This window comes from Carcharhinus amblyrhynchos, chromosome 1 (assembly GCF_965287045.1).
Source record: "Carcharhinus amblyrhynchos chromosome 1, sCarAmb.v2.hapA, whole genome shotgun sequence".
In the NCBI taxonomy this organism is placed as follows: Eukaryota; Metazoa; Chordata; class Chondrichthyes; order Carcharhiniformes; family Carcharhinidae; genus Carcharhinus; species Carcharhinus amblyrhynchos.
Window position 1 is genome coordinate 22436099 of NC_137324.1, and position 288358 is coordinate 22724456.

The window sequence follows — 288358 nt, forward strand, 5'->3', positions numbered from 1 at the left end:
TTCCTGTTTGTCCCCCCTCAGCCAGTTCACGCAACCCCCTGCTCTAAACTAAAATGGGCGTGATCTCACTGCCCGTTCATCCCACATTCACGATGCAATCAAATCTCCATTCTCTGCGCGGGATAGGAAAATCCTGCTGGTCTGAATGGTGGTAAAATTCTAGCCAATATCTTTGGCTTTGCTCACAATCCAATGTTAAGAGCTGCACCAGGCAGGTTCTTCTTAAACTCTCCCATCTATCTTTAAATGGAGATCTTTACATTTACGAGGAGTTTTTGACACAGCAAATAATGAGAAACTCTTTCCACTGGCAGGAGGCTGGTCACAGGTTTAAGACAATGGACAAAAGACCCAGAAAGATGATGAGATTTCTTTGCTTAAACCCAGCGAGGTGTTCATAGAATCCCTACAATGTAGAAGGAGGCCATTCAGCCCATCAAGTCTGCACCGACCACAATCCCACCCAGGCTATCCCTGTAACCCTTTCATATTTACCCCGATAGCTCCCCTGACACTTGGGTCAATTTAACATGGTCAATCCACCTAATCAGCATATCCTTGGAGTGTGGGAGAAGACCCAGAGCACCTGGAGGAAACCTGCACAGACACAGGAGAAGGTGCAAATTCCACACGGACAGTAACCCGAGGCTAGAATTGAACCTGGGTCCCTGGCACTGTGAGGCAGCAGTGCTAAACACCATGCTGCCCATTGTCTAGGATATAGATTGTCTGGAAGAAAAGTGGAACCAGCTTCAACCCTGATTTTCAAAAGGAAATGAGAGGAATTCTGTAACGGGGAAAAAAATACAATGCGGGGCATTGGGGAATGGGTGGGTGAGTGGAACTAATCGGAAAGCTCTTTCAAACGGCCAGTACCTGCACACAGGAATGGAACCTGCTTCTGTGCTGTGTCGCTGTATGATCTCAATGGAAAGGCACCTACTTTTCAGTTGGCCCACTAACTGATATCAGAAGACAAAATTACGTGCAGATTGGAGTTCCAACCCTTTGTGATGCCGCATTTCTTTATATTCATGCATTTTAACCACATTCGGTATCACCATGTTCCAAATATCTCTCCTGAGTTTTTAATGTACATATGAATTTATAACTAAAAATTGCGGGAAAGCTCAGAAGCTAACCAGTGACAATTTTTCTAACTGTTGCCGACGAACAGATTTATTTCTGTTCTTGTTGCATGTGTCTTTGACTTGATCACCTCAATGTCATTATCCACTGGAAGAATGTTGACTAAAAAGTGCTTCTTCATCAGCTTCCCCCATGGGAATTTCATTATACATCACAGCTCATCGATCCTCATGCAGCTCCGTACAAATATCTAACAACACAGTCGTCAATTCTGGACAAGATGGCCAAACAATTACACAGCGACTTGATGAGATCCACACTGAGGATTTACTGTAAAAGTAGACATTGCTTGCCACTTAAGTAGTATTTTTTTTACACTGTGCCATTGTTTCTTTTTATTGCTTTGTTACTAAGATTACCCTGTGGTTCACAACTGGTCAAATGCAAATGTTCTCCCCTTTGAGAAGGCAAACTCCAAGCCAGCACTGGAAATTCCATAGATTGGGATGGAACCCAGTGTAAACTCAAACGGGTTTCGAGAAGATAGGTCTTAAGGGTCTATGGGCAGTCATTGCTGCCAATGTTAGAGTGATGTGACATTTACCCAAAACCGCTTTTCCTTAGTGCAAAGCTGGCAACATAGCCACACCCCACCCCATGTAAAACCAAATCTCAGCCAAAGTGAGAAAATAAATATGTATTATAAATATGTACAGAACATATATAGGGTTCAGGAGTCAATGCAATCTTTGAATATTAGTTTGCGAAGTAAACCAGGATCAGTGTACTTTAAGATTTACTCATCGAAAATGAGATTTGGTTAATGGAGAGAAAACAGTCAGAATAAATGGTCAATTTTAGGAGGAGGGGATGTAACTGGCGGAGTGTCACAAGGATCAGTGAACAGACCTCAGCTATTTACAATCTGTATCACGAGGACCAAGTACAATGTATCTAAGTTTGCAGGCAATACAAAGCTCGGTGGGAAGACAATGAGGAAGATGAAAAGAGGCTGCAAAGGAATGGAAACTGTTAAAATGATTGGCCAAAAAGGAGGCAGACGGATTATAATGTTGGCAGTATTAAATGACCAACTTTGATCGAAAGAATGGAATAGCTGAATATTATTTAGAAGACTAGGAAAGATTAATACGCAGAGGACTTGTACATGAATTATAATGTTAACATACAGCTGCAGCAAGCATTTAAAAAGACAAATAGTATTTGCAATAGTTAACCTTCACTGCAAGGGGTCGGTGTATCAAGTAAGAAAGTCTTGCTGCAATTATATAGGACTTTAGTGAAATCATACCTGCAGTAATGTGTACAGTTCTCATCTCCTCGTCTAAGGAAGGCTATATTTGCCCTAAAGGGAATCCAGCAAAGGTTCTCTAGATTGATTCCTGAGATGAGATGACTGCTCTTTAGGAGAGATTAAATAGAATGGTCTTATTTTCTTTGGAATTTAGAAGAATGAGAGGTAACCTCATTGAAATATATAACATTCTTTGAGAGCTTTGCAGGGTAGATATTGTGAAGGTGCTTCCCCCCTAACAACCCAAGAGTCTAGAACTAGGTGATCACATCTCAGTCTAAGTTGTGGACCATTTGGGATTAAGATAAGGAGAAATTTTTTCACTCAGATGATTGTGAATCTGGAATTTTCTATGCCAGAGAGTTGTGGATGCACAATCATTGAGAATATTCTAAACAGGGCTCGACAGCTTTGTAGACACTAAGGGAATCAAAGGGTTTGGAAGCAAGGAGGGAAAGTGGAGCTAACATAAAGGATTGACCACGAGTTATGGAGCAGGTTTGAGGAGTTGTACAGTCCACATCTACTCCTATGTCTGAAAAATCAGCGTTAAAAAAAAAGATCAAGCATTCACCACAGGCCCTAGACTAAAGTTCTGTAGCTATCGAGGCACATAGATGGTGGATTGGGATGGGACATCATTATAGATGCATGAGCCACAAATCCCAAGTATTCAAGCTGGGACAAATTCTGCACCTGTACCTCTCCTTTGACCTATCAGCATGGGAACAAGTAAGAACATTGTATTTTAAAACATCTCAGTGTATCAGATATAAAACCCACCACAACATTCAATTTACTACGTGGCAGGACCTTCGTGACTCTTCTTGGTATGGTACTAACCTTTCATTGCATCTTTTCCCATGTTTTGGTTGGGAATTAGGCAAAAAAAAACAAGAATGATAGGGACGTTGTGCAGCCTCAAATTAATTTCTGGTCACAGGTCTGCAAATAATACTTCACGCCTTGTACATGTAAATGCATTGTGTTCCTATTTAACTTTGTTGACCTTATTAAGTTCCGTCAGTTAAGGATTGCTTATTATCTGGCAATATATTAAATCAACTATTACACAGTGCTGTGGGAGAGTGCAGCGACTGAGGAATTGCATTGTCTAGTTATACAGGAAATCTTTAGAAATGGTGTAATTTTCAGATGGGTAATGTTTACCTTTACACACATCACAGGCACACATATTTACATTGAACAGTAAACGCTCGACTCAATATTTACCAACGAACAAATGAATGGGTCTTTCAAAGTGGGTAGTACAACAGTGCGAATTAGCAGTAATTCTGTGAAGGCTGGGACAGTGGCACACAGCTTCTGAAATTACAGGGATTGAGAAAGTTATATATTTCTTTTTGTTCCCCTTGTTGGTGATGGAATATTGACTGAGGATGCCAACTATTGAACTGCAGTTCTCTATTATTTCTCCCCATCCATCTCTTTAATGACAGTGCAGACACCGTAACCCGAATTACCTCCGTCTATGCCGTAAGGTTCTGTGGTTAATCTCTTCAATCTCCAGTTTGGGGAATTTTGCTTGCAAGCTCCATGAACAATTCTCCTTTATCGCCAAGAATCCCTGAGGTGGGTGAAAGGGGAGGAATGAGAGAAACTGACCAAGGAGGCCAGGTTTGAGGGTTGTACTCCCATTCTAGAAGGCCTGCATTGAGTCCCAGATTCTAAAATGGGGATGCAATGCCATATGAGCTACTGAAAGCAGAACACTTGCTGCTGAAGTGTAAGAGGCACAGATTGGTTTCCTCTTCAACAAATCAGCAGATGTGCTTTGTCTCCAGATTTTGCTCAAGTGTTTTTACCTCTTGAGGCAACGCAGGAATAAAAATGGATTTTATGTTTTTCCATGTGCGTACACAGAAAACAAAATTTCAAAGGATAATAGGACTGAATGGAGGCCACGATGTGAACTTTTACAATTAGGGAAACGTTGAGGCTCGTTGTCCCTGGACAGCGATTTGGAATTGTCATTTCAAAATTGATCTGAGCAAATGGTTCACAATTTCTGCAGGGAAAGGAGTTTGAGGCAAGGAACAATGGGAATTTTTTTCTCCAACAGCAGGATAGATTTGTGGAAGATCCCAGTGAAGGCCATTGAAGTGAACATTCATTGTAAAAAGGTTCAGGAGGCAAAGCAATTTGCGTCTGGAAGGTAAAGAGGTGGAGAAATTTGGTGAGAAGGCAGGTTGATAGGGCTATTTTGTCAAAATCAGCAGCACCTTTCATCTGGGTTTAAAAGTCTTTTTAGATATGAGTTTCATAGAAGAAACTGCAGGGCACACAGGAAACCAAACGATTACGGCCTCAGAGATTGTTAATACATAATAGCATGGTTTCAGCAAAGTACATTGTAGCTGGGTGCTTCTCATTGTCATTCTCAATATTTGAGTTCTAAGTGTTATTTAACACATTATTCTTCCATTGAAACGTAAAGACGCTGCGGCAGGGTTCAGCAGAGGGAAATTGGGATGCTAATGGAGGTGTCATTTCCTTGCCGCACTTTGCTCTGTATTTGGTTGTGTGATTACATGATTCCACTGTGCCACCTTCACAGGTACTGATGGTTCATACAGGAGGTTCATGTATTTGTACACTGCAATGATAAAAGGGGCCATTCACACTGAACCCAATGGAAGATTTACATCACCCTTAGTTTCTCGTCATTTCCTGATTTGCAGATTCTAGCTCCACAATGTTACAGGCTGGGCCCCTTGCTAATGGAACACAGGAGTACAGTCTGTACAGCACCTCCAGCCCATTTCAGTTAGATTATGGCTGATCTGTTACTTAATTTCATTGACCTGCCTTGGTAAAATGATTACATGATAGCAGAAAATGAGACCATGTGGAGTAAGACACTTGTGTGATACGACATGGCCAGAAGCTTGCAAAGGATGACCATAAAAGGGTGGGCCTGAGGCTGCTACATAGGGACTGCTTTCATGGCTGTCTGGCTTTCAAATGGCTCAGGTCGTGGCTTGTGAACCCATCTGGGAGGATGTCCTGTGTCTGACAGCTGCTGGAATATCAGGTGGCCGGCAGCTCTCCAGTGCCACCAGGAGTGCTAGCCACTATGGGAACTGCAGCAATTCCCCCACATATCAGAGCGTGTAGGTCAAGCTGGGGTGATTCCTCCAGGGCCAATCAGCCAGGTTCCAGAGATGAATGGGTGGTCACAATTAGGAGGCTGAGGGGAGGGGAGGGGAGGGGGGGGAGGGGAAAGGGGGGAGGAGGGGGAACCATCATTAGGAAGCAGGTATCCTCTATTGGAAGTGTCCAAATAAGGACGGTGCCCTTAGTTAGCCTCAAGCCCATAACCATGCCACTTAGGGTTACCTGGCAACCTGACCTCATGGCTTAGACCAGCTGTGATGAGAGGTGGCCCTTCAGTGGCTTTTATTTGGTAACTTAAGGCTTCAACTGGCCCAAAAGGCAAAAGGGCCAAAGACAGAAAGCCAACCTAGCAGAGTCAGGTAGATGGGGCCCCTGCCAGGTCACCCATCCTCACCTACCCGTCCACTCCCAGGGGAGAGCAGTCTTTCTGAGCTTCGAGTCATTGGAATACATGCCTGGAATCTATTATAAAAACGCTGGAAAAGACACAGCAGGTGAGGCAGCAAGAGTCCGAATTAATGTTTCACGCTGGGGGCCACTGACTAGAGCTGGACCATGTTATGAGAATGAAATGTTGTGAAGCAGGCACACAGTCAGGGGATAGTGGATGGGCAGGAAGTGGGAGGGATAGAGGGAAGAAAGAACGAGGAGACGTCTACAATAGGACGGAAGGCAGGAATGATTCAGGGACAGGGCAGATATTGATGCTGTTTGGGCCCGAGGAGCGTTTTGCAGCATTTTCTGCCTCTGTTACGGATTTCCAGCATCCGGAGCGTTTTGTTTCTCTGGAGTTGGGACGAGGCAGTGCCGCGATGTGGCAGGACGCGCCAAGCCAGGTAGGAGACACAGCTGCACAGGGGGAGGAAGTCGGTCATCTGAATCCCCCCCCACCCTCCTTCACTGCCCCCCAAATCCTCCCGACCCGGCCCCAGATGTTGAGGAACAGAAACAAAAAGGAAATGGAGGTTGAGGTTGGGCGGGGGTGGGGTCGGTGATAGTCAGACCACAGCCAGGTTCAAAATATAAAAATACTGGGGCTGAATTTTGATCATACGGTGGCAGACATTGTGCTGAAATGAGGATAAAGCACAAAGGTGACTGTGAATCTAAACAGACAGATAGGTTTGGACAAAACATGTAAATGGTCCCACTTATACACCAGTAGAAAGTGGTCAGTCGTTTGTACAGGTTATATTTCAGTGGATTCTATCCGTTCCAGTCGCGATGGTGTCCATTGCTTGATTTCGTCCGCTGTGGGAGAATTGGCCTTTGAGTTGATGTCGCCAAGTTTGTTCTCGAGTGCCTGGTTCTTCTGGTACATTTCCACGTAGTTCAACTGCAGCTGCTTCTGATATTTGATGACTTTCTCCTTCTCGTCCTGCCACGTCTGCCTCTCCTCCTCGAACTGGGCCGCCTGCTGCTCGTGCTGCTGCCTCTCCAGCCTCAGTTCGCCCTGCAGCCGCTCGATCTGCTTCTTCAGGGTCTTCACCGCGTCCTCGCTCTGCCGCTGCATCTTCGCCTCGTCGCTCTCGCAGGCCAGCTGGTCCCGCGGCTCTTCCGGCAGCTCCTCGCCGCTCCAGTTCTGGCGGCCCGCCGCGGTCAGGGCCTGCTTCAATCCCGCAATTTCCGCTTCGTTCTGGCCCAGCTTTTCCCGCAGGAGCTGCGCCTCACTGGTTTTCCTCTGCAGCTCGTTCTCGCACACCTCCAGCTCGATGCCCTTGGCGTTGACCGAGTCCTTCAGAGTGAGAACCTGCTCTTCTTTCGCCTTCAGTGCTGACGTCGCCTCCTTCAGTTGTGTCTTTAATGCCACCATCTCGTTCAGTTTCTGGGCCACGTCGGCTTGCGAATCCTTCATCTGTTGCTTCATTAGGGAGATCTCGCCGGCCTTTTGGCAAACCTGAGACAAACGCAGAGAGCGTGAGAAAAATGGCCCACCAACACCTTCATCTTAAAATTCGCCTCTGGGGCCTCGCTCTCCCCCATCTCTGCAATCTCTCCTGGCCCTATAATCCGCAATCCCGGACTCATCTAATCCTCAATATTAACCGCTCCACAACTGGTCTTCAGCTGCCTGGAATTCCCTTCCAAAACCCCCTCCGCCTCTCTTCTGTAAGATACCCCTTAAAACTTTGATCAAGATTTTAATCATCTGCATTTATATTTCCTTGCGCAGCTTGCTAGTAAATGTAGCATCAGGACACTCCTCATAGGATCCCTACAGAGCAGAAGGAGGCCATTCAACCCATCGAGTCTGCACCGACAACAATCCCACCCAGGCCCTATCCTCGTGACCCCGCACATTTACCTTGCTAATTTAGCATGGCCGATCCACCTAACTGCACATCTTTGGATTGTGGGAAGATACCGGAGCATCTGGAGGAAACCCATGCAGACACAGGGAGAACGTGCAGACTCCACACAGACAGTGACCCAAGGTGGGAATTGAACCTGGGTCCCTAGCGCCCTGGCACAGCTGTGCTAACCACTATGCCACCGTGCCACCCTGTTATGAACTTACTTGGTGATATATTTTGAAATTCCAATTACAACTTTACACATGCTACTCATTCATAAACTCCCTACAGTGCAGAACGAGATCACTTGGCCCATCTGGTCTGCACTGACCACAATCCCACCCAGGCCCTATCCCTATAACCCCATGCATTTATGCCAGCTAGTCTCCCTGACACTAAGAGGCAATTTTGCCTGGCCAATCCACCTAACCCACATATCTTTGGACTATGGGAGGAAACCGGAGCACCCGGAGGAAACCCACGCAGACATGGGGTGAATGTACAAGCTCCAGAGAGACATTCACCCGAGGCAGGAATTTAACTTGGGTCCCTAGCACTGTGAGGCAGCAGTGCCAACCATTCTACCAGTGTGTGAAGTGCCTGGGACATTAATGATTTTGGGGTGGCACAGTGGCACAGTAGTTAGCACTGCTGCTTCACAGCCCCAGGGACCTGGGTTTGATTCCCGGTTTGGGTCACTGTCTATGTGGAGTTTGCACATTCTTCCCATGTCTGTGTGGGTTTCCTCCGGATGCTCCGGTTTCCTCCCACAGTCCAAAGATATGGGGGTTAGGTTGATTGGCCATGATAAAAATTGCCCCTTAGTGTCCTCAGATGCGTAGGTTAGAGAGATTAGAGGGTAAATATGTAGGGATATGGGGGTAGGGCCTGGATGAGATTGTGGTCGGTGCAGACTCGATGGGCTGAATGGCCTCTTTCTGTGCTGTAGGATTTCTATGATTTCTTGATGTGAGAGGTACATAGATCCAAGATGTTATTGCTGTTTTAGGTCAGTGGAGTAAGACAGACAGAAGAGTCACAAAACATCTTGGCTCTCACTGTGTCTATTTGGTTATATTTACAAATAAAGAAAGCATCCCTTTAACTCTGAAAGATCTGTGTATTGATGACAATGTAGACCAAACCATCTCCAATGATGGAGTGGCAGGGGATACTTTTTTTTCAAATCATAGAATCCATACAGTGCAGAAGGAGGCCATTTGGCCCATCGAGCCTGTACCAACTCTCCAACAGAGCATCTTACCCAGGCCCACCCCTGCCCTATCCCTGTAACCCCACGTGTTTACCCTGCTAAACCCCCTAACTGACACATCTTTGGACACTAAGAGGCAATTTAGCATGGCTAATTCATACCTCTTTGGACTGTGGGAGGAAATTGGAGCACCTGGAGGAAACCCACGCAGACACGAGGAGAATGTGCAAACTCCAGACAGTGACCCGAGGCAGGAATTTAAGCTGGCTTCCTGGCACTGTGAGGCAGCAGTGCTAACCACTGTGCCACATGCCACATAATAAATACTGGAAAAGGAAACATTTCATGGGCTAGACTGGAAGGGTGTGGGGGTGGGGTGGATAAATTGGATTGCTCTTTTGAACAATCAGTACATGAACAATGAGCTCCCTCTGTGCTGTGAGATTCGCTTATCTTTAATAAAAACAGACATTAAATAAATTGCCATAATAAATTTTTCACTCTTTGGACTGACAGGTGATGATTAATTGAGTGGGACTTTTCAGCTGCACGCACCCCAAGACTCAAAAGTCCTGCCCGAGGTCGATGGACCTTTTACATCATCCGCCAAATTTTCCATTCTCATGGCGGGAGTCGGGGGGGGGGGTGCAGGGAATGGCCATTTCTGGACGTTCCTTAACAATCCAATTTGAAGATAAGCTGAGATGCATTCATGATATCCTCATGAACTAATATAAACAAAACAAAGTGCATGTGAGCTGATCCACACATTCCCAGGAATTGCTGACAACCTGACGCAACACACAGAAGATTCCCAAACAGCTGTTATTCATTTTGGCCTATAAACTTCAATGTAAACATGAATCCATCACGCAAACCAGCCTCCCATCCATTGACTCTGTCTACACTTCCCGCTGCCTCGGCAATGCAGCCACCATAATTAAAGACCCCACGCACTCCGGACATTCTCTCTTCCACCTTCTTCTGTTGGGAAAAAGATACAAAGTCTGAGGTCACGTACCAACCGATTCAAGAACAGCTTCTTCCCTGCTGCTGTCAGACTTTTGAATGGACTTATCTTGCATTAAGTTGATCTTTCTCTACACCCTAGCTATGACTGTAACACTACATTCTGCACTCTCTCATTTCCTTCTCTATGAACGGTATGTTTTGTCTGTATAGCACGCAAGAAACAATACTTTTCACTGTATGTTAATACACGTGACAATAACAAATCAAATCAAAATCAAATCAAAATTTGAAAAGGAGAAGGTACAGGAGAAGGCCATTCAGCCCCTCAAACCTGCTCTGCCATCCAATGAGATCAAGGCCAATCTACATTTTAACTCCATTCACTTGCCTTGGATCTTTTGTATCTTGCTGGGCATAAATCTATCGTTAAAATATCATATTTATATAGCACTTTGAAGGGCAGTTACTGCAGCAGTTAACAGCAAGGTGTTCACAACCAAATAATTTGTTTTTATGATGTTGATGGAGGGATAAATACAGGACACGCTACTAGAATAATTCTTTCAGGAACGTCATTGACCAGGAATGTTTCTCTCTCTACAGGCACTGCCAAGACCCTATTGTATATTTCCAGTTTTCATCTCAGATTTTCTGAAATATTTGGCATGAGTGGAGTGTATACATGGTGTTAATCCTATTGACTGGGGGTAGGTTAGAGTCCCTACAAAAGGAGGCCATTCGGCCCATTGGGTCTGCACCTACAACAATCCCACCTAAGCCCTATCCCTGTATCCCCACAAACTTACTCTGCTAATCCTTCTAACCTACGTATCCCGGGACACTAAGGGGCAATTTAGTATAGCCAAAGCGCCAAACCCGGACATCTTTTGACTGTGGGAGGGAACAGGAGCATCCAAAGGAAACCCACACAGACACGGGGAGAACATGCAAACTCCACACAGACAGTGACCCAAGCTGGTAATAGAACCCAGGTCCCTGGAGCTGTAAGACAGCAGTGTGAACCACTTTGCCAGTGTGCTGCTCTTGGATGGGCCAGAGTGACTCTGGCGGAACCCAAACTGAGGGTTAGTGAGCGGGTTATTGCTGAATAAATGTCACTTGATGGCACTGTTGACAATACATTGCATCACTTTGCTGATGATGAGGGTCAGGCTGAAAACATGGCGCTGGATCGGACTTATTCAGCCCGTTGTGGACGGGCATATGTGGGCAATTTTCCACATTGCCAGGTAGATGCCAGTGTTGGAGCTGTACTGGAACAGCTTGGCGAGGAGAGTGGCAAGTTCTAAAGCTTTTCAGTACTATTGCTGCAACGTTGTTGGGACATCCAGAACCTTCAGACGTTTCTTAACACCATGTGGAGTGAATCAAATTGACTGAAGACTGACATCTGTAATGTTGAAGCCTCAGGAGGAGGCCGAGAATAGATCAGCCACCCTGCCTCACTGATCGAAGACAACAACAAACGCTCCTTGTCCTTTGCACCAATGTGCTGGGCTATGCCATCATTGAGGATGGGGCCATTTGTAGTTAGTTGTTTAACTTTCCACCACTATTCATGACTGGATATGACAGGACTGCCAATCTGGTCACTTGGTTGTGACTTGGCTGAATTAGCTGGTAGCAAGTCAAAGAAAAAAGAAGAGAGAAAGTTACAGCACAGGAACAGGCCTTTCGGCCCTCCAAGCCTGCACTGATCATGCTGCCCGACTGAACTAAAACCCCCTACCCTTCCGGGGACCATATCCCTCTATTCCCATCCTATTCATGGATTTGTCCAGATGCCCCTTAGAAGTCACTGCGTATCTGCTTCCACTATCTCCCCCGGCAGCGAGTTCCACCCTCTGTGTAAAAAATCTGCCTCGTACATCTCCTTTAATCCCTGCTCCTCGCACCTTAAACCTGTGCTCCCTCGTGATTGATTCTTCCACCCTGAGAAAAAGTAAGTCCTGTTCCCTCCGTTCTCTGTATTTGCTGATCTGTGGTACATCCTAGTCACGAAACGTCGTGATTTTGAAATTCCTGTTCTTGGTTTCAAATCCCTCCATGACTTGCCCCTCCCTACCTCTGGAATCTCCTCCAAACCCGCAATCCTCTGGGATGTCTGCGTTGCTCTTGTGCAATCCCAGTTACAATTGTTCCACCATTGGTGGCTGTGCCCAGAGCCCTCAGCTCTGCAGTACCCTTGCTACACCTCTCTGCTTCTCTACTTCATTTTCCTCCTTTCAGCTTCTTAAGCCAATCTCTTCTAGCCATCTGACCTAACATCTTACATGCACATTCTCCTCGTGTCTGCGTGGGTTTCCTCTGGCTGTTCTGGTTTGCTCCCACTGCCCAAAGATGTGTGGGGTAGGTGAACTGGCCATGTTAAATTGCCTCTTAATATCAGGGGGACTAGATTATAAATGCATGGAGTTTATGGGGATAGGGCCTGGGTGAGATTGTGGTCAGTGCAGATTCGATGGGCTGAATGGCCTATTTCTGCAGGGATTCTATGATTCAACTTACCTTACATGGCTCCGTGTCAACACGGTTTCATTAAAGGGAAGTCGTGTCTGACAAATTTACTGGAGTTCTATGAGGATGTGTCTAGGGCGGTGGATAGAGGAGAGCCGGTGGATGTGGTCTTTCTGGATTTTCAGAAGGCGTTTGATAAGGTACCTCACAAGAGGCTACTGCAGAAGGTCAGAGGACATGGAGTTGGGGGTAGGGTGTTAGCGTGGATAGAGGATTGGTTGTCAAATAGGAGGCAGAGAGTGGGGGTCAATGGGTGCTATTCGGATTGGCGGTTGGTGACTAGTGGAGTGCCCCAGGGGTCGGTGCTGGGGCCTCAGCTATTTACCATTTATATAGATGATCTGGAGGAGGGAACCGAGTGTAGGGTGTCGAAATTTGCTGATGACACCAAGATTGGGGGAAAGGCAAATTGTGCGGAGGGTGTGGAGAGTCTGCAGAAGGATCTAGATAGGCTGGGCGAATGGGCCAGGAAATGGCAAATGGAATTTAATGTTGGCAAGTGTGAGGTGGTCCTCACACTTGGTAGGAAGAATGGTAGGAAGGACTATTACTTACGTGGCGAAAAACTGCAGCAGGCGACAGTGCAGAGGGACCTCGGGGTCCTTGTGCATGAGTCGCAAAAACCCAGCCTGCAGGTGCAGCAGGTGGTCAGGAAGGCGAATGGGATGCTGGCCTTCATAGCGAGGGGGATTGAATATAAAAGTAGGGAGGTCTTGCTGCAGCTGTATAGGGCATTGGTGAGGCCGCAGCTGGAGTACTGTGTGCAGTTTTGGGCGCCGCACCTGCGCAAGGATATTTTGGCCTTGGAGGGAGTGCAGAGGAGGTTTACTAGGCTGATACCGGAGTTGAGGGGGTTGAGCTATGAGGAGAGGCTGAATAAACTAGGCTTGTACTCGTTAGAGTTTAGAAGAATGAGGGGAGATCTCATTGAGACGTATAAGATGATGAATGGGATGGATAGGATAGAGGTGGAAAGACTCTTCCCGCTCAAAAAAGACAGTAGGACTAGGGGGCACAGCCTCAAGATAAAGGGGGGGCAGTTCAGAACGGAGTTGAGGAGGAACTTCTTCACTCAAAGGGTGGTGAATCTCTGGAATTCTCTGCCCGTTGAAGTGGTGGAGGCTGCCTCGCTAAATATTTTTAAGAAGCGGGTTGATGGGTTTTTGATAAGAGAGGGGATTAAGGGTTATGGGGAGAGGGCGGGAAAGTGGAACTGAGCCACGACAGATCAGCCATGATCTTATTGAATGGCGGGGCAGGCTCGAAGGGCCAGATGGCCTACTCCTGCTCCTATTTCTTATGTTCTTATGTTCTTATGTAATATCCCTGTGAAACAACTTGGGATGCTTCATTCTGTTAAAGGTGCTATAGAAGGTAGGGCATCAAAGGATGTGATAGTAAATGGGGTGAGACATTGGTCAGTCTAATTGAATGGCAGAGCAAGCCTGATTAATCTTTTTTTCATTCATTCATGGGACATGGCGTCGCTGGCATTTATTGCCCATCCTTAGTCGCCTGAGGGCAGTTGAGAGTCAACCACTTTGCTGTGGCTCTGGAGTCACATGTAGGCCAGACCAGGTAAGGGTGGCAGATTTCTTTCCTTAAAAGGACATCAGATGGTTTCATGGTCATCAGTAGATTCTTAATTTTAGATTTTTTTATTGAATTCAAATTCTACCATCTGCCGTGGTGGGATTCGAAACCAGGTCTCCAGAAGATTAGCTGAGGTTCTGGATTAATAGTCTAGCGATAATACTACTTGGCCATCACCTCCTCCTACACCCAGTTAAATGGCCTAACTCTCATAGTGTCTCAATGTGTTTTGACTTTGACTGGTAGGGGATTACATGGCCTCAGTGTTAGTTCCATATATTAAGAAATCTCAGAAGGTATCAGAGAGTAGAGCGCTTGCAGAGACTCAGTGGATGGCTCTTTGAGCTGGGCTCTGTACTCTGTGTTCTGAATATAAAATGGGAAATGATTGGAATTGGAATGGGACTATGATGATAGCTGTTCCTTACCTCCCACTTGGTTTCTTCCAATCTGGGCAGAAGTTCGGACTGCTCTTTCTTGAAAGTCAGGCATTTCTTCTCCAGCTCCTCTCGCTGCTGCAGCAGCTGCCCTATATCCTCCTGCAGTTTCTTCTTCTCCTGCTGGAGCTTGAAGATCTGAAGCTGTAAGGCCTGCTGGGCCCTCTGTGACTTCTTGGACACCTGCTGGAGCTTATTTGCATAATTCTGCTTCAGGTCCTCCATCTCCCGCTCCCAGATCTTCTGTTTCTCCTCAAAGACTTGCACGATGGCCGCCTCACTCTTATCCAGGCTTCTTCTCATCTGCAGCACTTCCTGCTCCTTCTCCCATAACCGGTCTTCAAGGTCCTGAATGATGTCATCGTTAGATGGCGAGTGATACGGTAGTGTTTCCTGCATATGGTTGAGTTTGTTGAACGACGCCACGCTTTTACTGGAAGACCGTCCACTGTCAGAGGTAGATATTCCGTTATAGCCCAGCATTCCCCTCTCACCGTATGAAGTTCCGAGGCGGTTGATGTGGCTGGTGGAAGCACTCATTGGCCCAATGTGCTGGCTGTAGCCCGTTCCATAGGTAGGAAGACTGGTCAGTGAGTTGCGGCCAGAATCGGACATACCTCCACCATGGTTTATAGTCCTACTGTGGCCAGCCTTGTCCAATACTCTCCCACCCGAGGGGCTATTGCTACTGGTGTGATGAGCATTAAGGCTTTTCCTGCTGTCTATAATTCCATTGCTCTGTGGTGGGCAGAGGTTCTGCATGGAGTGGAAGTTTTTGGGGACAACTGGCTTGAAAGCAGAGGGCCTGATCAATGACTCACTGTTCTGTAGAGGAAGGACAGACACATCATTACTTTTCACCATGAATAATTGATTGAAGCAGTTCACATTAAACACATCCAACACTGCTGATATTTTGTTTGATTTACACTGTAGGACCATTTTTTAAAAAATTGCACTGCTGGTCCTCAGTTATCAGGAGCTGAAACTGGTAAATTGAACCCTAATGGGCAGGAAATCACAAGGTCTAGGCTCCTTGCAGATAGTTCAATGACATCAACACAATTCAGGTACTATAATGGTTGAATTTGGTTTGATTCATTATTGTCACATGTATCGGGATACAGTGAAAATTATTGTTTCTTGCATGCTATACAGGCAAAACATACCGTTCAAAGAGTACAGAGGGAGAAGGAAAGGAGAGGATGCAGCATATGGTGTTACAGTTATAGATAGGGTGTAGAGAAAGATCAGCTTAATGTAATTGGCCATGCTAAATTGACCCCAGTGTCAGGGGGATTAGCAGGGTAAATGCATGGGGTGATGGGAACAGGGACTGGTGGGATTGTGGTCAGTACAGACTCGATGGGCCAAATGGCTTCCTTCTGTATTGTAGGGATTCTATGACTCTATATGGCAGGTCCATTCAAAAGTCTGATGGCAGCAGTTATTGAGTCAGTTGGTGTGTGTCCTCAGATTTTTGTATCTTTTTTTTCCACTATGGAGGGTCCCCTACGCTAAACTCCTGGAGTAGATACGTAGAGTGAAGATCTGACCAGACTGTGGAATGGAGTGGAGCCAGATTACATTTTACTCCAGTTTCAGCTTGGATTCCTATCTGGATTCTGGTTGAATTTACACCTTATCTGAACCAGGAAACCACTGCTATTTTCCTCACTGTGCCTTTAGTTAATGAGGGAAAGGTTATTCAGTCAGACGTGTCAATACAACAAATTATTAAAAAGATAATAATGATTAACCCCCAACAACTGAAAACGTCCCTGTGTCTGATCCTGTTGGGGTGTGAAGGACAAAGATTAGACCTATAGGTATAGAGGGTGAGGATTCTTATAACGTAAACTGGAACTGCCACATATTGGCAGCAATGTGTACCCTCTACAAGATGCACTGCAGCAACTCACCAAGACTCCGATAGCACCTTCCAAACCCAGAAACCCGACCTTCATTTCGAAGGACAAGGGCAGCAGATACATGGCAACACCAACATTTACAAGTTTTCCTCCAAGTCACACACCATCCTGACCTGGAACTGTCTCGCCATTAAAATATAAATAAATCGATAAAGAGCTGAGGGTAATTTTCAAAGATCTCCCACAGGCACGATGTGCTGAATGGTCACTTAGCTGATTCTGTGGGTGGGATTCTCCAGCTGTTCACATTGGTGGGATTCTCTGTCCCGCTGCAGTGAATGGAGATTCGGCTGACTGCCAGCTTCTCCCTCCTTGCTTGTAGCAGCAGCGGGGTGTGAACGTCCAGAGAATTCCAACTTACGTTTCCAAGCGTCCTTTACATCAGAACTTCACCTGAAATAGTTCCTTTACTCATACCTTTAACGTGCAGTTCGTGCATGAGGCACCTCCTGTGGAATAAAGCTGCCTGCAGTGTGTGCATGTCACCGCAGTGATAATGGGTGGCTGCTGGCAGTTCAGTATTGCTGCATCCTAAATATAACTACTTCCCAGTCTAGGATGGAGAGTTCATAAATAATACATGGTGGCCATGCGAACTGGTGTGCACTTTGCAGGATGTGACTAAGGATGTCTTACTGCAGCCGTACAGGGCTTTGGTGAGACCACACCTGGAGTGTCACAGAATCCCTACAGTGCAATAGGAGGCCATTCGGCCCATTGAGTCTATACTGACCACAATCCCACCTAGGCCCCTATTCCAGTAATCTCACATATTTACCCTGCCAATCTCCTGACACTAAGGAGCAATTCAGCAGCGCCAATCAACCTAATCCACACATGGGGACAGGGCAGTTGGATAGTCAAAAGGCTGAATGAAAGCTCACAAACAGGAGGTCAAAGAGATACCACATCGTTTATTGGAATGTGATGCATGAAGGCTCCAGATGTGCTGGGTAGAGGTCCAGGTGAGGCATTGATGCCTCACAAGCGTAGGGGGAGGGTGATTGAATCGAGGAACAGATCTCATCTTGAGGCTGCTAACCTTTTCCCTCGAGGTTGCTGACACTCTGTGCGATCTGGTGAAGACTGGTGGGCTGGAATGGTGATTAAATATGGTGCCGAGACCTTCGAACCTGTCAGCTGAGGGTGGCTGGGTGAATCAGCCGGCATCCCACCAGGAGTGTTGGAGGAGAATGGCTTGCGCATAATTAATGAGCTTCCAAGTGCAGAATCTGGCCTGGGGTCCTGCCATCCTGGCCAGTGGGAGAGGCACAGCTAGAAGTCGCAGTGTCATGTTGCAACTGTACACAACTCTGGTGCGGCCGCACTTGGAGTACTGTGTGCAGTTCTGGTCCCCACATTATAGGAAGGATGTGGAGGCTTTGGAGAGGGTGCAGAGGAGGTTTACCAGGATGTTGCCTGGTATGGAGGGGAGGTCCTATGAGGAGAGGCTGAGGGATTTGGGGTTGTTTTCGCTGGAAAGAAGGTGGCTAAGAGGGGATCTTATTGAAACATATAAGATGATTAGAGGTTTAGATAGGGTGGATAGTGATAGCCTTTTTCCTCTGATGGAGAAATCTAGCACGAGGGGGCATGGCTTTAAATTAAGGGGTGGTAGTTATAGGACGTATGTCAGGGGTAGGTTCTTTACCCAGAGGGTGGTGAGGGATTGGAATGCCCTGCCTGCTGCAGTTGTAAATGCGCCTAGTTTGGGGGCGTTTAAGAGATCCGTGGATAGGTTTATGGACGAGAAGGGATTGGTTTAGGTTAGTGGGTCATTGTTTTGTAACTGGTCGGCGCAACATCGTGGGCCGAAGGGCCTGTTCTGCGCTGTAATGTTCTATGTTCTATGTTCTTAGAACTCCCCCTGCCCCATCATCTCACTTTTGCTTATTTCCCCCTCTGTTTTTTATAGAATCCCTACAGAGCAGAAAGAGGCCACTCGTCCCATTCAATCTGCACCAACCACAATCCAATCCAGGCCCTGCTCCCACAACCCTTCATATTTACCCTGTTAATCCACCCACCCCCCCGAAACTGGGATCAATTTAGCATGGCGAAACAACCTCACCCACACATCTTTTGACCATGGGAGAAACTGGAGCACCCGGACGAAACCCATGCAGACATGAGGAGAATGTGCAAATTCCACATAGACAGTGACCCGAGGCTGGAATTGAACCCGGGACTCTGGTGCTGCGAGGCAGCAGTGCTAACCACTACACTACCGTGCTGTCCATGTAGTCTCAAAATGGGAGAACCCATCACAACTTCAGAACAGTTAGTGAATTGTCATTGACATGTAGTCACTGTGTATTGCAGGGAAGGATAGCAGCCAATTAGTACAAAGCAAGCTCCTTCGAAACAGCAATGTGATAATGAATAGGTAATCTGTTTCTGTGATGTTGGCTGAGGGTTGAATATCCCTGCGTGTGGTGGGAGGGGGTTTATGTTGCATTGCTTCAGAATAGTGCCATACAGGATGTTTGATGATCAGTTGCGAGGTCTGGGTTTAGTGTCAGGTTGGACAGTCCAGCACTCCCTCAGTGCTGCACTGAAGTGCCAGCTCATAATGCTCAAGTCTCTCCAGTGGAACATAGACCTTTCTGAGTAAGAACAAGAACAAAGAACAATACAGCACAGGAACAGGCCCTTCGGCCCACCAGATCTGCACTGATACACAGTTTCTATCCCTCTGCCTCCAATTCATGAGCCTATTGAGATGCACCTTGAATATTGCCAATGTCCCTGCACTTACCCCCTCTCATCTTAAACCTGTGCTCTCTTATAATGTGTAGAGGCAAAAACTCTCACCACTGAGTCAAGACTGACACCAACCCCTCTTGCCCTATGTATTGATGTGTACGAGGACACAAAGCTGGCAAGAAATGTTAAAGCTGGTGTACGCCAAATTTCTGCGAGTAAGGAGCAATGTAGCAATGCACAGATATGACTCTTGGGACACCAGTCCTCTCTAGTACTGTTAAACCTCTGAATGATTAATACCTTTCATCATCAGAAACAGCTTCAGCTAAACTTAGTACAAAATCTCCCAGGAGATGGTGCTGCTTCCATCCGTTTGATAGTTGACAGCTCTGATGATTTAAAAAAAGATGCCTTGAATATTAAACTGATACAGTTTGAAATCGAGCTGCTCGCTTTGACTGAAACTGCACAGGAATTTAATGTGGCACTTTGGAATTCTCATCTTACTGCGAATTTCACTCAAGTCAAATTTAGCTCACAGATATTTAAAACATTGAAACTTTGATTCTGCTTTGAGTGATGCTAGTGTTTTATGAAGGGCTTGTAATGAAATGTATTGCAGAGCTTCTGAACTTAATAATCTAAACTACGTGCACACATTTGTTCTGCACCGTTTTTAAACTTTCTTTCATTCCCCTCCTCTGCTTAACCCTCTCTGTGCTTTGTGTGAAAGGGACCACCAAGTGAGCCCTCAGCCCTGGCTGTTCTTCAGTTGGCCATTTGGTGGCACGCAGGACAGTCCAAGGCTGATTCATACCAACATGCCTCCCATTCTCCAGAGTCCAGCCTGATTCTGACCTGTGACCCTTTATAGAAACACAACCCCATGAGGTATGGTGATATTCACCAGTTCCATTCTTTTGTAACTAGAGTGCTCCTGGCAATGGTTTCTCTTCCTGCCCCTGCATCATTACATCCAGTGTCTCCCAAGGATTTATATTTAGCCCTTCCTATTTCTTATAGACATGCCTACTAAGAACCATTGCTGTGGGCCTGGAGTAACATGTAGATAAGACCAGGTCAGGACAGTGGATTTCCTGCCTATTTACCCTTCCGGAAAGCCAACTCCATCCCTACCCTAGCTGAAACCCTCATCCATAAATGTGTTACTTCTGGACTTAACAATTTGATGCTTCCCTGTGTGGTTTCCTGTAAATGTCCTTAATTGGAATAAATCCCATCCACCCAGCACCCCCATGCTCACTGACCCTACAATGATTTCCGGTCAAGCAACACTTTGATTTTAACTTTCACATCCTTTGTTTGAAAATTGCTCCATAGTTTTGCCCTCCCGACCTCTATAAAGTGGTCCAGCCCTGCAACCCTCTGAGATATCTGTGCTCCTCAAGCTCTGGCCTTTTCAGCATCCTTGATTTAACATTTTCCATCACGGGTCATGGTGGAGTGAGCTGCTGAAGCCTTCCTAAATCTCTTCAACACCTCACCCTCATTTTTAAGATACAGAAACAGAGTTAGGCCATTTGGCCCTGTGAGTCTGAGCCCATCTTACCCTTTAAAGACATTGCTTAAACCACTCCTCTTTAACTAAACTATTGGCCAGCTGCCCTAATATTGCTTTGTGAGACTCAATGTGTCATTATCTTTTGTAGCAATCCAGTGTAGGCTGTTTAACAATGTTAAAGGCACTATACAAGTGTCAGTTGTTGTTGTTATGGTTTTTCTTTGAGGAAGGAAATCTACTGTCCTTACCTACATTGTCATTCCAGGTCCACAGCAATGTGAAATGGCCAACCAAGCCACTGTGGACAGTTCATAAAAATAAAATTGGACGGACATCTCGGCATTGATTCAGGCACTGAATACTACCTCACTCTCACTGGATCCAAATCATTTAGCTCTTTCCCTAACAGCATGGCGTGTGTACCTACACTACATGCACTGTAACAATTCATGAAAGTGGTTGGTGACTGCCACCTTCTCAGGGTTATTCAGGGTGGACAATAATCCCGGGAATGAAGACAAAAAAATGTACACAGTTTGGGAAGAGAGCAGGGAAGTTTTCCCCAGTCTCCTGACCAATATCGACTCCTCACCCCACATCACCGAAACAGTTCATCCTCTCCTTAGCAGATTGCTCTCTGTGGGAGCTTGCTGTTCTCTCTAGAGCAAGTCTACCATCAGTCCACACACTGCTGATGAGTGCAGAGCCGGTGGGCAGGTCATGTCATCTGTATGCCAGACGAGTGCATACCCAAGCAGCTCCTTTTTGGGGTACTCTCTGCTGGAAGACGCTCACATGGAGGGCAGAAGAAACATTATAAAGACACACTCAAAGCCTCCCTGAAGTTGCTGGACATTGACACGACCTCCTGGGAAACGCTGGCACAAAACTGCCCTACCTGGCGCTGCCTCACCCACAAGGGCTGCCAAGCTCACAAAGCAAGGTGAAGCACAACCTAAGCATGAACTGCTCAAGTCCAGAGCCACCAGCGCAACAACTACAGTGTCTACACAGGTCTGTCCAATATGTGCCAGGACATTCTGTGCCCGAATTGGCCTGATCAGTCATCTCTGGACACACCGCAACCAGCCTCAAAATGACTAATAGTGTGGAGGTCCTCATCGATGATGATGAACGAACAACATGCTGTGCGCAAAGTGGCTGCCACCACATTAACCAGCACTTCAAAAAAGGTGCTTCATTAGCCGTGAGATGCTTTTGGATGTTAAGCCGGCGATTTATAAATCATTTCGATCCTGCCAACTAACCCTTTGGCACAGTGCTGGATTCCTGCAGCCTTGGTGGGGAGTGTTATGGCACAAAAGGAGGACATCTCCTCCCCCCTCTCCCCGTCCCCCCCACTCTGACTCTCAGATTTCATTTAAAATCTCTGTTGGTGGGATTTCCCCACCCGCATCTCTGGGGGGAAACAGCGAGGGTGAATGCATCGGCGACAAATTAATATCGGGCGTTCTGATGCGAACATCCCTCATTCCAAACTAGCGAGTTAATTACACTGGCACTTGATTAATTAATTATGCCCGCGCATTGGTTTGTGCTAAATTAATATCGCTCAGCTTAACACAAACCTGGAAACGGTCCAAAGAGCTGCTTCATTCAAGCAGCGATGGTCTCCTGTTATATACACACAAAAAGCTGTCAAGCTTCTCCGCTCAATTCATCAGCTTCCGCAGTTATTTCCTTCGCAGCTTTTTTTTCAGACTGGCAGATCACCAGAAACACAAGGGATTAACTTGGAGCTCACACGCTGGGTGGGAAACCCACAGGTTCGTGCGGAATGCCTGGTCTTCCCACCTTGTGCAGGCTGACTCTCCCTCTGACTTGCAGCCGCGACTGAGATCAGGTGGGGTGGGCAGCCGCACATTACACATCTCGCCCACCACCTCTGCTCCGTCTTACTCCCTCTCCTCCATCACTGACTTGCCCTCACGCCCAACCGTTTCCCCCACCCCACCCAACCAGCAAATAAAGATGAAATTTAAGCAACGCTCTGATGCAACTGCCGTGGTGTGCAAGCAGGAAGGAGAACTCACCTTACGTGGCCACTCCAACATAGAGCAGTGTCATCAAACCTGGCACCAAATCACAGGGCAGGAATGACCAGTCGCTTGGTCAAAAGTGGTTTAAAAGGTGCAACCTTGAAGGGTGGAGGTGAGGTAGGGTGGAGTATTTCATCCACTCTCCTCAGTCCCCTACAAAGCCTGCACAGGATGGAAGGGGAGCACATTTGACAGCTCTCTCTGTATTTGCCGTCTCGGCTTTTAGTTGTGAGAGTATTTGTGATGATGGCCGCAGCACCGACATTCTGCGGGAACTGCCTTTGTTTTCTGGGATCCTGGTTTCTAAGGAGTCGGGAGATATTACCGTCACCGTGTTTACCATAGGAACAAGCGTCCGGTGCCAGCGATTAGATCAACGGCCACTTCAGATTGGAGATCAATCACCCAAAGGCGAACATTTAGTACGACTGCCATTCAGTGGCCCAGTCGCCAATTAATGACCTCAGACCGAGCTATACACTCAAATGCTGCTAAACCCGTCAGGCAAGCGATATTTCACACACTGCATGCCATACATAACGTGCGCTGCACACTTCCCCTGCCTAATAATAAATCAATTAAATTAAAACACCTCTTTGTGCAGCTATTAGCAGGAGCTTGCTAAGCGCCCTGATTTGAAACTGGGCTAGGAATGAAATATGACCCATTCTCACTCCCATCCCGGGGCTGACAACATTAATTAAAAGTCTGCCAGGACCTTGCATCACATCTCCCCCCACCAGGTAAGACGACCTTTTCACCCCATCTCTAATATTAATGGGACCAATACACAAGTGCTTAAGAGGGAACAAAATCACAATGGCTTTTAGAACAAAGAACAAAAGGACAAAGAAAAGAGCTGCAAAGGAACATCCCCTTCGGCCCTCCAAACCTGTACCGATCATGACACCTTAACTAAAAAAAACCTTCTACCTTTACTCAGTCCATTCCCTCCCTATTCATGTACCCATCCAGATGCCTCTTAAATGTCGCTAGTGACTTATGCTTTTTTTTCCTCCTGAGTTTGCTTGTGTCCAGATGATTAATCTTTCATTTTTGGGAAATTCCAGGACAATCCCAGAGGGTTGCAACACTTTCCCAACAGTGACAATGTGGATCGATCATTGTTCTGGGGAGGGACTGTGTTCCCACTAGGAGGTCCAGGCAATGCACCCTCACAGAGGTGCAAAAGTGAATCTTAAACTTGCTTCCAATTCTACTTCATTCACATCCCATGAAACTATTCATTTAAGAATGCACATGAAAGGATGTTTGGTTTATTAGATTATAGAACCCTACAGTGCAGAAAGCGGCTCTTCGGCCCATCAAGTATGCACCAAACACAAACCCACCCAGGCCCTATCCCCATATCCCTACATATCATACCCATTAATCCCTCTAACCTACACATCCCTGGACACTAAGGGGCAATTTCATAGCATGGCCAATCAACCTAACCTGCACATCTTTGGACTGTGGGAGGAAACTGGAATACCCGGAGGAAACCCACGCAGACACAAGGAGAATGTGCAATCTCCACACAGACCCGGAATCGAACCCAGGACCCTGGAGCTGTGAAGTAGCAGTGCTAACCACTGTGCTACCATGCCGCCCATATTAAAATCCTTTCTCTCTCTGCAGACGGTCTGCATTTATTGCGATAATCCATCCATTTCTCTAATGTCCGTTAAGAAAGGAAAAGTGTCTTCCCTATCCGACCTGCCTGACTCCAGATCACAACACCAGGTTAAAGTCCAACCAGTTTATTTAAACTTTTAGAACAAAGAACAAATAAACCGGTTGGACTTTAAACTGGTGTTGTGAGACTTCTTACTGTGTTTACCCCAGTCCAATGCCGACATCGCCACATCATGACTCCGGATCCACAGCAATGTACTAATCCTCTCAAATGGCTGGTTTAGCAACTTGGTAATAGTAAACCACCACAATAAAAAGGGCACTTGCACAAATTGCCACAAGAAGACACTGAACCACCATCTTCTCCTGGACATTGGGGTGAGGAATAAATGCGGGCCTTGTCAATTATCCTTTGAATGAATACCAAGGGAAGTCTGCTCTATTGGAACAGTCTGTCTGGGGAAGTAATAATAGTATGCAATGCCAGCAAACCCAACTGGGCAAGATACTGGGCAGAGAAATGGGTGAGCGCTATAACAGTACTTCCTGTGACTGGTTAAATGGAGCACACTGGCCTCCTCTGAGACTGCATCATATTTCTGTGGATTAAAAAAAAGTCATTAATTGGCCCGTCCTTTCTTAATTCCTGTTTGTATCACACAAAGCCAGCTATCCGATCATAGGTTCATCCCACCCATAAATATAAATGGGCTCCAATAACCAAAGGATTCCAATAAACCCTCCATAATGGTGATCACCTACCCTCTGGCATCTCTGCTGGATAACCGTGTCTTACTAAAGTTTTGTTTCCCATAGGAGCCACTGGGGGGAGAAATCTGTCTTGAGAGATGGAACGTAGGCAGTTTGTTTTTACTCTGCCTTATTTTCCTTTCCACTGGCTTAGGAAAAGGAAATTGGTCAGATGGGGAATGAGCTGGCCCTTCACTGCTGCCCATTTTATTGCACCTAACAAGTTTCACCCCACTGCATTATCTAAAGACTGCCCGCCCTGCACAGATACATATTCAGCTCATGGTCCACGTTAAATCAGCAAATGAAAGTCATCCACACAGCATCAAATAAACTTGGCTGACACCTAGCTTCAACCCCGAAAGAACATTTCTTCTAACTGAGACAAGCGTTTGGACATAACGTTATTTAAATGTAGGCAAAGTTAGGGTCAAGCAAAAAATTATACTCTGGTCTGGATAAGTTTATAGGTAGTCACACTTCAGAGGAGGGGGTACTTTATTTAAGTCACTGGGGTGAATGAAGACTCAATTTGCCCCTGTTAACATGCCTGGACAATGTGCCCCTGTCTACACTAATGGTGATGGAGTGGAAATAGTTGAGGGATTCAGGTTTTTAGGTGTTCAGATCACCAACAACCTGTCCTGGTCCCTCCACGTTGACGCTCTAGTTAAAAAAGCCCACCAAAGTCTCTATTTTCTCAAGAGGCTAAGGAAATTCGGCATGTCCCCTCTGACTCTCACCAACTTTTACAGATGCATCGTAGAAAGCATTCTTTCTGGTTGTATCACAGCTTGGTATGGCTCCTGCTCTGACAAAAACCACAAGAAACTGCAAACAGTTGTGAACGTAGCCCAGTCCATCACCAGTCTCCCATCCCTTAACCACATCTTGGCTTCTTGCTGCCTTGAGAAAACTTAATCAAGGATCCTATGCAGCCCAGGCATTCTCTCACCCACCTTCTTCTGTTGGGAAAAAGATATAAAAGTCTGGGGTCACGTACCAACCAACTCAGGAGCAGCTTCTCCCCTACTGCCATCAGATCTTTGAATGGACTTACCATATCTAGAATCATAGAATCCCTACAGTGCAGAAGGAGGCCATTCAGTCCATTGTGTTTGTACTAACCACAATCCCACCCAGGCTGTAATCCTGTAACCCTACATATTTACCATGCTAATCTCCCTGACACTAAGGGTCAATTTAGCATGGCCAATCAAACTAACCCGTGCATCTTTAGACTATGGGAGGAAACCAGAGCACCCAGAGGAAACCCACGCAGACACAGGGAGAATGTGCAAACTCCACACAGACAGTGACTTGAGGCTGGAATTGAACCAGGTCCCGGGCACTGTGAGGCAGCAGTGCTAACCACTGTGCCACTATGCCACCCCATATATATTAAGTTGATCTTTCTCTACACCCTAGCCATGACTATAACATTATATGTCGGACCTTCTCCTTTCCTTCTCCCCTGTGTACTCTATGAACAGTGTGTTGTGTCTGTACAGCAAGCAAGACACAATACTTTTCATTGTATCACAGTAATGTATGAGACAGTAATAAATTGTATGAGACAGTAATAAATCAAATCAATTTGTGGTTATTGCAGACCTTCTTTCCAATTGTCAAGGGGCTGTAAAGGGTCAATATGGTGCGACTCTGAAGTGGCTCACTCCTCTCCTTTCAGGCACTAACTGTAAAGGGAAGACTCTGCCAAAGGAAAACATTCAAGGCCTCTGGACAGCTGAAACATCCACACCGTTCCTCTGTGAATCATTCAGCATTTAGTGCTCCAAGTTATGAACAGAGGCTGGAGTTATAACAGAAAGGTTATAAACCAGGTTTTTAAAATTCCAAGGAGAATGATTAGCCAAGTTCCAACATATGATCTATGAACAGACACCCAGAGGACATGAAGTGTGGGAGGAATCTATAAGTAAGCTCTCAAATTGATTTCAGATGATGGCCCCTGCTTTTGATAGATGTATGAACATAAGCAACAAACTTACAAATAGTACAGTTAATGCTAAATTGATGAACAGATTTCAGATATTTTGTTAACTTGGAGTGAATGTTGTAGGGCTGGCACCAGGGACCCAGGTTCCATTCCCAGCTTGGGTCACTGTCTATGTGGAGTTTGCATGTTCTCCCCGTGTCTGCATGGGCTTCCTCCAATTTCCTCACAGTTCGAAAGGTGCGCTGGTTAGGTGCACTGGCTGCTAATTCTTGTGAAATGTCTTCAGATCTTTCATTATGTTAAAGGTACTAACTATATAAATCCAGATTGTTGTTGTTGATATGGCCAAGTTCCAGCATCAGGTTAAAGCTGCCATTTAGGAATTGACCAAGGTAGGGTTGGCACCTGGTTCTATGCCAGCTCCAAGAAGGAATCACAGAATCACTACAGTGCAGAATGAGGCCATTTGACCCATTGAGCCTGCAGTAACAGCCATCCCACCTATCCCCGCAATCCCACCTATTTACCCTGCTAGTCCTCCTGACACTAAACAGCAATTTGGAAGAAATTCTTCATCATATATTGTACTGTTGGCTGTGTCATTTTGATTGGAAATCTTTTGTTTTAAGTTTATTTATTAGAGTCGCAAGTATGCTTACATTAACACTGCAATGAAGTTACTGTGAAAATCCCCTCGTTGCCACATTCCAACACCTGTTTGGGTACATTGAGGGAGAATTTAGCATGGCCAATATACCTAACCGGCACATCTTACAGATTGTGGGAGGAAACTGGAGCACCGGCTTGCACAAGTGGGCGGCATAGACACATTGGGCCGAAGGGCCTGTTTCCATGCTGTAAATCTCTATGACTCTGTGATGTGGAGGAAACCCACACAGACATGGGGAGAATGTGCAAACTCCACACAGTGACCCAAGCCGGGAATCGAACCCGGATCCGTGGCGTTGTGAGGCAGCAGTGCTAACCACGCCGCCCTTTCCCATCCCTTAATCTAATTTCCCAATTCACTTTGGCCAGCTCTGTCTTCATGCCCTCATAATTACCTTAATTTAAGTTTAAAACACTAGTCTTACATTCACTCCTCTCTCCCTCAAACAGAATGTGAAATTCAGTCACATCCTGATCACTGCACCTTTACCATGAGGACATTCATTAATTCTGCTTGGTAGCTTTCCTGCTTATTTGTATGTTTTCAGCCGACAATTATTTGATCTATTGAATTGTATATCGCAACTGGGATTCCAAACTCTCAGCTTCTGGATTCCCAGTCCAATTCTCCCAGCACAACACCACTATAGGATGACGACAGCCTACATTTAACAAACATCTCGAGCATCACTGGCATATTATTGCTCAAAACTTGGCACTGAGTCAACACGAGGTGATATTGGGTGAAAGCTTAGGCAAATGAGTTTTAAAGGTTCAGGCAAAGTCATGGAGCACATTCCCCACAAAGCAGCTTTTTAACCTGAGTTAACCCCAACATCAGGATCTTGAAGCATGTGGGAAAAATCCTGTTTTGGTGGGTCTGAAATGGAAGGTCTTTGAGTCACTTTGAATTGACCTCAAAGACTGGAAAACCCTAAACCCATTCAGCCGTCTGCTGGTGGGGTCTTTCAGTATCTTTATCCGGCGCCCTATCAGAACTGAAGGTAAAAGCAAAATAACACAGATGCTGGAATCTGAAACAAAAATGGGAGGCACGGTGGCACAGTGGTTAGCACTGCTGCCTCACAGTGCCAGGGACCTGGGTTCGATTCCCGGCTTGGGTCACTGTCTGTGTAGAGTCTGCACATTCTCCCCATGTCTGTGCGGGTATCTCCGCGTGCTCCGGTTTCCTCCCACAGTCCAAAGATGTGCAGGTTAGGCCGATTATGGGGATAGGGACTGGGTGGGATTGTGGCCGGTGCAGACTCAATGGGCCGAATGGCCTCTCTCTGAGTTGTAGGGATTCTATGAAAAACTGAAAATTGTGGGAAATCTCAGCAGGTCTGACAGCGTCTGTGGGGAGAGAGAATAGAGCCAACGTTTTTGAGTCTGGCTGACCCTTGGTCAGAGCTCAGATCAGAAGTGAGGGTGTTTTTTTGTAATTTGTGATGCAGGGAGGGAATGTGTACAGCGCTGCAGATACAACTGAGGAAGATTGATTCTTGCACATCTAACAGCGAGTGCAGGTGGCGTTGTTAATGGTGAAAACAAAGTACAGACAGGTTTGAACCAGTCCTTCAGCCGTCACATCAACAACTTAGAAATTGCTGTTTTATACAGCACAAACAGAAGCTTTATTCAGATTTGGCTTCCTTTAACAGTCAACAACAGCTGGCAGTAAACACAGCAAAACAAATAGAAAAGGCTCAGGAAAGAAGCCATCAGGCCCAATCTGCCTGTTTGTTTAGTTGGAATAACCACAGGCCTGATTCACTTTGAATCAGTGGAGAAGTAAAGTCAGTTATCCAAAACGCAAGCTATCAAAATATTCTGCCTTCTTTAAGATGTTCAATGTGTATGTGTGTGTGTGTGTGTGTGTGTGTGTGTGTGTGTGCTTCAAGGTTATTTATTAGTGTCACAATTAGGCTTACATTAACACTGCAATGAAGTTACTGTGAAAATTCGCTAGTCGCCGCACTCCAGCACCTGTTTGGGCACACTGAGGGAGATTTAGCGTGTCTTTTGGACTGTGGGAGGAATCCGGAGGATCTGGGGGAAACCCATGCAGACACAAGGAGAATGTGCAGACTCCACATCATGACCCAAGTGGGAAATGGAACCTGGGTCCCTGGTGCAATGAGGCAGCAGTGCTATCCGCTGTGCCACTGTGCCGTGTTGCTGTTGCTGGAGTGTATCAAAATAAAAATGCATCTTTTGCTCTGTGGATACAAAATGTATCTATCTGTGCAGGGTCTCCCTGTGTCTATGTGGTTTTCTCTGAGTGCTCTGGTTTCCTCCCACAGTCTGAAAGACGTGCTGGTTAGGTAGATTGACCATGCTAAATTCTCCCTCAGTGAACATGCTGGAGTGTGGCGACTGGGGGATTTTCACAGTAACTTCACTGCAGTGTTGATTGTAAGCTACTTGTGACAATAATAAATCAACTTAAAAAAATGTAATGAGGCAGTGGGAGAGGAGTTGGGAATCCTGGAGAACCATTTTTTAAACTTTTCCCAAGTCATCCCAACTGGATGAAAATCCTGCCTGATTTGAGAGCAGTTTCTCGCAGTTACAGACCCCTCTCCTGGACTGTGTGTTTGTTGGAAGTGTATGGGCAGGATTGGGTCAAAATCCTACGTCCAGCAGTCCTGAGCTGGCCAGCACCATTACAGAGATAGCTGTCACCTTCTTCTCCACAATTGGGGATCTTATAGAGACGTATAAGATAATGAAAGGGATGGATAGGGTAGAGGTAGAGAGATTCTTCCCACTCAGAAAGGACAGCAGGGCTAGAGGGCACAGCCTCAAGATAAGCGGGGGGAGGGCGGGGGGGGGGCGCAGTTTAGAACGGAGTTGAGGAGGAACTTCTTCACTCAAAGGGTGGTGAATCTCTGGAATTCTCTTCCCGTTGAAGTGGTGGAGGCTACCTCGCTAAATATATATTTAAGTCACGGGTAGATAGGTTTTTGGTAGGCAAGGGAATTAAGGGTTATGGGGAGAAAGCGGGAAAGTGGAACTGATCCACTCCAGAACAGCCATGACCTTATTGAGTGGCGGGGCAGGCTGGAAGGGCTAGATGGCCTACACCTGCTCCTATTTCTTATGTTCTTAGGTTCTAATTTTAATGGAATCAGACCAAGTGTTGAAAAGTTGGGGCTCACAGCCCCTCAGAGGGATTGCGATCCCTTTTTAAAAGGCGAGCTCCAAAGGTCCTCCTCATGTTCCTATACCAAGCCCTCCATCCACCTGCTCTGGTCCCTCTTACCCTCCTTGCTCTTCCATTCACACACAAGGCACTTCCATGCATACTGTTCTATAGAGAGTGACAGTAGAGTCTGTAAAAAAAAAAGCTTTCATTTATTCAGCACTTTCCACTACGTTAAAAAGGTTATTTCACTACAGAGCAACAAAGTATCCATCATCCAGACTCTTATCAATAACAGAAACCACAAGGCTCAAAACCACTTAGCTTGTGTAAACAAATATTGTGAAACTGACACCAAAGATCAGTAAGTCAGAGCTGTCAATCAAGTCATGTTTTAGCTGGACCTCAGGCTTTACAAGATTTCCGGGTTCTCAGCCAAGTCACATTCTGTATTCTTAACTGAGAGCACAGTAATTCAGAGGCAAGCCTCTACGGCGGACTCTGACACCTTTCTGAGGTCAGTTAGCTCAATTCCAGCCACCCCCTCCCTGAAACTCAGACCCCACCTGTGCAGGCACACTCTCTCAAAACGAACAAATCAAGGTGGAGTTTTCGATCTCGCCCGTAAAATCCCGCCCACAAATCCTCGACCGCATCAGTGGTTCCTATTTCATTTTGGGGTTGGGGGAGGGGGGTGTATCGATTCCAATGGACTGCTGCTCAGTTACACTGGTTTGTCTCACACTCATCAGATCTCACTCTGCATCATTACCTGTTCTAGTTTGCCAGAGACGGGCAAAATCTTCGGGGGATTGCTTGGCTCTCTGTACTGTGGAGGCATGTTCCTCTCATTATTGTTAGTCACGTCAGTTTTAGTCCTGTCGCCTGTGCGATGGTCCCCGTTAATGTATAAAGAATTAGACATTTTCTCAGGCTTGAAGCATTTGTCATCAGTGGAGAAGCGTTTGGAGAATTCTCGGGACGCGTACCCGTTCCTCAGGCTGTCGTGCTGCCGACTGCTGTTCTGGCTGTGGCCCGCTCGGTTGTTGCCGTTCACGCTCTTCATCGCAAATTCCTGTTCGTTGGCGACACCACTGCCAACACTTCCCATAGTGCCCTGGGAGTAGCCTGGATCAGCAGATCGGGGGGAGAACGCGGGGTGTGCCTCACAGCCGAGGTACCGGGCCTCACTGGTTGCTGAAAGCATTTGAAGTTTCGCCATGTTGTCTCAGGGGCAACGGAGCGACATCAGTCAGCGGCTCTGAAAGGTGAAGATAAACAGGTCAATTGCCACAGTCACAGGGACAACAGATAATTTAACAATTCCAAAAGGCCATGCCCTTCCCCTGACTGGCAAGGCTGAAGCCAGGATCACTGGGCAGGGAGGGCGCCTCTCGGCATTCGGGTGATGATCATGGGTGGAATTTTACCAACACGTCAGCCCAAGGTTCGTACGATCCCGCCCGAGGCCAGTGAAGAACGCCGTTTTCCAAGCCTCGCCCATCCCCGGAATCAGGGCGGATGTGCCTTTAAAATCCCAGCCCATAGACTGGTCTGATCAAGCCCAAGATGAGGTGGCAATGCTTCATCTTGTCAGCTTGGATCTTGTGTGTCTCTCTTGTGGGGACCATGAATCGGATTCCATTGGAATTTGGTTTTTGGAGCAAGCAAGGAGATGGGTTCACTCCAGCCCCGTCTATTCTGAGCATTGGCTTTTAACATTTAAGAATGAAATAAAAATTAAAAAAAGAACCCTTCCCCATGAACAAAGGGGAAAGGTCGCTGTGTAACACCCAGCCATAGTGCATCGAGGGGAGGGGAATCAACATCAATGTCCCACAAGGATATATGTTCTCAGCCCCCTACTATACTGCTTATACACCTACGACTGTATGGTCAAATTTCCCTCCAACTCAATTTTTAAGTTTGCTGACGACACCACTATAGTGGTTCGGATCTCAAACAATGATGAGACGGAGTACAGGAATGAGATAGGGAACCTGGTGAGCTGGTGCAGCAACAATAATCTCTCCCTCAATGTCAACAAAATGAAGGAGATTGTCATCGACTGCAGGAAGTGTAGTGGAGAACATGCCCCTGTCTATGTCAACAGGGACAAAGTAGAAAGGATCGAGAGTTTCAAGTTATTAGGTGTCCAGATCACAACAACTTGCTGACGTTATAGTTAAGAAAGCCCACCAATGCCTTTACTTTCTCAGAAGACTAAGGAAATTTGGCACGCCAGCTATTACACTCACCAACTTTTACAGATGTACCATAGAAAGCATTCTTTCTGGTTATATCACAGCTTGGTATGGCTCCTGCTCTGCCCAAGGCTGAAAGGATCTACAAAAAGTTGTGAATGTAGCCCAGTCCATCACACAAACAGTCTCCCATCCATTGACTCTGTCTGCACTTCCTGCTGCCTCAGCAATCAGCATAATTAAGGACCCCCATGCACCCCGGACATTCTCTCTTCCACTTCTTCTGTCGGGAAAAACGTACAAAATTCTGAGGCCACGTACCAAGCGACTCAAGAACAGCTTCTTCCAGCTGCTGTCACGCTTTTGAATGGACTTACCTTGCATTAAATTGATCTTTCTCTGCACCCTAGCTATGACTGTAACACTACATTCTGCACTTTTTCCTTTCTTTCTCTATGAACGGTATGCTTTGTCTATATAGTGCTCAAGAAACAATACTTTTCACCTGTATGTTAATACATGTGACAGTAATAAATTAAATTCAAAATCAAATTGTATAGAACCCCTCGGACTGTATGACTCACATTGAATGTATTGTGACGATTGCGTGCATCACAATTATACTGAAGCACTTCAGAATGTAACTTGTTCTATGCAGACAACTTAAACACCATCATGCCATTCATAATGGCCATTTTGAAATATCTGTCATGTTTTTTGAACGTATTGAAACACCTACACGTTCTATATAGAAAATCAGAATATTATTGCACACTCTGTGGTGTTTTTTTCAGATATTTTATGAATAAAATACATCTTTTGCAAAAAAATCCCTTTCCCATGAGCAGTTCCTATCTAATTGTCCATCCCAGTGACTATCCTGTGTGTTAACAGCCAAGCTTCATTATGTATTCTCAGCTGAGAGCCCAGTAATCCAGAGGCAAGCCTTAAAGGCAGCCTCCAACTCCTCTCCCAGGTCAGTTGGCCCAATTCCAGGTTGCGCCCATCCTCCCGGCTACGCAGATCCCATTTTTGCATGTTCTCCTCATGCGAGCGGGCCAAGGCATGAGTTTTCCTGATTCCTGCTCACCTCCAAGTCCTGTCTAGGCTAACCCTCCCCTCTCCCGTGAACTGCCTCACTCCAAATGCAACCGCTGATGAAGAGCACGGCTTCAGGCTTCAGACATGGTCTTTCTTGCAAGCTCTTTGCACAGTCCTGGGCCTGAGGTAGTCGGGTCCTAGGCCGGGAAACAGGAAGACCAGGGCAGCTGCAAAACTACTGGACGAGTGGTTTTACACATTTCATTGCAAATTAGGTGTAAGCTCTAAAGTGTCTCCTTTTCCATCCCTGGCAACACCGCGAAGCAGCGAGTTACTAACAAAGGGCGGAATAGGTTCACTCAGACCTGGGATGGGAACCAGCTGTTTCCTGGCTTGTCGTGGCTGCGATTAGAAGCATAAGGATAATTTTCCAACTTCACATCTTAAGACAGGCGGGGAGGGAAGGTTACCTCATGATGTACCCTTTAGCACTGGAGGCACAATGTTATGGAGACCACAGCGGTCTCGGTCGCTGACTGGAGGGCTGGTGAGAGTCCCACATCATCAGGAAGGCCTACTGCATCTTGTGCCCCTCAGACACACAATAGGCCAGCCCTGTGATCAATGTTAGCAGCGGGGAATCCTACCAAGAACAAAAGAGCAGGAATAGGCCATTCGGCTCTTCAAGCCTGCTCAGCCGTTCTACAAGGTCGTGGCTGATTTAATGACAATCAGATTGATTTGATCTATAATTGTCACATGTATTGGGATACAGTGAGAAGTATTACCAAAAGAGAAAATGCTGGAAAATCTCAGCAGGTCTGGCAGCATCCACAGTAATGTACTTTTGCCCAGTGAAATGCATTGTTTCTTGCGTGCTATGCAGGCAAAGCATACCGCTTTTGAAGTATGTATGGGAGAAGAAAAGCAGAGGCTGAAGAATATGGTGTTGCAGTTACAGAGAGGGTGTGGAGAAAGATCAGCTTAATATATGGTAAGTCCATTCAAAAATCTGATGGAGGCAGGGAAGCAGCTGTCCTCGAGTCGGCTGGTGCGTGATCTCAGACTTCTCTATCTTTTTCCCACGGAAGAGGGTGAAAGAGAGAACGTCCAGGCTGCATGGGGTCCTTTATTATACTGGCTGCTTTTCTGAGGCAGCGGGAAGTGTAGACGGAGTCAACGGATGGGAGACTGGTTTGTGTGATGGACTGGGCTACTTTCACCACCCTAAGATTGTGACTTTCGTTCCACTTGCCTGCCATCCTACCTACCACTGCCATAATCCCTTGCTGATTAAAAAATCCATCTAACCCAGGCTTGAATCTATTCAATGATCCAGCCTCCATTGCTCTCTGGGAAAGAGACCGTCACAAACTAATGACACTTTGAGAGAAACAAATTTTCCTCACCTCAGTCTTAAATGGGAGACCTCTTAGGTTTAAAATGTTAGTTCTAGTCTCCCCCTCAAGGCTAACCATCTTCTCAGCATCCACCCTGTCAACAATAGTCAGGAATCAACCATCTTTAAGGTACCTGAAGACAACACTTTTCCCTCTTTATATTCCTGGCCGAAAATCAGGAATCATGCTTTTTCACAAAGGGTGGTTAAAATTAGGAATGTTCTTCCTGTAACAAGGCTGTGGCAGATTCTGGCTGAGGTGGAGCTTTCCCTGATTAAAATCAATAGTTTATCTGGAAAAGGGTTTGAGGTACATGGAGCTAAGGCAGAATTTAAAGCTTCAGCCAAGATCTGACTGAAATGGTGCAACAGACTTGAGGGGCTGAATGGCCTATTCCTATTCTGAATGGAATCAGAATGCATAGCCTTGTTTTTTAAAGTTTAAAATTTATTTATTAGTGTCACCACTTGACTTACATTAACACTGCAATGAAGTTACTGTGAAAATCCCTTCGTCGCCACACTCTTATTGAATGGCGGAATGGGCTGAAGGGGCCAGCTGGCCCACTCCTGCTCCTATTTCTTATGCTCTTGTTTCCTTCCGTAAAGGACATTAGTGAACCAGATGGATTTTTCCGACAAGGGCGCATTACTTTACCCAAAGATGTCCCGGGACCACAGGGGTGGTGATGGCCTTGTGGTATTATCACTATTTATCCATAAACTCAGCTAATGTCTGGGGGACACTGGTTGGCATCCTGCCATGGCAAATGGTGGAATTTAAAAAAAAAATCTGGAAATAAGAACCTACTGAAGATCTTGAAACCATTGTCGATTGTCGGAAAAATCCATCTGGTTCATTAATACCCTTTAGGGAAGGAGAACTGTTGCCCTTCCCTGGTCTGACCTACATGTGACTTGAGCCACTGCAACGTGGTTGACTCTCAACTGCCCTCAGGCAACTAGGGATGGGCAATAAATGCTGGCCAGCCAGCGACAACATGTCCCACGAATGAATAAAGAAAAGATGCACCACAATCATTACTGAATGATGGGGTGGATTTGATGTGTTATTTCCTTGAGCTTTTATGATTGAGTGATAAATTGGCCAGGATTCTGGGTATAACTTTCCTGCTCCTCTTCCAAATCGTACCCAGGGATCTTTTGCATCTACCTGAACAGGCGAATGGAGCATCACTGTCCTCTTTGTTCAGCATCGCAGGCCCTGGAGTGGGACTTGAACCCAGAGACTTGATTCAGAGACGAGGCTGCTGTCACTTGAGCCACAGCTGAAAGCCCGAAGGTAAGAAATTTGGAGTCGGGAGAAATATCTTTTGTGTGCTGTGGGGATGTGGAACACTCAGCTTGACATAGAGAACGGCATTCAGAACACAGAATTCATTAGTTAAAAGTTGTTTCTGAGTGACAAGGCAGTCGTGTCAAAGCACACTGTCGCTGTTGTGTAGGCTAAACTGTTCAAATCCACTTGACAATCGAAAGATTCGTCAACAAACATTAGAGCAGTCAACAGATTGATGGAAACTTTTCCACTGGGTATTTTACACAAGTTAATGTGGAATACAACATCAAGGTTTTGTGTCTTAAATTTCCCGTGGGACTTTATGGAGCATCTGCTTTAAGACATCAGTGGGCAGTCAGATTTTCCCAGTCTCTCCAGTACTTGTCTCCCCACTGAATTTATTCTCTGCTCACCAATAACAAGTGCTCATTCCACCTTCCACAGCTTAACAGTGGTCTGTTTGACTTTAAACAAATGTAGCTCACAAGCCCCACCCCAGTACCTGGCATGTTCCAAAGTTCATTGTATTGATTCTAAAACACAAAGCAGTGAACTAGAAACTTCGGACAAACTTCTTGAACTGATATTACTCGATTCATTTGATTAAATTTATCAAATACAATTCCAGTCTCTGGTTATCACCTCTTCAACCTCCACTATAATCCATTGCCTTGTTAGAGTTTATTTATTAGTATCACAAATAGGCTTCCAATAACACAGCAATTAAGTTAGTGTGAAAATCCCCTAGTCGCCACACTCTGGCGCCTGTTCGGGTACACCGAGGGAGCACTTAGCATGGTCAATGTACCCAACCAGCACGTCTTTCGGACTGAGGGAGAAAGAAACTGGAGCACCCCTGGAGGAAACCCACGCAGGCACAGGAACAGCATGCAGATATCACACAGATAGTGACCCAAGCTGGGAATTGAACCCGGGTCCTTGGCGCTGTCAGGTAGCAGTGCTAACCCCTCTGCCACCGCATTAGCCCTCAACAAGTGCATTCCCTCAGCCTTTTCTGGGTAAAATTCCACTGCTCTGCTCACCTGCTCAGTCCATTGATATCCTCCTGTAGTCTACAGCTATCCTCCTCACTATCAAATCAGTGTCACATTGGTCACCAGTGGGTTTCCCAATCCCCCATGGAGTAGTGCATAGGAAGATCCCACAGAAATTTCACACTAACATGAAAGAGTTTTGGGGTTTTCCACCCCACCCTGCTGATTATTGGGGCTTGGGGGGGAATCCACCCACAGATTCGAAACTTCCTTGTTGAACAGTGGAATTAACCAACTTATCGTCGCAGCACCATTCATGATTTTGAAAGGTATTGTTAAATTCCTCATTAACCACCTCTGCTCCAATGCAAAAATCCACTATTCTAGGCCTTGTTTCCATAACTACGGATCCAGGTGAAATTAAGATAATAAATCCCCCAACTCCAGAGAAACGTGAGATTTTTGCCTCCAAAGAGCACCATGTATATGAAACACGCTCCCAAATAAAAGTTAATGCCAGCCTGATTATCACCTTCAAAGGAGTAAAGAGCTGAGTGACTGACCATATGGCTAGGGAAATGCGCCAATGAGTTCTAAGGATCAGGGTAACTGGAGATGACTGTGTGCTGTGTGCAACATGACTCCTTAACTGCTGGATTCAATGTCATGCCAAGAAAAGCAACCAGTCGAGGGTGATTAATGCAGGACTAGATATAATGGGGGCAGAGAGAGAGCTTACTTAGCCTCTTCTCAAGAGATGAAATACGTAGGGCTGAGCTCTGTGGCAGGATACATTGTAGACGTCTGTGGAAGGGATGGGCCTGGATGGATCAAATGGCCCATTCTCATTCCATGCTGTTAGCCCATACCTCCTGCTATTTCCAGCACAAAACCTACCGGAGGGATGGTACAGCACACTGAAGCTCCTATATTCATGCCAATGATTCTTTACGCAGGCGTGGTCTCGATCTGGGGAAGATTAAATAAGATTGGTACTTCCTCACTGGAAGGGAAATTCTCCCCATGTCTGCGTGGGTTTTCTCCAGTTTCCCCCACATTCCAAAGACGTGCGGGTTAGGTTGACTGACCATGCTAAATTGACCCTAAATAGGTGGGGTTACGGGTGGGACTGTTGTAGGTACAATCTCAATGGGCCAAATGGCCTCCTTCTGCACTGTAGAGATTCTATTCTTCTATGAGTCCGCCCAAACAAATCAGCTTTCTTTCCTCAATGTCAGTGCCTCAAGAATTGAAACCCCTCCATTCTTTCAGCCCTGCGTTCAAACCTCTAATTTGTTTATCTAAATGCCAGTTGGCTCTGGTAGTAATGGGTGGCGAGATGGCACAGTGGTTGGCACTGCTGCTTCAGAATGCCAGCGACCCAGTCTTAGGTGACTGTGTGGAGATTGCACATTCTCCCTGTGTCTGCGTGGGTTTCCTCTGGGTGCTCTGGTTTCCTCCCATAGTCCAGGTTAGGTGGATTGGCCATGCTAAATTGCCCTTTAGTGTCTAAGATGTGTAGGTTATGGGGATTAGTAAGGTAAATAAATGGGGTTCCAGGGATAAGGTCTGGGTAAAATGCTGTTTTGGAGAGTCGGTGCAGACTTGATGGGCCAAATGGCCTCCTTCTGCACTGAAGGGATTCTATGATTCTAATCCCGATTAGCTATTTGGCTGGGACTTGCTCCGATATCAGCAAGGCCGTTACATCTAGGTCGTACTGATGGAGGGGCAGCCTCTGATTCTGCCATCAAATCAGACACTGGATTAAAGTTTATTAGTGGCACAAGTAGGCTTACATTAACCCTGCAATGAAGTTACTGTGAAAATCTCCCAGTCACCACAGTCCGGCGCCTGAGGGAAAATTTATCCTTCCTGCCTTTTTGGAGTGTGGGAGGAAACCGGAGCACCCGGAGGAAACCCACGCAGACATGGGGAGAATGTGCAAATGCCACACAGACAGGGAAGTCGGGTATCGAACCTGGGTTCCTGGTGCTGTGAGGCAGCAGTGCTAACCACTGTGCCACCGGATGATCCAGCGCATCGTGTGCAGGAAACAATCTCCCCCCCCCCCCACCGGCCACCTGGCACCAAGCTGGCACTACCCACATCTGATGTGAGTCACGTTTCTGACTCCACACTGCCATGATGGATTTTCTGGGGATGATTCCGAGGTATGGATCTGATAATTATTTGTTAATTTATTATGATGAGGACGCCGACATTCAAAGTCAGGAAACAGCTGGGGGCGGGGGAGAGGGGACAAATCACTTCCTGCTGTAACATCGTCATCCTCCCTCAGTGTAGCCGAACAGGCACCGGAGTGTGGCAACTTGGGGGTTTTCACAGTAACTTCACTGCAGTGTTAATGTTAGTCTGCTTGTGACACTGGTAAATAAACTTTCAACTTTAAAACATGACTTGGCCTTCTCGTGATATTTTCCGCTCCCATCGCTAAACACCAGCTTTTTCAGATGCACCATAGAAAGCATTTTTCAAAGCTTGATGTGGCTCCAGCTCTGCCCTAGACAGCAAGAAACTACAAAAGATCGTGAATGAAGCACAATTCATCAGACAAACCAGCCTCCCATTCATCGATTCTGTCTACGCTTCCCACTGCCTCGACAAAGCAGCCGACATAATCAAGTTCCCAGACATTCTCTCTTCCACCTTCTTCTGTTGGGAAAAAGTCTGAGGTCACGTACCAACTGACTCAAGAACAGCTTCTTCCCTGCTGCCATCAGCCTTTTGAATGGAGTTACCTTGCATTAAGTTGATCTTTCTCTGCACCTTAGCTACGTCTGTCGCACTACATTCTCCGCTCTCTCCTTTCCTTCTCTATGAACGGTATGCTTTGTCTGTATAGCATGCAAAAGATAATACTTTTCACTGTACACTAATATATGTGACACTAATAAATCAAATCAAAATCAAATCTGCCCGACACAAAACAGCAGCGAAAAATCCCGGCATTTGGGCGGCACGGTAGCACAGTGGTTAGCACTGTTGTTTCACAGCTCCAGGGACCTGGGTTTGATTCCCGGCTTGGGTCACTGTCTGTGCGGAGTTTGCACATTCTCCCCGTGTCTGCGTGGGTTTCCCCCGGGTGCTCTGGTTTCCTTCCACAGTCCAAAGATGTGCGGGTTAGCTGGATTGGCCACGCTATAGTGTCCCGGGACGTGTAGGTTAGAGGGAATAGCGGGTAAGTACGGGGATAGGGCCTGGGTGGGATTGTTGTCGGTACAGACTCGATGGGCCGAATGGCCTCTTTCTGCACTGCAGGGTTTCTATTAATATTATCCTAACTGGCAGTACTTTCACAGCGACCTTCCAGTATCCTCCAAACAAGAGCAGCAGCAGCAGAAATATTTTTGTAGCCATCCACTTGGGAATATCCTCTACTACACAGCATATAAATAGAGGTCTGTACAAAGCTGAAGTACCTACTTGTGGCAAGGGTGCAACCCTTTAATACAAAAACTCAGAAAGAAAGGACACGTGCCAGTACCAGTGTATGAAAATATGCAGCACCTCTGCTGCTATGACTGTAACACTATATTCTGCACCCTCTCTTTTCCTTCTCCCCTGTGTGCTCTAGGAACAGTGTGCTTTGTACAACGCACAAAAAACAATACTTTTCACTGTAGCTCAATACATGCGACGATAATGAATCAAATCAAAATGGGGAAAGGCTTTTGTAAATATAAAGAAGACACAGAAGCTGTACTCAAATCACTATGGTCCTTGCTGACTAACAGAAAATGGCTCTTTCGACAGCTAGGTATCAGTCATGATTGAATGGCGGAGCAGATTCGATGGACCGAATGGCCTGATTCTGCCTCTATACCTTATGGTCTTAGATAACCGGCTCATGTTGCAGATCCTGCAGCATTTAAATACAAACGGGATCCTATTTGGCAGGCACCCAGAAACCATCACCCTTGCTCAAGGAATTCAGAACCAGGAAGCTCTTAAAACCTGCGAGCTAGGACATACAGAAGTGAGAACAAAGGAGAGCAGAATTCCCTGCATTTATATAGTGCCTTTCACAAGCCCAGGTCATCCCAAGGTGATTTTTACTGCTGGTGAGGCATTTTGGACTTGCAGTCACTGTGGTCACATGGGAAATGGTGGTCAATTTGTGCTCCCACAAATGTGAAAATGGCCAATTTTCACATGTGGGTTGGAGGATCAATGTTGAGCAGCGTATCATGAAGAATTCTCCTTCTCTTCTTGAAACATTATCGCAGGATCCCTTGCATCTACCTGAGAGGGCAGGTGGCACCTTGGTTTCCAATCTCAACTGAATGACGCCAGTTGTGGTATTGCAGCACTCCCTCAGCGCCAGCCAGGATTCTGTTGTTCAATTTGTTGCTGGAGTGAGACTTGAACCCAGAATATTCTGACTCTGAAATGCAAGTGCTACAAACAGGGCTGCAGCTGAGAAAAGGCTGCTGGTTCTGGGAGAACTGAAAAGACTGAGGTTGCCGGATTTTGTTTGTTAAAGACATAAAAAAAACGTGCATTTATGTAGCGCCTTTACATAACCTCAGGATTTCCCAAATCGTTTTACAGCCAGTGGCACTCGGACGTGCAGTTGATGCGTTAATGTTGGAAACGTGGCAGTCAACTTGTGCACAACGAGGTTTCAAACGGAGTGGAGGGGAAGTGGGGCAGCGAAATGGCTGAAAGATGTCACGGCCGCAGTGTCAAACACACAATTGTGAAGTGCTTTGGTCTCTAATTCACTTTTTCTTGTCCACTGTTGTTCATCTGTAAGAGCTTCCATTTCTGACAAAGACTGTTCGTACTCACTTTGTTTCCTGCCTTTGTTTCACTCTGCAGTGATACTGCCGACTGTTTACAGCAGTTTCTGCTTCTGTTAATGAGACTGAGCTGCTACAACAATGGAGCTTTCAATGCTACTCAATAGCCTTATAGAAAATTCTTCATTGTGTAGTCACTTAAATACACGCCATCTCATTCCTATCCAAGTCACTGCATAGTGAACAACTCAGAAACAGGTTGAACTGGTAACTCTTAAGGCAAAGTAAAGACATTGTTCCTTTTTTTTTGGCTTGCATCCAATGCATCAAAGTCAAATTTCCAGAAGATGCTGGGTGAGAGACCTTTCTTTGTAGTGTCTGACTGACTCGGAACAAATTGTCTCTGTTTAGCTTGGGAATCTGGTGCATTCAAAGATAGGAAGCAAGTCTCTCGTCAGACTGGCTTTGTTTTACTTCTGGAAGCAAGGAGCTTCAGTGATGTCAAGGGTAAGTTGTCTAGTGGTCTTGTTACTTATGAATGAAGGCTTCCTAATGAGTCAGCTAGAAGTCCTCATCACATGTCTGCCTGCCCCCGAACCAGCCTACTGCACACAAACACAAGAGCTAAATACTGCAGAGGCTGGAAACTCTAAAATAAAACCAGAAAATGCTGGAACTACTCAGCAAGTCTGTAGAGAGAGAGAGAGAGAGACAGAGCGTCAACCTTTAAGTCAAGACCTTTTGTCAGAATGGCCATTGACCATTCACTCCCTCCACCAATGTGCACCATCTACACGGTGCACTGTAGGAACGGATCAAGGGCAGGATTTTCCGGTGACACTTACCCCAAAGCCAGAAAGTCCCACCTGAAGTCATTGGATCTTGGCATAGTCCACCCCCCCCCGCCCCGGCCCATTGCCATGGTGGGCAGGATGGGAAAATTTCGCCCCCCCCACCCATCCCCAAGAATTCAACTGGCATTTTGCCTATATGGATGGGCCCCACCTTGATCAAATTTCCCTCAATTTCCTCTTCCACAAGGAGAACAACCCATCCTTCCCAATCTATCCCAGATGACGGAAGAACCTTATCCCTGGAAGCACTCCAGTGAAGCTTTTCCGCACCATTTCCATATCATCCAATAGCATACACCAACTGCCCCAATATATGTAAGCTCTTAGGTAGAAAGGCTTGGAATGAGTTTATTTTTTGTATTACTGCAGACAGAAATGGAAGGCTGTACTCTAACACCCTTACCTTTGGATGAAATGTTAAACAAAGGCCTCCAAGATGGATGTAAAGATCCCATTGTACCACATCAAACAGCTTATGTGCAGCAGGATCTCACAAACAGCAGCTCTATGATGACCAGATGATGTTTTTTTCTTGAAGTGGTGCTAATAAAGAGATCCATATTGGTTCACTAGACTGGGGGCTGTTCGAGTGGGAGAGGGCTAAAGTGTGGGCTATTGTTGGCATTACCGTGTGTTCACACCATGCTCCACTGGAGTTCACATCAAGGCATCAAAGAATGGGAAACAGGCAGATTGTAAAACCTTCAGCAACCAATGGAAATTTCCAATATGTCAGTGCCAAAGACAATAACAGAGAGTGAGCAGTAGCCTGAGGGTCATAATTCCAAATAATACCTAAACATACAAGCGATGAGCTCATACTGAAACCAGACTTTCATCACAAAAGGAAACATCTTCTTCATCCGTTTCCAATTAAAATTCTTGTCTTATGAACCAAGCTCTGGAATTCCCTCTCTAAACCTCTATCTCTCTCAAAAGTTTTAAAGTTTATTTTATTAGTGTCACAAGTAGGCTTACATTAACACTGCAAATGAAGTTACTGTGAAAATCCTCTATTTGCCACACTCCGCTGCCTGTTCGGGTTCACTGAGGGAGAATGTAGCGTGGCCAATGCACCTAACCAGCACGTCTTTCAGATTGCGGGAGGAAACTGGACCACCCGGAGGAAACCCACTCAGACACAGGGAGAATATGCAGACTCTGCACAGACAGTGATCCCAGCTGGAAATCGAACTTGGGTCCCTGGCACTGTGAGGCAGCAGTGCTCTACATGGGGAGAACATGCTGACTTTGCACAAGCAGTGACCTGAGCAGGGAATCGAACCTGGGTCCCTGGCATTGTGAGGCATCAGTGCTCCTTTTGACACATACCTCTGGTAAAACCTACTTCTTGATCAAGGGTTTTGACATCAGCCTGAATATCTTACTTGGCTCAGAGTCAAATTTTGCTTCATAACACTCGTGTGAGAAGCCAGGAGACATTTTATTACATTGAAGACGTATAAATATAAATTATTGTTAATATTAAAGGTTACATTCTGCGAGACTGGAAACAGCCTCAGGGAAAAGTGCTGTTCATTGCACCTCACAGAATTCGCTGCATGTGAGATTCTTGCTGATGTGTCTGAGTGACGTGATAAGATGCTATATAAAGTCAGTCGTTCAGTTCTGCTGCAGCTTTGGTCATAGGAGAACAATCCCTGCATGCCAGTTCCCTGAATTTTCCCGACTAGGCACCTTTTATTCCCAACAGTGTGTCGGAGTTTCACCGGCTCCGACTTTAAAGTCAGGGCAACAGAGCTGCTCTTCATAATGTCACAGGAGAAACAGAAAGAAAATAATCATCTGTACTTGTCACCTTATTGACCTCAGGACATCCCAGAGCAGTTGAAGGCCAAATTCCTACAAACAGCAAAGCAATATTAACTAGATAACGTCTTCTTTAACAAAGGTTGGTTGAGGGATAACGAGTGGCATTGGAGAGGGTGCAGAAAGGATTGACGAGAATAGTTCCAGGAATGAGGAATTTCAGCTATGGAGACAGAGTGGAGAAATTGGGACTAAAACTCTCCCTCAATTTGCCAGAGTGTGGCGACTAGGGGATTTTCGCAGTAACTTCTTTGCAGTGTTAGTGTGAGCCTATTTGAGATACTAATAAAATAAACTTTTAAACTTTAAAGAGTGGTAGAGGGACAGAGAGGTTTAGGGAGATAACTGGGACGGGCTGGGAGGAGATTTGGTCAATGTGTTCCGAAATCACGAGGGGTCTGAATGGAGTAGTTAGGGAGAAACTGTTCCCATTGATGGAAGGATGGAGAATGAGAGGGCACAGATTTACGACAACTGATAAAAGAAACAATGAAGATATAAGGAAAACATCTTCGTGCAGTGAGTGGTCAGGATCTGGAAGGTGAGTGTGGTGGAAGAAGGTTCAATCGAGGCACTTATGAGGGAATCTTAATATCGGAAAAGGAAGAAAGTGTAGGGCTAAGGGGAGAAGGCAAGGATCGACACTTGGACGGAGCATCGCTTATTCAAAGAGGAGACACAGACACAACGGGCCGAGAGGTTTTCTTCTGCGCTGCAACAATTCTGTGATTCTGTGAAGGTGTTAAGGGTGATAGCATCAAGATGGGCAAATAAAGTGTTGGGATGCAGATTTAACTGAGGTCTAATTGTGTGCTGGATTCGAAGGGCTGAATGGCCTACTCCTCTTTGTATGTATCTATTAGAGGTTAGCCAGCTGAAAACCCACACAAGCCACAGATTCAGTGCAGCATTTGTAGAGTTAGTGCACACCAGAACTCCTGCAAACCTTAGTGAACAAAATCTTTTTAAGGCTCTCGAGCTTGGTAATGAAAATAAGCCCCCTTATCAATAGTCGGCTGCACATTCAGCTCTCGGGCAACAAATACGTCCAAGATAAAATAAACTGCAGGAGAAAGGAACACATCATACCTCCGGTCTCCTTCTGGTACATTTAGCTTTTGACTGGAAAATTAACGTCCTGGGAAGCTTGCAAAAGCCCGTACAGTTTCCAAATTCATCCTTCGTTGTGGAGCGTAATGAGCTCGGGGAGCTTTCTACGGGAGGGTTTCCACACTGCCTGCTGCTAACCTTGTCACTGTACAAGTGGCAAACTGCAATACAGGAAGATATATGTACTCGCGCGCACACACACAGGAGCTGGGAGGGGTTAAAGGACATTCTGCAGCACACATGTCAAAACTGTCAGCAGTGCTTGACTGGCTACTTGCACTGGCAGTACTGTTCCTCTACCAACTATGTAAACAGACTCAGCGGGCAGCCGGCACTCCCACTTACATTCAGACGGATTCTGCTCAGTGCTCTAACAGCCCCTTATCATCAAATGAAAAATCAAATACAACTCCAGCGCTTGCCTTGCCTTTCTCTTAAAGGGACAATATCTTTGTGTAAAAAAAAGAAACACAATATGTGACGGACGTAATTGTTGGTGCTCTGAGTGGGGGGGATCCGATTGCCATGTCTGTTTGAAAGGAAGCACTTGCAATTATATCGTGCCTTAACATGTCTCCTGGAGTTCCTGAAATGCTGCACCGTCAATGAATTCCTTAATGTGGGGCTGCTGGCACTGGACTGGGGTGGGCGCAGTTAAGAAGTCTCACAACACCAGTGAGTGGCCTGACGAAGGAGCAGTGCTCCGACAGCTCGTGATTCCAAATCAATTTGTTGGACTTTAACCTGGTGTTGTGAGGCTTCTTACAACGATTTCTTGCCAGTTATAGTCAGTGTCATACGAGCAAATGCCAAATTGTACACATCAAGATCCCATGAATTATTCTGACACAGAGTTCAACACAAATGCCCACAGAGCCGATCTTTTCCCTGCTCCTTCCCACACTTTCTGCTTTCCTTTCAGATTTTCGTGACTTGCAGTTTTGTTTTTCTGGTGATTGATTGATCAACCTCCACGTTGAATGAGGGAGGAATGTTGGCCAAGGCATTGGGGTTACACTACTCCTCTTCAAATAGAATCACTGGATCTTTCAAATCCACCCAAGCAGACGGAAGGAATAATTGCAGATTTCCAGCATCTTAGCAAGGGATTTTCTGGCACGTCCCGTCAGCAGGGTATTCCGGTCCCATCAGAGGCAACCACCAGTGGTGGGGTGGGCAATGTTATAGACCTCAACACTGGTGACCAAAGATGAGCCAGCTCCAGAAAACGGGCACAGGAGAACCCCGGAATTAGGAAGTTGGGCTTGTTTTCATGTGGTTTTCAAGCTGAGGTTTTCAGAGGGTATGATTGGAACCATTCAAGATTACAAATGGTCAAAAGTTAATCCCAACAATTTGCTAATTGTGGTAAAGATGTTGAAATAGCAAGGGGTACAAGCCAAAAATTAGGAAGTTAGAAAGAAAAAGTGAAGGCAGGTGAACCTAATGGGTCAGTTGTGGGATTATGGACTTGGCTACTAGGGAATCCAATGACAATGTCAATATCACTGAGTTTAAAAGACAATATACACGTTTGGAAAGAGAGATGAGGTTCAGAGATTATCTGAAAGGTCATTCAAATGGTGATAAGATTCATTAATGATACATGAGTTTTGCTTAACCTACTGTTTTTTCTGGTTCCTAAATATTTGGATATTTTTATCTGAAGCTTTTCACAAACAGGATATTATGAAGGAAGTTAGTTTACAGATTGATCCTTCGAACCTTCATTTAGGTTGGCAATATGTCTGTCATATCTGTCAAAAGGCAGAAAGGTCTGCTCGATCTTACCATCTCTCAATATCCAGAGCTTATCCTACCTTTGATCCATTGTTGGAATGCACTTTGATGATACCAAACCACCTCCTCTCTCAAGGCTGACTTTAAACCTTATTCAGGCCTTTTTCACCTCCAGACTCAACTATTCCAATTCTCTTAGTCTTAAATCTCCATGAATTCCAGTTTGAACAAAACCTGCTGCAGGTGTCTTGTTTATTGTCAAGTCTTGCCTGCCCATCTCGCTTCTGTCACCCTCTTTCCCCCAACAAGTCAAATTTAAATTCCACATCGCACTCTATTTGTGATCCTCCTCTATAAAGAGAGTCATAAAGTAATAGAGATTATACAGCACGGAAACAGGCCCTGTTTCCATCCGTCATCTACCTCCTTAGGCCCACCATTGGTGGCAAAGCCTTCAGTCACCAGTGTCTGCTCTCTGGATTTCCCTCCCCAAATATCTCTGGCCTCTCTCCTCACCCTTAAAATGTTTTCAAAGCATTTTGCACTGACCAAACCTTTGGTCACATCTAATCTCTCCTTCCCTTGCCTCGTTTTCATATGGGTGGCCTGAAACTGAGGAGCAATTGTGCACCTTCTAACATGAGCACTCAAAACGGAAAGTCCCTCCTTTTGAAATGTGTTACTGTTTTGGGGCAACTCTATAGTGGAATATTGGGGTGTGATAACAGTAAAACATTTAGTTACCAATCATGCACCCATTTAAGGTACTACAGTAACCTATGTGCAATGTACATAAAGCAGCTGACTTATGAAGTGATGATGATGAGTCTAGCTGTGGAAAAATGCCAAGGATGAATATTGCAATGATACTTTTATAGTTTCATAAAAAAAGTCTTAGTAAGGCTAAAATTTAAGCACACAACTTGTTTAAGTAAAGAATTCAAAATGATTTATAAGAGGACACAGCAGTGAACAGAATCATATCACACAGCACCAAGGCCTTGAAAGTGTGTTCAATAATAAGATTTTTTTTCCAGTTTATGTACAAACTGCAATAGTATTAACTCCACAACACCAGCCCAGAATATTGGGTAGATCACCAGAGAGACAGGACAGTGAGGATGTGACTCCACTCATTCTCCAAATCCTAGAATTGCCCACACTGTGGTTTTACCAGCCCATTGCCCTCCTCCGACACCCACCCCAACCAACTCTTTATGGTTCACTTTGGGAGTACTTTCTTCTTCCTTTAATTGTGTATGTTGACAGTAATTAGCAAACTAGGCGATGTGTCAACTTGGATGCGGAGTGCTCTGTTAGAGAGGAACCTAATGCTATCCTCTGCTGAATCCCACATTCGCCAACCTGTCTCCATAACCCGGGGCATTGCAATCAGAAGTAGGAGGCAGGAAGATTTCCTTTTTAAACACCTCAGCAAGTCTTTGTGCTCCAAAACTAATTCTAGCTCATTAGGTCCATTGTTAGAATAGAATAGAATCCCTACAGTGCAGAAGCAGGCCATTTGGCCCATCAGGTCTGCACTGATTCTCTTGGGAGCCTCTTACCCAGATCCTATCTCCGTAACCCCATGTATTGCTCCATTAATCCTCCCAATCTACACATCTTGGAACACGAAGGGGCAATTTATTGTGACCTATCCTGCACATCTTTGGACTGTGGGAGGAAACCAATGCACCCAGAGGAAACCCACGCAGACACAGGGACAATGTGCAAACACTGCACAGTCAGTCACCCAAGGTTGGAATTGAATCCGGGTCCCTGATGCTGTGAGGCAGCAGTGCTGACCACTGTGCCACCCTTTTAAAAGATCAATTTTTGTTAACCAAAGGGATTAAAGAAATTGGGATAATATGGGCACATGTTGTTGGGCTGCCGATCAGCCACAATCTCAATAATGGTGGAAAAGAGTTGGCGGGTGGGTGGGGGGTGGTGGTGGCGGCTGAATGACCATGCCTGTACCTTTGTTCAGCACTCAGCCTGAGGCCAGCCACCTCAGCACAGAGCCAAGACTGGGATTTGATGTGATTTGATTTATTGTCACATGTACTAACATACAGCGAAAAGCACTGCTTCTTGTGCGCTATACAGACAAAGCAAACCATTCATAGAGAAGGAAATGAGAGAGTGCAGAATGTAGTGTTACAGCCATAACTAGGGTGTAGAGAAAGATCAGCTTAATGCAAGGGAGGCCCATTCAAAAGTCTGATAGCAGCAGGAAAGAAGCTGTTCTTGAGCTGGTTGGTTTGTGATTTCAAACTTTTGTATCTTTGTCTAACGGAAGAAGGTGGAAGAGAAAATGTCTGGGTGCGTGGGGTCCTTGATTATGCTGACTGCTCTTTCGAGATAGCGAGAAGTGTAGACAGAGTCAATGGATGGGAGGTTGATTTGTGTGATGGACTGGGCTTCATTCACGACCCTCTGTAGTTTCTTGTGGTCTTGGGCAGAGCAGGAGCCATTCCAAGCTGTGATACAACCAGAGAGAATGCTTTCTATGGTGCATCTGCAGATCTCATCTAAATAGCCCAGAATGGGATGAGCAATATACCTGGGGAAAGGAGTCATTCTGGAAATCAAATGACTATTGGTGTACTGTTACCTTTCAAGAGCAATAAATGCTGGGCTGGCTAGTGATGCCAACAATCCGGTACAGAATTAGTTTTATAAAAAGTCAAAACAAGGATGATAAAACCAGGGTTGTAATTGAAAAACGGTTATACTGGGAAAGTTTATACAATGAAACCTTCCCTTAATTAGTCCAAGAAATGCTGTTTACATTATGAAGAAGGGACAACAATGCTCTGTTTACATGACAAGCTTTCAGCTATTGTCACTATCCAGAACAATGAGGGTTTACAATGCTGTGAGACGGCCTTGAGTCTCGTATTCCACACAAGACTTTTCCCAACCCTTATCAATCCAACCCCACCAACATAAACTTCTAGACATCTCTCCCTTGTGAGTTTATTTAGCTTTCCCTTGAAGCATCTTTGCTGGTTTCCTCACTCCTTGGATGAAGACATTTCTCCTGAATTTCTTTTTGCACTTATTGGTGATGATCTGATATTTACAGGCTCCAGATTTAGTCTCCCCCACAAGTGGAAGCATCATCGCTATGTCTACCTATCAAATCCTTTATAACTTTGAATACCTTTACCAGGTCATAGAACATAGAACATAGAACATAGAACACTACAGCACAAACAGGCCCTTCGGCCCACAAGTTGCGCCGATCACATCAATACCTACCAATCCATAGACCTATCTATAACCCCCAATCCCATTAAATCCCATATACTCATCCAGAAGTCTTTTAAAAGACCCCAGCGAGTTCGCTTCCACCACCACTGACAGCAGCCGATTCCATTCACTCACCACCCTCTGAGTGAAAAACCTAGCCCTAACATCACCTCTGTACTTGCTTCCCTGCACCTTAAATCTGTGCCCTCTCGTAGGTCATGTTGAAGACTTTAAAGAGAAAATCTCTTCAGTCTTTCCTGTGCAATATAATCCTTCAGTTCCAATGTCTCCAGTGCCTCTGGAACTGTCAGAAGCACTCTTTGGTCTCACCAAGGTTTGATACAAGTTTCACCTAAACTGATGCCAACTCTTCATCAGATTTTAAGATTGTGAGTCATCAAATGTCCAGCACAACTAGCTTTTCCTGAAGTCAGTACCTGACATACGGGGATGAATTTGGTCAGGCTACATTCCTAGCACAAAGCCACACTGAGTGCTAATGTGGATTAACTTGGATGTGGGTTTCAGTGCATCTGACCTATGGAACCCCCAGCGTTCCAATCATTAATTTTAATGACAACCTTGATACACAATTCTCCAAATCAATGCTCCCATCCGGCAATCGGGAAATAAGATGCTCGACTCAGGCCCAAAATCAGGTAGCAAGGTCTGGGGATGGAGGGTGCAGTGCCACTAATGACTGCCCCTCCATTCAGCAAGACCATGGCTGATCATTGACCTCAACTCCACTTCACCATCTCATCCCCATATCCCTCGACGTTCACACATCTCTCAATCTCAACTCTGGATATAGTCAATGACGGAGCACACACCATTCTCTGGGGTACAGAATTCCAAAGATTCACAACCCTCTGAGAAAATAAAATCTCCTTTCAGTCCTAAAGGCAGACAATTCATCCAAAAACTATCGCAACCCCCCACCGCTTACCCCACTGAGGATGGCAGGGAATGGGGGACGTGACGATGCCTTGAGTTCCGAGAGAATTGATGTCAGGAGGAACTATGAGCAGGTGCAAGCAACATTGTTTGACTTTGATGTTCAAGCCTCCTACCCCTAACCGCTTACTCAGTATCACTAAAAATAAACTGCACTATTTAGCTGGGACACATGAACCACTTCCTATCAATCAGCACTCTACAAACACAGGTAACTTGCCAGGTCCCATGCCATTGTATGAAGAGCATTATTGCTTAACAGCCATTCCAGTGGGGAGGTGGCGGTGTAGTGCTCTTGGACCTGGTAATTCAGAGAGCCAGGGAACACAGGTAGAATCATAGAATCCTACAGTGCAGAAGGAGGCCATTTGGCTATCCAGTCTGCACAAACCACAATCCCACCCAGGCCCTATCCCTATAACCCTGTGCTAGTCCCCCTGACACTAAAGGACAATCTAGCCAAGCTACCTAACCCACACATCTTTGGACTATGGGAAGAAACTGGAGCATTCAGAGGAAACCCACACAGATTTGGGGAGAATGTGCCTATTCCACACAGTGTCCCAAGCTGGGAATCGAACCTGGGTCCTGGAGCTGTGCTAACCACTTTGCCATGGTGCTGCTTGTAATGTTCTAGAGCTTCAGCTTCAAATCCAACCATGGCAGATGGTAAGAATCAGGAATTAATTCTGACCATGAACCATTGTGAAAAAAAACAATCTGGTAATGTCCCTCAGTGAAGGAAATCTGCTGACCTTACTTGGTCTGGCCTACATGAGACTCTATACTCCAGAGCCACAGTATTGTGGTCAACTCTTAAATGTCCTCTGTTCATGAGCAATAAATACCTGGCTCAGACAATGGCACCCACATCCAATGAATAAAGAAAAAATGAGTTGATGGGTGTAGCAATGCAAGGAAGCCTGGTGATGTAAGGAAATCATTCCTGATGATTCCAGGAGAACAGGAACGTTCTTTCAAAAATTAGCTAGCTGTTCCCTTGATCCACAGCCCATCACAGTCTGACCACCTCTTTGTGAAATCAGAAGAAGACACCTCAACCCCTCGACAGAACTTCCTTCAGCAGCTGCAGGCCCGCCCTCCACCTGTGATACTGACTCTCGGGCACGGTTTAGATTCTTTGACCATCGCAACCATCAGACAACCTCTTGAAAGCCAAACCTGACACAGGGTCAAAGTTCAACCACTGTCAGTGGGGAGTACTCGCATTCCTGAGTCAGAAGGTTGTGGACTACAGAAATAGGAGCAGGGATAGGCTGTACAGAAACAGGAGCAGAGGTGGGTCATACAGCCATTAATGACTGCCACTCCATTCAGCAATACCATGACTGATCATTGACCTCACCTCCACTTCACCACCCTTGATCCCTTGACGTTCATGCATTTCTCAATCTCAACCCTGGAAATACTCAATGGTGGAGCATGCGCCATGCTCTGGAGTACAGAATTCCAAAGATTCATAACCCTCTGAGAAAAAAACTCTCTTTCAGTCTTAAAGGCAGACACCTCATCCAAAGAATATGCCCCCCCCCCACCACCACTAACCCCCCCCGCACCTCCCCCCCACCACCAATTACCCCAGTTGTAGACTCTCCAGCCAAAAGAAACAGCCCCTTTCCAGATACTTATGCCCATCAGCTAGGATGGCATTCAACTGCAACATCTTACGGATGAGAAGATAAAGCAAGGCCCTCTTTACCCTGTTGAAGATGAGCAGTAAAGGTCTCCCCAGTGTCCTGGCCAACAATTATTCTTCAACCAACTTCATTACAATAAAATCAAGATGGTCATTTATTAAATTGTACACTACTCACTCCCATAAACAGCTAAGTGGTCACTGTGGTTCTGACATTACAAGAGTCAGTATACTTTGTATTTCATTGGCTGCAAAGTTCTTTGGGCCATCCTAAAGCAATTTTTGAATGCAAATCTCTAACTGTGGCTACATCAGAAATATGAAAACCATTGCTGCTCAAACATCAATTTAAGTACAAAATGTACAAGTGGATCATGGCTTCCTATTCTGCTTGTGTGGTTGTTACATCTATTTGCAACTGCTTACCACAGAATCACAGAATTGCTACAGTGCACAAGGAGGCCATTTTCCCATCGCATCCATACTAGCTCTCCAAATGAACAACTCACCTAGTGCCAATCTCCCACTTTCTTCCTGTTAACCTGCACATTCTTCCTTTTCAGAAAACGCTTTGATGGATGGCACGTTGGCACACTGGTTAGCACAGCTGCTTCACCGCGCCTGGGACCTGGGTTCAGTTCCAGCCTTGGGTAACTGGCTGTCTGTGTGGAGTTTGCACATTGTCCCCGTGTCTGTGTGGGTTTCCTCTGGGTGCTCCAGGTTCCTCCCACAGTCCAAAGATGTGTGAGTTAGGTGGATTGGCCATGCTAAATTGCCTTTAGAATCCCAAGATGTGTAGGCTAGATGGATTAGCCATGGTAAAAGTGTGGGGTTATGGGGATAGAGCCTGGGTAAGATGCTCTATCAGAGAGTCAATGCAGACTCAATGGAGTCTGTGCATTGTAGGGATTCTATGATTCTAAGATTGAAGCTACCTCCACCACATTCCCTCTGTCTGTGTATTCCAGACCCTAACCACTCACTGTGTGAGAAAGTTATTTCCCTCTTAATCGCTTCTCCTTCATTTTGCCAATATCTTTAAATCCTCTCATACACGATCCTTGCACAAGTGTTAAAGTTTATTCATTAGTGTCAAAAGTAGGCTTACATTAATACTGCAGTGAAGTTACTGTGAAAATCCCCTAGTCGACACACTCTGGCACCTGTTTGGGTATATTGAGGGAGAATTTAGCATGGCCAATGCACCTAACCAGCACGTCTTTCAGACTGTGGGAGGAAACCAGAGCACCTGGAGGAAACCCATGCAGACACGGGGAGAATGTGTAAACTCCACACAGATAGTGACCCAAGCCGGGAATCGAACCCAGCTCCCTAGCACTGTGAGGCAGCAGTGCTAACCACTGTGTCCTATTTAATCTGTCCAGGCCCCTGGTGATTTTGAACACCTCTATCAAACCTCTCAGCCTTCCTTTAATTAAAAAACAAGCTCTAAACTTTTCAATTTCTAACAATATTTACCTTCAGCCTGATCTGGATTTGGTGCAATGCCTGTCCTCATTCTGAAGGGTAATGGAGTCACTCTGCTCCTGAGTGAGCGAATTTCTCTTTTATTTGTCACTCCTACAATGGTCCCGGGGTGCTGTTCATCTCCCCTGAGCCATCGCTGAAATGAGTGATTAATTTAGATTATTAAAAAGAGAAATGGGTTCGGGACACAGCACAGGGGTGATGGGAGCACACATATAAATAGCCCACTCGGTATGGTCCGCAAATATCAGTAACGCAGCTTTAAGATTCACCCTCGCTGCTCGACACAGATCAGAAAGCACATTAGGAGCCAGCGAGAGGTGCACATTGCCAGTACCTGCCGCATCTTCACACAGCCGGAGTGAGGGTAAAATACAGCTCACTTTGAGGAATGCATTCCGCACTCTGACTCTCCTCCAGACTTCACCGAAACAGCTCCCGCACTGAGAACAGTGAGTCACCTGTACACAGACATCCGATCCCCTCGGTCCCTCCTTCACTCTGCACACTCTGCTCACTTTCAGCCTATTGGGTTTCCACAACCTCTCAGCCTTGTTTCTCCGTTTATTTACTGGGGTGCCCCTGAGTTCTGAACAACAGCCCCAACCAACCCAGTAAAACTGTTACCTCCCCCGCACCATCTGAAAAAAGCTCCGGTCCTGTCATTGTCCCTCCTTCTTTGAATCACCAAAGCTCAGAGCCAGTCTCCTGATTTAACCATTTCATTACTGCCGCTTCTAGCTAAGGGTCCTGAAGGAAGCCCAGTCCATCACGCAAACCAGCCTCCCATCCATTCACTCTGTCTACACTTTGTGGGAGTGCAGACTGGATGGGCTGAATGGCCTCCTTCTGCACTGTAGGATTCTATGATTTTAGAATTCTACTTCCTGCTGCCTCGGAAAAACAGCCAGAACAATTAAGGACCCCACGCAGCCAGGACATTCTCTCTTCCACATGAGGAAAAAGATACAAAAGTCTGAGATCACATGCCAACTGACTGAAGGACAGCTTCTTCTCTGCTGCTGTCAGACTTTTGAATGGATTTACCTCTCATTAAGCTGATCTTTCTCTACACCCTAGCTATGTCATAACACCACATTCTGCACCCTCTCCTTCCCTTCGCTCTGTACCTTTGTCCATATAGTGCGCAAGAAACCATACTTTTCACTGTATACTAATACATCTGAGAATAATAAATCAAATCAGTTTATTAGATTTTTGTAACCATCCTGTCCCGACTTTCCATTGACTTCCCAGAAAGAAAGCAACTTGTAAAGTGGGGAAACAAGAGTACTAGTCCGAACTGTCCTTTTCCCTCCTGCATTCAGGGGGACTCTCGGCACCTTCCAGGACCAAGCAGCCCCTTGATCAGCCCTCTCTCCACCACCTATATCATTCACTCTTCACCACCCGCACACAGTGACAGCAATGTGTCCCATCTACAATATGTACTGTGGAAACTCCTTCAACAGCACCTTCCCACCCCATGATCTCTACCACCTAGAAGGATAGATACCAGGTAAGGATAGCAGATTTCCTTCTCTGAAGGATATTTGTGAACCACATGGGTTTTTCTGACAATCGACAATCGTTTCATGGTCATCCTTAATCCCAGGTAGTTATTTTTTATTGCATTCAAATTTCATCAGCAGATACCTGGGAACATCACCACCTGCAAGTTCCCCTCCGAATCGCCCACCACACTAACTTGGAAATATATTGTCCCCATTCCTTCACTGACGCTGGGTCCAAATCCTCGAATACCCGCCCTAACACCCTGTGGATGTCCAAATTCCCCAGGGACTGCAACAGTTCAAAAAGGCAGCTGACCATGGCCTTCTGAAGGGCAAATAGGCATGGGCAATAAGTGCCAATCTAAACAGTGATGCCCACATCCCTTGAATGGATAAATAAACTTTGTTCATAATTCCCAGCATATGATGTGCAGAATCACATCGTCATTCACAACACACTCTCAGAACCATACAACACATAAGAGGGAGTCAATAGCCGAGTGATTTTATCACTAGACTATTAATCCAGAAATTCAGCTGATGTTCTGGGGAGCGGGGTTCGAATCCCACCACAGCAGATGGTGAAATGTGAATTAAATTTTAAAAAAAACTAGAATTAAGAATCTACTGATGACCATGAAACTATTGCTGATTGTCGGAAAAACCCATCAGGTTCACTAATTTCCTGTAGGGAAAGGAAATCTGCCGTCCTTACCTGGTCTGGCCAATATGTGACTCCAGAACCACAACAATGTGGTTGACTCTTAACTGCCTTCTGGACAAGGGCAACTAGGGATGGGCAACAAATACTGGCCTGCCAGTGATGCCCATGAGTCGCAAATGAATAAATAAAAGATAAGTGTGGCCATTCAACTCTTCCAGGCACCTCAGTCAGTCAATAGGATCATAGCTTGAGGTCTTAACTCCACTTTTCTGGCTGCCATAAAACACTTGATTTCATTCTGATCAAAAAATCTCAAAGTTGAATAAATTCAATGGCCTTCATTGGTCACTTGAAGGGGGAGAAAACTCCGAACATCAATGACTGTCTAAGAGAAGAAATTCCTCATTTCTGTCTCAAATGAGTGATCCCTTATTCTGAAATTGTTCTAGACTATCCCACAAAGGAAAATATCCTCTTAGCAGTGACCCTGTCAACCCTCCTCAGAATCTTATACATATCAACAAGATTATCTTTCAGTCTTCTCAACTCCAACAAATACAGGCCCAACTTGTACTCTTACCACAGAAAACAATCCCTTTATCCCAGGAATCGGTCCAATGACCCTTCTCTGAACTGTCTCCAATGCTTGTATGTCCCTGCTTAAGTAAGGTACATGGCGTACGTTAGTTGTGGTCTCACAGTTGTAGCAAGATCATCCTACTTTTATACTCAATTTCCCAGAAGGAGACCATTCAGCTCATCACATAGACTCATAGAATAGAATCACAGAATCGCTAAGGTGCAGAAGAGGCCTTTCGGCCCATTCAATCTGCGCCAGCTTTCTAACAGAGTACCTTACTCAGGCCCTTTCCCCACCCTATCCCTGTAGCCCCACACATTTTACCACAGTTAATCCCCCTAACCTACATATCTTGGGACACTATGGGGCAATTTAACATGGCCAATCCACCCAACATGCACATCTTGGGAGGAAACCGGAGCACCAAGAGGGGAGAATGTGCAAACTCCACACAAACACTCACCTGAGGCCGGAATTGAACCAGGTCCCTGACGCTGTGAGGCAGCAGTGCTAACCACTGTGCCACCACGCCACCATATAGAAGAGAACATTCGGCCCATCGAGCCTGTACCCACTCTCTGGCACAGGATCTTACCCAGGCCCTCTTCCCTAGCCTATCCCCATTACATGTGTGCTGGCATTTTCTAACAGACTAGTCCCGCTCCCCTGCTCTTCCCCCATTGCCCTGTAAATGTTTCCTTACCAAGTATATATCCAATACCCTTTTAGAAGTTACCATTAAATCTGTGTCCACCCACCTTTCACTCAGTGCATTCCTGTAAACAGCTTGCTCTAAAGAATTGCTCATCCCCTATAATCTTTTGCCACACCAGGAACTGGAAGAATCTTAATTAGATTGGTTGACTGAAAACAAGAAAACGTTTTTGTAATTTGAGAAACGGAAAGATCGAAGGGTTTTACTTTCTGTTTGAGCACAAACACAATACTTTGGTTCCCTTTAAAATAGCAATGAGATTGCGTGGTTGCAGGGAGTCAGAAATAAGAATAGAAATATCCAGCAAACATTCAGAAGATCAGGCAGCATCTCTGTGCAGACAGGAGAAGAGTGGGCAGCTCGGAGGCCTGATACTCAGGGCAGAGATGGGGGTGAGGGATGGGGGGTCCTGACAAGGCTGCCCACGTGGAGGACCTGCTGAATTTGATGGCAGGATCTCATTAGAATTCCTTCCAGCCATTCCTTGTCCAGCAGCCGTGCATTCTGGCAGGATGACTGGCTGCAGGCTGGGAAAGGGAATGGCAGGGGCTCACGAGCTGGGAATCTTGGGGTCATCCTTTGGCATTTCCATAAAACCATAAGATCATAAGACAAAGGAGCAGAATTAGGCCGCTCGGCCCATTGGGTCTGCTCTGCCATTCAATCCTGGCTGATATTTTCTTATCCCCATTCTTCTGCCTTTTCCCCATTACCCCTGATTCCCCTTATTAATCAAGAACCTGTCTACCTGGGAGATCATTGACAACTTGATGGTGGACCCCCAGATCCGCAACCGGTACAACCTGCACCACAGCCAGTGAGTAGGAGGCGGTCTGTTACCCCAGACTGAAGCTCCAGACTGGCCACTTCGGCGAGGAGGATATTATATGGTAGGATGAACACCCAGCTCCATTCTCTTGGGAAATTAAGAGTCAGAAGGAATTCAATTTTGTTACAATGATCTTATAGATACTCTATAACCTGGCCTCCACAGCCTTCTGCAGCAAAGAGTTCCACAGATTCACTGATCTCGGCTGAAGAAATTCCTCCTCTGTTTAAAGGATCATCCCTTCAGCCTGAGGTTCTGCCCTCTGGTTGTAATTTTTCCTACCAATGAAAACATCCTCTCCACAACAACTCTATCCAGGCCTCGCAGTATCCTGTAAGTTTCAATAAGATCGCCCCACACCCTTCTAAACTCCAACAGGTACAGACCCAGAGTCTTCAACCATTCTGCATTCAACAGGGATCATTCTTGTGAACCTCCTCCGGACCCTTTCCAAGACCGGCCCAAAACTGCCCACAATATTCCAAATGGGGTCTGACCAGAACCTTATACAGCCTCAGAAGTACATCCCTGATCTTGTATTCTAGCCTTCTTGATATGAATGCTAACATTGCATTTGCCTTCCTAACTGCCAACTGAACCTGCACGTTAACCTTAAGAGAATCTTGAACAATGACTCCCAAGTCCCTTTGTGTTTCTGATTTCCTAAACATTTTCCCATTCAGAAAATAGTCTATGCCTCCATTCCGCCTTCCAAAGTGCATAACCTCACACCTTTCCACATTGTATTCCATCTGCCACTTCTTTGCCCACTCTCGTAGCCTGTCCAAGTCCTTCTGCAGCCCCTGTTTCCTCAATACTACCTGTCCCTCTACATATCTTTGTATCATCTGGGGTGTGATATCCATGTGATACAGAGAGGGTGTGACATCCATGTGGTACGGAGGGGGTGTGATATCTGTGTTGGGGGAGAGGGTGTGATATCCATGTAGGGGGAGGGGGTGTGAGATCCCTGTGGTACGGAGGGGGTGTGATATCTGTGTTGGGGGAGAGGGTGTGATATCCATGTAGGGGCAGGGGGTGTGATATCCATGTGGTACGGAGGGGGTGTGATACCTGTGTTGGGGGAGATGGTGTGATATCCATGTAGGGGCAGGGGGTGTGAGATCCCTGTGGTACGGAGGGGGTGTGATATCTGTGTTGGGGGAGATGGTGTGATATCCATGTAGGGGGAGGGGGTGTGATATCCATGTGGTACGGAGGGGGTGTGATATCTGTGTTGGGGGAGATGGTGTGATATCCATGTAGGGGGAGGGGGTGTGATATCTGTGTGGGGGGAGAGGGTGTGATATCCATGTATGGGGAGGGGTTGTTATATCCCTGTGGGGTGAAGGGTGTGATACCCATGTCGGTGAGGGAGTGTGATATCCATGTTTGGGGGGAGGGGTCTTACTGGCAGGTCTTCATTGATATAAATCACTGGAAATTCTTGGCTATCGGGGCCCTCCCAACTCCTGGACTATAGTGGTCACCTGGTCCGATAAGAGTGGTCCATGATCTTTGGTTGAAGTGGGGGGAGGAAGGGAGCGGAGATTGGGAATGGGGCACCCTCAGATTGTAGTGAGACGAGGGGGTAGGTTGTTGTTTTGTGAGACTTCAATCAAGGCTACGCTGTTGATGGATAATTCCCAACGGTGAGGGAACTCAGGCTGGGCTAGGCTTCAGGGTTTCCTGAGGGGTTTTGGATGGGCACTGGGGGGAAGCACCCTTCCTCTGCCGGGGAGCTCCAAGATTTGTCTAAGCCTCTTCTAGTTTAGTCAGCTCCCCTCTCCATGTGATTGCTACCAGGAAACTGGCAAGACCTGTCTCCGAACACACGCCCCACCCCATTCCTGTAAGGTTCCAATCTTTGGGAAATCTCCCACTTTCCATTCTTTAGGGAAGTCCCAGCACTGGCCTCCCGCCATCGGGAATCCCCATCAGGCTGTGCTTTTTAAAACTTAATATAACCCACGCCTGTTTTGAATGGGGGCAGGACCAGAATGGTTGTCTGATTATAGTGGCTAGGATAATGCTCAGGTTGCAGGCGAGATCACAATTTTCAGAATTTTAACCCCCTTGTCCAAACCTTTCCCATATCCATCAGGGGTCCGAGGAGGATTAACTCTGTATCCCTGTCTGAGCCGCTGAGTATTCCAACATCCTCTATTTCCTTTTGGAGGTGGCACAGTGGTTAGCACTGCTGCCTCACACCACCAGGGACCAGGGTTCAATTCCAGCTTTGGGTGACTGGCTGTGCGGAGTTTTTCAGTTTTCCCTGTGTCTGCCTGGATTTCATAGGATCATAGAATCCTACAGTGCTGAAGGAGGCATTCGGCCCATTGTGTTTGCATGGACCACAATCCCACCCAGGCCCTATCTCCATAACTCCATGCATTCATCCTAGTTAGGGCCCCCCCGACACTAAGGGGCAATTTAGCATGGCCAATCTACCTAACCTACACATTTTTGGACCGTAGTAGGAAACCAGAGCACCCGGAGGAAACCCCTTACAGACGTGGGGAGAATGTGCAAACTCCACACAGACAGCAATCCAAGCCGGGAATTGAACCTGGGTCCCTGGCGCTGTGAGGCAGCAGTGACTACCATTGTGCCACCTTGCCATTTCCCCCAGGTGCTCCCACAATCCAAGAATTGGCCATGCCATATTTCCCCTTAATGTCCCTAAATGTGCAGGTAAGATGGATTAGCGATGGTAAATGTGTGGAGTTACAGGGATGGGGGGGGTGGTGGGTGAGTGTGGCAAGATGCTCCATCGGAGTATCGGTGCAATGGGCAGAATGGCCTTCTTTCGCACAAAATGGTCTTCTAGGCAGCACGGTAGCACAGCGGTTAGCACTGCTGCTTCACAGCTCCAGGGACCTGGGTTCGATTCCCGGCTCGGGTCACTGTCTGTGTGGAGCTTGCACATTCTCCTCGTGTCTGCATGGGTTTCCTCCGGGTGCTCCGGATTCCTCCCACAGTCCAAAGATGTGCAAGTTAGGTTGATTGGCCATGCTAAAATTGCTCCTTAGTGTTCTGAGATGTGTAGGTTAGAGGGATTAATGGGTATGATATGTAGGGATATGGGGGGTAGGGCCTGGGTGGGATTGTGGTCGGTGCAGACTCGATGGGCCGAAGGGCCTCTTTCTGCACTGTAGGGTTCTATGTTCTTCCAGGGGTTCTATGGATTTTCCGCATTGGAATAAAATTTCCTCTTTTCCAAGTTTTTCTCCCATTCCCCCATTTAGTGGCATGGTGCAGAGATTCTAGCGAGTGGTCATAGTAATGGAACAAGAGCAATGACACCACAGTGTCCCTCACCCCATTCAACTTTTGAACCTTTCTCACAGTAACAAATTCAAACTGGGTGATTTGATGGAAAGCATTGCCCACATTAATTGAGCTTTCTACACTATTCAACACATTTTTATATTGGGAATGAAGAGAGAGTGATTTAGCTGCTGTACGTTTAAATGGGCGATAAAACCTTGACCCTGGAGGTACGTTAAAGTGAATGAGGTATTTGTTCCACTAAAAATTGCAGCTGCATTCAGAGGTCATGATTGATTTCACAGCAACAATGCCAACAAATAGTGTTTGTGAGGAGAGGATAGGCAATGGGTCTCGAGGGAGATAAAGCAAAAGCAGGTAAAAGGAGCTGTGTTACAAACTAGCCATGATCTCACTGAATGGTGGAACATGTACGAGGGAGCAAAATGGCTTAGATTAGTCATGATCTCGTTGAAGGTCAGAATAGGCTCAAGGGGATGAATGGCCTATTTCTTTTATTACGTTCCTAGCATCCATAATATGGCACAAAAGGAGGCCCTTTAACCCATCATGTCCATGCTGGTTCTCTGCAAGAGAAACATAGATAGTCCTATTCCAAAAACAGAAAATGCTGGAACGTCTGAGCAGGTCTGACAGTATCTGTGGGGAGAGAATAGAGCCAACGTTTCGAGTCTGGATGACCCATCATCAGACTGGCAGTCCTGTTCCACTCTTCCCCTGCAGCCCTGCTGGTACTTATCCAAGTCCCTTTTGAAAGTCCTGATTGAATCTGCCTCCACCACACTCACTCCTCGTCCTAACCATTCGCTACATATAAAAGATTCTCATGTTGCTTCTGGTTCTTTTTTGCCATTGGAGTCCTCCGATTCGCAATGCTTTGTTCTATCTGTCTGGACGCATCATGATTTTGAATATTTCTCTGAAACCTCCTTTCATCCTCTTCTTCTCGAAGGAGAATAGTCCCAACTTACTTCTTCAATCCATCCAAGTAACTAAAGTCCCTCATACCTGGAAACGTTCTTGGACCCGCTCTAAAGACTTCACACCCTTCCTAAAGTGTTCAGAGTTGGATACATTTGTTGGGATTTCCCGCAACCCCCCACCGCCCGTGGCATGTTTCATGGTGGCAGAGGTAGCTGGCAGTGGAATCTTCTGGTCCTGCCTTTGTCCACGGGGCTTTCCATTGTAGGCAACCTACTGCCAAGAAACCCATGACAAGGGTTCATCATTAGTGGGACTGGGAGATGCCACCAGCGGAAAATTCCGGGCAATACTTCGGTTGAGGCTGATCGGGTGTTTTCTGAGGTCTTATGATTTGTGCGCATATACTCTCAGTTCACCTGTTCCTCCACACCTTTTATTTTCTCCTGCCTCTCCTCACTTTTTTCTCCCAAAATATGTCACTTCACATTTCTCAGAGTTGAGTTGTATCTGAATGCTGTTTGCCCATTCTCTTGAAGTCTACCACTGGCCTCCTCACAGTTCACAATATTTGTAACCTTTATGCCATCTGAAAATTTTGAAATTGTTCTCTAGTCTAGATCATTACATGGCAGGAACCCCATTAAGTCTCCCCTCCACTATTCCCATCCACTGAAAAAAGGGGTTGAAACCTCCCCTCTCCTCCCCCCCCCCCCCCCCCCCCCCAAGCTGCTTTAGGTCCATATCCATGTCAACAGCATTGTCCTCAGAAGTGTTTTGGTTACCTCATCAAAAATTCTACCTGGATGGATGAGTCACACAAGTTTCCTCCTATCACACTACGGGCAGCAATATAACAGGAATAGTCACCACAAATCTGCCAAATTCCCCTCCAATTCAATTTTCAAGTTTGCTGACGACACCACTGTAGTGGGTCGGATCTCAAACAGTGACGAGACAGAGTACAGGAATGAAATAGAGAATCTGGTGAACTGGTGCAGCAACAATCTCTCCCTCAATGTCAACAAAGCGAAACAGATTGTCATTGACTTCAGGAAGCGTAGTGGAGAACGTGCCCCGTCTCCATCAATGGGGGCGAAGTAGAAAGGGTCGAGTGCTTCAAGTTTTTAGATGTCCAGATCACTAACAACTGTCCTGGTCCCTCCATGCCAACACTATAGTTAAGAAAGCCCACCAATGCCTCTACTTTCTCAGAAGACTAAGGAAATTTGGCATGTCAGCTACAACTCTCACCAACTTTTAAAGATGCACCATAGAAAGCAATCTTTCTGGTTATATCACAGCTTGGTGTGGCTCCTGCTCTGCCCAAAACTGCAAGGGACTACAAAAGATTGAGAATGTAGCCCAATCCAACACACAAACCAGCCTTCCATCCATTGACTCTGTCTATACTTTCCGCTGCCTCGGCAAAGCAGCCAGCATAATTAAGGACCCCACGCGCCCCGGACATTCTCTCTTCCACCATCTACTTTCGGGAAAAAGATACAAAAGTCTGAGGTCACGTACCAATCGACTCAAGAGCAGCTTTTCCCCTGATGCTGGAAGACTTTTGAATGGACTTGCCTTGCACTAAATTGATCTTTCTCTGCACCTTAGCTATGATTGTGACACTACATTTGCATTCTCTCGTTCCCTTCTGTATGAACGTTGTGTTTTGTCGGTATAGCGCACAAAAAACAATATTGTTCACTGTATGTTAATGCATGTGACAAAAATAAATCAAATCAAAGTTTTAACACCAATCACCAGCTGTGCCCAGCATCAGGGTCCTCGGAGATCTCTTTTAACCTTCTCATTAAAACACAAAGAGCTCCAGTGTTTATTACTCCCTTCATGATCATGTTTCCATTGACGTCCCATTGAAACTAGACTGAAAGCAATGGAAAATTCCATACTGGCCCTTCCTCTACAGCTGTGATAAATCTGTCAGGACATCACCGTGAAGTGGTTCCATAAGAGCCTTCTTCAGTGAATCCAGAGAATCCCTACCAGTGCTGAAGGAGATCAATCAAGTCTCTACAGACTCTCTAAAGAGCATCTTACTCAGACCCATCCTCCCTATCCAAGTAACACCGCACATTTACCCCACTAATCCCCCCCTAACTGACACACCTAAGGCGCAATTTAATATGGCCAATCCACCTAACATGCACAACTTTGGACTGTGGCAGGCAATTGGAGCAACCGGAGGAAACCAACGCAGACACAGGGAGAACATGGAAACTCCATAGAGACAGTGACCCGAGGCCAGATTTGAACCCAGGTCCCTGGCGCTGTGAGACAGCAGTACTAACCACTGTGCCCCCGGCGGTTTAGGTGGCATTCTCCCATCCTGCCCACACTGGGTTTGATGGCAGAGAGTCTAGTGGAATCCAAAAAGTCGGAAACACCTCAGCATAAAACCATGCTGCGATTTCCCCAGTGCAGGTCAATGCCTATTCCTGCAAGCTGATGACATGAAAACTATTTGCATTTCATGAATGCTGATTAAAGCAGTTGCCCACAGGTAGGCTGCCAGGCCTCCCAATCTTGCATCACACCAGTGGGAAATTATGTACGTCTAAAATCTGGTTGATGAAGGGTGGCGTGCACGAGGTGGTCCACAATTCACAAGAGACTTTGAGATGAGCGCAACAAAGCCTTTCTGACACAGTGCTGTGCTGCTCCTGATGCACTGTCCACCACTCTGCCTGAGGCAGACTCGTTCCTGCCTCCATCTCCACACTGAGCTGGTCTTCATGGACAGCACCGTGCTGCTGGACCCATGGACCTCCCTGTGTCACCGAGCTGGGTTAGCAAAGCGCCTGAGATTGGGGAGCACAGGGAACTCCTTCCCTCTGGTGCCACACACCAGCGTCTATCTGGACAGCACCGTGCTGCGGGACCCACGGACCTCCCTGTGTCACCGAGCTGGGTTAGCAAAGCGCCTGAGATTGGGGAGCACAGGGAACTCCTTCCCTCTGATGCCACACGCCAGCGTCTATCTGGACAGCACCGTGCTGTGGGACCCACGCAGCCACTGCAGCAATGGTCCCAAGTTTGACAGGGCGGTGGAGTGTGAGGTGAGGCTGGTGGGTAGGAGGAGGCGATTTTGACCTGATGCAGACAAAGGGGTAAAGTGAAAGGAAGGTTATGACAGTGGGGGTGGGGGTGGGGGGGGTGGTGGGACTCACAAAGGCAGGCAGAGAGGCAAGGAGGGGGGAGATAAGGCAGGGAGATGACCAAGGGAAGGGAAGTGGGACCCCAGTGAGGCTGCATGAAGTGTTTACAAACGAGAGGGTCAAAGGGTTTCTGCATCACTTCCTGGAATGGGACGCGTGAAGACTTCAGATGTGATGGGTAAAGATCCAAGTGGGGCACGATTGCCTCACAGGTGATAGGCTTGAGGAGAGGATGGATGAATCGAGGAACAAGTTTCTTCTTGAAGCTGCTCGTCTTTTCTTCTGGGTCGCTGACATCCTTGCACAGTCTGGTGAAGACAGGCGGGCTGGAGTGTGTTAGGCTGGTGGTTAAATATGGAGCCAGGATGTTCGAACCTGCCAGTTACGGGCAAATGAGCTGAAGCTGTCCATCGAGCACAGGCATGATGGGTGAACGGGCGGGACTTTGTGCAACTTGGCACAACAGTTTTGGATGTGCTGGTGTTTACAGAGGCACAGTCACTCAACATAAATATATAGAAGGAAAAGAAACAATAAGGACAGATCCCTACTCTGGGTCTTTTCCATTTCACATTGGCAGTTAGTTTATCACTGAACCTCACTCACTTGTCAAAACACCTTGGGTGAATGAACTGTGAACATTGTTCACATCAGTTGCAGAAAGAGGGCTGTGCCCTCTAGTTCCGCTATTCTTTCTAAGCGGGAAGAATCTCTCTACCTCTACCCTATCCATCCCCTTCATTATCTTGTAAGTCTCTGTAAGATCCCTCCTCAACCTTCTAAACTCCAACGAGTACAGACCCAGTCTATACAATCTCTCTTCATAAGCTAACCCCCTCATCTCCGGTATCAGCCTAGTGAACCTTCTCTGTACTCCCTCCAAGGCCAATATATCCTTGCGCAAATACGGGGACCAAAACTGCACACAGTACTCCAGGTGTGGCCTCACCAGTGCCCTGTACAGTTGCAGCAAGACCTCCCTGCTTTTATATTCTATCCCCCTCGCTATAAAGGCCAACATCCCATTCGCCTTCCTGATCACCTGCTGCACCTGCAGACTGGGTTTTTGCGACTCATGCACAAGGACCCCCAGGTCCCTCTGCACTGTAGCATGCTGCAGCTTTTCACCCTTTAAATAATAATCCCTCCTACTATTATTTCTGCCAAAGTGAATAACCTCACATTTGCTAATGTTATACTCCATCTGCCAAGTCCTCGCCCACTCACTCAGCCTATCCAGATCCCTCTGCAGACTTTCCGCGCCTTCCACGCAATTTGCTTTTCCACTCATCTTCATGTCATCAGCAAATTTTGTTACCCTACACTCAGCCCCCTCCTCCAGATCGTCTATGTAAATGGTAAACAGTTGAGGTCCCAGCACCGATCCCTGCGGCACTCCACTAGTCACCAACTGCCAACCAGAAAAGCACCCATTGATTCCAAAGAACCTACTGCACTGTTGGAATCGACCCAGTGGGGTAGAAATTGGTTCTTGATTTGATTATTTCCCAGAGATGAAAAGAAATGGCAAATATTCATGACAAATCTAAGCTTTGTGACTGAAGGATGTCTAAGAAAAAAGTCTGATAACATAATGTCCACAGAGAACAGGGGAGGCGGTGAGAGAGTGGTAATGTCACTGGGACTTAGAATCCAGAGTCCCAGGTGAATGCTCTGAGGGATATGGGTTCAAATCCCACCATGGCAGCTGGAATATTGCAAAGTCTGCATGGCCTTAAAATGCCTCTGAGGTGAACTGATCAGGACAGAGATTATTTTGCGAATGTCTGTGCCCAACCTCGAAATACTGGAGAGGAGCCAGAAATTTGGTTCAAAGGGACACTGCTTCCAGGATCAGTCAACCATTGCAGTCTGTGGGAGGATGTGCCAGGAATGCAGTGACTGACCATAGTGCCCACCCATAGAAGATAAGAATAGGAGGAGGCCATTCAGCCCTTCGAGCCTGCTCCGCCATTCATTCCAATCATGGCTGATCATCCAACTCAATAGCCTAATGCTGCTTTCTCACCATAACCTTTGATCCCATTAGCCCCAAGTGCTACATCCAGCCGCCTCTTGAATACATTCAGTGTTTTGGCATCAACTACTTCCTGTGATAATGGAGTCCACAAACTCACCACTCTTTGGGTGAGGATATATCTCCTCATCGCCTTTCTAATCTGAATCCTCAGACTGTGATCCGTGGTTCTGGGCTCCCCCATCATCAGGACCAACCTCCCTGCATCTACCCTGTCTAGCCCTGTTAGAATTTTATAAGTCTCTATGAAACCCCCCTTCATTCATCTGAACTCCTGTGAAAACAATCCTAACTTAATCAATCGCTCCTCATACATCAGTCCCGCATCCCTGGAATCAGCCTGGTAAACCTTTGCTGCTCTCCCTCAAGAGCAAGAACATCCTTCCTCAGAAAAGGAGACCAAAACAGCACACAATACTCTAGATTTGGCCTCACCAAGGCCCTGTATAATTGTAACAATGCACCCTGCTCCCGTACTTGAAAACTTTCGCAATGAAGGCCAGCGTGCCATTTGCCTTCTTTACTGCCTGCTGCACCTGCATGTTTACCTTCAGTAACTGGTACACAAGGACACCCAGGTCCCACTGCACACTCCCCTCTCCCAATTTACAACCATTCAGGTCGTGTATTGTAAGTTTTACTTGGTTGTGTATGCACCAAGGGGAATTTTACCAAAGGTTCTGGAACGGACTAATTTGGTGTTATTCATTTTGGGAAGTTGTTACAAACAAACCAATTTGGTAGTGCAGTATATAGACTTACATGGCCCTATTTTATCATTTCGATTCTAAGTGCTGGGCGGACCTGAATCTGGGAGTGTTTCAGATCCGACTTTTAGACCTGCTCTCATGTGTCGTCCCCACCCCCCCACCACCCTGGCACCCCCTTCCCCACCACCACCACCACCCAATCTGAGTCAGGGAGCCGCTGGAAGCTCTGAACTTACCTCCTCAGAAGCTGGAGAGTCCGAATCAGATCTTTGTGGATCATATCTGTCTCGCGCCGGATCTGGACGGGACAACAGTGGCAAAGGGGGAAATGCTGGTAAAGTTGGGTGTCCAGCCCATTAAGTCCACTTAAATGCACTCAAATTGCTGTCGCGCCCCGTTTCAGGCACAGTCCCAATCGCAGCCGCTTTCAGCCATTGGTAAAGGGGGAATGGTCGCAGAGGAGGTCGCAGATCACGCTACTCACCTCACACCCGGCTTTACCAAGATTTTGCACCCGAAAACAGGCGCAGTGCGATGGTAACATCGGGCCGATAAGGCCTATGTAGACTTAGTATTCAGGCTCCACACTGACAGTGACCCAAACCAGGAATCGAACCCGGGTCCCGGGTGCTGTGAGGCAGCAGTGCTGACCACTGTGCTGCCTGGTGCGGATAGTAAACACATTTTTAAACTGAACTCATGCCTTGATTTTAAAATTCTCATTTTTCTATGGCCTTGACCCTTCCTATCTCTGCCTTGGTGAGTGCAATTTTAATTATACAAACACATAAAACGTGGAGAGAGAGAGAGATGCGTTCACGTGTAATCCATTGAATTCCACGATCTATTTTACTCATGCTGATGATGGATTTGACAATTCAATGATTTAATTTAAAGATAAAGTAATTATTTTGCCTCAGTCAAACCCCATGCAAGTGATTCACTTGAGAAAAGCAATTACTACTGGCATCAGTTCCGGTGGTACAGAAAAGCTAGATTATTTTTCAAAAGGACAAGGTAGTTGTTTCTATTTTTAAGCTTTCACTGTAAGTAGTCACTTACTGTAATAGAATGGATATCGCTGAAAAGATTGTCTGACACGCGTCAGGACAGATACAAGAATGCCAAATTTCAAAGAATTTATACCGCATGGGAAAGGGTGCTGATTGGTTGGCAAGTTTACTCCGACCGGTTGAGGCATTGCCATGGAAAATTTACCATAGAATTCCCACTGTACAGAAGGAGGCCATTCGGTCTATCTAGATTGAGTCTGCCCTGACTCACCGACAGAGCATCCCATCCAGGCCCATCCTGTAACCCCATGCATCTACCCCGCTAACCTACACATCTTTATTTATTCACAGAATGTGGGCATCACTGGCATTTATTGCCCGTCCCTAACTACACTCCATTTTAGGGCATTTGAGAGTCAATCGCATTGCTGTGGGTCTGGAGTCACATATAGGCCAGACTGGGTAAGGATGGCAGATTTCCTTCCCTAAAAGAACATTAGTGATCCAGATTCGTTTTCACAACAATCAACAATGGTTTCATGGTCATCATTAGACTTTTAATTCCTGATCTTCATTGAATTCAAATTTCATTGTCTGCCGTGATGGGATTCGAACCCAGGTGTCTGGATTACAAGTCCAGTGACAATGCCATTTGGGTGAGAGGCAGAATATCTTTTTGGCTTGATATGGCAGCATTCTGCTCATGGAAATACCCATTTTACACACAAGACACATGCAAAACTGTGGCGATCATCCCTTTACGAGCAACACAGCAGACTACAGGTCATCCGGCTTGGGTGACCAACTGGGATTCAAATTGGGGAATCACCCCTGGGGGTGCAGTTTTCTCTGAGGAAGGCAACATTAACAGAGTTAGGTGCAGCCAAGGGGTTGCTCTTTTCTTATTAATAAATCATTCACAAATGAAGTCTGTGAAAGTGCATCATTCCAAAAACGTATACCAACTTCTACTCGAGTGCGCAAAATAGTTGTTACTGAACATGGCCCACACAAAGTGCCAGCATATTGGATCAGATCCACCATGTAAACTGGGTTTGTCACCTATGGTACATAGTGTGATTATATCTTTTATCTATCCTTTGTGTGCACATACACTCCAAATATCCTCCCAGATTAATTGGGCAGAATTATCCCAGCTAAGTTCTGGTGTACACAGGGAGTTAAATGCCCCAGAATTTACATTGTCTCAGGATCCCGACTTCAGCCTGACCTCTCCCAGTTTTTCCCAGGGAACGTCATAACTCTTTTGTGTAAACCAATTAAACCTAATTAAACAAACTGAGCGACAAAGTAAAGAGACGGACCCTAAAAGGAATGCGGCCTTCCACACAAACAATCAACAAATGAAATTTAAAGCATCAAACTAAAGGGCATCAAACTAAAGATAAGGCACTCAAGGTCGCCAAGCATGGAAGGCCTCGATGGTGCCTACGAACATTGCATGCTCCCTCTCCAAGGACATCCAGCCGTGATTAGGTGCAGTAGATGTACAGACAGTTGGTTCAGATGTCCCTTACTGCCTGGACCTGTTGATGGTAAGATTAACCAGGCCCAAAAGGCGGGTTCATGAGGAACCTCCTTCCCTACCCCTCTCCACTCTGGTGCCCATAGATCAGGAGCATAGGACCGAAACGCAAATAAAACTGTAACAAAAAGGTTTTATAAATAACTAAAAACGGGGTGCAGTCTAAAGCAAGCTACATAAACATGGACTGCACAAGGCTGCATAATGACAGGCATCTTGGAAGTCCATGAACCAATGCAACTTATGGTTAAATGGGACTACTGCATGCCAACCCTCCAACCCTAGTCCCCAGTGTTAAGGGGGGAGGACTCTTTCGAAGAGGGATCTCGACTTGGGATCTCCGCCACTGGATGGCAACAAGAGCGACAGGCAAGGACATAGGAATGAAGGTGTGCAGCAGCAGCCCATGCAGGAAACCTCTCTGTGCAATGAGAAAGGGTACTGAGGGCATTTCCGAAAGGCAGCTTGGGTTATGGGGTTCCAGTTCCTGCGGGGGAAAGGGGGAGTGGGGTTCAGAGCTTGCAGTCAGTGTAAAAGTCCGTCTGAGCAGGGATAAGCTCAGGCGTGAGTTAAACCACACACCTGAACCGCTTTGAGACCACAAGTGCCATTGGGTCCAAGCGTGACCGGTTTGAAGTCACAGTTGGCATTGGTTGCGAGCTGGACACTCACAGCCATGCGGCCTGGGAAAGTTTCCAGTTGGGAACGCCTTCGGTTCAGGCAGGGAAGCGATGGAGCTTTTTAAAAAGGCAACTAGAAACAATAGGCAATTAAAGATCATTTAAAATTAAAATCATGAACTGCTTCTCCCCCATTTCGCCTTGTGTGTTGTCAGGTCGGAGAAGGTCAGTGCAGAGCTGGAGATTACTGTGCAATGAAACTGTCCTGATATCGACAGTACAGAGGGTGAAATCGACAGGTCTGTGGTTACTCACAGTGAAAGACTGTTCTTTCAGTCTGGAGTCATTGGCCTCATTGGGAACAGCAATGTTGTGAAAGTTCTATCAAGTGCCCTGGATTCCACTTGAGGATAGTCTCACCTTCTTGCAGGTGAGACTGCCAAGTAACATCAAATCCACACATTCAGCAATTACTTGAATCTCTGGGGACAAGATGCCACACTCAGCAACAGCAGGAGCTGCCTTCTCTACAACCACATGCAGCTGCACGGAGCAAAGGAGACAGGCATAGGGCTGATATCCTCACCACAGGGCCTACAGATCAAGGGTCAGCTTCCTTGCCCTTTCTGGATAACCTAGCACCTAGCAAGGCTCCGGCTCCTGCAGACCTAACAACGATCAAAACAAAGAAAAAAGAAAATTACAGCACAGGCAGGCCATTCGGCCCTCTAAGTCTGCCTGACTGGGACCATATCCCTCCATTTCCATCCATGTATTTGTCAAGAGACCCCCTAAAAGGCATTATCATATCTGTTTCCATGACCTCCCCCGACAGCAAGTTCCAAACAACCACCACCCTCTTGCCTCGTACACCTTCTTTAAACCTTGCCCCTCACACTTTAAACCTATGACCCCTAGTAATTCATAGATTCATAGAGATTTACAACATGGAAACAGGCCTTTTGGCCCAACTTGACCATGCCGCCCCTTTTATAAATGACTAAGCTATCCCTCTGTACCCATATTACCCAAGTCTAAATGCTTTTTAACAGACAAAATTGTACCCGTCTCTACTACTACCTCTGGCAGCTTGTTCCAGACACTCACCTTCTGTGTGAAAAAAACTGCCCCTTTGGACCCTTTTGTATCTCTCCCCTCTCACTTTAAACCTATGCCCTCTAAGTTTAGACTCCCCTACCTTTGGGAAAAGACATTGGCCACCTAGCTGATCTTTGCATCAATAGGACATGTTGATGTCACAGGGTCTGCAGGTTAGATTATTGGCTCAAGTGTTTGAAATCAAAAGGAATCCAGACTCCGATTGGCATGCTTTCAGGTAAGACATAATAAAGAATTCTCCTGATGATAGTAGGCTAAGTGTCCTGGATAATAAGGTCCCGAGTCTGATGACTGTCTCCTGTGGAGTTTCCTCGCTCTTCGCTGAGGCAATAGTGGACATGCGGAATTGACTCTTCCACCCTGGGAAGAAGCTTCCACGGATCCAAAAAAGCTTCTGTCTATCCAAAAAAGCTTCTGTCTATCCAAAAAAGCTTCTACCTATTCAAAAAAGCTTCTACTTATCCTTCTGATCTCTGCAATTCCTTGCAAGGAAATCTCGGCCAAAGATGAGCACTCATTGACTGCAGTCAAAGTGACCAATGTCCTGAACTTCTTCACTTCCGGGTCTACGCAGGAACAAATGACCTTTTAAGTGTCAATTAAAATCCTGCCACCTTAATCTCACCTTTGACTCCCTCTCCAGAGACCCGTCCACAAGCTAGAGAAACCTAAATTTCAACATAAAAAGGCAATTCAATTCTTCGGTGATTCGGGTCCCTCTCAGTTCGTCACTCCTGTGATGTGGGAACAAAGAAAGTGCCATCCATTTGTGCAGCAAATTAAATTTAAAGTTGGAACTGGGTCCATCTATTCGATTCCTGTCAGTTAATATGACTGAATTATTTAGTTTTGGGAGGGACAGGGTGGCTAAAGTGATGCAAGTCACCCAAATACCAGTTCCTAAAGATAATTAAGCAAACTCTAAACAATCACCGGAGAGGAAAATAAATTTTAACGTACAAACTTCAATTCTTTTTATTCAATTCAGGAGACTCTCTTACAAGGCCAACATAGAAAGCATCCTTTCTCATTGTATCACAGCTCCTGCTCTGACCAAGACCACAAGAAACGACAAAAGGTCATGAACGAAGCTTAGTCCATCACGCAAACCAGCCTCCCATCCATTGACTCTGTCTACACTTCCCACTGCCTTGGGAAAGCAGCCAGCATAATTAAAGATCCCACGCAACCCAGACATTCCCTCTTCCACCTTCTTCCATCGATAAAAAGATACAAAATTCTGAGATTGCACACCAACTGACTCAAGAACAGTTTCTCCCCTGTTGCCATCAAACTTTTGAGTGGACCTACCATATATTAAGTTGAGCTTTCTCTACTCCCCAGCTATTACTGTGATGCTACATTCTGTACCCTATTCTTTCCTTCTCCATTATGTGCTCGATGCACAATGGCACAGTGGTTGGCACTGCCACCTCACAGCACCAGGGACCCAGGTTCGATTCCCAGCTTGGGTCACTGTCTGCACGTTCTCCCATGTCTGCGTTTCCTCCATGTTCTCTGGTTTCCTCTCACAGTCTGAAAGACATGTTGGTTAGGTGCATTGGCCATGCTAAATTCTCCGTCAATGTACCTGAAGAGGTGCCGGAGTGTGGTGGCTACAGGATTTTCGCAGTAACTTCATTGTAATGTAAGTCTACTTGTGACACTAATAAAAAAAATGAATGGTGTGCTTTGTATGGCACGCAAGAAACAATTCTTTTCACTGTATACTAATACATGTGACAGTAATAAATCAAAACAAATAATTTATTGCACAATACAGCAGGATAGCTTGTAAGAACATGAACTGTCAAGACCACATTGTTTGATTTTAAGAAGAAATTAGATATAGGTCACGGGGCTGAAGAGATCAAGGGTTATGGGGTGAAATGGGATCAGGATATTGAATTCAATGATCAGCCATGATCAAAGTGAATGCTGAAGCAGGCACAAAGGGCTGACTGGCCTACTCCTGGTTCTAGTTTCCATGTTTCTACACTGGTGTGGTCCAGACCGGTTAGGTTGTCCCAAAATGTCATTGGTGAACTGGATGGGTTTTTGTAACAATCCAACAGGCAGGTTATCTAATTCAAATAGAGCCTGCCCTCCAATCACCTGGAGCCCCCTTGCTATTGAATCAAGTTCCCGCTCTGTTGACACCATGTGGTGGTCAGTAAGCAGCAACTAACCCGTATTTTTAATTCATTACACACAGGCATCTTCCACTCATCAATTTCAGAACCCATCGGACTGAGTGGATGTAAGTCAACCACAGTCATAGCAGGAGCTTCAATTAGGACACTCTAACAGTCGAAGATGGAGGAGGGCGGAGGACACTCATATGAAGGAGCTGCTGGTGTAGTAGCATTGTCAGTGAGCTATGTAATCCAAAGACTCAAGGTCATGCTTTGAGGACCCAGGGTTGAATCCCACCCCGGCAGCTTGAGGAATTTAAATTCAATTTATTAAAGCTGGGATTGAAAGCTCGCCAATCACATGAGACTTCAGACATGGTTGAGACTCTTAAATGTGTTCAAGGGCAACAGATATGACTTTGCCAGCAACACCACACCTCATGAAAGAATAGTTTTTAAAAAGACCATCAAAGCCTTTATCAGCGCAACCATGGAATCACAGAATCCTACAGTGCAGAAGGAGGCCATTTGGCCCATTGAGTCTGTACTGATCACGATCCCACCCAGGCCCTATCCCCATAACCCCATAGCCCCCTGACACTGAGGGGCAATTTAGGATGGCCAATCCATCTAACCCACACATTTTTGGAGTGTGAGAGGAAACCCATGCAGACATGGGGAGAACGTGCAGGCTCCATACAGACACCTGAGACCAGAATTGAACCCAGGCTCCTGGCACTGTGAGGCAGCAGTGCTAACCACTGTGCCATTCTCACAGTCCTCAAAGATGAATTTCTCTATTTCAAAACAGGTAATGTCAACAAACTATTTGACCAATAAAGGATCATCGTCATGTAAAATGCTGGCTCCGTGAACTACTAAAATCTTTCCCTTTTCGTCCCTCTTTTCCTGGTAGTGTCTGGTTTAATGAAGACCTGTGATTCTTCATCTGAGCTTGCCTGTAACCCTGGGATCTACTAAGAATTGAAGAATACAGATAGCGCCACCACACATCTAGGAAAGAGGGGGTTCAGCGAGAATGCATTTTTTCATTGTGTGAGCACTCAGATATTCCTGAATAAGCTTCAATTTTGCGGATTAATCCCGTTCGGCTTTAACTGCCTTTGTGCAGGGAGTGGTTCTTCTGTGCAGGCACTGGGTTCTGGTGTTCTGTTAATGCATAATATTTACAGTGCAGGATCAATGGTGTCAGTAAACATTGGTTTATCAAGATATCGCTTGGAGTTAATTCTTTGGTAGTGGAGTATGATCGAATAAAGCATATCTTAGGTAACAGATATTGTTCACTCTTATAGTAAGCATAAAACTATACAGCACAGCTGCTGAGAGTAGATAAGACAAGGTTCATGTTGCACCTTATCAGTGTACAGGTGTAACATTATATTGGTCCAACCAGATAACAACACAAACAGTAATCAAGGTTATTACTAGAGTTTGTAGAGACTTGAATCTACCTTTGAACCACAAATGGATTAACAATGGTATGCAGCCTCTTTGAAGGTGGGGGGAAACACACTGGAGTCTGGGTGACATACAGTCTATTTTCAAATCTGTGGTCAGCTGTGTTTCAATTCACTCCAGGAGCATGAGATTGTAATCTCTTCCCTGAGAAGGATGTGGGGGCTTTGGAGAGGGTACAGGAAAGATTTACCAGGATGCTGCCTGGTATGGAGGACTTTTGCTATGAGGAGAGGTTGGAGAAACTTGGTTTGTTCTCACTGGAAACATGGAGATTGAGGGACAACCTGATAGAAGTCTACAAGATTATGAGGGACATGAAAGGGTACAGAGGAGATTTACAAGGATGTTGCCTGGACTGGGAGGCATGCCTTATGAAGTTAGGTTGAGGGAACTGGGTCTCTTTTCCCTGGAGAGACGAAGGTTGAGAGGCGACCTGATAGAGGTTTATAAAATGTTGAGAGGAATAGATAGGGTGGATTCTCAGAGGCTATTTCCCCGGGTTGAAATGGTCGCTACGAGAGGACACAGATTTAAGGTGCGGGGAGGAAAGTACAGAAGTGATGTTAGGGGTAAGTTTTTCACTCAGAGGGTGGTGGGTGAATGGAATCGGCTGCCGTCAGTGGTGGTGGAGGTGAACTCGCTGGGGTCTTTTAAAAGACTTCTGGATGAGTATATGGGGTTTTATGGGATTGGGGGTTATAGATAGGTGTTGATGTGATCGGCGCAACTCGTGGGCCGAAGGGCCTGTTTGTACTGTAGTGTTCTATGTTCTATGTTCTATGGGCAGAGTGGATAGTCAGAAGCTTTTTCTCAGGGTGGAAGAGTCAATTACTAGGAGGCACAGGTTTAAGGTGTGAGGGGCAAGGTTTAAAGGAGATGTATGAGGCAAGTTTTTTTACACAGAGGATGGTGGTGGGTGCCTGGAACTCGCTGCTGGGGGAGGTAGTGGAAGTGAAATAATAGTGAGTTTTAAGGGGTGTCTTGACAAATACATGAATAGGCTGGGAACAGAAGGATATGGTTCCCAGAAAAGTAGGGGGTTTTAGTTCAATCGGGCAGCATAGTCAGTGCAGGCTTGGAGGGTCGAAGGGCCTGTTCCTGCGCTGTAAACTTCTTTGTTCTTTATTCTTTTGAAGGTTGTAGGGATCTTAACCATTCAAAGGTTGGATGGTTCTAGCCTTGTTTGCAAGGGACACAATAAAAGACTGCCCAGAACTCAGGGGCATTCATTGTAAATCTCACTTAAAGAGGCTTAAGTAGTGTGACAAATGGAAGAGGTAATGACAGATGGTTTCTAAGACTTGGCAAGTGCACTACTAGCCAGTGAAAGTAAAGAAGTGCAAGCTAAGGGGATGCAGTGATGTGCTGCTACGGTCACTGGTGGTCCAGAGACCCAGACTAATGCTCAGGGACATGTCAGCTGGTTGAACTTAAATCCAATTAATAGATCTGGAATTAAAAACTGGTCAAACAGTGACCACAAAACCATCGGCTGATTGTCATTAGATGCTATCTGGTTCACTCATTAGTTCATTCATGTCCTTTAGGGAAGGAAATCTGATGACCTTACTGAGTCTGGCCTGCAGAGTCCAGATCCAAGGCAACGTGACTCTGAAATAGCCCAGCAAGCCATTCAGGTTGTCAAACTGTTACTAGTCTGAAAGGAATGAAACCAGACAGACAATCCAGCATCAATCTAGGCACCAGAAGCAGCAGCAAACCCAACCCTGCAAAGTCCTCCTTACTAACATCTGGGGGTTTGAGCCAGAATTAGGAGAGCTGTCTCACAGACTAGTCAAGCAACAGCCTGACTTGTTCATACTGACAGAATCATAACTTACAGAGAATGTCCCAGACACCACCATTACTATCTCTGGGTAAATCCCATCCCAACCTGAGAAATGGCTGAAGGCACATTCCAGCAGTAAAACTGAAGACTTATGCTCCAGAATTTGCTGTGCCCCTAGCCAAGCTGATCCAGTACAGCTACAACACTAAAGCTAGCCAGCAATGTGGAAAATTTCCCAGGTATGTCCTGTACACAAAAAGCAGGACATATCCAACCTGGCCAATTACCACCCAATCAGTCGACTTTCCATCATGGGTAATGCCACAGAACGTGTTGTCAACAATGCCACCAAGTGGCACTGACTCAGCACTAACCCGTTCACTGGGCGTGAATCAAAGAGCCCAAGAGAAACTGGAGTCAATGGGAATCAGGGGAAAACTCTGCTGGTCGGAGTCACACCTGGCACAAAGGAAGATGGTTGTGGCGATTGGAGGTCAATCATCTCAGCTCCAGGACATCACAACAGGAGTTTCCTTAAGGTAGCATCCTACGCATCCTATATATGCTTCATCAATAACCTTCCCTCCATCAGAAGGTCAGAAGGGAGGATGTTTGCTGATGATTACACATTCAGTATCCTTAGTGACTCCTTAGTCTGGCCTACATGTGAGTCCAGACCCACGGCAATGTGACTTTAAAGTGGCTCAGTTGTAGGAGACAGAGGGTTTTGGCAGATGACTGCTTTAGTGACTGGAATGATGTGGAGATGTTAGCGTTGGACGGGGGTAAACACAGTAAGAAGTCTCACAACACCAGGTTAAAGTCCAACAGGTTTATTTGATAGCAAAATCATTAACTTTCAGAGCGTTGCTCACCCGACAAATGAGCAGCGCTCTGAAAGCTAGTGGCCTTTGCTACCAAATAAACCTGTTGGACTTAGAACATGGAGCATTACAGCGCAGTACAGGCCCTTCGGCCCTTGATGTTGTGCTGACCTGTGAAACCAATCTAAAGCCCATCTAACCTACACTATTTCAATATCATCCATATGTTTATCCAATGACCATTTTAATGCCCTTAATGTTGGCGAGTCCACTACTGTTGCAGGCAGGGTATTCCACGCTCTTACTACTCTCTGAGTAAAGCACCTACCTCTGACATCTGTCCGATATCTATCACTCCTCAATTTAAAGTTATGTCCCCTGCTAGCCATCTCCATCCGGGGAAAAAGGCTCTCAAAGTCCACCTGATCTAATCCTCTGATCATCTTATGTGCTTCTATTAAGTCACCTGTTAACCTTCTTCTCTCCAATGAAAACATCCTCAAGTCCCTCAGCCATTCCTCATAAGACCTTCCCACCATACCGGCAACATCCTGGTAAACCTCCTCTGCACCCTTCCCAATGCAAAAGACAAAAGAGTGAAAAGACTTTAAGCTGATGTTGTGAGACTTCTTACTTAGTGACTAAAAGCCAGTGTCCAGTGGTGTACCACAGGGACCTGCGCTGGGCCCTCTATTATTTGTCATTTGTGTAAATGACATTGATGATTATGTGGGGGGTAAGATTAGTAAGTTTGCGGATGGCACAAAGATTGGCCGGGTGGTCAACAGTGAGGCAGTGTGTCTCGATCAAAGGGGCCGATAAATGGCAGATGGAATTTAGCCCTGTAAAGTGTGAGGTGATACACTTTGGAAGGAGTAATTTGACGAGAAAGCATTCAATGAATGGTAGGACACTAGGAAGTTCTGTGGAACAAAGGGACCTTGGCGTGTTTGTCCACGAATCTCTGAAAGTGGAAGGGCATCTTAGTAGGGTGGTGAAAAAGGCAGATGGGTCACTTGCCTTTATCAATTGAGTAAAAAGTCTGACAACACCAGGTTTTAGTCCAACCGATTTATTTGATAGTAAACTCACAAGCTTTCGAGGGGACTCCCTCTTCGTCAGGTGAATGGAGAGTTCTGGCCTCAGACAGAGCATATAAAGCACAGACAGTTTAGAGATTACTGATTAGAATGCGAATCTTTACACCTAACCTGCTGTTCAAGTCCTAAAGTGGCTGACAATGTGAGTGGGAGGAGCACTGATCACAGGTTAAAGAGATGTGTATTGTCTCCAGACAGTACAGTAAGTGAGGTCCTGCAAACCCAGGCAAGTCACAGGGGTTACAGATAGTGCGACATGAACCCAAGATCCCTGTTGAGACCGTCCTCATGTGTGCGGAACTTGGCTATCAGTCTCTGCTCAGCGACTCTGCGCTGTCGTGCGTCATGAAGGCCACCTTGGAGAACGCTTAGCCAAAGGCCAGAGGCTGAATGCCCGTGACCACTGAAGTGTTCGCCAACAGGAAGGGAACAGTCTTGCCTGGTGATTGTCGAGCGATGTTCATTCATCCGTTGTCGTAGCTATCAAATAAATCGGTTAGACTAAAACCTGGTGTTTTCAGACTTTTTACTGTGTTTACCCCAGTCCAACACCAGCATCTCCTTTATCAATTGAGGCAGAGATTACAAAAGCAGGGAAGTCATGTTGGAGTTGTGCACAGTGTTGGTGAGGCTACAGTGAGAGTACTGTATGCAGTCCTGGACACCACATTATCGGAAGGATGTGATTGTACTGGAGGGGGTGCAGAGGAGATTCACCAGGATGCTGCCTGGGATGGGATGTTTAAGTTATAAGGAGAGGCTGGATAAGCTTGGGTTGTTTTCATTGGAGCAAAGAAGACTGAGGGGTGACCTGATTGAGGTGTTCAAGAGTATGAGGGGCATGAACTGAGTGGAAAAGGAGCTGCTATTTCCCTTAGTTAAAGGGTAAGTCATGAGGAGACACAGGTTCAAGGCGAGGGGCAGGAGGTTTAGAGGGGATGAGAGGAAAAACTTTTTACCCAGAGGATGGTGATGGTCTGGAATGAGCTGCCTGGGAGGATGGTAAAGGCAGATTCCCTCACATCCGTTGAAGGATGAGCACTTTGCACATCATAACATTCAGGGCTTTGTGCCAAGTGCTGGCAGATGGGATTAGGTGGGGACATTGAACCCGTGAACATTATACCATCTACAAGATGCACCGCAGAAATTCCTCAATGTTCCTCAGGCAACATCTGTGGCCTCTACCTTCTAGAAGGACAAGAGCAGCAGATTCCTGGGAGCACCACCTGCAAATTCCCCTCCAAGCCACTCACCATCCTGGCTTGGAAATATATTGCCGTCCCTTCACTATCATTGGGTCAAAGTCCTGGAACTCCCTTCCCAACAGCACTGTAAGTGTACCTACACCACATGGACCGCAACAGTTCAAGAAGGTGGCTCACTACCACTTAAGGATGGCACGACGGCACAGTGGTTAGCACTGCAGTCTCACAGTGCCAAGAACCTGGATTCATTTCTGGCTTTGGGTGACTGTACATTCTCCCTGAGTCTATGCGTGTTTGCTTTGGGTGCTCTGGTTTTCTCCCACAGTCCAAAGGTGTGTAGGTTAGGTGGATTAGCAGTGGTAAGTGTGCAGGGTTATGGGGATAGAGCCAGGTGGGCCTGGGTAAGATGCTTTGTCAAACAGATGGTGTGTGGATTCAATGGGCTGGAGGGCCTCCTTCTGCGCTGTAAGGATTATATGATTCTGAAGGGCAATTAGGGAGGAGCAATAAATGCTGACTGTCACACCCACATCCCATGTATGAATTGGAGGGATTGAGAAAATCGTCCAGTGAAATCAAGTTTTGTCACTCAGAGGGTCTGTTTGGAACTGTCTTTGTGAAAAGGTGGTGGAAGCAGAGTCTCTGGATATTTATAAGGACAGTGAGCAAATTTAAGGAGGAGTTAGACAGATTTTTAATTGGTAATGGGTTGAAGGGTTATGAGAAGAAGGCAGGAAAATGGGGATGAGGAGCGTATCAGCCCTGATCAAATGGCAGTGCAGACTCGATGGGCCGAATGACCTAATTCAGCTCCTATATCTTATGAACTTATAAGGCAAGAATGGATAGATTCCTAATAAGTTTGGGAGCGATCGGCTATTGGGGGTAGGCAGGATGCACATTTGAAGTTATTATCAGCTACAATCTTATGAAATGGTGGAGCAGGCTCCAGAGGCTGTATGGCCTTGTTTGATTGCGTATATGATTGTATATAAGAACTACGATAACTTTATGTTATGTTGGAACATGGTCAGGACTTAACTGGAACTTCAGGTTTTGGAAATTTCTTTTACAATTGTTCGACCAAGTTCACTTATCTAACTGTCCAACTTGCAACATGTGTCAGAAATTTACTGTCCATCCATCGGCTGTTTCCACCTCCGCAATATTGCCAATTCTTTCTCAGATCCAGAACTGTGGAATCTCTCAGCTGTGTCGTTATTACCTCCTGGTTTGATTTTTTTCTAATGTCCTTCCAAACTCCACAAACTTCAACTAGTGTAAAACTCTGCCTGCAATGTCCAACCTCAGACTCAACCAGGGCATTCAAGAGGATGCTAAACCATTACTTGAATAGAAAGCATGTGTGGGGTTATGGGGAAAAGGCAGGGAGATGGCACTAAGTCGCGATGCGCATTTGGAAAGCTGGTGCAAACATGATGGGCCAAATGGCCTCCTTCTGCACCATAACAAATCTGTGATTGGATCTTGCTCATTCTCTCTCCACCAGCAGGTACCTTTTCATAAATTCATTTATGGGGGAATGTGGGCTTCACAGACAAGAGCAAAAACTGATATTGTCAAAGAACAATTGCCTAACCCTTCACAGCCAAGTGGCTTTCTAGGCCACTCTCAATGATAAACTGGCCTTTCCCAGGAGCCTACAACTCAGAAACAGCCACAGATGTTCAGCAATTCCCCTCACCAAATAATCTTAGAATGATAGGATCACTACAGTACAGAAGGAGGCCATTCAGCCCATTGATTTGATTTGATTTGATTTATTATTGTCACATGTATTGGTATACAGTGAGAAGTATTGTTTCTTGCCCATCTGTTTATGCAATTCTGAACATAACAATGGAGGGGGGTGGGGTTCAGTTTAGCTTAGTTGGATGGATGGCTGGTTAGCGGTGCAGAGCGATGCCAACAGCATGGGTTCAATTCCCTACTAGCTGAAGTTGCTGATGAAGGCCCTCCCTTCCCAACCCTGCCCCTCACCTGAGGTGTGGTGATCCTTAGGTTAAAATCACCACTAGTCAACTCTTCCCCTCAAAGGGGTCTACGGACATCTGGCCTATGGTGATTGCTGTTGAGAGTAGAACCAACTGCATGGGTTCGATTCCTGTTCCTGCCTCCTCGCCTTGCCCCTGAGGATGGAAGGCAATGGCAAACCCCCACTGACAAAAGCTGCCAAGGAAAAGGGCAAATCAGCTGACAGTGAGCCAAGGACTTGCCTTTGGATACAGCGCTCCTCCAAAAGCCACATGGCAATAACATTCACATCACTTAAAAATGAGGTGCCATTTGCACATGACATCACTGTGATGGGATGATGCTCATCTCATCTTACAGTTCTCTGCCAAGTTGATGGGATGAATGGCCTCCTTCTCTGCTGTATGAGAAAACAATGAGAAGGCTCCTTCGCAAGCTTGGGGAAGGCTTTAAGACACCCAGACTAGGTTTTGCACTGCATTTGCGAAGGTCTTTGCCACAGGCCTAGTGAAGATTAACACAGAACTATGCTTCCAAACAGATGGAAGATCTGGATTTAAAAACAAAAAAAAAGATTAATACAGCTATTTTAAGAAGAGGATTTTCAGATTTGAATGTTTCAGTGAGAAACAGATGTTTAATCTGGCATGCCAGAGGGGGAATAATTGTAAATGTTAATAACTGATAATCGAGGCTAGTTTTTTTGACGGAATTTACCAAGTAACAGGGTTGCTGTGTCCTCCCAGCTCTGAAACTTTAAATGTGACCTTAAGCTCAAAGTCAGCTAGCACTGCCACACACCAAGACTCGCCAGCTTAGGATGGGACGCGCTGGGCTCAATAAAAATGGATTCCTGCGCAGATCGACACAAATCGACACAAATCGACACAAATGGATACGATCTGGTGGCCATTACAGAGACGTGGCTGCAAGGTGACAGGGACTGGGAGATGAATGTACAGGGCTATCAAGTGTTTAGGAAGGATAGGCAGGAGGAAAGAGGGGGTGGCGTAGCTCTGCTGATTAAGGATAGTATCAAGGTGGTAGCAAGGGATGATATCGGAGCCAAAGAGCAGAACGTGGAATCGTTGTGGGTGGAGATTAGGAACAGCAAAGGGAGGAAGACGCTGGTGGGTGTCGTCTATAGGCCCCCGAATAATGATCTGGAGGTGGGGCGGGCTGTTAACACGCAAATAAGTGCGGCGTGCAGGAATGGGACGGCAGTAGTTATGGGAGATTTCAATCTGCATATTGATTGGTCGACCCATGTTGGACGAGGTGGGCTCGAGGAGGAGTTCTTGGAATGCTGCCGGGATAATTTCCTTGAACAGTGTGTGTTGGAGCCGACGAGGGAGCAAGCTATCTTGGATCTGGTGCTATGTAATGAGGCGGGTAGAATTAGGGACCTTGCGGTGAAGGATCCTCTTGGAGAGAGTGATCATTGTATGGTGGAGTTTCTGGTGCAGATGGAGGAGGAGAAAGTGGGTTCCCGGACACGTGTCCTTTGTTTGAATAGAGGGGAGTATGGTAGGATGAGAGAAGAATTGGCGAATGTGGACTGGGGGAATGTGTTGGAAGGTAGGTCTGCTGAGGAGCAGTGGAGGATCTTTAAGGAGATCTTTCTTGGTGCTCAGCAGAAATTTATTCCGATGGTCAAAAAGGACAGTAGGAAGAGAGGTAATAAGCCGTGGATAACGAAGGAGGTGAAGGAAAGTGTTAAATTAAAAGCGGAGGAATTTAGAGTAGCTAAGAGCAGTGGGCGAGAAGAGGATTGGGAAAGGTTTAAATGTCAACAAAGATTGACAAAGAAGTTGATAAAGGAGGGTAGGAGAAGCTATGAGGCTGGGCTAGCAGTTAATATAAAAAAGGATAGCAAGAGTTTTTATAAATATATAAAAAGGAAGAGGCTGGCTAGGGTGAACGTTGGTCCTTTAGAGGATGAGAAAGGGGAGCTAGTGGTAGGGGATGGGGATATGGCGAAGGTCTTGAATAACTTTTTTGTTTCTGTCTTCACGGAGGAGGACGTGAATAATTTGCCGGGTGTTAGCGATGGAAAGGTGGTAGGAATGGAGGGTCTTAATGACATTACTGTTACTAGAGAGGTGGTGCTCGACAGACTGGAGGGGCTGATTGTGGACAAGTCCCCAGGACCGGATGGAATGCATCCGAGGGTTCTGAAAGAAATGGCGGAGGTGATAGTGGATGCCTTGGTGGTTATTTTCCAGACGTCGCTGGATTCCGGGGAAGTGCTGGAAGATTGGAAAACGGCTAATGTTACGCCGTTGTTTAAGAAGGGTGCCAGGCAAAAGGCGGGGAATTATAGGCCGGTTAGTTTAACGTCTGTGGTAGGTAAAATGTTAGAATCCATCATTAAGCAGGAAATTGCGAGGCATCTTGAAGGGAATTGCTTGATAGGGCGGACGCAACACGGTTTCATTAAAGGGAAGTCGTGTCTGACAAATTTACTGGAGTTCTATGAGGATGTGTCTAGGGCAGTGGATAGAGGAGAGCCGGTGGATGTGGTCTTTCTGGATTTTCAGAAGGCGTTTGACAAGGTACCTCACAAGAGGTTATTGCAGAAGGTCAGGGGACATGGAGTTGGGGGTAGGGTGTTAGCGTGGATAGAGGATTGGTTGTCAAATAGGAGGCAGAGAGTGGGGGTCAATGGGTGCTATTCGGATTGGCGGATGGTGACTAGTGGGGTGCCCCAGGGGTCGGTGCTGGGGCCTCAGCTATTTACCATTTATATAGATGATCTGGAGGAGGGAACCGAGTGCAGGGTGTCGAAATTTGCTGATGACACCAAGATTGGGGGAACGGCAAATTGTGCGGAGGGTGTGGAGAGTCTGCAGAAGGATCTAGATAGGCTGGGCGAATGGGCCAGGAAATGGCAAATGGAATTTAATGTTGGCAAGTGTGAGGTGGTCCACTTTGGTAGGAAGAATGGTAGGAAGGACTATTACTTACGTGGCGAAAAACTGCAGCAGGCGACGGTGCAGAGGGACCTCGGGGTCCTTGTGCATGAATCGCAAAAACCCAGCTTGCAGGTGCAGCAGGTGGTCAGAAAGGCGAATGGGATGCTGGCCTTCATAGCGAGGGGGATTGAATATAAAAGTAGGGAGGTCTTGCTGCAGCTGTATAGGGCATTGGTGAGGCCGCAGCTGGAGTACTGTGTGCAGTTTTGGGCGCCGCACCTGCGCAAGGATATTTTGGCCCTGGAGGGAGTGCAGAGGAGGTTTACTAGGCTGATACCGGAGTTGAGGGGATTGAGCTATGAGGAGAGGCTGAATAAACTAGGCTTGTACTCGTTAGAGTTTAGAAGAATGAGGGGAGATCTCATTGAGACGTATAAGATGATGAATGGGATGGATAGGATAGAGGTGGAGAGACTCTTCCCGCTCAAAAAAGACAGTAGGACTAGGGGGCACAGCCTCAAGATAAAGGGGAGGCGGTTTAGAACGGAGTTGAGGAGGAACTTCTTCACTCAAAGGGTGGTGAATCTCTGGAATTCTCTGCCCGTTGAAGTGGTGGAGGCTGCCTCGCTAAATATTTTTAAGAAGCGGGTTGATGGGTTTTTGATAAGAGAAGGGATTAAGGGTTATGGGGAGAGGGCGGGAAAGTGGAACTGAGCCACGACAGATCAGCCATGATCTTATTGAATGGCAGGGCAGGCTCGAAGGGCTAGATGGCCTACTCCTGCTCCTATTTCTTATGTTCTTATGTTCTTATGTTCAAGTTCTTAGCAATCAAATAAGGATCCCCATGATCTCAGATAAAAAAGACAAATTACTGCAAATGCTGGAATCTGAAACAATAACAGAAAATGCTGGAAAATCTCGGCAGCTCTGACAGCATCCGTAGGGAGAGATCTGCAGGAAAGGATGTCCCGAGGCATGGTACACTGGGGAGACCATGCAGACGCTACAACAACGAATGAATGAACACCGCTCGACAATCACCAGTGAAGACTGTTCTCTTCATGTTGGGGAACATTTCAGCGGCCTCTGATCTGCGGGTAAACATTCTCCAAGGCGGCCTTCACGACACACGACAGCGCAGAGTCGCGGAGCAGAGACTGCTAGCTGAGTTCCGCACACAGGAGGACGGCCTCAACCGGGATCTTGGGTTCATGTCACACTATCTGTAACCCCAATGACTTGCCTGGACTTGCAAAACCTCACTAACTGTCCTGTCTGGAGACAATACACATCTCTTTAACCTGTGCTTAACACTCGCTCCACTCACACTGTCTGTACCTTTTAAGACTTGATTAGCTGCAAAGACTTGCATTTCAATCATTATTCTGTAAATTGAGTTTGTGCCTTTATTTACCTGTTTGTGAAAAGATCTCCCACTCACTTGACAAAGGAGCAACAAGCACTCCGAAAGCTAGTGGCGTTTGCTACCAGATAAATCTGTTGGACTTTAATTTGGTGTTGTAAAACTTTTACTGTGTTTACCCCAGTCCAACGCTGGCATCTCCTTATCAGGAGAGAATAGAGCCAATGTTTCAAGTCTAAACGATCCTTCGTCAGACTTCTTACGAAGGGTCATCTAGCCTCGAATTTTTGGCTCTATTTTCTCCCCACGGATGCTGTCAGACTTGTTGAGATTTTCCAGAATTTTCTGTTTTTGTCCCCAGTATCTAACTTGAGCAGTGACAGTCTCGATGGGCCGAATGGCTTGTTCTTATTCTTAAGCTGTTGCGAATGTGGAGTGAGGTGCAACAGAAGAACTCTGGTAATGAAAATGGTAACTGCATGTCAAACACATCATGCTGCCTTTGGGCATGACATTACCATGCTGTGGACTTTCCCTTGTCTGTCACAGTGGAGCTCAGGATATTATGTGACCATGGAGATCAAATTGTTTCACTGAACCAGATAGCTGCTGATCAAGTAATAAATGTATTTCTGTGGTATAGTGGTGAGCACTGCTGCCTCACAGCACCAGGGACCCAGGTTCGATTTTCGGCTTGGGTCACTGTCTGTGCGAAGACTGCATGTTCTCCCCATGTCTACATGGGTTTCCTCCCACAGTCTGAAAGATGTGTTGGTTAGGTGCATTGGCCGTGCTAAATTCTCCTACAGTGTACCCGAACAGGCTCTTCTACCTGTGCCTTCTACCTTACTGATGTCAATATACAAATTTGTATCTGGAAATTGAAACAGTTTATTTCGCAGTTCAGATCTGAAATCCGCCAATAACAGTGAAAAGTGAATTTCTGATCAAACCACCATGCTCTTTGTCAGCTCCTGATTAAAATATCATGTTAATATAATCGAAAATTATCACTTAGTAGTACAGAACTGGAGTATTGCTGGAAGGAGAGACATAGCAGAAGAATGAATACTTTCTGCTTGAACACAGAATGGTGAGTAACTAGCACTGAAATCAAAAGTTTTGATATTTGATTAACACTCAGGATGCCAGCCACTTTAGAATGGAGAAAACTTTATTCACTGGCTCCAAGTCAGCTGCACTTCCTTCTGCATCAGGGAGACTGTAGGGCAGGTTACCTGAAGCTGGAAACATTAAACATAATGTCCTAGATTTTACTGTGAAAATAACAATGAGGTTAACAGCAATCACCGCTGTTTGTGCATAAATCAGGCCACAGCTTCCAGCCAGAGAGAAATGTGGATATCTGGAAGTTTCTTCTGCAATATCCAAGTTATTTCCGGGTGCTCCGGTTTCCTCCCACAGTCCAAAGATGTACTGGGTTAAGTGGATTGGCCGTGTTAATTGCCCCTTAGTGTCAGGGGGATTAGCTAGGTTAAGTCTGTCCGGTCAAAGATCAAAATCCTGGAATTTCCTCCCTAATGGCATTGTGGGTCAATCCACAGCACATATCCCATGAATGAATTAAATAATGGAGTTAAGGCCTGGGTGGGATTATTGTTGGTGCATAGTCGATGGGCCGAATAGCCTCCTTCTGCACTGTAGAGATTCTATGAATATTCTGCTCCTTCGTAACCTTTACGAAAAGGAGGAGTAGGCCATTTGGCCCCTCGAGCTTGCCCTGTCAATCAATACCATCAGGGCTGATGTGATTGTGGCCTGAACTCCACTTTCTCACCTACCCCCATGACCTGTAGATCAAAATTCTGTCTACCTCAGCCTCAAATATATTCAAAAACTCAGATTTCACTGCACTCTGGGGATAGAGAGTTCAAAAGATTAAGGAAATTCTTCCTCACATCCATCTTAAATCTTATCCTGAAACTGTGGCCCTCTCAGCATCTCCCTGTCAAGCCCCTCAGATATCAATAAGATCGCCTCCTTCTTCTGCACCCCAATGGGTATGGGCTCAATCTACTCAACCTTACCTCATAAAACAACCTCTTCAGCCCAGGGATCAGCATTCTGCATTCTCTATCTGCTCAAATAATATCCTGCTTTCCTATTCTCCCCTCCAAAGTTGACAAGCTGATATTTTCCCACACTATACTCCATCTACCAGGTTTCAGCCAAATCATTTATCTATCATTATCCCTTTGTAGGCTCTGTGGCTTGGGTTTTATAGCTCACTACCATTAGACTGCCAGAAATGGGAGTCTGTAAATGCCATGGGCATGCTCCCCACTGACCTGCCCCATCACAGTGTTATCAGGAGCAAGGGAGATGTCTGGTAGCCAGCCTATCTATGGTTAATTGAGGCCATTAAGTGGCTTATTAATACACATGCACTCATCCCACTGCCGTGGGTAAAATAAAATGAGGAGGCCCACACTATCCAGCAGGCAGGTGTTGGTGTGGTTTGCCTGGGGGCAGGGAACAAGGGAACAATCTCAAATGCTGGCAGCTATGCCCATCCGAAGCCCTCCTTCCAGAGTTAATCCCTTCCCATACCCTCTCCCCCTGGTGCCATAAATCTGGCCTTACAGCATCACGACCCTCACCAAAGCTGACCAGCCTGGCCCTGGAAAGATCCCAGATTTATCTCCGAGTCCAGGCTCCTCGTTGCTGGGGCAACCTGTAAGACTCACTATGGCCATTGCTCCCCCGGCCCTGCTGGAACCAGAGAGAAGCCAGCTATCTGACTGGTCAGCAGGTCTCTGAGGTGGGACATCCTCACCAGATATGGGTGGAAGTCTCACCTCCAACTATGTAACATTGCTTGTGGTCCCACTCCAGGACTTGAATATAAAAACCAAGTTTGATACTCCAGTGCAGGCCAGCAGTACTGTACATGTTGACATCCCTCTAAGCTAGATTCAAAAGATTCTATGTCATTATTTCAAAGGAATGTTTTCTGACCAATGTTTATTCCCCAATTAAGTTAAAAACAAACACACTATTTTGTTTGTGGGAGCTTCCTGCGTACAAATTGACTGCTGCACCTCATACATTACAACACTGAGCATGGTGGCACAGTGGTTAGCACTGCTGCCTCACAGCACTTGGGATCCGGGTTCGATTCCCAGCTTGGGTCACCGTCTGTGCGGAGTTTGCATGTTCTCCCTGTGTCTGCATGGGTTTCCTCCGGGTGCTCCAGCTTCCTCCCATGTTGAAAGATGTGCTGGTTAGGTGCATTGGCCATGCTAAATTCTCCCTCAGTGTACCTAAACAGGCGCTAGAGTGTGGCGACTAGCGGATTTTCACAGTACCTTCATTGTAGTGTTAATGTGACAATAATAAATTTGAGAAAATATTTAATTGGGTTGAATGTGTTTTGGGATATCCATGAAAAGCACTGTATGAATGCAAGTTCTTTCTTTAGTTTTCTTTCTGCAGCCATCCACTACCCCTGACAACTGCAATCCTCCAATTCTGGCATCTATTAGATCCCCCCTCATTTTAATCTATTCTAACTGGTGATTAGTGACTATTCCAATGAACTGCATTACATCCACATTCTACTCACTGTCATTCAAAATTCTGCTGCCCATATCCTTACTCACATCCAGTCTTAATGGAGGCCTTGTGGTACAATGGTACCGTACCTGCCTCTGGACCAGAAGCTCTGGGTTCAAGTCCAAGACCAGGACTTGCTGGTCATGGAAGGCGCATTCACAACACAATTCAATGGGCTGATAATCAGTTGGGGAATCCTTCCCCAAAGAGGGAAAAAGTGTGTGTGTGTATGTGTGTGAAAGTACGCTAAAAAATAAACAAGTCCTATCTACCTGTCACCATTCATTGACCAATATTGATTCCCTGTCAAGACCTAACTCAGGAAGTTCAGTCTGCTATCACAGTGCCCCTTTTCAATGTGTGGGTCAAAACTTAGACAAAACAAAGGCTCTTTTTATTTAAAGCAGAAACCAGACAATGTCTATACAAATTGAGGCATAAATTCAACAAGTTATCCGACCATGCCTGATTTATGTGTCCCTTTTCACCACTGCTAATTTTGTCAGTGTGATTGTTAGGCAGCCAAGGCTCCCACCTGGAATTATTTGATTCAGAGTCCACGCTGGCCAAAATCAAGATTATTGGATTTATTCCAACAACAGCCCAGATTGATTTTACAAGACCTCTCTCCCTCTCTCTCGGTGCTCGAGTTCCCCTCTTATCAGGCACTGTTATAGTTAGATTCCATTAAATCTGCTGCTATAGCCAGAGCTAAAATCACTGTTTGCAAATCATTTAGCAACTGATACTGTTTTCAAATCTGTTTAAATTACCTTCCCTTTGGTAATTTAGCGCATAAATAATTTGTTTCAGGTCAGGGATAAACCCACCTTAATTACTCGCCAAAAGATGAATCACATCATTTGAGTTAAAGCCTGATAAATGTGAGGAGTGCTAATGGTGATAGATTGCAGGTCTGATGTGACACACATGACTCTGATGTCGTTGACACAGGTCTCACATGGTGCGTGTAGTCATTATGTTGTACAAATAGCTTGGATGAGACACACATGTGGATCAGGAATATCACATATTCAAAATCAATTCATTGGTGTCTATCCAGATGTGGCATTCCTCAGTGACGTCAATGAGGAATATCAGGATGGATGATGTTGTTTGCCCCCTGGGGAATCAAGGTAAGCCTGCCTCGCATCAGCAGGAGCAATTAGTGGGCACAGTGGTGCCCACTATGCCCAGGGACCTGGCTTCAATTCCCGGCTTGGGTCACTGTCTGTGTGGAGTTTGCACATTCTCCCTGTGTCTATGTGGGTTTCCTCCAGATGCTCCAGCTTCCTCCCACAGTCTGACCTACGTGCTGGTTTGGTACATTGGCCATGCAAAATTCTCCCTCATGCACCTGAACAGGCGACAGCTGGAGTGAGGTGACACGGGGATTTCACAGTAACTTCATTGCAGTGTGAATGTAAGCCTACTTCTGTCACTAATAAATAAACTTTAAAGTCTGAGGTCACATCGCAACCGATTCAAGAGCAGCTTCTTCCCTGCTGCCATCAGACTTGAATGGACCTACCTAGCATTAAGTTGATTTTTCTCTATACCTAGCTATGACTGTAACACTGCACTCTGCATTTCTCCTTTCCCTGTCTATGAACAATATATTTTGTCTGTATAGTGCGCAAGAAACAGTACTTTTCACTGTGTACTAATACTTGTGACAATAATGAATCAAATCAAATCAAACAAATTTCTTCTCTGTCCCCCCTGACTGTTCAGCAAACTAACTTGAATTGTGTGTGGCTATTAACTGCTCTGCCAGTGGAAACAGTATCTTGCCAGCTAATCTTGCAGCATCTCCATACTGGCCAGGTTTAAATTCAGACTTTAAATGGTGCCATTGGTTTTATAATCAGCTTCAAGCACTGCCAGAGCACACAAATGCAATGATGTGGAAACTATAAGCTGCCATTTGGACTCTTAGGAATATATTGGAGATATTCACACAGATCAACTTAATCTAATTCCCCGAATGAATCCTATTTCTACATTTTGTTTCATGCCATTTGGATAAGACAATATTTTAAAAGTACAGTAAACATTTCCACATGATTCCCTGGAATGGGCAGCACAATGGTTAGCACTGCTGCCTCAGCACCAGGGACACAGGTTCAATCCCGGCCTCAGGTCATTGTCTATGTGGAGTTTCCACATTGTCTCTGTGTCTGCATGGATTTCCTCCAAGTGCTCTGGTTTCCTCCCACAGTCCAAAGATGTGTAGTTTAGGTGGATTAGCCATGCTAAATTGTCCCTTAGTCATAGAATCACTACAGTACAGAAAGGCCATTTGGCCCATCGAGTCTGCACCAACCACAATCCCACCCAGGCCCTACTCCCCATATCCCTACATATTTTACCCACTAATCCCTCTAACCTACGCATCTCAGGACACTAAGGGCAATTTCTTTTAGCATGGCCAATCAACCTAACCTGCACAGCTTTGGACTGTGGGAGGAAACCGGAGCACCCGGAGGAAACCCACGCAGGCACGAGGACAATGTGCAAACACCACATAGACAGTGACCCAAGTCGGGAATCGAACCCAGGTTCCTGGAGCTGTGAAGCAGCAGTGATAACCACTATGCTACCGTGCCGCCCAAGTGTCTCAAGATGTGTGAATTAGTAGGATTAGCAGGGGTGAGTTGGATTAGCAGGGGTTACAGAGATAGGGCCTAGGTGGAATGCTCTGTCAGAGAGTCGGTGCAACTCAATGGGCCAAATGGCCTCCTTCTGTGGAAATCCAAAGGTCTATGATTATATGGGTCACGATCTGAGGATTTGGGTTGGACCACTTAGGACGGAGATGAGGAGACATTTCAAAGATGTGTAGATTGGGTGGTGAGCTTGTGGTATTCATTACCACAGGAAGTAGTTATAGAGTCATAGAGATTTACAGCATGGAAACAAGCCCTTCGGCCCAACTTGTCCATGCTGCCCCTCTTTTTTTAACAACTAAGCAAGTCCCAATTGCCCATGCTTGGCCCATATCCCTTGATAGCCATCTTACTTAAGTAACTGTCTAAATACTTCTTAAAAGGCAAAATTGTACCTGCCTCTACTACTATCTCTGACAGTTTGTTCCAGACAAAAATTGCTCCTCTGGATCCTTTTGTATCTCTCCCCTCTCACCTTAAACCTATGCCCTCTAGTTTTAGACTCCCCTATCTTTGGGAAAAGATATTGACTATCTAGCTGATCTATTCCCCTCATTATTTTATAGACCTCTATAACATCACCCCTAAGCCTCCTACGCTCCGTGAAAAAAGTCCCAGCCTATCCAACCATCAAGTCCCGGGAGCATCCTAGTAAATCTTTTCTGCACTCTTTCTAATTTAATAATATCCCTTCTATAATAGGGTGACCAGAACTGTTATGATGTGGATGTGCCAGCGTTGGACTGAGGTAAACACAGTTAAAAAGTCTGACAACACCAGGTTTAAGTCCAACCGATTTATTTGATAGTAAATTCACACCAGGCAAGACTGTTCCCTTCCTGTTGGCAAACACTTCAGTGGTCACGGGCATTCGGCCTCTGACCTTCGGGTAAGCATTCTCCAAGGCAGCCTTCACGACACACAACAGTGCAGAGTCGCTGAACAGAGACTGATAGCCAAGTTCTGCACACATGAGGACGGTCTCAACAGGGATCTTGGGTTCATGTCGCACTATCTGTAACCCCCGTGACTTGCCTGGGTTTGCAAAACCTCACTTACTGTATTGTCTGGAGACAATACACATCTCTTTAACCTGTGATCAGTGCTCCTTCCACACACATTGTCAGCCACTTTAGGACTTGAACAGCAGGTTAGGTGTAAAGATTCGCATTCTAATCAGTAATCTCCAAACTGTCTGTGCTTTATATGCTCTGTCCGAGGCCAGAACTCTCCATTCACCTGACGAAGGGACAAACCCGAAAGCTTGTGAATTTACTATCAAATAAATCGGTTGGACTTAAACCTGGTGTTGTCAGACTTTTTACTGTACTGACCAGAACTGTATACAGTGTTCCATGTATGGCCTTACCAATGTCTTGTACAACTTCAACAAGACATCACAACTCCTGTATTCAATGTTCTGACCAATGAAACCAAGTATGCCAAATACCTTCTTCACTACTCTCTCCACCTGTGACTCCACTTCCAAGGAGCTATGACCCTGTACCCCCAGATCTCTTTGTTCTATAACACCCTACCATTAACTGAGTAAGTCCTGCCCTGGTTCAATCTACCAAAATACATCACCTTGCATTTATCTAAATTAAACTCCATCTGCCGTTTGTCAGCTACTGGCCCAATTGATCAAGATCTCACTGCAATCCTAGATAACCTTATTCACTATCCACTGTGCCACCAATCTTGGAGTCATCTTACTAACCATGCCTCCTACATCTCATCCAAATCATTAATATAAATGATAGTTGATGCCAAAACATTGAATGTATTCAAGAGACATACGGATATAGCATTCGGGCAAATGGAATCAATGACTATGGGGAGAAAGTAGATTAGACTATTGAGTTGGACGATCAGCCATGATCAGAATGAATGGTGGAGCAGGCTCGAAGGGCCAAATGGCCTCCTCCTGCTCCTATGTTTCTATATAAAATAATTGAATTTCTAATCTACATACAAGTAATTATCTGAATTTAATTAGCAGGTCAACTTCATTGTCAGAATAGAGAAAACAGCAGCACAGTATTTCCAACACAGAAAATATAACTAATGCTCAGTCTCTTCCATTTATATTACAAATTAAAGGCTGAAAACATATAATTACATTTCACAAGCTCTGCCTTAACAGATGTTTAATTGCCACACATTTTGGTTTGCAAGCAAGAATGATGTTGCTTCTGCTTTGAAACTGGTGAATTTTCTTTCAGATGAGATTTAATCTTATTAAATGTATTCTTTAAAGGGATCACAGACAGGGCCGGATTTGTCACCCATTCCTAATTGCCCTTTAAATTGGATTCAGGTGCCAGTGTCAGACAAGTTAACAGGGAGACTGATTGTCTTATCCCAGCAGATGTCCAAAATCCATCTCCTGCTGACTTATCTCTCAGAATGAGCTCAAGGAAAACCGGCTCTGGAATGAGAGCCTTGTTGTTTGTTCCCTTTCTGGAATATACAGGGATAAACCTTCCGCCAGCCTGAAAAATATCCATTAGCCACTGGAAAATCTCAGCAGGTCTGACAGCACCTGTGGAGAGAGAATAGAGCCAACGTTAAGGGTCTTCCAGACACAAAACATTAGTTCTATTCTCTCTCCACAGATGCTGTCAGACCTGTTGAGATTTTCCAACATTTTCTGTTGCTCAAGGTGAGAGGGGCGAGGTATAACTCCGATATCACAGGGACGTTTTTACGCAGAGGGTGGTGGGGGCCTGGAATGCCAAGTAGGGTGGTGGAGGCAGACACGCCGGCATCGTTTAAGAATTACCTGGATAGTCACATGAGCAGCCTGGGAATGGAGGGATACAAACGAATGGTCTAGTTGGACCAATGCGCGGCACAGGCTTGGAGGGCCGAAGGGCCTGTTTCCTGTGCTGTACTGTTCTTTGTTTTTGTTTCAGATTCCAGCATCTGCAGTATTTTGACTTTATTCCATTCACCATTACTCAATTTCCTATTACTCAGCCAATTTTGTATCCACAATGCTGCTGTTTATTTTATTTCATGAACTATAACTTTCTCACACAATTGTGTGGCACTGTATTGAACGCTTTTGGAAGTCTATGTGCACCACATCCACAGCATTACCCTTATCAATCCTCTGTTTTGTCTTCAAAAAACTCTGGCGAGCTAATTAAACAAGATTTTCCTTTTAGGAATCCATGTGACTATTAATTCTATCCTGAATAATTGTTTCTGGAAGCTTCTCTATCACCAGTCCAGTGACATTTGGAGGAAGGTGCTTACGCACTGTTGCCTGTTATGTACCTTAGCTTACCACAGACATGTGACCTCTAATATCATTCCTTAGTGAGTAAAACATTCAGGTGGAAGCCATTTTATCCTTGCTGGAAGAGACATATCCTCCCCCAGTGCCATCATCCGACTATTCCCTGAATTTAAAGTATGTGCTTCCTTTCAATATTTCGGATACATTTAAGAAGCTATTTGGTTAGTTAACAATTATATTTATACAGTGCTCTGAACCTAATAAAAGGTCCTAAAGCACTTCATAGGAGCATTTTAAAACAAAGCATGACATCAAGACACACAAGGAGATATTAATCTAAAACAGTTGTTTTAAGGAGTGTTTTAAAGGAGGAAAGCGCGGCAGAGGGGTTTAATAACACCAGGAAGAGCACATTATTGCATAAAATAAAACCACAAACCTGTGGTGAACACAAACAAATCCCAATCCCAATAAATGACCCACTCAAGGGTGCCTGCTTTATAAAGGCCTCAGTATACAGCTCCACCTAGTCAGTTAATTACCAATCACCAGGAAGCTTCTGTTCTTTGAGTCCTACAAGGAGGTCGATCAGTGATTCCCCATGCAAGTCTTGGGGGTTATCACAAGAGGTTTAGAGAGGGGCCACAAATTAAAATAAAGGAGACACAAGATTTTACCCAGAACAGAGATATCTCAGAGTGTGTGGGGCTACAGGAGATGACGTGAGATGTCAGAGATAGGGAGGGACACAGCCAGGGAGAGATTTGAAAGCACCACAGACTACAACTTTGATTTAGCACAGTCATTACCAAAGAAATCTTGTTTTGGACACCATGAAGTCTTGAGTATGTCTTTATTAACAACCCATAACTACCTACAGTAGAAGGTGGAGGTATGGAACTGACAGCCTCGGTCTTTACACATCTCTGTCCGTCTCTAGACTGACCCTGGCTGTGGATCCTGTGCCTTCTTACTGTGTTGGGTGATACTGTACTCAGTCTTACTCAGTCTTCTGCATTTTACCTTATTATTACAACCTTAATGCTATTCCAACATTATTGCTATTATAGTATTAGCATTAACAACATTATCACTACCCCATCTCCACCTTACAAGTCCTTAAAATTAGAAGTTCAGGGGGTTTGGAGGTCTTATAGCCCTTCCACATCTCATTCATCATTGTCTTGGGAAAGTGGTAGAACCTGTTGGTTCTGGATTGTGTTATTGGTTTGGGGGTTGGGTAGTCATAGTCATGGAGTCACAGACATTTACAACATGGAAACAGGCTTTCAGCCCAATTTGTCCATGCCATCCCTTTTTTAACCCCTAAGCTAGTCCCACATTTGGCCCATATCCCGCTATACCTATTTTAACCATGTAACTGTCTAAATGCATTTTAAAAAATAAAATTTTACCCTCCTCCACTACTGCCTCTGGCAACTTGTTCGAGACACTCACCACCTTCTGTGCGAAAAAATTGCCCCTCTGGACACTTTTGTATCTCTCCCCTCTCACCTTAAACCTATGCCCTCTAGTTTTAAACTCCCCTTTCTTTGGGAAAAGATGTTGACTATCTAGCTGATCTATGCCCCTCAATATTTTATAGACCTCTATAAGATCACTCCTCAGCCTCCTACGCCCCAGAGAAATCCTGACCTACCCAGTCTCCCCTTATAACTCATGGGTATTGACATTTGGATATGATTCCATCCACCTCTTATGTCCGCTGCTGTTCCAAAAAGCAAGGGGAATGGCAGTGAACGATGCTATGCGTAAGGCAAAAAAGGTAGAAGGTAATCCTACCTTTTCACGTGTTTTCTTACGGCAAAATTATTGTTGTTTAGCATTTTGCATACCATTATTCAGGAGTACCTTGGGCACACTAAACCAGGGGTAGCTGCAATACCTTCTTATCTCCTGGGGTAGGCTGGCCTCCAGAGAAGTTATGAATGTGCAATAACATTTCATCAACTGCCCATTTGTTTTTTTTAACTGTAGCGCTATCAAAGTCAAACATAGGCACAAACACCCACTTTGTTCACATGAGGCTTTGCTTCTTAACTTGTAAGCAGCTTGGTTAATGGCTGCACAAATTTCTGTCCTCTCAGTGGTGCTGGGAAGAAACGTTTCCATGCTTTCTCTTTGGTATCCATAAGGACATCTCGAACATCTTTGAGATCTCACAGTCTGTCTTTCATTCCAAGCTTTATCAAAGCATTCAATAGGGCTCAAGTGTGCCCGTATTTGAAGAGTTGATGGCCTAGTGATGTTATTGTTAGACTATTAATCCAGAATTACAATCAATTGGCCATGCTAAATTGCCCTAGTGTCAGGGGTACTAGCTAAGGTAAATGCATGGGGTTATGGGGATAGGGCCTGGGTGGAATTGTGGTCAGTGCAGATTCGATGGACCAAATGGCCTCCTTCTGCTCTGTAGAAGGCTACGATTCTATTCTATGAAACTCAGTTAATGTTCTGGGGATCTGGGTTCGAATCCTGCCATGGGCAGATGGTGGAATTTGAATTCAATTAAAAATAAAATCTGGAATTAAGAATCTACTGATAATCATGAAACCATTAACTTTACGAATATTGATTGGAGTTGCTATAGTTCTAGCTCGCTAGAGGGGTCAGTGTTTGTACAAAGCGTGCAGGAAGGTTTTTTGTCTCAGTATGTAGACAGGCCAACTAGAGGTGAGGCTATATTGGATTTGGTGCTGGGAAATGAGCCAGACCAGGTGCTAGACTTGGAAGTTGGTGTGCATTTTGGTGATAGTGACCACAATTCGGTTACGTTCACCTTAGTGATGGGAAGAGATAGGCATGAACCTCGGGTCAGCAATTTTAGCTGGGGTAAGGGCGATTATGAGGCTATCAGGAGTGAATTAGGAAGCATGGATTGGATTAGGGGATTACAGGGACTGGGAACGTCTGAAATGTGGAGTTTTTTCAAGGAGCAGCTACTGCGAGTCCTTGATAGGTATGTCCCTGTCAGGCATGGTGGATTTGGTAGATCTAGGGAACCGTGGTGCACTAAAAGAGTTGAGTCGATGGTTAAAAAGAAAAAGGAGGCTTATGTTCGGATGAGATTGGAGGGCTCAGATAGTGCACTAGAAAGCTTTAGATTGGCTAGGAGGGAGTTGAAGAGTGAGTTGAGAAGGGCTAAAAGAGGACATGAGAAGACTTTGGCTGATAGGATTAAGGAGAATCCTAAGGCGTTCTATAGGTATGTCAAGAACAGAAGGTTGGTCAGGGCAAGATTAGGGCCAGTTACAGACAGCAGGGGGAAGTTGTGTGTGGAACCGGAGGAGATTGGAGAAGTATTGAACCAATATTTCTCTTCGGTGTTCACGCAGGGGGACATGAATATAGCTGAGGAGGACATTGGGTTGCAGGGGTGTAAAATAGACAGTATTACGGTTGATAAAGAGGATGTGCTGGAAATTCTTGAGGGGCTGAAAATAGATAAGTCCCCTGGTCCGGATGGGATCTACCCTAGGATTCTCTGGGAGGCTAGAGAGGTGATTGCAGAGCCTCTGGCTCAGATCTTCAGGTCGTCATTGGTCTCTGGTGTAGTCCCGGAGGATTGGAGGATAGCGAATGTTGTCCCATTGTTTAAGAAGGGGAACAGAGACTTTGCTGGGAATTATAGACCGGTGAGTCTTACTTCTGTTGTGGGCAAGGTTTTAGAAAAAATTATTAGGGATAGGATTTATAGTTATTTGGAGTGTAATGAATTGATTAGAAATAGTCAGCATGGTTTTGTAGCGGGTAGGTCGTGCCTTACTAACCTTATTGAGTTTTTTGAGAAGGTGACCAAAGAGGTGGATGGGGGTAAGGCAGTTGACGTGGTATACATGGATTTTAGTAAGGCGTTCGATAAGGTTCACCATGGTAGGCTTCTGCAGAAAATGCAGATGTATGGGATTGTGGGTAATCTAGGAAGTTGGATCAGGAATTGGCTAGCAGATAGGAGACAGAGGGTGGTGGTGGATGGTAAATATTCATCATGGAGTGCAGTTACGAGTGGTGTGCCTCAGGGATCTGTTTTGGGGCCACTGTTGTTTGTAATTTTTATTAATGATCTGGATGAGGGTATAGTTGGGTGGATTAGTAAATTTGCTGATGACACCAAAGTTGGAGGTGTGGTAGATTGTGAGGAAGGGTGTCATCGTCTGCAGGGAGACTTAGATAGGTTGCAGAGCTGGGCCGAGAGGTGGCGGATGGAATTTAATGCGGAGAAGTGTGAGGTAATTCACTTTGGTAGGAGCAACAGATGTGTCGAGTATAGGGCTAACGGGAGGACTTTGAATAGTGTGGATGAACAGAGGGATCTAGGTGTGTGTGTACATAGATCCCTGAAAGTTGGGAATCAAGTAGATAAGGTTGTCAAGAAGGCGTACGGTGTCTTGGCGTTTATTGGTAGGGGGATTGAATTTAGGAGTCGCAGTGTAATGTTGCAACTGTACACTACTCTAGTGCGGCCGCACTTGGAGTACTGTGTGCAGTTCTGGTCCCCGCATTACAAGAAGGATGTGGAGGCGTTGGAGAGGGTGCAGAGGAGGTTTACTAGGATGTTGCCTGGTATGGTGGGGAGGTCCTATGAGGAGAGACTGAGGGATCTAGGGTTGTTTTCGTTGGAAAGAAGGCGGCTAAGAGGGGATCTTATTGAAACATATAAGATGATTAGAGGTTTAGATAGGGTGGATAGTGATAGCCTTTTTCCTCGGATGGAGAAAGCTAGCACGAGGGGGCATGGCTTTAAATTAAGGGGGGGTAGCTACAGGACGGATGTCAGGGGTAGGTTCTTTACCCAGCGGGTGGTGAGGGATTGGAATGCCCTGCCTGCTGCAGTTGTAAATGCGTCTAGTTTGGGGGCGTTTAAGAGATCTCTGGATAGGTTTATGGACGAAAAGGGATTGGTATAGGCTAGTGGGTCATTGTTTTTGTAACTGGTCGGCGCAACATCGTGGGCCGAAGGGCCTGTTCTGCGCTGTAATGTTCTATGTTCTATGTTCTATGTTCTATTGTTGATTGTCAGAAAAACCCATCTGGTTTCACTAATGTCCTTTAGGGAAGGAAATCTGCTGTCCTTACCTGGTCTGGCCTGCATATGACTCCATAGCCACAGCAATGTGGTTGACTCTCACCTGCCCTCAGGCAATAAATGTTGGCCAGCCAGCGTTGCCCTTGTCCCACAAAAGAATAAATAAAAAAACATGTTCAAGCACTGAGTCGAACTGTGAACTTGCAAATAATACCTTCCATGGTCAGGTGCAGCAAGTTGAAGCTGACTATCCTACTTTTGAACCCTTCGATGGCAAGGATACAACCAAAGATGTTTTCATTTAGCACAATCTCTTCACAACAAAGCCCAGGGTGAGAGTAGACAGTGTGATGTGCTTCTGACAGGTAGATAAGCACAGTAGGCACAATGGTTAAAATATGGTTTTTATTCTTCAGACCTGAAATTCAGGTCTAATAATAGAGTATGGATGGAGATATCAACTCTCTATTCACCGTGGAATTTTCTTTGAAGGGTCTGCCAGCTCAAAACATTTTCTTGCATGTTTATGACTTCCTAGAGTTTTGCATAAATTGGCAACATGAGGGGTCCAAATCCATGAAAATGCAAAATTCTCACCATGTAAACTGATGCACTCAAGAACAAAGAACAAAGAAAATTATAGCACTGGAACAGGCCCTTTGGCCCTCCAAGCCTGCACCAACCATGCTGCCCATCTGATCTAAAACCCTTTATTCTTCCCTTTATTCCCATCCTATTCATGTATTTGTCAAAACACCCCTTAAAAGTCACTGTCGTATCTGCTTCCACTGCCTCCCCTGGCAGCGAGTACCAGGCTCCCACCATCCTTTGTGTTAAAAAGTTGCCTCGTACATCTGCTTTGAACCTTGCCCCTTGCACCTTAAACCTGTGCCCCCTAGCAATTGGCTCTTCCACCCTGGGAAAAAGCTTCTGACTATCCACTCTGTCCATGCCTCTCATAATCTTGAAGACTTCTACCAGATTGCCCCTCAACCTCTGCTGTTTCAATGAGAACAAACCAAATTTCTCCAACCTCTTCAGGGTTCATTCATATTGTTCAGGTGGATTGGAAGAAATTTTTGCATGTATAACTTGGGTGTGTTTGATAAGGTCCAACATTTCATTCCTCAAGATTTGCATCAACTTCACTAAAAAAGAAAATATCTTACAGTTGCAGAGAGTCTCCTCACTCGCTGCGCAGTAAGTTCTGTGACCTAACTCTCGCCATCCATCTTCATCATTCCATGTAAACTGTTTGTCAATCCACAGGGTATGTACACAGCATCTCCAAACTCAACAATATCTTATATTTACTTACCCCTTCTAATATATTCTAATGATCTCCTGCTTCGCTCCAAGAGCTATATCTAATTTCTTCTTCAATCAGACAACATTTTGGCCTCAATTACATTCTGTGGTAGTGAATTCCATACATTCACCAACCTCTGGGTGAAGAAATTTCTCTTCACCTCAAACCTAAAAGGTTTACCCCTTACCCTCAGACTATAACCCCTAATTCCGAACTCCCCACCATTTAGAACATTCTTTCTGAATCGACCCTCTCTAACCCCTGTTAGAATTTTATAAGTTTCTATGAGATCCCTGTAACCTTCTCTGACTCCTTCCAAAAACTCTTTCATCTAGGCCTGTTGGGTATCTCCAATTCCTTCACCCCACTAGTGTCTTCAAGCATCAAAGCTGTAAACTCTGGAATTCCCTCCCTGAGCCTCAACACCTCTCTCTCTGTCAACACTGCAGGTAAAGTCACTGGTAGACAGCAGACACAGCTCAATAACTTATTTAACATCGCCATTAGAGGAAAGCTCAGGTCGCCATCAGCGATGCCACTCAGTGTGTAGGTTAGGGAGATTAGTGGGGTAAATATGTATAGTTACGGGCATAATGCCTTCTCTGTTGGAGGGTCGGTGCAGACTTGATGGGCTGAATGGCCTCCTTCTGCAATGTAGAGATTCGATGAAATATATTAAGAACTGAGCACTATTGACTGAAAGTTTAATTATTATAGCAACCCTACTGTACAGAAAGAGGCCATTCAGCCCATCAAGTCTGCACCGACCACAATCCCACCCAGGCCCTACCCCCATATCCCTACATATTATACCCACTAATCCCTCTAATCTACACATCTCAAGACACTAAGGAGCAATTTAAACATGGCCAATCAACCTAACCCGCACATCTTTGGACTGTGGGAGGAAACCAGAGCACCCGGAGGGAACGAACGCAGACACGAGGAGAATGTACAAACTCCACACAGACAGTGACTCAAGCCGGGAATTGAACCCAGGTCCCTGGAGCTGCGAAGCAGCAGTGCTGACCACTGTGCTACCGTGCCGCCAAATGTCGGAATTAGGCTTACATTAACAAGGCAATGAAATTACTGTGGAAAGTCCCCCAGTCGCCACACTCCGGTGCCTGTTTGGGTACAGTGAGGAAGAACTTAGCACGTCCAATGCACCTAACCAGCTCGTTTTTCGGGCTGTGGGAGGAAACCAGGGCACCTGGAGGAAACCCACGCAGATATGGGGAGAATGTGCAGACTCTCAAACGAAGAATTGGACATGGGTCCCTGATGCTACGAGGAAGCAGTGCTAATCACAGTGTGCCCTTATCCCTCTTTCTCCATACAGAGCCTTAACCAAAGCTTTGGGTAAGCACCAGTAACCATGCAGTTTATGCTCATCTGCTATCGTCTAATGATAAGGCTCCAAAAAGCACAAACTGAAGCTGAGGAAAGGTTAAGGAAGTCTGATTTTGTTTCCTTTAAAAGGACACAAGGTTTAAAGGTGACTTAACTGGAATTTCCAGGATTGTGAAGGAGAGTGATGTTTACTATGTGAAGTATTCACAGACCACAGGATACAAGCTTTAAAAAAGACTACGGCCACGATTCTCCCATCCCATTACACTACTTTTTTTTTAGCACAGCAGGCTGGGAGGTTCACGTGTCGACCCATTTGCGGGGTTCATGCGTGTGTTCATGCCCCGCGAGTGTCTCCCAGTGCTTCATACCCACGGTGGGGAGGTGCAAAAACAATTTAAATGGTCATTTGAATATAATTTAAATATGATTAGCAGGCCTGGGACTGAAGTCTCCGGGCCCGGTAGCATCTCCCACCCCCCCCCAGCCAGAGTGGTTCACCCCTACGGGGTTTAAAGCAGCTAATGGGGAACTGGCGGCTCAACCCTGCTGGAGGGAAAAGGGGGGGGCAATCGGGGCCGCCCCCCAAGAGGATCAGGCAGTGGGGGTGGTGCCCCCTGTGCATTGGCACTCTGGCAATGCCAGCCCGTGCCCCTGGCACTGCCCAAGGGGCAAAGTGCCAATGCTCAGTGGACACTTTGGCACTGCCCATCAGGCAGTGCCAAGAGGATGGGGCATGTGGGGCCTGATGGAGCAGGGCCTAGGGGCGATCAGTAGGGGTGGGGGGGATCCCGCTGCCACTCTGCATAGGGATCAGTGGGGGAATGAGGGAGGGTAGAGTTTGGGGTGCGCTTGGGGAGGGGCAGGGGGGGGTCAGGCGAGGGGAGGGGTGGTTAGCCTGCTTGTTGGGTGAGAACTGCGGGAGGGGCTCAGGACTGTGGGGATTGGGAATTAGTGGGGCGTGCTGGAGATCGGAAAACGGCTAATGTTACACCGTTGTTTAAGAAGGGTGCCAGGCAAAAGGCGGGGAATTATAGGCCGGTTAGTTTAACGTCTGTGGTAGGTAAAATGTTAGAATCCGTCATTAAGGAGGAAATTGCGAGGCATCTTGAAGGGAATTGCTTGATAGAGCAGACGCAGCACAGTTTCATTAAAGGGAAGTCGTGTCTGACAAATTTACTGGAGTTCTATGAGGATGTGTCTAGGGCAGTGGATAGAGGAGAGCCGGTGGATGTGGTCTTTCTGGATTTTCAGAAGGCGTTTGACAAAGTACCTCACAAGAGGTTATTGCAGAAGGTCGAGGGACATGGAGTTGGGGGTAGGGTGTTCGCGTGGATAGAGGATTGGTTGTCAAATAGGAGGCAGAGAGTGGGAGTCAACGGATGCTATTCGGATTGGCGGATGGTGACTAGTGGAGTGCCCCAGGGGTCGGTGCTGGGGCCTCAGCTTTTTACCATTTATATAGATGATCTGGAGGAGGGAACCGAGTGTATGGTGTCGAAATTTGCTGATGACACCAAGATTGGGGGAAAGGCAAATTGTGCGGAGGGTGTGGAGAGTCTGCAGAAGGATCTAGATAGGCTGGGCGAATGGGCCAGGAAATGGCAAATGGAATTTAATGTTGGCAAGTGTGAGGTGGTCCACTTTGGAAGGAAGAATGGTAGGAAGAACTATTACTTACGTGGCGAAAAACTGCAGCAGGCGACGGTGCAGAGGGACCTCGGGGTCCTTGTGCATGAGTCGCAAAAACCCAGCTTGCAGGTGCAGCAGGTGGTCAGGAAGGCGAATGGGATGCTGGCCTTCATAGCGAGGGGGATTGAATATAAAAGTAGGGAGGTCTTGCTGTGGCTGTATAGGGCATTGGTGAGGCCGCAGCTGGATTACTGTGTGCAGTTTTGGGCGCCGCACCTGCGCAAAGATATTTTGGCCTTGGAGGGAGTGCAGAGGAGGTTTACTAGGCTGATACCGGAGTTGAGGGGGTTGAGCTATGAGGAGAGGCTGAATAAACTAGGCTTGTACTCGTTAGAGTTTAGAAGAATGAGGGGAGATCTCATTGAGACGTATAAGATGATGAATGGGATGGATAGGATAGAGGTGGAGAGACTCTTCCTGCTCAAAAAAGACAGTAGGACTAGAGGGCACAGCCTCAAGATAAAGGGGGGGCGGTTTAGAACGGAGTTGAGGAGGAACTTCTTCACTCAAAGGGTGGTGAATCTCTGGAATTCTCTGCCCGTTGAAGTGGTGGAGGCTGCCTCGCTAAATATTTTTAAGAAGCGGGTTGATGGGTTTTTGGTAAGAGAGGGGATTAAGGGTTATGGGGAGAGGGCGGGAAAGTGGAACTGAGCCACGACAGATCAGCCATGATCTTATTGAATGGCGGGGCAGGCTCGAAGGGCTAGATGGCCTACTCCTGCTCCTATTTCTTATGTTCTTATGTTCTTATATAGATCGGGGCGGGCTGGGAGGGGGGGTTCGGACTTGCCTGGGAATGGTTGGGGAGCCAGTGATCGGGTCGAGGCAGTGGTGGGGGGGTGGTGGGGGGTGGAGGTGGTGGTGGAGGACTGGCTTTGCAGGGGTCATGGGGCTGGTCAGAGACAGAGCTGGCCAGCAATTGGAGACCATCAGTGCGGAACCGCTGCGCACGCGCCGATCCTGACATTGACAGGTTGGCCCATGAGCAGTGGCCCACTCAGCTCACTGATATCAGCCTCCTAAGTGGGAATAGGCCCGGCCCACAGAAATTTAATCATCTTCAAACTGGTGGCCTCTTCAGTGCACAGAGAGAGCGTGGGAGATTCTGCTCTGAACTTCCACTGATAAAACCACCGTGAATTACTCCAGTTTTTACGCCAAGTTCGACACTTAGAATCTTTTTGGGAGAATTCCACCCTACGGATTAGGAATGAAGAGCGGCAGTTAAGTGGATGGTAAAAATATATGCACCAAGGATAATAGACTGTGATTACAAAGAAAATTCATTCAAGTAACAATGCCAACTAGTTGAAGTGATTTTAAGGGATTGAGGTAGCTGCAGTTCTGGGGCAAAGTAGCCTTTTCTTTTTCTCAAAGATTCCTACCTACTTGTAATGAAGTTAGCTGAATGAATTGTCCAATTGATCATATATAGATACAGCTATGCACGTGACAACTTCCTTTCTCTTTATGGTTGTATTCAAAGCTCTTACAAGTGGGATGGGTGATGTTCCTGACCCCGCCCACCACCAGGATCAGTCAGTCTCCCCGAAAGTCAACAGACCCCCTGGCTGGACCACCGAATCTCCCACGGTGGCGGACCCTACCATGGGGCGGGCCAGAAAATAAGATTTAAGATTAAGATTTGATTTATTTTTGTCACATGTATTAATATACAGTGAAAATTATTGTTTCTTGCGCGTTATACCGACAAAGCATACCGTTCATAGAGAAGAAAATGAGAGAGTGCAGAATGTAGTGTTACAGTCAAAGCTAGGGTGTAGAGAAAGATCAACTTAATGCGAGATAGGTCCATTCAAAAGTCTGACGGCAACGGGGAAGAAGCTGTTCTTGAGTCAGTTGATGTGTGTTCTCAGACTTTTATATTTTTTTCCCGACGGAAGAAGGTGGAACAGAGAACGTCCGGGATTTTGATTAGGAAACCCAAGCCAGCCTACATCAGCCGGACTTTAGATGGCGGCGATTTTATTAAATTTTATCAAACACCATCAACAAGCAGGACAGTCATACGATTCCAAAGGTTTCATTGTGGCTTGCATGGAGACATTGGCATCTCCACTATAGTTAAACGATACTCTGGTTATCGGTTGCACACAGTTGCGTTTAAGAAACTCGTACGCCTCTTTATCATTGGAATGGGAGGGAGGTGGGAGAAGAAATGAGACACCAGAATAAAAATAGCGCATAAGAGTCAGTCCTGAGTGGGGTGTGCTGTGACCTCCAGTACAACATAAATAACTCGAAAAGGACAAGTGGCTATAGCTTCAATCACAAGAATGCGGCTACATTGTGCTCTAGCTTTTGAGTGGTAATATAATGGGATTAAATAATAACTGCACTGTGCTCCATATCTATTAAAGTAAATACGAAACTCAAGGTACTGATGGTGAACCGTGATAAGCAATGGTTCACTCATTAAAGGGAAGTTTCCCAAAAATTTAAAGGTGGGTTGGTTGTCTTTGAAGAATCAAGTCTGGCAGAAATGTAAACTGGTTGGAGGGGGAGTGGAGGGCACTTCTTGTACTAGGATCACATAATGAGTACTTTTAAAGGTTACTTTAAATGTTAAATGTTGTAAAAACATTTTTTTCCAAGAAGACAATGTCCTTTTAAAACCTGAAACCATTCAATGCCATGTCTAAATTAGTTTCACTTCCGGCTTGGGCGGACGTTGTGTTTTGTGAAAAAGAGAGGCTGTAAAGATAAAGGTAGTTTTAAAAAACCCACAAATTTCTTGGAAGAATCTGAGCTTACAGTCGGGTAATTCCCAGGTTTAACATATGCTAAACTTACAGATTGTTTGCAATGTGTTAGTTTAAGTCCCTTCGTCATTATGTACACACACACAAACCTACTAAATAAATGTGTCAAGTGTTTTCTCACAACAGACCAAATGATAAGCGGGTGAGAGAGTGAGTGACTTGACAAGTGTGAGATGCTAAAAATACCAGACTTCTCATTTTATTTTTACCGCCAATCAAACAAAGGACCCATTGTTGCTGAAATGGAATTTCTGTCTCCCAGTGGTAATACCAAGCGAGGCAGGTCGAGAGCTTCACGTTTTTAGGTGTCCGGATCACCAACAACCTATCCTGGTTCCCCCCATGCTGACGCTATAGCTAAGAAAGCCCATCAAAGCCTCTACTTTCTCAGGAGGCTAAGGAAATTTGTCAGCTACGACTCTCGCCAACTTTTACAGATGCACCACAGAAAGCATGGGAATGTAAAGGTGCATTTCAGTGGAATTTGATTTGTTGCAATCACAAGGAGCATTAGCGCATCTTTAAGGGTAACAAGGTCCCCACTGGTTTTGAAGATTAGAATTTCCTCTGGTGTGAGTCATGGGGTCAGGCATGCCAGGGTATAGCCTTTGTCCACTTTAAGAATAAAATAATGTTATTAGGTAGCCAGGTTGACATCGATATATATTTTCCTTCCTGTCTTCTGGGCTGGACGGCAGTTTTGATTGGATGGGTTTGGGGATCACATGATGCAACCTCCAGGTATGTGTTCAGCCAGAGCTGGCAGCCCTATCCGACCAGGAAGTAACTGCTTCCTTGTGCCTCACCTTCTTCACCTATTAAAAAGCTGGATGGACTGGGTATATTCAGTCTGAACCTCCATCGAACCATTCCAAGGCAACGTGACATGCTGCTTCACCATCTCCAAAATCATCGGCCAAATGAAAATAATCGATGGGATACAATGAATAACATTCAGGAAAACAATCTCCACACTACCTAAACAAACCATTAGGGAAGAAGAAGTACCCCCAATCTGACAAAGAAAATCTCTTCACGAAACACTGACATACTCCAACATTCAATGTCAAGCTCATAGAATCCATACAGTGCAGAAGGAGGCCATTTAGCCCATCGTGTCTGCACTGACAACAATCCCATCCAGGCCCTATCCCCGTAACCCCATGCATTCACCCCAGCTAGCCTCCCTGACACTAAGGAGCAATTTAACATGGCCAGTCCACCCAACCCGCACATCTTTGGACCGTGGGAGGAAACTGGAGCACCTGGAGGAAACCTACGCAGACACGGGGAGAATGTGCAAACTCCACACAGACAGTGACCCAAGCCGGGAATCGAACTCGGGTCCCTGGAGCTGTGAGGCAGCAGCACTAACCATTGTGCTGCCCTGGCAAACGTAAGACAAAGCAATAACAAAATGGCATCAGAGTGCTTGCTGCGTTAAAAGCAGTTATGCAGTATATAATAGATTCCTCTATGTTCATAGCTAGTAATCCAATCTGTAGGCTTCATGTAACACTGTAAACCATGACATATTCTTTATTGGAAATCTGAGGACAGATTGCAGCTTCACATTTGCTGCATAGTGTGGTCTATTTGTGTTTTTGGGTCACTTACATGGCGGTGTTGTATACTTGTGTCAAGTCGTGTCAGCTTTTAGCTGACCACACACATTCCCCTGTCCTCGATCAGTGATATTCACCAAAGGCAATCGATGCGACAGGAGGGCAATGACAAACCTTACCGAGGAGGATATATAGCACATCCTGTGCGTTCTCTAACCTATTAATCACTTTCATTTTCCACGTCAGGAATTTATGCAAACACAATGTCCTTTTGAGTCGGTCAAAGTGATTATTCGGAACATGGTTCTCCCTCGGTGATTAGCTCTTTGACAATCTTTAACCTTTGGTACATTCCTGCTGTAGAACATTAACCAACAGGAATACAAATACCTTGGCCCAAATATATCAGAAACCTCTCGCCATTCACAATCCAGCACCTATTAACATATAAATAGTTTGGAGGTTTGTGAGCATTTGCTACTGTTCCTGACGCTATGACCCAAATTCATTCTTATTTATTGATGGAATATGAATTGTTAGTGTGGAAGCATGCCCGCCTTTTGTAGGATTGGGATTGATTATGCTGCACCCCATTGTGTTCACTGCCTAAAGGGACATTAGGTGACTGGCCACAGTGATGGATTAGTACCTTTAATGAACTATTCCAGAAAACAGCCATATCCTCACATATAACTGCAAAAAGTAGCATATCCCCGCTGCCAGGAAACAGAGATAGCCATTGATTAATATTGGTACAGGGGACTGGTGGATAATAAAATTATGGATGCTTTCTGAATAATGAGAATAAAGTGGAGGATGGCACTCATGTGATGAGAAGCTCTCAGAGTATTCTTCTGGGTATTTGGACAGATACTTGGAGCCTTATCAGCCACAGGGGTTCTGGTTATAGCTCCCTGGATTCTAGACAAGGTATGAACATTTCTGTGCTTTGTCAAGCTGCTACCTCTCCACTGGAAAAGGTGTTCCATCTGGCAAGTCACTTATTTCATATAGGTATGGCTGCAAACCGATTTATCTGACAAATAGCCACTTGCGTGAACTGGAAGGATATTGTTACGTTGAAGAACAATGTCAATGTGCCCTTTGCAGCAACAGGGTCAGCTATCCTATTGGATAAAACTGCCTGTAGTGAGCCAACAGCATAGCCTGGGCACTGCTTCTGCAGTGAAATAGTTACATTGGGATAGGTCCCATCCAATTTTCTCTGGAGTGTCCTGGTCTGTAATGGGGGAGGCTGTGGGTTAGTGTATTACCACTATACTATAATCCAGAGGCCCAGGGGAATGTTCTGGGGAACTGAGTTGAAATCCCACCATGGTAGGGGTAGGGTCAGAAGGTGTAGAAATGGATCGTGATGGTGGTCTTGATGTGGGGTGCATCAGGTGTCCTGATGGGGGAGTACATTGGGGGTCAGACCTATTGGGAAGGCTCTGATGCAGGCAACTTTTGACAGGGAGATAGTAGGTGAAAACATGCCACCAGTGAGGGGTCCTGATGTCCATGGGGTAAGGGACGGGGGAGGGGGCAGAATGGGGTCGCCCAGAGCACTCTGAGATCAGGGCACCCTCGCAGAATGACACCTGAAAGATCTGGAGCTGGGCTCACCGACATGTATAGCCCACTCCCACTCCCCCATTCTCCCCAGTACTGCTGTGATACCTGATAATCTCTGAAAAAGTGACTGAGTGTGGGAGGATTGCAGTGTGGAGTGTGCCTGACAGACTGGTGCCGATCACTTCATTCATCTCCTCGTTATGGCACTGAGAAATGTTTGGAGAGAACTCGGCCCCGTGTTTTTACATGACACCATGGTCTCCATACAATCGTGATCGTTACAGCAACGAATCCAAAGTTACTTTCAACTTTCAACAGGCTTGCTTCTCTTCATTTTGTTATTTATAATGTCCAGTAGCCATCAAAAGTAATTTTTCTCACTGTTGTGACAATCTCCAAATGCAATGCCAACCTCTGACCTGCTCTGGTAGCCACAGTACTTATATGGCTGGTCCAGTTCAGTTTCAGGTCAATGGTAACTCCCAGGATAATGGCAGTGAAGGGATTCAGTAATGGTAGCACCATTGAATGTAACGGAGTGATGGTTAGATTCCGTCTTGTAGGAGATGGTCTTTGCCTGGCACTTGTGTAGCGTGAATGTTACTTGCCACTTGTCAGTCCAAGCCTGATATTGTCCAGGTCTTGCTGCGTTTGGATATGGACTGCTTCAGTATCTGAGGAGTCATGTGCAATCATTGGTGAACATCCCCACTTCGGACCTTATGATATTGGGAAGGTCAATGTTACAGAACACCTGACTAGTCAGTGGGTAAGTCTTTGTCCACACATATGAACAAAGAACAGGAGTAGCTATTTAGCCCCTCAAGCCATGGCTAAAACAGATTGTGACCTCACTTCCACTTTCCCATCACCCTTCCACCCTTTGTTTCATGTCAATCAGCCTTAAAAGTATTCAGTGACCCAGCCTCCAACACTCGCTGGCACAGTGAGTTCCACAGACTCATGAACCTCAGAAAAAAATTCTCCTTATCTCTGCCTTAAATGGGAGACCCCCATATTTCTGAACTGTGTGCCCAAGTTCCAGTCTCTCCCAAAGGGGAAATATCCATTCAGGATCCATCCTGTCAAATCCCCTCAGGATCTTATATGTTTCAGTAAGATCAGCTCTCATTCTTTCTAAGCACCAATGAATACAGGCCCAAACTGTTCAATCTTTCTTCTTAGGTTATTCCCCCTCCTCCCAAAAATCAATCAAGTAAACTTGACAAATTGCTGCACAGTGAGTTTTTAAAAATTATTTTTATGGGATATTAACAGCACTGGCGAGCTCAGCATTTGTTACCCATCCATAATTACCCTTGAGCTGAGTGGCTTAGCTAGGCACTTATTTATTTATTAATATTTACTTATTAATTAGCGTCACAAGTAGGTTTACATTAACACTGCAGTGAAGTCACTGTGAAAATCCCCTAGTCACCACATTCCAGTGTCTGTTTCAGGTACACTGAGGGAGAATTTAGCATGGCCAATGCAAGTAACCAGCAAGTCTTTGGACTGTGGGAAGACACTGGAGCACCTGGAGAAAACTTACACAGACATGGGGAGAATGTGCAGGTCCTGCACATACAGTCATCCAAGCCGGGAATGAAACTCGGGTCCCTGGCACTATGAGGCAGCAGTACTAAGCACTGTGCCCTTCACTTCAGAGGGCAGCTTAACAGTCACCCATATTGCGGTGGGTCTGGCGTCACAGGTAGGCTAGATAAGGATAGCAGATTTTCTTCTCTAAAGGGCGTTATTGAACCAGATGGGTTTTTACAACACTCAATGAGATTCCAGATTTTATTAATTAATTGAGTTCAAATTCCACCTCATTTGCCCAGAGTATTTAGCTGGGTCTCTGGATTACTAGTCCAGTGAACATTTTGACCAGACCACAATCTCCCCTAAAACTGAATTACAATTCTCAAATTGTCATTATGGGATTTGAAAAACCAATCTCTAGGCCAGCAGTCCAGTAATATCCCCACAATGCCACTCTCTGTTAGCTGCTTCCTATCTCAAATGCGGCAAGATTCCAGGGATTTATTCTGGCATTAAGCTCAGGCTGCCAGTTGAAATCACTTAACCACGATGAGCTGCTTCTAGATATTTCCTGTAATTGTACTTCCCAGTGTGCCACTGTGAACCATCCTGTTGTATGAGACAACATCAATCAACTCCGTCTAGACTTCCCGCTGCCTCGGAAAAGCAGCCAGCATAATTAAGGACCCTACACATCCTGGACATTCTCTCTTCCGCCTTCTTCCATCAGGTAAAAGATACAAAACTCTGAGGTCATGTACCAACTAACTCAAGAACAGCTTCTTTCCTGCTGCTGTCAGACTTTTGAATGGACCTACCTCGCATTAAGTTGATCTTTCTTTACACCCTAGCTATGACTGTAACACCACATTCTCCACTCTCTCCTTTCTTTCTCCCCTATGTATTCTATAACAGTGTGTTTTCTCTGAATACATGCAAGAAACAATACTTTTCACTGTATCCCAATACATGTGACAATAATAAATCAAATCAAATCGAATTAAAAAGTGGTTAAGTAGGAGAGTAACACAACAGCTGACCCTCCCCTGACTTCTTGACTTGATTTGATTTATTATCACATGTATTTACAATGAAAAGTATTGTTTCTTGCACACTATTCAGACAAAGCGTACCGTTCCTAGAGAAGGAAACGAGAGAATGCAGAATGTAATGTTACAGTTATAGCTGGGGTGTAGAGAAAGATGAGCTTAATGCATGATAAGTCCATTCAAAAGTCTGACAGCAGCAGGGAAGAGGCTGTTCTTGAGTCGGTTGGTGCGTGACCTCAGACTTTTGTATCTTTTTCCTGACAGAAGAAGTTGGAAGAGAGAATGTCCGGGGTGCGTGGGGTCCTTAATTATACTGGCTGCTTTGTTGAGGCAGTGGGAAGTGTAGACAGAGTCAATGGATGGGAGGCTGGTTTGATGCAGATTAGAGCAAAATGGTGAGTCTAGAAGTGAACACACTGACCGGAAAGTTCTGGCCATTCACACTAGCGGGATATTCTGATCCCGTTGACAGCGCACCCCCCGCTGTGGGTTTTGCGCTGGGGACGGGTGTATTCAACATGAAACCCTGTTGACAATGGCAGGACCAGAAGATCCCATCGCTGGCCAGTGGAGGGCTACCATAAAACACGTGGTGGGTTGTGCTGTAAATCCTGCCCACTGAATCTCACTGAGTGTAACTCAACACTCAGTGAAACCAATGGCAATGATACAGAGCAATACAACAATCGATCAACACTTCCTGAATTAGAGCAATATTCTAATACCTGCTTTAAACAATTCCGTCATCCCCTGCTGAAGGAAATAAAACCTATGCCACTATTCTTTTTGCTAACAAAATCTAATTTCTGCATTTTACCATTCGTTACGATAAGACACTTAGCTAAATGCTCTCAATCTGTTTGCATTTATACATGATTATGTGAACCACATCCCATAAATAATTACCTCACTACAATTAAAATGGTGCATCCCACCTTTTGCTGAACAAAAGCAGGATGGCTATGTCCCTTTAATAAACTGAACCTAAGATTTGAGAGTTGAGACCAAATTGTATTAGCCTGACAGATCAGTGGGATTGGGAAAATGTTCATCAATATCATCCAAATAGTTTCATTCCTGAATAGGCTCGAGAGTCTTGCCAATATCTGGATGGCCTCAGCTGGTTAATGATATTAATCTCTTGAGACAGCCTCATTGACGTCACTGAGACTCACAGAGCCCAAAATTAAATGCCAAAAACGAAAGGCCAATCTGCACCCTCGCCAGCGCTGTTACACAAAACGTATAACCAGCAAGTGATCAAGCAACAGAATATATTTTGCACTTCTTTCATGGAGAACCTCTTCTTTTCATATCCTTGGTTTTAAATCCTTCGTTGCTGGGGGATGTCCTCAAGAAGGCACCCCACAGGCAGGCAGCAGGAAACACAGGCATTTACAGCACTCACTCCACACTCCAGAACACAACTGCCCTCTCAGGGTGGTTCCTGGGCAGATCACCTCACACCTAGAGTCACCTGACTCGTTCCCTTAAAGGGGCACACATCCCAACATACAATACACTTGGGCCGGAATGTTACCACTGTTCATGCCAGTGGGATTTTACATAGAACATAGGAGCAGGAGGAGGCCATTTGGCCCTTCAAGCCTGCTCTGCCATTCATTATGGCCTTGGCTGATCATCCAACTCAGGAAACTAATCCTGTTTTTTCCCCATAACCTTTGATCCTATTCGCCCCAAGTGCTATTCCCAGCCGTCTCTTGAATAAATTCAATGTTTTGGCATCAACATTCCACTCTTTCATAGAATCATAGAGCCCTACAGTGCAAAAAGACACCCTTCGGCCCATCAAGTCTGCACCGAACACAATCCCACCCCGGCCCTACCCGAACATCCCTACACATTTACCCGCTAATCCTTCTAACCTGCGCATCTCAGAACCCTAAGGGGCATTTTCTTTTGGCGTGGCCAATCAACCTAACCTCCACATCTTTGGATTGTGGGAGGAAACCCACACAGACATGAGGAGAATGTGCAAATTCCACACAGGAGTGAAGTTTGGGTGAAGAAATGTCTCTTCATCCACCCTAAATGCTCTACTCTGAATCCTCAAACTGTGACCCCTGAGTCTGGACACCCTCACCATCGATAATATCCTCCCCGTCCTACCCTGTTTAGTCCTGTTAGAATTTTATAAGTCTCTATGCGATCCCCCCTCATTCGTCTAAACTCCAGCAAAAACAATCCTAACCTAGGCAATCTCTTCTCACACATCAGTCCCATCCCCATCCCCGGAATCAGACTGGTAAACCCTTGCTGCACTCCCTTGAGGGCAAGAACATCCTTCCTCAGAAAAGGAGACCAAAACTGCACACTATATTCTCAGTGTGGTCTCACCAAGGCCTTGTGTAATTTCAACCACACATCCCTGCTCCGAAACCTCTCGCAATGGATTTTCCAGTCCTGCTGCAGTGAACGGGGATTTGGCTGGGCGCCAAATTCTCCATGCTCGCTGCAGCAGGAGCGTTGGCGTGAATGGCCGGTAAGATCACGCCCTTGGTAAATTCTAAAATGCAACACAGAAGGCTATCAATTGGTCAGTGTACCTAACATTACGTGAGATTCAAGTGTCTCAAACAGCATGGACGCTCCTTAAGTGGCTCCAACACGGAGAACATTAATCTGTGTGTTGTGTTATGAGAGAACACAAAATTGAAATTCTTACACACGTCAGCTTGAAACCCTCTGAAAGCTCGACTTAATGCCAGGGCATTTTGTGCAGTAACATTGTATTCATACTGGCCAATGAATGAATGAATAATTCCATGACCATATACAGCTAATGACTAACATATGGAGGTGGACTCTATCTAAGATTTATTCAATGTAGAGAGATTTGAAAATAAATAGTCGTGCAGTACAATTTTCTTTCATTCCCGATGTGTCATTATAAGGTTATGTTTAGCTGAAAAGTTCATTGAAGTCATCCGAAATTAAACTGATAACATTTTATTGTTAATTTATCGCTGTTTCCAGGTTTAGCGTAGATTTTTAAAGTCACAAAGTTTGAGTAACCAAATAAGCATGGACACAATTGAGAAAGTCAGTGAGGATCCATTGCTTTTATAACATATTATAGGATTAATAACATGATTAATAATTAGGACTTTCTATTCAGATAAACCATTTAGGATGGAGATGAGGAGACACTTCTTCACCCAGAGAGTGGTGAGCCTGTGGAATTCATTACTACAGGAAGTAGTTGATGCCAAAACGTTGAATATATTAAAGAGGCAGCTTGGATATAGCACTTGGGGTGAATGGGATCAAAGGTCATGGGGAGGAAGCAGCTTTAGGCTATTGAATTGGATGATCATCCATGATCGTGATGAATGAATGTAGGCTCGAAGGGCCAAATGGCCTCCTCCTGCTCCTATCTTCTATGTTTCTATCCATTACACATGGTGGGCAAAGAAGGAAAATACAAATGGTGCAAGGGAATCTGAACACAATGAAGGGAAGAAACTTAGTGAATTAATACGAGGAAAAAAATGGCCATGGGGAAAATAACAGGATTTAAGATGAACAACTCTTCAGGATTCAATGGTCTCCATCCCAGAGTAATAAAAGAAACAGCAGGGGAATTTAGCTATGTGTCAGTCAGAATTTTCCTAAGCTGTTTAGATTCCGAAGATGTGCCTTTAGTTTGAACCTATTGATTAGGAGCAGGAGTAGGTCACTTGGCTTCTCAAACCTGCTCTGCCATTCAGTAAGATCATGGCTGATCTGATTGTAACTTCAGTCCCAACAATGTTTAAATACAATCTAAACCTAACATCTCAGCCCCTCTTTCACTGCCCCATGCCATCCCATGCCACCTCACATTCCCTGATTCTACCCCATCCCTCCCTTATTCCCGTGCCACACTGTGCCAGCCAACATTCCCCATGACCTTTATGCCCATGTATCATCCTTAGTCGCTCACCCAGAATGCACTCTGTACAGATCTCAGGAGCCATGCAATAGAACTATTTCAATATCATTAGAAGAACACCTTTAAGTGCTTATTAGGTTTGGAAACAAATAAGCAACCACATCAATGTCATATTCTGTTATCGCAGGCACCTAAAAGTTTCAATAGTTTTTGTCTCAATAAGACTATCTGCTGGGCTGAAGAGTTTGAAACTCAGCCAAGCATTCATAATGGAACAACTGCTATAACAAAAGCTTCTAGCTGCACTTACAGAATAGATATCCATTTATATTTCAAAGCAGACTGTCTATCATTCAATGACGGTAGAGCAGGTGCAGATCATTTGTTACACTTTCAGAAGAAAGATTTCAAAAAACAGACAGATCCACTTGTCCAATTAAGTCAGAGCATAATAACAAGAGGACATGTAAAAAATACATTTTTATTACAAATTCTGTAATGCCTGTGACCACCACGGGGTAACTGCTCAATGTAAGGGTCACCTTACTTCTGCAGGACAAATTCCTGTCATGAATCACTGCATTGAAAACTCATTGACATTCCAATGCAGCATCTAATAGTGACAGAACATTTTGAGCTTGTCTTTCAGAATATGCCCAACTCCTCAGCAGGCTTCACGGCTGGCATATTTTTAATGGCGTTCCAAAACCTCAGACCAGCAGACAAAACAAAGGTGCACGGGACATAATCCAATGGCTGCCCCCATTTAAAATGAGGATCCGATCTCAGTGATTCGCACATTAGGAATTCTCAAACCAAAAAACGAGGAGGAAAAACGGTGCAGGGTCAGGAATACATTATTGGCTGGCATCCCAATTTCCACCCTCCGTAAGCTTGTGGCCATCCACAACACTGCTGTCCGTGTCTTGACTCACACCAAATTCCATTCACTTTTCACCCTTGTCCCCCCCTGATCTACAGTGGCTCTCAGTCAAGCAGGGGATTCATTTTTAAAATTGTCAATCTTGCTTTCAAATTTCTCCATTGCTTTGCCCCACTGCATCTCTGTAAACTTTTCCAGCCCCACAACTCTCCAAGATACCTTCTTCTTCATTCATTCATGGGACATGGATGTTGCTGGCTGGCCAGCATTTATTGCCCATCCCTAGTCACCTGGAGGTCGTTCAGAGTCAACCATATGGCTGGAGTCACATATAGGCCAGGCCAGATAAGGAGGTGCAGGCTCGATGGGCCAAATGGCCTCTTTCTGCACTATGAAATCCCACCTGGTGAGGGGGAGGCAGTCATGAATAGGCTGATATAGAATGGGTCAGTGTTTGCAAAACATTTGGGTTACAGCCCACTATGGGTGGAAACCTGATCAAAGCTGGCAGGGCAGGGTGGGTGAACCTTGATACCCCTCGTGCCTGGTGAGAATCCTGATTTTTGGGCAATGCCGCATTCAGCAGGGGCATCAGAATACTCACCGGGCATCTGACAATGATTTTAAAATGAAATGTTGGTCCACAGCATCCAGATTGTGAGGGTAATGGACCAATTTGCTTCATGTTAGGACTTAATTCTTTCATATCTCTGTTCCAAGTGACGTGATATCAACATTGGATAAAACTTGAAGGATAAAACATTAGGACTTAATTCTTTCATATCTCTGTTCCAAGTGACATGTGATATCAACATTGGATAAAACTTGTGCATAACTATTCAGCAGTGTTAGAAATGGTATCACTCAGCCTTGGTCTCAATATAATAAATACAGAATTGCAGCATACGGACTTTAACAGATGTCCTTCAGGACTATTCTAATCCAACAGTGAGTCCTTCCTGCAAAAACTGGAGCTTGGACTCTTCTCCCAGTAGTTGGGAGCCCCTCTGTCTCTCTCTCTCTCTGCAATCTCCAAGTTGTGATCACTACAAATACATTGCGTCGATCACTGGAATAATCCATCCCTGGTGAGTAACCTTTGGTTCAAAAACCAGGAATTCCTCCCCAGTCAGGCACTGTGGGTGTACCTACATCCCAGGGACTGCAATGGTTCAAGAAGGCAGCTCACCACCACAATTACAGATAGGCAATAAATGCTGGCTTAGCCAGCGGTGCCCACATCACATGAATGGATATAGAAAAAGTATCAATAAACTAAAAAGGCAAAATCTAAACTATTTTTCCATCAGAAACTCACTACTGTACCCCAATCAAAGCAAATGAAACAAAATTATTTCAAAACAAAAAGATACCTATTAGTGTCCTTGGGGCTGTAATTTCCCATTGAGACTATGTGTTGTGTGTGTGTGTATGTGTGCATGTTTATGTATATGTGTGTGTGTGTGTGTGTGTGTGTGTGTGTAGGTGTGTGTGTGTAGGTGGGCTGTGGGCTGTGTGTGGGGGTAGGTGTGGGCAGGTATGTTTCCCATTGTGGAGGGTAACAGGAAACTACGCCATATCTTCCATCCCCGGTGAACTAATTAGGCCATCTTCTGTTGCAAGGCAGGTTTTATGGAGTGCGACCCACCATCATATCTAGATGCTATATTTGAAAGGCTTCTGACATTGTCACTAACCCACCGTTGTAAAAGGTGGATCTCCTAAAGAAAGATGGACCTCCAGGAACAGTCCTGAGGGTAGAAGGTGGACCTTCCTCCTTGAAGACACTGAAGCTGGAAGGTCCACCTAATAAATGCTCCTCCCACCCACTGCTGTGGTGTTCCAGGACTGCTGGCAGCCTGCATCCCGATCTCCGGATGCAGTCCCAGGCATTGTTCAGGGGCGGCACGGTAGCACAGTGGTTAGCACTGCTGCTTCACAGCTCCAGGGTCCTGGGTTCGATTCCCGGCTCGGGTCACTGTCTGTATGGAGTTTGCACATTCTCCTTGTGTCTGCGTGGGTTTCCTCCGGGTGCTCCGGTTTTCTCCCACAGTCCAAAGATGTGCAGGTTAGGTTGATTGGCCATGCTAAGAAATTGCCCCTTCGTGTCCAGGGATGTGTAGGTTAGAGGGATTAGTGGGTATAATAGGTAGGGATATGAGGGTGGGGCCTGGGTGGGATTGTGTTCTGTGCAGACTCGATGGGCCGAAGGGCCGCTTTCTGCACTGTAGGGTTTCTATGATTCTATGATCTATGATTTAAGTCCTAAGTTGTGCATGACACACTAGTTTGAACATGTCTTTCCCGACATTGCAAAGAAATCAAGGGTGGTGACAAGATTCCAGCTGGACCTTCATCGACATCCCTGGGTGCAAGTGGGTTTGATGCCAGCCTCCACCAGGATTCCCAGTTGGGAGCGTGGCGGGGGAGTCCCATGCGGGAATCAGTCTGGTATTTAAAACTGTTATGCAGAGGTTTTATTTCTCTTTCAGAGTAACTATGAGTGTAGCCCTAGCAGGGCCATCCAAATACAGTGAATCAAATCACTTTGTCAAATGCAATGCATTTGCCCAGAGGAAGTTAGTGCTTCTGTGAAATTGCTGGAAATATCCAAGGGGGATTTCCTAATGTATCTTTGGGGTACTCCCCAAATTCTGACACTCAGGAGCTAGAAAATTATAGCACAAGAAATAACATATATAAGAATAAAGAGACACCTGGGGAAAGGTTTTCTATCTGCATTCACATCAAAACCCAAAAACCCCATCCGAGGACAACAGACCTTTGCATGGTCTACCCCTGCCACCACACCCATCCCCCCTCCCCACCACTGCCCCCCCTCTCCCCACCCCCCCAACCCACTATAATTCCCGTGGCTGGAAAACTCCCCCCCGCCCGGCCCCCACCCCCACCCCCACCCCCCCCGCCCGGCCCCCCCCCCAACTCCCCCCCCCCACCCCCAACTCCCCCCCCCCCACCCCCAACTCCCCCCCCCCCACCCCCAACTCCCCCCACCCCCAACTCCCCCCACCCCCCCCACCCCCAACTCCCCCCACCCCCAGAGGTGTTAAACAGGCCTGAAATTCAGAAAGAACTTTGAAAGAAATGTACTCAGAAACAATAAAACTTTGGTTAGGATATTTCTGTTATGCTCCAGAAAAAATAGTTACTGTCAAAATAGCATCATCATTTTCTTTAGTTTAATAGCTAATTTTGAAATATGTCACGTACTGCAAGAGAGAGTCAGCAGATCTCCTTTGGCATTGCTCATAGCCAGTCAGCCATGGATTCACTTTGGAGCATCCGTGATGCTGAGGAAGTCATGGATAGCACGTTCAGAGAGTTAGTCACACCACAGATAAAAATTACTGAGGGAGATAGGGAACGGGTGACCACCAGACAGAGGAAGAGTAGGAAGGCAGTGCAGGGGTGCCCTGTGGATATCTCCCTCCCAAACAGATATAATATTTTGGATGCTGTTGGGGGAGATGTCTGACCAGGGGGAGGGTGGCAGCAGCCAGGTTGATGGCCCCACGGCTAGCACAGGAGGGCTGGAAAAAGAGCGGCAGAGCTATAGTGATAGGGGACTCAATTGTAAGGGGAATAGACAGGCGTTTCTGCGAATGAGACTCCAGGATGGTATGCTGCCTCCCTGGTGCAGGGATCAAGGATGTATCGGAATGGCTGCAGGCCATTCTGGAGGGGGAGGGTGGACAGCCCGCTGTCATGGTCCATATAGGCACTAACAATAGAGATAAAAAGTGGGATGAGGTCCTAGAAGCTGAATTCAGGGAGCTAGGAGTTAAACTAAATGGTGGTGTGGGCTCGAAGAATGGAATGGTCCACTCCAGCACCTATTTTCTATGTGGTTTATCAATTTTTGAGCACACTTTTTAGTTCGCGTGCATAGGTGAACTTCTGAATATTCCAAACGGATTCATATTTATCTGGCTGTCTTTAAATATCACCGAAATGTCCTGGAGCAGCTTGCAGACATTATTTTTTTGAAAGAATAGCAAATAAACTGTACAGAGTCAGAACCCAACCAAAACAATGAGATCATTTGGAAAATTCCCATCGACAGCAGTGGGAGCAGAGAATCCCGCCACTAGCAAACAACACGCCAACTCCCACCAGCAGGAGGCTGGAGAATCTCATCCTTTGTTTTTGTGATGTTGGTTTGAGGGATAAATTATTAGAATCGATAGAATCATAGAGCCCTACAGTGCAGAAGGAGGCCATTTGACCCATCAAGTCTACTCAGGCCTATCCCCACATATTTACCCTGCTGGTTCCCCTGAAACTAAGGTACAATTTAGCACGGCCAATCAACCGAACTTGCACATCTTTGGACTGTGGGAGGAAACCGGAGCACTCGGAGGAAACCCACGCAGACAAGGCGAGAACGTGCAGACTCCGCACAGTGACCCAAGCTGGGAATCGAACCCGGGTTCCTGGCATTGTGAGGCAGCAGTGCTAACCACTGTGCCATTGTAGCAATCTATTAGCCAGACAGAAGAAAAACTGCCCTACTCTTCGAATTATGCCATGAAGCTCTTCCACGCGGGAGGGCACACAATGTTTAACACCTCTGACAGTGCTGAGATTTGTGGAACTGGAACCCATGGCTTTTTGATTCATGGATGAGAGGGCTGATGCTGAGCCAAGGCCAAGATCTTAACTATTGTTTTAAATGAGTGTAGCATCCTTCTTTTGTTTTATTTTTTGAACTTAAGGAATGCAGGTTTGAAAATTGAGATACGGCATTACAGTGTGTGCGTATGTGACAGCTTTCCTCAGGGAAGAAAGTTTTTAAGTTGCAGCTGGAGTCCTCAGCACAAACAATGCCAGATGCAAATTCAAACCACACAATAAAGCCTAATGGTCTAATTATAGCTTCACTTCCCTTCAAGTAGCAGGGAACAGGCTAAATACCCCCAAGCTGTAGTCGGTCGCCAAATTAAATCACCACTCAAAATAATAATAAAGAATAACAACAAGGTGTGGAAGGAACACCCACATACAGGTTGATTAGGCAAGGTGGTCTTCTCAATTATAGACATGACTGAACATTACTGGCATCAACACCACAGTGAGGATGATGCACAGTGGTTAGCACTGCTGCCTTACAGCGCCAGGGACCTGGGTTTGATTCCCGGCTTGGGTCACTGTCTGTGTGGAGACTGCACATTCTCCCTATGTTTGCATGGGTTTCCGCTGGGTGCTCCCATTTCCTCCCACAGTCCCAAGATTTGCAGGGTAGGAAGATTGGCCATGATAAATTGCCCCTTAGTGTCAGGGGGGACCAGCTGGGGTAAATTTATAGGGTTATGGGGATAGGGCCTGAGTGAGATTGTGGTCAGTGCAGACTCAATGGGCCAAATGGCCTCCTTCTGCACTCTATGATTCTATGATCTGACAACAGCTATAATACTGACAGCATTAAAACAAAACTGTGCGCTTTCAGACAATCACAAGCCGGGTTACGAAGAGAAAAGCAAGATTACTTCTGCTCAAGTGTCTCAGGTATGGGAATTGGGAAATGCGATCAATCTTTGAAAGCTGCTGTAAAATCAGTGATTACTTCTGCAAGGTTCCACTTCAGCCATTTATCACATCTATTTTGCTGCAACAGCATATCCAGCTAATTGCCTCAGGAGATGAGGATTGCTGGCATGAAACACGCGTGTGGGGGGAAACGTGAGTCGGTGAGGCTGGGATCAACTGTGCTTTTTATCTCAAAGTTCAATGACCTGAGGAATGGATCCTACCTTTTTTTTATTTATGAGTGTCACAAGTAGGCTTACATTAACACTGCAATGGAGTCACTATGAAAATCCCCTAGTTGCCACACTCTGACACCTTTGAGTACACTGAGGGAGAATTTAGCACGGCCAATGCACCTAACCAGCACGTCTTTCGGACTGTGGGAGGAAACCAGAGCACCCAAAGAAAACCCATGCAGACACGTGGAGAACATGCAGACTCCACACAGACATTGACCCAAGCTGGGAATCGAACCTGGGTCCTTGGTGCGGTGAGGCCGCAGTGCTAACCTTGTCTAAGAACTTCCAATAATGTTATCTGGGAGCTGATATGACCTCAGGGATCCTTCGTATAACTTCTCGTTCTCGAAAAAAATTGTGTACACAGTACACAGGTACAATGTGAAGACAGACAGAGGTAAATCCCTGGGTGTTGTTCATTATTAGCCATAATGGAGCAAAGTTTATGTCAAGTCACACCACTTCTCCACATGCAGGGAGGTAGCAGTATTCAGTGGGCGGTGCAATCCCTATTGGATAAGCTAATTGTTCCAGGGTTCAGCCTCTGTAGAAAGTCAGCATAGGTCCCTCAAGTAATTCGAGAAAAGATCCCCCTTTGGGCAGGTCATTCAGAACTCCAAACATTGTTGAAAACTAAACGAGAAAGATACGTCTTGCAGCAGTAGACGTATCTGTCATTACTCAGGAGGTACCTTCTTGGCTCCATTGAGTTAATTCCCCACCCTGGCAATTAAACCAAAAGAAATGAACAGATTACAAACTGCCACAGGGGGCAATGCCCAGCCTCATCCTTTTACCCCCAGTACCTCCAAGCACCAGCATGGTCATCATAACTGGCTTTCATGTTGTCACACCACTAGCGGGGAGAGGTTGCGGGGTGGGGGGTTCCTTGGACCCAGATGCAACAGCATAAAGCCATTTCTAGATACTTGTTTGATTTATTATTGTCACATGTATTAACATACAGTGAAAAGTATTGTTTCTTGCCTGCTATACAGACAAAACATACCATTCATAAAGAAAGAAACAAGAAGGTGCAGAATGTAGTGTTACAGTCATGTAGAGAAAGATCAATTTAATGCGAGGTAGGCCTATAAAGAACATAAGAAATAGGAGCAGGAGTAGGCCATCTAGCCCTTCGAGCCTGCCCCGCCATTCAATAAGATCATGGCTGATCTGTCGTGGCTCAGTTCCACTTTCCCGCTTTCTCCCCATAACCCTTAATTCCCTTGCCTACCAAAAACCTATCTACCCGTGACTTAAATATATCCATTCAGAAGTCTGATGGCAACAGGGAAGAAACTGTTCTTGAGTCAGTTGGTACATGACTCAGACTTTTGTATCTTTCTCCCGACAGAAGAAAGGGGAAGACAGAATGTCCGAGGTGTGTGGGGTCCTCAATTATACTGGCTGCTTTGCCGGGACATCAGGAAGTTTAGACAGAGTCAATAGATGGGAGGCTGGTTTGTATGATGGTTTGGGCTACATTCGTGACCTTTTGTAGTTCTTGCAGTCTTGGGCAGAGCAGGAGCCATATCAAGCTGTGGGACAACCAGAAAGAATGCTTTCTATGGTGCATCTGTAAAAGTTGGTGAGAGTCATTGCTGACATACTGAATTTCCTTTGTCTTCTGAGAAAGTAGAGGCGTTGGTGGGCTTTCTTAACAATAGTGTCAGCATGGGGGCACCAGGACAGATTGTTGGTGACCTTCACACGTAAAACCCTGAAGCTCTCGACCCTTCCTGCATCATCCCTATTGATGTAGACAGGGGCATGTTCTCCTTTACGCTTCCTGAAGTCGATGACAATCTCTTTCATTTTGTTGACATTGAGGGAGAGATTATTGTTGCTGTACCAGTTCACCACATTCTCTATCTCATTCCTGTACTCTGTCTCATCATTGTTTGAGATCCGACCCACTACGGTGGTGTCATCAGCAAACTTGAAAATCGAGTTGGAGGGGAATTTGGCCACACGGTCATAGGTGTAGAAGGAGTATAGTAGGGGGCTGAGAACAGTGTTGTGTGGCACCGATGTTGAAGATGTCGTGGGATTAAATTTAAATTAATTTAAATTCATGCAAATAAGTTTTGCATCCTTTCTGGCATGAATCTGATTATATCACCAGTGGAGTTGGGGAAAATCTAATCTAAGGTCTCACTGGTGAAAATCCCACAAGATTCAATTGCCATAACATGATTTGCGCCCACAGAAGTCTCACCTGTGATTTTCAAAGGCTGCCCTAATCTAAAAGAAAGTTAAAATAAAAAAGGGATTCCCCCTCTCCCCCATACCACCCCTCGGGCACAGAGACTGCTCTCCCAGGGATTCCTCCCCCATCCCAATTTGCACTCCCTTTCACCCCAAACCTCTCCAATGGAAGTTCACCAACAGTGCCCCCGCAGCAGTTCCCGAGCATGAACCTCTCCCCACTGGAGGCTGCACTTACCTCTGTTCACTAACTCTCTGTCTTAGAGAATTTGTCTTGAACCCCACCACGATGGGCAGGGTGACAGGGAAGGGCAGGAGGGAAGGATATAGCAGGGAGGCCCACTAAGGAAATGTACACTAACGGAGCTCCCCACTTTCCATGGCCAGAATCCCATTACATCATTGGTGGGTGCGGGGACAATCTCAATGGGAAATCCCACCTGCGTAACGACTGCTTTGGGTCTGCCGCTGATTTCTTTGACTCCTCTGCCATCTCAGCCCGCTGGAAATTGGGGAAGGGTGGGAAATTCCTTGCAAAATCTTCTTTTTGCAAACACCAACCTGTGAACACCACCTAGTGAAGGCACAGTAAGTAGTCTCGCAACACCAGCTCTCATAGAATCTACAGCGCAGGAGGAAATTCAGCCCAGCAACAATCCCACCCAGGCCCTATCCCCATAACCACACATATTTACCCTGCTAATCCCTCTGACCTACACATCCCAGGGCACTAAGGGGCAATTTAACTTGGCCAATGCACCTAATCCGCACATTTTTTGGACTGTGAGACGAAATCAGAGCACCCGGAGGAAACCCACGCAGCACAGGGAGAACATGCAAACTCCACACAGTCACCCAAGCCGGGAATCGAACCTGTGTCCCTGGAGCTGAGAAGCAGCAATGCTAACCACTGAGCCATTGTGCCACTCGTGCTTCAGAGTGTTGCTCCTTCGTCAGGTGAGTGGAGAGGTAGGTTTCACAAACACGGCATATACGGACAAAGACACAATTGCGAGATGATGGTTGGAATGTGAGTCTTTTCAGGTAATTAGGTCTTTACAGGTACAGGTAGTGCAAGTGGAGAGAGGGATAATCCCATGTTAAAGAGGTGTGAATTGTCTCAAGCCAGGACAGTTAGTAAGATTTTGCAAGCCCAGGCCAAATGATGGGGGTTACATGTACTGTGGCCTGGAGATTTCAGTCCTGGGCCCGATAATCTTATTTAAATTATATTACAATGAGTGGTCTTTATGCATCTCCGCTGATTTCCAGCACAGAGCAGACGTCACCATAAATCTGGCACTGGGAGATGCAAGAAAATGCTCGTGCAAGCCCCCACGAATCAGCCGATGTGAGAATCTCCCAGCCCCGCTGCTCTAATCCTTTAGCACAGCTGGATGTGAGAATCACAGCCCAGGAATTTCTAATGTGTCGGTACGGACTTGATGGGCCAAAGGGCCTCTCCTGTGCTGTATGATCCTACGATTCAGGTGTATTCTTTGTCTGTATAGCGCACAAAAAATACTTGTCACTGTCTACTAATCCACATGACAATAATAAATCAAATCAATAGGCATGATGTGACCAACCATTTCCCTGATAACCTTTTTCCTCCAACAGCAGCTCAAGCCTTCCAACTATTGTACATCACACAAAGAAGCCCTTTGACACAAATTTAGGTGTGGAATTAAGTGGTGAGGAGAAGGAAGAGACAAAGAGGCTGCAAAGGGCACAGACAGATTGTGAGTGGTTAGGAACATGGCAGAAGGAATGCAATGTGGCGAAGTTTGAAATAATCTACTTTGATCAGATTAAATAAAAAGCAGAACATTTTTCTAAATGGTCAAAGTCTGAGGTGAATCTGTATCTGATAGATTTTGAGTACTAAGGAATTAAGAAATTCGAGCATAGTGCAGGAAGATGACAGTGAATTCAAAGATCTTGTTGAGTGGGTCAAAAGGCCAAATGACCGATTCCTGCTCTCATTTATGCACCACAGTTGGAAGATCATTGACACTTCCAGAATACCCTAAACAAGCATGGAGCACCTGACTTTCACAACCTATGGCCCATAGTGGCCTTGCTCTGATGCTTAAACTGAAGGACAGGGACATCTTGGAGTCTTTACACTGAGAATGAGGATCTGGGGGATCATCGAATCATCACAGTACAGAAGGAGGCCATTTGGCCCATCAAGTCAGTACTGACCACATCCCACCCAGGCCCTATTCCTGTAACCCCAAACATTTGCCCTGTTAATCCCCCTTGGACTATGGAAGGAAACGGAGCACCCAGAGAAAACCCAAGCAGACATGGGGACAATGTGCAAACTCCACACAGACAGTTACCCGAGGCCGGAATTGAACCCTGGCCCTTTGTGCTGTGAGGCAGCAGTGCTAACTACTGTGCTACCTCTACATAGATGATTACACCTACCTCAGTTGTAAATAAAAGCCTTCCACGTTCAGTAGCAATCTATTAATGTCCACTAGACACAGCAACCACAGTGAAATGCTCCAACAGTCTTAACCATTGACTAAGACACAGCTACTTAGGTAACATTTTATCAAAAGAGACCCAATAGGTCCAGATGAACCTCTTCAAATCTCCTTCACCTAACCCCATTGACATATCCTTCCAATCCACTTGTGGCTGGTATTTACCTGCACATTAACTCCCTATTAAATGCTCGCCTGCTTCCCTACATCTCCCAATTCCTCATTCAGTGACGTGGTTCAACAGTGCGACCTTTACAATACAAAAACATCAACAACAAATTTATTTCCCACTAGGCAGGGACGGTTTACCATTTTTTTATTTAAACCCATTCTGATGGGAACTAGATAGAAACATTTGTGTTTCTTATGAATGAAACCTGCTTCCTTCGAAGTTTTCAAAGAGACAAGTTCAAGTGGAATAAATAGAGCACTGTTGAAAAGCTGTCAGTGCTGTGCCTCAGCCAGCACCACTCAGTTAATAATTAAGGTTGCTCTGCGCACTTAATGCAATCATACTTGCCTCCTTCAGCAGTGACAGTGGAGCACTTAGATCCTTTTACAGTTCAGAGTCAGAAAGTGCCTCCTTCATCCTTCTCACAATGTAAGACTTTTCACCAGCCTTCATAAATCCATTTACAATTTATTGAGCGCAGGCAGAACCAATTGTGTGGATACTAAGGAAGCAGCTGTGTGCTGTGCACCTCTCACTCTGTGGTGTGGTTTGACACACAAGGAATGATAAAGTACCTGGCTATGTTTCACTAGCAATCACTGTTGCTGATGTTATCAGGTGAACATTGAACACGCAGGTATCATCTTCCTCCTGATTAATTTAGCTTGCAAATAATAAATGAATTTCTTTCCCCGGTGTGGTGGACTGGAATACAGGTCAAACTCAAATTGTTGAGATTAGCTTTCTGGCCTGTTCCCGGCAAATGCATAGAATGTTTAAAGCCTAAAGTTTACAGATTAGTGTCACAAGTACATTAACACCGCAACAAAGTTACTGTGACAATCCACTAGTCGCCACAGTCAAGCACCTGTTTGGGTACAATGAGGGAGAATTTAGCATGGCCAATGCATTTAACCAGTACATCTTTCCAACTATGGGAGGAAACCGGAGCACCTGAGGAAACTCTGCACAGACAGTGACCCAAGCTGGGAATCAAACCCAGGTCCCTGGCTCTGTGAGGCAGCAGTGCTAACCACTGTGCCACTGTGTTGCTGCTGGGCCAGGATCACCATGTGGGTTTTTCTGGGACCACCCTCCTGTTGGCTAAAATCAACCCTGCAAGAATTCTCTGGCTGGATAAACCTGGCAGTGGTGCTCCTCAATTTGTGGAGTCACAGGGCCGAGTCGAGATGTTGACCTTGTGGGGAGATGGTGGCGTAGAGTTGGTCTCACAGGAATGGTAATGCAGGAGGCCCAGGATAATGCTCTGGGAACATGAGTTCAAATCAAATTTAAACTCAATTAAATTTGAGCTAGTGTGTAGTGACCATGTTGCAAAAATCAATTTGGTTCACTAATGTCCTTAGGGAAGGAAATCATCCATCCTCACCCAGTCTGGCCTACATGTGACTCCAGAGCCACAGCAATGTGGTTGACTCTCAACTGCCCTCCGAAATGTCCTAGCAAGCCACTCAGTTCAAGGGAAATTCAAGATGGGCAACAAATGTTGACCCAGTGACGTCGACATTCCATAAACCTAAAAAGAAATGCTGCTGGAGTGCGATCGGTTTAGCGGAGTCACATTGGGATCAGCCTGAATTGGGAGCCATCCCATGTAGCCTCATGCCTCAGATGAGACTAAAGGACAATCCAGGTACTGCCTGTAAATTCTTTAAAAATTGAATCAGATGTTTAATTCAGGAAGAGAAAAAAAATGATTAAACAGTGGGGGGTGAGAAAGCAAAGGAGTGGGATTAGACTAGAAGGCTGATGAAAGAAAATCATTTGCATTTATATAGGAGTTCAGGATGCTCTGAAGCACATAGCAGCTGGTGAGGTACATCTGAAACATTATGACTGTTGTATCACAGGAAAGGCTTTGTCCACACTCGGAAATGAGATAATGATGAGATCATCGCTTTTAGTGAGGTTGGCTGTGGGATTAATTGTTGCCCTGGACACGTGGAGAAACACATTGACACGGACTTCAATGGTTATAGGGTTCTTACTGAGTGAGCAGCCAGAGATATGGTTAGAGGCACAAGTAACGGTTTGGATTTTTTTGACGTACTTCCTAAAGTTCAATTCAGAGAAAGATAACTAGAAGGTGCAAAATAAGTGGAAAAAAAGCAGTCTTTTTGATACATGAATATACTATGGAATCATCCAATATTACAGAACAGAATAAAACCCATTATACATCTCTGAGCAAGCTATCTAATGAGCCCGACTCCCCTGCATTAAAAAGAATCTCATCTCAACTTTGCGCCAATTGGGCGACATGGTGACAGTGCATCACAGCTCCAGGAACCTGGGTTCAATTCTCACATGTGCTCAGAGACAGTGAGCCAATTCTCCCTGTGTCTGCGTGGGTTTCCTCCAGGTGCTCCAGTTTCCTCCCACAGCCCAAAGATGTGCGGGCTGGGTTGATTGGCTATGCTAAATTGATCCTAATATCATGGGGCTTAGCAGGGTTAATATGTGGGGTTACGGGAATAGGGCCTGGGTGGTCAGTGCAGACTTGATGGGCTGAATGGCCTCCTTCTGCAGTGCAGAGATTCCATGATTCTACCTTAAATCCTCCTCCTGAATCATTCTGCAATTGGATTCAGCTATTTATTTGATCAAAACGCTTGATGATTTTGAACATCTCGATTAAATCTCCCCTTGAGCTTCCTTGTACCATTCTGAAGCACTTCAACAAAACATACTTTCTGCGGTGTCATCGGCATTCAAAAGCCAACCTTGAGCCTGGGAAAATATGTACAAAGATGATCGCAAAACATTTTCCTTGGTCACACTGAGAGATAACTGGTAAAAACACTTACGTTGGTTCGACTATTTACAGAATTGTTATAATGCAGGAGGCCATTCGAACCATATCAATGCCAGCTCCCCAAATGAGCCATTCACTTAATGACATTCCCACCATAACACTGCACATTCCTCCTTTCTGGATAACAGTCTAATTCTTTATTGAATGCTTTAACTGAACCTGCCTCCACCACACTCTCAGGCAGTTCATTTCCAGTTCTGAACCACTCTGAATGAAGAAGCTTTCCTTGATGGCTTTTGCCAATTGTACTAAATCTGTGCCCTTTCATTCTCCATCCTTTAATGGGTGGAACAGTTTCTCTCCATCTGTGCAGACCCGCTCCTGATTTTGAATCTATCAAATTTTCTCTCAGCTTTCTTTTCCCCCAGGGAAACAGACCCAACTTCTACAGTCCATTCCAATGATTGTATTTCCTCATTCCTGGAACCATTCCCGTGAATGTGTGCTCTCCCCAATGCCTTCACATCCTTCCTCAAGTGTGGTGCCCAGAACTGGACACAATACTCCAGCTGAGGTCCAATTAGTGTCTGATACAAGTTCAACATAATCTCTGTATCCCTATTAATAAAGCCTAAGATACCGTATGAATTATTAACCAGTCTTTCAATCTGTCCTTCCTTCTTCATAACTTATACACATACACATCCGGTCCCTCTGCTCCTACACCCACTTTAGAATGGTACTGTCTATTTCATGATCTTATTGTGCATTGTTTTTCTCTGTTCTTCCAATCAAAATGAATCATTTTACATTTCTCTGAATTGAATTTCATCTGCCACCTATCCATCCATTCCACCTTTCCATCTGTAACATTCCACACTATCCTTGAATCACAAAATCCCTACAGTGCAGAAAGAGGCCATTCAGCCCATTGAGTCTGCACTGACTCTCTGACAGGACTGCTAGCCACTGTGGCACCGTGCTGCCCATAACCCTGATGTTAAAGATTTTTCTGTAAAAATATCCACGTTAAAGAATGCTCAGTGAATTTTACACTATCATGCGCTGCTTCACAAAACAGGATATTAAATTAATTTATTTGGATTCTGCTGAAGGAATGCTTCTCAGTTGCAGCATCTTCAAGATGCAGCAGAGCTGTGTGGTGTGCTGGTTTAATAGCCTGGAGTGCTCGCAGGTTCGATTCCCACTTTGGGTATTTGTCAGTGTGGAGTTTGCATATTCTCTCCATGTTTGCTGGGTTTCCTCCGGGTGCTCTGGTTTCCTCCCACAGTCCAAAGGTGTGCACGTTAGGTGGATTGGCCATGCTAAATTGACCCTTAGTGTTCAAAAGATGGATAGGTCAGGGGGATTAGCAGTTCACAGGTCTAATATCTCATTATTCCCCGAGTACAAGTCTCTTTTTGTAGGATTGCTATGGTCAGCACAGCCTTTTATCCCAACAATGTGACCTGGCTTCTAACCCTGAGAACACATCAGTATTCCAACTAACCTCAGTGACTCTGTGTCTCATCACATTAAGCAATGGGAGGTTCTATTTCCTGATCCATCTCTACTTTTTTTCCATCATCCCGTTCTCCAGAAGTAAACTGGTTTCACAGGAGCAGGATCCTCAGCGTAGGGTTCAGAACCAGTTGCTGTGCATCAAGTGAGAGATTGCTAGTGAAAATTTTGCCTTTAAAAAAAGCACAAGCAATTCTGTGGGGGTAGATTATCAGGTGAAGCTACTTCAGCCAATAAATCGGCTGTCCAGGCTGAAAATGCAAGATTTTTCCTACCCTTTTCATGTAGAGATCTTTCCTAATTTCACACCTGAAAGCCTAAATATTAGAGCTAAGCTTTAATGTCCCAAGTGCTCAACTTCCTAACCATCAGAAATAGGGTAACATGAAAGAGACAATCAGGTCCTCCTTGGTAGAAAGAAATAGAACATAGAACACTACAGCACAAACAGGCCCTTCGGCCCACAAGTTGTGCCGATCACATCAACACCTACCAATCCATAGACCTATCTATAACCCCCAATCCCACTAATTCCCATATACTCATCCAGAAGTCTTTTAAAAGACCCCAGCGAGTTCGCCTCCATCACCACTGACGGCAGCCGATTCCATTCACTCACCACCCTCTGAGTGAAAAACCCCTAACATCACCTCTGTACTTGCCTCCCCGCACCTTAAATCTGTGTCCTCTCATAGCGACCATTTCAACCCAGGGAAATAGCCTCTGAGAATCCACCCTATCTATTCCTCTCAACATTTTATAAACCTCTATCAGGTCGCCTCTCAACCTTCGTCTCTCCAGGGAGAAGAGTCCCAGCTCCCTCAACCTATCTTCATAAGGCATGCCTCCCAGTCCAGGCAACATCTTTGTAAATCTCCTCTGTACCCTTTCAATAGCTTCTACGTCTTTCCTATAGTGAGGCGACCAGAACTGCTCACAGTACTCCAAGTGAGGCCTGACAAGGGTCTTATAAAGTTGCAGCATTACCTCCCGACTCCTAAACTCAAACCCTCGATTAATGAAGGCCAGTACACCATACGCCAAAGAATCATAGAATCCCTACAGTGCATAACCATAGAAGCATAAAAATTCTACAGTGTAGAAGGCCGACATTCGGCCCATTAAAGCTGCACCGACCATCATCTCATCCAGGCCCTATCCCCATAACCCCATGCATTTACCCTAGCTAGTCCCCCTGACACTACGGGGCTATTTAATATAGCCAATCCACCTAACCCGCACATCTTTGGAGTGTGGGAGGAAACCGGAGCACGTGGAGGAAACACACATAGACATGGGGAGAACATGCAAACTCCGCACAGACAGTGACCCGAGCCGGGAATCGAACCCGGGTCCTGGTGGTATTAATTTTCAAAGAAAGCTACTTGGAAGTACGAAAATGTGCAGATTAGGTTGATTGGCCGTGCTAAATTGCCCCTGGGTATCAGGAGGATTAGCAAGATAAATACTTGGGGTTAAGGAGATAGGATCTGGGTGGCATTGGTGTCTATGAACCAAATGGCCTCCTTCTGCCGGCTGGATGTTGCCTGGTATGGAGGGCATTAACTCTGAGGAGAGACTGGAGAAACTTGATTTGTTCTCACTGGAACGATGGAAGTTGAGGACAACCTGATAGAAGTTTACAAGATTATGAGGGGCAAGGACAAAGTGGATAGTCAGAAGCTTTTTCCTAGGGTGGAAGAGTCAATTACTAGGTTTAAAGTGCGAGGGGCAAGAGATGTACGAGGCAGGTTTTTCCACACAGAAGGTGGTGGGAGCCTGGAACTCGTTGTCGGGGGAGATAGTGGAAACGGTTATGGTAGTGACTTTTAAGGGGCATCTGGACAAATACATGAATAGGATGGGAATAGAGGGATATGGCCCCTGGAAGGGTAAGCGGTTTTAGTTTAGCAACATGTTTGGTACAGGCTTGGAGGGCCAAAAGGCCTATTCCTGTGCTGTAATTTTCTTTGTTCTTTGCACTGTAGGGAACCTATGACCCTAGGCGTTACCGAATCCATATTTAATCTGAAACAAATGCTTAAAAGGCAAATAAGGGAGTTATGTAAATTTACAAAGAAACTGAAAATAAATATCTCAAAGTATTTGCATAGGCCGTAAGCTTCCTGTTCACAAATTTGGTTCACTGTTGGAACAAACATGCTCCTCAGTCACCATTCAACTCTGTGAAACCAACCAGTTGTCATGCTGAATTTACAAGCTCTGACCAGTAGGTGGAGGTTCTGCAATCTCAAGGCGCCCAACTCAAGTCCACACGCATCCTGTATGAACCCATGTTACAGAACAGAGTATTTAAAGCAGTTAAGGCTTTAATCACCAAGGGCCGGATTTCCAGAGTTGGGAAGATTCTTTCAAACTGCTGTGCCCCAGTTTCTGACAGATCACATTTTTGTGGGTGGGGAGGGTTGGGGGTCAGGAGGTTGGTGACGATGGTGGTATAGAGGGTGGGGTGTGATTCAATGTGAGTTTTTTTTAAAGTTTATTTATTTATTGCTGTCACAAGTAGGCTTCCATTAACACCACAATGAAGTTACTATGAAAATCTCCTAGTCGCCACATTCCAGCGCCTGTTCGGGTACACTGAGGGAGAATTTAGCATGGCCAATTCATCGAACCTGCACATCTTTGGATTGTGGGAGGGAACCAGAGCACCTGGAGGAAGTCCATACAAACACAGGAAGAACATGCAGGCTCCGCACAGACAGTGACCCAAGCCAGGAATCAAACCTGGGTCCATGTCACTGTGAGGCAGCAGTGCCAACCACTGTGCCTCACGGTGACATGGACCCGGCTTTGATTCCCGGCTTAGCACAAACTTAGCAGGGCCATTTAAATTCAGTGCCAAGGCCAAACAGATCCCACTTTGGCTGTTGTAAGGGCCTTACCCCACAGTTTGGGAGTCGCAAATTCATGCAGGAGAATTAAATGTTCTTGGAGGGTGGTTAAGATCCGTTTAACCTCAGAAACTCATGCCCCAGGGCATTAACCTGGGCTTCTGGATTACCAGTCCAGTGATGTTACCACAATGACAGCATCCACTGACTATCCAACTTTATAAGTAATATCTTTCCAGATGAACAGAGGAATTTCATTTTTTTTAAGCAAGTTTATGATGTTACAGAGCTGGAGAAAGCTCAACAAGATTAACAAAAAGCACAAAGAATTGTAGTGCAAAAGACAGCCATTCACAATGGCCAATTATTCCTAGAGGTCCCAGGGCATTATCAAAACTAACAGGAGAAAGTGAAACTGCAGATGTCACATGAGCCAGTTTTGACAAGCATTTTTAATCACAAATGGAAAAAGAATTAAATATGCTTTGACAGCAAATGTCGAAATATATTTACAAATGTCTGGTGATTACTATGGAAAAATATGGCAGGATTTTACACCCACGCTTGTCCTGAAATCCTGCCCGAGATCAATGGGCCTTTCCATGGTCCATCCCTCACCCCCTTCAATTCCCATGGAGGGCAGGACAGTAAAAGTCCGGCCATAGAAAGAGTTCACTGGGAGATCTGGGCACCTGCGCAATGGAACCCCAAGCAGTCTGCAACCAGCTTCACCAGCAAGCTTAGGGTCTGCTCCCCCCACTACTGGTGAGAATTGCACTTCTGTCCAAAAAAAGTGACAGTGCCAGAAGACTGCACTTTCAAACTGGTCCAAAAAAAGGCTCTGAAATCCTCCCGCTTTCTCACTTGCTCGGCACTTACAATCTTTTTCATGTGATCACACTCAAACATTTTAGGAAAATTCCATCCAAGGTCACAGATTAAGGCATAGGACATATAGACAGAAAGGAAGGGGAATTTCTTCAGTCAGAGCATGGTGAATCTTTGAAATTCTTTACCCCTGAGGGCTGTTGGTCACTGAGCATGTTCAAGATAGAAGTTGATAGATTTCTGGAGACTCATGGTATCAAGGGATATGGGGAGAAGTTGGGTAAAGTAGATGATCAGCCTTGATCTGTTTGAATGGTGGAACAGGCTCAATGGACCAAATTGAACAAACTAAAGAAAGTGTGTTCATTTCTAAAGTGTTTTATCCCATCTTCACAGCAGTTCAGTTTGCTCCACAATCAATAATCAAACTTCGGGTAACTTGTGGATATACACAGCAACCAATTTGTGCACAGCAAGATTCCATAAATAACAATGAGTTGTATCATCAGATGTTGTGCCTTTCTGGATTATAATCAGGTCGTCAACAATAGGCAAGGAACCTGTTGCACTTTTTTCAAATTATGTCATGGGGTTTTCGATGCCAGTCAGTGCATTACCTCCTCAGAAATGCACAGACATATCAGCCTGCATGGAGAATGCAAAGTCGTAAGAGTGCACATCGTAAGAGTGCACATTATCAAAGCTGATAGTAAGGAACTCACCAAACTGAATTTAATTGTCAGGCAGCAGTGTTCCATTCCAATGGAATAAAGTACACAAGTTATTTTTGCCAGAAGCTGAAAACAGGCATTAAATGGGTGTAATGTTAATAAGAGCAGCTCAGTTTGAAAGTCGAGATTTAGCATACATTTCTGGCTTTAATTGTTCAGTTCTAGCCCTCAAGCGCCGATGAGATGCAATTTTCAGAGAGCTGTACGTGTGGGCTCCTCGCACACACTCCCAATGTTGAATGTGTGGTATGTTCCGGCTGGCACACAATGGCATGTTGCATGCAGGAGGACTCAGCAGCAGAGAGAGGGCACAGAGATTCTCAGGTGTGGCACTGGAGGTCCTAGTCAAGGAGGTCAAGTGTGTTGATGGTTGGTCAATTATATTGTCAAAGTTGATGGATATTGTGTTTAAGCACATATAAAGAGATTTTGCTGGGGCATTGGGTTGGCAGTTGGGAGGCAGCGGTCTGCACTGCTGCACCCTGTGACTAAACCTGCTATCAAGGACAAGATCTGGATCATGCTTTATACTTCAAGGTCTGGCTCTGATCCATTTAACACAGAAGCAGGATGAGGAGGGGGAGAGACCTGTACTCACAGTGGGGAAAGGATGCTATCACACCCTTTGTCCTGTAGCAGCTGCCACTGCTCTGCCTGGCTCCATGTCTCCTCCCATTCTGCATTCGGAAGAGGGAGAGGGGAGGTGAGGCGTCATAAGAACTAGGAGCAGGAGTAGGCCATCTGGCCCCTCAAGCCTGCACTGCCATTCAATAAGATCATGGCTGATCTTTTCATGGACTCAGCTCCACTTACCCGCCCAATCACCATAACCCTTTATTCTTTTACTGTTCAAAAATTTATCCCCTTGCAATGTACTGGTGGCCAAACAGACACTTCCTCCTGGTGACTCCTGATTTGCCAGGAGGTGTTTTACCACAACACATATTCTTTTGTAGCTGAGGTTCTGGAGAGAATTCTGAGAACCAAGTGTTGCTCAATTGTTGGTGAAGTCTTGACAAAGTGTCTCAGAAAGTGATGTCTCAGATGCCTTTGTCACAGCTCCAAACTTACTTCGAATCTTTACAGTGCAGAAGGAGGCTATTTGCCCCTATGATTCTGCACCGACCACAACCCCACCCAAACCCATCCCCATAGCCCCCTGTACTTACCCTAGCTAGTCCCCTGACATTAAGGGCATTTTATCATGGCCAATCCACCTGATCCACAGATCGTTTGACTGTGGAAGGAAACCAGAGCACTCGGAGAAAACCGGAGCAGACATGGGGAAAACATGCAAACTCCATACAGACAGTGACCTGAAGCTGGAATTGAACCTTGGTCCCTGGCATTGCGAGGGAGCAGTTCTAACCACCATGCCGTCGTGCTGCCATAGACAGCATCCCTTTATGTAGCAGTTGACATTAAATTCAGCTCTGTATTAACTATCAAATAGTTGGATGTTGTGAGGAGGTGGTGTTGGAGGACATGTTTATTACCAAAATGGCACGTGGCCTCCTTAATATGTTTTAAATGACAATCAGAGGCTGTTCCAAGCGATGGCTTCAACTCCTTCACCATGATCTACTAAACCATCTCAACTAGCCCACCTCAAATTTGCTCCAAAAGAAATGATTCGAATGAGTTCCTCATGTCTGTTTATGCGAATGACATTTATCCAATGATTCAAGATTCCAATTAATTACTCTTCCTTCAGGCAACTTTGATACCAAGCAGATGATGCAAAAACAAATTGCTTTCTGTCACCTTTGCGGCCCCACTCAAACATCACACAAACTCTTCTTGGCAAGTGTTTATAGTGAGGCAATCAGTTTCAGCATATATCCATTAGAAACATACAAACCCTGATGGGACTGGACAGGCGAGATGCGGGAAGAATGTTCCTGATGTTGGAACTAGGAGTCACAATCTAGGAATAAGGGGTCACTCAGGACTGAGATGAGGAAGAACTTCTTCATTCATGGAGTTGTGAAGCTGTGGAGTTCTCTACCACAGAAAGCTGTTGGGGCCAGTTTATTATACATGTTCAGGAGGGAGCTGGACATGGCCCTTGTGGTTAAAGGGATCGAGGGGTTTGAAGAGGAAGTGGGAGTGGGATATGGAGAGTGCATGATTAGCCATGATCATACTGAATGGTGGTGCAGGCTCAAAGGGCCGAATGGCCTACTCCTGCTCCTATTTTCTGTTTCTATAAAACAGAGCACTAGACAGAGTAACACCTCAATCATATGCTGCAGAAATATTAGCGTGAGAACCTTTAACGCACCTCAGCAAATCTCCATGCCTGCCACTTTTACGGAGCATTGATTTCATCCAAACATATTACATTTACAATTCAAACAACCGAAACAAAAGCTATGACAATCCTGAAAATCTCAGCACGAGCCGTGAATTGTCTGTTTGTGCAATTATTGGGAATTAACTTTCTTTCAGGATGGAAGGACTAATGCCCATAATTCAAAAGCAACAGTATTTTTAAAAGGCTAGAACTACAAACCAATTAAAGGCTGCTCAGAAAATAGCTAACACAATATTTATGGACAATGTTACCTGTAAAGAGCAAGGGAGCATTGTGAGATAGTGGCAGAAAAGCTAGGCAGTTGTTTCTAATCAAGCGAGGTGACATTCTAGCCTGTGTCTTCATGGAAACAGCCCATCTGCACTGCCAATAAATCACCCGAGTTCATCCCTGCCTCAGGTCACCCTGAGTGGATAGTTCTCCTCCATGCCTCTGTTAGCTCAGGACATGACTATTGCAATGTACTCCTGTTTGGCCTTCTAACTGCAACACTGGGCACCGCATTTTAGGAAGAGAGGGAAACATAGTGGTATTGTCGCTGGACTAATAATCCCGAGACTCATAAGACACCAAGGACCTGGGTTCGAATCCCACCATGGCTGATAGCGAAATTTGAATCCATAAAAATCTGGAATTAAAAGTCTAATGACGACCATGGAGCCTTTGTCAATTGTCACAAAAACCCATCTGGTTCACTAAGTCCTTCAGGAAGGGAAATCTGCTGTCCTTACCTGGTCTGGCCTACATGTGATTCCCGACTCACAGCAATGCTTCAAAGGGGCAATTAAGGATGCACAATAAATTCTGGTGCAGCCACTGGTGCCCACGTCCCATGAATGAATTTCTTAAAAATGTGGAAGCTCTGGTGGGTGCCAAAGAGATTTGTTAGAATTACACCAGGTTTGCAGGAATTCAGTTATCTCAGGAGCCCGGAGAAGCTGGGATTGTAGACTTTTAAGCAAAGAAGGTTAAGGGAAGATTTCCCAGAGCTTATCAAAATCATAAAGTGTTTCAATAGAGTAAATGTTTCCAGTGACAGGAGGGCCAGTGACCAAAGATTTCCAAATCTCCTGGTCAATTTTAACTCCTTCCAAATGGCTGAGCTAGCCCTTCTTTCACATGGACAGTATCTCCTTCCTAGGTAAGGACAGATGCAAAATATTAATTTAACAGTAAGCAAAGTTGTCACAGTCAGAGAACTGATTTAACCTGAGAATCACCACACCTCAGGTGAAGGACAGGATTGACAAGGCAGGCTTTCATGAATAGCCTCAGCTGCTACAGGAATTGAACTGGTGCTGTTGGCATCGATCTGCATCATGACCAACCATCCAACCAACTGAGCCATGTCCCTGCCTCCATGCAAAAATCCCTCTTTTAGCCCCTAATCAGCCCTATCCTCCTCTCACCAATACGGTGGGAGAAGACTTTTGGAGCCCCTTTTAAGTCAGTGGTCAGTCTCATCTCATTCTCTCGCTTTAGTTCTCTAATATACTTTTTCAAACCCCTTTGAACCTATTTTCTTTAATATGGCTGTTAGATGTATTATCCATTTGACATCTGTCATAAGCACACTTTTTCTACCTCATCTTAAATACAGAGCTTGCTGGATGACAAAAGAGAGATTGTTTACCCTACCTCTCTCCTTCGCAGGAATATAGCTTGACTACACTTTACTGCTCTTCTTCTTAAAGGTAGCCTATTATTTGGTCACGATTTTGCCTGCGAATCTTTGATTCCAATAAATCTGGGCCAGATCCATTCTTACCCCATTGAGATTGGCTTTCCCCAGTTAATTATTCTCATCCTAAATTTCTCCTTGTCCTTTTCCATTGCCAGCCTAAACCTTAGGATACAATGACCACTATCCCCTACTGACCTTTGATCCAACTGGCTCACCTCAGTTCCAAGAACCAGAACCCACAGTGAACTTTTTTTTTGGTTTCCTTGGCTTGTCCCCAACATGATACACCTCCCCCCATTCCCTCCTCCCCCCAACCCCCAGCTCCCCCACAGGACCACCTGTCCCCTGTTGTTCAGTTTTACTCCCACTGAGCACTGACCTTTGCTCTCCTGTTGACACATTCTGCTACCTTACCTTTTGCCACTAATAACATTTTTCAATCTTTAATGGCACCGTTAACATCCCCTTTGTTTTCTGTCCCATGGCACCTTTGTCAATCTCCCCTTGACTCTGACCTATCCTTGCCTCACCTCCTCCAACTATATCATTCATGGAATGGAGGTGTTGGCATTGGACTGGGGTGGGCACAGTAAGAAGTCTCACAACACCAGGTTAAAGTCCAACAGGTTTATTTGGAATCACAAGCTTTTGGAGTGCTGCTCCTTCATCAAGTAAACCTGTTGGACTTTAACTTGGTGTTGAGCCTTCTTACGATATAATTCACTACATTCCCACCTCTCTTCAGTTCTGTATAAGGATTACATGGATTTGTAATGTTAACTCTGTTTCTCACTCCATAGATGCTGGGAGACCTGTACTTGTCCAGCATTTTCTGTTTTTAATGTCAAAATGTGGCCTGCTTTGTGTAAACAACTCAAAAGGTAGCAGTTTGCAATTGTGTGCATTGCTCCAAGGAAAGGACAAATCTAGTCAAGCTGATGACACTATTTGCTGTGCCTGAATAACCGCAGCTGAAAATCAGTACATATCTAGTCAGCTGTTCAGATAACACTTATCTTTTGGTTGCAGACCACAGATTTTAACTCTGGACATTGGAAGATTTGCAGTAAGTTGTGGGTTTGTAGGCAGAATGAGCAGTCCTTGGTAAAATTGATGGTGGGGGAGGCAGTGCACACATTGCGAAGAACATGCTCCACAAGTTGGATTTTTCACATTCAAGTTTCCCAAATCTCAGGTGCAAATATCCCGGCTAACCTGGCAATGCAGAACAGAGGGGATGCCACGGTGTCAGAGGCGCTGTCCTTCAGACAAGACGGAGCTATGGTTTAACTTCTACCCTCAGCTGAAGATACAAAGAGATCTTGTGGCATTATCAAGAAGAAAAGCCGATGAGTTCTCCCCATTGTCTGACCAATAATTATCCCTCAATCAACTCCATAAAAACAGATGGATTGGCCATTATCACATTGTGGTGGGTGGGAGCTTGCTGAGGGCAAATTGGCAGCCACAGCAAAACACTGCCTACTCTTCAACAAGTGCTTCATTGGTTCGAAAGTGCTCTTGAACATAAGAACATAAGAAATAGGAGCAGGAATAGGCCATCGAGCCCTTCGAGCCTGCCCCGCCATTCAATAAGATCATGGCTGATCTGAAGTGGATCAGTTCCACTTTCCCACTTTCTCTCCATAAAGTCATTTTGGACATTATGATGTTCTGAGCAACATTGCATAAATGGATTTTTTCCAACTTACCGTGATACTCCGCTAACTAACAGAGCAGTAATGTTCAGTAAGAGTCACAGTGCTCCTTGGGAAGTTCAGTTGTAAATTTATATTGGGGACAGCTTCAGGAAAGGAGGAATCAAGCAAGACACAATGGAAAATGGATCTCTACTTTCTCAGAAGACTAAAGAAATTTGGCACGTCAGCTACGACTCTCACAGACTTTTACAAATGCACCATAGGAAGCATTCTTTCTGGTTATATCACAGCTTGGTATGGCTCCTGCTCTGCTCAAGACCACAAGAAATTACAAAAGTACGTGAATGTAGCCCAATCCATCACGTAAACCAGCCTCCCATTCATTCGCTCTGTCTACACTTCCCACTGTCTCTGCCATCGGATGGATGAGTGGTGTTGATGCAGAATGACACCAACAGCCTAGGTTCAATTCCTGTACCGGCAGTGTTTTGCTGTGACAATATCCACAAAGAGCCTGCCTTCTCAATCTGGCCTGGCGTGTGGTGATCCTTAAGTTAAATCACCAGAGGTCAGCTCTCCCCCTCAAAGGGGAGAGTAACCTACGGTCAATTGGGACCATGGTGACTTTACCTTTGACCTCTGAACTTCACCATGCCAATGTTCTCCTGGCCACCCACACACACCACCACAGCCACCCCCCGCACCGCCCCCCACCGCCCTGCCACCCCGTCCCCCAGGGCTACACCATCACAGCTGCACCTTCAGCTTCCTTGGCCCCAAGCTCCATCACTCCCTCCCTCAATGTCTCTTCCTTCAGAATGCTCCTTAAAACTGTCCAGCTTGGCCAAGTTTTGAACCATCCGTCTTAATATCTCTGTGTGGCACGGTGATGAATCCCAGCATAAAGCACCTCAGAATGTTTTACTCAATTAGAACTACTATATAAAAGCATGTCGTTGCGTTAATGGAACTTGCTGTATCCTCAGGCTGCACTGTGAATAGCCAGAGGCATCTGCCAGGGAATGTACACATCTGACACAGTGAACTATATCCTACAGTGGGTAGACTTGTCTGCAAACCACCACCCAGCTGCTCCAGCCACATTATCTGGTACCCAATTATGTTCCTTTTTTTAAGCATACCTTTACACCCACACTGTTTCTTACCCCTTGGGGATTAGTGGTGGGAGGGTTCCTGAAATGATTATCATCCCATTATAAACGTTCCTTCCAATAAGTCCTGGCATTAGACTCGAACCTGGAACTATCGGTCCAGCAGCAGGGATGCTACCGTCATGCCACAAGACCTCCTACCTCACTGTTGGACGGCACAGTGGTTAGCACTGCTGCCTCACAGCACCAGAATCCCAGGTTCAATTCCAGCCTCGGGTAACTGTCTGTGTGGTGTCTGTACATTCTCCCTCTGTTTGCGTGGGTTTCCTCCCATAGTCCGAAAGATCGCTAGCATTGGCCATGCTAAATTCTCCCTCAGTGTACCCGAACAGGCACCAGAGTGTGGTGACTAGGGGATTTTCACAGTAACTTCATTGCCGTCTTAATGTAAGCCTACTCGTGACACTAATCAATAAAAACCTAATTTCCAACAAAGTCAGAGACTAAGTATAGCCTTTTCTCTGCTCATAGCCTACTCAGGAGACACTCTGAACCTTTTAGCCAGGAAGTGGATTCCGATTATTACATTTCCAACCACAAGAAGTCTTTTAAAAGGCAGTATTTAACCAGATATCCAAACTTGTTTGAAATCTACATTCTCAAAACAGTCCATTTCCTTGGCTAATATCAGATAAATAGAAAGAAACAAATCTCTCAGAACAAGGGGGTGAAATCTTACAATTAGGTTCAGTGGTGACATCAGAGAGCACGCCATCACACAAAGAACACTGGGAATTTGGAACTCACTCCTCTGAAATTGCTACCGAGACAAGGACAATTGAACATTTCACAAGGTAGGTTGATAGCTTTCATTAGACAAGGTTACTAAGGGTCATAAGTGGGGGCAGGTGAAGTTCAGACACAGATGAACTACAATCTAACTGAATGAAGGAACACACGTGAGGGGCTGAATGGCCTAGTCCTGCTCCTATGTCAAATACTATGATTTCAGATAGCATTTGTGAAGTGCTTGCTTCATGTACACAATCATGGTGGCACAGTGGTTAGCAGTGCTCCCCCACAGGACCAGGGTCCCAGGTTCAATTCCTGCCTTGGGTCACTGTCTGTATGGAGTTTGCACGTTCTCCCGTTTCCTCCCACAGTCCAAAGCTGTGCAGGTTAGGTTGATCGGCTATGCTAAATTGCCCCTAGTGTCAGGGGGACTAGCTAGGCTAAATATGTGGGGTTACGGGAGTAGGGCCTGGGTGCAATTGTGATAGGCCAAATGGCTTCCTTGTATACTGTAGGGGTTCTATGCTTCTACGAGAGCCTTGAACAAAATCAACGCACTTGACCATCTTTTAGAGGAATGAAATTATATTTGGGTACCTTAATGCACCATACAAGAGAAATCATTCTGAAACCTCTACAAAACAGTGCAATGTGCACATAGTGCAGTATGTAGAGGGACAGGTAGTGTTGAGGAAGCAGGGGGGCTGCAGAAGGATTTGGACAGGTTAGGAGGGTGGGCAAAGTAGTGGCAGTTGGGATACAGTGTGGAAAAGTGTGAGGTTATGCATTTTGGGAGGAGGAATGGAGGCATAGACTATTTTCTAAATGGGGAAATGCTTAGGAAATCAGAAACACAAAGGGACTTGGGAGTCATCATTCAAGATTCTCCTAAGGTTAACGTGCAAGTTCAGTCGGCAGTTAGTAAAGCAAATGCAATGTTAGCATTCATATCAAGAGGGCTAGAATACAAGAACAGGGATGTACTTCTGAGACTGTATAAGGCTCTGGTCAGACCCCATTTGGAATATTGTGAGCCATTTTGGACCCCAGAACTAAGGAAGGATGTGCTGGCCTTGGAAAGGGTCCAGAGGAGGTTCACAAGAATGATCCCTGGAATGAAGAGCTTGTTGTATGAGGAACGGTTGAGGACTCTGGGTCTGTACTCATTGGAGTTTAGAAGAATGAGGGGGGGATCTTATCAAAACTTACAGGATACTGCGAGGCCTGGATGGAGTAGATGTGGAAAGGATGTTTTCACTTGTAGGAAAAACTAGAACCAGAGGACACAACCACAGACTAAAGGGACAATCCTTCAAAACAGAGATGAGGAGGAATTTTTTCAACCAGAGAGTGGTGAATCTGTGGAACTCTTTGCTGCAGAAGGCTGTGGAGGCCAGGTCATTGAGTGTCTTTAAGACAGAGATAAATAGGTTCTTGATTAATGAGGAAATCAGGGTTTATGGAGAAAAGGCAGGAGAATGGGGATAAGAAAAATATCGGCCATGTTCGATGGGCCGAGTGGCCTAATTCTGTTCCTATGTCTCATGATCTTAGTACAACATAAGACAGTCAGAAGGAGATTAGATGGTCTCCTGTGACCAGAATTTTCTGACCATTCACACCGGCGGGATTTTTCCATCCCGCTGCAGTGAATGGAGATTGGATGTGACGCCAGATTCTCTGTCTTCACTGCAGCGGGAGTATGGTATGCACAAGGTAAGATTGTGCTCTGTATTTCTTGGGCATTTGGCAGTGTTCAATTTTATGCACTGGTCAACGTTCAAACTTGTGTTTACATCTGGAAAAGCCATCAATTGAAAAAAAAGTAGCATCTTAAATTTCAGTGAGATGCAGGAGTTTCTGGGCTGTAGGTAGCAGAGTGAAACCCTGCAGAACCTTTCCTCAGGAGATCCTAGGGGTTGGTTTGCATTTATACAGGCAGCTTCTGCAGCAGGAACGGATCTGATAGATGGAATGGCATTTTGGTCCATGGTTCCCGTAGACTAGCTGCATAAAACACTGAACAAAACACTCTGTTAGACAGACTGAATTCATTGTATTTTACACTGCCCTTCGTGTTAGGAATGGTCCTGCGCAACCTCCTCGCTGCTTTGTTGATCATGAGTCTTATAGACAGCTTCCAGCATTGGGAAAGGTCACCTTGTACAAAATTCAACACTACCTTCTTGTAATATTCACCATTCATTTTAAGACACTTCAAAACCAGGCTCTCCACCACACAACTTTAGAAACACAAAGCGACTTTGTTCGGTAACCACCAAAGGATTTCAGTTTAAAGGTTTTCATTACTCTGAAGCACAGTGGCTATGTTCCTGGACTTGTAATCCAGAGGTCCAAGCTAATGCTCCAGGGTCAAAAATTCAAATCCGGGGAAGAAGTGGTGTAGTGGCAGTGTCTGGACTAGTAATCCAGAGACCCAGCTCTGGGGACCCAAGTTCAAATCCCACCACACCAAGGCGTAATTTAAAGTCAATAAAAAATAAAACTATAAAATCGTTGTAAAACCCAACTGATTCACTAATGTCCTTTAGGGAAGGAAATGTACTGTCCTTCTCTGGTCTGGCCTACATGTGACTCCAGAGCCCATAGCAACATGATTCACTCTTAAATGCCCTCAGGGATGGGTGATAAATATTGGCCCAGCCAACGACACCCACATCCCATGAATGAATGGAAAAACAATCCTACCATGCAGCTTAAATTTAATTAGTATGTCTCAAATGAAATGCTAGTCTATTTAAAATTACCATTAAACTACCTGATGGCCATAAAAAACCACCTTTAGGGAAGGAAGTCTGCCATCCTGACCTGGTTTACCCAAATATGAATCCAGACTCGTGGTAATGTGGTTCACTCTTAACTGCCCTCCAAGCCTATCTGGCCACGACAGAAGACATCACTGAGTGTGCATATACCACATAGTCTCCACTGATTTTATTTGGAGGGGTGGGGGGAGGATGTGAGAGACAGTGAAAGGGGTTATCTTTGCACTCCAAACAATCCTGGAATGGTGAGCAGTTTTAGCCAACAAGAGCAAGAGCTTCATGTGGCCTATTTAAATCTTCTCTGGAGCCTTCAACATGCTGTCATGGATGAAGATGAACATCTCGCCAAGGCCATCCCCACTTCTTGCCTTCGAACAGACCATTGTCCGCAGCAAACTACCCAGCCTTCAGCAGAACAGTGACCACAACACCACACAGCCCTGCCACAGCAACCTCTGCAAGGCATGCCGGATCATCAACACAGATGCCATCATCTCACGTGAGAACACTATCCATCAGGTACACGGTACATACTCTTGCAACTCGGCCAACGTTATCTACCTGATGCGGTACAGGAAAGGATGTCCCAAGCGACATTGGGGAGACCATGAAGACGCTACGGCAACGGATGAATGAACAGCACTCGACAATCACCAGGCAAGACTGTTCCCTTCCTGTTGGGGAACACTTCAGCAGTCATGGGCATTCGGCCTCTGATCTCCGAGTAAGCGTTCCCCAAGGCAGCCTTCACAACACACGACAGCGCAGAGTCGCTGAGCAGAAACTGATAGCCAAGTTCCGCACACGAGGATGGCCTCAACTGGGATCTTGGGTTCATGTCACGCTATCTGTAACCCCCGTGATTCACCTGGGCTCCAAAATCTCACTGTCTTGCCTGGAGACAATACACATCTCTTTGATCTGTGCTTAACCCTCTCTCCACTCTCATTGTCTGTACCTTTAAGACTTGATTACCTGTAAAGACTCGCGTTCCAACCATTATTTTTTTAAATTGAGTTGGTGTCTTTATATGTCCTTTTGTGAACAGAACTCACACTGACCTGATAAAGGAGCAGCACCCCGAAAGCTAGTGGATTTTGCTACCAAATAAACTTGTTGGACTTTAATCTAGTGTTGTGAGACTTCTTACTCTATTTCAATACGGCAGTGGAGTGGGATAGCTCAGCACAACATCGCGGGCTGAAGGGCCTGTACTGTGCTGAACTGTTCTATGTTCTATGGAAGTCTAAACCTTTTGTCGTCTGCCATATCCTTTTAGGTCAGCATCACTTGAACTTAAGGGAGTGGGGATGAGAGCCATACCAGGAGAATAACCAGGATTAGACAGAATTTTTGCTTTAATGGGGGCTGGATATCAGAGCAGAGGCAAGGGTGCAGATAAGCAAATCCGTAGAAATGTTATAGCAAGTGAAGGATCAACGCCTAGAAAATAAGGATTTTTAAAGTGAATTTGGGCTCAGGTTTTCCTATCCAGGAATGGTATAGAAGGTAGGAGATGGGGTTAGGGTATGAAAGGGGAGCTGTGAGTGGAGAGTGATACAAGGACATAATCAGTGGTGGTCTTTAGTGGGACTAGCAAGAGCACATGAGGGACAAGGCCAAAGGGGTGGCCAGCGTTATGCATTGGGGATTGACATACTAAGCATGAAATCAGAAGCAAATTTATGTCTCTTGTCTTTAAAAATGCTGACTCATCTGCTGTGCACTTCCAGCATTTGCAATTTTCCTTTTCTTACTTTACTTAAACATCTGTCAGTGATCCCCAAATCGGAGAGATAAATACTTCTTTAGAATTATCGACTAGATGAATAAATGACATGATCAACTGGCGTTCTTTTACAATCCAGAAGACCATATCTGGATATATGGCAGTATTTCAGGGAGCTTAGTTTTCCAACTATATTAGTTTTTTTATATAGTTTCTCCAACTATAATGGTTGACAAAAACAGCCATTTGCTGGTGTGCAATGTGAGGCTGGTGATATAAATGTGTTGGAGGAGCAAATGGCTCAAGATTGATGTGAGACGTTAATAGAGGAGCGTGTGGATCCTGGGAGTTTCCCCAAGAGCTACAAAGTGGAGATAGTTAAGGGATTGCGAATATGAGAAGAATTCTTTTTGCAAGTGAAGAATCTATTCGGGATCAAAGAAATTCTAGGCAGGCTTAATAAAGTGTGGCACAGAACTTGGAAACTTAGATACAAGTCATAAAGAGGCCACTTGGTCTGCACCAACTCTCCAAAACAGCAGCTTACCCAGGCCCTATCCTCATAATCCCACACATCTACCCTGGCTAATCCACCTAACCTACATATCTGGGACAGTAAGGGGCAATTTAGAATGGTCAATCCACCTAACCTGCACATCCTTTGGATTGTGGGAGGAAACCAGAGCACCCAAAGGAAACCCACGCAGATACGGGGAGAACATGCATACTCCATCATTCAAGGCCAGAATCGAACCCGGGTTCCTGGCACTGAAACTGCAGTGCTAACCACTGTGCCACCCATAGACCATTGGCAAGTTGGTACAAGTTACAAAACGTATGACACTCAAGAAATGGAATCTAGTTAGAAAAATATGCAAAGAGGGCAAGATTGTAATCGGCATTAGTAGGAGAAGCATAGAACACAGAACACTACAGCAAAAACAGGCCCTTCGGCCCACAAGTTACGCCGATCATATCCCTATCTACCAGGCCTTTTTATAACCCTCAATCCCATTAAATCCCATGTACTCATCCAGAAGTCTCTTAAAAAACCCCAGCGAGTTCGCCTCCGCCACCACCGACGGCAGCCGATTCCACTCACTCACCACCCTCTGAGTGAAAAACTTACCCTTGACATCTCCTCTGTACCTGCTCCCCAGCACCTTAAACCTGTGTCCTCTTGAAGCAAACTGAGCTCAACATACAACTGATATACAGTGAATCAGCATCGAGAGATCCAGAGCTTTCTCAGTGAGTTTTTTCATTTAACACCCAGTTTGGGTTTCATCAGGGTCACTCAGATCTTGATATCATTACAGCCTTGGTTCAAACATGAACCAAGCGCTGAATTCCAGAGGTGAGGTGAGAGTGACAGTCCTTGACATCAAGGCAGCATTCGACCAAGTGTGGCATCAAGGAGCTCTGGCGAGACTGGAATTATTGGGGGTAAACTCTCTGCTGGTTGGAGTCATACCTGGTACATAGAACGGTGGTTGTGGTTGTGGTTGTGGAGGGTCAGTCATCCCACCTCCAGGTTAATGAGCTAGGCCCATCTATCTTCAGCTGCATCAATAACTTTTCCTCCTTCATAAGGTCAGAAGTGAGGATGTTTGCCAATGATTGCACAATGTTCAGCAGCATTCATGACTCCTCAGACACTGAAACAGGCCATGTTTAAATGCAACAAAATCTGGACAATATCTAGACTTGGGCTGATAAGTGGCAAGTAACATTCACGCCACACAAATGCCAGGCAATGACCATCACCAATAAGTGACACTCTGACCACCGCCCCTTAACATTCAATGGTGTAACCATCACTGAATCCCCCACTGTCAACATCCTTGGGGTTACCATTGACCAGAAACTCAACTGAACTCACCACATAAACACAGTGGCTACAAGAGCAGGTCAGAGGCTAGGAATACTGTAGCAAGTAACTCACCTCCTGACTCCCAAACCCTATCCATCATCTACAAGGCACAAGGCAGATCTGTAATGGAATACTCCCCACTTGCCTGGATGGGTGCAGCTCCAACAAACTCAAGAAGCTTGACACCATCCAGGACAAAGCTTTATTGGCACCACATCTACAAACATCCACTCCCTCCACTACTGATGCTCATTAGCAGCAGTCTGTACTATCTACAAGATGCACTGCAGCAATTCACCAAAGATCCCTAAACAACACCTTCCAAAGCCACGACCACTTCCATCTAGAAGGACAAGGGCAGCAGATACCTGGGAACACCACCCCTCCAAGCCACTCACCATCCTGATTTATGAAATATTTTGCCATTCCTCCGCAGCTGCTGGGTCAAAATCCTGGAATTCCCTCTCTGATGGCATTGTGGACCAACCCACAGTACAAGGACTACAGTGATTCAAGAAGGCAGCTCACCATCACCTTCTCAAGGGCAGCTATGGATGGACAGTAAATGCTGGCCAGCCAGTGATGCCCATGTCCCACAAATGAATTTAAAAAATTAATAAAATTGTAAATGTTTGACTCCTGCACCTAAAGCTTCTCATTTGTGGTGCATAAGACCAGGACTGCAGCCTCAGTCCAGTCTGACAATAGTAACACAGCAGCAACTGTTAAGGTTCAACATGAAGCCTGTTTCCATGAGGTAATTTTCAAAGGCATTATTGTCCACTAGTCGATTATTTGTTCCACAGTTGAATATTTGTGGTGGGAGCATCAGTGATGCACAATTCTACCGCTAATGATGCCATTTGGTTTTCTGTTTTCCATTGCTTAACCCATGTTTTGATGAGAAGTCAAATCTCTTTTTTAATAAAGTTTATTTATTAGTGTCACAAGTCGGCTTACATTAACACCGCAATTAAGTTACTGTGAAAATCCCGTAGTCGCCACGTTCCGGCGCCTGTTCGGAGGCACTGAGAGAAAATATAGCACGGCCAATGTACCTAACCAGCACGTCTTTTCCGAGGAAACTGGATCATCCAAAGAAAACCCATGCAGACATGGGGAGAACATGCAGACTCCGCACAGACAGTGACCCAAGCTGGGAATTGAACCCGGATCCCTGGCGCTGGGAGGTAGCAGTGCTAACCACTGTGCTACCATGTTATCCCACTCTTACACCCCAGGACTGATATTTCAATGCATCTGGACAACTAAAGTACAGCTGTAGCTTGCATTTTTGGTGCAACTTGTGTTTGACTTTTGAAGCCAGAAAGGCTAAATTTGTTATCAATCTTCGAAGAATTAAGAAAACTCTCCCTTCACACAGTCTGACATTGAAAACAATCCGATAGAAAACAAATTAGCCGTGAATTCCCAAATCTGCAGTGGTCCCACGCCTCTCCAATCTGTTTCCAAGCTCCATGGAACAATCAGTACAGAATATTCTACCTACCATCACACTGAGAAATTTAATCAGGCTCACTTCAGTAAAAACAAAATACCATGAATGCTGGAAGTCTAAAAAAAAAACAGAAAATGCAGCATCTGTGGAGAGAGGGTGGCACAGCGGTTAGCACTGGGGCCTCACAGCGCCAGGGATCACGGTTCGATTCCTGGCTTGGGTCACTGTCTGAGCGCGGATTCTGCACGTTCTCCCTGTGTCTGCGTGGGCTCCCTCCGGGTGCTCGGGTTTCCTCCCACAGTCTGAAAGATGTGCAGGTTAGTTGCATTGACCATGCTAAATTCTCCCTCAGTTTACCCGCCATAGTGTGGCGACTAGGGGGTTTTCACAGTAACTTTGTTGCAGTGTTAATGCAAGCCTGCTTGTGACACTAATAAATAAACTTTAAATTTTTCGGTTGATTGGCAGGATTACAAAAGCAGGGAAGTCGTGATGGAGTTCTATAGAACTTTGGTGAGGCCACAGCTAGAATACTGTGTGCAGTTCTGGTCACCATATTATAGGAAGGATGTGACTGCACTGGAGGGGGTGCAGAGGAGATTCACCAGGATGTTCCCTGGGATGGAACGTTCAAGTTATGAAGAGAGGTTGGGTAAGCTCGGGTTGCTTTTCTTGGAGGAGACCGAGGGGCGACCTGATCGAGGTGTACAAGATTACGAGGGACGTGCACTGAGTGGATAAGGAGCAGCTGTTCCCCTTAGTTGAAGAGTCAGTCACGAGGGGGCATCGGTTCAAGGTGAGGGGTAGGAGGTTTCGGGGGGACGTGAAGGAAAATTTCCTTACCTAGAGGTGGTGACGGTCTGGAATGCGCTGCCTGGGAGGGTGGCAGAGGCAGGTTCGAATCATAGAATCATAGAAATCCTACAGTGCAGAAAGAGGCCATTTGGCCCATCGAGTCTGCACCAACCACAATCCCATCCAGGCCCTACCCCCATATCCCTACATATTTTACCCACTAATCCCTCTAGCCTACGCATCTCAGGACACTAAGGGGCAATTTTAGCATGGCCAATCAACCTAACCTGCACATCTTTGGACAGTGGGAGGAAACTGGAGCACCCAGAGAAAACCCACGCAGACACAAGGAGAACGTACAAACTCCACACAGACAGTGACCCGAGCCAGGAATCGAACCCAGGAGCGGTGAAGCAGCAGTGCTAACCACTCTGCTACCATGCTGCCCAATTGCCTTAATGTCTGTCTTAATAAAGTATCTGGATGAACACTTGGCACATCATAACTTGCTGGGCTGTGAGCTAAGTGCTCACAGATGAGATTAGTTGGGAGTTCAGATGTTTCTTGCATGTTGGTGCAGACTCGATGGGCTAAAGGACCCCTTTTGCATTGTATGATTCTTGGGGGTATTGTGAAAGCTTAATGTGTACACTGATTCGAAGCTTCACACCACTGAAAATAACGCAGATACAGTTGTACCTGTTGCGCACTGAGTGAGCCATGGACTAGTCTGTTCAGCCCTAAAAATAGATAGCACGTGATTCAACCCTGATGAGATTTTCAATAATACTTTAAAAGGATCAGAGGTGACTTATTTCATTTACCTACAAAATAACTCGCTGTGTGACGCTTTTCATTATACCATAAATCCAATGATTCACAGCAGCCAGTGATAAATGCTATAAATACATTTCGTTACAAGAGGCTCAGAACAGGTGGAGCTGAATGAATAAAGAATGAAAACAAATCAATGAGAGGATTCAACCACCGGCTCTGCAAACAAGACCGGAATATGGCAGGCGTGATTAAAGATGGGCTGTGTGTCACAGTGCCCTAGGTAGAGGAAAGCAATGGAAAGGCGATGGCCTAGTGGGATTATCGTGAGAATATTAATCCAGAAACTCAGCTCACGTTCTGGGGACCCAGTTTCGAATCCTGCCACAACAGATGGTGGAATTTCAATTCATTAAAAAATATCTGGAATGAAGAATCTACCAATGACCATGAAATCACTGTCGATTGCTGGAAAAACCCATCCGGTTCACGAATATTCTTTAATGAAGGAAATCTGCCATCCTTACCTGGTCCCCAATGCCACAGCAATGTGGGTGACTCTCAACTGCCCTCTGAAATGGTCCAACAAGCCACTAAGGGCAACTAGGGATGGGCAACAAATGCTTACTAGAGACGCCCATGTATGACAAATGAATAAATAGGCTTCAATAGCTAACCTGTGCCAAGCTCAAGAATCACAGCCAGGGGGACAGAGGTGTCAATAGAGAGTTGTCTCAGCTATACTCCCTATTTTACCCACAGTTCAGCTTCCCAACCATCACCTATCCTTTCAACCCCATGTATTTGCCCCACTAATCCCCCATTTGGGACACTAAGGGACAACTTACTATGGCCAATCTACCTAACTTGCGCATTTTTGACTGTGGGAGGAAACCGGAGCACCTGGAAGAAAGACATGCAGACTTGAGGAGAACGTACAAACTCCACAAAGACAGTAACTGAAGTCAGGAATTGAACTCTGGTCTCTGGTGCTGTGAAGCAGCAGTGCTAACCACTGTGCCACCATGCCTGTCAGAAACTGCTGGAATTGCAATGTTGGCAAGCAGGGTTGGATGGAGTTCCTGCTTGGCAGGTATGAGCACACTGTCACTCTCGCAAGCCGAACAACACTTCACTCATCCATTGAAAAATAATCAACTGATTCACGACCAAATCAGGATTCAGTGATACAACAGAAGGCCGCATGGGAGTCACAAAACTAGTAGCCCTTGTCAACGGAAGCAAGCAACTCCAGTGACAAAGCAATTAGCAGCAAGACTGGACAACAATGTCCCATTGCCTTGACAGATCACTTCTCCAAGGCTGTGGAACAGTCCTGACTGTGCCCAAGTGTTTACTATCAGACCCCTACTTGACTGGTATCAGTCAGGGCGAGAAGATCAACAACTCACTTGTCTGGTTGATGTTGTGAATTTCCATTGTAGCCAATGAGCTGTCAACTTCAACCTTGTTCTAGAATATTTTTCAAATATTGAGAAGGTTGATCACACAGTTGAGGTTGGTCATACAATTTCAAAAAGTTAATAAGCTTAAAGGTATGTAAGATCCTGGTCCAATGGATTGCTGAATTCCTCACTGACTGTGACAGTTACCATGGCTGTCTATCCCAAGTGTTAAATGACCTTGAGGCACCTGGCTATGGCCAATTCTTTCCCCTCGTCCTCATTAATGATGTGCTTTCCTCCTCAGGCCTCAAGTACCAGAAATAAATGGACAATATGACAGTCACAAAGCCACAGAGAACACAGGGTGTAGTCACTGAGGATGAGGACAGCCTTAATGTTCTCAGATGAGTGGAGCAGTGAAAACAGTATGTTGTTAAATGAGACTAAATGTAATGCCGTGGTCAGCTTCAGGAGACTCGAGTACATTTTCTGTGACTCAAGGCCTCGAGAATCCTGGGTATACCCATCCAAGCTGACTTGAAGTGGGAGAGCCAAGGGAACAGAATGCTAAAGAAAACTAACAGAATGTTCATTCTCAGCTCCCTCATCTCTTTCAGAATCCCCATCTGTGAGCCTTTGGAGATCTAGACTGAATACATTTGTCCCTTGGTTAAATACGCAATGCTCGTGTGTCACCCTCGCCTCACACAAATCAAACAAATAGAGAAGCGAGATTGATACAGGCTCTTAGTACCAGTCATACGGCAACACCCTTCACGTCAGAGAGTTTGAAACCATATATACAAGAGGAGTTAATATTTGGACTAAGATCAGAAAATCCCTGATGTAATCAAACCAATTTCTAAATTGATAACCATCACCACAGCTGCACAGTCAAGGCAACTCAGAAGTTAGAATTGGGGGGGCGGCACGGTGGCACTGCTGCCTCACAGCGCCAGGGATCCGGGTTCAATCCGAGCTTGGATCACTGTCTGTATGGAGTCTGCATGTCCTCCCCATGTCTGCGTGAGTTTCCTCCGGGTGCTCTGGTTTCCTCCCACAGTCTAAAAGATGTGCTAGTTAGGTATATTGACCATGCTAAATTCTCTCTCAGTGTATCCAAACAGGCGGAGTGTAGCAACTAGGGGATTTTAACAGTAACTTCATTGCAGTGTTAATGTAAGCCTACTTGTGACACTAATAAATAAACATTAAAGTTCTATTATGCCAAAAATAGAAAAATTGCAGATTCTAATCAGGTTTCATAATATACCGTGGGTTCCAGCCCAGAACCATAACATCAGGAATGCAGAGGTAGTTTTGAGTGATCTATATTTGCATTGTTAAATATTAGAAATAAGGTATAGTTTAATAGGTATAATTTAGTGTTGCTGTGTGAGGAAGGGTGAAACTCTGGTTAGAATCATGCTGGACAAAGATGTCTGTACGTAAGAACATAAGAACATAAGAAATAGGAGCAGGAGTAGGCCATCTAGCCCTTCGAGCCTGCCCCGCCATTCAATAAGATCATGGCTGATCTGTCGTGGCTCAGTTCCACATTCCCACCCTCTCCCCATAACCCTTAATCCCCTTGCCTATCAAAACCCATCAACCCGCATCTTAAAAATATTTAGTGAGGCAGCCTCCACCACTTCAACGGGCAGAGAATTCCCGAGATTCACCACCCTTTGAGTGAAGAAGTTCCTCCTCAACTCCGTTCTAAACCGCCCGCCCTTTATGTGTGCGAGTTTGGTCAATTCAAAATGTGCTAGTATTGTGCTGACAGGGGGTTACGGCGTGAAAGTAAACAAGCTAGGAGAAGTACAAAGTTGTTGCTTAGCAATCAGGAACACCTTTAGGATAGGAATGTTTTCTGAGTTTAGTTGTAGCTGTGTATTAGCAGTTGGAGCTAGGTAGTGAGAAAAAATGCACTACTTTGGAGAAAGGTGCATGAAAGCAAGCTCCAGGGAACTAAGGGGCAAGTTAGCACTAGTGACCAAGGAATGGAAAAGAAGCTCCTGGAATATTGAAGCAAAGGGCACCAAAGAAGAACTGCCATTAGAACAACATACTATTAATGGAAGTCACAGTCAGAACTGGAAAAAGAAGAACTGATGAGGTTGGACTGCAGAGAAGCCACATATCTGAAGCGATTGTAAGGTCTAGAGTTTTCATCTCCTTACCTAAAGAAGAATATACTGGCCATAGAGGGAATGCAAACAGACTAATCCCAGGGAAGGCAGGATTGTCCTATTAGGAAAGATTGAGGAGACTAGACCTGTGTTCTCTAGAGTTGGGAAGAGTAAGAGCTTGTTTATACTTCCCGCTGTCTTGGAAAAGCAGCCAGCATAATTAAGGACCCACACACCTCAAACATGCTCTTTTCCACCTTCTTCCATTGGGAAAACCATACAAAGTCTGAGATCATTTACCAACCAACTCAAGAACAGCTTCTTCCCTACTGCCATCAGGCTTTTGAATGGACCTGCCTCGCACTAAGTTGATCTTTCTCTACAACTTAGCTATGACTGTAACACTACATTCTGCACTCTCTCCTTTCCTTATTTATAAACAGTGGCGTGGTGGCACAGTGGTTAGCACTGCTGCCTCACAGTGCCAGAGACCCGGGTTCGATTCCCAGATTGGGTCACTGTCTGTGTGGAGTTTGCATGTTCTCTCCATGTCTGCAAGGGTTTCCCCTGGGTGCTCTGGTTTCCTCCCACTGACCAAAATGTGCAGGTTAGGTGAATTGGCCATGCCAAATTCTCCCTCAGTGTACCTGCACAGGCTCCGGAGTGTGGCAACTAGGGGAATTTCACAGTAATTTGCAGTGTTAATGGAAGCCTACTTGTGACTAATAAATAAACTTTACTTCAGAATGCTTTGTCTGTATAGCATGCAAGAAATAATACTTTTCACTGTATACTAATACACGTGACAATAATAAATCAAATCAAAATAATCTTAATTCATATGGGGTAGATGCAAGAAGAATGTTTCCCCTGAATGGGGGATGGGGGGTGGGGGGGAGCGCGGTGGTTTAGATGCATGAGGCACAGTCTCAGAATAAAGGGTAAGCCATTTAAGAGCTAAATGAGGAGGAATTTCTTTGCCAAAGTGTAATAAAAATCTTTAGAATGCTCTACCCCTGGGGCTATAGAAGATCACTCATTGATACAGTCATTGCTGAGGTCAATAGATTTCTAAATATCAATGCCTCCAAGGGTTACAGGTACAATGTACATTACGTTAGATCAACTATGATCTAATTAAACAACAGAGCTGGCTCGATAGGAGCAGGAGTCAGCCGTTCGGCCTATACTCCAGTGTTCCTTCCTATGTTCCCAATCTAATTGCTTTGTCCATATATGAATTTTACAAAGCAGGTCACACTGTAATTCAGCCTTTGGGTTACAAACGCACTCTCCAAATAAAATGAAGTGGCAGGAACCGCAACAGACCAAGATCCTGCAACTCCACATAAGGAGATGGTTTTGACATTGTAGGGGAAGAGTGCAAGACAAGGCTGGATTTCAAGCTGTTTTGCTTTGAATGATTGCTCAATTAAGAAACATAGAAACTAGAAGCAGGGGCAGGCCATTTGGCCCTTCGATCCTGCTCCACCATTCAGATTAATCATGCCGATTATCAAATTCAATTTCCTGATTTCCCTTCCTCCCATATCCACTGATCCTTTAGGTCCAAGGGCTTTGTCTAATTTCTTCTTGAAATCAGACAATGGTTCAGCCTCAGCTACTTTCTGTGGTAGTGAGTTCCACACATTCACCAGCCTCTGGGTGAAGAAATTTCTCCTTGCCTCAGTTCTAAAATGTTTATCCCTTATCTTTAAACTGTGACCCCTAGTCCCAGACTCACCCACCACTGGGAACATTCTTTCTGAATCTACCCTGTCTAACCCTGTAAGAATTTTATAAGTTTCTATGAGATCCCTTCTCACTCTTCTAAACTCCAGTGAATATAATCCTAACTGACTTCATCTCGCCTCACATGACAGACCTGCCATCCCAGAAATCAGCTTGGTAAACCTTCACTGTACTCCCTCTATAGCAAGGGTGGTGGCACAGTGGTTAGCATTGCTGCCTCACAGGGACCTGGGTTCAGTTCCCAGCTCGGGTCACTGACTGTGTGGAGTTTGCACATTCTCCCCATGTCTGCGCGGGTTTCTTCCGGGTGCTCCCGATTCCTCCCACACTCCAAAGATGTGCAAGTTAGATGAATTAGCCTCGCTAAATTGCTCCTTAGTGTCCCAAGATGTGTAGGTTAGGGAGATTAACCGTGCTAAATGCATGGGATTGCAGGAATAGGGCAGGGACAGTTAGATCTAGGTAAGATGCTCTGTCGGAGAGCAACCTCGATGGGCCAAATGGCCCTTCTGCACTGTAGGGATTCTATGATATATGAAATGACTGATTTTTCTTTTACAAATATTTAATTAAAAGTTGAAACCTTACTTTCCTCCCTTCATTTAGTAGCTCAATCCTGTTCAGTGGCGAGTTAAGTTTGAAGCTCAGAAAGGATTGGCAAATTTCCAGCTTAGCACAGCAACAGGGAATGTAATAATTGTAAAGCAGGCACTATATTAACGCTGATAGTGGGTGGGAGGAGGTATCTTTTCCTGGCTGGAGTTCTTAATTACTGTTTTTCTGGCAACCCAGACTGCATGAACATCATAGACCATCATCTACGCTTTCTTCCTCTTCAATATCCTCCCTGACAATCCCCTGCCTCATTAGCACGAGAAGGAGATAGTGGAGAAGTGGGATTATCACTGCAATACTAATCCAGAGGCCCAGGTTAACCTCTGGGGACATGGGTTCAAATCCCACCATGGCACCTGGTGGAATTTGAATTCAATCAATAAATCTGGAATATGGGGCGAAACTCAGTAACGGTGACCATGACAATGATCGATTGCTGCAAAAAAAAAAATTCATCTGGTTCACTATTGCCCTTTAGTCCCTATCTGGTCTGGTCTACCTGTGACTCCAAACCCACAGAAACATGGCTGAATCTTAACTGCCCTCTGAAATGGCCAAGCAAACCACTTGGTTTAAAGGCAATTAGGTTTGGGCAACAAATGCTGGTCTTGCCAATGATGCCCAAACCCAAAGGAAGGATAAAGGAAAAGCAGCTGATGCATCCTCCAACTGTGCACTTCCCTCTCTTTGTGAGGTATTTTTGATCAGACTCTGATAACCGCTGGGGTTTTGCCTGGACTTACTAAAGTAAGTCCTTACTGACTTACTGGACTTCCGATTTACTAAAGTGGCTGCAGAGTTGGGAAGGGCGTTATAAATGTCACTGTTGTGGGTAGGTTTGGGATTGGCAGCTGTGGTTCTATTGCAATCACACTCTGCTTCCAAAAGACGTCCCATCACCTCATTCAGACCGGTGAACACAACTTAAACAGAGTAGTCAAAGACGGGTCTGGTCAGGGAGGGAACCTTGCTGCATTCGCCCAGGTGCTGCTGTATTTCCTGGGCCAGGGTTTTACAGTCCCGCCGCGGAGTGTCTCCACCTGGAGAACGTGGTGGGCCAGTTAAACCTCCATGCAGTTTGGCGGGACTGTAATATCCCACTGGGCAGGAGGGACCATAAAATCGTTGGACCTGCAGATGATCGTCGAATCCCTACAGTGCAAAGGAGGCCATTCGGCCCATTGATGCTGCACTGACAACAATCCTACCCAGGTCCTATCCCCGTAACCCCACGTATTTACCCTAGCTCATCCCCCTGACATTGAGGGGCAATTTAGCACGGCCAAGCAACCTAGCCTGCCACATCTTTGGACTGTGGGAGGAAACCAGAGTTCCCGGAAGAAAACCCACACAGGGAGAATGTGCAAATTCTAAACAGGCAGTCACCCAAGGCTAGAATTGAACCCAGGTCTCTGGCGCTGTGAGGTAGCAGTGCTAACCACTATGCCACCGTGTCATGCTCTGTAGCGAAGGGCACGATTTTAACATTTTCACTCTAAGTGCTGGATCTGGGCGCAATTCAGATGCGACTTGGAAATCTGCTTTCAGGCACCCCCATACACACTTAGCCTGAAAAAAAAAATCACAGGTCTGAATCGTGCTGTGGGCGGGTCTTAGCACACCCGAAACGATCGGAGCTCTGAACTGCGCACGTGCAGTTAGAAAAAAATTTGAAAAATCGCGCCGCTGTCACATCACTACCGAGCCGCAAAAAGCAGATAAAGCAGTCCGGGAGCGATGGCCCCCACAGACAAGACCCTTATCCCTACAACATAACTTACCTCCTTATCCACTCCCTCCCCCGCCCAGCTACCCAGACCGATCGCGACTCTCTGCTCCCCCTGCCACCCCACCAATCACCCACAGAGTGGCAGCGGACACCCCCAAACCCCCTCCCTCCAAAGAAAGTTCAGGCCTCACTACCGCACCAGGCAATGATCTGCCCTCCTCCCTGCCCCTCCCCCGCCGCTCCAAACTCCACCAGAGGATGATCTGGCCCGCCTCCCTCCCCCCACCCCCACCACCGATCGGAGTCAGAGAGCCGTTGGAAGCTTTGAACTTACCCCCTTCAGAAGCTGGAGTGCCCGAAATAGACCTTTGCTGAGCATGTCTGTTTGCGCCGAATTTGGACGCGCAAAGGTGATGGTAAAGGGGGAAATACTGATAAAGTTGGACGGGCAGTTCATTAGTCCAATTTAAATGCATGCAAATACATTTAAATCGCTGTTGCGCCCGTTTCGGGCACAAATCGGATCGCGGCCATTTCCAGGCCTCGGTAAAGTGGGCATCTGCGTGGATGCGGGCACAGATCACGTTAATGGCCTCACGCCCGACTTTACCACGTTTTCGTGTCCAAAAGCAGGCGCGACGCAATGGTAAAATCGAGCCCGCAGAGTCCCAAATATGCTGTGGCTTTATCCGACTCCTCTAAATTAGGTGAGGAATGTATCTTATTTGGTGTTAGGATCTCTGCTGGCTGCACCTCCAATGCAGTGTTTGCCATTGTGCATATCAAGAGTTACTGGGGAAATATTCAGGCCCATCTTTACAGAAAACCCAGACAAACTGTTCAGTTATCAGAGTCTGCATTTATCACCCTTCATTACTGTAGCAATTATAATTGAACATTGGAGTACGGTCACAGGAATATATTAAATAAATGCTAGTAATTGGTAGCTCTGGAGCACTCTAGGTAATAGCCAATTGAACCCTGGAACATATTCACATTTACACCCAGTGATCATTTTACAGGACATCTAATAATTTAAATGATTTTTATGAATCAGCTCACCATACATTTACAAATATTTTTATTACAACCAAAGCATTAAGTGATTACATGATCTGTAAAACAACTTGGGTGCCAATTTATTACACCCCAGTACATAGAATAGCTTTGATTTCGAATAATTACAACTCTCTCGTATAGAATGATTCCAATTTCCATTATCAAGAGGTAAGGCGAAAGGGGATTGGGCAATGGAGCTTTGAGAATGTGTAATGCACTTCTTTCTAATCCAATAGGTGAGAATTTCCAGCCTCACTCATGCCCAAGACCAGAAAATCCTATTCGAGATCAGTGGACCTTTGCATGGCCCATATCCCAAATGGGACTGGCAAATTCTACCCAATACGTCAAAAGCCCAGCAGGAAAGATTAGTAATGGGAATCATCATAGAATCCCTACAGTGCAGAATGAGGTCATTCAGCCCATCGAGTCTGCACTGACCACAGTCCCATCAAGGCCCTATTCCCATAACTCCACGTATTTATCCTACCAATTCCCTGATACTAGGGTGAATTTAGCATGGCCAATCAACCTAATATGCACATATGGGAGGAAACTGGAGCACCCTGAGGAAACCCATGCAGACACGGGGAGAACGTGCTAACTCCACACAGACAGTGACCCCAGGCCAGAATTGAATCCAGATCCCTGGTGCTGTGAGGAAGCAATGCTAAGCACTGTGCCACCTATACATTGAATGAACCAGAACTGGTAGAACTAGGAGCAATTGTGACCACACTATAATGTGCTTCAGGGCAGTGAGAGAGAAAAAAAAAATCAGTAGATGAAATCCAGATTAATAGATTTTCAGGGGCTCACAATAGAACTTGGGTAAATAAACTGGGCATCAGCATTGGCAAATAGCAATATAGAACAACAATGGGAAACATTTGAAAAAGCTCTCAAGAGTGCAAGATATTCCGCTCAAAGGAAAGAAAGCAAATTAAGCACAAGTGAGACTAATGACTTGTTAATAAGACATGAAAGAAAATTTTAAAAATTGTGTACATCAAACAGTTTTTAGCGATGTTAAAATGGACAGTTGCTGAACCAAAAACATGGCTGCCGTGGGTCACATGATTTACGTGATTGGCCATCTATTCTGGAAGCTTCCAAGGGCAAAGAGTTTTCCTCTCAGCCTTGTGGAATCTCACAACTCGCTGTAATAACATTATAATCATCAAACCAGCCACACATTATTCCTGCAGCATTGTTAACAAACCCATCTCACACACAGGACCATCCAGGTACATATCATAAAGTGGCGGAGGGGGGGTTAATTGAAAATGGACGTCAATTGCATCTTGATAAATTTACCCCTCTAGTAGGGTCACAGGCACTGCACAGACAATGGCTTCCCAAGACAATGTGGACGGTGATTCTTTCGAAGGGCTATTGATACTATATGCAATAAATCAAAAGCCCAAACCCTGACAGTGGATAAACATCTCACCTGAAATAATTCAGGAAGGCAATCACATGATTCAAGTGACCATTTTTAAATCAAGTATCGATGAGAAAAGATACAATATTTTGTTGAAGTATTCTGTCTTACACTAATCAGGACAATTCGCCAACTTGGTGAAATTTAGAGGAGGTGACAATAGTTACGATCTCTGTCGAGGTAAATAACTTTTAAAATGAAGTTCAATTTTCCAATTAATAGCTGGACACAAGAAGTAGCCCCTGAGAGTCCAGGGATGCGTAGGTTAGCGGGATTAGTGGGTATAATAGATGGGGGTAGGGCCTGGGTGGGGTTGTGTTCGGTGCAGGGTCGGTGGGCCGAAGGGCCTCTTTCTGCACTGTAGGGTTCTATGATACTATGAAATAGAAGCAGGAGTAGGCCACCAGGCCCTTCAAGCCCGTTGCGCCATTCAATATGATCATGGCTGATCTATGCTGGCCTCAACTCCTTTTCTGTGTCATTTCCCCATCACCCTCTATTCCTCGATCTATCAAATATTTATCCACCTCCATTTTAAATTCTTCTAATGATCCAACCTTCACTACCCTCCGGGGCTGATAGTTCCAGAGATTTACCACCCTTTGTGACAAGAAATTTCTACGCACCTGAATTTTAAATGATCGGCCCTTTACCTTGTAGCTAGATTTCCTTGTTCGAGACTCTCCCACTGGTGAAAAGGATGGCACAACAAGGTTTTACTTTTCCAGGCTTGTATTGCAACAAAACACTAAAAGCACTATTGATTAAACACTGGGTTGCCTTTTAGGTGGCCTCGCTGGTGTCTTTCTAACAGAGAATGCACATAAAATAGGGTGGTACCCACCCACATTGCCCACCTACACCTAAGCTCACCCTCGTAATCTGGAAGGATTAGTTGGCAGCTCCAGAGAGTGGGACCTTCTCCCCAGCAGGGGGCAGAAATCCCAGTTGGCCCTTGTTCAGTCTGTCTGCAATGCATTATGGATGTAAAGCCATGAAGATACCCACCTTTGGATTATTAAGCCCACTACTTTTTGTAGTTAATTTATACTTTAAACCATGAAACACAACACTTTCCCTTTTTTTTAGCACGACCAAAGCAAACTTCATAGATAAACTTAACAATCCCTTAAGTAGACACTTGATTTTCCCAGAACCAGTCCAATGTAACTTCATTGCCGTGTTAATGTAAGCCTACTTGTGATACTAACAAACAAACTACTGTGATTCTTAGCATTCAAGGGTTTATTTCCTTTCTTTTTCTTTCTCATCCATGGAACCTTTAACCAAAACAGAGCTTTAACCATATGGGTAACACAGTGTCACAGTGGTTAGCACTGCTACTTCACAGTACCAGGGGCCCAGGTTCAATTCCCAGCTTGGGTCGCTGTCTGTGTGGAGTTTACACATTCTCCCTGTGTCCGTGTGGGGTTTCTTCCGTGTGCTCTGGTTTCCTCCCACAGTCCAAAGACGTGCGGGTTAGGTGGATTGGCCATGCTAAATTGTCCCTTAGTGTCAGGGGGACTATCTAGGGTAAATGCATGAGGTTATGGGGATAGGGCCTGGGTAGGATTGTGGTCAGCGCAGACTCAATGGACCAAATGGTCTCGTTCTGCATTCTATGATTCTATGAACTGTCTTTCACTGCCGTTTTTGCCCCTCAGAAATTCTCCTTCTCATGCAAGCCATCCTGACTCGGAAATATATTACCGTTCCTCCACTCTCACTGGGACAACTTCCTGCATTTCCCTCTGTAACAGCACTGTGGGTGCCCCTACACCACATGGACTGCAGCAGTTCAAAAACACAGCTCACCACTACCTTCTCCCGGACAATTAGAAATGGGCAACGCATACCGATCTAGCCAGAGATACCAGCACTCCCTGAAAGGAATAAGATAAAAAAAGCTCGCAACGATTTTAACTTTGTTTTAACTCTGTGTGCATTTGGCTTTTTCAATTAGTGTTTGTTCCTCGACCACATTCCTACACGGTGAGCTACAGCGTCTTGTTTTCTATAGCTCCTCTCCTTCTCATGGATCCTGGCAGATTAACTTTTTCTGTCAAGGATAACCTAGAACTTTCTCTTCTCACCGCCCATCTCCATGCTGATGAGAATCACACAGGCCTTGTATCCACGCAGAAATTATGAATGGCAATCCTGAAGACCCCAAATCACTTTTTTTTTAAGTAAATTGATAGTTTAATGCACAATTGTCTACCACCAACAATCTCAACACTTCACTGTGACTTTGGAAGTTAACAATCTATCCACTGTCAGCAGTCAGGCTTCTGCCATTGTTGACAAGTGTAAACATCTGGCACCTTCTTCAGTCTAGGCCATAAATCAATCTGGGCCGTCTGTAATCTCTAACAATCAAACCACCCAGGACTGTTGTCAGGCAGACATCAGAATAGTCACATGACTCTGCATGCAGTTGATTGCCATAATATATAAAAAAAGATATGGAACCATTGGAGAGGGTGCAGTGCACAGAAGGTTTACAAGATAATGTAGGTACACATTGAGTAAAAAATGACAGGCTGCTTCTATTTTCCTCTTGGGAAAAGAGGCTGAGGGGTGACCTAATGGAGGTCTTTGAAATTCCAAGAAGATTTTGAGAGAGTGGCGACAGAGAAACTGTTTCCTCCTTTGGGGAGAAGCATCACTTGAGGCCGCCAATATAAGATAGTCACCAAGAAATCCAAGAAGGACATTCAGAAGAAAATGGCCTATCCAAGTGAATGGCAAAAATGTAGAACTCGTGACCAGTGGATGAAGCAGGTGGCATAGGTGCATTTAAGGGGCAGTTTGGCCAGTAGCTGATGGAGGAAGGGAACAGATAGATAGATTTAGAATAGTTTTGAACAGAGCAGTCACACTGTTGAATGTTCGGATGGTCTGTTCCCTGCCATATAACCAATCTATATAATTCAATTTAAATGTCCCCACAACAGATGGTAGAATAACATAGCTCTATAATTTCCTGGTTTCTCTTTCACACCTCTAGGAAGGGGATTAGATTTGCAGTTTTCCCTTCGAAAAGAGACAATTTCTGAATTGAGAACACTTTGGAAGATTATAGCTTAAGCAACTGCAATTACTCCACTCGCTGCCTGCACTGCCATAGCTTCAAATTGCTGCAGTGTCCAATAATTATAGTCTCCCTGTCTGCTGTACAGTTATTATACCCTCACTATATAACTGCAGTGGTCAATAATCATTCTCCATATCTTTAATTACTGAGTACACATGTTAGAAAATTACTTTTAGTCTGTAACTTCCATAGGGGACACAGCTTTAAACTGAGGGGTGATGGATATAGGACAGATGTCAGAGGTAGGTTCTTTACTCAGAGAGTAGCAAGAGTGTGGAATGCCCTGCCTGCAACAGTAGTTGATTCGCCAACATTAAGGGCATTTAAATGGTCATTGGATTAACATATGGATGGTATTGGAATAGTGTAGATTAGATGGGCTTTAGATTGGTTTCAAAGGTCAGCGCAACATCATGGGCTGAAGGGCCTGTACTGCGCTGTAATGTTCTATCCATTGAAACACATGGAAAATTAGAGTGACCATTTTCTGATACCTGATCCTTGTGACTCTGTTACTCCTGGGAGTAACAATACCAGGCTCACTCATTGTAGGTACAATGACTCACAATTACAATTTTTCCATACTTTTCTTAAAGTGCCCAGTAAATTCATCACTCATAGGATCCCTACAATGCACGAGGAGTCTGCACTGACCACAATCCCACCCAGGCCCTATTCCCATAGCCCCACATATTTACCCTGCTAATCACCCTGACACTAAGTGACAACTTAGCACGGCCAATCCACCTAACCCGCACATCTTTGGAGTTTGGGAGGCCCAGGGAGAACATGCAAACTCCACACAGACAGCGACCTAAGGCTGGAATTGAACTCGGGTCCCTGGTGCTGTGATGCAGCAGTGTTAACCATTGTGCCGCCCACCTCTGTTACAGCCAAAAAAACAACTAAAATGTCCTTTAGTTATATAGGAAATATACAAGATTGGCATTTAAAGTTCTATTTCAGCCACATTATAGGTATGGGAGCAGGTACTAACTATGCCCAATGCACCAACCATTTCTCAAAGAGCTGTAAAAGCCCATCGTGGAAAGTGTATCCCAAAAAAGTATATACCCTTCACCTCAGCTACCAACAATTTTGTGTCAGTGATTTCGATGTGGGACCAAATGTAATATTTCCCAATTTGCCAATGACAGGGAAGATGGTGGCATAGTGGTATTGTCACTAGACTAGAATCCAGAGGCCCAGAGTAACGTTCTGGAGACCTGGGTTTGAATATAACTACGGCAGATGGTGAAATCTGAATTCAGTGAATTAAAAGCCTAATGACCATCAATGATTGTCATAAAAACCCACCTGGTTCACTAATGTCCTTTAGGGAAAGAAATGTGCCCTCCTTACCCTGTCTGGCCGACAGCAATGACTCACAGCAATGTGGCTGACTCTCAAATGCCCTCCAAAACAGAGGTAATACATACTGGGTCCAGCCAGTGTCACCCACATCCTGCAAAATGATTAAATTTTAAAAAACACAAAACTAGACAGGAATCTGAGTTGTGGGGAAGATGCAAAAAGGTTTCAAGAAGTAGTAGACAAGCGAGATTGGTGGTGTAGTGGATGAGGTGGAGGGCTCTTGCAGGCTGCAAAGAGACATTGATAGGATGCAGAGCTGGGCAGAAATGTGGCAGATGGAGTTTAACCCTGATAAGTGTGAGGTGATTCATTTTGGTAGGAGAAACTTGAATGCGGATTACGGGGTCAACAGCAGGGTTCTGAGGAATGTGGAGGAACAGAGAGATCTTGGGGTTCATATCCACAGATCTCTATCCACTCAAGTGGATAGAGCCGTGAAGAAGGCTTAAAGTGTGTTAGCGTTTATTAACAGGGGGTTTGAGTTTAAGAGCCATGGGGTTATGCTGCAACTATACTGGACCTTGGTGAGACCACATTTGGAATATTGTGTTCAGTTCTGGTCACCTCACTATAAGGAGGATATGGAAGCATTGGAGAGAGTGCAGAGGAGATTTACCAGGATGCTGCCAGGTTTGGAGGGTAGGTCTTATGAGGAAAGGTTGAGGGAGCTGGGGCTTTTATCTTTGGAGTGGAGGAGGATGAGAGGCAACTTAATAGAGGTTTATAAGATGATGAGAGGGATTGAGAGAGTGGACATGCAGAGATTATTTCCTCGGGTGAATGTAGCTGTTACCAGGGGGCATAACTATAAGGTTCGTGGTGGGAGATACAGGAGGGATGTCCGAGGTAGATTCTTCACTCAGAGTAGTTGGGGTATGGAATAGACTGCCTGCTGTGATACTGCAGTTGGACATTTTAGGAACTTTCAAGCAGTAATTGGTTAGGCACATGGAGCACGCCAGAATGACAGGGAGTGGGATAGCTCGATCTTGGGATTGGGCGTAACTCGGCACAACATTGCGGGCCGAAGGGCCTGTACTGTGCTGTACTGTTCTATGTTTCTATGTTTCTTTTCTATGAGTGCGCAAGAACGTGGTAGACAAAGTATAATGTGGATAACAGTTATCCACTTTGGCAGGAAAAACTGAAATGTGGAATATTTTCAAATGGCGGGACATTGGGAAATGTCGATATTCAAAGGGATCTGAGTGTTCTTGTTCGTAAGTCACTGAAAGCTAACATGCAGGCACAGCCAGCAATTAGAAAGGGAAATGTTTGGTCTTTATTGCAAGCGGACATCACTACAGGAGTAAGGATGTCTTGCTGCAATTGTATGGAGCCTTGGTGAGATCACACCTGGAGTATTGTATACAGTTTTTAGTCTCCTTATTCAAGGGAGGATATACGTGCCATAGAGGGAATGCAATAAAGACTCACTACACTGAGATGGAATAGCGGGGCTGTCCTATGAGGATAGATAGAGGAAACCAAACTTGTTTTTATTAAGAGTTTGGAAGAATATGAGGTGATTTTGTTGAAGCACACAAAATTCTTACAGGACTCAGCAAGGTGACTCAGAAAAATGTCAGCCAGTGAGTGGTCTTATAGGTTGATGCAGGAGAGACGTTACCACTGGCTGGGAGGTTGAGGACTAGGGAACACAGGTCATTTAAGACTGAATTGAGGAGGAATTTCTTCACTAAGAGGGTGGCGAATCTTGGGAATTCTCCTGTTGATGCTCATTCATTATGTTCAAGACAGAGACAGACAGATTTCTAAATAGCAAAGACATCAAGGGATATGGAGAGATGGGAAAAGTGCTTTGAGGTAGATGATCAGCCATGATCATACAGAATGGCAGAGCACACTCGAGGGGCTGAATGGCCTACTCCGGCTGATTTCTTATGTACCCAATGATGCTGTGCAGTGTTCTCCATCTCAGTTCCTGACTCTACAAGTGGGGCTTTAGCTGCAGTTGTCCGACAACAAAACTATTCCAGTCAGCTACAGGATTTAACAATCTTACTCTTGGACAAAAGTGTATTTTTGTGGTATCCATCTTATGGCTACTGATATCCCATTGACATTGTATTAAGCGGCTCGCGGCGGCAGTGTATTTAACAGAAGTAAAGCGTTATATTTCAACTGCCCATTATATTCCAGAAAGTTAGAGGAAAGCAGATCTCCATGCACGTATACTCAGAATGATACACAGAGCACCCCTCACTGAATACTGATGATATACTTCTAACGAGTGAATAGATGGGGATCGTTATGATGCGATTAGCTATAAAGCAGACAGCTAAGCTTTTCTAAAGAGAAAACCTTTGAAATTACCCCTCCTTGAAGCCACTTGCATTTAGAGAGACATCTGCTATGCAATATCCTTCTCAAAACCCTATCCCTATATCCTCCACCCTACACAGTGCACATGGGCTTCTGCGTCACTAAGATTAAGGCCCTCTTTTCAGCTGCTTCCTTCTCTCCCCCCAAATTTCCCCCAAGCCTCCAATCTGCGCACAAGCAACAAATTCATCTTTTCGACTGATCACGAGCCCCTCCCCCCCCTTCCCTCTCAGTGATCTCAGGCAGATTAGCAGTGGACCTTCCTCCTCCCCACCGGTCTCAAGCAAAGAGCCGTCGGATGCTTGGCACTTACCTCATCGCTAACTGGAGCTCCAGAATCGGACTTTTGTAGAGATATCTGTTTCGTGCCAATTCTGGATGGGCAAATGCAGTGGTAAAAGGGGAAGTGCTGGTAAAGTTGGGCGTGCAACTCATTAGGTCAATTTAAATGTATGTAAATACATTTAAATGGCCGTCATGCCCATTGACGTCCATTTTAGGACGTCATTCAGATAATTGACAGGGAACAAATCATGTGACTGGGCGGAGCTAGGTTTACACCAAGAAATCAAGCTCAGTCGCTGTTTGGAATTGTTAGTGAGCACTGTCTCTCTTTCTCTCTCTGGATTTGGAGATTGTTTGCTGTAAAAAAAAAGTGTCTCTGAGATTCTACTGTTTGGGGACGCATCTTTCTCTGGAGGTTGCTGCATGAGGATCAGGGGAGCATTGATTTCCTGTCACTGCTCAGAGGGTTTAAAAGGCTGGAAACATAGCACACACATCAGCATATCTGTTTTTGCGCTATTCAAAGAGGTCTATGAGGATACTGCTTACATTGAAACTATAGAGATAGCTAGTTGTTAAGGATTTATACCTTGTCATGTTTAAGTATTTCCAATTGATAAAAAGCTATGCTAATTCCTTTTGTTGTATTTTAACTATGTTCTTAAATAAAGTTTGTTTTGAAGAAAGTTTCTCCATGGGTCATTGAATCATACGTGGAGCAGAATACCTTATGTTCACCCTGATGTCACAATCAGTAATAGTTTGGGCTCAAGGCTAACTTTATAACACCATGTACAGCAATCCCCCGAGCTGCTGTGGGGGACCATGGACCATTAATGCTGAGTGTGATCTCTGGAATTCTCTGCCCATTGAAGCGGTGGAGGCTACCTCGTTGAGTATGTTTAAGTCACGGGTAGATAGATTTCTGATCGATAAGGGAATTAAGGGTTATGGAGAGCAGGTGGGTAAGCGGAACTGATCCACTTCTGATCAGCCATGATCTTATTGAATGGCGGGGCAGGCTCGAAGGGCTAGATGGCCTACTCCTGCTCCTATTTCTTATGTTCTTATGAAAGCACATTGCTGGAGCCATCTGTCATAGCTGTTTAGCCACCTTAAATTGAATTGATTTGATTTATTATTGTCACATGTATTGGGACGCAGTAAAAAGTATTGTTTCTTGCGGTGTACAGACAAAGCATACCATTCGTAGAATACATCAGGGAGCAGGAAAGGAGAATGTAGTGTTACAGTCATAGCTAGGGTGTAGAGAAAAATCAGCTTAATGCAAGACAGGTCCATTAAAAAGTCTGATGGCAGTAGGGAAGAAGCTGTTCTTGAGTCGATTGGTATGTGTCCTCATGATAAATTGTCCTTAGTATCAGGGGTTAAACATGCAGGATTACAGGGTTAGGGCCAGGGTGGGAATGTGGTCGATGGGCCAAATGGCCTCCTTCTACACTGTAACTTCCTATGATTCTATGACCCAGGATCAATTCCAGCTTGGGTCACTGCCTGTGTGACGTCTGCATGTTCTCCCCACAATCTGTGTGGGTTTTCTCCAGATGCTCCGGTTTCCTCCCACAATTGAAAGATTGGCCATGCTAAATTGTCTTTCGTGTCAGGGGATTAGCTGGGTAAATACATGGTGTTATGGGAATAGCCCCTATGTGGGATTGTTGTTGGTGCAGACTCGATGGGCCCAACGTCCTCTTTCTGCACTGTATGAATCAATCAGCTGCCAATTTAACGTTTCCAATGGCCTCTCAAGCTTCATCCTGGACAAGCTCAAATTCATCCATCCTCTTGCACCTCACCCCATCCAAAATGTCCCCAATTTATCACCACAATTCTTGCTCATCATCACCAGCACCCTATCGCTCAGAGCAATCAACTGCAAATCTCCCTGCCATCCCATTCCTCTACATTTAGCAAGCTTCTCTTGCTCACACCAGCTCTTTGAACCATGATTCAGCTTCCTGTACCTTCTGGTGATCATGGTAAGAAGTCTGACAACACCAGGTTTAAGGCCAACCGATTTATTTGATAGTAAACTCACAAGCTTTCGAGGGGACTCCCTCTTCGTCAGGTGAATGAAGAGTTCTGGCCTCAGACAGAGCATATAAAGCACAGACAGTTCACGGCTCTGTCTGAGGCCAGAACTCTTCATTCACCTGACGAAGAGGGAGTCCCCTCGAAAGCTTGTGAGTTTACTATCAAATAAATCAGTTGGACTTAAACCTGGTGTTGTCAGACTTCTTACTGTGTTTACCCCAGTCCAACGCCAGCATCTCCACATCATGCCTTCTGGTGATAGCAGAGCTCTCACACACCCTGCTCCCAAACACCTCGATTTGGATTTTAATCCCAACTGTCAAATGCGAAGGAACTTTGTCCCATTTAAAGGGCCATTTATCAAAAGGATTGTAATGAAGCACTTTCTTTGTATTGTACATAAATGAGCAAATTGTATCCCACTCAAACGTGCAGCCATTGGTCAAACAATTCCATCACCCACACAACATTCCTGAATTGATTTTGAATATATTTCAGTCCTACTGCTGAACTTGTGCATTGTAGTAACAGAATGATGGTTTGTACTGATATATTTATCATTTGCCCTTCTGCAACAATTTCTGACTTTCTTTGTGTAAGTGGCTCTACGCTCGGATCAATGGAGGGACGAGTGTGCTGATAGAAAGATGGAAAATCTAGAATCTGATCATTCAGAATTCCAAGTGCTGCAAATGGTGGAGCTGGAGTCACTTCCTCCATAGACTTTCTTTTCCAAGATGGTGTCGGAGCGAGGCTGCTTCTTACAAGCTGTGCCCAGCATACCTTCTCATTCTATCTTTTACTCTCGTTCTGTGCTTCTAAAACTTCATTCTAATGCTTTTAAACTCTCTAACAATGCTTTAATCCCTTTCTCTACACCCTAGCTATGACTGTAACACCACACTCTGCACTATCTTGTTTCCTTCTCTATGAACGGTATGCTCTGTCTGTGTAGCATGCAAGAAACAATACTTTACACTGTACGTTAATACATGTGATAATAATAAACCAAATCAAAGACTGGAGAGGCGATGGCCCAGTGGTATTTTCTCATTAAAAACAAGAAGCAGGGGAAGGCCATTTGGCCCTTCAAGCCTGCTCTGCCATTCATTTTGATCATGGCTGATCATTCAATTCAATATCCTGATTCCCTCTCTTCCCCCCCATATCCCTTGATCCCCCCTCACTCTTCTAAACTCCAGTGAATATAATCCTAACCAATTTAATTTCTCCTCGTATGACAGACCTGCCACCCCAGGAATCAGCCTGATAAACCTTGGCTGCACTCCTGCTATAGCGAGGATATCCTTCCTCAGATAAAGGCACCAAAACTGCACACAATACCCTAGGTATGGCCTCAACAACACCCTATACAATTGCAGCAAAACATTCCTATCCCTGCAGTCATTAGACTATTAATCCAGAAACTCTAATGTTCTGGGGAGCTGGGTTCTAATCCTGCCATGGCATATGGTGGAATTTGAATTCAGTAAAAAATATTTGGAATTAACATAGAACATTACAGCACAGTACAGGCCCTTCGGCCTTCGATGTTGCGCCAACCAGTGGAACCAATCTAATGACCCTCTAACCTAAACTATCCATATGCCTATGCACTGACCATTTGAACACCCTTAAAGTTGGCGAGTCCACAACTGCTGCAGGCAGGGCATTCCACGCCCATACTACCCTCTGAGTAAAGAACCTACTGATGACCATGAAACCATTGTCGATTGTCAGAAAACCTCATTTGGTTCACTATTTAGGGAAGGAAATCCACCATCCTTACCTGGTCTGACCTATATGTGACCCCAGAGCCACAGGAATGTGACGGACTCTCAACTGTCTTTGGTCAACTAGGGATGGGCAATAAATGCTGGCCAGCCAGCGATACCCATGTCCCAATAATGAATAAAAAAAGACCTGAAGACATACTGATGTTATTTGCATGGGTTACTTGGTTGCAAATGGCGGCCAACAATTAAAGGAAAGCAAAAGTAAAGGAAATATTGATGCAGGGCTTCAGGTCTCTGGAGATACTCTTACCTGCTCAGAATCAAATGGCTGTGGGTTGGAGCACTTTATTCTTGAGTCGTTGCTTCAGTGGTGAGGCAGTGGTGCGGGGTTGCCTGGGGTGCAGTCTCTCAGATAAGATCTTAAACCAAGCTCCCACTTCTGTGTTCAGGACGATGTGAAACTTTCCGTGTTCTAGGGCTTCTTCTTGGGCCCAGGATACCATCAAATGAGTTTAATTAGCCATTCATTCATTTGCTCTCTATGGAACCTCTCGTGTACAAATTAACTGCTTTGCCGACTGAACAACATTGACCACACCTTAAAACTGGGGCATAATTAGGTATTAAATCAATGCATGTTTTTTTTAATGGTAAGAGTATGTCATTGGTCAAGGGACCTACATTTTCCCTGTATACTCACAGGGCTTTAGGTAAGCCAAGGCAAGTTCACTTTATCTCATTTTCATTTCCAAACTTCCGTGGGGGTTGGGGGCATCTGCTCCAGGCTGGAGAGGAGCTTGTAATGGGAGGGGAAGGATTTAATTGTCGTGGTCCGTGTAGAGCCCAACGACATAGGCAGAATGAACATAACATAAGAAATAGGAGCAGGAGAAGGCCATCTAGCCCTTCGAGCCTGCCCCGCCATTCAATAAGATCATGGCTGATCTGAAGTGGCTCAGTTCCACTTTCCCGCTCTCTCCCCATAACCCTTAATTCCCTTGCCTACCAAAAACCTATCTACCCGTGACTTAAATATATTTAGCGAGGCAGCCTCCACCACTTCAACGGGCAGAGAATTCCAGAGATTCACCACTCTTTGAGTGAAGATGATGAGGAAGGAACTTTGGCAGAACCAGTAAGAGGAGCTAGGCACCAAGTAAAAAGACAGAACCTCAAAAGTAATAATTTTTGGATTATTACCTGAGCCACGTGCAAACTAGCAGAGGGCGAATGTGCAACTCAAAGATCGGTGTGGGGGTGGAGGGGGAAGTGGATTCCGGTTTGTGGGACACTGACATTAATACTGGGGAAAGTAAGATCTGTACCGTTGGGAGAATCCTTTTCTCTCAAAGGTTCAAGAGTCTTTAAAACTCTCCAAAACGCAGTCGAAACAGAGTCTTTGAATATTTTTAAGGCAGTGCTTCATTGATTCTTGATTAACAAGGGAGTGAAAGGATGTCGGCAGGAACATGGGGTTGTGGTTTTAGTCAGACCATGATCTTACCAAATGATGGAGCAGACTCGGGGGGCTGAGTGGCCTAACCCTGATCCTCATTTATATGGGGTAGCACAGAGCACAATGGTTAGCACTGCTGCCTCATAGCATCTGGGTTCAATTCCAGCCTTGGGTCACTACCTGTGTGGAGTTTGCACATTCTCTCTATGTCTGCGTGGAATTCGTCCGGGTGCTGCAGTTTCCACCCACACTCCGAAGATGTGTGGGTTAGGTTGATTGGCCGTGCTAAATTTAAGCTAGTGTCAAAGGATTAGCAGGATAAATATGTGGGGTTACGGGAATAGGGCTTGGGTGGGATTGTGGTCAGTGCAGACTCAATGGACTGAATACCTTCCTTCTGCACTTAGGGATTCTAGATTCTAGGTCAATGAGGAACAGCGGGTGGCAATAAAAACTGTCAAAAGTAAATTTTTGTGTTAGAATGTAATAGTTTTGACTAAATCTAGTTTGGAAATATCTCCTTGCAAAGCAAAGCAACAGTCACCCTGGATTGTGAATGGAGCTAATGGAAACATCAATTGTCGAGACTCATTGTAAAGGCTATGATTACACTCTGCAGTACACTCATGTTTCCTTTTACGCCTCTGTAAGCAGTCACATTCCCTTCCATAAATAACCAATCATCAGAGCTTCACAATAAAGAGGTGAAGAGAGAATCCCCCTTCACATTCCAATCGCTGAATCCTCCCCAATATCAAAATCCTGGGGTTATCATTAACCAGAAAGTGAACTGCGCCAATCACATAAATATCATTCTCAGACCCAGGAATTTTTACACCTTCAGGTTAGGAAATCTCCCTGCTCAGCTGGTGATGGGGATTGGGCTGGAAGATGGATCAGGGCATGTATGTCCGGAATGAATCCATAGGCTGCCGGGTATGGAGGTTGGCTGGGGCAAGGTCTGCTTCTTTGCTTTATCAGAGTGCTTAAATACATTTTAAAACATAATAAAACAAGTACCTGCCCCTCAAACCCCCCCCCCTTTTCACACACACACATTCCCTTTGTTGCACCCATGCCTTCACTCATCCCTAAGCCAAGTTAATGCCCCTACCCAATCTCCCACAGCTCCTCATGCCCTGTGCTAGTTTATTACCCCTCTACCCACCACCATGGCTCCTCACATCCCTACGAAAGTTTAAAATTTTAAAGCTTATTTATTATTGTCACCAGTAGGCTTACATTAACACTGCAATGAAGTTACTTTGAAAATCCCTAGTCGCCACACTCCAGCGCCTATTCGGGTACACTGAGGGAGAATTTAGAACGGCCAATGCACCTAACCAGCACATCTTTCAGACTGTGGGAGAAAACTGGAACACCCAGAGGAAACTCACGCAGACACAGGGAGAATGTGTAGAATCCGTACTGATGGTCACCCAAGCCGGGGATTGAACTCAGATCCCTGGCACTGTGAGGCAGTAGTGCTAACCACTGTACTCCAACTGCAACTGCATGCCAAACCACACCCTCTATCTGCCACCCTTTATGCTACCCCTTCTATGTCAAGTCAACTAATATCCTTGGACAGCTCCTTGACAGCTTTGACACTTCCTGGACAATTATGGCAGATTTAACAGTTCATTGACAGCTAGGCAGTTCCAAGGAATGTGTACATAAAAAGTGTATTATCATGTTCAATTTTAACAATCCCAAAGGGAGATTTATCTCTCTAAGGTATTTCCGAGCCCTATCCACAGGAGTACCTTATACCTCTCCAAATGGATACACTAGTTATCCAGTAACATCCACTAATTCAGAGCTCCTCTTATCTGGCTGTTCTGCACATTCCAGATTCCATACTCCTATCATTCCAAAATCCCACTTCAGTGAATGCAGCTGGTGATTTAAATGTGTTATGGTTCAGATTAGAAACTCAGAGTGTTTTATGAAGCCTGCCTGAACTTTAAGTTTTGCGTCTTGAAATTTGGCTAGGATAAGCATGATAGGTTCTAGTTCAGGTGTGATTCAAACGACCAACTAGGGAGCTTTTAGCAAACAAAGTTTATTTAAGAATAAAGTTAAAATGCATAGTAAGAAAATTAGCAAGAATTTTTATCAATTACAGACAAGAAACAAACCAACCACTATAATGTATAATCGTAATGAATATCTCTAATGTGTTCCAATTAAAACCAAAAACAAAAAAAACATTTTCACAGGTTTAACACAGCACACGCTAATGCTCACTTAATATTGGGGTTGAGTTTCCTAGGTCAAATGCTGATTTCGAATGATCTTGAAAACTCAGAACAGTTTGGTGGTATCAGCTTCCCAAAACCCCAAAACACAGATTCTTTACTGCTGGATGGCAGTAATCTGTGCTTTCAGCTAACTTCAAAATAAAAACAGAGACTTCTTTTCCAGCTTGCTTCTCAGATTCCCTCTAACACTGCAGCCAAAATGAAATTGAAACATGACCTCTTATTACCTGACCTGCCCACAATTTTTCCTTCCTCCTACATAACCCGAGGCTGTGAGCATGATAAACACCGACTGTGAGAACTGCAGAAACTGTGATTTAAAAACACTTCTTAAAGGTACACTAATATCACAAATACCAGGTGATCATGCATGTGTGGACCCCAGCCCTGGCACAGAGAAGATGAGAAATGCCTGGTTTGGGTGTAAGTGAGCACTTTCTCCATTTCTGGGATTTTTGCTTGATGGACAGCCTCAGTGTTGTGGTGGAAATCCAGGTATAAGCATTCCACGGTGATTAACTCACTGCCCAACTCCATAAAACCTCTCCACCATCCACAAGTCAGGAGTGTGATGGAATATTCTTCCCCTTGCCTGGATGGGTGCAGCTCCAACAACACTCAAGAAATTCAATGTCCATCCAGGACAAAGCAGCCCACTTGATCAGCAACTCACCCAGCTCCTGAAACATTCACTCCATCCTTCAGAGCATGAATGTGTGCAATCTACAAGAATGCATTACACCAATTCTCCCAGCCTTCTTCAACAGGGCTTCCAAACACACAACCTCTATCAGGACAAGGCCAGCAGGCATATAGTAACACCACCGCCCGCAAGTTCCCCTCCTAGCCACACACCATCCTGATAACGGAAGCCTATTACCATCCCTTCATGGTCACTGGGTCAAAATCTGGAACTCCCTCCCTAACAGCACTGCGGGTGGACCAACACCACATGAACTGCAGATGTTCTGGAGGACACTCTCCACCACCTTTTCAAGGGCAATTAGGTGTATCTTTGCCTTCCTTGTAATGTCCATATCACAAGATTGAAATATAGATTAATGTTCCTTTTGTTGAGTACAAAAGTCACAGTTATGTCTCTGAAGTGAAGTTCAACCTCGATGAAGTTCTTTTTTAATGTCTCATTTTGAACTGTGATACGTGCCTAAGAAAATTACTGTAAGTTGGTTTAATCGTGATCAGGACTTCTTCAAGTGTAAGATGCTCACTTAAGGATTGCAGGAGAATTATCTTTGCCAGAGAATGATTCAGTCTCAGGAACATGCTACAGTGGGGTTCAGTCTTGGGAACACGCTACAGTGCATCTCAGTATGGAGAGCTCGCTAAAGTGGGGTTCACTATTGGGAACAGGCTATAGTGAATCTCAGTATGGAGAACTCAATATACTATAAGCAAAGTGTTATCAAGTACAAACCAGCCATTCAATCACATTTATTAAATCATTATGCACCTCCTCCTTGTACAGGGTTGGGTGTCTCTAAAACCCAGTGCCATTTTGTAAGATGCTCACTCAAGGATTGCAGGAGAATTACCTTCGCCAGAGAATGATTAGAATGTGAGTCCTCCTCCCAATTGGTGCAGTGATGGCAATTGGAACAGCTACCTTTAAAGGGAAGCAATAGAAGGATGTGCTAATAGGATTAGATGAAAGGTGGCAGGAGACTCCTGTGGAGCATGAACAGCTGCACGGATCTGTCAAACCGAATGGCCTGTTTCTGAGATGGAATTACATCACTGAAACAGAATTGAACAACAGTATTCACCAGCAGATAAGGAGAGTTGAATAAATGGAAACCAAAATGTACATTTTAATATTGCTCGGCCATGAGAAAACCTGCACTATCAGAGTCTAAGGAACTAAAGGTCTGAAGCCCTTGATCAAAATGTTTAGAATTATCTAAGGCAGACATCATACATATACAAAAGAGTAAGGATATCTTGCTGCAGTTACGGTAAGAAGTCTCACAACACCAGGTTAAAGTCCAACAGGATTGGAACCTGGTGTTGTGAGACTTCTTACTGTGCTTACACCAGTCCAACGCCAGCATCTCCACATCATTGCTGCAGTTGTACAGTGCCTTGGTGAGGCCACACCTTGAGTATTGTGCGCAGTTTTGGTCTCCTAGTCTGAGGAAGGGCATTCTTGCTATTGAGGGAATCCTGCTCACCAGACTGATTCCTCGAATGACAGGATTGATATATGAAGAGAGACTAGGTCGACTGGGCTTGTACTCACTGGAATTGAGAAGAATGAGAGGGGATCTCATAGAAATATATAAAATCCTGATGGGTCTAGATATGCTAGATGTGAAAAATATGTTCCCAGTGTTGGGGAAGTGCAGAACTGGAGTCACAGTCTAAGAATGAGGGGTAAGCTATTCAGGACTAAGATGAGGGAGAACTTCTTCACTTTATATCCATTTATTCTTCTAATGCCATGTCAGAGTAAATCCATTTTAAAACTTAAATGAGGCTCTTGATTAATGGGGACTTGTATTTAAATAAATTATACTATTTCCACTTCTACTGAAGAAACTGAATTACGAATGCGAAGCATAAGACCATAAGACATAGCAGCAGAATTTTTAGGCCACTCAGCCCATCAAGTTTGCTCCGCCATTCAATCATGGCTGATATCTTTCTCATCCCCATTCTCCTGCCTTTTCCTCATAACTCCTGATCCCCTTATTAATCAAGAACCTATCTATCTCTGTCCTAAAGACACTCAATGACCTGGCCTCCACAGCCTTCTGCGGCAAAGGGTTCCACAGATTCACCACTCTCTGGCTGAAGAAATTTCCCCTCATCTCTGTTTTAAAGGATCATCCCTTTAGCCCGAGGTGTGCCCTCTGGTTTTAGTTTTCCCTACTAGTGGAAACATCCTCTCCACATCCACTCTATCCTGTAAGTTTCAATAAGATCCCCACTCATCCTTCTAAACTCCAACAAGTACAGACCCGGAGTCCTCAACCATCCTCATACGACAAGCTCTTCATTCCAGGGATCATTCTTGTGAACCTCCTCTGGATCCATTTCAAGGCCAGCCTTCATCAGATACAGAGCCCAAAACTGCTCACAACACTCCAAAAGGAGTCTGACCAGAGCCTTACACAGCCTCAGAACTACATCCCTGCTCCTGTATTCTGGCCCTCTCGACAGCATGATAGCACAGTGGTTAAGTTACTCAAGTAGGCATTAATGATTGGCAGGAAATGCGTTCAGACCCTCCATGGCAGCCGTAGATTGCAAATTCAATTGAATAATCTTTCTTAGTCTAACCTCCATATACACTTTTTCCCTCTTCAGGAAGAATGCCTAGGATCATTACCAGTCCTTTGAACTTTATCAGGGAAATCCCCACTGTGTTGGCATGGAACACCAACCCAGAGCTAGAGATGCTATCATTGCATCACAAGACCTCCATATAAGTTAATAAATAAAACCTGGAATAAGAAAGTTAATATTAGTAATGTTAACCACAAAACTATTGGATCACTGTTTAAAAACTCATCTGGTTCACTAATGCAATTTAAGGAAGGAAATCTGCCATCCTTACCTGGTCTGGCCTACATGTGACTCCAGATCCACAACAACGTGGTGAATAGTCAAAGTTTTACAACACAGAAAGAGGTCCTCCGACTCATTGTATCTGTGCCGTCCATCAAACACCAATCTATTCTAATCCCTTTTTCCCACATTTGATCCATGGCCTTGTATGCTAAGATGTTTCAAGTGCTCGTTGATAAGCTTCTTAAATCTTGTGATGGTTCAGTTCACCTTTTGGGTGAAAAATATTTTCATCAAATTCTCTCTAACTCTTCCGCCCCTTACCTTAAACCTATATCCACTCTAACCTGATCCCTCGAAGGGTGAAAGCTCTTTCCCAGCTACCTCATCCATCTGCTTCCTAATTTTATACACCTTGACAACTCTGACACAGCACAGTGGCTAGTACTGCTGCCTCACAGCACCAATGACCCAGGTTCGATTCCCATCTTGGGTGCCTGTCTCTGTAAAGCTTGCACGTTCTCACCGTGTCTGCGTGGGTTTCCTCCGATTTCCTCCCACAGTCCCAAGATGTGCGGGTTAGGTTGATTGGCCATATTAAATTGCCATTCAATATCAGGGGGATGAGGAGGGTAAATATGTGGGGTAGCCGGGATAGGGCCTGGATGGGATTGCATTCAGTGGGCTGAATGGCCTCCTTCTGCACTGCAAGGATTCTATGATCCTAAGCCATTCAGTTGCTGTGCGATGGACACTAAATATTGGCCCTGCCAGAGGCACCTACATCCCATGAATGAATTTTAAGCAAAAAGGAGAAATTGGTTCATGTGACATTTCTTCTCCTCTCGAAGGTGACTGTGTGCAGGGCTTTGCTTAACTCTTATCTGGAGGATTGTACATTCAAGTGACTTCAGTCAAGCAGCCCCTCCCAAAAATAAATAATTCAGCCATATTAACCGGCAAAATAATAAAACAAAAACCGAGTGAATGGTTCCAGTTGGAAGTTCATTCATTGTACAGAACTGAGGCTGCTCCTTCCCTTAGCCTGACACCAGCCCCACCCCCCAAAACACACGAGGGATTTTCACCGTTACCTGACGTGACCTTCTGATTAAAAAACTGAAGGGTTTCAGAAAGAGGAGCCCAGACCATCGCTGCAGCAATAAGGACGTTCACTCAGAATCAAGTGACATTGCAAACAGCGTGAAATCCAAGATCTTTTTATAAAACAAACCGAGGGATAAAAAGATAGCGGCGCCCCTGCTGCAGTGCAGTCAACCTCTCGCCTCTCAGAAATAGGAGTGAAGAAGTTGTGAACCCCTTTAAATCAGATCACGTCCACACAATCCGCTTACATCACCAAGTCAGTGGACCAAGCTCACCTCACACCCATCCCCACAGCAGCACACTGAAACATACACGTACTACTCGCTTCATTTCATCTCTGCGGCTCCCGTGCCTCTCCATCATCACCAGGCTCTTTTAAGTCTGTGTGTACATGTACTATAATTCACACATTCAGCAGGACAAAGTAACTTGCAACCCCCCCCGTCCCTGCACAAGGATCCGGTTTTCTAACCCAATAACAGTGTGTACCTTTCCCCGTCTTGTCAAATATTCCCCACTCAACAGAGTTACGGCCACTAAACTTAAGCAGCAACTCTCTCTGAATGGGGCAAAGGATGGATATTGTTAACAGGAGCATCTTTTGTTTTACCAGCAGGGTGGGGGGGACATAGAGGGAGAGAAAGGAATTTTTTTTTAAAAAGGCCAGACTCACCGTTGAAGGACATTCTGCTGAAAGTACAAAGTTGTTGGGAAGGTGGAGGTCAGGATGGAGAGGATGAGTGAGGGCTCCGGGAGGGGAGGGAAAGCTCTCTCTCTCTCTCTCTCTCTGTGTGTGCTGTGGGTTCTCCGGCTCTGCTGTGACAGTGGCGAATTGACACGTCCTGGACATTCACACCGCAGCCGGAGCCCAGCCTCCAGCAGCAGACAGCCTATCAGCTGCACACAGCCTCGGTAAAGCAGTGCCGGCACCTCGGGCTGCTGCGGGGAGGGGGGTGGTCGTGGTGTTTCCCCCCCCCCCCCCCTTCTCTGCTCACACAGAACCTGTGCCGGCGTCAGGAAGGGGGGGGGGCGGAATTCAGTCAGACTGTGATTCTCTTTTTATTCCAGTCTGGTCAACAGGGGGAGAAAGTCCCTCTCCACGTCCAAACATTACTTGCACCATTCCTCTGCCAAAGGCACTGCCTCCCTTCCAGCCTCTCACCTCCCCCCCCTGGGTTCATGCAAAAACTCTCTGGCTCGTTCCTCCAGATAGTTTCTCGTCCTCATTGACCTACGTTGGTTTCCCGAAGCACGTCAACCTTGTCTTTATATAGGAAATAATAAGAAGCTGGTGTAAAGTATGATAAGTCGAAAGGTGTGAGAAAGACCATCGAGCCCATATGGGCAGCGTGGGGAACTGTACTCAGTCATTCACTGCGGGATCGAATAGGGAATTACAGAAGGGAATTAAATCAGATTCGGTTTATCGGGTGTGACATGCTGGGCTGGCTGCACAGGTGGGACTGAGAACCAAATGGCTTTTTAAAGATAGGGAGATTGAGGAAGGAGGAGGATTTGTAATTTTTTTCTTTATTCGTTCATGTGGGCGTCGTTGGTTGGGCCAGCACTCATTGTCCACCCCTGAGGGCATTTTAATTCTCATTGCCGTGGGTCAGGAGTCACATGTAGGCACAGGTAAGGATGGCAGATTTCCTTCCCTAAAGGATATTAGTAAACAACTGACAATAAATCATTGTTAGATTTTTAACCCCAGACTTTTGCTGAATTCAAATTTCACCATCTGCCGAGGTGGGATTTGAACCCAAGTCTCCAGAGCAGTGCTCTGAGTTACTGGTCCAGCAGCAATACCACTGAGCCACCACCTCCCCTAATATTAATTGTAAACAATTGAAAGAAGGGATTTCGGTTAGCGTGAACAGGCAGTAGAAACAACTAAATTATACACTGAATTAAAAACAGCAAATGATTCAAAACTCGCTTTTGCCCCACATCCTCACATCTTGTGTAAGTTTCCTCCAGGTGCTCTGATTTCCTCCCACAGTCCGAAAGACGTGCTGGTTGGGTGCATTGGTCATGCTAAATTCTATTCGGTGTATCCGAAGAGGCACCGGAATGTGACGACTAGGGGATTTTCAAGTAACTTCATTTCAGTGTTAATGTAAGCCTATTTGTGACACTAATGAATAAACTTCTAAAACAACTTAAACCTTCCCTATCTCTGCCACCTTTACCAGCCCCACAATCTCTAAGATCTCTGTGCTAACTCAAATTCTGACATTGAAAAGCACCCTCTATTTCAATCATTCCACCTTTGGCAATTACACTTTTAATTGTCTAGCTCCTATGTTCTGGAATTTCCTCCTCTCTACCTCTCTCTCTTTAAGTTAATGCTTAGCATCTATTTCTTGATCAAGCTTTAGACCACCTGCCCTAATATGTATCTGTGTGTCAAACATTGCATTAAAAGCTCCTGTGAAACATCTCACCTGTTTTATTACTAAAAACTGCAATTTAAATCAAAGTCACTTATGATGCATAGTGTTTGCTTAATATTTCTATCAATAACTATTATAAATAAAAACTTACCATTCATTTCACTCATTTCTCATTCACTTTCAAAATCACTTCACTTCACAATCTCACTCACAATTTCCTTATGGTCAGAGGAGTGATTTTCTCTTTGTTTTCGTATCAAAAACAGCAATTCTCCCAAAAGTGCTAATTGGTGGAAAAACTGTTCTAGATCAGACATCCTCCCGGAAGGCAGACCCCCACCCCCCACCCCAGCAGACCACCACCCCCTTCAGCCCATCCGAATCACTACCCTCCTTCCATCCCAGACCCATTGCCATGCAGAGTGGCAGTGGGACCACCCCAACCTCAATGATCCCCCTAGACCCACCCACAATAGACCCCACCTGCTTGTCACTAAGCCTGTACTGACCATGCTGCCCAGCTGAACTAAAACCCCCTACCCTTCCAGGGACCATATCCCTCTATTCCAATCCTAATCATGTACTTGTCAAGACACCCTTTAAAAGTCACTACTGTGTCTGCTTCCACTATCTCCCCCAGCAATGATTTCCAGGCATCCACCACCCTCTGTGTAAAAGATCTGCCTCTTACATCTCCTTTAAACCTTGCCCCTCGCACCTTAAGCCTGTGCCCCCTAGTAATTGACTCTTCAATCCTGGGATAAAGCTTCTGACTATCCATTCTGTTCACGCCTCTCAATCTTGTAGACTTCTATCAGGTCGCCCCTCAACCTCCATCATTCCAGTGAGAACAAACCAAGTTTCTCCAATCTTTCCTCATAGCTAACGCCCTCAATGAAAACAATCTTTTCTGTAACCTCTCCAAAGCCTCCACATTCTTCTGATAGTGTGGAGACCAGAATTGAACACTATATTCCAAGTATGGCCTTACTACGGTTACATAGAAACATAGAAACGTAAAACAGTACAGCACAGTACAGGCCCTTCGACCCTCTAAGTTGTGCCAAGCTGTGTCCGTACCCAAGATCAAGCTATCCCACTCCCTATCATTCTGGTGTGCTCCATGTGCCTATCCAATAACTGTTTGAAAGTTCCTAAAGTGTCCGACTCCACTATCACAGCAGGCTGTGCATTCCATACCCCAACCACTGTCTGAGTGAAGAACCTATCTCGGACATTCCTCCTATATCTCCCACCATGAAACTTATAGTTATGCCCGCTACTAACAGCTACATTCACCTGAGGAAATTGTCTCTGAATGACCACTCTATCTATCCCACACATCATCTTATAAACTTCTATTAAGTCACCTCTCATCCTCCTCCTCTCTAAAGAGAAAAGCCACAGTTCCCTCAACATTTCCTCAGAAGACCTACCATCCAAACCAGGCAGCATCCTGGTAAATCTCCTCTGCACTCTCTCCAATGCTTCCACATCCTTCTTGTAGTGAGGTGACCAGAACTGCACACAATATTCCAAATGTGGTCTCATCAACATCCAGTATAGTTGCAGCATAACCCCATGGCTCTTAAACTCAAACCCCCTGTTAATAAACATTAACACACTATAAGCCTTCTTCACAGCTCTATCCACCTGAGTGGCAACCTTCAGAGATCTGTGGATATGAACCCCAAGATCTTTTTGCTCCTCCACATTCCTCAGAACCCTGCCATTGACCCTGTAATCCACATTCAAGTTTGTCCTACCAAAATGAATCACCTTGCACTTATCAGGTTAAATTCCATCTGCCAAGCCAGTTCTGTATCCACCTTGCCAGCTCACCTCTGATCCCATGTGACTTCGTCTATTGCACCAATCTGCCATGAGGGACCTTGTCAAAGGCCGTACTGAAGTCCATATAGACAACATCCACTGCCTGACCCTCATCAATCATTTTCGTCACTTCCTCAAAAATCTCGATCAAGTTAGTTAGACACGACTTCCTCTTCACAAAACCATGTTTCCTCTTGCTAAAACATCCACTTATTTCCAAGTGGGAGTAAATCCTGAATGGAAGAATCCTCTTCAATAATTTTCCTACCACTGATGTAAGGCTCTGGCCTGTAATTACCTGGATTATTCTTGCTCCCCTTCTTAAATAAAGGAACCACATTGGCTATTCTCCAATCCTCTGGAACCTCCCCGTATGTGGAGATGCCGGCGTTGGACTGGGTTAAGCACATTTATGTGCTATATTTGGAGACTCTGAAAGCTAGTGCTGCCAAATAAACCTGTTGGACTTTAACCTGGTGTTGTGAGACTTCTTACTGTACCTCTCCTGTAGCCGGTGAGGATACAAATATTTCTCTCAAGGTCCCAGCAGTTTTCTCCCTTGCCTCTCTCAGTATTCTGGGGTTTTTCCCATCAGGCAACGGGGACTTGTCTACCTTAATGTTTCTCAAGAACCCCAATACCTCCTCCCTTTCGATCTCAACATGACTCAAACTATCTGCACACCCTTCCCCAGACTCATCATCCACCTTCTCTCTGGTGAATATAGAACATTAGCTAAGTCTCTAGATTAATAGTGATAATGTCATAACACCATCACCTCCCCTTATCTCTAACCTCCATGCGATCAATAGTTTTAATCTCATATGTCTGCTCACTTTCCCTGGAATAAATGGTTGCATTGATGAATCACCAAGAGGCAATTGATGTCGGTGAGACTGTACTCCCCAGTGTAACTCATCACCTTTACAGCAACTGGAGAGGGAAGGTTGGGTGGGGAAAGGCAGTGCAGTAAAATGTATACAATGAATCAAGCATTGTTATGGATGTGAGCGTGCAGTACTGTGGTACAGTGATAGAGTCCTTATCTTCGAGTCTGAAGCTCGAGGTTCAAATCCCACTCTAGGGCTTGATGGCAGGGAAGGTGTGCTTATAATGTGGCCAAACAGGTTGAATATCAAATTGCAAATCCTGCCAACATATGCCAATGACAGGTGGCAAGAGTGGGAACAATTCCTCGCCAGTCCTGTGAGGAAGGGAATTGGAACCTGTACCATCGCTATGGTTGGCTCGGTTGGCTGGATGGCCAGTGTGGATCAGATTGGTGCCAGCAGCACAGGTTTCAATCCCCATTCTAATGGGAGTGGACCTTCGTTCTTGCCCTGTCTGGGTGTGGCAGAGGTTGTGGCACTGTGGGTTGGACCAGCCTTTGGGCAGGTAACTGAAGAAGATGGAGCTGACCATCTCAGCAGATGCAGTTGGATTGGATTACAAATAAAATATAATGACAGCCATTTGTGTTTGTCACATCTGCCGCAACACATTATCGACATCACAGTTGAAAATGGGTTTCAGCTAACTACAGAGCACATGTCAATCTCTCAGTGAGAACGGCTGCTACAATATGCCATGCGAATGGTTTTGCGATAAACAGATTGCTCATTTAAAATGAGACGGCTCCCAATGAAATAAACTGTCACAACGTTGGAGAAATCTACCTTTAGCTTATTCAGTAACAGACCCAGTGACACAAGGGATCTCCCAGCTAGTGCTATCAAATCATTCCAGCAACAGAGCATCCCGGCCATCTGTCCTACCCAGGTACATAACTGTCAAAGCGCATCAAAAAAAATAAACCTGAGGAACAAGGTTTAGAAAAAACCCACAGTAATTGCTGGAAGTACACAGCTTGAAGTCTAGAGCCTGTCAAGAGGAAAGGTCATGTTGTGTTGTGCTGAAAACATTCATCAGGAACGACCATCATCAAAATTGAAGTCGCTCTTCTGCTTGACCAGCACAGTTTGTCACAGAGGTCAGTGGTGATTCTGCTGCTCATAATCACTTTTTCATTTAATAAGAGAACACTCTTAGAGAGCAAAAGGTGAGAGATAAATATAAGAAGAAGGGAATAGTGATGTAGAGCTGTTTGGCCGTACCCTGTGAGAAGCAGCTTGATACCTTTAACCATCTTTATGGTTTTGGCATGCTTGAATGTTTCAGACATATGGCCTGTGATGACAGAATGAGAGAAAACAAAGCGAGACATTGGAGAAACCCACAGTGTCAGCTTGCTGCTCTGCTCCTTCAGTCCTACTCACTCGCTTTCCTTCCATATCCCTCGATTATCTCTTACCAAACAAAAATCTATCGATCTCAGGTTTGCACACTGCAATTATCCCAGTTTATATAACCTGTACAGAGAGAGGGTTCCAAATATTTTTCTTATTCATTCATGGGATGTGGGTGTCACTGGCTGGGCTAGCATTCATTAACCATCCCTGAGGCATTTAAGAGTCACCAAATTGCTGTGGCTCTGGAGTCACATGTGGGCCAGACCAGGAAAGGATGGCAGATTTCCTTCCCTAAAGGACATTTGCTAACCAGATGGGTTTTTATGACGATCAATAATGGTTTCATAGTGACAATTAGACAGTTAATTCCAGATTTTTATTCAATTCAAATTTCACCCTCTGCCATGGGGGGATTTGAACCTGGGTCCCCAAAACATAACCCTGGGTCTTTGTCTCTAATGTCTTTGTGTGAAAAAGTTCCTCCTGATTTACTCCCGAAGGGCCTTCCTCTTCTCTAGACGGCATCCTCGATTACTTAAGAGTTGCTGAACCACAGCTTATGTTGCAACTTTATGATGGGTTGAGCAAGTGGGCAGGCCCCAAATCAGCCAGAACAGGGGCCAAGCCCCATGATTTAACTGTGGTGGTTTTAAATGATAGGCTGCTGGCCTTGAATGTTCAGACAAACAAAGATCTGTATTGAAAGTATGTTAACGTTACAGGTTGCCAAGATAGACAAAGAACAAAGAAAATTACAACACAAGAACAGGCACTTTGGTCCTCCAAGCCATAGACTGCCCATTTGCCACATAAATGGCCAATGAAGGAATGGACACAGTGGTTATCTCTGCTGCCTCACAGCTCCAGGGATCTGAGTTCAATTCCAGCCTTGGGTGACTATCTGTGTGAAGTCTGCACATTCTACCTGTGTCTGTGTGGATTTCCTCTGGGTGAGCATAACTTAAGAACATAAGAACTAGGAGCAGGAGTAGGCCATCTGGCCCCTCGAGCCTGCCGTGCCATTCAATAAGATCATAGCTGATCTTTTTGTGGACTCAGCTCCACTTACCCGCCCACTCACCATAACCCTTAATTCCTTTACTGTTCAAAAATTTATCTATCCTTACCTTTAAAATATTCAATGAGGTAGCCTCAACTGCTTCCCTGGGCAGGGAATTCCACAGATTCACAAACCTTTGTGTGAAGAAGTTCCTCTCAACTCAGTCCTAAATATGCTTCCCCTTATTTTGAGGCCATGCCCCTAGTTCTAGTTTCACCCGCCAGTTGAAACAACTTCCATGCTCCTATCTTACCTATTCCCTTCATAATCTTATATGTTTCTATAAGATCCCCCATCATTCTTCTGAATTCCAATGAGTATAGCCCCGGTCTACTCAGTCTCTCCTCATAAGCCAACCCTCTCAACTCTGGAATCAATCCAGTGAATCCCCTCTGCATCCCCTCCAGTGCCACTTTTTCAAGTAAGGAGACCAGACCTGTACACAGTACTGTGGTGTGGCCTCACCTGCCCCTTATACAGCTGCAACATAACCTCACTGTTTTTAAACTCCATCCCTCTAGCAACGAAAGACAAAATTCCATTTGCCTTGTTAATTACCTGCTGCATCTACAAACCAACTCCTTGAGATTCCTGCACAAGGACACCCAGGTCCCTCTGCACTGCAGCATGCTGCAATTTTTTACCATTTAAATTAAAGTCCATTTTGCTGTTATTCCTACCAAAATGGATGACCTCACATTTAGCAATATTGTACTCCATCTGCCAGACCCTCGCCCAGCCTTGCCACCCACAAATCAACCAGGTGCTCCGGTTTCCTCCCATAGTCTAAAGATCTGCAGGTTAGGTGGATTGGCCCTGGTAAAATTGTCTCTTAGTGTCCCAAGATGTGTAGGTTAGATGGATTGGCCATGGTAAATGTATGGGGTGACAGAGATAGAGTGGGGGAAAGGGCCTGGATAAGATACTCTGTCAGACAGTCGGTACAGACTCTGGGCCAAATGGCCTCTTCTGCACTGTAGGGATTCTATGTCATTGGCGACAGCATGTGATTGGTCTCTTAAAGTGCCCCTGTTTCACATCAAAGCTGCTCATGAGGAAACATTAGAAATAACATGAATACATAACACTACTTGTCTGACCAACTGAGTTATCTGCCCTGAGTGTCTGTGCTCTACTTATAAGATTATACCTCCTTGGTCTGGAACAACTCCACCATAGAACCATAGAAAATTACAGCTCAGAAACAGGCTTTTTGGCCCTTCTTGTCTGTGCTGAACCATTTTTTGCCTAGTCCCACTGACCTGCACTTGGACCATAGAACATAGAACATAGAACATAGAACACTACAGCACAAACAGGCCCTTCGGCCCACGAGTTGCGCCGATCACATCAACACCTACCAACCTACAGACCTATCTATAACCCTCAATCTCATTAAACCCCATATACTCATCCAGAAGTCTTTTAAAAGACCCCAGCGAGTTCGCCTCCACCACCACTGACGGCAGCCGATTCCATTCACTCACCACCCTCTGAGTGAAAAACTTACCCCTAACATCACTTCTGAACTTCCCTCCTTGCACCTTAAATCTGTGTCCTCTCGTAGCAACCATTTCAACCCGGGGAAATAGCCTCTGAGAGTCCACCCTATCTATTCCTCTCAACATTTTGTAAACTTCTATCAGGTCGCCTCTCAACCTTCGTCTCTCCAGGGAAAAGAGTCCCAGCTCCCTCAACCTAACTTCATAAGGCATGCCTCCCAGTCCAGGCAACATCCTTGTAAATCTCCTCTGTACCCTCTCAATAGCTTCTACATCTTTCCTATAGTGAGGCGACCAGAACTGCGCACAATACTCTAAATGAGGCCTGACAAGGGTCTTATAAAGTTGCAGCATTACCTCCCGACTCCTAAACTCAATCCCTCGATTAATGAAGGCCAGTACACCATACGCCTTCTTGACCACCTCCTCCACCTGCGAGGCCGATTTAAGAGTCCTGTGGACCCGGACCCCAAGATCCTTCTGCTCTTCAACACTACTCAGACTTCTGCCCTTGATAGTGTACTCGTTCATCCCGTTGGTTCTGCCAAAATGGACGACTACACATTTATCCGCGTTGAAGTCCATCTGCCACTTCTCCGCCCAGTCCTGCATCCTATCTATGTCCTGCTGCAACTTTTGCCATCCTTCCAGACCATCCACAACACCACCGACCTTAGTGTCATCAGCGAACTTACTTACCCATCCCTGCACTTCCTCATCCAGGTCATTTATGAAAATGACAAACAACAAGGGTCCCAGAACAGATCCTTGAGGCACTCCGCTGGTGACTGACCTCCATTCAGAAAAAGCCCCATCCACAACCACTCTCTGCCTTCTGCAGGCAAGCCAGTTCTGAATCCACAAGGCCAAAGGCCCTTGGATCCCATGCCCTCTCATCTTCTCAAGAAGTCTTGCATGGGGGACCTTATCAAACGCCTTGCTGAAGTCCATGTACACTACGTCCACGGCACTTCCTTCGTCAATGTGTTCAGTCACATTATCGAAGAACTCAACTAGGCTTGTAAGGCACGACCTGCCCTTGACAAATCCATGCTGACTATTCCTGATCATGTCAAACCTCTCCAAATGTTCGTAAATCTTGTCCCTCAGAAGCCTCTCCATCAGCTTACCAACCACAGAGGTCAGACTCACTGGTCGGTAATTTCCCGGGCTATCTCTGTTCCCTTTCTTGAAAATAGGAACTACATCCGCAATCCTCCAATCCTCCGGAACCTCTCCCGTCTCCATTGACGACGCAAAGATCATCGCCAGGGGCTCTGCAATCTCTTCCCTCGCCTCCCACAGTATCCTGGGGTACATCCCATCTGGTCCAGGCGACTTATCTACCTTGATAGAATTCAAAAGTTCCAACACATCCTCCTCCTTAATAGTCACATACTCAATCTTTTCCATCTGCTGCAAATCCATAACAAAATCTCCCAGATCGGCTTCCACCGTGAATACTGAGGCGAAGTACTCGTTAAGCACCTCTGCCATTTCTTCTGGTTCCACACAAACCTTTCCCCCCTCACCTTTTATAGGTCCTATCCCTTCTCTTCTTATCCTTTTACCTTTCACATATTTATAGAAGGCCTTGGGATTCTCCTTAATCTTACCCGCCAAGGTCTTCTCATGACCCCTTCTGGCTCTCCTAGTTTCCCTTTTAAGTTCCTTCCTACAGTCCTTATACTCCTCAAGATCTTTAACCTCTCCTAATTCCCTGAACCTTTTGTACACCTTCCCTTTCCTCCTGACTAGGTTCAACACAGCCTTTGTGCACCACGGTTCCCGCGACCTACCAAAACCCCCTTGTCTCATCGGAACGTTGTCATTCAGAGCTCCAGACACACATTCCTTGAATATCTGCCACCTTCCTTCGGTACTTTTCCCTAAGAACGCCTCCTTCCAGTTTATTTGTCCAAGTAACTTCCTGACTTCTTCGTATCTCCCCTTACCCCAGACAAACATCTTCCTAGCCTGCCTGATCCTATCTCGTTCCAATGCAATTGTGAAGGAGATAGAATTATGGTCACCATTTCCAAGATGCTCTCCTACCGAAAGATCCATCACCTGCCCTGGTTCATTCGCCAGTACCAGGTCAAGTACAGCCTCTCCCCTCGTAGGCTTATCCACATACTGTGTCAGGAAACCTTCCTGAACACACCTAACAAACTCCTCCCCATCCAAACCCCTTACCCTAGGGATATTCCAGTCGATGTTTGGGAAATTGAAGTCTCCCATCACGACAACTCTGTTATTAAAACATCTCTCCAGAATCTGTTTCCCTATCTGCACTTCAACTTCCCTGTCACTATTGGTCGGCCTATAGAATACACCCAGCAAAGTTTTCGACCCTTTGCTGTTTGTAACTTCCACCACAGAGATTCTGTAGACAGTCCCTCCACAACATCCTCTTTCTCTGCAGCCATGACACTGTCCCTGATCAACAGTGCCACTCCACCACCCCTTCTGCCACCCTCCCTGTCCTTCCTGAAGCATCTGAAGCCTGGCACCTGAAGTACCCAGTCCTGTCCCTGAGACATCCAAGTCTCCGTAATGGCCACCACATCACAATCCCAAACAGCAATCCACGCCCTAAGCTCATCTACCTTATTCACTACACTCCTTGCATTAAAATACACTTAATTATACACTTCAGCCCCTCAGTCTGGGCATTTCCCATCTCCACCGCCTGTCTAACCTCCCTCCCACACTGCCTGCGGTCCTCCCCTACCTGGGAGCGAACCTCCTCAGTCCCAGTTTCCCCATCACAGTTCCCTCCCCCCATCCTTTCTAGTTTAAAGTCCCCCCGGTAGCCTTAGCCAGTCTTCCCGCCAAGATATTAGTCCCCCTGGTATTTAAGTGCCACCCGTCCTTACTATACAGGTCCCACCTACCCCTAAAGAGGTCCCAGTGATCTAGGAACCGAAATCCCTGCCCTCTACACCAGTCCCTCAGCCACGCATTCACCCTCCACCTCATTTCATTTCTTCCCTCATTCTCCCGTGGCACAGGCAGCAATCCTGAGATTACTACCTTCGCTTTTCTCTTCCTCAGCTGCCTACCCAGTTCCCTATAGTCCCTTTTCACGAGTGCCTCCCTCTTCTTGCCTACGTCAGTAGTACCTATATGTACTACAACCTCTGGTTCCTCACCCTCCCCTTTCAGGATGTCTGGGACATGCCCAGAGACATCCCGGATCCCAGCCCCAGGGAGACAAACCACCATCCGCGACTCCCTTCTACGTCCACAAAAACGCCTGTCCGCGCCCCTCACTGTGGAGTCCCCTATTAACACTACCTTTCTGCTGCCCTTTTTGATTTTTTGGCTCACTGGCTCAGCTCCAGAGACCTGGCCACCGCTTCCTCCCTCAGATGAGCTGTCCCCCCCAGTAAGAACATAAGAACATAAGAACATAAGAAATAGGAGCAGGAGTAGGCCATCTGGCCCTTCGAGCCTGCCCCGCCATTCAATAAGATCATGGCTGATCTGTCGTGGCTCAGTTCCACTTTCCCGCCCTCTCCCCATAACCCTTAATCCCCTCTCTTATCAAAAACCCATCAACCCGCTTCTTAAAAATATTTAGCGAGGCAGCCTCCACCACTTCAACGGGCAGAGAATTCCAGAGATTCACCACCCTTTGAGTGAAGAAGTTCCTCCTCAACTCCGTTCTGAACCGCCCCCCCTCTATCTTGAGGCTGTGCCCCCTAGTCCTACTGTCTTTTTTGAGCGGGAAGAGTCTCTCCACCTCTATCCTATCCATCCCATTCATCATCTTATACGTCTCAATGAGATCTCCCCTCATTCTTCTAAACTCTAACGAGTACAAGCCTAGTTTATTCAGCCTCTCCTCATAGCTCAACCCCCTCAACTCCGGTATCAGCCTAGTAAACCTCCTCTGCACTCCCTCCAAGGCCAAAATATCCTTGCGCAGGTGCGGCGCCCAAAACTGCACACAGTACTCCAGCTGCGGCCTCACCAATGCCCTATACAGCTGCAGCAAGACCTCCCTACTTTTATATTCAATCCCCCTCGCTATGAAGGCCAGCATCCCATTCGCCTTCCTGACCACCTGCTGCACCTGCAGGCTGGGTTTTTGCGACTCATGCACAAGGACCCCGAGGTCCCTCTGCACCGTCGCCTGCTGCAGTTTTTCGCCACGTAAGTAATAGTCCTTCCTACCATTCTTCCTACCAAAGTGGACCACCTCACACTTGCCAACATTAAATTCCATTTGCCATTTCCTGGCCCATTCGCCCAGCCTATCTAGATCCTTCTGCAGACTCTCCACACCCTCCGCACAATTTGCCTTTCCCCCAATCTTGGTGTCATCAGCAAATTTCGACACCCTACACTCGGTTCCCTCCTCCAGATCATCTATATAAATGGTAAATAGCTGAGGCCCCAGCACCGACCCCTGGGGCACCCCACTAGTCACCAACCGCCAATCCGAATAGTACTCATATCCCTCCACATCCCCCTCATCCATGAACCCATCCAAGTTTTTCTTAAATGTTAAAAGTGAACCCGCATTTACCACTTTATCCGGCAGCTCATTCCACACTCCCACCACTCTCTGCGTGAAGAAGCCCCCCCCCCTTAATATTCCCTTTAAATGTTCCCCCTTCACCCTTAACCCATGCCCTCTGTTTTTTTTCTCCCCGAGCCTCAGTGGAAAAAGCCTGCTTGCATTCACTCTACCTATAGCCATCAAAATCTTGTACACCTCTATCAAATCTCCCCTCATTCTTCTACGCTCCAGGGAATAAAGTCCTAACCTATTCAATCTCTCTCTGTAACTCAGCTTCTCAAGTCCCGGCAACATCCTCGTGAACCTTCTCTGCACTTTTTCAACCTTATTTACATCCTACCCCCGCCCACCCTAAAGGAAACAGTTCCAATACCGTATTGAAGACTCCTGTCATTTAAATGCCAATCCTAATTTGAACTTTTAACCCTTCAAACCTCAAAATCAATTTAGTGAATGTGCCCTGCTGGTGGGACAAGACATATCCAGGAATGGTGGTACCTGGGACAATATCTGTGCGGTATTATTCCGTGACTATGATTAAGTCCAGCTGTTTACTTGGCTCGTCTGTGAGACAGCTCTCCCAGTTTTGGCACAAGATGTTATTAAGGAGGGCTTTACAGGCTGAGTTTTGCTGTTGCAATTTCCAGCACCTGTGTCAATGTTGGGTGGTCCGTCCAGTTTCATTCCTTATCCAGGGATATGGTTCCAGGGATGAGAAACTTCAGTTATGAGGATAGATTATCTTTTCGTTTTGATAAAAGACGGCCAAAACAGAAAGATTATCTTTTCATTTTGATAAAAGATGGCCAAAAGCAGATTTGACAGAAATGTTTAAAATCATGAGGGGGCTGAACAGTGTTATTTGGGGAGAAACTGTTCCTGCTCATAAAAGGATCAAGGTAAAGAGGGCATAGATTTAAAGTGATTTGAAAAGAAGCAAATGTGATGGGAGAAAAAGCTTTTTCACACAGCGAGTGGATCAGGTCTGGAGTGTGCTGTCTGGAAGTGAGGCGGAGGCAGGTCCAATCGAGGCATTCAAGAGGGCATTAGATGATTACTTGGATAGAAACAATGTACGGGGGAGGGGGGAAGGCAGGGAAAGGCCATGATGCTTTTTTAGAGGGTCGGTGCAGACATGATGGACCATTTGGCCTCCTTCTGTGCTGTAACAATTCTGTGATTCTGTGAATTGTCTGTCATTAATACAACTGAGTGACTTTCCAGGCTATTTCAGAGGGCAACCAAGAGTAAACTGCATTGCTGTGGGTCTGGAGTCACGTGTAGACCAGATGGGTTTTTACGAAACTCAGCAAAGAAATTCACAGTTCCAGATTTTTAACAAATTCAAATTCTACCATCTGCTATTTTGGGATTCGAATGTAGGTCCTCAGAGAATTAGCCTCAGTCTCTGGGTTACTAGTCTGGTGTCAATACCACTATGCCACCACAATAATGTTAGGATAGTTGTTAATGCAATATCAATCTCTTTGGTCCAGAAAGGGTAAAATCTAAACTTTGGAATCTAATTCAGTCAACATGGTAACTTGTTCTGAGATCTCAATCAGAGATTGAGTTTTAAATTTTAAAGTTTTATTTTACTTTTTCTTTTTGTCTTTTTTCTCTGCCTCTTTCTTGCCCTCTTTATTTATCTTTCTATTCCCAACTTGATTCAAATTCTTCAGTTCTTCCTCTTCCTTCCTCAGTCTCATAAATTGCATTGGTTAAGAGGGTTATGAGTTCCCATTGCACCCTGTCAGCTCTCAGTGCCAGCAAGCTGAGTTAGTTACCTGCTGCAGAATACCTGGCATCTGATCTATTTGTATAGCCACAGTATTGATTTGGTTGGTCCAGTTAAATTTCTGGTCAATGGTCAACCCCAAGATATTGATAGTTGCCATTATCAGCAAGGGGGATCTTTCACCGTGACAGCATTGTTGGCATACAAGATCACCAATGGGGCTTCCATGTAGCAAAATGTCACTGGAATCGCAATAGTCTTGAGTCCACAGCTCACTTCTGTGAAGATGAATGATTAAAATATTATCATTAGCAATTTTTTAGGATAAGATAGTAAAACACATCTAGCTGGCTTAAAAATGCACCGTTCCAAATCTAGATCTAGCAAGTCGGTGAAAGAAAGAAGGTGTCAATTTATCTTACCCTGCATTCCAGAAAGTATCAGCACCGTGCAATGCAACATCATGTGAATTATCCTGTCGGGACTGAGCTACCAGTTGATGATGGGTAAGCAACCACAAGCACATCTAAATTATTATCTATCGCTAACTTTCATTGTCTGTTATTTGTTTAATTGCACAGAAGAATAACTTCACTTGTCCAAATGTCCAAATGGTTAATGCTTGGAACTTCCCTGGCATTATAGCTGAGAGCAACAGTGATCACACCCTCCCCAGACTTTGTAGACAGGGAAGTATACCTTGGTGACAGTGTCCTGAGCTTCTTCACCCACGTTGTGAAAGTTATCTGTTATATCCAGCGTGCATGTTGCCTGAAGGACCCAATGCATTAGGAATCATCTGCACTTGTCCCTTCTGCACGGCAATTTATCAATCAATTGATGGCAACCCAAAAGATTATACATACCATTCACACCTAAATCATTGCTCTGTTAAAAGTTGCTGGAGGGAAATATATCTCTGCTGCTTATACTGTAATCCTTCCATATGAAACACTTATTGCTACGTACATGTTAACTTTGTAGAATGTCCTTAGAAACCCTAAAGTAACAAACTCATCCAGTTTGCTTTTCTGCTCAGAATGAATGCTTTTTCTTGGCATACAATATATCAGTGTGATAATCGGTCAGACTAAGAAGTCAAGATCATGGAATTATAGAATCATCATAGAATCCCTCGTGCAGAGCAAGCCGTTCGTCCCATTGAGTCTGCACAACTGTCTGAAAGAATATCTTACTCAGGCCTTCACCACCTCCCCCTCCCCCTCCTATTTACCAAGGCTAATCCACCTAAGCTACATGTCTTGGGCCACTAAGGGGCAACTTAGCCAATCCAACTAATCTGCACATCTTTGGACTGTGGGAGGAAATGGGAGCTCCCAGGGTAAACCCGCGCAGACACAGGGAGAACGTGCACACAGGCAGTCACCCAAGGCTGGAATTGAACCCGGATCCCTGGTGCAGTACTAACCACTGTGTGCTGTGCTGATAATTGGTTTTGTGCCCTATACGAATGGCAAGCTACAGAAGCGATTGTCTTGCGTCAGCCCCCCGAGGGCCTGAAGCTTGATTGCAATCAGGCCTCACCCACGTTAAATAATTGCGTTGCAAATGCCAATTGTGTATCCTGTGCAACCTGCCATTTGAATCCTAACCAATTCCAGCAGGCTTCGGCACCACACGGACTCAGGAGAGGGCGGAGGAGGACAAAGGTAAGTGGGAAGGGGTTGAAGCAGAGGGGATAAAGTGGAAGGAGAGGAGGTAAGTGGAGGGGGAGGAGGGTGAAGCTGAATTGAGGGGTGAGGCAGAGGGCGATAGCAGATTGGGGGAAGGTGGAATGGAGGGGGCAGGAAAGAGGAAGCAGCAGAGGAAAAGTAAGGGAAGGAGAGGGTCCAAGATGAGCAGAGGTCAAAGGAGAAGAGTGGGGTTAGAAGAGGGTGAAAATCACAGGACAAGCATCCTTCAGCAGTCATGGTGGCAGAGTTAATCCAGGTTGTTCCAAGATTGTTGGCTAACATCTATAATGGCATCTTGCTCTCATATTCACATTTCTCTCCTTGGCCTACAGCAATGTTCCAGTAAAGCCCATCACAAACCAAGGGAACAGCATCTCCCCTTCCGATTAGGCACTTTATAGCCTTCTGGACTCAACATTGAGTTCAAAAACATCAGTCCATGAACTCTTCAGATGCCACAGCAGTGCTAACCATTGTGCCGTCGTGCTGACAGGTAAAATTCCATGCAGTGTGAATAAACCAGCCGCACACAATCGGCATTACCTTTAAGGAGTTCGCTTGTGCAGCCATACAGTAATCTTGATTGTAGCCTTTAGTCCAACAAGCAAGACATACAGCAATGGAAAAATAGAGAGAACATGATGCACCTTTCCAATGAGACATTGACTTGAGGCCTCACAGACGCGATGTGATGATTAAAGCTCTGATAGCATTATTCAAAGAAGATGGGGAGCTTTCTGGTTCCTGAGCAACTTTCCTCCCTCAACCAACATCAGCAGGCACATCCATCACACTTGCTCTTTTTGGGATCTTGCCATGTGCAAATTATTACCTGTGTTCATTGACACAACAGTGACTACACTTCACTGAAAACAGAAGTAGCGAATTTCATGTGCAGTAATTTGGGATTTCCTGATTAGTCATTATACAAATGTTAGTTTGTTCTTGTGTGACTCCAGTGGAACATAAATGTCTGCAAAGTTGAATGGTGACTGGTGGGTTTTTCATTTTTTTTGGCTCTCAGAGTGCAAAAGCAATTTTTTTTGACCAAAAGGACAAGTCACATTGCTAACCATTGATAACTTCATGGCCTTCATCCAGGAAGAGTCCAGCAGCTCCAGGCAGTGAGCTTGCTTACAGGTCACTTCACATATACCCCCATCTACATTCAGTGAAATACAAGCTCGCTCCAGTTCATCTGAAAGTGCTCAGCCTTGAACTGGCTGCACATCCAGAAATATAACTGCGTATTTACCAAATGTGAATGCGGTCAGTTTCTCAGCTTGCTGCATGAATTGGCACAATCGCCCAACAGTAACCACTGCAATTCTCAAAAGACTGTTTCATTTCGCAGGAGTTCTTTGGAGTGACTCCCACGTTCTCCCATCGAGAAAAAGATGCAAAAGTCTAAGATCACAACTCAAGAATAGCTTCTTCCCTGCTTCCATCAGACTTCTGAATGGACTTACCTCACATACTAAGTTGACTCTCTCTTCACCCTATCTGTAACTGTAACACTACATTCTGCATCCTTTCCTTTCCTTCGTCCGTATGTACTCTATGAATGGTATGCGTTGTATAGCACACAAGAAACAATACTTTTCATTGTATTTCACTACGTTCAGTTGAGGCTGAACCATTAATTATATAGGTTTATCATAATTTTCTCTCAGATAAATCATTGAAAAGGAAGCATTTGGAGAAAGGAGAAGAGTGTGGGATTTGTTGGATGCTTTTTCCCTCCATTGTTTCATGGGTTGAGTGTGTAGCTGGCAGGGTCAGCATTTGTTGGCCGTTCCTAATTGTTCTTGAAGTGAATGGCTTTCCAGGCCACTGCAAAGGGCAGTTAAGCATCAACCACATTTCTGTGATTCTGGAGTCACATGTTGACGCACTTACCTAATTTGATTTGATTTGATGTATTTTTGTCATGTGTATTAACATACAGTGAAAAGTATTGTTTCTTGCGCACTATACAAACAAAAACATACCGTTCATAGAGAAGGAAATGAGTGAGTGTAGAATGTAGTGTTACAGTCATAGCTGGGGTGTAGAGAAAGATCAACTTCATGCAAGATAAGTCCATTCAAAAGTCTGGCAGCAGCAGGGAAGAAGCTGTTCTTGAGTCGGTTGATATGTGACCTCAGACTTTTATATCTTTTTCCCGACAGAAAAGGGTGGAAGAGAGAATGTCCGGAATGCGTGGGATCCTTAATTATGCTGGTTGCTTTGCGAGGCAGCGGGAAGTGTAGACAGAATCAATGGATGGGAGGCTGGTTTGCATGATGGATTGGGCTACATTCATGACCTTTTGTAGTTCCTTGCGGTCTTGGGCAGAGCAGGAGCCATACCAAGCTGTGATACAACCAGAAAGAATGCTTTCGAAGGTGCATCTGTAAAAGTTGGTGAGACTATAGGCACTGGGAGGCAGATTGGTATCCAAAAAATGGGAACTGCACTGATGAATTTCTGGGTCACAGACTCGGTGGGACACACCAGCGCTGCTTGTAAATGGGACAAAACATGGAGGAAGTCAATAAAATAAATGTTCTTGGGATTGGCTTCCCTGGATCCAGTAAAGCTCATTCCAGCAGTTTGGAATCTCAAGGATCACCAGGGGTCCTGACATTACAGAGACTGCTGAACCAACTCCCATAACACAAAAAAACAAAATGGATTAACGTGGTTGGGAGCCACTTTGTTTATTTATCTTTGGCCTGCAGTCAACATTACTTTGATTTCGTTGTCTTGTAAATAGCACTTAAAAACCTTGGAGAGTTGCCCGAAAAGCATGGTGCAGAACCACCTGCCAAGATAGAGATGACTGGCACTGCTAGCCTGAGCGAGTTTTGGATTGGAGCCAGAAAAAGAGAGTTAATTGTGTTCCTCCTGCTGCAGAAATTGCATGATCTATCGGTTTCTTCTCCCTGACACATCAATCTGCATGAACCACAATCTCATTCACCTGTCAGTTAGATAGAAATTCACAATGAAATATGGTACTATTCCTGACAAATTTCCATCACTTAAGCCTGCCCAAAATACACTGTAATTTCCATGTCTGGTGTATTTCAGTGGGAACTCCTAGCTATGCCTCCCACGTTCTACTGTCATCCTGTGATCATTCAAAATATCCTTGCCCTAAATAATAAGCTCTGTTCGCCCACCACTCCCCTGTACTTATTGACGCTGAGTGGCTCCTGTTTAGGCAGTGTCTCCATTTTATAATTCTCACGCTCGTTTTCAAACCCTCATCACGCTGATCGGAAAAGGATCAAGGTCAGTTGTGCCCGTGTTCTCGGTCTGCACTGTGGCCATCAGCACCGCACAGCAGTGTTCTGGCAAATGGAACTTCCTGCACAGCTCAGCTAGCTCATTTTATGGTAAATGGGATTCATCCCAGAGTCATTTTCCAGCCGCGCTCGCCCCCAAGGCCAGAAAATTCCGCCCACGGTCAATATGCGTCTGTATCCCACCCACTACGATACCCGTGGCAGGACTGAAAAATTCTGCCCGTTGTCTCAATCCACATATTGAGCAGTGGTTTTCAAATTTAATTACTTTTACTTTTATGATAAATAAAGGTCCTTGTTACAAGTACAAGAGTTTACAGCAGCTTCCCGGGAGACCCCAGCTACCAAACAGTACATTCAGTCTTAGAAAAGTGTCATCATTAATAAATAATTCAAGTGAATCATAGCTTGGTATGCCTCCTGCTCTGACCAAGACCGCAAGAAACTACAAAGTATTGTAAACATAGCGCAGCCCATTACACAAACCAGCCTCCCATCTACTGACTCTGCCTGTACTTCCCACTGCCTCGGAAAAGCCGCCAGCATAATCAAGGCCCCAATGCACCCCGGACATTCTCTCTTCCACAAAAGTCTGAGGACATGTACCAACCAACTCAAGAACAGCTTCTTCCCTGTTGCCATCAGATTGTTGAATAGACCAATCATATATAAGAACTTCCTCTACACCCTAGCTATGACAGTAACACTACATTCTGCACCCTCGCCTTCTCTCCTATGTACTCTATGAACGGTATGCTTCATCGGTATAGCGCATAAGAAACAATAACAAATCAATTTGCTTGAGGCTGAACCGTTAATTATATAGGTTTAGCATTGGATGAGAGATTCAAATGCAATATTTCCAAGTTTGCTGATCACACGAAACTTGGTGGGAATGTGAGTGCTGACTGGGATGCTAAAAGGTTCAAGGCAATTTAGGCAAGTTGAATGAGCAGGTAAATACATGGCAGATGCAATATACTATGGATAAGTGCGAAGTTATCTACCACGGTAGGAAAAGCAGAATGGCAGAGCATTATTTAAACAGTGATAGATTGGGAAATGTACAAAGGGATCTGGGTGTCCATGTACACCCATTACTGAAAGCGAGCATGCAGGTACAGCAAGCAGTTTGGAAGGCAAATGGTATGTGGCCTCTATTGCAAGAGGACTTGAGTACAACAACAAGGATATCGTAGCGCAGCTGCATAGGGCCTTGGTGAAACTACAAAGAGTTGAGAATGAGCCCAATCCTTCACACAAACCAGCCTCCCAGCCACTGACTTATCTACACTTCCCACTGCCTCAGCGAATCAGCCAGCATAATCAAGGACCCAACACACCTCAGGCACACTCTTTTCCACTTTCTTCCATCGGGAAAAGGATATAAAGTCTGATGTTGCATATCCACCAACTTGAGAACAGCGTCTTCCCTGCTGTCATCAGATTTTAGAATGGACCTACCATATATTAAGTTGATCTTTCTCCACACCCTAACTGTGACTGTACATTCTGCACTCTCTCCTTTCCTTCTCCCCTATGTACTCTTTGAACGGTATGTTTTGTCTATATGGCGCAAGAAACAATACTTTTCATTGTCACATGTATTGGGATACAATCATAAATCAAATCATTTAATTAATTGAATTAAATTCTCCGATGGCTGTTTGAGGGTAAATCAACATCCGACATGCAGGAATCTTTCAAATGTCAGTTGATTAGAATTCAGGGCCAGCGTGTACCTGTGACGAGGAAGGATAAGTGTGGCAAGTATTGGGAACCCTGGATTACGAAGGATATTATGAGCCTTGTTGAAAAGAAAAAGGAAGCATTCGTAAAGTTTGAAAGGCTTAGGACAGATGAAGCCCTTGAAGAATATAAAGAAAGCAGGATGGAACTTAAGGAAGGAGTTAGGAGGGCTAAAAAGGGCCATGAAATGTCCTTGGCAAACAGGATTAAGGAAAATCCTAAGGCATTTTATAAAGAGCAAGAGGGAGCCAGGGAAAGAATTGGTCCACTCAAGGATCGTGGAGGGAATCTATGCATGGAATCAGAGGAAATGAGCGAGATACTAAATGAATATTTTGCCTCAGTATTTAACAAAGAGAAGGATTTGGTGAACGAGGAGCCTAAGTTAGGGTGTGGAGATATTCCGGGTAATGTCAGTATCAAAAAGGAGGAGATGTTGGGCATCTTAAAAAGCGTTAAAGTAGGTAAGTCCCCAGGGCCTGATGCAATCTACCCCAGAATATTGAAGGAGGCAAGGGCAGAAATTGTTGGGGCCTTGACAGAAATCTGTGTATCCACATGGACTGCAGGTGAAGTTCAAGATGACTGTAGAATAACCAATGTTGTTCCAGTGTTTAAGAAGGGCAGCAGGGATAATCCAGAAAATTACAGGCCAGTGAGCCTTATGTCAGTGGTAGGGAAATCATTGGAAAAGATTCTTAGGTTCAGGATTTACTCACATTTGGAAACAAATGGACCTATTTGTGATATACAGCATGGTTTTGTGCCTAGCTTGATCGGGTTTTTCAAAGAAATGATGAAGATGACAGATAAGGGAAAGGCAGTAGATGTTGTATTCATGGACTTCAGTAAAGCCTTTGACGAGGTACCTCATGGTAGACTGATACGAGGGTGAAATCACGTGGGATCAGAGGAGAGCTGACAAGATGGATACAGAACTGGCTTGGCCATAGAAGATAGGGTAGCAGTAGAGGGATGCTTTTCTGGGTGGAAGCTGTGACTAGCAGTGTTTCACTGGGGTCACTTCTGGGGCCTTTGTTGTTTGTAGTATATGTAAATGATTCGGAGGAAAATGTAGCTGGTCTGATTAGTAAGTTCACAGACAACACAAAAATTGGTGGCGTTGCGGATAGTGAAGACGATTGTCAGAGGATACAGCAAGAATAGACCGGTTGGAGACTTGGATGGAGAAATAGCAGGTGGAGGGTCTTTTAAGAGACTTTTGGATTAGTACATGGAACTTAATAAGATAGAGGTAAGCCTATAGGTAGGGACATGTTCAGTGCAACTTGTGGGCCAAAGGGCCTGTTTGTGCTGTAGTTTTTCTATGTTTCTATGGAGCTTAATCTGGACAAATGTGAGGTAACGCATTTTGGAAGGTCCGATGCATGTAAGAATTATACAGTAAGTGGTAGAGCTCTTAGGAATATTAACAGGCAGAGAGATCTGGGCGTACATGTCCACCAATCACCAAAAGTGGCAACACAAGTGGATAAGGTAATCACCTTATGGTATGCTTGTCTTCAGCGGTTGGTGCATTGAGTATAAAAATTGGCAGGTCATGCTGCAGCCGTACAGAACCTCGATTAGGCCTCATTTAGAATATTGTGTACAATTCTGGTCGCCGCACTATCAGAAGGATGTGGATGTGATATGAATGTCTGGAACACGCTGCCCAGGGAGGTGGTGGGAGCAGGTACAACAGCAGCATTGAAGGGGCATCTAGACGAATCCATGAATAGGATGGGAATGGAAAGATACTGATTCCATAAGTGCATATGGTTTTAGTTTAGGTAGGCATCAAGATCGGCGCAGGATTGGAGGGCCAAAGGACCTTTTCCTATGTTCTTTATCCCTTGTTCTTTGAAAGGGGTGGAACTTATCCTGTAACAAGAGGATATTTTTAGAATCATAGAAACCCTACAGTGCAGAAAAAGGTTATTTGGCCCATCAAGTCTGCACTGACCACAATACTGTGCTATACAGGCATCATGGTTTCCTGTTACCTGAATAGCTACTCGATTAACCAACCTAATCTTTCTCAAAGAAAGACTATTCTGAGCTGCTGGCATTCTGAGGAAAGGCAGTTTCTATTTTAACCTCAGCTGGATCAGAATTATTCACATTCCGCTGTGCATAATGAAATTAATAAAAGCAGAAAATACTGCCCTTCAAAGGATTCATAATTTGATTAGTCACAGTTCAGAACTTCTGAGGTATCTCGCGTTTCACAGCCAGGAGAATATTTCTGTTCCATTAACATGCAAATAACTACCAATAGCAGTGGACATTTGCTTATCTGTAACCCCTCAAACCCGAGAAGAGGCACAGGGGCACAGTGGTTAGCGCTACTGCCTCACAGCACCAGGGACAGGTTCAATTCCAGCCTCGGGTCACCCACAGTGGGGAGTTTGCACATTCTCCCCGTGTCTATGTGGGTTTCCTCCCACAGTCCAAAGGTGTGCAGGTTAGGTGGATTGGCCATGTTAACTTGCCCCTTAGTGTTAGGAGGATTAGCAGGGTAAGTATGTGGTTTATGGGGGTGGAACCTGGGTGAGATTGTTGTTGGTGTGGGCTCGATGGCCCGAATGGCTTCCTCTGCACTGTAGGGACTCTATAATTCTCGACCCAAAGGGATTCAGGGGCACTTAACCAAAAAAGTAATCTGGAATCACAACCTGAAGTGTTGTAATTTTCATTGCGTTCAGCCAGTTGACCCTCAGTCAGAGAGTAGAGGAGGTTCATTGGGATTATTGAAGAACACTCCAGGGCCATGGGGGTAACTAACTACCTGCCACACTCTTTGCCCAGGTAAATTGATGTAAGCCTGCATCACGGCATTCAAAACTATAGAGGCAGCACATCTTCCCTCAATGTTTTTTAAACAAGAGCTTGCATTTATATAGTGCTTTTGACAATACTTCATAGGAATGATTTCAAACAAAATGGCAGTGACGGTGGTGTAAGTGTCACTCGACTGTTCTATTCATTCATGAGATGTGGACATCGCTGGATGGACTAGCATTTATCGCCAATCCCGAATTATCCTTGCTAAACATTTCATAGGTTGGTTAAGAGTCAACCACATTGCTGTGGCTCTGGAGTCACATGTAGGCCAGGCCAGGTAAGGACGGCAGATTTCCTTCCCTAAAGGACACTAATGAACCAGATGGGTTTTTATGACAATGGTCATCACTAGACTTTTAATCCCAGATTCTAACCCGAGTGCACAAATCATTATCCTGGGTCTTTGGATTACTAGTCCAGTGACAATGCCATTACGCCATCACCTCCCCAGAGGCCCAGGCTACTACTCCAGTGATAATGGGTTCAAATCCCACCCTGACAGCCGGTGAAATTTAAATTCAGTTAATAAATAAAGAACAAAGAACAGCACAGGAAACAGCCCTACAAGCCCGCGCCGCCCATTTTAACACTCAGTGAGTGCCTTATTCAAGTCTTTCTTCTACCAACGACACTTTTGTCTACCTCTAGTGGACTCCACAATAAAGGGGTGCAAATTTAGGGAATAATCTGGAATATAAAGCTGGTCTGAGCAATGATGACCATGAAAATATCATTAATTATCTTAAAGATCTAGCTGGTTCACTAGTGTCCTTTAGGGAAGGAAATCTGCCATCCTTACCAGGTCTGGCCTACATGTGACTCCAGAGCCACACCAATGTGGTTGACTCTTAACCATCTTTGGCAATGACCAGCAAGCCACTCAGCCTAATGGCATTTAGAGATGGGCAACAAATGCTGACTTTGTTAGAGTTGTCCACAGCCCATGAAGGGATAATTAAAAACAAAAACTGACTCTGCACAATGGAGATATAAGAGCAGGTGACCAAAGGCTTGGTCAAAGAGGTGGATTGTAAGGAACATTTTAAAGGACAGGAGTATTTTATAGAAGTGGCAAGACTTTGCAAGGAAATTTCAGGGCTTAGACCCAGTCAATTGCAGGTTCAGCTACCAATGATGGAGGGATTTAAATCAGAGATGTGCAAGAAGCCAGAATTGGAGGAATGCAGAGACCTCAAAAGCTTATAAGTCGATGAGAAGCAACTGAATACAAAAAAGCACTCTGGAGGAGATATGAAAAGGAGAGTATTTGTGATTAGTTTAGGCAGGATTATGTATCTACTGATTTGATTTGATATTTTATTATCACATACAGTGAAAAGTATTGTTTCTTCTGTGCTATACAGACAAAGCATATCACACATAGAGAAGGAAATGAGAGAGTGCAGAATATAGTGTTATTAGCTAGTGTGTGGAGAAAGAACAACTTAATATAAGGTAGGTCCATTCAAAAGCCTGACAGCAGTGGAGAAGAAACTGTTCTTGAGTCAGTTGGTACATGACCTCAGATTTTAGAACATACAACATAGAACATAGAACACTACAGCGCAGAACAGGCCCTTCGGCCCACGATGTTGCGCCGACCAGTTAAAAAACAATGACCCACTAACCTAAACCAATCCCTTTTCGTCCATAAACCTATCCACGGATCTCTTAAACGCCCCCAAACTAGGCGCATTTACAACTGCAGCAGGCAGGGCATTCCAATCCCTCACCACCCTCTGGGTAAAGAACCTACCCCTGACATCCGTCCTATAACTACCCCCCCTTAATTTAAAGCCATGCCCCCTCGTGCTAGCTTTCTCCATCTGAGGAAAAAGGCTATCACTATCCATCCTATCTAAACCTCTAATCATCTTATATGTTTCAATAAGATCCCCTCTTAGCCGCCTTCTTTCTAGCGAAAACAACCCCAAGTCCCTCAGTCTCTCCTCATAGGACCTCCCCTCCATACCAGGCAACATCCTGGTAAACCTCCTCTTTTTGTATCTTTTTCCCGAAGGAAGAAGGTGAATGAGAGAATGTCTGAGGTGCGTGGGGTCCTTGATTATGCTGGCTGCTTTGCCAAGGCAGTGAGAAGTGTAGACAGAGTCAATGGATGGGAGGCTGGTTTGCGTGATGGGTTGGGCTGCATTCACGATCTTTGGTAGTTTCTTGCGGTCTTGGGCAGAGAGCAGGAGCCATACCAAGCTGTGATACAACTAGAAAGAATGCTTTCTATGGTGCATCTGTAAAAGTTGATGAGAGTTGTAATGGATATGCCAAACCTGTGAAGCAAAGGTCGTCACAGTTGTATGGAACAGGTCGGATGGTCCAATGGATATTTTTCTGTGAGTAATGTGCGTTAACTCATTTTGTTTTTGCTTGATATCAAAGAATTGCAGGAAATACTGAAAAGAAACTGCTCTTTGTGGAGGAGCAGACTGATATGACGTGTGGCCATGATCCAACCGAGAGAATCTCATTACATGCATTCATACGTTACAAATAATCCTGAAGAATTTACAACTTGTCCTCTGGGATCCCAATACTACATCCTCTGAAATCTGTGCTCCGATTAAACCACAATGTATTTATTGAAGCGAAATGGTTTTAAAAGCTAGAATCTACCTTCCATTCATTCCCATGAAAGCCAGTTAGTTAAATATACATTGATATGAGGTGATGTTAAGTGCATGGTTTTGTGGTTCTTGGTATAAGTAGTTACTGAACAAATCAAAGGTTCCACTCTTACCTTAACAATAGCTTGTCTACGGGGATTTAGTCCAAAACGGGTAATTCTCCTTTATATATAAATTGTACCATAGTCTACCCAGTATAAATATCAGAACTAAGTGCTTTCATATCAATATGCCCAGTTAGCAGCTTACTATTACACAGCATTCATAATAACATGGACCATTCCTGTTTAAGCTCACACAAAATAAAAACAATAACTAACTTAAAAATATCCGGCTAGCAACAAATTCATAGGCTGGGATTTTCCATTCGCATCATTCCCACCCTTTGACATTTGGCTGCCTCTGCAAATTTCCTGTCCCACTTGCAACAGGTCTGGAAAATCCCGGCCACTGTGTTCAAATCAAGCTTCACCGTATCGCACCCTATTCTGGTGACCCTTTCACATTGTCTGAAAATTGTGGAATCCCTTAATTCTCTTGAAGTCAAAAAGGCTTTTTAAAAACTAAGTGACACCTAGCCACAAGTGCTTGATTTAGTCTCATCTCCTACCCTATTGCTTTTATCTTTACTGATAGCCAGTTGTCTCAATAACCAAATAGTTGTCAGTCGCTCGCTGCCTGCATTCAGACTGATGTGGATGTGCCAGCGTTGGACTGGGGTAAACACAGTAAAAAGTCTGACAACTCCAGGTTTTAGTCCAACCGATTTATTTGATAGTAAACGCACAAGCTTTGAAGGTTTCGCTCTTCATCAGGTGAATGGAGAGTTCTGGCCTCAGACAGAGCATGTAAAGCACAGGTTAGGTGTAAAGATTCGCATTCTAATCAGTAATCTCTAAACTGTCTGTGCTTTATATGCTCTGTCCGAGGCCAGAACTCTCCATTCACCTGACGAAGAGGGAAACCTCGAAAGCTTGTGCGTTTACTATCAAATAAATCAGTTGGACTAAAACCTGGTGTTGTCAGACTTTTTACTGTGCATTCAGACTCACAGTCAATCCTATTCACCTCTCACCCTTGTTTGAGCTGATCTACATTAGTTCCTGGTTAAACAATACCTCCATTATAAAATTATCATCCCTGTTTTCAAACGTGAAGACCTAACCCCTTAATTCTTGTCTCTGCAACTTCCCTCCCGTCTTGTAACCCTCTGAGAAATCTGCCGTTCCCCAATTCTGGCCTCTTGCACATTCCCGCTCTCAATCACTCCGCCAGTGGAGGTCATGTCTTCAGCGGCCTCAGTCTAAGCTCTCCAATATCCTCCCATATTATAGTCAACCACGTTGCTGTGGCACAGGGGCCATGCGCAGGCCAGATCGGATAAAGACGGCAGAATTCCTTCCCTAAAGGACATTAGTGAGGCAGGTGAGTTTGTACAACAATTGATGATAGTTGTCATGGTAATTGTTATTGAGAAAAGCCTTAGCTTCCAGGTTTATTGATTGAATTTAGATTCCACGAATTGTCGTGATGGGATATGCACCCACAACCCCAGCTCTTTGTTGGTCTTTGTGAAGTGAATGCCTCTGGGGCCACTCAGGAAACCCACCACCTCAGCTAGTGACTGCTCCTCCAGGGGGCGCAGTAACGCAGTATTTCTCTCACTGCCACAGAAATGGAGGAAAAACCAGGCCCGATTCTCTGATCTCTTCAGATGGCTGGCAGGGATAACAGTGCCTCGATAAATAGGACTTCTGAGGGCCCAGGGGTTAAAGTTAGGGTTAAGGGAGGAGAATCTTTCTCTCCCCCCAACATGCACAGCACACAGGCATGAAGCTAATCTGGTCCGAACCCCTCAGCCCTCCTCACTTGCTCCTCAGACCCTCCACTCAGCCCCCCATTTCACCTCAGACCCTCCACTCAGCCCCCTTCCCCCTCAGACCCTCTACTCAGCCCCCACTTTCCCCTCAGACCCTCCACTCAGCCTCCCCTTTCTCCTCAGACCCTCCACTCAGTTCCCCTTTCCCCTCTGACCCTCCACTCAGCCTCCCCTTTCTCCTCAGACCCTCCACTCAGCCTCCCCTTTCCCCTCAGACCCTCCACTCAGCCTTCCTTTCCCCTCAGACCCTCCACTCAGCCCCCACTTCCCCCTCAGACCCTCCATTCGGCCCCCACTTCCCCCTCAGACCCTCCACTCAGCCTTCCTTTCCCCTCAGACCCTCCACTCAGCCTTGCTTTCCTTTCAGAACCCCCTGTGCTGTAATTTTCCTTGTTCTTTGTTTCAAAGAATTCATCTTGATGGAAGTCACAACAATGTCAGATCAAGGCTGTGTTCATACATAGGGGCTGAGTGCACAGCTGGGCAGAATGGAACTCCGCCTCCCGTCCCACCCCCAAGGGAAATTGACGTTGCTGCCAGAATTTTACTGCTTCACCCGCCCAAGGCTCGTAAAGATCCCACCTGAGACCAATGGAGAATGCCTTTCTGGGAGCCGCGGGGCGGGTATGCTGGTAAAATACTGGCCCTCCTCTCTATCAGAGGGCTTCAAAGGGGTCTGCTCACACCTGCAGCTTCTGACAGAAAGAAAGGGAAATGTCTGCTGCAGAATGGAGTGCTGCTGTGGTTTAAAATCCTACCAAATGATCAGGGGACACAACAGTTGAAGTGACCTGGGCACCTCGGAATTTTGACAGCTGACAGGTAGGAATGCAGATGCTGATCTGGGCCACACACCTTGGCAGGGCCCACGGTGTACTTTTGCTGGCGCTGGCTTGGCACCTTGGACATTAAAAAGGCTGAAGTAGGAAGTCTAGTGGATATTTGCCCCTCTGTTGCTGCCGGGCTGCAATGGTATCATCCCTCATGGGTTTGGCTCAGGCTGGGACGAGGGGTTGACCTCGCCACAATATGCTGGGGTGGGGTGTCATGGCTGGATTGGCCTTTCTAGCCATTACAGACCCGAAGATCATCCGTGGCCTGGTGATTTCAGGCAGCCCTGTGATCAGCATCTGCATTCCTACCTGTCAGCTGTCAAAATTCCGAGGTGCCCAGGTCACTTCAACTGTTGTGTCCCCTGATCATTTGGTAGGATTTTAAACCACAGCAGCACTCCATTCTGCAGCAGAGATTTCCCTTTCTTTCTGTCAGAAGCTGCAGGTGTGAGCAGACCCCTTTGAAGCCCTCTGATAGAGAGGAGGGCCAGTATTTTACTGGCATACCCGCCCCGCGGCTCCCAGAAAGGCATTCTTCATTGGTCTCAGGTGGGATCTTTACGAGCCTTGGGTGGGTGAAGCAGTAAAATTCTGGCAGCAACGTCAATTTCCCTTGGGGGTGGGACGGGAGGCGGAGTTCCATTCTGCCCAGCTGTGCACTCAGTCCCTATGTATGAACACAGCCTTGATCTGACATTGTTGTGGCTTCCATCAAGATGAATTCTTTGAAACAAAGAACAAGGAAAATTACAGCACAGGAACAAGCCCTTCAGCCCTCCAAGCCTGCACTGACCATGCTGCCCGACTGAACTAAAACCCCCTACCTTTCCAGGGACCATATCCCTCTATTCCCGTCCTATTTATATATTTGTCAAGACTCCCCTTAAAAGTCATTACTGTATCCACTTCCACTACTTCCCCTGGCAACGAGCTCCTTGCACCCACTATGTAAAAAATCTGCCTTGTACATCTCACTTAAACCTTCCCCCCTCACACCTTAAGCCTGTGTCCCCTAGTAATTGAGTCTTCCACTCTGGGAAAAAGCTTCTGACTATCCACTCTGTCAGTGCCTCTCGTAATCTTGTAGACTTCTATCAGGTCGCCCTTCAATCTCCGTCATTCTCCGTGAGAACAAACCAAGTTTCTTCAACGTCTCCTCATTGCTAATGCCCTCCATACCAGGCAACATCCTGGTAAATCTTATCTGTACCCTCTCCAAAGTTTCTACATCCTTCTGGTAGTGTGGCGACCAGAATTGAACACTATATTCCAGTTGCAGCCTAACTGAGGTTCTATAAAGCTGCAGTCCTCTCCGTTCGAATGGAACTCTTTGATCTGTTTATAAATTCAGTGTGCAGTGCCTTGAGAAAGACTTTCGTTGACAGCTCAATGGACTTCTCATCCTCCAGCCACCTGTGTTTGTTCTTACTTCACGGTTGAATGCACCTCAAGTGCTCCACTGATCCTGACCATCTGTCATGGAATCTAAGCTGGATGGACAGCTTATGGTTTCACTTCCTCTTTTGCAAATCACAAGCATTTTCAGAAACCACAGACTGCCAATTAGGCTTAATTCTGTAAACATTGCCTTCAGAATCAATGGGGTACTTGAGATCCATTCAAGCGTAAAGGGAAATGAAAATAAAGGCAGAGGGGCAACTAGCCACTGGACCTATCTCATTGAACCCACTTAGGAGCCAAAGTGCCAGGTCAGGGTGTTAGTGCTAAGATGCCAGGAACAGTGCACCATGGGCACTGCCAAGGTGTGTATGGTCTGAAAGTGGACTGAGTAGGGGGTGCTGAGGGGAAAGTAAGGGGATCTAAAGGGCAAGGTGGGGGGGCTAAGTACGGGGTTGCGTAGAGTCACCCTCATGGCCACATGAGTTCGCTGGTGGGGGGGCAGAATGCTCCTCATAGGTGCTGCTCCCTTGTTAGTGTGGACGGGGACGCCATTTAATTTTCTGGGTGAGGGTGAGGGCCTGTCTCCGAGCATGTAATTGAACTGAACTAGCCGTATAAATACTGTTGCCACCAGAGCAGGTCAAAGTTGAGGAATCCTGCAGTGAGTAACTCACCTCCTGACTCCCCAGAGATTGTCCATCATCTACAAGGTGCAAGTCAGGATTGTGATGGAATACTCTCCACTTGCCTGGATGGGTGCAGCTCCAACAACACTCGAGAAGCTCCAAAGTTGCCTGCTTAGTTGCTATCCCTTCCACAAACATTCAATCCCTCCACCACTGACAAACAGTAACAACCATGTGTACCATCTACAAGATGCACTGTAGGAACTCACCAAGATATCTTAGGCAGCACCTTCCAAACCCGCGACCACTTCCACCTAGAAGGACAAGAGCAGCAGATATCTGGGAACATCACCAACTGGATGTTCCCCTCCACATCACTCACCATCCTCACTTGGAAATACTGTTCCTTCACTTTCGCTGGATCAAAATCCTGGAACTCCCTCCCTCACAGCACTGTGGGTGTACCTACACTCTCAGGGACTGCAGCAGTTCAAGAACGCCACCTTCTCAAGGGCAAGTAGGGATGGGCAATAAATGCTGGCCCAGCTAGCGACACCCAGATCCCATAAATGATTTTTTTTTTAAATTGTGAACTTACAAATGCAAGTTATTATTTCAATAAAAGATGTGAAACTGAGAAATGATTTGATTTGATTTATTACTGTCACATGTATTAGTATTCAGTGAAAAGTGTTGTTTCTTGCGCACTAGATAAAGCATACCGTACATAGGAAAGGAAAAGAGAGAGTGTAGAATGTAGTGTTACAGTCATAGCTAGGGGTGCAGAGAAAGATCAACTTAATGCAAGTTAGGTCTACTCAAAAGTCTGATGGCATCAGAGAAGAAGCTGTTCTTGAGTCAGTTGGTATGTGATCACAGACTTTTGTATCTTTTTCCCAACGGAAGAAAGTGGAAGAGAGAATGTCCAGAGTGCATGGTGTCCTTAATTACGCTGGCTGCTTTTCCGAGGTAGCAGGAAGTATAGACAGAGTCAATGGATGAGAGCCTGGTTTGACTGAAGGACTGGGCTTCATTCACAACCCTTTGTAGTCTATTGCGGCCTTGGGCAGAGCAGGAGCCATACCAAGCTGTGATACAACCATAAAGAATGCTTTCTATGATGCATTTGTAAAAATTGGTGAGAATTGTAGTGGACATGCCAAATTTCTTCAGTCTCCTGATAAAGTAGAGGCATTGATGGGCTTTCTTAACTATAGTGTCAGCATGGAGGGACCAGGACAGGTTGTTGGTGATCTGGACACATAAATACTTAAAGCTCTCGACCATTTCTACTTCATCCCCATTGATGTAAACAGGAGCATGAGCAGTTAAATAGCTCATTAAGAACACTCCCTGATGCTTTTGGGAGAGGAAATGCAAACCATCCATTAGAGATCGATTTGTGGTGATACCGTTCCCTTCCTGACTCAACGTGCTACAGCAACGGACTTCAATGGAAAAGTGAGGATATTAATCACTGCTAGTTTTACGCTGGAAGAAATTGACTGACAGTTTAATCTAATAAGTATAATTAGACCAGAGTTTGACTCAATCTTTCTCTTTCTTTCTTTTACTCCAGTGGGTGCGATTGTTTGGGGTTGGAGATGTAATTTCAAATTGGGAGCATGTTATTGATGTATTCGATGATGCATAGCCACTCTAATACCTAACACCGCTTTTCGTTGCCTTGCTCAGCTGCAGGTAAAGTGGAGCCTGCTGAAATGATTAATGATATTTATTGTTAAATTTGGTTCCAGCGTTACATGTGAAGTACATGGAAGCTGGAAGGAATGGTCACTTAGTCCTAGAAGCAAGTGATGCTTGTATAATAGGATGATAAAGAATAGGAGGAGAATATTCAGCCCATTGTGCCAAGGAAGAACTTCCCAATTAGTCCCTCTCTTAGTCCAGGAACCCTGTTTCGTACTCACCTTGTTCCATTTACAAAGCTTCTAGGGGTTTCCAACTGCACTCACCCAAAAACCAGAAAATCCCACCGGAGACCAATGGAGAATGCCATTCTGGGAGCCGCGGGGTGGGTATGCCAGAAAATACCAGCCCCCCTCTCTATCAGAGGACTTCAAAGGGGTCTGCTCACACCTGCAGCTTCTGGTCCATGACCAGCCTGCTACAATTCCCCGGGACAGGATGGGAAAATTGCCCCCCGCGCTGTGTCCATTTGTATTGCAGATCGCAGCAAGTTGCTGTGTAAGATAATGGGCCGAGGGATATATTCACCCGGCAGCTGGTTTGCAGCTGAGGTTCTTTTGGTTCACGGATTGTCATGCTGCAGAAGAAGGCCATTCAGCCCATCGTATTTCCATAATTAGAATGGAGGCTGTTACAGAATATTTGTACTTCTGGCTGGAATTTTTTTCCTCTAGTCTATTCATAAATGATTACAATATTTTGTTTTTACTGTCTTTCTTCATTTCCCCCTATTTTATCCCCTTTCTCAGCTTTTCTCCCCCTTTGCTTCCCCTTTCCCCCTTTTTCTCAATTTTACTTCTCTCCCACCCATCTCCCCCTCCCCTCCCCCACATCTTTATCTGTCACAGTTTACTCTCTGATTTCAGCTTCTCTTCCATTTGGCCATTCACATCTTTTATTCTCTCTATGGACTGCCATTAGCAGCCTTTTCCCCTGGTTTTTGTGGCTATGACTTACCTTTCATTCCCTTGCCCTGCAGTATAAATATCTCCCACTTTCTGTGCCTTTTAATAAAAGCAAATTACTGCGGAAGCTGGAATCTGAAACCAAAAAAGAAAATGCTGGAAAATCTCAGCAGGTCTGGCAGCATCTGTAAGGAGAGAAAAGAGAAGAAAGAACGAAGAAAATTACAGCACAGGAACAGGCCCTTCAGCCCTCCAAGCCTGCACCAGCCATACTGCCAGACTTAACTAAAACCCCCCTACCCTTCCGAGGTCCATATCCCTCTATTCCCATCCTATTCTTCTACTTGTCAAGAAGCCCCTTAAAACTCATTATTGTATCCACTTCCACTACCTCCCCCGGCAACGAGTTCCAGGCACCAACTACTGTCTGTGTAAAAAATCTGCCTTGTACATCTGTTTTAAACCTTGTCCTTCACACCTTAGAGCTATGACCCCTAGTAATTGACCCTTCTACCCTGGGAAAAAGTTTCTGACTATCCACTCTGTCCATGCTTCTCATAATCTTGTAGATTCTATCAGTTCTCCCCTCAAACTCCGTCGTTCCAGTGAGAACAAACCAAGTTTCTCCAACCTCTCCTCATAGCTAATGCCCTCCGTAGCAGCCAACATCCTGGTAACTCTTCTCTGTACACACTCCAAAGCTTCCACATCTTTCTGGTAGTGTGGCAACCAGAATTGAACAGTATATTCCAAGTGCGGCCTAACAAAGTTCTATAAAGCTGCAACATGACTTGCCAATTTTTAAACTCAATGCCCCGGCCGATGAAGGCAAGTATGTCGTATGCCTTCTTGACTACCTTCTCCACCTGCATTGCCACTTACAGTGACCTGTGTACCTGTACACCCAGATCCCTTTGCCTATCTATACTCTTAAGGGGTTTGCCATTTACTCTATATTTCTATCTGTATTAGACCTTCCAAAATGCATTACCTCACATTTGTCCAAATTAAACTCCTTCTGCCATCTCTCCGCCCAAGTCTCCAACTGATCTATATATCCTGTTGTATCCTCTGATGGTCCTCATCACTATCTGCAAATTCACCAACCTTTGTGTCATCCGCAAACTTACTAATCAATCCAGTTACATTTTCCTTCAAATGATTTATATATATTACAAACAGCAAAGGTCCAGGCACTGATCCCTGAGGGACACCACTTGTCACAGCCCTCCATTCAGAAACGCACCCTTGCATTGCTACCCTCTGTCTTCTTTGACTGAGCCAGTTCTGTATCCATCTCGCCAGCTCACCTCTGATCCCATGCAACTTCATCTTCTGCACCAGTCTGCCATGAGGGACCTTGTCAAAGGCCTTACTGAAATCCATGTAGACAACATCCACCGCCCTACCCACATCAATCACCTTCATCACTTACTCAAAAAACTCGATCAAGTTCGTTAGACACGACCTCCCCTTCGCAAAACCATGTCGTTCTCACTAATAGATCCACTTATTTAAGTGGTAATAAATCCTGTCTTGAGGAATTCTCTCCAATAATTTCTCTCCCACTGATGTAAGGTTCACCAGCCTGTAATTATCTGGATTATTCTTCCTACCCTTCTTAAACAAAGGAACAACATTGCCTATTCTTCAATCCTCTGGGGGCTCTCCTGTAGCCAGTGAGGATACAAAGATTTCTCTCAAGACCCAGCAGTTTCCTCCGTTGCCTCTCTCAGTATTCTGGGAACTATTCCATCAGGCCCTGGGAACCTGTCTATCTTAATGTTTCTCAAGAACCCCAATATCTCCTCCTTTTTGATCTCAACATGACTCAAACTATTTACATATCCTTTCCCAGACTCATCATCCATCAAGTCCTTCTCTTTGGTGAATACTGACACAAAGTACTCATTTAATACCTCACCCATTTCCTCTGGCTCCATGCATAGATTCCCTCCCCTGTCCTTGAGTGGGCCAACCCTTTCCCTGGCTACCCTCTTGCTCTTTCTACATGTATTAAAAGCCTTGGGATTTTCCTTAATCCTACTGGCCAATGCTTCTTCATGACCACTTTTAGCCCTTCTTACTCTTTGCTTAAATTTCTTTCTACTTTCCTTGTATTTCACACTTTCTTTGTGTGTTCCCAGCCTCCTAGCTTTGACAAACGCTTCCTTTTTCTCTTTGACCAGGCTGACAATATCTCTCATTATCCAAGATTCCCGAAACTTGCCATACTTATCCTTCATCCTTACAGGAATGTGCCAGTCCTGAATCCCTATCAACTTACACTTGAAAGCCTCCCACATGCCAGATGTTGATTTGCCCTCAAACATCTGCCCCCAATCTACATCCTTCACTTTCTGCCTAATATTGTTGTAATTAGCCTTCCCCCAATTTAGCACCTTAAATAGAGGACGACACTTGTCTTTATCCATCAATACCTTAAAACTTACTGAATTGTGGTCACTGTTCTCGAACTGCTCCCCTACTAAAACATTGATCACCTGGCCGGGCTCATTCCCCAATACCAGGTCCAGTATGGTCCCTTCCCTAGTTGAACTATCTACATACTGTTTCAGGAAGCCCTCCTGGATGCTCCTCACAAACTCTGGCCCATCCATGCCCCTAGCACTAAGTGAATCCTAGTCAATATAGGGGAAATTCAAATCTCCCAGTACAACAACCCTGTTACTTTTACACCTTGCCAAATTCTGCCTACATAGCTGTTCCTCAATCTCCCGCTGGCAGTTGGGTGGCCTATAGTAAACCCCCAACACTGTGACTACACTTTTCCTATTCCTGAGCTCTACTCATATTGCCTCTCTGTATGAGCCCTCCGAGATGTTCTCCTCGAGTACAGCTGTGATATTCTCCTTAACCGGTAGTGTAACTCCAACACCTTTTACATCCTCCTCTATCCCACCTGAAACATCTGTATCCTGGAATGTTAAGTTGCCAATCCTGTCCTCCTCTTCACCAAGTCTCTGTAATGGCAACAACATCGTAGTTCCTAGTACTAATCCAAGCTCTAAGTTCACCTGTCTTATCTGATACACTTCTTGCATTGAAACAAATGCACTTCAGTCCACCAGCCCCTCTCTGATTAGCAACCCCACCCTGCCTGCTGTTTCTCTGAGTCTGACTGGCCCAATTCTAATTCCCCTTCAGCTAATGCACTTTTGCTTTGATTCCCTGCCAAACTAGTTTAAATCCTCCTGTGTGACACTAGCAAACCCCCCAGCCAGAATATTTGTGCTCTTCCAGTTTAAATGCAACCCATCCTCCTTGTACAAGTCCCTTCTGTCCCAGAAGAGACCCAATGGTCAGCTATCTGAAACCTGCTCTCCTACACCAGCTGTTTAGCCATGTGTTGTGCTGCACTATCTTCCTATTCCTAGCCTCACTAGCACATGGCACAGGGAGTAATCCTGAGATTATAACCCGGGATTTCCTGCTTTTTAACTTTCTGCCTAACTCTCTAAGCTGCTGCTGCAGGTCCTCATCACTCTTCCTACCTATGTCGTTAGTACCAATGTGTACCACAACCTCGGGCTGTTCATCCTCTGTCTTTAAAATGTTTTCTGTCTGTTCAGAGACATCCCTGGCACCAGGGAGGCAACATACCATCCTGGAGTCTCTTTCACATCCACAGAAATGCCTATCTGCACCCCTAACTATGGAGTCCCCTATAACTATTGCTCTAGTCCTCTTTGGTCCTCCTGCTTAACCACAACTGTGGTGCCACTGCTTTGGCTGCTGCTGCTGGTATCCCCTGATAGCCCATCTCTCCCAACAGTATCCAAAACGGAACTTGGGGGATGACCACAGGGATTCCTGCACTGACTGGCTGCCCCTTCTGGAGGTCACCCCTCTACCTGCCTGTGTCAGTCCCTCTGCACTCCTGATGCAGACAGCACACTGTGAGCACTCTGTATGGTATGGTGGGATCTTGTAGGTAAAGGGACCTTGGTGACAGGACTTTCATCTCCATGAATTTATTTTGGCCTTGGAGGGAGTGCAGGGGAGGTTTACTAGGCTGATACCGGAGTTGAGGGAGTTGAACTATGAGGAGAGGCTGAATAAACTAGGCTTGTACTCGTTAGAGTTTAGAAGAATGAGGGGAGATCTCATTGAGACGTATAAGATGTTGAATGGGATGGATAGGATAGAGGTGGAGAGACTCTTCCCGCTCAGAAAGGACAGTAGGACTAGAGGGCACAGCCTCAAGATAAGGGGGGGTGCAGTTGAGGAGGAACTTCTTCACTCAAAGGGTGGTGAATCTCTGGAATTCTCTGCCCGTTGAAGTGGTGGAGGCTGCCTCGCTAAATATTTTTAAGACGCAGGTTGATGGGTTTTTGATAAGCGAGGGGATTAAGGGTTATGGGGAGAGGGCGGGAATGTGGAACTGAGCCATGACAGATCAGCCATGATCTTATTGAATGGCGGGGCAGGCTCGAAGGGCTAGATGGCCTACTCCTGCTCCTATTTCTTATGTTCTTATTAGAGTGATGTATCTTTGGAATTCTCTGCCCCAGAAGTAGAAGATCAGCCATGGTCTCATTAATGATGGAGTGTGGAGTGGGTTCGAAGGGCTGAAGGGCCTTCTCCTGCTCCTATTTCCAACCTTCTTGTGTCCTCATAATAGCTGGAGCTCCATTTGCTGCAATGGGAGAGGAACATCCATAATCATGCTTGCTGCTCAATTCGATATTCTTAATGCTTTTCTCAGGCTAAATGGTCCTTACCAAGCTGTATAATTCATAAACATCTCACGAACAATTGAGCATCATTAATATTGCACTGCAAGTCATCAGATCACTGTTCAAAATATATGTTTATAAAGCCTTTAATGGTTCTGAAAAATGGTGTTTTAAGATGAGTAAGGATTGAATATAATTTTAAGTGACAGAAGCAAACACAGAAATATTAAAACTGGCAGCTTGTGAAAATCTGCATGTTTATGGAGAGTGTTTGTTGGTGAGCATGCTAATGACTGCATTAACACAGAATATATAATTAAAGCATATCACAAAGATGACTACAAAAGCAAAATGCTGCAGATGCCAGAGAGCTGAAATGAAAGTGTGACGCTTACCATTTATAAACAACTCCATTAAATGATTCTTTTCTGCCTCTATCCTTCACTCCTCAGATATGACACTCTCATTCCTCGGACCCCCAAGTCTATATTATTGATATGTGAGTGTTGATAATGAATCAGTCTTCTGTAATGGGGTATATCTCATTGGATTCTCAGAGGCTATTTCCCAGGGCTGAAATGGTAGCTATGAGAGGACACAGGTTTAAGGTGCTGGGGAGCAGGTACAGAGGAGATGTCAGGGGTAAGTTTTTCACTCAGGGGGTGGTGAGTGAGTGGAAGCGGCTGCCGTTGGTGGTGGTAGAGGCAAACTCGTTGGGGTCTTTTAAGAGACTTCTGGATGAGTATATGGGATTTAATGGGATTGGGAGTTATAGATAGGCCTGGTAGGTATGGATATGATCGGCACAACTTGTGGGCCGAAGGGCCTGTTTGTGCTGTAGTGTTCTATGTTCTATGTTCTATATCACAGCTGATGCCAGCCAGTCTGGTCCTGCCTGACATCAAGTGCCCTTGGGTGACAATCCATTTCCAAAGTTGCGTGGGTTAGGTTGGCCAGCTAAATTTCCCCTCAGTATCAGGAAGACTAGCTAGGGTAAATGCATGGGGTTATGGGGATAGGGCCTGGGTGGGATTGTGGTCGGTGCAGATTTGATGGGCCGAATAACCTCCTTCTGCACTGTAGGGATTCTATGAATCAGGTATAGAAACATAGCAGGTTTGCCCATCCCTTATCCTGAAACACTTCTACCAAAGGTGGTCCCTCCACTGTAAACCAGGGTGTGATCAGGTAATTCAGTAAAGGCCAGAAATCAAACTTACAGTTCATTCATTAGTCTCACATTAACACTGTAATGAAGTTACTGTGAAAATCCTCTTGGCGCCACACTCCAGCACCTGTTTGGGTACACTGAGAGAGAATTTAGCATGCCCAATGCACCTGACTGGCACGCCTTTCAGGGAGGAAACCCGAGCACCCGGAGGAAACCCAGTCAGACACAGGAAGAACGTGCAGACCCCACAAGCCAGTGAACCTAGGACTATTTGAGATCCCCATCACTTGTTAAACTCTTTGATGATTCCACAAGTACATAAAGAGCTTCATACAAAAGATTTTCTACAAATACATAAAGAGCAAAAGAGTAACTAGGGAGAGAGTAGGACCCCTTAAGGATCAACAAGGTCATCTATGTGTGGATTCATAAGAGATGGTTGAGATCCTAAATGAATATTTCTCATCAGTATTTACTGTTGAGAAAAGCATGGATGATAGGGAACTTAGGGAAATAAATAGCGATGTCTTGAGAAATGTACATATAACAGAGAAGGAGGTGCTAGAAGTCTTAAGGCGCATCGAGGTAGATAAATCCCTGGGATGTAATGAAATGTATCCCAGGACATTGTGGGAGGCTAGGGAGGAAATTGTGGACCCCCTAGCCGAGATATCTGAATCATCAATAGTCACAGGTGAGGTGCCTGAAGATTGGGGGGGGTGGGAGTGGCAAATATTGTGCCTTTGTTTAAAAAGGGCTGCAGCGAAAAGCCTGGGAACTACAGGTCAGTGAGCCTCACACCTGTGGTGGGTAAGTTGTTGGAAGATATTCTGAGGGACAGGATCTACAGGCATTTAGAGACACAATGACTGATTAGGGACAGTCAGCATGGCTTTGTGAGTGTAAAATCATGCCTGACAAATTTGATTGAGCTTTTTGAAGGGAAGAAGGTAGATGAGGGCAGTGCAGTTGATGTTGTTTACATGGACTTTAGCAAGGCCTTTGACGAGGTACCGCATGGTAGGTTGTTGCATAGGGTTAAATCTCACAGGATCCAGAGTGAGGTAGCCAAATGGATACAAAATTGGTTTGATGACAGAAGACAGAGAGTGGTGGATCCACTATTATTTGTCATTTATATTAATAATTTGGATGAGAATTTAGTAGGCATGGTTAGTAAGTTTGCAGATAACACCAAGACTGGTGGCATAATGGACAGTGAAGAATATTATCTAGGATTGCAACAGGTTCTTCATCAATTGGGCCCGTGGGCTGACAAATGGCAGATGGAGTTTAATTTCGATAAATGCAAGGTGATGCATTTTGGTCAATCAAACCAGGGCAGGACTTACTCAGTTAATGGTTGGGCACTGAGGAGTGTTATAGAACAAAGAGATCTAGGGGTACAGGTTCATAGCTCCTTGAAAGTGGAATCACAGGTGGACAGAGTGATGAAGAAGGCATTCGGCATGCTTGGCTTCATTGGTTAGGACATTGAATACAGGAATTGGGACGTCTTGTTGAAGTTGTACAAGACATTGGTAAGGCCACATGTGGAATACTGTGTACAGTTCTGGTCACCCTATTATAGAAAGGATATTATTAAACTAGAAAGAGCGCAGAAAAGATTTACTAGGATGCTACCAAGACTTAATGGTTTGAGTTATAAGGAAAGGCTGGGTAGACTGGGACTTTTTTCTCTGGAGTGTAGGAGGATGAGGGGTGACCTTATAGAGGTTTATAAAATAATGAGGGGCATAGATCAGCTAGATAGTCAATAACTTTTCCCAAAGGTAGGGGAGTCTAAAACTCGAGGGCATAGCTTTACGGTGAGAGGGGAGAGATACAAAAGGGTCCAGAGGGGCAATTTTTTCACACAGAGGGTGGTGAGTATCTGAAACAAGCTGCCAGAGGTAGAGGCGGGTACAATTTTGTCTTTTAAAAAGCATTTAGACAGTTATATGAGTAAGATGGGTTTAGAGGGATATGGACCAAACACAAGCAATTGGGATTAGCTTTGGGGTTAAAAAAAGGGGCAGCATGGACAAGTTGGGCCGGAGGACCTGTTTCCATGCTGTAAACCTCTATGACTCTATGACTGTATGATTGGGTAACTAGGTTTACTTCAAACTCAACTTTCTTTACCATTCTGCACAATTCTCCACGCCCTATCTGTGACTAGCCAGAATTTTCCTGCCCCGCCCGCCATGGGAATTGGAGCGGGCGAGGGGCGGACAATGAATCTCTGGCACTGTGAGGCAGCAGTGCTAACCATTGTGCCACTGTGCCACCCTGATGGTGACACAGAGGACCAAAGAGGTAAGCCTGGCAATGTTACTGGGCAATGTAAATGATTGTCTCGGGTAATAGTTTTGATCATTTGCTTTGGTCCAAGGGATTGGAAACCTTGGGATCAACATTAATTGTCATTTTACACTCTGCTGTGATCAACAGCCTGAATTAAGAGCCACAAATGCAAAATATTATTTCAAAATCATGAGCAGCTTGGCAGAAATAAAACAACGTCTAAAAAATATTCTGGGTGTTTGTCAGAACAGGACCCCCTGCAATGCTAGTGATTTATAAAACTCATATAAATATTTAAAGAACGATTTGTCATGCGAAGCTTTTATTCTTTGTCATCTATTATCACCAACAGCCAGCTGGTTAGAAGAAATCCCGTCGACTGCACAGCTTGGATTTTGGTGAAGAATAAATATGGATCTTGGGAGTGGGTGAGACAGAAATCGAATTGCTCTGTTCTTTACGATGACAATGTGTATTAGAGATTGTGCCCTTTCTGACCTTCCGTGAGAAACGGGTTGTCGGTTCAGTCAGTCAGGGCAGATTCGAACCTGAGGCTGACAATGGATAATGTATCACAGTTCAACAGCCAGACCCCATTCAATGCTAATTTTATAAAGGTTTGACCTCCCCACGTGCCATTTGATACCATCCGCCATAGTTTCCAAGCTACAAATAACCCATTCTGACCTACACTGGACAAGTATTGTCCATTTACTTTTGCAGTATGGTACGGAATAGAATTAATTATTCTCTTCTTCGTCTGCAGTAGTTTATTGGTGCTCCTGAAAGACACTTAGGCTAGGGAGGTGATGGCCCAGTGGTATTATTCGTCCACAAACTTAACTAATGTTCTGGGGAGCTGGGTTCGAATCCCACCACAGCAGATAGTGGAATTTGAAATTTTTTTTTAAATCTGGAATTAAGAATCTACTGATGACCATGAAACCAATGTCAATTGTCAGAAAAATCCATCTGGTTCGCTCATGTCCTTTAGAGAAGGAAATCTGCTGTCCGCACTTGGTCTGGCCTACGTGTAACTCCACAGCAATGCGGTTGACTTTCAACTGCCTTCAATGCCCATGTCTCACAAATGAATAATGAAAAATGATGCTAAGGAATATGGGACCTAGGTGCCTACGTGGAGTTGAGATATAGATCAGTCATGGTCTGGCAGATTAGGCTTGAGGGGCTGAATGGCCTGCTCCTGTTTCTAATGTTCCTCTCTTCTGATTACCACATGGAGGCCTCTTCCTCTTGTGCCAGCCAGTGGCTGGGAGGAAACATGGTTTTTCTTCCATCTCTTTCAAAATATCTGCTCCAGAGATGCATTTTGTTTAAGTATAAAAGGATTATTACACAATTAAACAAGTTGCGATCAAGCATTTTTTTTGGATTTAAATAGATTCTTTCTCTTTAGAGATTTTAGTCGCACATTTTAAAAAGATACTATCAGGTTAAACTGGCCAACCAGCTTGGCAGAGGCCTGAGCTATTTTACTCTTAATGGTTGGTCTAATAAAAGACACTGATGGATTTTGAGCTGCGGTTGTGCAAATGCAGAGCAGCAGGCTGTAGTTAAACGTGCTGCTGAGAATTTCCAAATGAATCTCCCACACTCTGTGCACTCTTGTGAAGTGTACCAGCTCACTGTTATATTCCTTTAATCAAATGCTAGTGATTTTCTTTGCGTTCTTGATTTTGAACCATGCTTTGAGACAGGGTAATGTGCAAAGAGACCTGGGTGTCCTTGTATACCTGTCGCTGAAAATAAGCATGCAGATACAGTAGACAGTAAGAAAGCAAATGGTATGTTGGCCTTCATAGTGATAGGATTTGATGTAGGAGTGTAATTATAAAGAGCATTGGTTATTTTTAAAAATGTACAGTTTATTTACTAGTCACAAGTAAGGCTTATATTAACAATGCAATGAAGTTACTGTGAAATTCCCCTATTCGCCACACTCCAGCACTTGTTTGGGGCAATGCATCAGGACTTACCTGACAAAGGGGCAGCGCTCCGAAAGCTAGTGGTTTTTGCTGCCAAATAAACCTGTTGTACCTTAACCTGGTGTTGTGAGACTTCTCACTAGTAATAGAGACCCAGGGTAGTGCTCTGGGGGCCCCAGGTTCGAAACCCATCGCGGCAGATGGTGGAATTAAATTCCAATGATGAAACCATTGTTTTAGAATAATCCATTTGGTTCACTAATGCCCTACGGGGAAGGAAATCTAATGTCCTTACCTGGTCTGCCTTAGCTGTGACACCAGATGCACAGTGCTCTGAAATGGCCTAGCAAGTGATTCAGTTTAAGGGCAGTTAGGGATGGACAGTAAGGGCTGGCCCAGCCAGCGACACTCACATACAGCGAGTAAAAAAAAATAAAATTAATTATACCTGGATGGGCAGAATTAGAAGAGGGGTGACTGTAGGTGGGCACTGTCAGTCAGGAGACGGGACCATGGTGTCAAGGCCTGATTCCTGAGTTTTGTCTGAAAGGACAGAATTTAAGCGTCTTTTTTCGCTTTGATTCTGGCACCAGAATTGAAAGAGCTCCACTGAGGCACACAAAAAGGATTTAAGCCTCTCCTCGCACAGTGCAATCCTGGTGGGACATCAGACAGTCACCCAGATTGTCACTAGGACAAGTATTACATTAACTACAGCCCAGAATATAATAATACCCACATCTCCTGCAAAACATGAAGCAACTAAATCAGTTTAAGCAGATTGAGACAGGATTGAACAGCAGGCTGCCAAATACATGCTTATCTTGAAGAGACAAAGTCAATATCTGGTGTGAATAGCTGACTATAATGGTGTCGCTATCTCTCCTCAGGTTAGAAACATCCGTCTCCTCAGCTAAACTGGGAACATCTCCAAAAGGCCAAGATGAAAGGAAAACGACACAATAGTTTGCAAGAAATTTCCATTCCTATTTATCACCGTTTACTTCAGAAAACCTATTCGACCAGTTCGTGGTATGTTACATTTCTAAGGTTGGACCCCGTGTTTTGAGTTTTGCAAGCATAGGCTTGTTGGGTACAGTCTGTGTTTTGCCCATTGGGAACAGTGGAAGGCCCATGCCGTTTGATGCAATGTACCAGTCTTTGGGATGTGCAACATACATACAAAGAACACAAAACAAAGAAAATTACAACACAGGAACAGGCCCTTCGGCCCTTCAAGCATTGCACTGACCATGCTGCCTGATGAACTAAAATTTCCCACCCTTCCAGGGACCATATCCCCCTATTCCCATCCCGTTCGTGTATTTGTCCAGACGTCCCTTATAAGTCACTATCATGTCTGCTTCCACTATCTCCCCCAGTAGCGAGTTCCAGGCACCTACCACCCTCTTGCCTCATACATCTCCTTTAAACCTTGCCCTCGCACCTTAAAGCTATGCCCCTAGTAATTAACTCTTCCACCCTAGGAAAAATCTTCTGACCATCCACTCTGTCCATGATCCTCATAATCTTGTAGACTTCTACTAGGTCAACCCTCAACCTCTGTCATTCCAGTGAGAAGAAACCACGTTTCTCCAACCTCTCCTCATAGCTAATGCCCTCCATACCAGGCAACATCCTGGTAAATCCTTTCTGCACCCTCTCCAAAACCTCCCCATCTTTCTGGTAGTGTGGTGACACTATGTGCAGCCGAACTAAGGTTCTATAAAGCTGCAAAATGACTTGCCAATTTTCAAACTCAGTGCCCCGGCTGATGAAGGCAAGCATGCCGTATGCCTTCTTGACTACCTTCTCCACCCGTGTTGCCACTTTCAGTGGCCTATGCACCCAGATCCCTTTGCCTATCAATACTGTTAAGGATTCTGCCATTTACTGTATATTTCCTATCTGTATTAAACCTTCCAAAATGCATTAGCTCACATTTGTCTGGATTAAACTCCATCTGCCATCTCTCCGCCCAAGTCTCCAACCGATCTATATCTTGCTGTATCCTTGGGTGGTCCTCATCACTAACTGCAAATCCACCAACCTTTGTGTCATCCACAAACTTACTAATCAATCCAGTTACATTTTCCTCCAAGTCATTTATATATATTACAAACAGTAAAGGTCCCAGCACTGATCCCTGAGGAACACCACTCGTCACAGCCCTCCATTCAGAAATGTACCCTTCCACTGCTACTCTCTGTCTTCTTTGACCGAATCAGTTTTGTATCCACCTTGCCAGCTCACATCCGATCCCATGCAACTTCACCTTCTGCACCAGTCTGCCATGGGGGACCTTGTCAAATACCTTACTGAAGTCCATGCAGACAACATCTACTGCCCTATCCTCATCAATCGCCTTTGGCACTTCCTTGAAAAACTTAGTTAGTGAAACATGACCTCCCCTTCACAAAACCACGTTTCCACTTGCTAATACGTCTACTTATTTCCAAGTGGGAGTAAATCCTGTCTCAAAGAATCCTCTCCAATAATGTCCCTACCACTGATGTAAGGCTCACCTGCCTGTAATTACCTGGATTATTCTTGCTATCCTTCTTAAACAAAGGAACAACACTGACTATTCTCCAATCCTCTGGGACCTCCCCTGTAGCCAGTGAGGATACAAAGATTTTTCTCAAGGCCTCTCTTGACTTATTTACATTTATAAGAACATAAGAACATAAGAAATAGGAGCAGGAGTAGGCCATCTAGCCCTTCGAGCCTGCCCCGCCATTCAATAAGATCATGGCTGATCTGTCGTGGCTCAGTTCCACATTCCCGCCCTCTCCCCATAACCCTTAATCCCCTCGTTTATCAAAAACCCATCAACTCGCGTCTTAAAAATATTTAGCGAGGCAGCCTCCACCACTTCAACAGGCAGAGAATTCCAGAGATTCACCACCCTTTGAGTGAAGAAGTTCCTCCTCAACTCCGTTCTAAACCGCCCCCCCCCTTTATCTTGAGGCTGTGCCCCCTAGTCCTACTGTCCATTCTGAGCGGGAAGAGTCTCTCCACCTCTATCCTATCCATCCCATTCATCATCTTATATGTCTCAATGAGATCTCCCCTCATTCTTCTAAACTCTAACGAGTACAAGCCTAGTTTATTCAGCCTCTCCTCATAGCTCAACCCCCTCAACTCCTGAATCAGCCTAGTAAACCTCCTCTGCACTCCCTCCAAGGCCAAAATATCCTTGAGTAAGTGCGGCGACCAAAACTGCACACAGTACTCCAGCTGCGGCCTCACCAATGCCCTATACAGCTGCAGCAAGACCTCCCTACTTTTATATTCAATCCCCCTCGCTATGAAGGCCAGCATCCCATTCTCCTTCCTGACCACCTGCTGCACCTGCAGGCTGGGTTTTTGCGATTCATGCACAAGGACCCCAAGGTCCCTCTGCACCGTCGCCTGCTGCAGTTTTTCGCCACGTAAGTAATAGTCCTTCCTACCATTATTCCTACCAAAGTGGACCACCTCGCACTTGCCAACATTAAATTCCATTTGCCAGTTCCTGGCCCATTTGCCCAGCCTATCTAGATCCTTCTGCAGACTCTCCACACCCTCCACGCAATTTGCCGTTCCACCAATCTTGGTGTCATCAGCAAATTTCGACACCATACACTCGGTTCCCTCCTCCAGATCATCTATATAAATGGTAAATAGCTGAGGTCCCAGCTCCGACCCCTGGGGCACTCCACTAGTCACCAACCACCAATCTGAATAGCACCCATTAACCCCCACTCTCTGCCTCCTATTTGACAACCAATCCTCTATCCACGCTAACACCCTACCCCCAACTCCATGTCCCCTGACCTTCTGCAATAACTTCTTGTGAGGTACCTTGTCAAACGCCTTCTGAAAATCAAGAAAGACCACATCCACCGGCTCTCCTCTATCCACCGTCCTAGACACATCCTCATAGAACTCCAATAAATTTGTCAGACACGACTTCCCCTTAACGAAACCATGCTGCGTCTGCTCTATCAAACAATTCTCCTCAAGATATACTCAGGTTCTGTGCTCCTGCACCCTCTTTAATTTTGTACCTCCTATTTTATCCTGTCATGTTCTTTCTACCAAAATGAATCTGCATTTGACTGCATCTACCACCTGTCTGCCCTTTCCACCAACTAGTCTGTTTTCTATTCTCTCCAGAGTTCACAATGCTTTCCTGTTTTATATCATCCATCGGCATTGAAATTGTGCCCTGTACGCCAAGGTCTGGATCATTGATATATATCAGGAAGAGCAAGGATCCCAACACTGATTTTGATTTGATTTGAGCTGCTTATTGTCTCATGTATTGGGATGTAGTGTAATGTATTGTTTCTTGTGTGCTACAGACAAAACATATCGTTCATAGAGAAGGAGAGATTGCAGAATATAATGTTACAGTCATAGCTAGGGTGTAGAGAAAGATTAGCTTAATACATGGTAAGACCATTCAAAAGTCTAATGGCAGCAGGGAAGAAACTGTTCTCGACTTGGTGGATACGCAATATCAGACTTTTGTGTCTTCTTCCCAATGGAAGAAGGTGGAAGAGAGAATGCCCAGGGTGCGTGGGTCCTTAATTATGCTGGCTGCTTTTCCAAGGCAGTGGGAAGTGTAGACAGGGTCAATGGATGGGAAGCTGGTTTGTTTTATGGACTGGGCTACGTTCACAAGTCTTTATAGTTTCACCAGGGCCCTGAACAGCTTCTGTAAGACATCCTTGCTCCTGTACTCAAGTTGTCTTGCAATAAAGGCCAACATGCCATTTGCCTTCCTACTTTCTTGCTGTATCTGCTTGCTTTTAGTGACAGGTATGCATGGACATCCAGGTCCCTTTGCACATTTCCCAATTGATCACTGTTTAAATAATGCCCTGCCATTCTGTTTTTCCTACCGCATTGGATAACTTCACACTTAACCACATCATACTGCATCTGCCATATATTTGCCTGCTCATTCAACTTGTCTAAATTGCCTTGAAACCTCTTGGCATCCTACTCAATTCCCACTAAGTTTTGTATCATTAGCAAACTTGGCAATATTGCATCTGAATCTCTCATCTAAATTATTTATGTATGTATTGAATAGCTGGGTCCCACGCACTGATCCCTGTAGAACACCACTAGTCACTGCCTGCCACTTTGAAAAAGAGTTATTTATGCCTACTCTCTGTTTTCTGTCTGTTAACCAATTCTCAGTCTATGCTAATATTAGCCCAAACCCCATGTGCTTTAATTTTACACACTAACCTCTGATCAGAAACTTTTTCAAAAGCGTTCTAAAAATTCAAATACCAACATCCATTGGTTCATCCTTATCTATTCGACAACTTACACCCTCAAAAAACTTCAGTCAGTTTGTCAAACATGATTTCCCTTTCATAGATCCATGTTGATCTTGCCAAATCTGTTGATATTTTTGAAGTGTCCTGTTGTCACATCCTTTATTGCAGACTCTAGCATTTTCCTTTTACTGATGTCAGATTAACTGATCTGTAATTCCCTGTTTTTTCACTCCCACCTTTTTAAATAATGGGATTACATTTGCACACCCCAATCTGCCGGGACTGTTCCAGAACCTACACAATTTTAGAAGATCACAACCAACGCATCCACTAACTCCATGGCCACATCCCTTCGTCTCCTGGGATGTATCACTTCTCCTGCCAATCTTTTGTTCCAATTTATTCAGCCCAGATGTATTCATATCCATTGAAGTTGGCTTTCCCCGTTTAATGTTTCTTATTCTGGTCAGTGTTGTGTTCTTTTCATTAGAACATACATTGTAGGTGAGTATGATCACTGTTCTCTAAATGTTCTCTAACTAACACTTGATCTAGTTGGCCCTCCTCATTCCCAAGAAACAGCAATGCCTTCTTCCTCATAGGACTGGAAACATACTGCTGAAGGAAATGTTCAAGGGGAGGCGATGGCTTAATGGTATTATCGCTAGACTATTAATGCAGAGACTCTGCTAAAGTTCCAGAGACTGGGGTTCAAATCCCACCATGGCAGATGATGGAATTTGAATCCAATAAAAATATCTGGAATTAAGAATCTACTGATGACCATGAAATCATTGTGGATTGTGGTAAAAACCCATTTGATTCAATAATGCCCTTTTGGGAAGGAAATCTGCTGTCCTTACCTGGTCTGGCCTACATGAGTCTTCAGTGCCACAGCAACGTGGTTGACTCTCAACTGCCCTCCAAGGACAACCATGGATGGGCAATAAATGCTGGCCAGCCAGCGAAGCCCATGTCCCACGAATAAAAAAACATACGCCAGAAACTCTTGTTCCCTCTCTGTAATTTACACTGCTGCAGTCTATATTTGGATAATTAAAGTCTCCCATTTTAACTATTTCTATAATCATTGAACCTCTCTGTAATTTCCTTGCAAGTTTGTTCCATTACATCCTTCCCACTCTTGTAGACTGCACTGAGCAATGTAATTTCACCCTTTTTATTCCTGAGCTCTAGCCAAATAGATTCTGTCCTTGAGCCCTCTTGGACATCCTCTTTCTCCAGCACTGCAGTACCCTCCTTAACCAACATTGCCACCCTTCCTGTCCTACCTTTCCTGAACACCTTGTGCCCAGAAATAGTTAAAACCCTTCTTTGAGCCAGGTCTCTCTTATTGACACATCATATTTACAGATGGCAACCTTCACTTGTAATTCACCAATCTTATTTACCACACGCCATGAATTCAGCTACATGCACAGTAATATAAAAACAAATAGTGCAGAAGCTGGGAATTTGAAATAAAAACAGAAAATATGAAAAAACTGAGTAGGTCTGGCAGTGTCAATGAAGAGAGAAACAGAGTTACCGTTTTGGGCCAAGATGACTTCCTCAGGAACTACATGAACAGTAACCCTGACTTAGACTCTATGACTTTTTCCTTTACTCTGACTCCACCTTTTAACTTACTATTCCCTACTCAAGTGTTATTCATCTTTCCCAGTCTTTGATGCACCTTTGTGTTCCTGTCTGATATTTTATATCCTGGTTCCCACACCCCTGTTGAGTTCACAAGTTTCTAAGAGCTCGCTTACAAAGAGGTTAACAGTTTCCAGAAGGATGCCTGATGACTTGCCCCGTGATGTTACTGCCATGCTGTATCTCTGGGATGTAATTTTGTAGTACCTGGGTCAGACAGCCATCCACCGAGTAATGCATTGATTAAGCGTTCATTAGAATGGTTGACATAACAACACTTAAACAGGAGATGGGAGTGAACGGTTAACACTGCCTCACAGTACCAGGGACCCGGGTTCGATTCCTGGCTTGGGTCACTGTCTGCGCAGAGTCTGCACATTCTCCCCGTGTCTGCGTGGGTTTCCTCCGGGTGCTCTGGTTTCCTTCCACAGTCTGAAAGACATGCTGGCTAGATGCATTGACCGTGCTAAATTCTCCCTCAGTGTACCCAAACAGGCGCCGGAGTGTGGTGACTATGATATTTTCACAGTAATTTCATTGCAGTGTGAATGTAAGCCTACTTGTGATATTAATAAACAAACTTTAAGCTTTTAGTGAATGTCAGATTAGAATCGCTCAAGAAAACAATTTATTCATCTCTAACTTTGCAATTCATCCTTGTGGGTGACTGTACAGTGCATAAAATAAACTTTATTCATGATTTGTTATGATCAGGATATTTGGAAGCTGGCCAAATGACAATTCGATTACTAAAGCATGAGAAATGTCTGTGCTTTGACTTGACCAATCTCTACTGACATACGACGCAAAGATTACACTTAAAATGTCACTGAATAGAGGACAAGTACCACTCTCAATTACATCTCCAAACTGCAGATGCCAGAATGGATATTTATTTTAATTTGTTATTTCCTCATATGGAAAGACTGGAAGAAATTCTAATTCTGCGCGTGGGCTTTTGTTTACATTTAAACTGAATTTTGTCTCAAATTCACGGATGGCGTGACTCAGGGAAGGGGAGCACCGGAAGGATTTTGTCAGGATGGAGATAACAACAGCTCTGTCTCACGGCTCAGTGTTAAGGCCTCACAGAGCCACATGGAATAAGAAGTGCCAGTTTCCAATTGCAGGCCAGATTGAGATAGTTGACTCACACAGTGCAGGAGGTGAGGTACCACAATCAGAGGGGGAGATGGGGGGGGGGGGGTTCAAATCCAACCTGCTCATGATCTATTAAATGCGCATGTCAGTGAAACCCAGCCCTGGGTTCAACGGTGATGGTGTGGGCAAAACGTCTGCAGTCTGTTCTCAGACGCTTAGCTGCAACCATCCACAGAGTTATACCACAGTAAGTACCAGCAAGGCAGGCTTCTCAGCCAAAATCAGAACATAACTGAGTGGCAGTCTTGTGAGGAAGTAAGTTAGGCCTGATCTCTGCATTCTATAAACACACTTGGCCACTATCTGACCACATGGAGGCTTTGGACAGAGTGCAGAAACAGTTTACCAGGATGTTGCCTGGTATGGAGTGTCTTAGCTATTAGGTAAGATTGAGTAAACTAGGGTTGTTCTCCCTGGAAAGACGGAGGTTGAGGGGCGACCTAATAGAAGTTTATAAAATTATGAAGGGCATAGATAGAGTGAGCAGTTGGAAGCTTTTTCCCAAGTCAGAAATGACAAACACAAGGGGTCACAAGTTCAAGGTAAGGGGCGGGGAGCAAGGTTCAATACAGATATGCAGGGGACGTATTTTACACAGAGGGTGGTGGGGACCTGGAATGCACTACCAAGCAAGGTAGTGAGACAGACATGCTAGGACCATTTAAGACGTATCTAGGTAGCCACATGAACAGACTGGAATTAGAGGGATACAGATAGTCTAGTTAGGGACATAATCTGTGCAGGCTTAGAGGGCCGAAGGGCCTGTTGCTGTGCTGTATTGTTCTTTGTTCTTTGTTATTTCAAAGTTTTTTAAAGTTTTTTTAAAAATTTATTTATTAGTCACAAGTAAGGCTTACGTTAATGCAGCAATGAAGTTACTGTGAAATTCCCCTAGGAAAACACCACTGTTGGTGCAGGAACATTCCCTTTAAGGATTCATGGGCAAAGTAAGGGTGACATGACCCAGGGAACCACTCGGGGAGCAGGGTGGTGAGCTCAGGTTTCTCTTCCGGAACCTTCTCAGGGACTGACAGCTGCATTGAGGCCCCCTGCCTGGTTGCCACTGCTTCCTGCCGTCGCCATGGGGCTTAGGCCCAGAGCAGTCAATCCTGCCCATTGCTCCCTGCAAAGCAGACTAGGACCAGCTCTTGTGCTTTAGCCGTGTCTATCGCTGGCCTGTAGACAGTAACCGGAATGCTCTGGCCTCGCCTGCAGGCGGGATTTTCTGATCCCAGTGCTGCGGACGGCCAAGCGCCAATTTCTCAGTTCTCACTGGCAAGGAGCAGCAGGGCGTGTGAGGCCGGAGAATTCCAGCCATTGCCTCCTGCTTCTTATGTTTAACATGACGTCTGGTGCTGTCGACCAAATGTTTAATGCCAAACAGCTGATAGGAGGGACTCCAATAGACAATGAAATATGTGCGACATTGGTAGAGGGATTGAGTTTCGGAGCCGTGAGGTCATGTTGCAACTGTACAAAACTCCGGTGCGGCCGCACTCGGAGTATTGCGTACAGTTCTGGTCGCCGCGTTATAAGAAAGATGCGGAGGCAACGGAAAGGGATGCAGAGGAGGTTTACCAGGATGTTGCCCTGGTATGGTGGGAAGGTCTTCTGAGGAAAGGCTGAGGGACTTGAGGTTGTTTTCGTTAGAGAGAAGAAGGTTAAGAGGTGACCTAATTGAGGCATACAAGATGATCAGAGGGTTAGGTAGGGTGGACAGTGAGAGCCTTTTTCCTCGGATGGTGATGGCTAACACGAGGGGACGTAGCTTTAAATTAAGGGGTGATAATTATAGGACAGATGTCAGAGGTAGGTTCTTTACTCAGAGGGTAGTGAAATGCCCTGCCTGCAGCAGTTGTGGACTCGCCAACTTTAATGGCGTTCAAATGGTCAGTGGATAGGCATATGGATAACATTGGAATAGTTTAGGTTAGAGGGTCATTAGATTGGTTCCACTGGTCGGCGCAACATCGAGGGCCGAAGGGCCTGTACTGCGCTGTAATGTTCTATGTCTTATTTTGAAAGGTGCGGTGATGGTCCCTTTAAGGGCAACACAACAGAAAAAGGGTTACCTTGAGGGACCAATTGGGCCTGAGAGGGGGTAATCACCCCAGTGGGTGGAGTTTTCTGTTGAGCAGAAGGCAGCTAGAAGACATCCAGGACAGCCAGCCGGGCTGCCAGCCTCTGTGCAGTTTTTCCTTATCAATAAATACCCTCTGGCTTCCTGACAGTGTCATGAACGAAAATCATTGCAAAAGGCTAGCGCAGAGTTCAGTCCACTTCATCTTGGTAACCCTCTGATAAGTTCAATTAGCATTTATCTCCAGCACCCCGATCATTAAGATAACCCCTCCATGGGTTACTATCTCACCACCCCAGCAAATCCCACTGAGCCGCTTCTCCCAATCCAGCCATGGGTGGGCATTAAATCCCAGGCTTTCACCTGAAGGAGACAAGGAGGAAACTGAGGATAACCCTTTTGGAAACCTCCACAGCACGTCTCAATGTTAAGTAACATTCAGTGCAGCAACATTAAGTCACCGCTGTGCCCTTTAAATACACAAGAGTCTAATTCTACATCAGAAATAGTCCAACAACTGTAATTATCCAGATTATAATTATAATGCACCAAATGCCATTCTTCACGCTTCAATATACAAGAAATCAGAGCAAGATACAAAGAAGAATAAAGAAAATTACAGCACAGTAACAGGCCCTTCGGCCCTCCAAGCCTGCACCGACCATGCTGCCCATCGGAACTAAGATCCCCTCCCCTTCCGGGGACCTATCCCTCTATTCCCATCCTAGTTGTCCAGACGCCCATTAAAAGTCATTATCATATCTGCTTCTGCTACCTCCCCCAACAGCGAGATCCAGAAACCCACCACCCTCAGTAAAAAACTGGCCTCGTACATCTCCTTTAAACCTTCCCCCTCTCACCTTAAGCCTGTGCCCCCCAGTAATTGAATTTTCCACCCTGGGAAAAAGCCTCTGACTATCTATTCTGTCCATGCCCCTCAACCTTGCAGACTTCTATCAGGTCGCTCCTTAACCTCTGTCATTCCAGTGAGAACAAACCAAGTTTCTCCACCCTCTCCTCATAGCTAATACCTTCCATACCAGACAACATCCTGGTAAGTCTTTTCTGTTTCCTCTCCAAAGCCTCCACATCCTTCTGGTTGTGTGGTGACTAGAATTGAACACTATATTCCAAGTGCGGCCGAACTAAGGTTCTATAAAGCTGCAACATGACTTGTCAATTTTTAAATTTAATGCCCAGCCAATGAAGGCAGCCATGCTGCATGCCTTCTTGACAATCTTCTCCACCTATGTTTGCCACTTTCAATGAGCTGTATACGTCCAGCTGGATGTACACATCCAGATCCCTTTGCCTATCAATTCTCTTAAGAGTTCTGCCATTTACCGTATATTTCCCATCTGTATTTGGCCTTCCAAAATGCATTACCTCATATTTGTCCAGATTAAACTTCATCTGCCATCTCTCCACCCAAGCCTCCAACCGATCTAAATCCTGCTGTATCCTCTGATGGTCCTTATCGCTATCTGCAAATCCACCGACCATTGTGTCAATGGCAAACTTACTAATCAAACCATTTACATTTTCCTCCAAATTACTTACATATATTACAAACAGCAAAGGTTCCAGCACTGATCCCTGAGGAATGCCATTTATCACAGCCTTCCACTGCTATCCTCTGTCTCTTATAACCGAGCCAATTCTGGATCCCACTCGCCAGCCCACCTCTGATCCCATACGACTTCATCTTTTCCACCGGTCTGCCATGAGGGGCCTTGTCAAAGGCCTTACTGAAGTCCATGTAGACAACATTCACTGCCCTAACTTCACCACTTCCTCAAAAAACTCGATCAAGTTAGTGAGACACGATCTCTCCTTCACAAAACAATGTCGCCTCTCGCTAAAACTTCCACTTATTTCCTTGAGGGAGTAAATCCTGTCTCAAAGAATCCTCTTCAATAATTTCCTTACCACTGACATAAGGCTCACTGGCCTGTAATTCCTTGGATTATTCTTGCTGTCCTTCTTAAACAAGGAACAACATCGGCTATTCTCCAATCCTCTGGGACCTCCCCTGTAGCCAGTGAGGATACAAAGATTTCTCTCAAATCCCCAGCAATTTCTTCCCTTGCCTTTCCCAATATTCTGGTGCATATTCCATCAGGCCATGGGGATTTGTCTACCTTAATGTTTCTCAAGACCCACAATACGTCCTTCTTTTTGATCTCATCATGACCCAAACTATCTACACACCCTTTCCCAGACTCGTCATCCAGCAAGTCTTTCTATTTGGTGAATACTGATGCAAAGTCCTCATTTAATACTTCACCCATATCCTCTGGCTCCACGCATAGATTCCCTCTCCTGTCCTTGTGTGACATGTCCCCATTTAGAAAATAAGCTAAGCCTCCATTCCCCTTCCAAACTGTATAACTTCACACTTTTCCACATTGTGTTTCATCTGTCATTTCTTTGCCCACTCTCCTAACCTGTCCAAGTCCTTCTGCAGCCCCCCTGCTTCCTCAATACTACCTGACCCTCCACGTATCTCTGTACCATCTGCAAACTTAGTGACAGTACCTTCAGTTCCTTCTTCCAAATTGACAATGTATATTGTGAAAAGTTGTGGCCCCAGCATCGACTACTGAGACAAACCACTAGTCACGAGCTGCCATCCTGAGAAAGACTCCTTTATCCCCACTCCCTGCCTTCTGCCAGTCAGCCTATCTTCTATCCACACCAGGATCTTACCCTTAGCACCAAAACCAGGGAATGGGACAGAAAAAAAGGTCCCAAAAAGACAGTCTAGTTAAGGAATAAGGACAGGAATCTGAAATCAGTCTTGGTAAGTGAAGTTAAAGCAAAGTATAGAGGAAAAGATTCAAAAGATTAAAGAAAGAAATCTTTGAGGAACGGTGTTGGAATGAAATTGGCTTGACATAACCTAGAGGATCCGAGGGGGCAGCTGGAGTTTGGTGATTTCTGAGCCTTGATCTTTGGAGCTGTAAACAACACATGGGGCAGGACTCTCTGGTCCCGCTGGCAGCACACACCCACCCATAGGTTTCCCGGTGGCACTGAGTGGCTTCAATGGGAAATCTCATTGACAGCGGCAGGACCAGAGAATCCTACCACCAGCAAATGGCACGCTGCCTCCCACCACCAAGAAGTATGTGGGTGGGAGGTCAGAGAATGCCCCCCACAATTTTACTTTTAATTACTCAGTAATAAAAATTGTGCAGCAGTTTCATGGAGGTAGCTAGCTCCCAACATATCTCTTTAGCTAGGAAGGCTCCACCTATTGAGGTGATTCCCTACTCTGAGTCTCCATTGATCACACAGGCCATGTGATCTTTACTTAGCTGTGTTGCCGTTAAAAGGACAATCACTACAGAGCAATGGTGTTCTGTGTGGCATGGAGGAAAATCTTACACTGTGCATGTGCAGGAAGTGTAGCTAAATATAGGTAGAGATCTGGCAAAAGGAACATTGGAAAGAGAGATTGAAACCTTGGCGGTGGATCCTTGTTAAAGGCATACAAGTGAAAACGTTATTCGGGAAATAATTCCAAGGTGAGTTCTTTGAACGTGGAGATTGGAAACCCTCATGAAAAATATAAAGTTTCAATGAGACTGGTTGGCTGATGGTGTAACAAACATCTTGGGAAGTTAATGGAAAATCGGTTTTGGCATCTGTCACTTGTAATTGGAGTGCAATGCATCTGACCATAGCTTGCCAATTAGTTTACACGTACTGCATACTTAATGTGAATATCAGAGTATAAGATAAATTTTGTAAATGCTGTTATCTTGATGAATTTGCATATGTCTGTAAAGATATAGGGCGGAATTCTCCATCCGCGTTAGTTTAAAAGCCAGAAATTCCCGCCCAACTATCAATGGGGTTTCACATTGTCCATAACCCACCAGTGGCAGGTTGGATGGGAGAATTCCGGCAATAGGTGGGATAAAGGAATAATGTAATTTGACTCATTTACTGGCATTTGCATTGAAATCTTTCCAACCTTCTGTCAATGTAATATAGTACATTTTTCTTATTTAATAAATATTTTATTATTTTGTTAAGAGTTCATTAACAGACTCCTGTGAATCTGTTCAGTAATTACCCCTCATGGTTCCTAAAAAGAAAATAAAAGTTAGGATCCATCAAGCCAAGTTTCACTCTGGGATCTGATTTGTCCAGTAGTAACATGAGCTGGAATAGTAACACATGCTAATGACCATTATGCATATCACACTGTAATCAATTATCACTTTCTAAAGTTGGTTTTGGCTCAGTCTAAAGCACAGATGCTCTATTAAGGCATGTGAAAGGAAAACAATCCATTCAATCAATCTAAATAGGTTGTAATTAGTATTAAGGTACATATTAAACAACTCACAGTACTATCAACATTGCAATTCAACGTGGCAGATTAACTGAGCTGTACATTAATAAATGAGAACGGAGAAAGAAGACTCGGATGCATGGATTTTTTTAAGTCATTCATAGGACATGCGTATCACTGGCTGGCCAAAATTTATTGCCCATCCCTAGTTGCCCTTGAGAAGGTGGTGGTGAGCTACCTTCTTGAATCGCTGCAGTCCATGTGCTGTGGGTTGACCCACAATATCGCTGGGGAGGAAATTCCAGGATTTTGACCCAGTGTCTGCAAAGGAACGGCGATATATTTCCAAGTCAGGATGGTGAGTGGCTTGGAGGGGAACTTGCAGGTGGTGATGTTCCCATTTATCTGCTGCCCTTGTCCTTCTAGATAGAAGTGCTCATGGGTTTGGAAGATGCTTTTGAAGGAAACTTGGAGGGTTCCTGCAGTGCAGTTTGTAAATAGTACACACTGCTGCTACTGAACGTCAGTGGTAGAGGGAGTGTGATAGGTTGCCAGTCAAATGGGCTGCTTTGTCCTGGATGGTGTCAACCTTCTTGAGTATTGTTGGAGCTGCACCCATCCAGACAAGTGGGGAGTATTATATCACACTCCTGACTTGTGCCTTGTAGATGGTGGACAGGTTTGGGGAGTCAGGAGGTGAGTTACTCGCTGCAGTATTCCTAATCCATTTGAGTTTTTGGTCAGTGGTAACCCCAAGGACGTTAACAGTGGGGGACTCAGTGATGGTTACACTGTTGAATGTCAAGGGGAGGTGTTTAGAGTGTTTCTTATTGGTGATGGTCATTTTCTGGCATTTGTGTGGCAGGAATGTTATTTGCCATTTGTCAGCCCAAGCCTGGATACTGTTCAGATCTTGTTGCATTTGAACATGGACTGCTACAGTATCTGAAGAGTCACAAATGGTGCTGAACATTGTGCAATCATCGGCGAACATCCCCACTTCTGACATTATGATGGGGGATAGTCATTGATGAAGCAGCTGGGCCTAGGACACGACTCTGAGGGACTCCTGCAGCGATGTCCTGAGCTGAGATGACTGACCCTCCACAACCACAACCATTTTCCTATGTACCAGGTATGACTCCAACCAGTGGAGAGTTTGCCCCTTGATACTCATTGATTCCAGTTTTGATAGGACTCCTTGATGCCACATTCAGTCAAATGAGACCTTGATGTCAAGAGCTGTCACTCTCACCTCACATCTGGAATTCAACTCTTTTCTCCATGTTTGTATATATATATATACATATATATATGACTATGTATATAAAATTCTTCAAATATTACAAGGTGTGTAGTTGTTGGCTGAGATATCATTGAACACTTGTAAATGAGGAGAGGGATTTGCTCAGAAGGAAGGAAACAATGCAGAGAAGGAGGAGCAGGAAGAATAAATCCCCAAACAGTCCTTTTTCATCTATCTTTTTTGCTGTGTCAGGCCTTAAGGGGTTGATTTTCCACATTATGCTGTAAAGGCTGGAATTCTCCGGTCTCGCACACCCTGCTACTGCTGCCAGCGAGAACGCAGGATTCGGCAATCAGCCAAATCTCCATTCACAGCGGCGGGACTGGATAACCCCAGCCTCGAGCAAGGTCAGAGAATTCCAGCCAAAGAGGTGTCCCGGCTCTCCCGAAATATCTAAACCAATCAGCACATGTGTATGACAAAAGCAAGCTCCCAGAGGGCTTCCATTTTCTAATTTCACTCTTCAGTACTGTTAGCACCGTAGGAATGGCGAGGAGGAAGTTGATCCCACTCTTCGGGTGGGGTGTTCCAGCCCCCTCCATGACAGGTTTTCAGAGAGCTGAGGAGACACTTGCCATTGTGAGATCTTCCAGTCCCGCCAATGTCTACAGCCTTTTGCGTGGCTCACACCCTCTGCTGCCATGGACTCCACCATGGGGGGGAGGCCACCACTGGCAGGAGCAGAAGATCGGACAAACGGGAACAGGCGGATAATTCAGCCGTCTAGACTCCTTTCGGTTTCACATGTTCCCAGCTCCTCAATGGATTCAGCCTTTGTCTCACTCTCAGTGTTTCTCACTCAAACTTCCTCATAGCACTCACACTACTCAGTTCCTCTGTGCATCCACATCACCAGGTCTTTGAATGAATCCCTTGGAAATTCCCAGAAGATTATCTGACCAACTATGCTATTGAATTGTAATTAAAGGTTAAGGTTTTATGGTGGATTGGCCATGATAAATTGCCTCTTTGTGTCAGGGTGATTAGCAGTGTAAATATGTGGAGTTACGGGGATAGGGTGGGATTGTTATTGATATACTTTTGATAGGCCGAATGGCCTCCTTCTGCTCTGTAAAGATTCTATGATTCTAAACAAAATGATCTGAAAATTGCTTTTGTTTCAGTTACACATGGCACAGTGGCATAATGGTTAGCACCGCTGCCTCACAGCGATAGGGACCCGGCTTCGATTTCTGGCTTGGGTGACCGTCTGTGTGGAGTTTGTACATTCTCCCTGTGTCTGCATGGGTTTCCTCTGGGTGCTCCGGTTTCCTCCCACAATTCAAATATGTGCGGGTTGGGTGGATTGGCCATTGTAAACTATCCCTTAGAGTCAGGGGGACTAGCTGGGGTAAATGCATGGGGTTACGGGGATAGGGCCTGGGTGGAATTGTGATCGGTGCAGAATTGATGGGCTGAATGGCCTCCTTCTGCACTGTAGGATTCTATGATTTGATAATTCAAGAAGAGAATAAATCCAATGCTGGCCAATAGACAGCCTACACTCTGAATCTGTGGACCATCAACCACCAATTTCTATTCATGAAATCCATCACAAACACCCAGCTGTCAGTCTTGGCTTCGTGAGTAAATCACTTGTCTCTGAATCATGAGCTGTGGCTCGAATTCTCACTCCTCCGACATGAGCTCATACTCAGGACCCAGGCTGGCACTGCCAGTGCTGAGCAAGTGCCACACACACAGAGCTGGGGAGCAATTTTACCATTTTGATCCAAAGTGCTGAATCTGGGCACAATTCAGATCCGACTTGGAAAATTGTTCTCAGGCGCCTCCATACGCACTTAGCCTGAAAAAATATCGTGAGTCTGAATCGCGCTGTAGGTGGGGCTTATCGCACCCGAAAAGCTGCTGCTCCAGTCGGAGCTTTGAACTGCGCACACGCAGTAAAAAAAAACTTTAAAAAACACTCCCCTGCCGTATCGGTCCCGGGCCGCAAAAAAATTGGATGAAACAGCCCAGGAGCAACGGCCCCCACAGGCATCGCCCCACCCCCACAACATAACTGTCCCCCTTATTCACCCACTCCCCCCACTGCCTAGAACAATCGCGACCCCCTGCCCCACACCCCACCACCAATTGCCCGCAGAGTGGCAGCGGACCCCCCCCCTACCCACCCGCCCCCACACCCACCCCACCAGAGATCCATCTGGCCTCCCTCCTCCCTTGCATCAGGGTGTAATCGGGCCTCCCTCCCTCCACCATCAGAGAGCAATTGGGCCACACTCCTCCCCCCCCCACCCCCACCCCGCCTCCCCCCACAGAGAGAATGATCTGGCCTCTCCCCTCCCTGCCACCCCCATCAGTGAATCATCTGGCCTCCTTCCTCTCTTCCACCAGAGAACAATTGGGCCTCCCTCATCTCCACCACAGAGATACATCTGACTCGCCTCTCTCTCCCTCCCCCCCCCCGCCAGTGGATAACCTGGCCCACCTCCACCCCCACCAACCCTCACCACTGACCTGAGTCAGAGAGTCATTGGAAGCTCTGAACTTACCTCTTCAGAAGCTGGAGTGCCCAAAACAGACCTTTGTGGAGCATGCCTGTTTCGCGCCAAATCTGGATGGGCGAACGTGATGATAAAGGGCGAAATGCCAGTAAGATTGGGTGTGCAGCTCATTAAGTCAATTTAAATGCAGACAAAGGCGTTTAAATTGACGTCGTGCCTGTTTCGGTCGTGGTTCCAATTGCTCCCATTTTCAGGTCTTGGTAAAGGGAGAATCGGCACGGATGCGGGCACAGATCGCTCTATTTGCCTCATGCCCGACTTTATCAAGTTTTCGCGCCGGAAAACGGGCGCAATGCAATGGTAAAATCGGGCCCATGGTGTCCTTTGGCTGTGATGTTAAAGCAAGTCAATGTTAAGGATCCCCATTTGGCACAATTCAAAAGAGAAGTGGGGGAGTTCTCCGCAGTGTTCTGGTCAATATTTATCCCTTGACCAACATTAATCAATCTGAGTGTTTATTTATAGGACCTTGCTATACAAAATTTGGTTGCCATGTTAATCAGATTACAACATGATGTGGAGTTGCCAGCGTTGGACTGGAGTAGGCACAGTAAGTAGTCTCACAACACCAAGTTAAAGTTCAACAGGTTTATTTGGTAGCACAAGCTCCAAAAGCTTTCTGTTGGACTTTAACCTGGTGTTGTGAGACTACTCACTGTGCCTAGGTTACAACAGTACATTGTTGGCTGGAAAATATTTGGGGGTGGTCTGAATCCCTATCGTGCACAAGGGGGCCATTCAGACCATCAAATCTGCACAAACTCCCCATTGGAGCATCTTATCCAGGCCCACTCTCCTGTCCTATCCATTTCACCCCACGTACTTATTCAGCCAATCCCCCCAACCTATAGATATTTGAACACTAAGGGGTAATTTGGCCAATCAACCTAACCCATAGATCTTTAGACCATGGGAGGAAAGCAGTGCAGACAGAGGAAACCACCCAGACATGGGGAGAATGTGCAAACTCCACACAGTCACCTGAGGCTAGACTTGAACCCATGTTCCTGGCTCTGTGAGGCTGCAGAACTAACCACCGTGCTGCCCCGCACTGTGAAAGGCACTATATAAATGCAAATCTTTCTGTAAAATATTGCTAGTTTATGTGAATCAGCATCCATGAAAGCAGTTCCCTTCTCTTATTAAAGCAATATTTTAATAAACTCTTTATTACTCCTTATACACGGTGTGCTATATTAAACTATAGGGTCACTATGTCAATGAACAGTGCCTTGTTTATATGGTTACATATAAAGCATTCAGTGTGTGATTAAGTTGTGCTGTCTGTTCTGCAGTAGGTCCAGATAGGAACCAACAAGTAGGACTAAGAAAGAGATCCTGCTGTGATATATAAGCAGTTAAGGGCTAAATTAAAAAGCAGAACAGCAAGGGTATTTGATTCACCGGTGCTGGAGTAAGAGGCAACAGTGCTATTAGGGTGGGCTTTATCTGAACTGTGCTGATGCCTGTATCCCTGCAAGGTGAAAAATAGGGCTAGAGAAAGGGCTTTTGAACTAAAGGTTTATTTGGTGGCACGTTCTGTATAACTGCAACATCATATGTCAACTTTTATACTCTATGTCCCATCCAATAAATGCAAGCACGACATATGCCTTCTTCACCACCTTGTCCACCTGTGCTGCCACCTTTAAGGATCTGTGGACTTGTACACCCAGATCCCTCTGTGTATTTATACTCTTGATGGTTCTGCTATTTATTCTATAACTCACCCCTGCATTAGATCTACCAAAATGCATCACTTCACATTTATCTGGATTAAATGCCATCTGCCATTTCTCTGCCCAATTTTCCAGTCTATCTATATCCTACTGTAATCTCTGACAAAGTTCATCACTATCCGCAACCCCAGCAACCTTTGTGTCATCTGCAAACTTACTAATCAGACCAGCTACATCTTTTTCCAAATCATTTATATATATCACAAATAGCAGAGGTCCCAGTACAGAGCCCTGCGGAACACCACTAGTTACAGACCTCCAATCAAATAAAAGACCCCTCCACTACTACCCTCAGTTTTCTATGGCCAATGATGTGGAGATACTGGCGTTGGACAGGGTAAACACAGTAAGAAATCTCACAGCACTAGGTTAAAGTCCAACAGGTTTATTTGGTAGCAAATGTCACTAGCTTTCAGAGCGCTGCTCCTTCGTCAGGTTAGTAGGAGTTCTGATATATGCCCTGTTTGTGAACAGAACTCCCACTAACCTGATGAAGGAGCACCGCTCCAAAAGCTAGTGACATTTACTACTAAATAAACCTGTTGGACTTTAACCTAGTGTTGGAAGACTTCTTTCTATGGCCAAGCCAGTTCTGTACCCATCTAGCTAGTTCACCTTTGATTCTGTGAGATTTAACCTTTTGCAACAGTCTGCCATAAGGGACTTTGTCAAGTGCTTTATTAAAATCCAAGTAGACGACATCCACGGCCTTTCCCTCTTCAATCATTTTTGTCACCTCCTCAAAAGACTCAACCAAATTTGTGAGGCATAACCTCCCTCGTACAAAGCCATGTTGTCTATCGCTAATGAGACTATTCAGTTCTAAATGTGGAAAGATTCTATCTCTAAGAAATTTCTCCAACAATTTCCCTACCACAGATGTTAAGCTCACTGGTCTATAATTACCCGAGTTATCCTTGCTACCCTTCTTAAATAACGGGACCTCCAATCCTCTGGGACCTCGTCTGTGTCCAGTGAAGAAATAAAGATTTCTGTTACAGGCACAGCAATTTCATCTCTTGTCTCTCTCAGTAATCTAGGACAGATGCCATCTGGCCCTGGTGATTTGTCTACCTTAATGCTTCCTAGAACACCTAATACTTCCTCCCTTGTAATTGCGATTTATTCTAACAGGCCTACAGATCCCTCTGAGACATTACCAATCAATGTGTCTCTCTGTCTCTTTTGTGAATACAGATGCAAAGTATTCATTTAATATCTCACCTACTTCCTTGGATTCTAAGCATAATTCCCCTCCTTTGTTCTTGAGAGGCCCAACTCTTTCTCTGACAGCCCATTTGTTCCTAATGTATATATAAAATGCCTTGGGATTCTCCTTAATCCTGTCTGCCAAGGACATTTTGTGACCCCTTTTTGCCCTTCTAACTCCCTGTTTGAGTTCTTTTCTACTTTCTCTGTATTCCTCCAGTGCCTCATCTGTTTTTAGCTGTCTGAACCTAACATACGCCTCTTCTTTCGTTTTGAGCAGACCCTCAATTTCCCTGGTTATCCACGGCTCTCGAATCCTACCTTTCCTATCCTTCCTTTTTACAGGCACATGCCTGTCCTGCAGCCCCATCAACTGCTCCTTAAAAGATTCCCACGGGCCAGATGTGGATTTACCCTCAAACAGCCCCAACCAATCAACAGCCACCAAATCCTGCCTAATCCGGCTGTATTTAGCCTTCCCCAATTCAGCACCTTATCCATAGGGCAAAATTCATCCTTTTCCATGACTATCTGAAAGTTTAGGATTGTGGTCACTGTTCGCTACATGTTCCCCACTGAAACTTCAATGGCCTGACCGGGATCATTCCCCAGTACTAGGTCCAGTATAGCTCTCTCTCTAGTTGGACTATCAACATGTTATTCCAAAGAATATTCTTGGACACATTTTACAAATTCCTCCCTGTCCAAACCCCCAGCCAGTCTATACAAGGGAAGTTAAAGTCTCCCCACTACAACAACCCTATTTTTTTCCACAACTGTCCAGAATCTCCTTACATATCCGTTCCTCAGCTTCCCGTGGGCTGTAGCATACCCCAGCTTAGTGACTGTGCCCTTCCTGTTTCTGAGCCCTACCCACAGTGTCTCGTTACATGATCCTTTCAAATTGTCCACCCTCTGTACCGCTGTAATATGCTCCCTAAACAGTATTGTTACCCCCCCACCCCTTCTATACCCCCTCTGTCTCACCTAAAACACTTATACCCCGGAACATTCAGCTGCCAGTCCTGTCCTTCTTTTAACCAAGTCTCCATCACTGCAACACATCCAGGTTCCGTGCATGCATTAAGGCTCTAAGTTGATCTGTCTTACGCTCCTTGCATTGAAGCAGATGCACTCCAGACCTCCAGGCCCACTGAGTTCATCCTCAAGAGAAGCTGAGTAAATTGAGTTTATATTCTCAGGAATTTACAAGGATGAAAAGTGACTTCATTGAAACACATAAGATTCTGAAGGGGCTTCACAAGGGGGATGCTGAGAGTTTATTTCTGCTGGCTGGGGAACCGGGAATACAGTTTCAGGATAAGGAGTGAGATGGATTTAGGATTGCACTGAGGAGAAATTTCTTCACTGAAAGGGTTATGAACCTTTGGAGTTCTCTGCCCCAGAGGGCTGTGGATGCATCATTGCAGAAAACATTTAAGGCCAGGATGGATGGATTTTCGATCTCTCAGAGAATCAAGGATATGATGGGCAGGTGGGAAGTTCAATGGCAGCCGGGTGGCACTGCGGTTAGCACTGCTGCCTCACAGGGGCAGCAGCCTCGATTCCGGTCTTGGGTCACTGTGCAGAGTTGCATGTTCTCCCCATGTCTGCGTGGGTTTCCTCTGGGTGTTCTGGTTTCCTCCCACAGTCCAAAGATGTGCAAGTTAGGTTGATTGGCCATGCTAAGTTGCCCCTTAGCGTCCTAAAATGTCCACTGGATCACTGCCAAGTTGGGATCGTTTGATAAGGCGTTTGATAAGGTTCACCATGGTAGGCTTCTGCAGAAAATGCAGATGTATGGGATTGATGGTAATTTAGGTACTTGGATCAGGAATTGGTTAGCAGATAGGAGACAGAGGGTGGTGGTTGATGGTAATTATTCATCATGGAGTTCGGTTACGAGTGGTGTGCCTCAGGGATCTGTTTTGGGGCCACTGCTGTTTGTAATCTTTATTAATGATCTGGATGAGGGTATAGTTGGGTGGATTAGTAAGTTTGCTGATGACACCAAAGTCGGAGGTGTGGTAGATTGTGAGGAAGGGTGTCGAAGTTTGCAGGGTGACTTGGACAGGTTGCAGAGCTGGGCCGCGAGGTGGCGGATGGAGTTTAATGCGGAGAAGTGTGAGGTAATCCATTTCGGTAGGAATAACAGATGTGTTGAGTATAGGGCTAACGGGAGGACTTTGAATAGAGTGGAGGAGCAGAGGGATCTAGGTGTATGTGTACATAGATCCCTGAAAGTTGGGAATCAAGTAGATAAGGTTGTTAAGAAGGCGTACGGTGTCTTGGCGTTTATTGGTAGGGGGATTGAATTTAGGAGTCGCAGCGTCATGTTGCAACTGTACACAACTCTGGTGCGGCCGCACTTGGAGTACTGTGTGCAGTTCTGGTGCCCACATTACAGGAAGGATGTGGAGGCTTTGGAGAGGGTGCAGAGGAGGTTTACCAGGATGTTGCCTGGTATGCAGGGGAGGTCCTATGAGGAGAGACTGAGGGATTTGGGGTTGTTTTCACTGGAAAGAAGGCGGCTAAGAGGGGATCTTATAGAAACATATAAGATGATTAGAGGTTTAGATAGGGTGGATGGTGATAGCCTGTTTCCTCGGATGGAGAAATCTAGCACGAGGGGGCATGGCTTTAAATTAAGGGGGGGTAGTTATAGGACGGATGTCAGGGGCAGGTTCTTTACCCAGAGGGTGGTGAGGGACTGGAATGCCCTGCCTGCTGCAGTTGTAAATGCGCCTAGTTTGGGGGCGTTTAAGAGATTAGTGGATAGGTTTATGGACGAAAAGGGATTGGTTTAGATTAGTGGGTCAATGTTTTTTTTTAAAATAAGACTGGTCGGCGCAACATTGTGGGCCGAAGGGCCTGTTCCGCGCTGTAATGTTCTATGTTCTATGTTCTATGTCCTTCAGAGGTCAGAGGATCTCCAGACCTGCAAGTAAAGAACAGTGCTAGTGATTGTGAGGCTGTGAGAGTTTATTTTTAGGAGTGTGGGTGACTGTAGAAGGCGGGGAGTGGAGGGAATGCTTGGAGCCTCCAGGAGGTCACATCTCTCTGGCTCAGAGGGGTTGGGGGGTGGGGGACGGGGAGGGGGCTCCAGCCTCAGGGATGGAGGTCTGATCATTGTGGAGCAGCAGAGTGAAGGTCCCAGCTCCCTCAGCATTTTCCTGGGCTCTAGGAGTCCTCCAAACGTAGGCCCAGGCTTTTCCTGGTGTGTGCAAGCTGGTGTGGAGGAATCCCTGGCTCAGGGGCTGCAGCACTGCTCACACATGGACGGCTGGTCCAGGTCAATGTCAGGCAAAGCAGCCGGCATAATTAAGGGCCCCGTGCACCCCGGACAGTCTCACTTCCACCTTCTTCCATCGGGTAAAAGATACAAAAAAATCATATCTTTTATCCAACGGAAGAAGGTGTGAGGTCACATGCCAACCGACTCAAGAACAGCTTCTTCCCTGCTGCTGTCAGACTTTTGAATGGACCTGCCTCGCATTAAGTTGATCTTTCTCTACACCCTAGCTATGGCTGTAACATTACTTTCTGCACTCTCTCGTTTCGTTCTCTATGAATGGTATGCTTTGTCTGTATAGCGCACAAGAAACAATACTTTTCACTGTACGTTAATACATGTGACAATAATAAATCAAATCAAAGCAAAGAGTCTGTGCAGGCTCGGTAAGCCGAATGGCCTGCTTTCTGCACTGTCGGGATTTTATGATGATAATGAAGATGAACAATGATTTACTGAACGGAGGGACACTCTCTATGGGCCGAATGGCCTAATGCTGCACCAATTTCTTATGTTTATAGAATCATAGAAATCCTACAGTGCAGAAAGAGGCCATTCAGCCCATCAAGTCTGCACTGACCACAACCCCACCCAGGCCCTACCCCCACATCCCTGCATATTTACCCGCTAATCCCTCTAACCTAGGCATCTCAGGACACTAAGGGGCAATTTTAGCATGGCCAATCAAGCTAACCCACACATCTTTGGACTGTGGGAGGAAACCGGAGCATCCAGAGGAAACCTAAGCAGGCACCTGTGCTACAATGTTACGCAGTTGGACATACAATCCACCTTATTTATATTTCTGCTAGTAATTAAGGTTACGCTTTCAAAACATGTTTTATTTCAAAATATTTGCCAGGGATCAGCACTGCAGAGAGTCTGTGGATGGAATATCATGCATAGAGTTACAGAGGGAAGACACGGTGGTTGATTGCTTGAATAGTTAATGTCTGATCCTATTAAAAGTCCTTTATCAATGCAAGTGAGCTACAGACTGAAACTTGTTTGCACTCTTGTTCTGTATTTAGATTATGATTCGTAACAGTCGCTACTTAAGAGGGTTAGTTAAGTTCAGCTGCTGATGAGCATTCCCAGATCTCCTGGAGTTTGATTGTCTGATGAAACCGGGCAGAGATTGCTTTGAAATGTGCATTTAAATGAAGTTTGAGCCATGAGGGACACAGTCAGGAGAATGTCAGGCTAAGATTGACTGGCAGAAGGTTCCGGGTTTGTTGCAGCGATAACAAGGCATTTTCCCAAATTCCCCAAACAATTTGTGAACTTGTAGCGGAAGACCTGGCTTTCATCAGCCTCACGCTATTCCTCCACCCATGGAAGTGTATCACACTACGATGAGAATGGTGTGCAATAACTGTCATCGGTGATTGAAAATAAGTGCAAAGCCTGCAGCTTCTATATATTGGCTCCCTGATGCTTTCACAGCCAAGATGCTTTTTTCACTATAGCAACCACAATCAGCATTGAAACCACCTTCCGTGGCAAATGACTAAGTTCTACTGCAGTGCAGAGTGACAATATTGCCAGCGAAGCAAATTCCTCCCCTTTTCACAAAGCAGCCTGCACAGGTTATACAACAATTCAGGGGACAGAATGTGACCAAAATTCTCCCATCCACATGGGAATCGTAGCAGGCGGGACATGGGCCATGCAAAGATCCATCGACTTCCAGTCTTGGGGCAAGTGCGGTCTGGAAAATCCATCCTGAAAATTTGATGGACCATTCTGGGGCAACATCGCGGCACAGTGGTTAGCACTGCTGCCTCACAGCACCAGGGACCCAGGCTCAGTTCCAGCCTCTGTCTGTGTGGAGTTTGCACATTCTCCCTGTCTCTGCATGGGTTTCCTCCGGTGCTCAGGTTTCCTCCACAATCCAAAGATGCGTGGGTTAGGTGGATTGGCCATGTTAAATTGCCCTTTTGTGTCAGAGGGACCAACATGATTAATACAGTACAGGCTCATTGGGCCGAATGGTCTCCTTCTGCACAGTAGTGATTCTATGATGATTCAAAGGTCCATTGAGTTCAGCAAGAATTTCCTGTCTTGGTTTGATTTATTATTGTCCCAGGTATTGGGATACAGTGAAAAGTATTATTTCATGCACACTATGCAGACAAGACATACCATTCATAAAGTATATCAGGGAACAGGAAAGGAGAGGGTATGTGATATAGTGTTACAGTCATAGCTAGGGTGTAGAGAAAAATCAGCTTGATATATAGTAGATCCATTCAAAAGCCAGCAGGGACAGAGCTGTCCTTAAGTCGGTTGGTACGTAACCTCAGATTTTTCTTTTATCTTTTTCCTGACTAAAGAAGGTGGAAAAGAGTATGTCTGTGGGGTCCTTGATTTTGCTGGCTGCTTTTCCAAGACAGCAAGACGTGTAGACAGGGTCAATGGATGGGAGGCTGGTTGGCATGATGGATTGGGCTTCGTTCACAATGTTTTGGTGCGCACGCGGCTAGAGAATCCCACTCTGTGCCTTTAGATAGACCTCTCTGCAACCTCAAGGTGTCCCAATGTGCTCCGCAGCCAATAACTCTCTTTCTGTAGTCTGATCCCCATTAGAGTTGAATTGCACACAGCAAAATTCCATAGCCACAAAGGGATCAATGATCAGATCCTCTACTCTGAATATTCACACTGAATCACAGAATTGTTGCACTGCAGAAGGAGGCCATTTGGCCCATCCTATCTGTACTGGCTTTCCAAATGAGCATCATGACTTTTCCCTGCCTTTTCCCTGTACCCCCTGCACATTGTTCCTATTCAAGTAATCATCTAATTCCCTCGTAAATGCCTCGGTTGGACCTGCTTCCACCACAATTCCAGGCAGTGGAAAAAGTAGAAAACAATCATAAAAGTTTAAAATTCTTGTGTTTCATTGAAAGAGATCTTGATCAAAGTTCTTGTAGAATCATAGAATCCCAACAGTGCAGAAGGAGGCCATTCAGACAATCAAGTCTGCACCGACAACAATCCCACCCAGGCCCTATCCCCATAACCCCACATATTTCCCCTGCTAATCCCCCTGACACTAGGTTCAATTTAGCATCCACCTAACCTGTATATCTTTAGACTGTGGGAGGAAACCAGAACACCTGGAGGAAACCCATGCAGACACAGGAAGAATGTGCAAACTCTACACAGACAGTGACCCAACGCCAGAACTGAACCCGGGTCCTTGGTGCTGTGAGGCAGCAATGCCACCGTGCTGCCCCTAATGTTCTCCAATGGTGTACGAAATGACCTGTTTAAATAGAATTAGATTAAAAAAAACTTCTTTCTATTTATCACCAAGGATAAACAAGCAAACCCTATAACATTCATCCACCCTCACATTTCTGTTCTAATCACAGGTATCTGTTTTTCTTCTGTGTGGTTATTCCTGTTGTATTAATGCATCCAAAAATAGTCTGTGAGGTGTGAGATGAATATCAAGTGCAGCCCACCACACTGTGACTGAAGGGATAATATTGCAGTCGCAGGCAGGCTGGCTTCCATTCGGTCAGAAATCCAGTCAAACTTTGGATGATAGTATAGGAGTGAATTTCACACAAAGAGTGTAACAATCTTATTCACCAATTAGATAAATAATAATTGCAATGTTGATTGACATGTAACTCGAATACAGAGGCTGGCAGCCTCATGGCTGTCCGTCAGCTCCCAAGGGGGTTCTGCCATCGAAACCCAAGCTTACCAATGTGATTTCCCCACGCATCCATCCTCCATGACCACCCCTGCTCTCCAATTCATTCCCTGGGTCATGTGACCCTTACTCTGTCGATGGATCCTTAAATTGAATTGAATTGATTTATTATTGTCACCTGTATTGGGATACAGTGAAAAGTATTGTTTTTTGCGAGTTATACAGACAAAACATATCCTTCATAGAGTACATAGGGCAGAAGGAAAGGAGAGGGTGTAGAATGTAGTGTTACAGTCATAGCTAGGGTGTAGAGAAAGATCAACTTAATATATGGTAGGTCCATTCAAAAGTCTGATGGCAGCAGGGAAGAAGCTGTTCTTGAGTCAGCTGGTCTAAGTTCTCGATCTTCTGTATCTTTTTCCCGTGGGATACTTGGCTGCTTTTCTGAAGCAGTGGGAAGTATAGATGGAGAACATGGATAGGAGGCTGGATGTCGTAATGGACTGGGCTTCGTTCACAATCCTTTATAGATTCTTGTGATGTTGGACAGAGCAGGAGTCATGTCAAGTGGTGATACAACCAGAAAGAATGCTTTCTATAATGCATCTGTAAAAGTTGGTGAGAGTCGTAGCTGACATGCCAAATTTCCTTAGCCTACTCAGAAAGTAAGGGTGTTGGCGGGCTTTCTTAATTATAGTGCTGGTGTGGAGAGACCAGGACAGGTTGTTGATGATCTGGACACCTAAAAATTTGAAGCTCTTGATCATTTCTACTACATCTTCATTGATGTAAATAGGGGCATGTTCTCCACTACGCTTCCTGAAGTCGAGGACTATCTCCTTCATGTTGTTGACATTGAGGGAGAGATTATTGTTGCCCCATCAATTCACCAGATTCTCTATTTCATTTCTGTACTCTTTGTCTCGTCATTGTTTGAGATCCGAACAATGACGATGGTGTCATCAACAAATTTGAAAATCGAGTTGGAGGGGAGTTTGGCCGCACAGTCATAGGTGTATAAGGAATATAATAGGGGCTGAGAACACAGCCTTGTCGGGCACCAGTGTTGAGGATGATCATGGAGGAAGTGTTGTTGCTTATCCTTATGGATTGTGGTCTGTGAGTTAGGAAGTTCAGGATCCACAACTAGGTGGGTTTTCCAACAATCAACAATGGTTTCATGGTCATCAGTAGATTCTTAATTCTAGATATTTTTGATTCAATTCAGACTCCACCATTTGCTGTGGCGGGACTCGAACCCAGGTCCCCAGAGCATTAGCTGAGTTTCTGGATTAATAGTCTAGCAATAATACCACTAGACCGTCACTCTCCCTATACAATTCACAAACAACTAGGTTACAATGTTCTGTCCTTCCACATGTTCACTTCCATTTTTCCTCTGCTTTCCCCTTCTGTCCCTTTTCTCACTTTCAATCTTATCTTTTTCTTTCCCTCTCTCTATTCCTTTCTCTGTCTTTATGTTTGATTCTAATTCATCCTTTTCCCTTCTCTTTCTCGTTCCTTTTGTTTACTTGATCGAGGAGATAAACCATTTGGACAAAACATTCATTTGGTCCCCTTTGTGACATTGACCTCACGGCACTATTAGCAAATCAATGGGAGATATTTGAGGCACATATATAATGTGATGTTAATAATGAGCACCAAAGTTTAATTAATATCACTCGGTGTCAAATCTGGCTTTGCAATGATCTCTGGCCCAATATCTTTAATGTATAGCTTTAACACAGATCTTTCATTGCTACGTGAAGTATAATTAACAGAATAATATAAGGATTTACTTTGTTATTAATACCAGCAAACCCAATCTCTATGTACAACATCAATCAATCAATCAGGTCTTAATCCTACAATGATAGGTATTGTGACAACTTAATTAAAGTCAACATCCTTCAGGAAATATATTTTGCATCAAAGGATATGGAATTCCTATTGCCATATTCAATTTCTGGGCTATATGATCAGTATGCTTAGATAAGCATGTAACAATCTCAAGAGTATTTCTGTATGTTTTTCTCACTCTCAGATTCCCGCATCCCACCTGAAGACCAATAAAATGTAATTGTTTATTGTGAGGAGAATTGATTACAGGAAGAGGGAGGTTGTGCTTCAGTTTAGAGGGCGTTGGTGAAACCACATCTGGAGTCCTGTGTACAGCCTTGGTCTCCTTATGTTGTTTTATGGCAGGCTGCAAGTTTATTTATTAGTCACAGGTAAGGCTTACATTAACACTACAATGAAGTTACTGTGAAATTCCCCTAGTCGCCACACTTCAGCGCCTGTTCGGGTCAATGCAGCTAACCAGCACATCTTTCAGACTACAGGAGGAAACCGGAGCACCCGGGGGAAACCCATGCAGACACAAGGTATATATGTAGACTCCGCACAGAGAGTGACCCAAGCCGGGAATCGAATCCAGGTCCCTGGCACTACGAGGCAGCAGTGCTAACCACTGTGCCACCGTGCCGCTCCAGCTGTGCTGGATCCCAGGACTCAGCTTTGTCCCATTGGGTGTTGTGCCTTTGAAGACGTTTGTCCAATAACTGCTAGGGATGCAAGGGCAGTGCCGGGAATACCAGGACATTGCCAGCGACATTCCTGCGACTGAATGGAGGAATCCCAAAGCTTTCTGCCGCAGGAGATGCGAGGTACCCAGGCCAACACTGCAAAGGTGGCAGCCACAGTGGAAAGAAATCAGATCCATGGTGGGAGATATCTGAGGCACGGCTCAGTCCCTGAGCACCATGGTTGAAGGAATCAACTGCGTGCTGCAGACACTGGTGGGCATCCACCAGTGGCAGTGCCAAGTACGGTGGGCCTCTGGATCTCACTCCAGCTGCCCCTTTATCCCATGGAGTGACCCCCGGACCCACAAACACCAACAGCAAGAAGATCCACTAGTGCACAAACTGGGGTCTTCCACCCAGGAGACTGTGAGATCACAGAATCCTAACAGTACAGAAGGTGGCCATTTGGCCCATCAGGCCTGCGCTGATAACAATCCCATTCTATCCCCGTAGCCCCATATATTTATGCTGCTAATCCCCCTGACACTGACAGGCAATTAAGCATGGCCAATCAACCTAACCCGCACATCTCTGGACTGTGGAAGGAAACTGGAGCACCTGGAGGAAACCTATACAGCCATGGGGAGACTCCATACAGTGACCCAAGCCGGGAATTGAGCCAGGGTCCCAGGCACAAAGAGGCAGCAGTGCTAACCACTGTGCCACCATGCCACCCAACCAATCAGGAATGCCCAACTAATCTGATTCCCCTCTTCCCAAGACTAGTGCAGCGCAGGCACTGTGGACCAACATAGTGACACAACCCCAGTGTCATCTGATAATAGACTGGGACTCTCTAGGGCTCTGCCTTCCAGAGGATGCATGCCAAGGGCATCTCAGGTAACAGGGCATGGAAGGCAGCAAGCTACCTCCACCTCTGATCTGTAAGGTAGGGACTACCTAATGAATTGTAAGGGCACAACCGCTATTAGTCATAAAAACACAAGAAATGGAGAGGGCCACCAGGCCCTTCAAGACTGTCCCACCATTCAATATGATCATGCCTGATCTACATTGGCCTGAACTCCATTTCTGTGTCATTTCCCCATTGCCCTCTGCCCTCTATTCCTTAGTCTATCAAATATGTAGCCATCTCCACGATGATCCAGTGTCCAGCAGTCCACTGGCAATTCCACTGTGTCACTGCCTTCCCTCTTATTATGGTCTCCACTTGGCACTGGGGTTCATACGTGGTTCCTCCGAGAGGCTGTGAACCATTTCTTCTCACTGAAGCGTCTGAACTCCACTAAAACTGTGGCAATTCGGGCGAGGTGGGGAGAGGATAGTGGGTGCATATGGTTGTGTTCAAAGTTCCCATCTCCGGAATGGAGCCGGCAAGGAGTGGAATTCTGCATGTGGGCTGACCATCCGCACCTTTAACCCACGCCAGCAAAAATTACCTGGGAGTCAGGAATCCCGGAATGTGGTCCCACCTGCCAGGGCTCCAGATTCATCCAGCCTTGGCAAAATTTTGGGCACTAGTCTCACCCACTAATGAATAGGCCAGGGCCAGCTGGTACTAGTAGAAGCCAGAACGAGGGGTCATAGTTTGAGGGTAAGGGGTAAACCTTTTAGAACTGAGGTGGGGAGGCACTTCTTCACCCAGAGAGTGGTGAATGTGTGGAATTAACTACCACAGAATGTAGTTGATGGCAAAACATTGTCTGATTTCAAGAAGGAATTAGATATCGCTCTTGGGGCTAAAGGGATCAAGGGATCTGGGGGAAGGGGAGATCAGGATATTGAATTCGATGATCAAAATGAATGGTGGAGCAGGCTTGAAGGGGCGAATGGCCTGCTCCTGCCGCTAGTTGCTATATTTCTATGAAGTATAGAACATAGAACACTACAGCACAAACAGGCCCTTCGGCCCACAAGTTGCGCCGATCATATCCATACCTACCAGGCCTATCTATAACCCTCAATCCCATTAAATCCCATGTACTCATCCAGAAGTCTCTTAAAAGACCCCAACGAGTTCGCTTCCACCACCACCGATGGCAGCCAATTCCACTCACTCGCCACCCTCTGAGTGAAAAACTTACCCCTGACATGTTCCCATACAATTCGGATCTTCCAATAGAGAGAAAATCTAACGTGTCGCATCTTCCAGGAATGTTATCCAAGTGAATGTTGCTTGTTGTGTCTCTAATAAAAACAGAACAGTCACATTTAGCACGTCAGACTTAAATTTAAAAAAAGCAATAGCCACCACCTGTTCTGATTCAACTGCACTGAGGATCAATCAAAGCTTCAGAAACCATTCTGATAAAAGAGCTTTAGATTAGATTTCCCACGTTCCAAATTAAACACATCTTGACATGTTCAATATACTGAGGCAGATAAAAATACCTAGCCTGATGAATAAATGAAAGAACTGTCTACAGAGATGAATAAATATATAATGATGGAAATAATTTTCATACCGAATAAAATGAGTAACCTGCTGAGGTGTGGATGATGTTCTAGACTGTCTGATAGTGTGGCTGACTGTTAGATACAGTGACATACAGAACGTAGACTTTCACTCCATACCATAACACAAAGTGGCAGCAATTCATTTCTCTGCCATTTCTCTCTGGAAAACCCATTCAGCTCATCATGTCTGACCCTTTCACATATCATAGAACCCGCACTGTGCAGAGGAGGCCACTCAGCGCATCGGGTCTGTACCAACCACAACCCCACACAGGTCCAATTCCCATAACCCCATATATTTACCCTGCTAATCCCAAGTTGGTCAAGTTAGCATAGCCAATCAACCTAACCCGCATATCTTTGGACTGTGGGAGGAAACTGCAGCACCCAGACAAAACCCGCGCAGACATGTGGAGAATGTGCAAACTCCAAACAGACAGTGAGTGACCTGAGACCGGAATTGAACCTGGGGCCGTGATGCTGTGAGGCAGCAATACCAAACACTGAGCCGTGTATAATCTATTCATCCCTTCAATTGAAGATATAGTCAAAACTATCCAATGGAAATTTTATGTGTTGCTACCAGGATATTGCCTGGCCTGGGGGATATTAGCTATGAGGAGAGGTTGGATAAATTCGGTTTGCTCTCACTGGAATGATGGAGGGGCGAACTGATAGAGGTTTACAAGACTAAAAGTGGCATGGACAGAACAGATAGCCAAATGCTCTTTCCTAGGGTAGAAAAGTCAAGTACTAGGGGACATATCTTATGGTGGTGGGGAAAAGTTTAGAGGAAATGTCGTGGTAGGTTTTTTACACAGAGGGTGGTGAATGTCTGGGACGCGCTGCCTGGAGAGGTGGTGGGAGCAGATACAATAGTGGCATCTAAGGGGCATCTAGACAAATAGGGTGGGAATGGAAGGATACAGACTCTGTAAGTATATATGGTTTTATTTAGCCAGGCATCGTGATCAGCACAGGCCTGGAGGGCTGAAGGGCCTGTTCCTGTGCTGTACAGTTCTTTATTTATGTTAATTTGTTCCGTACCATTAGCAATTCCTCAGATACTGAAGTTGTCCATGTCCAAATGCAGCAAGACTTGGGCTGACTAATAATATCCACACCACACAAGTGCCAGGTAATGACCATCACCAACAAGAGAGAATATAACCATCTCCCTTTGACATTCAATGGCATTATCATCACTGAATCCTCAGCCATCATCAACCTGGGAGTTCCCATTGATGAGAAACTGAACTGGACTAGCCATATAAATTCAGGGGCTAAAACAGCAGGTCGGAGGCTGGGAATCCTGCAGCAAGTAACTCATTTCCTGACCCCCAAAAGCCTGTCCACCATCTACAAGAGACAAGTCAGGAGTGTGATGAAATTCTTCCCACCTGCCAGGTTGGGTGCATCCCTGACAACACTCAAGAAGCTTGCCGCCATCCAGGACAAAACAGCTGACTTGATTTTGCATCGTGGACCACTTGCATGGCCTGGATATAATCCCAGTGTAGATCAGTCTCCAGAGAGGCCTGCAGCTGTTCCTCTAACTGGAGTTGACATTGGAGGTCCAAAGAGCCAAAGAATGAGGGTGATAAAACATCCCCAACTATCCCAGCCCGTAAATCAAAAAGTGGATATTGTTCACGGTTCATTTTACCTGACTGAGATGAATGACACAGGAAAAGGTGAGGTGAGGTAGGAAAAGTTGGCACCAGAGTGAGGCGACTTCTTGCGAGTTGTCCCCAGCATACCCTCTAATTCTAGCCTTTACTCTCATTCTATGCACTGTCTTTAACTCTGATCTTTCTCTACACCCTAGCTATGACTGTAACACTATGTTCTGCACCCTCTCCTTTGCTTAGCGAGGGGGATTGAATATAAAAGTAGGGAGGTCTTGCTGCGGCTGTATAGGGCATTGGTGAGGCCGCAGCTGGAGTACTGTGTGCAGTTTTGGGCGCCGCACCTGCGCAAGGATATTTTGGCCTTGGAGGGAGTGCAGAGGAGGTTTACTAGGCTGATACCGGAGTTGAGGGGGTTGAGCTATGAGGAGAACATAGAACATAGAACATAGAACATTACAGCGCAGAACAGGCCCTTCGGCCCACGATGTTGCGCCGACCAGTTACAAAAACAATGACCCACTAGCCTATACCAATCCCTTTTCGTCCATAAACCTATCCAGAGATCTCTTAAACGCCCCCAAACTAGACGCATTTACAACTGCAGCAGGCAGGGCATTCCAATCCCTCACCACCCGCTGGGTAAAGAACCTACCCCTGACATCCGTCCTGTAGCTACCCCCCCTTAATTTAAAGCCATGCCCCCTCGTGCTAGCTTTCTCCAACCGAGGAAAAAGGCTATCACTATCCACCCTATCTAAACCTCTAATCATCTTATATGTTTCAATAAGATCCCCTCTTAGCCGCCTTCTTTCCAACGAAAACAACCCTAAATCCCTCAGTCTCTCCTCATAGGACCTCCCCACCATACCAGGCACCATCCTAGTAAACCTCCTCTGCACCCTCTCCAACGCCTCCACATCCTTCTTGTAATGCGGGGACCAGAACTGCACACAGTACTCCAAGTGCGGCCGCACTAGAGTAGTGTACAGTTGCAACATTACACTGCGACTCCTAAATTCAATCCCCCTACCAATAAACGCCAATACACCGTACGCCTTCTTAACAACCTTATCTACTTGATTCCCAACTTTCAGGGATCTATGTACACACACACCTAGATCCCTCTGTTCATCCACACTATTCAAAGTCCTCCCGTTAGCCCTATACTCGACACATCTGTTGCTCCTACCAAAGTGAATTACCTCACACTTCTCCGCATTAAATTCCATCCGCCACCTCTCGGCCCAGCTCTGCAACCTATCTAAGTCTCCCTGCAGACTATGACACCCTTCCTCACAATCTACCACACCTCCAATTTTGGTGTCATCAGCAAATTTACTAATCCACCCAACTATACCCTCATCCAGATCATTAATAAAAATTACAAACAACAGTGGCCCCAAAACAGATCCCTGAGGCACACCACTCGTAACTGCACTCCATGATGAATATTTACCATCCACCACCACCCTCTGTCTCCTATCTGATAGCCAATTCCTGATCCAACTTCCTAGATTACCCACAATCCCATACATCTGCATTTTCTGCAGAAGCCTACCATGGTGAACCTTATCGAACGCCTTACTAAAATCCATGTATACCACGTCAACTGCCTTGCCCCCATCCACCTCTTTGGTCACCTTCTCAAAAAACTCAATAAGGTTAGTAAGGCACGACCTACCCGCTACAAAACCATGCTGACTATTTCTAATCAATTCATTACACTCCAAATAACTATAAATCCTATCCCTAATAATTTTTTCTAAAACCTTGCCCACAACAGAAGTAAGACTCACCGGTCTATAATTCCCGGCAAAGTCTCTGTTCCCCTTCTTAAACAATGGGACAACATTCGCTATCCTCCAATCCTCCGGGACTACACCAGAGACCAATGACGACCTGAAGATCAGAGCCAGAGGCTCTGCAATCACCTCTCTAGCCTCCCAGAGAATCCTAGGGTAGATCCCATCCGGACCAGGGGACTTATCTATTTTCAGCCCCTCAAGAATTTCCAGCACATCCCCTTTATCAACCGTAATACTGTCTATTTTACACCCCTGCAACCCAATGTCCTCCTCAGGTATATTCATGTCCCCCTGCGTGAACACCGAAGAGAAATATTGGTTCAATACTTCTCCAATCTCCTCCGGTTCCACACACAACTTCCCCCTGCTGTCTGTAACTGGCCCTAATCTTGCCCTGACCAACCTTCTGTTCTTGACATACCTATAGAGGCTGAATAAACTAGGCTTGTACTCGTTAGAGTTTAGAAGAATGAGGGGAGATCTCATTGAGACGTATAAGATGATGAATGGGATGGATAGGATAGAGGTGGAGAGACTCTTCCCGCTCAGAAAGGACAGTAGGACTAGGGGGCACAGCCTCAAGATAAAGGGGGGGCGGTTTAGAACAGAGTTGAGGAGGAACTTCTTCACTCAAAGGGTGGTGAATCTCTGGAATTCTCTGCCCGTTGAAGCAGTGGAGGCTACCTCGCTAAATATTTTTAAGACGCGGGTTGATGGGTTTTTGATAAGAGAGGGGATTAAGGGTTATGGGGGGAGGGCGGGAATGTGGAACTGAGCCACGACAGATCAGCCATGATCTTATTGAATGGCGGGGCAGGCTCGAAGGGCTGGATGGCCTACTCCTGCTCCTATTTCTTATGTTCTTATGTTCTTCACCCCATGTACTCTATGAATGGTGTGTTTTGTCTATAAGAAACAATACTTTCCACTGTATCCCAGTACATATGACAATAATAAATCACAGAACCCTGATCATAGAACCCTTACAATGCAGAAGAAAGCCATTTGGCCCATCGAGTCTGCACTGACCACAGACCCACCCAGGCTCTATTTCCGCAACCCCACATACTTACCCTGCTAATCCCCCTGACACTAAGGGGCAATTCAGCATAGCCAATATAGAGGGATATGGGCCAAATGCAGGCAATTGGGATTAGCTTCGGGGTTTAAAAAAAAAGGGTGGCGTGGACAACTTGGCCAAAGGGCCTGTTTCCATGCTGTAAACCTCTATGAATCTATCTTTGGACTGTGGGGGGAAACCGGAGTGCCCAGAGAAAATCTATGGAGACATAAGGAGAACGTACAAACTCCACACAGACAAAACTGAATTGAGAAGGACTTTCTTCAGCCAGAGGGCGGTGAATCTGTGGAACTCATTGCCACAGAGGGCTGTGGAGGCCAGATCATTGAGTGTCCTTGAGACAGGGATAGATGGGTTCTTGATCAATAAGGGGGTCAAGGGGAGGTGGAGAAGAATGGGGAGAAGACAGGAGAAAGGGAATGAGAACCATATGAACCATGATTGAATGGTAGGGCAGACTTGATGGGCTGAATGGCCTAATTCTGCTTCTGTATCTTACGGTTTTCTGGTCTAGTCGTCCAAAGCCGGAATTGAAGCCAGATCCCTGGCATTGTAAGGCAGCATTGCTAACCAATGTGCCACTAAATCAAAATCAAAAGGAATCTGGAAACATGTCTCATTACTATTCCAGTGCATCACATCTAGGTGTAGGCACTGTTACAAGCATAGTTTCAGCCAGAACATTACAAGGTGGAGAGGAGATCCGGTGGAATGTGTCTCTGCCTCTTTTTACCCTTTGCTGGGTGTATCCTCAGCAAAAACGGAAGGAGGATCTCCTCTATAACATGAGCTTTTGCTGAATTATGGGGCCAGTCAGATGGAAGGCAATTGTTTTCCAGTCCTATACAATCCCAGCAATAAAAATGGAGCTTGATCCTGAATTAGTCATTATACGTATTCCCAGAGCACGCGTGCGTTCCTTAATCTGCATCCTGTGCGCTTTTATTAGTTGCAAGTGCAGTCTGAAGTTAATGTGCTTTCTAACTGCAATGGACAAAGGCCAAACCCGCATAATTGCATTTTTAATAAAATGTTTGAACTCATTAACGGTGCAGCAGAATAAACAGTTCAAAGCTGAGTGCAGCCTGTTAACGACCTGGAAATACATCAGCAGAAATGTTAATGTGGATTGCCAAATGGGGTGTCTCAAGCACAGAGTGAAGCTAATAAGATGTCAAAGGCATTGAATGAAGGTGCGTAAGCGTAATAAAGAATATTGATTGGGAAGATTGTATCTTGGCTTTGCTTTTTTTGTTCAATGTGTACTCCTATCACGGTTACTTGCCCGTGTAAGTTTGTCACAGTGGTATACTCCATCCTTGGTCACGTTCTTTTAGATAACAATTTCCTTCAAGCCTAAATGAGCAACATCCCAGAGGAAATTTTGCTACTTTGCATCAATGCTGTCACCTGATCATCACTTCAACTAAACGTGAAAGGAGACAGTGTGGAAGAATGTTCCGTCATGGGTCTGCCAGGTGTTTGAAGGAGCTATTCATTGAATTCCACTCAAAATGTTCACCTTTAAAGTGTTATCTGATTGCCTTCTGAAAGTTATTATGAATTTGCTTCCACTATGCTCCAGATAATGTTTGTAGCATAAAAAATTGGGCAGCAGGGTGGCACAATGGTGAGCACTGCTGCCTCACAGTGCCAGGCCCTGGGTTCAATTCTAGCCTTGTGTGATTGTCTGTTTGCACATTCTCTCCGTAAGTGTGTGGGTTTCCTTTGGGTGCTCTGATTTCCTCCCACAATCCAAAAGTGTGCAGGTTAGGTGGATTGGTCACGCTAAATTGACCCTTGGTGTCCCAAGATGTGTAGATTAGGGGATTAACTGGGTAAATGTTTCGGGCTATAGGGATAGGGCAGGATGGTGGGCCTGGGTAAGATGCTGTGTTGGAGGGTCAGCACAGACACGATAGACCAAATGGCCTCCTTCTGCACTGTAGAGATTCTATGAACTGCTTCTGATGTAAAAATGGCAAATTCGAGTACAAATCAACCATAAACTAACTGAGCATCTGTACAAATGCATGAATAGGATGGGAATAGAGGGATCCGGTCTCCAGAAGGGGAGGGGGTTTTAGTTCAGTTGGGCTGCATGGTCGGTGCAGGCTTGGAGGGCCGAAGGGCCTGTTCCTGTGCTGTAATTTTCTTTGTTCTTTGTTTTTTAGATAATTAAGCAACAATTTACTGAAGGGTACACAATGTTATTTTGACCCTGCAGTTGACCTTGCTACCAATTTATAACTTCAACTGCTTTCTGTTCATGCACAATCTAGTGATGATCTTCCTACAAAGTGCTTTCGTGGACCTAGGAGTAGCGAGCTAAGATTGCATGAAATCCACTGCACAATATACAACTGTGGGCTTTCCCAAGGCATTCCCTTGCTTGCTACTTCTAAACAGTGCGTGGGAAGGAAAATTCCGAGATTCCTCCAGTGAATTGCCTCTTTATTTCAAGTAACCAGCTTTAATTAACAGACTCTATAATTTTCTCCAATGTGTTACATCTTAATTATAGACAACATTGTTAACACCATGAACTGGAGAACTGAGAATCCGTGGCTGAATCAGACACAGTGTCAGAAAAGGAAAGATTTCCACTTATGCAGCTCTTTATTCCATCTCTTGGAATAGTCAGTCTGAAAGGCAGGGCAGCACTGTGGTAATAGGGTGGTACAGTGGCTAGCGCTATTGCCTCACAGGCATGGTAGCACAGTGGTTAGTGCTACTGCCTCACAGCGCCAGGGACGCAGGTTCCATTCCTGGCTTGTGTCACTCTCTGTGTGGAGCTTGCACATTCTCCCCATGTCTGCGTGGGTTTCCTCCAGGTGCTCCAGTTTCCTCCCGCAGTCCAAAGATGTGCAGGTTAGGTAGATTGGCCATGCTAAATTGATCCTTAGTGTCCCAAGATGTGTAAGCTAGGGGGATTATCAGTGGGGTTACATGGATGGGGCCTGCTAAGTTGCTCCGTCGGAGACTCGATGGGCCAAATGGCCTCCTTCTGCACCGTAGAGATTCTATAAAAATAAAGCAGAGCAAAGATAGACATGTTAAAGCACATGAGAATATAACAGGACTGGATGGCATTTATTTTAATGCAAGGTGACTAATGGGTAAGGCAGATGAGGTGAGGATATTGATTTACACATGGGAGCATGTTATTATCAGAGAGATATGGTTGAGGGAGGGACAGGACCTGTAATTCAATATTTGGTATTGGATTATCAACCAAGAAGACAATTACTGCAATAAGGAGGGATGATATAATCACAGGCTCCTGAATTGATGCCATATGGGTAGAAGTTAAAAACAAAAAGGGGGCAATCACTTTGTTGGGAGTGTACAAACTCCCCCAAACAGTCAGGGAGAAATAGAAGAGCAGATTAGTAGGCAAATCTTAGAGAAGTGTAAAACTAAAAGGGTAACAAAGTTGGAGATTTCAACCGCCACACTTTTAATTGGAATAGTCAAATTGTCAAAGGCTTAGAGAGGGTAGAATTCCTAAAAGTGCATCCAGCAGAGCTTTTTAAACCAGCAATTAGAAAGCCCAACAAGAGAGGGGTCAGTACTGGGCTTAATTTTAGGGAATAGAGCCAGGCAGGAAGTGTCAGTGGAGGAGCATTTTGGTGACAGTGACCATACCTCAGTAAGATTTAGGTAGTTATGGAAACAGACAAAGTTGGACTGGAAATAAGGCTTCTAAACTGGGGGAAGGCTGATTTTAATAGGATAAATCAGGATCTGGCCAAGGTGGACTGAAAGAAGCTACTTGTAACAAAATCCATATCAGAGGCAGGGGAGTTACTCAAACAGGAAGGAGAGAGAGATTACAGGGTCAACATGTTCCAATCAATGTAAAGGGTGGGACCAACAAGTCCAGAGAACCCTGGATGTCAGGGGATATACAGGGTTGAATAAGGGAAAAAAGAGAGGCTTATTCAGGGCATTCAAAACAGTAGACACCCTAGAAGAGTATAGAAAATGTAGGGAGTACATCCAAAGATTTGCAGGTTATGTTGATTGGCCATGCTAAATTGACCTTCGTGTCAAGTGGATTCGCAGGATAGATGTGTGGGGTTATGGCAATAGGGCCTGGGTGGGATTGTGGTCTGTACAAACTCGATAGGCTGAATGGCCTCCTTCTGCACTGTAGGGATGCTATGATTCTACATAAAAAAGAAATTAGGACAGCAAAGAGAGGCATGAGAAACACTAGCAGGCAAAATAAAGGAAAATCCCATGGTGTTTCCTAAGTATATTAAGGGCAAGAGGGTAACCAGGAAAAGAGTGGGTTCCACTAGGGACCAAAGTGGCAATCTAAGTGTGCAGTTGGAAGATGTCAGTAAGGTGCAAACACAGCAACTATTTTTGCATACAGTAAGGTCGTACATACATCAACTGGATTCATGATCAGTTCATCAACTTCTCTGCACGCACTTTGAAAAACATCTATTTCTTGGTTGCATTAAAGAATCTTAGCTAAGACACTTAAACAACCTCCTTAGCATGGGTTATTCCTGTTGCCATGTTGAGGGTGAATAGAGTACAGGAACTGAGCTCCAAGATGTTGTTCCCTTGTTTAAGAAAGGAAGCAGGAATAATCCAGGAAATTATAAGCCATTGAGCCTGACGTCAGCGGTGGGGTAGCTTTTGGTGAAGATACTGAGGAACAGGATATATGCATATTTGGAAGGAAATAGACTAGTTAGTGATGGGCAGCATGGTTTTGTACGAGGAAGGTCATGTCTCACCAACTGTTCTTTTCTTTGATCCTTGTTCACAATGCCCCAGTACTCCCTATAATGCCATGATGGCAAGCAAAGGAATATGTGAAGTGAATGGTTAGAGTAGTGGCAGAGAAAGAAAAAGCACAAAATGCAATCAAATTTCAAAAGGAAAATAGACAGTTAAATGTGGTCTCAAAAATCTCCCTTAAGTGCTTCAATATATAATCTACATTGAGCTCCTTCACTGCACCTCGGTTTGTAGTGGAGTTATGGTGCCATGGAGAGTGTCTCTGTATCTGAGCCAGGAGCTCCAGCTTCAAGTCCCATCCTAGGACTTTGACAGCCAAGGAAGATAACTCGGCCAAACAAACTGATTGTCTTCCTACAAATCCTCCCAATGCTTTCCATTGACAATAAAAGAGTAGGAGAGATTCCCACTCAGCCAGGTGATGGAAGGAATGTTGGAATTTCTACCATCACTATTCATAGCTCCCAAGTACTAGATCCTTGTAAAAGTACAGATCACCAAGTAATTTGGACTTCTTGAGTGAACCATTACACATCACCACCATACCTTCTTCATAAAAACTAAAATTAATCATAAAATCCAGGTCATATTTTAAAATTTTGCTCATTCTTAGGATGTGGGTGGCCTCAGCAAGACCAGGGTTATTGCCCTATCTACTGCTCCACCATTCATTATGATCTTGGCTGATCATCAAATTCAATATCCTGATCCCTCTCTTGCCCCCATATCCCTTGATCCCTTTAGGCCCAAGAGCGATATATAATATCTTCTTGAAATCACATAATGGGTGGGATTTTACAGCCTTGCTCAACCCGAAACCATAAAATCCCACCAAGGTCAACGGACCTTCCCACGGTCCTTCCTTCACCCACTCCGATTCCCATGGTGGGCAGAATAATAAAATGTTTTGGCCTCAACTACATTCTGTGGGAGTGAATTCCACACATTCATCACTCTCTGGGTGAAGAAATTTCTCCTCATCTCAGTCCCTTATTCTCAAAATATGACCCCTAGTTCTGGACTCCCCCACCATCGGGAACATTCTTTCTGAATCTACCCTGAAGCCCTTTAAGGGATATTTTTGAGACCGCAACCATCAAACTCAGAATGCTACCAAGCCAACGTCATGCCACCGTGCCAATTATTTTGTCAATAGCACACAGTTTGAAAGAGATGCCTTCAGCTCTGAAGGATAGCAAAGTGCTGGCAGTGAAGCTGAAGTGAAATCTAGTGGCATTTGGAAACTGCTGCAATGTTCCTTGAAATGATCAGATTACTTTGTGTCTCAGCTGTCAGCTGCCTCATGGTACTAGACATGCTTGACGGATGAGTGTTTGAAGCACGGTGCAGCTGTCAAACCTACGGCAAGGACTGTACCATGAAACGCTGCAGTGAAAGAAACATCCCCAAAGGCTTTCATTGTCACTTTCCATTTGCCAACCACAAATGTAATAGTAACTTGGGAGCGACAGCAGCAACACTTGGTTCCAAAATAGGCACCCAATGCAGGCACTATTTTGAGATAGGAGCAGCTCATGGAGCCACTCAAACTGTTTTGCATAAAACAAGTAAACCAAATCAAATAAACTTAGATAAATCAAAGGGGCAGCCCCTTAAAGGGATGCTGCCTTAAACAGAAATTAATCAATCACAAATGAAATTTAATGCTTCAAACTAAATTGTGATTAAAGGGCTCAATAAGACACCCAGGTCCCTTGGCACCCAACAGGTGTAGAAAGCCTCCATAATGCTATTGGACGCTTTTTTTTATTCATTTGCGGGACATGGGCATTGCTGGCTGGCCAGCATTTGTTGCCCTTCCCTAGTTGCCCATGGAGGGCATTCAAGTGTCAACCACATTGCTGGGGCTCTGGTAAGGATGGCAGATTTCCTTCCCTAAAGGACATTAGTGAACCAGATGGGTTTTTCCGACAATCGACAAAGGTTTCATGGTCATCAGTAGATTCTTAATTCCAGATTTTTTTTAATTGAGCTTAAATTCCACCATCTGCCGTGGTGGGATTCGAATCCAGGTCCCCAGAATATTATTTGAGCTTGATCCCTCTTCACAGAGGCCCGGTCATGAATGTAGCCATGCAGAGGGGCAGATAGTTGAGTTCAACGACCCCTTTGGTCACCCATTGCCTGGACCTGTTGATGACAGCTTTAGCCAGGCCTCAGGAGCAGGTTCATGAGGAGGTCATCCTACTTCCCCACCCCCTCTCTGCACCGGGTGCCTGTAGATCAGGAGCAAGGAGCAAGTCATGTTTGACCTGAAAGGACTGTCCCTTATTGCAGAGACTAAAACTAAGGGACACGGTTTAAAAATAAGAAGTGTCCCATTTAGGATGACAGTAAGAACAAAGAACAAAGAACAACCCAGCACAGGAAACAGGTCCTTTGGCCCAATGAGCCTGCGCCGCCATCTTAACAAAGCATTTTCCTACACCTACCTTGACCCGTGTGTATGCAAATGGTACCCCTATTGTAACCAGATTCAGGGGAGAATAGTGTAGGGTCAATTTGGTACACCAATCAGCCTAAGAGCACATCTTTGGGGTGTGGGAGGAAACCAGAGCACCCGGCGGAAACCCACGCAACCACAGGGAGAATGCGCAAACTCCCACAGATACTGGCCCAAATCCATGTATCTGCACAGCTAGCAGTGATAGTCACTGAGCTGTTGTGGTGCCCATCTGCTGGTCCAGGTTTAAGCACACACAACGACGCGATGTACTAGGCCACTCTCGAAACATCCAGGAGCAGCCCCCGCACAACCCACCGTGTGCATGCCCCTCGTTTGACAACAAGGTGGACCAACACACCTACGAATTAAAAGAGACAAAACATTAACATGTAGTATTACATTTCCAGTATCGTCCCGAGGCTCTGACCCTTTTTAAAACCATCTCCTATAACCCTCCATCCCTGTGTCACTCATGTGCCTATCTAAGTAAACCTTAAATAAGTCCAGAGTGCCTGCCTCCACCACCTTACTTGGTAGCGCATTCCATACTCCCACAACCTTCTGTGTGAAAAACCTCCCTCTAGTATCCAAATTATACTTCTCCCCCCCTCACCCTTAGATCGTGACCTCTCATGATACTTCTCTCCAATCTAGGGAAAAGCCTGCCACTGTTGACTCTATCTATATCCTTCATTATTTTATACACCTCTATCAGATCCCCCCTTAATCTCTGTCTTTCTAAGGAGGAAAGCCCCAGTTTACCCAATCTTTCCTCATAACCCAGTCCTTCCATACCAGACAGCATCCTGGTAAACCTCCTCTGCACTCTCTCCAGGGTCTCCACGTCCCTCCGGTAGTAAAGTGACCAGAACTGGATGCAGTACCCTAAATGCGGCCTAACCAACGTTCTGTACAACTGAAGCATTAGACGCCAGCTCTTATACTCTATACCCCTTCCTATAAAGGCTAGCATTCCATAAGCTTCCTTCGCAACCTTCTCCACCTAGGTTGCCACCTTCAGAGACTTGTGCACTTGCACTCCCAGGTCCCTCTGCATTTCTATACTCCTAATTGGTCTACCTTTAATCATGTAACTTCTCGCTGCATTATTCCTTCCAAAATGCATCACCTCGCATTTATCAGGATTAAATTCCATCTGCCATTTATCTGCCCAATATACCAGCCTATCTATATCCTGCTGTATCACCTGACACTCCTCCTCACTGTCCGCCAATCCTGCCATCTTGGTGTCATCTGCAAACTTGCTGATCACACCACATACGCCCTCTTCCAAGTCGTTTATATATATTACGAAGAGAAGAGGTCCCAGTACTGAGCCCTGCGGCACACCACTGGTGACAGACCTCCAGCTAGAAAAGGACCTTTCCACTACTACTCTCTGTCTCCTATTGCCCAGCCAGTTTTCAATCCATCTAGATACCTGTCCCTGTATCCCATGTGCCTTAACCTTTTCTACCAGCCTACCGTGAGGGACTTTGTCAAACGCCTTACTGAGATCCATATAGATGACATCAACGGCTCACCCATCGTCAACTGTTTTTGTCACCTCCTCAAAAAATTCTACCAGATTCGTAAGGCAAGACCTCCCTCTAACAAAGCCATGTTGCGTACCCCTAATCAGATCGCAACGCTCCAAATACTTGTACATTCTATCCCTAACAATTTTCTCCAACAATTTTCCTACCACCGATGTCAAACTCACCGGCCTATAATTACCAGGGTTATCCCTCCTGCACTTTTTAAACAGCGGTACCATGTTCGCTATCCTCCAGTCCTCTGGGACCTCACCTGTGGCCAAAGAAGAGACAAAGGTTTGCGTCAGAGGCCCAGCAATTTCATCTTTCACCTCCCTAAGCAGCCTGGGATAAATACCATCAGGCCCTGGAGATTTATCAGTTTTTATGCTGCCTAAAAACCTTAACACTTCCTCCCCTGTAATGGATATTTCCTTCAACTGGTCTACAGCTCCCTCCAAGACATTACAAGACACCAAGCCCCTCTCCTTCATGAATACCGACGCAAAGTATTCATTCAGGATCTCCCCCATTCCCTCAGACTCAATGCATAGCTCCCCTCCTTTGTCCCTAAGAGGACCTATTTTCCCTCTAACCACCCTCTTGTTCATAATATAAGAGTAAAATGCCTTTGGATTTTCCTTAATCCTATCAGCCAAAGCCATTTCATGCCCCCTTTTTGCCCTTCTAACCCCCCTTTTAAGCTCCCTCCTACTCTCTCTATATTCCTCCAGCGCTCTCTCCATTCCCAGTTGTTTAGACCTAACATATGCCTCTCTCTTCTTCCTGACCAAGTCCTCAATATCCCCTGTAATCCATGGCTCTCTAATCCTGCCTTTCCCATCCTTCCTCTTTGCCGGCACATGCCTTTCCTGCAACATTTTCAGTTTGCCCTTGAAAGCCTCCCACTTACCAAACGTGGACTTGCCAGCTAACAACCCCTCCCAATCAGTGTCATTCAGCTCCTTCCTAATCCGGCTATAGCTCGCCTTCCCCCAGTTCAGAACCCTCCCCTTCGGACAGCACTCATCCTTTTCCATTTTTATCCTAAAGTAGACAGACTTGTGGTCACTGTTAGCCACACATTCGCCTACTGCAACCTCAACACCTGACCCGGCTCATTACCCAAAACTAAATCCAGTATAGCCCCCTCCCTAGTTGGGCTAGTTACATACTGCTCCAAGGATCCTTCCAGCACACATTTTACAAATTCCTTCCCATCCGTACCCCCAGCTCTAGGCACCTTCCAATCCACTCCAGGAAGATTAAAGTCACCCACTACAACCACCCTATTCTTTCTGCACCTATCTAAAATGTATTTACAAATGCCTTCCTCCACTGCCCTTGGGCTGTTGGGTGGCCTATAGTATACCTCTAGCATAGTAATCGCTCCCTTCTATTCCTCAACTCCACCCACAGTGACTCAATCCCTAGCTCCTCCATATTGTCCTCCCTCTGCACTGCTGTGATGTGCTCCTTAACTAACAACGCCACCCCACCACCTCTCTTCAACCCTCCTCTGTCACACCTAAAACACTTATACCCAGGAATATTCAGCTGCCAGTCCTGCCCTTCCTTTAACCACGTCTCCGTCACTGCCACCACATCTAAATTCCTCACAAACATCAAGGCCCTAAGCTCATCCGTTTTACCCGTTACACTCCTCGCATTAAAACAGACGCAATGAGGAGAAAGGTTTTGCTCACACTCACTCTGTTTAATTGGATCATTTCCTCTGGCATTGTGAGGTAATATCCAGCCCGCTGGTTCATAACGTGGAACAGAACCAGTGAGACACCAAGGGCTGGGGCTGGAGCTGGACCCTGTGACATGGAATCTCAACTCTCAAGACAACTAGCAGACCATGTCAAAATTGACAGTGTTTTGTTTGTATTCGGGTTGCATTGAAGTTTATGTCTAAAAATCCTTTCACCAACAAACAAAACATCGTTCAATATGTAAAGTCCTTCTTGTGTTGCGGTTCTTTAGCGAATCCTATGGTTCAAACAACGTGGCTGCTAACTGAATTTGCTAGTTAACATTATCAGTGTGGTAATCACATTCGCTACACCGTTGAATTGTTCATTAAGTAATTCTGTATTGTTTGTACAATGATTTTGCCGTAAATATTTGCACCCATTTTGAGCAAGCCATCTATCTTATTACAGCATGGAGAATTACGTAATTAGAATAATCACAGAGAAATAATCACTGATTGAAGCAATAATTAGAAATTATCATAATGCGTCGAAACAGGGAAAGCAATAAGGGCAGCAGTAGAGCTCAAGAGACCTTGGGTTAGAGAATTGCAGGAGATGCGGTATTGGAGGTGATAACTGCACAGTGCCACAGTGGCTAGCTCTGCTGCCTCACAGCGCCAGGGACTCAGGTTCAATTCCCGGCTCAAGTCACTGACTGTGCGGAGTCTGCACATTCTCCTCAGGTGGGTTTCCTCTGGGTGGTCCGGTTTCCTCCCATAGTCTAAAAGACGTGCTGGTTAGGTGCATTGGTCATGCTTAAATTCTCCCTCAGTGAACCCGAACAGGCGCCGGAGTGTGGCAACTAAGGGATCTTCACTGTTAACTTCATTGCAGTGTTAATGTAAGCCTACTTGTGACACTAATAAGTAAATTTAACTTTAGGTTGATAATAAACTGTGAAGCACCTTGGGACATTCCAGTACCTGTCCTCACTATCACAGTATCACTGGATTGTTACGGTGCAGAAGGGGGTCATTCATCATGTTGGCTTTCCAAATGTGCATTATGACTGAGTGTCATTTCCTCTGCTTTTTCCCCCATATCCCCCAATATCGCCTTTGATAGCTTGGTGCCAAATAACACTCCTGTGAAACACCGTGGGACAATTTTATTACATTAAAGATGCTATATAAATGGTTGCTGGTTTTTGTGCTGTTCTCCTTGAGTTGACATTCTGCAGAATTCTGGAATTTCTGCCTTAATAGCATTGTGGATATATCTACACCTCAGGGATTGCAACGGTTCAAAAAAGCAGCTCACCACCACCTTCTGAAGGGCAACTAAGGATGGGCAATAAATGTTGGCCTAGCAGGTGATGCCCACGTCCCACAAATGAATTAATAATAAACATAGCAACAACAACTCATACAGTGCCTTTCAACAGAACTGCTAACAAAATTATTACATTACGAAGTATTGACTGTCAGAGGTGAGAATTTGGCACACTTGCCAGCTTTCTAATGAGCCGTTTAACCCATGTGAATTTGGAAAAGTCTGCAGTTGGGTATTCAGACAGTGGCCCAAGCCGGCAATCGAACCTGGGTCCCCAGCAGCCGTGAGGCAGTAGCTTTTCAAGTTAAGGGTCAGGCACCTAATAGGTTGGTGGCAAGCATGTGGGCCGGATTGTGGTATCAAGGTTATACTGTGGTGTTTCCTGAAGCTCATTGTTAAAGCCTCAATAGCTAATCAGGCAGGAAAAGCAAATTGATGTTCTCAGTAATGTATTCTACATAAATAATAAATGAAAGGACAAGAAGATGAGATTTCTTAGTTCACGAAGAACATGTGTAAACGGTGTTTTTCCACTTTCAACAGAACTGCTAACAAAATTACCTCATTTCAAAGTGTTGGCTGTCAGAGGTGAGAATTTGATCCACTTATCAGATCTCTAATGAGCCATTTAACCCAGGTAAATTTAGTAAAGTTTAAATATCCAACTGCAGAATGTCAGTGGAAACCAACTCAAGGAGAAAAGTAAAAAAACAACAACCATTTATATTTATTTGTAATTAAAATGTCACAGCAATGTCATTTGGCACCAAGCCACAGAAGAAGATATTGAAGATACGGGGCAAGTTTAAGCTGAAGTTTACTTATTATTGTCACAAGTAGGCTTACGTTAACACTGTAATGAAGTTACTGTGAAAATCCCTTAGTCACTACACTGTTCAGTGCCTGTTCGGATACACTGAGGAAGAGTTTAGCGTGGCCAATGCACTTAACCAGCATGTCTTTCAGATTGTGGGGGGAATCCAGAGCATCAGGAGGAAACCCATGCAGACTCCTCAGACAGTGACCCAACTCAGGAATCCAACCCGGGTCCCTGGCGCTGTGCGGCAGCCATGCTAATCACTGTGCCATCGGGCTGCCAGGGGAATGGCATGAAGTCATAATGTTCATTTGGAGAACCAGTGCAGTTAATCTCATTGAACGGAAAATGTTGTTTGTTCATTTTCACCTCCTGCACCATAACAATAATGTGATACTGAGGACAGGTGATCTAATACTTGGCCATGGAGGGAGGTTTTAGGAGGCATGTGATCTCATATGAAGTCTATATTGAGACAAGTCCAGGTGATCTAGTTACCATGGGGATAGGAATCCAGGCCGAAACACACTGAAAGTAAGGTGCAAGTTTTAACACCTGAACACAAAGGAAAAGGCAGTTGTTTCTGCTAAATGGAGACTTCAAGACAGTCAAACAGACTGAGCTAGTTGGGGAAGAAGACCCAAACAGGCACTGCTGTGCCAGCTGATGGTAAGGACTGGTTTTCGGTTAACCACCAACCCAGACTGCTGGTGAAGAGAATCCATGTTCGAGGAAACAAGGCGGGTGCAGAGTTTTATGAGCACATGATCACCAGAGGGCACCCTACATTGGAAGCCACTGCTCAAAGAGAAGAGGAATTTGTCTCACAGGACACGGGAATATTCATCCTGGTGAAACAGGGAGAAGATATCAGGATACCGCTGGGACTAGGTTTGGAATTTAATCACAAGACTGCCATTGAGGGTGCCGGACAATTTACAAATAATAATTAATCTTTGGAAATTGCAGTAATGCAACAAAGTAATACAGAAATGGATTTGCCTGGTGGTATTATCGCGAGACTATTAATCCAGAAACTCAGTGAATGGGGGCCAGGTTCGAATCCCACCATGGCAGCTGGTGGAATTTGCATTAAATTTTTAAAAATCTGGAATTAAGAATTTACCAATGACCCTGAAACCATTGTCGATTATTGGAAAAATCCATCTGGTTCAATAATGTCCTTTAGAGAAGGAAATATACCCAATTTACCTGGTCTGGTCCATATGTGATTTCAGAGCAACAGCAATGTGATTGACTTTCAACTGCCCTCTGAAATGGAGGTCAGTTAGGGATGGCTTAGCCAGCAATGCCCAAATTTCACAAATGAATCAAAAAAAATTCACAATATGTTACCTAAACATAAATACTCATGCTGATTACACTTAAAGGCAAAATAGCTAATCTCATTGAATGGATGTGTGTGTTGATTCATCTTCACCATATATTCTCCTCAGTCTAAAGAACAAAGATCAATTATCAACAGGCACTGAATATCTGGGCATCAACTCATACTTGAAGCAAGCACTCATAAGGACATATCACTCTAGGGGAAATCAGCACTGATATACTCAAGGAAGCAAAATGTAAGACAAAGACCCCAGGCATTGTTGAAAGGCCAGCCAGTACAGAATGGAGATCCAACATGCTGTGTACCCTTACTGAGTTGCATGAACTTGTAAACCCTTAGAGAGGGTGAATCAAACTAGAAATTACAACAACAGCAATGCCGTGGTGAGGTGTCGCTTTGTCACACCCATCATAAGGAAGTGATGAGGAGAGTATGGAACACCCAGTTGTGCACTGCCATCTCCTACAGAAGCAGCGTAGATTGTGGTGGTGGTCTGCACTGTAGCCTGACTATAAACATATCAATAGTATCCATGGTGATGACCTTAGATCGAAAGAAAAAAGCAAGGAAAGAAGAACTTTGTCTTAAGCATGTTCTCAGGATGTACATACTGTTAAATACACTGTCCTTATAGGCCAAGTTGAGGCCATTAAGTGTCAACCTCATAATTGGAACCAGGGTCACATTTGTGTCAGGTCACGTAGAGTTGGCAAAATCCCTTTCCTACACAAAAATTAAGCAATCTTCATGGTAAACATTTGGTGCTGGCTCACACATAGCCAAAAATCAAACTCACAATTTGAACCCTTCAGTTTCTGGGTTCCAAGTCTCATTTCACAATCACAAAGCTACTTCCATTGCTGGATACTTTGGGATTAAAGCTCAAAGATACAGCCATAGCCAGCTTCAACTCACTTGGAGGATGGCAGAGGGATTCCAAAACCTATTCTATTCTCATAGCAGTGATAGGCAGGATGGCACAGATGGAATAGCAGCAACAGTCATCGAGATTTGCTGTGTAGAAGGAGTATCTCCAGCCCATTGTGTCCAATGCAAGTATCTAACTCTGCATGTGCGACTGTAGTTACTCCCTGGGAAACTACTAAAACATGCTGGAGTAAGACTAAGACCAATAGATTTTTGTTAGGCAAGGATGATGGTGGGATTTGGAACAAAGGCAGGTAAGATGAAGCATGAGGCACAGATCTAAGAGAAAAGAGGATTGGATTTGAGGTTCTGTCCCAATGTTTTAAACCTGTCATTGGAGCAAATCTTTCTGGGTTGGTCAACATCATAGAATCATGAATTCCTACAGTACAGAAGGAGGCCATTTGGCCCATCGAGTCTGCACCGACAACAATCACACCCAGACTCTATATCCGTAGTCCCATGTACTTATCCTGCTAATCCCCCTGACACCAAGGGACAATTTAGCTTAGCCAATCCACCTAACCTGTGTTTTTGGGAAGTAGACCTTACATACAGTAAACACGGTGTCTACTCAGTTAGCAATGCAGTCACTTCAACTGGACTAACCCTTCAAGTAGAGGACTACTTATTTTTTAAGTTTAAAATGTATTTATTAGTGTTACAAATAGACTTGCATTAACACTGCAATGAAGTTACTGTGAAAACCCTGTAGTCGCCACACTCCAGCGCCTGTTCAGGTACACTGAGGGAGAATTTAGCATGTCAATGCACCTAACCATCGTGTCTTTTGGACTGTGGGAGGAAACTGGAGCACCCTGAGGAAACCCACGCAGACTCCATACAGACAGTGACCTGAGCCAGGAATCGAACCCAGGTCTCTGGTGCTGACCACTGTACCAACATGCCAGTCCCAAGCAGAGAATTATTGGTACTTATTGGTAGTTGCACAGGCATCATAGAAAAGCATGAGCCTAAAATGAGCTAACATGTGCACCGTACTACTTAAAAAGATTACATTTAGTCTTGTGATAGACAGTGAAATAAATCCTGGCATCAGTTCACCACAAATGGCCTGGGAGAATAGTAGTTCAGGTCAATTCATGTAAATGTTTCTGTTTGGAGCTAGCTTTGTATACTTATCTTGCTTGGACACAAAATTAAAAGCAAGAAATAATGAATTATGAAGTGTTATAATAAGACAGCATTAATATTACAAGGTGCAAAGGAATGACTTTAATAAACTGTTCAGACTTTGCTCTTGTAGCTAATGACACAATCTAAACCACTGGATATATTATTACGTACTAACACACTACCTATTGCCTCGTGCTCAGGGGAAAGGTCCACCCCTGCCAGTAAGGTGATGGACAATGATAAGATGAAACGCAAAAGGCAACAAAAAGGTGGCAGGTCTCAAACAGAGAAAGAAAAGAAGCAATTTTGGACTCGTTGTAAAGAAGGATTTTCCACATGGTCCTCAAGTTAAAATTACTTTCAACATTTCCACCACTGCTGGAGCCAGAATTTGTGACAATGAATGTCAGCAGGGCAGATTATTACTTCAGGAATCGTTTCATTACTCTCCATACATCAATGATTAAGTTCTACAGAAAATGTAATCAGCTTAAAGAAATCCTATTTGCATTCACAGAATGAAATATTTTATGGCGAATGCATTTAAATTGCCTCATTATAAACTCTTCATTTACATTTACCTTCATACACTGCAACAGGTTCATAAGTAAGCGCTCCTTCTTCAGCACTCCCTCAGGGTCGATGATGACTTGCTTCCACTCCAGGGAGGTGGGTTCTGGGGTAGCTGAATGGTCCAACCCTGGAGCTGCAGACTCTGCCACAGGTTTGATGGGTGGTGTTTGATGGGGTGGGTGGGTGGTGTTTGATGGGGTGGGTGGGTGGTGTTTGATAGGGTGGGTGGTGTTTGATGGGGGGGGTGGTGTTTGATGGGGTGGGGGGGTGGTGTTTGATGGGGTGGGTGGTGTTTGATGGGGTGAGTGGTGTTTGATGGGGTGGGTGGGTGGTGTTTGATGGGGTGGGTGGTGTTTGATGGGGTGGGGGGGTGGTGTTTGATGGGGTGGGTGATGTTTGATGGGGTGGGTGCTGTTTGATGGGGTGGGTGATGTTTGATGGGGTGGGTGCTGTTTGATGGGGTGGGTGCTGTTTGATGGGGTGGGTGGTGTTTGATGGGGTTGGTGGGTGGTGTTTGATGGGGGGGGTGGTGTTTGATGGGGTGGGGGGTGGTGTTTGATGGGGTGGGTGGTGTTTGATGGGGTGGGTGGTGTTTGATGGGGTTGGTGGGTGGTGTTTGATGGGGGGGGTGGTGTTTGATGGGGTGGGTGGTGTTTGATGGGGTGAGTGGTGTTTGATGGGGTGGGGGGTGGTGTTTGATGGGGGGGTGGTGTTTGATGGGGTGGGGGGTGGTGTTTGATGGGGGGGGTGGTGTTTGATGGGGTGGGTGGTGTTTGATGGGGTAGGGGGGTGCTGTTTGATAGGGTGGGGGGGTGGTGTTTGATTGGGGGGGTGGTGTTTGATGGGGTGGGTGGGTGGTGTTTGATGGGGTGGGGGGGTGGCTGGGGGGGTGGTGTTTGATGGGGTGGGGGGGTGCTGTTTGATGGGGTAGGGGGGTGCTGTTTGATGGGGTGGGGGGGTGGCTGGGTGGGTGGGACACTCTGGACTCTGTGCTCTCTCTCTACAGTTTACACTTGGCCTCCACACGCTCCACCCAGTGGCACTCGAGGTGATTGGTGCCTTTGCGGATGCTTCTTCTCCAGTTTGTGCGTCCCAAAGCCATGCGTTGTTGGGGATATTGCATTTATTTAGCTTTCAGAGTGTCACATTTCTGCTGCGCTCCTAGCGACCGCTTGCCATTGTGGAGCTCAGAGCAAAGCATCTGTTTCGGGAACCTTGTATCGAGCTTGCAGACAATGTGGCCTGCCCATCACAGCTGGTCAAATGTAACCAGTGCCTCGAAACTGGGGATATTGGCCTGGGAGAAGACCCTCACATTGGTACACCTCTCCTTCCAGTGGATATGTGGGACTTTCAACGGGGTTCAACATGGATCTTGATGGCTAAGGGCAATTTTGTCAGCAGGAACGGGCTGGTAGAGAACCTCTGTTTTCCGGATATGCCCCAGTGAATGCAGAGTATGCGCAAATACAGGCATCACCTGTGTACTACAGCTCAATGACAGAAGGTGGGGTGACCTTGAGTCTCTCCTCGAGGTTTCAGAGCTTGAACAGTTCCCCGCTTTTCCAGTCAGTTAGCCCCATTCTAACAGGGAGCTACAGGGGGCTGTGGCGTGGAGTGTTGCTCCGAGGAAGATGGAGAAGAGCGTTGGAGTGATGTTGCAGCTTGACCCTAGTTTGCACACCTATTGAGGCTGTGGTGGTTCTGTTAGTGAGGATCATGGTTTGCATTTCATTGTGGACTAGGCGGAGAATGTTGATGAATTTCTGCAGGCAGCCAAATTTCAGGTGGTTGTTCCACAATCCCTCACGTTTGACAGAGTCAAAGGCCTTTGTGAGATGGAAGAAGGCCTTGTACAGAGGTTGGTGCTGCATTTTTCCTGGATCTGTTACGCACTGAAGTTCATGTCCATTGTGTCTCTTGATAGCAGTAAACT

General features: G+C 45.3%; 1 protein-coding gene across 3 annotated transcripts; it reads right to left on the reverse strand.

The window, feature by feature from the left end:
- Positions 1–6529: 6529 nt before the first annotated feature.
- Positions 6530–187828, reverse strand: LOC145348863 (leucine zipper putative tumor suppressor 3-like). 3 transcript variants are annotated; one of them, XM_080197007.1, is made up of 4 exons: positions 187732–187828; positions 31743–32231; positions 14581–15414; positions 6530–7439 (listed from the first exon to the last, which is right to left on the reverse strand). In XM_080197007.1, the coding sequence occupies exons 2-4, from the start codon at positions 32190–32192 to the stop codon at positions 6732–6734; spliced, it is 1992 nt and encodes a 663-aa protein (XP_080053133.1). In that variant the 5' UTR covers positions 32193–32231; positions 187732–187828; the 3' UTR covers positions 6530–6731. The 3 variants fall into 3 exon arrangements, with proteins under 3 accessions (XP_080053133.1, XP_080053223.1, XP_080053046.1); XM_080197097.1 differs by lacking the exon at positions 187732–187828 and adding an exon at positions 55907–55984; XM_080196920.1 differs by lacking the exon at positions 187732–187828 and adding an exon at positions 46449–46607.
- Between the last annotated feature and the right edge of the window lie 100530 nt (positions 187829–288358).

Excerpts from the sequence above, each read along its gene's own strand:
- LOC145348863 (XM_080197007.1), bottom strand. The coding sequence starts at position 32,192 with ATGGCGAAACTTCAAATGCTTTCAGCAACCAGTGAGGCCCGGTACCTC. Across the intron at positions 15,415-31,742 it reads TCTCTGGCAAACTAGAACAG|AACAGTGAGTCATTGATCAG; the intron begins GTAATGATGCAG and ends CTTCCTCTACAG. Across the intron at positions 7,440-14,580 it reads TGGAAGAAACCAAGTGGGAG|GTTTGCCAAAAGGCCGGCGA; the intron begins GTAAGGAACAGC and ends CGTTTGTCTCAG.